Here is a 226,300-nt window from a genome sequence, read left to right on the forward strand (position 1 = left end):
TGGTGTTAATGAGCTACGGAGCTGACAAAACATTACAAAGACAGCTCAAAAAATGTCCATGTTTACCTTCATTCGTTTCAAATTCAATACAGAAATGGCAGAATTGTAAAAACCATTCAGAGCAAAAAGCTGTTTCACATAAAAGAGACATCTTGCTTTAAGAGAAAAAACAGAGGATGCTACTTTTAAAGCTTGTCTCCACTGACTAGCATAACAATCAAAAAATATAAAGAGGATGAAAGGCTCCTAACCCTCTTTTGTTCAGAGCAGTCAGACCATTAAGTTCAGTAAAATATTGATAACTTTGGTTAACGATGACAGTGAAAGATGTGAGCTTTGCCATGAAGGGACACAGTCTGTCACATCTGATGCCAGTGAGAGCAGTGATATGTGGCTTCAGCATCTGACCCTCTCTCCCTGGGGGCATTTTGCATAATTGCTTTCTGAAATGTAATCTACAGATTCCCCCACCAAAAGTAATATAGAGCAGCGAGTTTCCAAATTCTTGTTACCCAGAACTGATTTCAGAGGATGGGTTGCAGGCTAATGTAACAGGATTTTGCATGCATCCAAGTGCCCAAGCTTCAAACCACCATGGTGTCCTCCAAAGTGATTTTGTGGCCTATTCTTAATCTTGCTGAAATTCATCACTTTAGTAATCTTAAAAACTTTCAACAAACAGTAAAACCACTTTACCCAGGATCACCATGCCTAAGGACAGCTACACTGAAAAACTACACTGGGTCTCATGACCAAGTCTCATAATAAGTGGAAAGCTGTAGCAACTATAACAAAGTAATACAGTGACCATGCCCAAAAACTAAAGTGGATAAATTTAGATTTTGCAAGATCTGATAGTAAACAAATTTGACCTATGTAAAACAATAAAATTTAAGTCCAGGATGGTGCTTTAGCTAAGAATCTGTAGAGTGTGATTTACTTTATGTTGGGTAATTTGTGTTGCAAAAAGCTAGTCTGCCTGGCTCCAAGAAATCTTTCTCTACATCTCTTTTTCTCTGTCCCCGGGCTGTTCTTGAGTGTTCATCTATTCAGATTTTAATGCCTTCCTCATTGCTGTCATCCAGAAATCACCTGCTAGATCACAGGACAAATTAAACCACAGTCTGCTGTTTTGGAATGACAATAAGGCTGATTCAGTTGTGCGGCTGCTGTGCAGAGCTGGAGGTTGTGGTCATTGTTAAGTTGCTGCTAGGTAACTGACTTGATTTACTTTGCAGAGCATACGCTGCATAAACACGATCACCTAAGAACGACAATTTCTGTCTTACACAATCAGTGTGTTGTACTCTTAGATATGCATGGGGTGAAGTTACGTAGGAAACCTAATGAGCAGTTGTCTGAATGTCTCAACCCGCTGGGCAATTCTTTGATTGCACTTTGAATGTGCAACACGCTGAGAAAACTAAATTTGGTCATTCATTCACAAGTCATACCCATCAATCTTTAAAAAGATCCAGACTTTGTGGTCTGACAAGAAAAATAAAACAACACAGAAAGTCAATTAGGGTTGCAGAAATCCACTTTATGTAATCAATACTCATGTTGACATTTATTTTATTTATTTGTTGATTTGCAATAATTATTAATTTAATCAATGGAGTGAGTACAGGGAGATGCAAGGCAAACCATTTCATGTAAAGTGTACCTAGCTGAAGCTATTTTGTATCTCCCATCTCTGGTTAGGCTCTTATATATATATTCATGTTAACATATTGTCGATTATCCGTTATGCAGTAACAGATTTTTGATAAATATATTTATGGGAAAAAGACAGAAAATAATTGGGTACTCTCCATAATTCAATAGCTCGTAGATGTACCTTTAGTAGCCATAACTTTAAGAAATCATTTTCTGCATTTTTTTTTATCACTGTGGAAATTTATCCCACTCTTCTTTACAACATTGCTTTAGTTCATTGCGGTTTGTGCACAGCTCTCTTAAGGTCATGCCACAACAAGGCCTTGATAATTTTCTTTTTTAGTAATTCTGCTCTAAATTTGCTGCTGTGCTTGGGATCATTGTCTTGTTGCTTGTCCCAATTTCAGCCAAGCTGTAGCTGTCAAACAACATTTGACTCTAGAATACTTGGTCAACTGAATGATTACAAGGGCTGCAGTTTCTGTAGCTGTAAAAAACAACATCAACAAATCATCCCACCTCCACCACTGTGTTTGCCAGTTGGTATACTGTGTTTGTGCTGATATGCTCCATTTAATTTGTTAGATTTTCTTTGAATGTGGTGCCGATCATTATGGCTGAACATCTCCAATTTGGTCTTCCTTGTCCTTGTTCAAGATGTCTTTGTTCAGATACAGCTTTGCAAACCTGAGCTGTGCTGCCTGTAAGGAAGAGGACTCCCTTACTGCATTTATTTATATTGTATTGTCTGTATAGCACTTTAGAGCACACCTTTCACTTTATTAAAAGCACCTTATCAAGCACTTTATGTAGCATTGCACTTTAAGCATGGATTTGCACACAAGAAGTTTAAATATTTATTGACTATTTATTGGGAATTTTAAAATCAGTTGGTGGCCTTGTTTCAGATCCTGCACAGCTGCTCCTCATCAAGGAATGTGGTGGTTGTCTGTCAGGAGAGAAGAATGGTGATTGAGATTGTGATTAAGGTTTACCAATAAGGAAAACTAAGGCAAATGTGTGTGTGAAATCTAGGGATAAAAGTGGTGCAAATAAGTGTTTGTAAGTTAATGATTACTCACCTTTCTTGCCTGTGTCCTCTTCAAGGTGTTTGGGCAAATGTTTCCCCGGGGGTCCAGACACCATTTAAAGGTTCCGGGAGAGACCATGGGTAAAGAGTGTGGTGAATCTTTTTGTGCTTGGGTTTCTGGGTTTTTATAATATTGGGTTTGGTGTAACATTAAAGTGTGAAATATTTATTAATATGTAAATGTGAAGATGTATTTATGTATTTATTTATTCTTATTGATATATTGTATACTGTGGTGGAAGGTTGGGATTTAAGAATTTACCTGAGAGTGGAATAATGGTTAAGTCTGTGACAGCTGAACATATTTAAGGCTGCCAGTTGTCATTAGAGGATGGATTTTTTGTGCTGTGAAGAAGCTCGACAAGTTAATTGTTTTAAGGAGAGCCATATAGCAAATAAATACTTTGTTCCACTACACTTGCCTTGGTCTGTCTCACTGTGTTTCCAGCCGCTAAGGGCTGCCCTGTTACACTGCCAGATTCTTATATAGAGGGAAAAGGATTACTCCTGGCAACCCTTCTATACAAGCCTAACTTTACTCTTTAAAAGGATATTTTTAGTTTTTCATAGGACTCCATAGAGTCCTGTGAAAACTGTTTGTTATTAGTGACTGTGTATCTACATGGATTCTGTTTCACTTTTAAATGTGATGGCCTTTTAATAAATGTGGTAATCTTTTATAGCTTTGGCCTTATTTGGTTTGTTATTGGATGTTTAAATTTGTTTATTAAACAATATATATAAATAGAAATGTATATTCAATATATATATATATATATATATATATATATATATACTTATATATATACTTTCATTTAGTCATAGAGGACCCCCCAAAATATATATGACATAAGACAAATGTATATGACAACATATGCAGGGTATTTTTAGCAATATATTCATATCAGAATGCTTATTTTTTGTTGTTGTTGTTTTTGTTGTTTTTTTTGCTGAACTGAGAGCATAAGGACACAGATTAAGAGGCCTGTGAGCCAGAAACATTTGCCAAGGTTCAGTCATACTTTCTGTAGCTCACTTTAATTTTCTTTTATGTGGATCGTAGATCTTGGAATAAGGGAGCAGTAGTTCTTCTTTTCAATGGGTGAATTTCTTGCCTGTTTTCCCAGACCATATGTTACTAATGAGGCTTAAATGTGGCTTTGAGAATCACAGCTCCAGCTCATTATGCCAAATGTCTGAGGTGAAATAAAACATTTAATAATGAGATTACATATCCCCGTAACTGTCCTCATTGCCTTCAGTTTGATCAAAGCAGTTCGAAAATTTGATTAAATTATTAATGTTTTCAGGGTTTGTTGAACTGGAAAACTGAGTTCATGTGGTATTTCTGAAATATTTGTTTAAACAACGACATTCAACAAGCTGAACAATGGCTGAGTTATGAAAATGTCTCTGACATTAATATAATTGAAATTACTTCATGATAGGTTACCTCAATTCAGCTATGCAGAAATGGTAGCTTACACTAGATTGGACAGATAAAGTGCAGTAATTTGTATGTGTAGCTAACATTTAGGCATGGTTATTGTATTTGTGTAACTGTATATGACCTGTATGACAAATATTAAAACAAGTCTTTTCTATAATATGTCATGGCAGATAGGATCTGTACATATTACATTTCAATATTAATCCTATATTATTGATCAGTTGTCTATCATTTGGTTCACTAAAACTTTAAAACTATTATTCGTTAGATTTTGGCTGTCCATCAGGTTCACATCTGTTGTCTTTAGTGAAATAACTACTGGATACAGTGAACTTGATACATTAATGAAATTTTGTAGCTACATTCTAATGGTGTGCTCTAATTATTTCAATAACTTCACATGGCGCCTTGCTTCAGTAGAAACCTGCAACATTAGGGATATTCCCCACTAGTATCTTACCTTTGAATTTTGTGTCCAGCCATTTTACATGTGCTCTGTCAAGGTAAACAGTTTCTTGGTCACCTCCCTGACTAATGCCCTTCTATCCTAACAGCCCAGATTGGTTGGGTGGTCAGCTTTACAAAGAGTCCTGGTGGTTCCAAACTGCTTCCATTTACGAATGATGGAGGCTTCAGAGGTCGCAGATAATCCCTTTGATTTCATGGATTGGTTTGTGCTCTGATGTGCACTGTCAACAATGGGACCTTATATAGACAGGTGTGTTTTTCCAAATGATGTCCAATGAACTGTTGTAGAAACATCTAACAGATGGTTGGTGGAAATAGGATGTGCAAGAGATTTTAAGTGTCAAAGAAAATAAAAATAAAAGTGAATACTTTTTTTTTTTGGAATAAGATATATACATGACAAAATATGGAACAAGTGAAGACAGATGCATATCTTTCATGGGTAACTTGACCCACTATTTCTGAACATGTGAAAAACTAACCATTGTTTTGCTGTTACTGTGAAGTATTTGGGAAGAGCTGGGATTCATTTACCATTCTGATGCATTTACAGCTATCTTTGGGGTGACCAGCTATTTAAAACCTGTAAACAAGTATGAATGGATTTCAATTCTGTTTGGAATATCATAGCAAAAGATTTAATACTACAGTAGCGGAAAAAAGGACTGCATTTGAGTTTTGGAAGGGAGAAATATGTGTTACATCTGGAGAGGGTAAGACTTCTCAACAATAACAGACATAATAAATTTGAGAAATCCTGGAATCGTGTGTTAACATTTTTGAATGGGAAAAAAATAATATGCTCTGTGTGAGCGTGTGTTTCTGTGTTACGTATTTATATTGTGTCTATACAAGATGTTGTGGCTATTGTTGTCAGACGTGCTGTTTGTCTTCCATTCGAAATACAATAAAAATTCTCCTTTTATCCTGTTTTCACCTTGTCCTGTTTTTTCTCATTGTATTTCCTTGTTCTGTGCTATTGCTGATTTGTTAAAAAATAATAAAAGAAAAAAATGAATAGAAATATTGACAAAAAAAAAGTTCAATTTTGGCTTTAGATGCAGTCAACAAAATCTGCCACAGTGTAAAAACTGTCAATGAATATTCAAACTCAAAGTCAGCAAATTATTGACTAAGCTGTAACCATTGTGTGGGGTAGAATAAAGTCCACAGCTTATTACAAATAAATGCGAGTATTGCATAAATATTCAGCATGATGTAGGCTGAATTACACTGATTCATGTTGTTTAGAAAGTTAACAAAAATAAGTTTGAATGAGATTTAAAAGTTTGACTTGAAGCAAGCCTTACAAATATAAAATAAGCGATAATAAGATCTGCACTCAGCTCTGATGCCCTTCAGTAAAGCACCTGACCTTGAAGAAGCTTATCGGAGGTGATTCACCCTCCGTCTCCAGAGATAAGGGGGATGTGGAATATATAATAAGACACTCCTGCAGCAAAGTGAAATATCCACTGTGAAATATCTTTATTTATGCACTAATGAAAGATGGACTTAGTCCAGTAAACACAATAACATGTTCATCATCATCACAGGGGATATGTACAAAACAACAAACGTTGCAGCACTGAAACCAGGAGTTTTTCCCCCTCTTTGGTCAAGAGGGCAATGTAAAAAACTAAGACTTCAGAATAAACAAGAGCTATTTTCTTTAAAAGAAGCTGTAACACCAAGTTGAATAACTGACTATAGTCATACAGATTGTTAATAAATGGCAAATTAGGTCAGTACCCAAGACATAATTTGGAGAATACTAATTTGACAGCATTAATTAGCACTTAGTGAGAGGTTAGTAATACGATGCTCCCTCTTTTGTGTTTTTTCTCAAAAACATTTTTTTAATTAACTAAAAACTTTTTAACATTTTACTGGAAAAATGGAAAATAACTTCACTCTTTATTAACAATTCTCTGTCGATGAGAGTATGGACCATACAGGTAAGAGTATTTTCGCTCTTTAGATATTTATTATAAATTTACTGATTTGGATCTTGCTCACTGTGTAGTATCATTACAGCATGTCCACGAATCATCATTCCCCACCTTTTAACATTAAATACTTTGCTGTTACATGACATTGTCATGCTTGTGTTACCTCAAACGTGGCAACTGATAGTTATTGCTTACAGCATCCAATCAATCTCAGAACAGCCACCATCTAACCATTAGATTATTATTTGCCATTTACTAACACTGTTGTGGTGAAATTCCAACTAGATTTTCAGTATATCCTTCAGTATATTCTTTGTACATCAAAATAAAACGCATGTTTTGTACACTTTGATTCACTTTGATAACTGTGTGCACATTGACTGGAATGATTGGTATGCTTTAATATGAACTGTTTAAATACAAAACAAAACTGAGTAATTCAGCATTGAATCTGGGATAATATACAGTTACCAGCTAATGCTAATTGGTGCACTGTAATGACGGGGCTGAACTTCAGGGAATCATACATACTTATTAGTGATCACTTAATCAACTAATGGACCGTCAAAGGCAGAGGAGTCAAGAATAGATCCAACCTGGCTTTCGTGTTCCGCTCCATGCAGGTTTTAAGTTAAAACAAGACACCCAAAGAGCTCATATGTTTTTTTTACTTTCAAGGTAAGCATTTAAAACCTCAACCAAGTATCCCCCTGATGCCCTGCTTAATCTCAGCATTATAAAAAATACATGCTCCCTTCTGAAAAATCGGCAGTATTGAGCTGCAGTTGGATCGTGCAGATATATTAACACTGGTCTGATTTTTCTCTGCAGAGGCGTTTACTTATCGTAGCTGTCTTCATGTTCTCAGTAAGTACAACTATACAACAAATGCCACTAAACTCACACACTCATACACACATCCACACACACACACACACACACACACACACACACACACACACACACACACACACACACACACACACACATATACTGTATCTGATCAACTAGATAGAATGCACTTTGTCATGAAGTAACAATAAACTCAATACTTTGACAAAACAAATTATTTTGTATTCCTACACAACATCAAATACAGTTTAAGGCAAAAATCAACAATTCTACAAGTAAAACAACCCAAAATTCAAAAACATACATCGAAAATATTTCTATTTACAATATTTGCTCATAGAAAAATATGTTCAACTTGCACAGATTTTTAAACATGACCACAATAAGACTCAATTCAACCTCAAGTGCACAAGACGGCATCTGATTTTATCACAAATCTATTGGTTCCAGGGCAGCTGTAATAAATGGACACAAGGGCATCCTGGTAGAACCGACAGGGATTGTGTCTATTATACAATTCTGCGAGCTACACAGCTAACATTGTATTGAAATATTGGGATTAAATATTTCAGAGAGAACTTGGTTTAATTTTTACACTTTCAGATACAAGAATGAGACTCAGCACAGCACAATGTGTGCACTTATCAACTGAAGTGGCTGTGCCATGAGCATTTGTTGTGGTTGGCTGGAGCCACACATGTTGTCTCTAACTAACTCTAATCTGACATTGCCTAACAGCTGGGGGATGGCCAGCGGTTGTGGCCCATTTGTGTTCTGCAGTGACCTCTACTTGCAAAGCAGTTACAGACTTTATAAGTCAGTTAGTTAAACCAACGCACCATGTTTTTTGTTTGAATGTTTGAAAATAAGAGGACATATTTAAAGTTTTTTTTATTCAGATATAACAACTTCTATACATAATAATTTATATAATCTTGTCACTTTTAGCACTTATTACCATGATTACTAAGTCTGCATGTCTTGTATAGTTTGATGCTATCCAAAGTGAGAATGACACAGTGTAAATGATAAAACACGTTTGAGATAAAAGTTATTTTTCCATGTTCTTTGTCGTGTTACTTTTTAGTGACATGAAGAAGCAATGTTGAAATATTTAAGCAGCAAATATTTAACTAGTTAAAATTCTGAATTTGACTGCGAAGAGTGTGGAGGTATTTAAACCCTGAAAAAGTGCACTGCAACTATCAGTCAACTACCAATCAATACTTGCCATGCTAATTATGCTTTCACTGTAATGATTTAGGCAAACATGTTTTGATCACCTTTTCACGGCTGTGTCTATCAATCAGAAAACATTTTCGGTAAAATTAACACTTTTCTATGAACTATTTATTCAGTCGTTCAGTAGTTACAGTAACCAACAAGCAGTGACAAGAAGTACAAATACACCAAAATGCATCTCTTTGTTTCTGAAGCTCGAACTGCAGCTAAATCGAGAGCCACTGCTGTGTAGTGCAAATGCAACCTCGGGGGTCGAGCCGTGCACACCACAGTACTTCAGCGGCTGCGGACCAGGTCTGAGGCAGCTGTCAGGTGGCATGTTCTGCCTGACTGGTTGAAGGGGAGGGCGGTGGGGGATGGGGGTGGGGTTGAACTAGTACTAAGCCAACCACAACGTGAGGGGAAACATCCAACAGTGTGAATAAAATAGAGGCAGAGGCAGGAGTTCAGAGAGGTTGGGTGTTTGGCGCTCTGGATTGCAGAGATTGAACTGAAATGTCACAGTGATTCTGTGTCCAGAGGCCCACACTGGGATAATGTGTGTTGAGTATTTACATCAGTGGAGTCAGTGCAGAAGTCATTCAGCGTGACCACCTCTCAGCACAGCAGTCTGAATAGGACCGTGGTACGTGCAGCATCTGTTAATCAGCTGCTAAGGCTGGAAAAGGGTCATAATAGCTTCAAGGTAGCCACAATCATCGTTTTTCATCCTCTGGAGCATGTGTGTGTTCATAAATATGTGTGTACAGTAACACTTTTAATTACATTCTTAGGTTTGACAGTGAGACACAACTGAAGCTTGACACAAACGTTGACAAAAATTGCTGCCGTCCTCGGCAGCTGGTTCACATTTAAGAAGACCGAGTGACCTTTTCCACCGAGCAGGTCAGGAAAAGGACCGAACAGGTGGCGAAGTGTACAGGGCCAAGCAGGAGGTAAAGAACAGGAGGATCCAAAGTACACATAGAGTAGGCAGAGGTGACGCTGTTAAATGAGAGGAAGGAGAGTTAGAGTTTTACTGTAACGCAGTTCTAATTTCCCATTTGCACAACTCAAATTACACAGACAACATTTCTAAATCAATATATGAGTGGATTTCAAGCATTAACAGACATTGCAGTTGAGCTTGCATAATCATTATCATGGCCAGATCTCCATTCAGTTCTGCTAGGGAACTGCTGCTAATAATAGCACCCATTACTCTGGTTGCCACAGGAATATGTGGTATTGAGAAAAAGAGAACGATTATTCCCCCGTTGTTCATTTTTCCCTTATTTTGTGCTCTTAGACTTATTTATGCATTTAAATTCAAAATGGCTCTCTGACTAAAAACATGAAGACTGCAAGTCAGATCAGATACAGCACAGAACATCATTTAATCAAGGTGGACGCTTATTGACTTTGCTGGAGCTCAACAGAAGTGAACAAAATCAATCTGGGTTTGCGTCATGGCTTTGCAGAGCCTCGCGCTGTTAAGATTAACACACAATGCAGGGAAGTAAAAGGTGAAAACTTACATTATTCAATGAGGATTAATGTGACAGTAAATAAAACATTACTTCGCAGACGTAACATGAGGAGGCGTATTACAGCAGCCTGATCATAGGCTGTCTGAAAGAGCCTGCCTACAGTTAGAAAGTGTGTGAAAATGTTTGCTTTGCAGAACACACAACACTGATTTTCCATTTTGCACAAAATGACAGGGCCACAATTAACTCTCACAAAGTGATACAAAGAGACTGGCTTTAATCTACACTAAATAATAAAAATTGGGGGACCAATGCATGCCACTGTTGTGCTGCTGAACACTCGACTGATGTTCAGTTTTAGGTTGGACTAATGGTGCAAATATTGAACTCTTTCTGCTTTCAGATCTAACAATGTTTTTCTTAATGTTCTTCTCATGAACGTTTTAAAAAAACAACACTAATCTGCCAAGTACTCCTTTGTTGTGATTTGATAACACAGACAACTAAAATGCTGCATTTTGAAAAGCTTGGACACTGTGGAAAAACTCAAAATAAAAACAAAAATGCAATGATTTGTAAATGTCACAAACCGATACTGAATTTCACAAAATAAATGTTTAAACTGAAACAAATTACTATATAAGAAACATAGTGGCTTGTTTTGAATTTGATGGAGCAACATATTGCAAAAAACATTTGGGTCCAGGCCATATTTGTCACTGTATAGCATTCCCTCTTCTTTTAACAACAGCCTGGGAACTGAGGAGACTACCTGCTGGTCTTTTAAGAGAGGAGCACTCTCCCAGTCTTATCCAATGTTAGATTACAGCTGCTCAACAGTTCTGGGCTTTGTTTGTCATATTTTCCTTTACATGATGCTCCAAATGTTTTCATTTGGTGAAAGGGCTGCACGGTCTTGCTGAAATATGCAAGGCCTTCCCTTAAAAAAGACATAGTCTGAAAGTTCCTGTTATTAAAAATTCAAAATGAGCTTTTATTTTTCTTATTTTGGGCGACCGTGGCTCAGGGGGTTGGGAATCGCATCTGTAACCGGAAGGTCGCCGGTTCGATCCCAGGGCTCTCTGTCCTGGTCGTTGTGTCCCTGGGCAAGACACTTTACCCTACCGCCTACTGGTGTTGGCCAGAGGGGCCGATGGCGCAATATGGCAGCCTCGCTTCTGTCAGTCTGCCCCAGGGCAGCTGTGGCTACAACTGTAGCTTGCCTCCACCAGTGTATGAATGTGAGAGTGAATGAATAGTGGTATTGTAAAGCGCTTTGGGTCCCTTGAAAAGCGCTATATAAATCCAATCCATTATTATTATTTTGTCAAATATGTTTTCTATGTTCTATTTTGAGATTTCCAAATTATTGCGCTCTTTTATTTACATTTTACACAGCGTTGCAACTTTTTCAGAATTGGGTTTGTATATCTGAGACAACAGAGTCGACCAACCCAGAGGTGAAAGGTTTTCTCTATGTCACGTATTATTCCAAATGTTCCCTATTCAAGATGGATAGGCTAACAGTTTTCCTTCTGTTTTTTCCTTTTGTTTACGTTATAAGGTGTATGAGAGTCTCATATGGCTTTATGAGATTTGTAAATCATTCCATTCTGTTTTTCTAGCTCTGGACGGATCAGTCTAAGAGACCTGTGCCTCATTTGTCTGTGTTATTTCTCAGACACACTCTGCTGCACCTAACCACTGCACGTTAGCAAGATTATGCATAATAATCCCTCAATTTCCTAAGAAAACTGTGTTTCCATTTCAGCAAATATGCATGGAATACTGAACCAAGTCTATAAAGGAAAGTCTATAATCTGCAAAGGGCAGTAATATACTACACAATATGGGGCAATAATTTGTTTTGTTCAACCTGTAGCTTGTCCAGGATATAACTCCTTATAATAGGTCTCAGAATCGTATATACTGTCCTATACTAGCAAAATTGCAAAAAACTATAAGAAAAAAGCAAACAACAAATTGCAATGTTATAACCTGGAATATGGAATAAGATGTCACCTTGGCCCTGGACACTAAGACCCCTTTGTTCTCCTCTTCTGTCCTCCAGCAATCCTTTCATCTCTTGTCTCTTGTCAGGGAGTTGTATCTCCGCGATGCATGGAGGCTCGTCCCCAAGCACCTTGTCCTTGCCCTTGCCCTCCTCCTCCTCCGCCTCCCCCACCACCATGATCCTTATCCGATTCTGGTTGGCTCTGGGCTCGCTCAGGCTTAGGGTTGGGTGTGCACGGGGGGTCAGGTTGTTGGACTGACATGGTCCTGCGCAGGTGGGTTCGTTTACACAGAAAGTCAGGCTTCGCTGAGAGACCGAATGAACCTTTCCTTAAGACCATGCGAACTGAAGGAGATTTCTTAGGTCTGGCTCTGTGCCCAAACTGAAGAGTGGAGAGGTGCGCTGCATAACCTTCGCTCAGGAACTACACATACCACACAGGCAAAGAGTTAGAAAATCTGACAAGGAGAAGTGAGAAGATCAAAGTACATAAATGTAAATTGAACTACCTGGCACTGATTTTGGTACTTCTTCGAAGGTCTGCCAACAATATAAATTTGTGAGGGGCTGAGGCCTAGCATGTTGTAAACAGAAATGTCCTTCATGGAGCCATAGGCAGAGTTGATCTTAATGTGACACTGGTGAAAGAGAAAATAACCAGTCACACACGTGTGACATTTTGATTCAGCACATCCCAAAGCTACAAAATTGTGAGTGAGAGAGTGAGAAAGATCTCACTGTACGGCTTGGACCAAAAGGTCTTATTTGCTGTATATGTTAATGCCTATGTTAATGTCAGGATTTACCTCCTGGATGAGGTTCCTGAGGAAGATGGTCTTTTGTCGCAGTGGGTCATGAACTAAGCCCTCAGAAAAAAAGATCATCCCGTGGGGGAAATTGTGCTGCGAGAGCCAGGACACCACACGCTGTTTCTGCATATCAGGACGGCCTGTGATGTAGATGATCAAATATCCCAAGTCCTGCCAATGCCTGGATGTGAATGCATAAAATCAAGCACACATCAAAGTGAATAATTGTATTATCACAGAGAGGATGCGCATAAATCCTTAAAACACTGAGAGCTCCAACAAAGCACGCGTATTGACTACTGAATTTGTATTTTCCTGTGAACCCTTCCACCTTCTCAAGATTTACATGTAGACATACAACCACACGCATGTATAATCAAAAAGGGTAATCAGTTACCTGACCACATCGACAGCTCCAGGACGGACCTTGGGGTCGCTGCCCATGATTGACACACTGGCAGCAAAAGAGCCATCAATGCTGAACACAACACACTCCATGCCCCTTGGTAACACAGTCAGGTAGGCCTCTGCACTAGTCTGATCCCCCCTGTGGATTGAAAAAAGGAGAAACTACATATTAAAAAAAATGAGAACTTAGTTGTTACTCCCTTCAAGGCCACTATTTATGCAGCATTATCCAGCAAGGAGCTCATACTCCAACACAGAGCATAAATAAATGAAATCTTTCTCTTCTTTCTACATCTTATTTGATAATACAGCGTTTTGTAAAGGGAATGCCACATGGATGCTTACTTGACTACCATTTTAATGGGATATACTCCTAGGCCAAGCTTCTTGGTCTTAGGTATTGTGTATGTGACTCTGCCACTGCTGTTGGTCACCTCTGTGTCAAAGTGCACCCAGCGGCCCGACTGAGGCTGTGTCATGAGCAGGATATCCACCTGAGAGGGGCAGGGGTATAACACATGCGATTAATTGATTAATGCCAGCCTAACAAAGAAACGCACACACATCAACATAAATCATATCGCTGTTTTTCACCTTTTCTCCAGTCAGAGTGACCATATCCAAGGGGCCATACATGAAGCGACCAACCAGAGTCTGGGGTCCATCCTCGGTGGCAATGACATCATTCACCCTGTGGTTTGCTGTGACGTTCTGCAGTTAGTGACAAGAACTACCTCCATTATTCAGGACACAAATGTAACACGTAAGCCTTTACGGCAACAACAGTTTGTCTCTGGCGCGCTACCCTGGAGTAAATTTTATGACTCATGCTGAAATGTGATTAGAAGTAACAGAAAAAAGAATCAGTGTCAGAGTTCAAATTAAAAAATTTAAAGGATATTATTGCATAAAAAATATATCTAAACGGGGTGAGAGCTCATTCCACCAGGGGGATGGCAACCTCATGGGCTCTTTTTAAAGAGGTGCCTGTAGCTGATATTTGTGCGGCAGCTAGTTGGGCATCACCGCACACTTTTGTGCGGTTTTATCGGTTGGACGTTACAGCCCCTTCGGTGGCTCATGCTGTCCTTTCTGCTGGGTCTACCACTCACTAAGGATGTGGTGGTCTGATTCCGGTTCGGTGGCTGCTCTGTGGGGCGTGTATATATGTCCCATACTTATGTGTTGTACCGAGTGAATCGACTGAAAGGGAACGAATAGTTATGTCTATAACTTCTGTTCCCTGAAGGAGAGGAACGAGGTACAACACAAGGTGGCCCCACTGAGCAGTTTGGCTCGGTGAAGAGCGGCTATCGAACTGAGGGATGACTGTGATGACAGCGGCTACTTGTGCAGGCGGGGCCGTGCGCTTGTCATCACACGTCATCTGCCTTAAAGGCGTGATTAAAGGTTTCTTCAGCCAGGACACGCGAGGGCGTGATATCCCATATTTATGTGTTGTATCTCGTTCCTCTCCTTCAGGGAACAGAAGTTATAGACATAACTATTCGTTTTTCAAGGTTTGTGCTGTATCTAAGGGAACGTCTTCTGTGGATTTAAGATTTCTTGATTCTCTGTCATGTAATCTGAGATGACTCCACAAGAGTAAGTCTGCCTCATCATTTGTTGCAGGACACCTTGCTCCACCTGTAGCTGAGGATTTCTTTATGATTAAGGGTTTATTGTCCGGGGATATGATTAAGCTCTGCAAAGTGAATTTATGAACAGATGCCTTCCTGATGGTAATGTATAATGTATAAGAAACAGAACATCTAAAGCACCTGAACTATTGTGAACGTCCACCAAAATCAGTCGTCACTTTTGTCTGTACATGGCCTGTCTTTACAAGCCTTTGAGACAAACACAATCAGAGGGAATGAGATGAAAAATAGCCATAAATTTCCTGCTTTCATGCCCTGTTTTTCCAAATTTCCAAGTCCAGCCAAATACTGCTGAAGAGTGCACTGTGGGACCTTACAGAAAAGCATGCTAACTCCCTATTAAGCTTCCTTGTCATGTTCTATTCTCCATATTGCACTATTCAGTGAGTACCTCCAAGTGTGCCAGCAGTGGAACACTAATCCCTAAATCTCTTCTTGCTGAGATGGTTGCATTTTAATAGCATATTATGAGCGCGCTAATGTATAATTCACAGACTCTGTTGTGGGTCACCATGACAGAAACTGTAATTTTCCCTCCCTAACGTCTCTGTCATTTCTGCAACCTCAACGTTATACTGAAGAATTTTAACAGCATACAGTGCAAGTTTTATCAGCCTCACGAAGCTAGTATTTCAATTTTGGATTTATGTTTGTACACTGTAACAATAATTGATCAAAATAAATTATCAAAGGGGCCAACTTCTATAAATAAAATATCACAGGTGTACAGCCACACGCGCAAACAAAAGCAGCAGCAACGATAAATTTATTAACTCAATCGTTGTTTACTGGGGTTGTTTCATCAGGATTAAGAGGCTCAGATGACATTTCATTTACTTGAAAATGTTCTGTTGTTTATTGACAACACTCAGTGAAAGATAATGGAGCATCTGCACATGACAAATACAGCTAAATGCTAATGTGATCAACCATGTTGTTGTTGTGCTTTACCGTCTCACCACATCGGCTAATGATAATTGATTTAAAGGATGTGACATCTAACAACGAAGTTCAATGTTTCCAGCTGCTATCCCGCATTAGCTTTGTCAACAGTTAATTGTCTGCCAGCAAGAGGCGTCACTTACTCATCCTGTGATGGCAATGCAGAGAGAGAATATGTAAATATATATGTGCATACCTGTGCGTGTACATGCACCAGCATACAGTTTAACAAGATCCCAGCCTGCAACTATGTGACTTGAGTGCATCACATGGCTCAGCATAGATTTATTTTTTGTGTCATGAACTCTGTGTGGTATATGTATAAACAATACGAACAAGCAACTTGTGGCTAATGACACCATCAACTCACAGACAAAACTATGGAGGACACGAGTTAGTGAGTCAGACACCTGCCTGTTAAAGAGCAACACACGAGAAGCAACACACGAAACAACTGCCACAGTAGTGGTCCCTCTCCAGCTGTGACAAAGGCCTCTTACCACAGCAAGAAACCTTTGAAATAGTTGCCAAATCTCTCCGAATAGCATCGCCCTGCAACAGATCATCTGGCTGTGCCCGGACTGAATCGGCATGGGGCTGCTTTAAATCTACACGTACCGACTCGTATCCAGGACGGGGGCAACTGCTTTGAGCACTAACATAAGAATCACATCACTTAGCTGAGGTGAGGCATGAACAAGTCGACACCGAGAAAAAGAAAACCTTCAAACTCAAATATAGTTATGTTTCCATGGCTATTCGGTTCTATTTATAGCCACATGAAAAGCAAGCAGGCACTAATTTTGTGTTTTTAGAAAAGGGATAGCAATGTGACCTTGATTATTCTACTCGGCAGGGTTCAGGAACATCGAGCAATTGTATGCGTCTGCCTGCATCAGTGATTCAAGGTGAATGTGTGGGAGTATTTTAAGATTTTTCCAGCTTCAGATCATTCATGGAGGCCAAAGACTTAACTACTACAGCTTCAGCCGTCTGTAATACCCGTATTTTAACCCTGATTAAGTGCATGTTACAAATTAGGGAAAGATGACTGAAATCAGATTTTGTCTACTTAGAACTTTTACACCCTTTTTGTGTCACTTCATCTGCATCTTGCAATCAAACCCAGTTGTTGCAAACAAAGGCATTTAATTTTTCTTTTTTAATTTGGATCAACATGCCATCGTTGGTCCATGCCTTAAAGGCACAGCCAATCTCTTAACCACCAGATTTCTGGCTGGCAAACCTGAGGCTCATCACCTAATCAACACCCTGCAGTATATATACACTAGCTCGCAGATTGTTCGTTCAATTGTTGTGGTAGAGAGGAGCCTTTCTCGTTTCCCAAACTCTTGCTCTGATCGCTAGTTTGCTAACCTGCTATCTTTGCGCCCTAGGTTTCCTGAGTGAGCCAGCCAAACCTGTGTCAACTCTGTCTGCTGATTGATTCGAAAGCTTGCCAACCCTGCCTGCCACTCTACACGTCTACAGTCTTTGCCAGTGTCAGCCACAGCTGAAAAAGCCTTTTAACTAGACTCTAGGATCATCTTTTTAGTCAGCCAATTCTTGATTCCCAAAACACTGAACATCACGTTAATCTGGTATTAAGTTATATACATCCAAAAAAAGGGGAATTTTAATTTTTTACCCTTAGTTTGACATGTGTCCTCCTTCTAAGCCACTTCTCACGGGGACCAGAGGGTGAGAAAGGAGCCGAGTCCAAGTTGTCTGCTTCCTTTGCCTTTATGCAGTCACATCGCATGAGCTGTTAATGAATACAAAAATATTTAAAATAAGAACAGGCATTTCCATAAGATAACACAGGTTTGTTTAACAGTAATGCCACTACTGTGATGGTGGCATTACTGTTAGCTGATATACTGACGAACAGTGCATCTAAAGCCTTAAAAGAGGTTCATCGTGTTTCTAATTCACAGTTTTGTAGAGAATTACTGCATATTGCTTGACTGAGGCTCTGCTTATCATTTTTGACCAGGTGGCCTAAACATCAAGAGAGAGTTTCCATAAAGACAGCAACAGAAAGTCTGACAAATGACTTTTCACACAACTTTTACATTCTGTTACAAATCGTAAATATTCTGCAGCACAAATGATGCTGTACGCCAAGGTTTATTAATTTCCTAATGACTTCAATAGAGCTTTGTTTACTTTGTGCATCTCTAAATCGTCTCCACTGTCTCACAAAGGCAACACACAGCAGATCGAGCCAACACGAAAAGATTTCTTTTCCCTATGGAAGCTCTGCTTTCTAATCATCTGTTTTAAAAGAGTGCCAGTGTTTCTAGAAGTTTTTCATAAGAAATAATGTGATTAAAAAGATGTTTTTCAGATGTATTTACTGGCATAGTGTTCATTGGTGTCTGAGGAGTTACAGATTCTCCTTATCCTTGTTATCATAGGTTAAAGCTGAACTGCCCATAATATTTTTATGGGCAGTTCAGTGGGCAAAATGTGGCATAAACCTTGTCAAGGTTCATTGCTTAATTCCAGCTTTACTGCTAGAAATATATACTGCCAGCATGTTAAGACTCTCCTGACCAAATGATGGGTCCGTATGACTAATTAAAGTTGAGGATGGTAATATGGAAATGACTACAGCTGAGCCTAAGCTGAGAACATATTTGCAGACTTTTGAAATCCTAACCAAAGAGTTGGCAGCACACATACATTTTCAAACTTTTGTAGATTTCAGTCATACGCTTATTGAATTTATTTATAAAGCAGACTAAACCACAAAATCAGACATGTCCATATTTTTGTCATATCAAAGAGCAAGCTTGATAAAAGGGTTTCAGTTTGTCAGAGGCTCAGCTGTGATGGGTCAGATGAATCCTGAACAGCTTCACATAAGATCAAGCACGTCAAGTGTAACTTTGCCTTGTTTTGCACATCATGTGTGTGTGTGCATGTGTGTAAAAGAGTCCTTTAGAGAGTCCTATTTCATGATTTCATGCTGACAGCTGAAAAGTTAGGCAGCATCTACAACATATGCTGAACAGAGTTTCATGTCTGGACAAAAATGTGAAGTTTGACTGGTTGTGGTTGTTGTGGACTTTTGGAATCAGATCAAACTCAAATGGCTGAGTTCCTCACATGCCATCCATTCAATTACAGTGAAGCATGCTCCCATTTACAGTACAGCTGAACCTTTTTCTTCATCTCTGCTAGTCTGAGCGTGAACGATTCTCTGCGTTCTGAATTAGCCTTGTGATAGACAGGTGACCTCTCCAGGGTGCAGCCCTCCTCTTGGCCTGTTACAGCCGGGATAGTATTCAGGCGATCCACGTGACCCTGAATTGGATGAGTGGTTAAGAAAACGGATGGATGGACTATCTCCTAGTGTGACAAATAGGTCAAGTCATTGTATGCTCTTTGAATTACACATTGTATGAAATGTTTTACATTAATAAACTCTTTCTCTTTTGTCCTGTTATGTAGAGAACAGGACAGTTTATTGTTTTAAGCACACTGCATGAAATGCCAGTGCATGAGTCTAAAAACGCCACAGTTTATTCTTATAATGTTAAGATACACTGTTTCCAACTTGACACCTCTGCTCATTATCTCCATGTCCTACCTCCCACACCTTTATCGTTGTTTTTGTTGCTATATTGAACTGCTTTAGAGAGCTGAACTTGTTTTTGGTCTATCTCTCAGAAAGAGTCCAGTGGATGACGCTTTTAGATATTTAAATACAGTTAGGTAAAAAGAAAGTACAGCCTCTGTCATTTTACATATTATGATATAATACAACCACAATTCCAAAAAAGAGTCGCGAATAAAAACAGAATGCAATGATTTGAAAAGGAACTGGCAGCAATTTACCATCTAATTTCCTTTGGAAACAGTAAGTGTGTACATAGACAGAACGAGGATGGATAGGTGGATGTGTTTGTATTTTTAAAAAATGATGGTGGTTCTTTATTTATATAGGCAATAGGCAATTTATATTTCATCATTTGCAGGGAATGAGTGAAAATAAGATTGAAAATATCATCAGAAGTTCAAAGAATCCAACGAAAACAAAAAGCATACCTCATCTAGTGATCATGTCCAGATCAAAGCTGTGATTAAGGGTATAAGTGAGCTGCAGGATTTAGTTAGTCTTCAATTTGAGCTGCAAAAACAGCCATTTTCGAGAACACTAGTTTATTAAATATGCTGTGGAGAAAACAATACTGTTATTAGTAAGGCTCTCTCACCTGCCGAAGAACAAAAGCTGCCACGTCAGTGGACTCCCAGTAGGAGGCGTGAAAAAGGTGAGGCAGAGCCACTGTTGGAAACGCAGTCAGCACATCAGGGCAGTACAGAGCATAGTCCAGCCTCTTGGAGCCCCACCAACTACTGGAAACTGAAACATAAACACACATCCTCATACTTAGATGGGGGAACTGAGGTCACTTTAAAAGCTGTGAAAGCTCATCAACTTGAATTAATCTCCAGAAGACAAATGGAAGACGACGGCGTGGCCTTTCTGTCTCTTTGTTTTCCTCCCACTCACTGTTAGCGATGGTGTTTCCAAGTTGGCCCATGGAGCAAATTGACATTTCACTTTCCACACTGGTCACACTGGCTCTACGCCCCCCCTCTTCTCCTCCTCCTTCAGTGTCGGTCTCAGAGGACTGCTGCGAAGTCGGCCCTCCGTAAGTTTGCTCACCTTCCAAAAACACATTTGGATGACTTTGGATACTGTCTGCTATAGAGGGAGGGGGGAAAGGGGAAATACAAGAACAAATGGAGAGGGAAGAAGAAAGGAAATGCTTTGATTACAACAATTGACTGGTCTGAATCTTTAAATCAATGCTGCTATTTGCCTAATAAGCCAGGTTCTCGCTGTGTATTGACTTGCTTTGCATTTTATAAAGCAAAACCAAAGACAAGCACTATGTATAAGTGTGATAACAGACGAAAAGCTTGTTCCACACTTTGTGGGTTTGAATCAATTTATTAGACTGTATTTGGCATTAGCTTTGGGAGCCAGAAAGCATCTTGCTCTTGGTTCCTGCGGACAAGTAGAATAATTTATCAGGTTGAGTTCCTCGTTTCCCCCAGCAAGGCTCTACACTGCATTTTCCTATTTGTTCTGTCTTAATACTGAAGGTCCCAGAGACCTTGTTTCACTAGAATCCCAAACATAACAGTTTTCTCTCACAGACCCTAAAAGAAAAAGCATCATATGATTATTAATTCAGACAGCAGAGAGGCAAAGGCCTATCAGCTCTGTTCATTAGCACATTTATCTTAACAGCTATAAAAGATTCAGGACAAAAGGAGATTGACGCTGAATGTAACAGAGCTTCTACCTGAGAATATTCTCTGACAAGCTGAACAACAGCAGCAAAAGAAAAACAGCTAAAGGCTCATCTCTTTGTTTGAGAATGCTCCCTTGATGTTTTCTGCTTTGACCTATACTATAAAACTTTTTTATCTCTTGAGAGTAATGATTATCCTATTACCGAAGCCATTTTTTATGAAAGTAGAATGGCAACTACAAACCCACCATTACATCTCTATCTCTCTTTCTCTCCTGAGAGCAAATGCTAATCAGAACACATCGTGTCTGGGCTGGTCTTTGATCGGCGCTTCGGATACAGCATACCCTTCACAGTTTCTTCTATCAGTTTACTTCTACTTGTGCCAAACATAAACATTAACATTACAGATAAACATCTGTGGACATTGTGGATGCCTGCCTCTATTCAGTATCTTCAAATGGCCGTGATGTGTCAAAGTCATTATCCAGAATTTTCAGTTTGTTTCACAGCTTGTTATGCTCACGTTAGCCCTTTCTCTGCTGTTGGATGGCTATAAATATGCCAGCAGATGAAGTCCCATGTTGCCTGTTTGGTTTGAGAAGGATGAGCAACTGCAGCAGAATACAGATTAACTGCGGCTCTCAGAAACATGGGGGAGAATCAGCTGTGGTTAACGAATCCCCGCAGTCGAGGCAAAGAATAGTCCACATTCGGTCTGTTAGGAAGATGATGAAGAAATCTGACACATACTCTGTACTTATCAGTGCCGGGCATCTGATTGCCAAATTTTCTGTGTCACAGGTCTGTGTTATGTGAATATATGTGGGAAGAAAAGACATTTCTAGATGAGAAGGGAAAAATGTAACTGTTCAGTATTTTAGGGGTGTTTTAAATGAAGTCTACCAGTTTAAAATATAACTTCAATGTTGTGTTACATAAACACATTTGTGTGGTGATGAGCATGTGGGGTCCTGGATTTGTTTGAAAATGCAGTCTTTTAACAGATAACTACTCAAATCTTTGCAGTTCGCATTACTGGACATTGTTTTTACTTATGGCAATTTTTTTTTAAAGGATATGTACTGGGGATGACACAACGATTCAAAAACAGGATTGTTATCTAACACCCGATTCTATCTAGGACCACAACGAGTGGGATTTAATCTTTAGTTTGCTGTGGAGAGCAATCTTTCATTATCGGTCCCCAACTGAGTAAAAACTGCAAAACAAAAACGCCTAAATGTCACAGTCCTATGGTTCTGTTCTTTTGTTCTTTTTCTTGTGAACTCGTGTTTGAGTTTCATTGTTATTCCAGTTTTTGTATTTTGATTGCTGATTCGAGTTCTTTTTCAGTATCGCTCTTTGTTTTCGAGTCCCAGCTTTTGTTTATCATTTATACAGGGAGTGCAGAATTATTAGGCAAATGAGTATTTTGTCCACATCATCCTCTTCATGCATGTTGTCTTACTCCAAGCTGTATAGGGGCAGGGGCAGGGATAGCTCATTAGGTAGAGTGGTGGCCCCATGATCGGAAGGTCGGGGGTTCGACTCCACTGAACGGCTACCCTGAGGTACCCCTGAGCAAGGTACCGTCCCTACACACTGCTCCCCGGGCGCTGCATTGGTGGCTGCCCACTGCTTCACTGGGTGAATGGGTTAAATGCAGAGGAACTATTTCCCTATGGGGACTAACACACACACTTTATAGGCTCGAAAGCCTACTACCAATTAAGCATATTAGGTGATGTGCATCTCTGTAATGAGAAGGGGTGTGGTCTAATGACATCAACACCCTATATCAGGTGTGCATAATTATTAGGCAACGTCCTTTCCTTCGGCAAAATGGGTCAAAAGAAGGACTTGACAGGCTCAGAAAAGTCAAAAATAGTGAGATATCTTGCAGAGGGATGCAGCAGTCTCAAAATTGCAAAGCTTCTGAAGCATGAGCATCGAACAATCAAGCGTTTCATTCAAAATAGTCAACAGGGTCGCAAGAAGCGTGTGGAAAAACCAAGGTGCAAAATAACTGCCCATGAACTGAGAAAAGTCAAGCGTGCAGCTGCCAAGATGCCACTTGCCACCAGTTTGGCCATATTTCAGAGCTGCAACATCACTGGAGTGCCCAAAAGCACAAGGTGTGCAATACTCAGAGACATGGCCAAGGTAAGAAAGGCTGAAAGACGACCACCACTGAACAAGACACACAAGCTGAAACGTCAAGACTGGGCCAAGAAATATCTCAAGACTGGTTTTTCTAAGGTTTTTATGGACTGATGAAATGAGAGTGAGTCTTGATGGGCCAGATGGATGGGCCCGTGGCTGGATTGGTAAAGGGCAGAGAGCTCCAGTCCGACTCAGACGCCAGCAAGGTGGAGGTGGAGTACTGGTTTGGGCTGGTATCATCAAAGATGAGCTTGTGGGGCCTTTTCGGGTTGAGGATGGAGTCAAGCTCAACTCCCAGTCCTACTGCCAGTTTCTGGAAGACACCTTCTTCAAGCAGTGGTACAGGAAGAAGTCTGCATCCTTCAAGAAAAACATGATTTCCATGCAGGACAATGCTCCATCACACGCGTCCAAGTACTCCACAGCGTGGCTGGCAAGAAAGGGTATAAAAGAAGAAAAACTAATGACATGGCCTCCTTGTTCACCTGATCTGAACCCCATTGAGAACCTGTGGTCCATCATCAAATGTGAGATTTACAAGGAGGGAAAACAGTACACCTCTCTGAACAGTGTCTGGGAGGCTGTGGTTGCTGCTGCACGCAATGTTGATGGTGAACAGATCAAAACACTGACAGAATCCATGGATGGCAGGCTTTTGAGTGTCCTTGCAGAGAAAGGTGGCTATATTGGTCGCTGATTTGTTTTTGTTTTGTTTTTGAATGTCAGAAATGTATATTTGTGAATGTGGAGATGTTATATTGGTTTCACTGGTAAAAATAAGTAATTGAAATGGGTATATATTTGTTTTTTGTTAAGTTGCCTAATAATTATGCACAGTAATAGTCACCTGCACACACAGATATCCCCCTAAAATAGCTAAAACTAAAAACAAACTAAAACCTACTTCCAAAAACATTCAGCTTTGATATTAATGAGTTTTTTGGGTTCATTGAGAACATGGTTGTTGTTCAATAATAAAATTATTCCTCAAAAATACAACTTGCCTAATAATTCTGCACTCCCTATATAGGTTTTATTCCCGTCTTCAGTTCATCTTATTCCAACTAGAGTTTCATTTTTTATCGATTTTTGTTGTTATTTTATGGTAGAGCCTATGAAGTTAAATGAATGAATTTAACTTCATATGAATTGCAAAATGTGAGCGCTTGTAGAATAAATGTGAGAACCTGTAGGGAAAAAAAACACACATATTTACTAGGGGTGCAACGATACACAAAATTCACAGTTCGGTTCGGTTCGGTTCGATACTTTGGTGTCACGGTTCGATATTTTTTCGATACAAAAAAAATGTTCATGCCTTTTTAATTTGTTATTTATTAAAATTATAAATATATATTTTAACTCAAAAGTACAGTTTTTAAATGTAATGTTGCTGAAACAAAAGTAATTAAAAAATAAATATATCTCAGGGCTCGCAAAATGTCAAAATCCCCGGTAGCCCTTCGGGCAGGGACTCTTCAGTTTTTGGTAGCCCAAAATAAATTTAAGTAGCCCGAATAAAAAAGAGAGCAATTTTTTGATTGATGTTTTGTTTCCTTTACAATATTATACATTAAAGTAGAATATTGTAAAGGAAACAAAACATTAATCAAAAAATTGTTGAAAAACAAATTACAACATTGTATAAAAATTACAATCATCAACTCAAATACTTGGTTCTAATTGAACAGAAATTTCTATGAACTTGTAAGAACTGTGTAGGACATGAATCAGTCTGTGTCAGATCCTGAATTTGAAATTTCCACTGAAGTCACGGGTAAGAGGCAAGTGGAACCAAGATCTAGGCCATTTGTTTTTTGAAGTTTGCAAAGACTGCTAAATTTTGCCAGTGGTAGTTCACTCTTTGCAACATAGTACGCTGTTCTAAACCGATTTTTCAGGTTTATTTTTAGTATCCATCCATCCATCCATCCAATTGGTGTTTGTTCTGGGAAAGATATTGCAGACTGAGCAATAATGCATTTCTTGCATTTCTCATGGGTTCTAATGGGGGCCTTTCTTAAAATGACTGGTCCCAGTAACAAAGGCGCTTGTCGACTCAGAAATCGAGAGAAAACCAACAACACACCAAGCAGAACATTATGTTATTTACACGGGTGCACATAAGTGGTCCGCATGTGCGCATTCGCTGTCAAAATAAAAGACGTGCACCAGATCAGAAGTTGCAACGCGCGTTTGTGTCCATATAAAAAGCACTGTTTTTGTCCGCTAGAGTGGGATTTTCACGGCACATTCCGCACCATATCTCTGTGCGTTCATCATTTGTTTGAAGCCAGCTCACCTCCTGCAACCACTTTTCCTTGCTTCTTTTGTGGTTCGGACTCCTTCTGACATTTTTTTGGAGGTGGAGGAACATCAAAGTAACTGCTTAAAGGAGCTTCTTCGACATCTTTAAGAGTTCTAAACAACTTTCTGTCCTCCTCCAGAAAATGTTATGTATGCAAACACGCGTTGCAACTTCATATCTTGTGCGCGTTTTTTGGGGGGGGGGGGTTTGACAGCGAATGCGCACCTGCGGACCACTTATGTGCAGCCCTGGTTATATAGCTCGTCATATTGCAGCCGCAGAAATTCTTTTGTCCATGAAACCATAACGCTGCACTTTCTTTTTGCCTTATAGTCTGATTTGTCATAACTTTTCCGTTTTGTGGTAAGCTTTTCTTTGGCTGTCACTTCTTCACCCTGACCTGTCTTATTTGGCTCAGCAGAACTAAAGTATATATCCTGCTGCTTTTACACACACACACATAACGGTCAGGGATTCTCTGCGCGATCAACCTCTCATATGTTTAAGCTTGCTGCGGGAGATTTCACTTGTCATGTTTGCATAGTAAGCTAACGATTGATAAGACGATGTCAGAGGAATTGGTGCGCAAATTATCATCACTCACCAATCAGTGCTGTCGCTCTCTATACACAGTTCCCGTGATTGCAAAGTGAAAGCAAAAAACAAGCGCAAATTCAAACGCGATTTCAATATGTCACATATTGACAGTGGCTCACCGATGCCAATGACATAATTACCCAGCTACATTTCCGAAAGAATGCAAAAGCATTGACATATATTTTTCCTTCCTACAATAGTCCGATGGGCAGGGCAGAGATAGATTTTGGTAGCCCAACTGGAAAAATCGCTAGCCCCGGGACATCAGGCTAGCGATTTTGCAAGCCCTGTATCTGATTGAGGAATCAGTCATCTTTGGAAAAGAGAGTTTATTACAGAGAAATGGCTCTTTCCAAAATAAAAGCTATATTATACGCTTCTTCTGGGCTATATTCTCAGCAGCATATTAAACATATCAGGTCCCCATAAGGAGAATCATGTGCTAACGGCTGTCTAAATGACTCGGGTAAAGTTTGTAGCATGCATGCTTGTTGTTTTTGTCTGCTTCCACTTGTCTTTGCACTAGGATGATGTCGGCGTAAATGTGCAGTCATATTTGTTGTATTCCCACTAGTGCTGTCAGCGTCTCGCTTTCCAAAATAAAAGCTATACTATACGCTTCTTCTGGGCTATATTCTCAGCAGCATATTGTAGCGGGTCAGGGCTGTTCGGGGTTCGGTTTGTACAGTTATGTTTTGTTTATGTTGCCATAGTGACGGGTGACGCCCTCTCACTGCGACGGTGTGTCCTTCCGGGGTCAGAGGTTGCCGCGCTGAGCAGTTAGCTTGCGGCAGTGTTCTTCTGCAGATGTCAATAAACGGCTGTGCTCCCTGGCTTGCTCACGGGAAGCAAGACCAAACGATACCTCCGTCTCCTCCTTGTCTGAGCTTGCCACATTGGTGTCAGAAGTGGGATGATGGTGGCACCCCATGTTCTGACCCGAGTGACTTTTCCCCCACCGGTCGTGCCCGGCCGGTGCGCCAAAAGAAGGCACCTTCACATTTGCAGGACTTTGTGTGGGGTACTGGGGTCGTAGGGGACGACTGACCCCTTAGGTGGGGGCTATGTAGCGGGTCAGGGCTGTTCGGGGTTCGGTTTGTACAGTTATGTTTTGTTTATGTTGCCATAGTGACGGGTGACGCCCTCTCGCTGCGACGGTGTGTCCTTCCGGGGTCAGAGGGCGCCCTGTGTGTTGTTGTTGTTGCTGCTGTGCTGTTGCCGCGCTGAGCAGTTAGCTAGCGGCAGTGTTCTTCTGCAAATGTCAATAAACGGCTGTGCTCCCTGGCAAGCTCACGGGAAGCAAGACCAAACGATACCTCCATCTCCTCCTTGTCTGAGCTCGCCACATTGGTGTCAGAAGTGGGATGATGGTGGCACCCCATGTGCTGACCCGAGTGACTTTTCCCCCGCCGGTCGTGACCGGCCGGTGCGCCAAAAGAAGGCACCTGGACATTTGCAGGACTTTGTGTGGGGTACTGGGGTCGTAGGGGACGACTGACCCCTTAGGTGGGGGCTATGTAGCGGGTCAGGGCTGTTCGGGGTTCTGTTTGTACAGTTATGTTTTGTTTATGTTGCCATAGTGACGGGTGACGCCCTCTCGCTGCCACGGTGTGTCCTTCCGGGGTCAGAGGGCGCCCTGTGTGTTGTTGTTGTTGCTGTGCGGTTGCCGCGCTGAGCAGTTAGCTAGCGGCAGTGTTCTTCTGCAGATGTCAATAAACGGCTGTGCTCCCTGGCTAGCTCACGGGAAGCAAGACCAAACGACACCTCCGTCTCCTCCTTGTCTGAGCTCGCCACATTGGTGTCAGAAGTGGGATGATGGTGGCACCCCATGTTCTGACCCGAGTGACTTTTCCCCCGCCGGTCGTGACCGGCCGGTGCGCCAAAAGAAGGCACCTGGACATTTGCAGGACTTTGTGTGGGGTACTGGGGTCGTAGGGGACGACTGACCCCTTAGGTGGGGGCTATGTAGCGGGTCAGGGCTGTTCGGGGTTCTGTTTGTACAGTTATGTTTTGTTTATGTTGCCATAGTGACGGGTGACGCCCTCTCGCTGCGACGGTGTGTCCTTCCGGGGTCAGAGGGCGCCCTGTGTGTTGTTGTTGCTGTGCGGTTGCCGCGCTGAGCAGTTAGCTAGCGGCAGCGTTCTTCTGCAGATGTCAATAAATGGCTGTGCTCCCTGGCTACCTCACAGGAAGCAAGACCAAACGACACCTCCGTCTCCTCCTTGCCTGAGCTCGCCACAATATTAAACATATCAGGTCCCCATAAGGAGAATCATGTGCTAACGGCTGTCTAAATGACTCGGGTAAAGTTTGTAGCATGCATGCTTGTTGTTTTTGTCTGCTTCCACTTGTCTTTGCACTAGGATGATGTCGGCGTAAATGTGCAGTCATATTTGTTGTGTTCCCACTAGTGCTGTCAGCGTTAATCTCATTGAAATGACGTTAACGCCACAACACGGCAAATCTCCGTTAACGAGCTACCCCTGATCGCCCTGTGCGTGGGGCTAGACGGCCAACACGTTAACGAGCTAACTGCGCTAACACACTAGTTCCCACCCATGTAATTGAGCATTGCGTGGCACATCCAACATTGGCTGTATCCCAATTCAGGGTCTGCAGCCTTAAAGTACGCAGCCTCAACGATCCTCAAGGGCCGCGTACTCAAAGACCGCTAAGGCTGGAAGTGCGAGGCTTGTGTAATGGGACGGTCTAGCCTCCGTTGCGGTGATACTGTTGTTTGTCAATAAAGTTTTTTTTTAAAAGCCTCCATTGCGCTGCCCAGGTTGCCTAGCAACCATGATACTAACCACTGGAAACGTGTCATAGCTTTGTTTGACAGAAATGAAGGAAAAAATCTTTTGTTCATTTGTTTGTTTGTTTCTACATGAGCTTTGATCATTCTCTGTAAGATTAAGCTCAGCTATTGAATGGAGTATATTTTAAAGTAAAGGCTTTAAAACCAAGTTAGTACAAACGTCACTAATGTCACATAACTTTGCCGACATGTGGCCAACAGTAATGTTTAATGAAAATTTCCAAAGCTGTACATCAATATCACACAAAAATCCATACACCTTGTGTTTTATAGTGGTAGTGCTCTATTTTCACTTTAATAATTTGGAAGAAAAAAAATCCTTCCTGTACTTCCTGTCACTACTTTATAACTCATACAGACACAGTTGTATTTAAACTGAGGACATCACATTGATTCAAGTTTCACTGCAGTACGCCTGTTGTAAACCCAATCAAACCTAATCATTTTCTAAGCTTAAACATCACTGTAAAATGTTATGGGGGGGATCTTGTGAAGCTTTACCCCCACTGTCCCCATAACAAAAGTGTTCAAAGTAAGCACACACAAATGCAGACACACTCAACATCCTGCTTTCATTAATGAGACCTGCCCTAAGCCTCTCAGAGGAACCTTCCTCTCTTTCAGTCTATCGAACAATTGCACAGCCCTATCTTTCTTTCACAGCACAATGAGCAAAGAGAGGCAGAAAAGGAGGGGGCGGCACTGACTCTGGCGTCATTTTCTGAAACATGCGCATTCACCAAACCACCAAAGATGCGTGCTGAGGAAGAAGAGGGTCATAAAAGTCTGCTAGAGTTGCCAGGAAAAATGGAGATGGAAGGGGACATACATTTTCCAGCTTTTCTTCCCCCCTGCTTATATGCATGTCTTTGTGTGCCTAAGTTAAAGCAATAAGAGCAAACAGAGGTTTGATTAAATTACCAGTATTTACATAGAAGGAATTTTAAATAAGTGTGAAGAATGAGTGGTAAAAGAAAGGATGAACAGAGGACTTTGCAAGTGAGGGAGGATGATCCTTAGAAAGTCGTTGTCACAAAAAGACATGAAAAGAGACTTTCAACCCACTCAGCCATTGCAGCGCTCTCAGCCTCCATACTGAACATCTGATTAACAAATACATTTATGGTGAGCTAAATTATACTGCCGTCAACCTTTTACATTAAAACGCCATTAGCTGTGCCATTAATACTGATAAGGATTATTATAATTCCTTTTGCATTTGCTGTTTGGATGATCATATTTCCCATTGGGCTGTTGCTGGAAATCAATAACAAGAGGGCCCATTCTCTGTATATTAGCAGCATTCATCATAATAAAAGCTCTACTGTTGGCGGATGTAGATGTCAAAGTCATACCCACAGGAGCCTGATTTGATTGGCTCTCCATGCCTTCATAACAACTAATTACCATATTACAGAGCAGGAAATGGGTAATGTGAGCGCCCCTGTAACTTCTGTGCGCCTGCACCTGTCTATGGTTTTTGATTTAACACACATCGCAATTTGAGAGCTTCCAAGTCTGATCAACAGAACAAGGATGCAGACCTATAATTAAAACCCAATGTAGCTGCAAGCCAGTGCTGTCTGTGTGCTTTTTACACTTCATCACCTTTATCAGCACTTCTGGCTCTAAGAGGTGTCAAGCATCTCCATTTGTGACCAGCTGGATGCAATTACATTTTTTTTAAATAAAAGGAAAAAAAGACCTCAGGGGTTCAAGCATGTGTCAGATATTTCCTTTACATAGGTCTCATTGAAGAATCAGCCATGAGTCCATGTTTAAACAACAAATGATTCAAGGATCTAATGACTGCTTCAATGACTGCTCCAGGATTAGATACAGTAGTTTAGCTAATTAGATTCATTTCAAACAAAGAATAACCCTACATGGTTCTGTGTTAAGCATTCCCCATTGACACTCGGAGGTTTCTGTTACATAACTGAACCCTCCTTACAGGAAATGAAAAAAATAACCAAATTTCTCACTAATTACTTGGATAGCAATAAGTGCTCAGAGAAATCTGCTCACTATTCAAAAAATGCTTCAGCATGCAGTAGAGTGATATGGGAAACATTATTCTTATATGTAACATATAGTAACTAAAGTGCTAAAAATGTGCTTATTTGTGGTGTTTCTGTCATGGTCCTGAAAAGCCTTCAGCTAATCCAAAATGCTGCAGCAAGAATCCTGACAGGGACTAGAAAGAGAGAGCATATTTCTCCTGTTTTGGCTTCCCTTCATTGGCTTCCTGTTAAGTCCAGAATTGAATTCAAAATCCTGCTCCTCACATACAAGGTCTTAAATAATCAGGCCCCATCTTATCTTAATGACCTTGTAGTACCATATCACCCTATTAGAGCACTTCGCTCTCGCTCTGCAGGCCTACTTGTTGTTCCTAGAGTATTTAAAAGTAGAATGGGAGGGAGATCCTTCAGTTTTCAGGCCCCTCTTCTGTGGAACCAGCTTCCAGTTTGGATTCAGGAGACAGACACTATCTCTACTTTTAAGATTAGGCTTAAAACTTTCCTTTTTGCTAAAGCATATAGTTAGGGCTGGATCAGGTGACCCTGAATCCTCCCTTAGTTATGCTGCAATAGATGTAGGCTGCCGGGGGATTCCCATGATGCATTGAGTTTTTCCTTTCCAGTCACCTTTCTCACTCACTATGTATTAACAGACCTCTCTGCATTGAATCATATCTGTTATTAACCTCTGTCTCTCTTCCACAGCATGTCTTTTATCCTGTCTTCCTTCTCTCACCCCAACCGGTCGCAGCAGATGGTTCTGCCGGAGGTTTCTTCCTGTTAAAAGGGAGTTTTTCCTTCCCACTGTTGCCAAAGTGCTTGCTCATAGGGGGTCATATGATTGTTGGGTTTTTCTCTGTATCTATGAAGCGCCTTGAGGCGACTTATGTTGTGATTTGGCGCTATATAAATAAAATTGAATTGAATTGAATTGAATTGAATTGAGTCAGTGACCCAGTGTTTTGGATTTTGCATTGTTCGTTTTTATTCTTAGTCTTTGTTTTCATCTTGCTTCATGTATATTAGGATTTGGTTTCTGTTTGGTATTTCTATCTCTTAGGTTTTGGTCCCTGTGCTCCTCATGTCTCTGGTCCCTGTACTCAGTGGTCCCTCTGTTTAGTGTCTGGTCGGTGTCTCTGTACCTGCCCCGGTCCCGCCTTTCCTGTCTAGTTGTCCCTCTCCTTATGTTCCTGATGTATCAGTATCGTGAGTCTGTGTCTGTAAGTTCTGTCTGTGTGTTTCCTGTTTTACTTTAAAGGTCCGTGTCTCAGGTTAGTGTATTCTGTCTTGCTTCCCTTGTCTCGTCTTGGCCAATTAGATTCAGGTGTGTCTCCCTCCTGTGCGCCACTTCCTTGTTACTGAGTGTGTGTATTTAGTGTCCGTGTCTGCTCCTACTTGTCGTCACGTCGTACCCTCACCAAGCGGTGTGTCCTGTCTCCCTTGCCGGTTTAGCTTATGTTTGTGTCTCTCAGTTTAGTTCAGTTTGTGTCCAGCAATAAAGCTGTTAAAGCTCACATCTGCCCTTTTGGAGTCTGCATTTGGGTCCTCCATCCCTGCCTGCGTGCATACAGCCATGACAGTTTCTAATAGCTTATTCCTGTTTTTAATGAAATACAACAATGCTGAAGTCTTTGTTTATTTATTTTTTGTTGCCTGACATGCAGCTTCTCACAGGAAAGGACCCACAGAGAGGACAACTGCATTGAAGTTCCAGCCTTCAATCAACAGGCTGTAGCCAAAAGAAGCAAAGGTAATTGGAGAGTATGTATGCTGGGTGAGTAATGAGCTAACTGTACAGCGGTGCAGCAGAACAATCTTCAAAAACATAAAGCAATTTTTTAAAAAGGAATCTCAAAATTAAAACAGGAAATAACAGAAACAGAAACCCAAAACTATGACAGGCAGGGCAGCCAATTTTTGACTGCCATCTCATATGTGCAGATTTCATGAAATTAGAAATGAGAAAATAGATTAAGCAATGAAATATTCAGGAGCAGCAGTCCTCCCATATCAGCAAATTGATTTCCAGGCTTAAATCACTCGGCCTACCTATGAGCACCGAACGTCCATCTCCAAGAGGGTAGCGTTGGTAGCGTGGCACAGCAAATGGTGGCAACTTGTGGAAGAGAGGCTGCAGTAGCGGCTCCAGTCTAGAAGCTGAAGGATCCGAGGGGTAAAACAGGTTGAAAATCTGAGAGCAGGCTGGACGAAGCTGGCTCACTGAGGGTCAGAAAACACAAATGACAAGCATGACCATAAGAAAGGATTTCAACCTGAGTCAAGCGAGCCCTTTGGATAAGTGAAGTGATAAAAGCAAAGTGAAAATCAGTTCACCCTAACCCAGTGTAAACTGTTACAACGTTTTCATAGAAAAACAACATATTGATTGTATTAAATTTAAAACTACAGTACTTAAATACATGTTTTGCATCATTTCTCCTTCTTACCCTGAACAGCGGGCAGCACAGTGCGTCTCATGGCCAACACTAGGCCCAGCGGGCAGCCCAGCAGGAAGCAGTCCGATACCTCAAAGTCAAATCTGCCTGGGTTCAACACCAGACTAGTACTACTGCCGCCACGCACCTCCGTTCCCTCCTTCATCAAACTGGAAGTTTAAAAAACACAGACATAATATACATCATTCATACAGGCAACTCACATTTAACATAATTCAGTACAAGACAAAAATATAATTAGAGTTCTGACATCTAGGATCTGAATACGCAGAAACTGGGGAGCGATGAGTAAACATCCCCCCGGCGCTTAATGCTAAATGCTCGGTTGGTGGAAGGGGTTGAAACAGCAAACAGTGATGGAGCAGCACCGACATCTCAGAGGGGGAGTTGGGAAATTTATAGCTTGAATGGGTCGCCAAATTGGGAGCGAGCGTTTGTTATACCACTCGAAAACAGAAAGACATGTTACATGTGAATGATGTAGTGCGGCCCAATTTGTCTGCCTGATTTAGCTCCATCAACACCACCAAGCTTTTTTCCCCTACTAACTGGTTCCATGGTCTAAGAGTCCAAAGGTGTACAGTGTATGCCCTTCTCTCACCTGTAGTTTTTCCATTTCCCTCTCTTTCCTCTGTCTTTCTGCACATACCTCCATTTATAGGTGTTTGTTTCTGATCTCTGGCTACTTGCCTGAATAATCAAACATGCTCAGTGCTTATTCTCATACAGAGAATAAATAAGAAAAATGTCATTCAAAGTTTCCCTTTAAAGTACACACTTGTATTTTATATAGAGGACTTATAAGACTCATGTATTTTATATTTCTATGCTTTTTTCTCATAAAACATATTGTTCACTGTATCCACACATATCCAGGACACTTTTACGAGTGCTTACAAGCCTTTAATCCCTTTAAAAATTGCAAAAAAAACCCCTATATTTACTATGACATGTTTCCATTTCTTTTGGGTTTGTGTGTAGGGGGGTTTCTTGCCCTTCCTCAGATGCAGGGCAGATGGTCCCCCTTTCCAAAGCCTGAGGCTCCTTCCTATTAAAAGAGAGTTTACTGCCTACTGTCAGCAAATGTCCCGCTCAAAGGGAATTGTCGTATCTAAATTAATATAAGGTCTCCGCCTCAATATGTAAAGTGCCCTGAGATGACTTTTCCTGTTATTTGGTTCCAAAATAAATTGAGCTAAATTGAATCACCATGCTATCTTCACGCTCACATGCACTAATTCACAAGCTCTTCTTTGGCAAAAAATGTTACTGAATTAAGATAGTGCTCATGATTCACAGTAGCTAAATGGAAAATGTTATTAAATGGACAAAAATACACAGTCCATCACTGGTGTGTACATAACATTCAAACAAACGCTTCACCCTCTTAACATAGATTAAGGTACATTCATCACTTTTAACATCTCTGCTTTCCATGAAAAATATGAGCAAGTAGGAAATTAATACAAAAAGATCATTTTAATACAGATTTCTGGCGTGTGTGTGCAGGATTCAGCTAACATGATAACAAAAGCTGGCAGTGTAGCAGGGTTATATGTGCAATAAGACAACTTAAATGAAAGTAGAGGTAATCCAAAATCTCTTATGGTGAACAGTTGAATGTTGGAGCAGTTGACTTGTGATCCTTTTTCTTTGTCCACATTCAAATGTAGGCTTGCATGTTTTAACATTCTGGGGTTGTTGCAAGCCCTGGGCCTAAATGACTCAGCCAGAGCAGCTTTTCACCCGGTCTTCACAGTCTGCATCACACTGACAGTTGTTTGAACAGCCGAGTTGGTCTCAGACAGAACCCACTGCTGCTGAATGACGAGATCCATTTGCTTACCAGCAAGCCAACATTTCCCATCAAGTCCTACACAAAGAGGACGGATTAGCCAACAGTCTCCAGCCATCCTTAAAAGCCAACTCAATAGTGCTTTGATTGCTTTCTGATTCTATTTTTAGCTTTTGTCTTCACACACACGTGCGCGCACGCACACACACACACACTTGACTTCATTCACAAACAATACACACAAATCTGTATTTACCTGAATTTGCTAATATAAATTCAAACTGCCTTGCAAACATCTGGACACAAAGCATGCCCGTCTTAAATGTAAATGCATCACTCAGCTAAATGAACTCTATATTACTGCATATCCTAAAAATCTGTAAAATAATTAATGGTACTGAAAAACTAATTAATAGCCATACTTGCTGGATATCATGACTTCCATTCAAATTGTTTGCCATGTGCAGTGAGTTTATTGCTTTTATTCTTCCTCCCCTCACCAGCAACCAGTCGCGTCAGATGGCCGTCCCTCCCTGAGCCTGGTTCTGCTGGAGGTTTCTTCCCGTTAAAAGGGAATTTTTCCTTCCCACTGTTGCCAAAGTGCTTGTTGATAAGGGGTCATATGAATGTTGGGTTTTTGTCTGTATGTATTATCGTAAGGTCGGCCTTACAATATAAAGCGCCTTGAGGCGATTGTTGTTGTGATGTGGTGCTGTATAAATAAAACTGAATTGAATTGAATCCATGTTACAACTCTAGGCAAACGTAAGAGATGGAGTGTGGCAGTTTGCAAAGAGATTTCAATGATCAGTGGGCCTAAAGATGAAACGTGCAAATTCATTGAAACGTTTTGTGCGAATTTCTAAGATTTCTGCACACACATTAGTGAACTACACCACATCCACATCTTCACTTTGTCTTTGTTTGCAAGAAAATTCATTGCTACAGAAAATAATTCCTGAAAATTAAAAGAAAGCACTCTTGTTTGTGTGTGATTCATTGAGAATTGTTTACACAGTAGAGGTACCCTTGGGATTTGGATGACTAAAACACTGAATATATATTGTTTAAATACATTTTCATGTTAAATTTATTTCTGCTGTCCATAAGATGCTGGAGTGTGCTATAGCTCAATGAGTGTTATTTGGCCCTGTTTTTATAGGAAGTGAAACATTGTTTTTGTTGTTTAGTGGCTGTCCCATTATTTTTTTTAAGATAAATCTGACACACATCACATTTGTGGTGGTGTTTTTGTGTGAATGGTTGACATTTTATGAGACCTAATGAGTAATGAACGCATGCTGTGTCATTACTGTACTAAACAGATCTGACACTGATGCCTCCACATCAAGCTAAAGCACCTCTGATTCTGTGATGGGCTAGCCAGCCATTCTCCAAGCAATCTTCACATAATCTCATCTTTTTCTGAGTAGTTTGAATAAATAAGATTTACATATGTTAACAATGTGTTTTGGTGCTTTTTTGTTGGAAATTGTGTCTGTCTACATATCATTGAAACTGATCCAAACAAACAGAGACATCTATGGTAAAATGAATGGTAAGCATAGCACACCCTCCTGGATTTCCACGTGAGAAATGTCGTGATCATTTGTGCATTATCTCAAGGGCAATTTTTAGTCTGGAATATTGCAAACTACAGGGTGAGAGCCATCAAAAGGGCAATTCTCAATTGAGGAATAATGTCCATGCAAGAGGAGATTTAATAAGCCCTCATGGTGACTGTAGGGGAAAAAAAGGCAGACCCAGGCGAGGAGCTTAATCAGGAGTGTAGAAGCAAAAAGTGAGAAGGGGCATTGATGTGAACTATGTGGCATAACTGTGAATTGATGAGATCCTATTTTCTTTTTTTTTTCTTTTTTTTTCTTTTTTTTTGCCTGTCCCATTTGGTTCTTTAGCCATCAGAATTGTTGATCCTATTTTCAGTGTGTCTGCTTAATGGTGTAAGCCTAGTAGAGCATGTGATATGCAATGGGAACACTGGTTGCTTGAACTAAGTCAACATGGCAGTCGTTCCCCCTTCAGGCCCCAGTCATATTCACCCGCAGTTCTCAGTCTCCATCACAAACTGGCTGGCAGAGGTACAAACAGGCTATTTATAGTCCAGCAGACTATAGACAGGTAGAGAGGATGTGCAGTCAAGCTGTAAATATTGATACAGAACAGGGGTGACACAGGGCAAAGTATTCCAGACAAACCTGGAAGAGGGCCAGCACACAACATCTGGTTAATCATATAAAGCTGTAACATTGCTGATCAACAATGGCTGCCCAGCAGATACAGATGTTGAACAATGAATAAAATCATCTTTTATGGTGTATTATTTTTAATATCACAATATTGATGAATGTTATGAAAACAAATAAAGAAAACTAGGGATTAAATGGCTAATGGATAGAAAAAATGATGCAAAAGAAAACAGCAAGTCAAAAAGGGCCTGTCCATTTTCAACATTACCCACAATCTAATACTAATAGATACTATCTTAAAAAAACACTTGGTTTCACTTTATTAAAGACACTTAATTTCTTTAGTTGTGGGTTAAGTTCTTTTATCCTGTTTCACCTGGAGAAAAAGCTGTGCTGGCCAGTGGACGAGGTGTCTCCATCATAAGAGTCGCTCTGTTTACGGCTGAGTGGTGGGCCGCCCTGGCCTTCGTTGGGAGCGGAGATGTCAATGTTGCTTTTGCTCAGCCTCTTGCTAGAGCTCAAACCCGAGCTGGACTCCCCCAGCAGGCCTGAGTTATCCTGAGAAAAACACGCAACCTACTATAAGACCTCAAGTCACGACAGTGGTTACACCCCAGAAATTACACATAACATGATGGGACTTGATCTGTTTTCCCAGGTGAACAGTTAAATGGAGGAGGAGAAAACTGTCTGCAAGAGTGAGTCTATTAGATGTGAGGGGATCTTAATGGAAAAATAGGGCTGAGAGGAGGGAGGGAGTACAAGGCTGGGATCATGCAAGGCGTAGAACAGGGAAATAACAAGCTGCTTCAGGATGGCAGTTCGGCACAAATGTCATGATGAATATGTTACATGTACACTGCAGGAACTCTAGTCCTCAGCAATATTCAGATCTCCTTGAAATCCAGCATGGAGTACAAATTGTGACCCAAATGTATGACGAAGGCCCAGGAAAACACAGGTATGTAATTTTGATGTTTATTATCATACATGTCCAGAAAGTGTTTTGTTTCATTAGACGGTAATAGTCTTCCCTCTGCATCATCAGTGTCTGTGTCCCTACCTTCAGGCTCTCAGTGCTATTGTTCCTGCTGCTGTTGTTGGGGCTGCCAGGCCTCTGGTGGTTGCTGAAGCACAAGGCGTCAAAGCACAGAACACCACCCACACAGTCGCCCATCAGGCAAACCTGCACAGAAAATATATGATATAGAGACCCACTACATGAGATTCACTCAGTGATAGTAGAACTGGAGCAATGAATTTAGAAAACAACATATGTTACTGGAACTAGAGGGCATGACGCTGACTTTGTCTTAGTTTCTTATTGTATGCAAACAGAATATTGTAGGTACCACAAAATAACTGCCACAGTATGCCATTAGTAAAAGTTAGTATGCAAGGAATTTTAGTGTTTTGTAATTATGTAGTACATTTATCAGTGGACAGCAATAATAAATGTTGTTATGATAAAAAATAGCAGGTAAAAGCTAATAAAATAAAAATTTAAAAAAGTTGCTGTACAGCATTATTCTGCAGCTGTTTCACTTCTGTGAGCAACTCCTCAATTTCCCTTGGGTATTGCATTGCCCAAATATTTTTTATGGAGAAAACATTTCCAAGAAAAGCATTCTCAAAGATACAGTTTATGCAATAATTAGAGGCCCCTCCAAGTTATAATTCTCACTCAGGTATATTGGGAATTTGGACAACTAGAATGTCTCCAGTTACATTAGTTTGTTTCAGTTCTGCTAGTCTTTCATTTCCTGCTTTACTTTCTTGCATAGTTGTCTCTGGTTAGTTGTGTCTTGTTTTGAGTTCACAACCTCACTTGCTTCACTGTCTAGATTAAGCTTGCCTGACTCTCATCGCCCTCCTGTTTCCTGTTCTCTGATTACCTCATATGTACATGTAGGCTTATCCTCCTCCATTATTATCTTAGGGTTTGTTTGCATCTCTCTGTATTATTTTTTGAATTCAGTTTCTGTTAGTCTGCCTTTGGTCTTGTATTTTAGGATCTGTCTGCCAATAAATAGGTTTTTGCTAATCGGGCTGCCATGAAGTCCTTTTGTCAGCAAATTGGTTAGTTTATGTACTCCCAGTCAAAAATCTGGACACACTTTGAATTTGTTTTTCTTTTTGTTTTGTTTTTTGTGTGAGTTTAGGTAATACGTCTTTTTTTTCTTGTCAATTAACCAGTATTTAGGCAATTCTGTGACTACAAAAGTAGCATCTGGCTCAGCAGCAAGCAGTAATACTTGTCACACAAATATCCTTGCACTTTCCTTCTGTATCACTGAATACATCAGTTTTACCAATGCTTGTTTTCAGTGTCTTTTGGAGTTGAAGACATTGCAATTAGTCTGCAGAATTAAACTGAACACATCAATTTATATTATTTTATTTTCGCATCAGTCTAATGATGTTAAAAATATGCAGTGTTGGAACTTGGTAATTACAACAATAATAATTACTAGGAGAGAAAATGCTGAGAAAGGATGCCGGGCAGTTTTAGACATAAAGCAGGAGTAGAATAAATTATGAGCTTAAACACAACATCAACAAGCATACAGCATACAGTATTGACACACACACACAAATCAAAGATTAACAGGCACTGACATCACTATCTTTATCATAATGGTCCTTGCACTGTTTTGAGGATACTGACTGTTAATGTAGATGGCATTGCCCATTAGCTACATGTATTTACTATTTGTCATGCACCATAAAGTCCTGAGCATTTTCAATTTTTTACCATATAGTGCTTGAAGAACCGAATTGTAACTACATTTAAAATAGTTCACATATTTGGCATTTAAGGGCTCAAATCCAGTGTGTGAATTCAGGTCCACTGTGAACAGCATTCTCACAGATTATTTCCCCATTATGAGATACAGCCCATGACTAAGAGCCTTGTAAGTTGTTATGTAGAACTAAAAGAGGAAATGTGGTCCAATAAACATTCAAGATCTGGTGCTCTCTGAGGGTCTGAGCACCCACAGTTTCCACACATTAGAAAGCCCACTCAAAAGCAATCTTTGCTCCATTGACTTCCATTAAATGGCCTAAAGCCCATTACTAAATGATGAGAGACAAGAGAGTAGCAGTTCCCCTCGCCTCTCAACGCTTTTCTAAATAGAAGAAGGCACTACAGACCTGACCGCTGAACCCTTGACCGTCTTCTGACTGCAGGAAACTGCGATAGACTTGGTTGGCCCGGTCAATGATGGTCGCCACAGCATCCTGGTAGCGTGGAGAGACAATGGCGAGGAGGGGAAGGGCAGCAAGAGGCAGGTGGTCTACGCTGCTGGACACACAGCTCTCATCATAGCTGTACGGGTTGAGACTGGAGGGGGTGATGGTAGGAGGACAGGAGGGAAGAGTTTAAAGAGGAATAGATGGATGAAGAGCAAGAAGGAAGATTTCATAATTATTTCATACCTTAAAAGGTTTTTTTTACCACTTCGTAAAACACCGGCACAATGGATTTTTTAATGTAGAGAACCACTTTTTTTTCTGAGGTTTTGATGTTTGGGGGAGGCCTGAAAAAAAATCAAGACTGATGAAGTCTTTTGGAGCTCAGTGACCTGTCTTCTATTTGTCACTGTTTGTTTCTACTTCATGACGGGCCTCAAGGACAGCCTAGCTGATTTTTGATAGCTTGAACACAACTTAGTTTTGTCTTATCTGGACTATAGATATAGGAGAGGGTATACAAATAATTTATATACACTGTAGGGATTGGATGAAGATGCTTCTTATAACAGCTGTGCTTATCTCCTTGTCATGTAAGAATAAATGAACAAAAAAGATTAAAAAACAAAGAAGTTAACGATGTCTAAAATCAAAGCATCATCAAGAAAAGTTCCTCCAGTGTTATGTGATTATTCCACATCCATTCATGGCACACGATATCTGAATTTAGCCCAGGTTTTTCCACAAAGCTTGTGTAGGCATAAATGCATTTGTGTGTGGTTATGTGTTTGTGTAGGCAGGCAAGGTGAGAGGTAGAAGAATCTCTAGAAATAAAAATTATGTAAACAAGCAGCTACAGCAATGAGAGCAGAGTGTGCATTTTTACTGAGCGTGCATGCGTGCACACAGATCAGACGGAACACTTTTTGTGACAGCGTGGGGAAACAGTAAAAGATGGCATTGCCCTGCACTGTCTCCTTGAGCTGCACTTCTGCCACCATCCATCAGCTGCTCTGATTACAGAAAGAACCACCAATGCCACACCAAGGCTGAAATTCCATCAGCAACCACTGATAATTCACAGAAGTTTAAGTTGTGTTTTTTTTTTCTTTTTAAGTTTTCATTACATTTTTGACAACAGTTTTTGGGTACATGCAATTGCTCTACTGAGATACGGGTATCAATTATAATGTTATCACTGTTTAATCCAGCCACTACAGATTTTCGGTCCTGTAAATCGGTAAACAGTTTTTTACAAGCTTTGACACACATCTGTGATATATTTAGCTTTACGCTCCCATGATGTCTGCATATTTTATTTGGCAGACTTTTACACCAGATGTCCTTCTACAACCATGCCCAGTTTCAAACCAGGGATCTTTCACGTGTTAACAGTTACACTAGCTTACTTAACTATTTTATTTAAGATTTATATAGAGAAATTTAGCTCTTTGTAACTCAGCTTGAAAGCAGGCTTGAAACTCATATACTGAATTTATAAGATAAATGCTTAATTTAACATTGGTTTACGTTATTGTGCAGTTTTTGGACAATTAATCAAAAATGAACACACATAGTAGGCTGGATTTGTGTATGGTATTATGGACTGAATGGGTGAATTCTGATATGCAGTTCAAACTGTACATCAGGATGTTGAAATATTATTTAAGTGACGTTAAACATGGCATGGTTTCTGGTGCCAGACAGGCTCAACAGAGTATTTCAGAAACTGATGATGGACTGGGATTTTCTTGCACAACCATCTCCAGGGTTTAAAGAGATCCAAAAAAGAGAAAATACTCAGTAATTGGCAGGAAAAAATACCTTTTTGATGACAGAGGTCAGAGGAGAATGGCCACACTGGTTTGAGCTAATGGGACAGAAACAGTAACTCACATAACCACTACAACAAAGGTATGTCCATGTTCTGGTGGCTTCTTCCAGCAGGATAATGCACCATGATAAAAAAAAAAAAAACCCTCTAATAATATCAAACTGCTTCCTTGAATATGATATATATATCATATGAATATGATATGTATATAGTAAACCGATCTCAATCCACCTATCTACCTGTGGGATGTGCAGCTGACAAATCTGCAGCATCATGTCAATATGGACCAAAATCCCTGAGGACTGTTTCCAGTACCTCATTGAATCTGTCACAAAGACTTACAGCAGATCTGAAGACAAAAGGAAGTATAATCCAGTACTAGGAAGCTGTTCCTAATAAAGTGTTGGGTGCGTGTATCTGCAGCAAGAGCAATCCATGTAAGTCCTGGGCTTCCAGCAACACAGCATTCAGCTGTCAGCCAGTCACATATACAGTGGATAAAGCCACCTCCACAATTCTCATTGTCACATCAAGCACACTTATTCAGCTTGATTTTAAAAGAGAAACTTTGTCGGTAAATTGGTTTGCTTGTTGCAAAAATCCCTTCATTCTTTGCTCATAAAGCCGCATAGAAAATGCACACAACACAAGAGTTTCACAAGAAAAACCACAGATGTGCCCCTGATTGGTGTTGAAATGCCCCCTGTTGAGCCCTTTCTCCTTATTTGGCAAGTCAAGTTCACATTAAGTCATTTTAAGTTCACATTAAATATCGAGTAGGCACAGCTGAGAAAAAAAGAGGAATATGAGAGGAACAACAATGACTTCAGAATCACCTCTGTGATGGATCGGGGGAATTATGTGTTGCAAACTAAGAATATTTAAATAAAATAAAACCAGTATATTTGTATATGTAGTAAACCAGATTTGTTTCTTAGCTTAACTCCTACTCCTCCTAGCTACATGACAAAATATGCATACAGCTTTTATTGTTATTGAGAACTCTGGCGTGCTCTTATTTAGATGCACAAGGTAAACAAATTAAAAAATTCAATGCATTTCGATAAAAATGGAAGTTCTTGTTTTTCATGAAAAGTTGAAAACATCTAATCGGTGAGTAGAAGATGAAACCAGAAAAGAAGTGTATCTTCCTGCCTGATATTCAGCAACTGACCAGAGTTGCCACACACATTGAAATGTCTGCAAACTATGACTGCTAACAGTTCACACAATATAATTGCCATGTTTGAACTTATATATATTATAACTCAAAGAAGAGTAGTTTGTCAGATTTTAAAGAGTTCCACAAAACACTACACATCTTCCAAATTCATGCCCAACAACAATATTGCTGAGTAGATGTACAGAAAAATGTGACAGTGCTGTGTGAAGGAAAGTGACTGGAGTTGTCAGGGGTTTTCTTTCTTACAATTCTAAGTTATAGAACTAAATCAGTGCTTGTGTGTTTCACCTGTTATGTTTCCAGAAGTTTTGCTAATAGCACTTTTCCACTCTGATGTGTAACTGACAGCAGATCTTCTAAGACTATTCACCCTGCAGTGTATGAACTCTGCTCTTAGGGCAGCTTTCTGAGAGTGTTTCAACACCTCAAGCTGCTTTCATGCAGATTGTAAAAAAAAGAGAGAGAGAGAGAAAAGAGAGAGAATGACAGAGGGGGAAAAAAGAAAGAAATCCTTTGTAATGTATTCGCTGTTGCTGGAACGGTGCAGCTATCCGCATAACAACAGTGTCACTCCCTCTACAGAGGCCGCTGTGAAATATTCAGTTCAGGCAACTGCAGCACAGAAATGTCAGGATATTACTCAGGAGCAAGGCTTGTTGTGCAAAAACAGAAGAAGTAGAAGAAGAGCTAAAAAAAAAAAACATTAGTTCACCTCATAAATTGAATCAAATGGTATTTGTATAGCGCTTTTCTAGTCCCTAAGGACCCCAAAGCGCTTTACACAACCTGTCATCCACCCATTCACACACACATTCACACACTGGTGATGGCAAGCTACAATGTAGCCACAGCCACCCTGGGGCGCACTGACAGAGGCGAGGCTGCCGGACACTGGCGCCACCGGGCCCTCTGACCACCACCAGTAGGCAACGGGTGAAGTGTCTTGCCCAAGGACACAACGACCGAGACTGTCCAAGCCGGGGCTCGAACCGGCAACCTTCCGATTACAAGGCAAACTCCCAACTCTTGAGCCACGATCGCCCCATAAATTGTTTATCCACTGCTTGTTTATTGAGCTTTGGAGGTGAGAGAAAAGAATTCCCAACATCCCAGCTAAGTACCACTGTGGGTTTGGTCGAAGCCTTGTAGGGCCCTGATCTTATTAAAGTCGTGTTAACAGATGTTCCTCTCATACACTCACAAAACACACTTGCTTTTGGAGAAATGCAAAAAAAACCTGTGATTAATATTCCAAACACAACTCTACCTCTGAAGAGGTTTCACAAGTCACACGACAGGAACAGAGGTTTTACACCTGCTGCACTGCTCCACAAATGTCAGGTGAGACACTCATTATTTGTGTTGTATAATTACTTGATTATGCAAGCGCTTGTTAGTATTAATACCATGGAACAGCCACTGTTTTACATTAGAAAGAGTGCACAAATAGGATTTGTTTGTATGTGCATGAACCAGACTCTTCTCTATTTTATAAAAACATCCTTGAAGGCTGCAGGTTATTCTCTGCACAACATCCATTCTTCTAATTAATGTCAAGCAATTACTACAATCTTTTTTAAGACAAACATGTGCTTTGAAACAGGGTTTTGCTATCAGACCATCCAAATCCGATCTGTATTTATTGGCTCTAATTAATCATAAAAATGATTTGATTTCCTTTCCGATGTTGGTGATCAATAAAAACAGAGCTGTGATATTAGGCGAATAATTTTGAGAGCAAAACTGACACTTCTGGTTCTTTGGTTCTGGATTTTACAGCTCAGTATAGTGGTGGATGTAGACTCCTAATTAAGAGCCTAATGTAATATAGCAGACCACAGGAATGATGAACTTGGCATCAATCAAACAGCAATGAGATGGCTGATAATTCAAATGTACCACTTGGGAGGCTTTTTGCTCCTCAAAAGAGACGCACCAGCATCTCCCTGACTGACAGACGAGCGTGCCTCATGTCGCTGTGACGTTTCTTCCATCATTATTTAAATTCATGAGTCATGCACTCACGAGCAGTGGCATTTACCTCGTTCAAATCTCCGAGCTCACGTTCAAAAAATGTCAGCTAAGAATATACGAATATATACGTAATATCTGCATGTAATGAAAGCGCATGACTCTGAAGACTCCCATAACAGGAAGCATTTTTTTAAATGGGTAACATCATATCATATCAGCTGTAAGGTTATCCTTTACATTCGAAGTGAGAGAGGGTTTTTCATTTGCCTGTAATTGCCATGTTAAGTTACTTAGTGCCACTTACAATACCCTGCTATACGTACTGAAGTCTTCCTCGACAGTTCATAGTAATGTGATGATGCGATGATGAAGAGCTCCACGAACAAAGCGCAGAGACGATAAAGCCAAGTAAGCCAATTAAATCTCGACCCAGCCTCATCGCACACAGCATAACCTTGAGACAGACTTTGTTATGCTGCCCTTCAAACCTGTCGCTTCTCGCCACATAACGGCAAACTGAAAAACTCTGAAGTCACTCAGATTTCCTGCCTAATTGCTCTCCCAATTTCTTAATGCCTGGCTTAGCACTGCATAGCATTTACGCCATTAACATGAACAGCAGCAGCACTCTGCTGAGCCTTATTAATTAAAGAGAGGGGGCATGGAAAGAGTATTGGCATGTCCTCAGTCACCAATGGCCAGAATAATGAGCTTCTACCCACCAAACAGAGGTCATTCTCCCTGGAGACGGACAAGTCAAAATCCTTGCAGCTGCCCTCGTTTGGCCTGAACACTGATGGGTGTACAGTGGCACTGAATACATTATATTTTACTCTCCTGCTGCTCAGATTTTAAAATCTGAGATGCTTCTATTTAAATTGAGGCTGCAGAGGAAATCAATTTGGGAGCATTTGTGTTGCTGCTGTTAATTGGATGTGCCATGGTGCTGTAATATACGTTCAGAGAGCTTTCCCAACTCGTTCCGTGTGGGATGTTTTTTTTCCAACTGTGTTTATGGATTACGCATGTGTTTCTGTGACGCTCTGCTCCTCGTCAGCACTCCAAGGTATGTTCATTAGTACAGTGGAGCTAATAATAACTGCTCTGAGCCTTGTGGGACACAGTAGCTCTTGTACACACAGCAACAAGAAAACTGAAAAACATGTTTATTCTCTATGGGAACCTTATATGGTACACAAGGAACTACCAAACGGAGTCCAAGGTTTGTTTGTTTATGTGAAAGTTTCTCTTTGAGGCGCTAAGAGGTTTTGCCACCTCCACTCCGTGGTGTGATTTTCAGCCAAGCTGTTACCCAGAATGAGAACAAATTACCCACACTGCAGTAATTCCTTTCTGTGTGGCTTATTCCTAAGATGTTTATATTGGCATCCAAATAAATGAGACTCCAAACACCCACAAGTTCAGCACTATCATTAGAGAAAACACTGTTAAATGACAAAAGTGCAGTTGACTGAGTGATGTGCCTTCATGTTTGTAGGCATCCATTAATCCCTACTGACCACACATATTGTGAGAGTATATTAAAGACCTAGAGCCATCTGCCCAAAATAAAGTTTTATATATTTTCACTGCAGATCAGAAATACATATCAACTTCAAACTGCTATCAGGCAATTGTAAAAAAGATTCAGATAAACCACTGCAGATGTATGTTTCAGTATCTGGTTTGCCTACATTAAAGGACTGACAAGTTGTTTTTTGTCAGCTACAATATGTATTTAGCATTTAGTGTGTATTAGTCATACTGACATGTGTTATGGTAAAAACAGGTTAACCTATAAAACAGTTTAACAGTGAATGAATGAATAAATTGAAATGTACATAAAAGTAGGGAATTACTATTATTATTTATATCAATAGCAATATATTTGTCCAATCTAATCCTGTAAGGTACTACAGGTACTGACGAATAAAGAAGAAAAGCTAATCTTTTCTCACTATACAAATACATGAACTTTGACGCAAAAAGTGTAGTTTCTCAGTGTCTTCTCTCCCCATGACAGCGAGAGCAGCAGGGTGTACTACAAAGCAAGATCACTGGCTTAGTGAGCCATGTAGACCTTAAAAGCCAGAGTTTCACCTGGCTGGATCACCATGGTAACTCAATACATAACCTAGTCCAAAACAGGTGATGTTCAGAGTTTCTGTTTGAAATGGGCTGGAACCTTTTTTTTAGTTTATTAACAGTAGGATTCGCAATAAATAAAGTGTGACATAGATTCCCTGCTTCGGTTTCAGCAGCACATACTGTGTGTTTTACATTGTCTCTGGAATTTCCATGTATTCAGCTGGTGACCCAGTAAGTGGATACATTTTTATGTTTGTCTTTTTAAATCTGCTGCTGAGCCTTCTTTTTTCATACTGCTGGAAAAGCAGCTAGAGCACAAATTAGAAACTACAAAAACATTTGCTGCGACGGAATATTAGGGGCACATTAGGGGAAAAGAATATTGTTGATCATTTTGAGAATAAATTTGAAGTTTCAAAGTCGAAAATGTATTTTGAGATGTGAAGATTGCCGTTACTGTTTCACAACAAACTGCCATGGCTGCTCTACCCTTTACAAAACCGTGTTTAAATGAGTTGGTGAAACAAACTGATCAGCCACCTTGTGATAAGACATACATATCTGTATTGCACCAGGATATCACCATTGATAACCTTTCATCTGTCCATTTCAAGCCATTCCCTTTTGTGATAATCCACTCGCCTGCATTTGTGTTTTTCTGCCTGACCACAAGCATCTTTTCAAAACCGATTCTGAAGTACGATTTCACTAACTCAGAGGGTCCAGCAACCGTGGCAGTTTGTCCTGAAACAACAACTGTAATCTCCATATTTTGACTTTTTTCTCAAAACTGAATTACGATTTTAATCTTGAAACTTCAAATTTATTCTCAAAACATTTATTTTTCTTAATGTGGCACTAATACTCCTTCCTAATTTGCAAGCTGTTGGATCAACAGGATAAATTTTACTTTGATCTGACAGCAAACTAAAGATTTTCACACGTGAGACAAAGTTGGAAATGAACACACTGAGTAACCTTTAATGTTTGTGTGTCTGCAGTCTTAATCTCTCATGTTAGAAACAAACAGCAGCACACCGAGCAGAAAATAAGTATAATAACTATTTATTTCACCTGCACTTGTAATGATCTAATCAAAAGGTTAAAGATTTTTTTTAGGAGTGTAATATTGTAATGTAATATATCTATATCACTAAAGCACTTCTGGATGGATGCAAACTGCATTTCGTTGCCCTGTACCTGTGCATGTGCAATGACAATAAAGTTGAATTCTATTCTATTCTATTCTATCTTGTATTATTTTGCAGCAGCAGCATCGGATTTTAATGTTATTTTTCTAGATCTTTAGAGAGCTCTATCACCGGTTCTTCAGATGATGCATCTGAATGGAGCAAGCCCTTAATTCTTAAGTTTTATGCAGAAAAGTCGAACGATGTGTCTCACGCTCACAATTACGTGAGTGAGCACAGTCTCTGAATCAAAAAAGCCTGAGTTAACAAAGAATGATGATAGTCACAAACGTGGTACTCATCGTCAATTAAACTTTGATCATAACAGAGACAATAACAATAATAAACAATAAAATAACAGAGAATAAATGTATGACACATGAATAATCCTAAATGTATTGGTATGTGTGCGTAAATTGTTTCTTTAGTTATACATTTCTCCATCTCTTAATTTTATTTAATCATTTATTTATCTCCCAGCAAAACAGCTTTGGTTGACACACTGTTGCACTAAGAATTGTTTTTTAAGCAAAATTTCATGCGTGCCTGTGTGTCCACACGCTTTCAATTACAGACAATTGAGACACGCAGCCATATAACTCAGTTCCGCTCTACTGCAATGGGAAACTGTTGTCATGAATATTTTATCTCTGGATGTGGTGAAAGCAAAGCAGACGTCAAGCTGCTGAGCAGCTACACAACTCAAATCTCTTTACACTTGTCTTGCTTCCAAGTCTGTACCTCTCTCCAGCTAGCATCAATCACAACGCCAAACAGAAGCCTCGACTTGACTGCTAAACACATTCTTTCAGCCACGGTGATTAGTGACAAGTCAAACAAAAAATATCCTCGGCATATAATTGGGGAGCCGTGAAAACAAAGTGACGCTGTCAGAGGCAAAACTGTTGACCACTGGGACATGTGACATTAAATGTAAAATGAAATTATTAGTTACGCTTAAGCAGCCGTCTGAAAAGTCAGCAGTTCAGACTAAGGAAGGAGAAAGTCATGCTTTTGCCGCCTATATCTCCTAAACACCATCCAGCAGCTTTCCATCAATTTCAATTGCAAGGAATAAGAGCTGTGAGTGTTTATGGAGATGTTTAATATATCATAAAGAAAGAGTCATCTGCTAACGTCTGTTCATTACCATGTTAATATAACAATGTCTACAATTAACCCCGCCCCCTTGAAACTGAAACCTGAATGCAAAGTAACAGTAGCTAATTAACCAAACAGATCATTGCTTGGAGAGGCCTTAGAGGAAACTGTATGAAGTCATTTAAGCATTAATTTTATCCACTAAGAAGACACCTCTACTATTAAAGGGGAGCTTTAACAATTAGAAGCAACATTTAAAAAGTTTAGGGGTTATATTTTCCACATGATCACATGCTTATGGGGCCTGAGAAATGCCCTGAGCATGCTAATTAAGACAGAAGTGTGGCTGACCTTCACCACCTGAGCAGCACTGGGCATTAATTCCTGCAGACATGCACATTCTTCAAGCATCTTCTTCAAAAATACAGAATTAATTGCTCCTTCATTGTAATTAAAGCTTTCAATCAAAATAGGAAGAAATTAAGATAAAAAGCTACAGAAACAGGACAATTACCTTATGGAGCACTTGGCTTTTTCCCTTTGTTTTCCTTGTCTAAAGAACCGAGCTGGAATGCAGCTTACTACGGGCAACAAATTACAATGTGACAGCATGAAACTGCTCAGCGTCATGCCTCATAATCATTGACTTATTCATCAGCTGACAAGTGAAATCACAGACTCCTAACTCTCTCCAACACACTTAACTTTTGTTGTGAGAGTAAGCCATGTTAGCTGTCATTCATTTTTTAAATATGGAAAGTGGACCATGAGTGTTCATGTCTCACTCATAGTCCATCCAAATGTTTACGCATGTGAAAGAAAGAAAGTTAATGCAATAGCATTAGCATTAACTTTTCTTCAAGTTACATATCATTGATATGAGGAACTTTGGTTTATTAGTGTGTCAGTGACATCTTTCATTCATTCACTAGAGTATGGGTGTGTAGTGATATTAAACATGTGACCCAATATCAGCTGTTCAGGAAACTTGTGGGTGAAGCAAGAAGACAAAACTAAATAAACTGACTATCTGCTAATATTTATACTAATTTTACTTTTGAAATGTAAATTTTAAAGGTGTTCCAACTCATTCTAATGCCTAATGCACTGACAAGCACAGGACCTTTTACAGTTTTGTCATTGATTTACAGTCTGCAGCGACAGAATCAACAAAATAGCTGATTATAAAATCTGGTGTCACTTTTCCCACAGTGTTCATCCATTCTACTTAACTTCATATCATTTTAGATACTTCATATCACACTAAGGTGTTTATCAGAGCTGCCTGAGGCCACTAGTTCATGTTGTCCTCCCATCCAAGCAGCAGAAGGCACATTATTCTATTTAAAGTGTGAAAGGCTGTGTTTCCACATAATTAATTTCCGACAAGAAATTGTACTGGCAACTGAAAAATTCTGGTTCACTGAAAGGGATAACCCTAGGAGTTCTTAAAAGTGCCTTAGCAAGGTCTGGGTCACACGGAGCGTGAAATACAGCTTTTATTCTCATTCAGTTGTGAAATTCGCTGCACGGGCGAACATCACTCTTTCCAAAAATATCTCCTCATTTGATACTTGACTTCAGCTAATATTTTGGCATATTTCTTTTCCTCGGTCTTTAATTTTCGGTAGATCTGGAAGCGGTGAAGGCCACAGCACATGATTCACACCATTTTCACATTTATCAAACTATTCACCATGCCTCTGTGCCCTTCTCCAGTTATGTTTTGCCATTGATCTGTCACCTGTGTGGCTAAATATGAATGAAAGAGAATTAAATCATCTGGATTTTATCCAGGTATGCAACACTTTAAAATGTCAAGAGTACATGAGGGCGTGTGGTTTAGCATCAGCACTTACTTGGACACCAGAGAGAAGGCTTCAGCACATACAGCTGGACATGGCACCAGCTTGATCATCACGTGTTCGGCAGCAGCTTGGAAATGCGCCCGCGTAACCTTGTCGAGCACCGAGGCCAACGTGGCCACATCGCCAGCTTTTGTGCTGGGATCTCCGCCCGCTGTGTCCAAGATGTTTCCCCCATGCACCACAAGTATTAGCACATGGGTCTTACATTTTCTCTGCAAGGGTGTTGAAAAGGGACACGTTAAACAAGGGAGTGAAAGGGAGAGAAAAAATAAGGGCAACATTTTGTGAAAGGGATGAGTACTCCTCCATGTTATTGGCTACTAGTGAACAGAGGCTGTTTTGTAATGGTCCTACCTCTGTATCGTCCACGCCTTCAATGCTGCTCTGAGGGGCACAACGTGGGCCTCCCAGCTGGTACAGACCCTCTGTATTGCATGAGTAAAGTATAGGGGCAGGAAGTAGCAGCAAGGGAGAACGAAGGAAGGAAGAGAGACAGAGAAAAGGAAAGAATGGGTCACGGCAGGAGATACTTCAGCCAGACACACTAATAACAAAAGCATAAATGGATATTGATTAGTGAATATGGTCAACATTACGAAAGCCTCTTCATCTCTCTCTATTTCGACTTCAAACTGTGCAGTGGTTCAATATGCCCTGAGGCTCAAATAAAACAAGCATGAGATTCAGAGATCAGTACCAAACAGCAAACAGTAGTTTTTTCTGTGGCAGCATCTACAGCAAAGCATCACGTGAGACGCAGAAAGAAAGATGAGGGCACAGTTTGTGTTTTGTTTTTTTAATATCCACCAGTATCTCTCCCTCCCTTTTGAAGGTGCAGCATTTCTTTGGAACCTGGCCAAACTCATTACCCTCTCCGGAAGCCTCTGCATGCTGTGTCATCCTATTCCTGAGCTCTCTCCTGTCTCTCTATTTTCTCTCTCCCGGCTTAAGGCCCAGCTCTGTGCTCTGCTCGCTCACTCGCTCGTTGTTTATTTGGCCCCCTCGTCTGGGACTGACTGTCATGGGAGGCTCACAGACTCATGCACCGTCGGCTTCCTTCTACCCAGTTCCCAGCCCACAGCTTGCCTCCAACTGCCTGCTTGTCTAGAACAGATCAGCACACACAGGGGACTTAGCATACTGCACTATTTTAGTCACAAAGTAACAGGAAATCAATGGAGTAAGTTTTTTGGTTTTTTTTACTGAAATAGGAAAGTAGGGTAGAAAAGTTCTTCCAAAAACCTTGAAGTATTTTAGCGTGCAAACACTGCCGAAGAGCAAAATGTTGTGGAAATTGACAGCAAATACAAAACCTCAGCTGCTTGACAAGATGATGGCTGTATCTACTTTTTGATTATTCATTAATGTGTCAAACATGAGGCCACTGATATAACAACAGGTGAAGAGTGAAGAACAGTCTGGATTCAAACCGAGAACTTTCTTGCTTTATTGTCTGCACAAAATAATTAAAATAAGAATTAACTGTTGACTTTTCAGTTTCCCCAACCATTAGCACCATTAGCATGTCAAACAAGCACATAAAGCTACCGACACAATTCTCAACAGCTTTTGTCTTTATTTAAATCCATCATTTTAAGCTTTGAAAAACTGTTTTGTTTTCAAGACATGCATGTGTCTTAATAAAATTATGAACACCATTTAATTAATGGAACTATTTAACATATTACTGTGAAAGCTGGTTGAAGTCCGGACGGAGACACAAATTGAGGCTGTGTCAAGAAGGGGATCCAGAATGAAACTCTGCCAGGTCAAACCAAATCTTCTGGTTTAAACCTGTTTTGGTTCGCTTGAGAGAAATGATGGAAAAACTTTAAGAGTAATGACTCACAAAAAGCTCTACACTCACTTTCAGCAAATAAAACCTGAAGACATCTTAAGGTGAAACCACTCGAAAAATCTGACCATAGACACACTAACAGAATCACTTGGAACAGTGTGCGAGAAATGAAAATCTTGAGTGAAACCTGGAGAAATTGGAGCAGTACCAAAAAGCGGAAAGCTGAAATAGGTTTCATTATATGTTCGCAGAATAATATCACTGTGGCTGAATGAGTGACATAAGATTAATTTGGCTTGGGGAAAAGGAAATGTTGCAGTGACATCCAAAGCAGTTTAGATTTTTGATGTCCTAAAGAGAATAAAGCCAGTGGATCCTGATTCTCTCATATCATTTACTGATTAAACTAGATAGGACAATGACATTGCATCCAAAAAATGCCAGTATAAATAAAACCTACATCTGAAACATGAAAAATGACCTGGCTGCCAATGGGCAGCAAACAGCTGCATTCAGCAGGTTGTAAAGAGAAAGACGAAGGAAAGATCAGAGCTTCACTCCTCACCTCGTCATTTGTGAAAACAGCACACATGCTGCGCTCCTCCTGGCTTCAACATTAAGTGAGGCATTTGTCTGATATGGGTGCAAACTGGCAAAATCATGTTTCTGTTGGCGCAGCTCAGTGGTATAAACTTGCCTTCCTGTGGCTAAAGCTAAACCATTTTCTTCCATCTACAGCAGACTTTTTTGCTGCGGGGGTGGGGGGATTCTTACCATCTGCGTTTCTTTTTCATTTTCTTGTGTTTCTTCTCTCAGACGTCTGAGTCCCCCCGGTCAATATGGGCTTTATGAAGCACATATTGATCTAACCTAGAAAGCACCCAGTGGGAAGTTGACAGTGCCCTAGTTCAGTGGCATCGTGGCCATTTCCAGTGGCTCTAGGCCCAGGCAGGCACACACTAACAGCAGGCGAACAGAGTGCGTCAATGCATCTGTTGTCATACTGAGATATTTCATAAGTTATCTATGAGAGACGGAAAGGAAAATTGAGGGTTGCGAAGATGAGAACAGGTCTACAGAAAAAATCTCCAAGAGCTGAAAGTGAAAGGTTGAAAATACTGACATATTGATCTCTGTCAGGATGCCCCTTGTGTGTCATTCTGTCAGTGTAACTATGATTTAAAATGTCATTGTCTATAAAATGGTGGCTTCTTTTTGTCTCATTTATCACCTTGGATTTAGCAGATGGAAGGAAAACAAAAGCAGCAGGATGAGACTAACTTCCAGACAACAGAGTTATAGCTTCCCCAGGGTCTATGAAAATGGCAAAACGCACTCAAAGTTTCCTGTCTGCTGGAGTGTGATTCAATTCATTAGAGTTCCAGTATCATGGTGAATTATCTGTGTTCCTGCAAAGACGCGAACAGAAAACAGCAGCATTTTTCCTTCCCATCTTTGATTGAACAAGATACACTATAGACTCAAGAAGCAAGACAAAATGTGTGATACAGAGCAAAGCTGCATGATGTACTAAACAGGTGTGGGAGAATAATCCACAAAGAGTGTATTAAAAAACAAACATTTAACTTAAACTTGCAAGTGCATTTTCAACATAAAACCTACACTGACGTATTATGACTGCATAGAATCTTTAGGGTGAATGTTGCAGGCGGTATAACGTTCGGCACAGCATCGCTAGACTCTTTCACGTCTCTGTCACATATTCTCACTGTGAACCTGCCCTCACCTGTGAAGAGAATGGGTTCCATGTTGCACACCTGCCAGGTCTGGTGTTCTCTAGCGAATGCCAATCGAGCTGGATGATACATGGCTGTGTGAGCAGTCCGACTAAACTGATTCTAGCCGTTTAGTCAGAAAGATGGACATGAATAGCTGAGTGGAGGTCATGTTGGGGTGGCTGTAGCGTAGAGCAGGTCACCTACTAACTGGAAGGTTGGTGGTTTAATCCCTGTCTGCTCCAGTCTGCATGCCAAATATCATTGGGTGACCCCATGTGATGCATCCATTGTAGTATGAATGTGTGTGAATGTTAAATGGGTGAATGAGGCAGTTGTCTAAAGCGCTTTGAGTACTCAGAGTAGAAAAGCAGTATATGAGAACTAGTCCTTTAACCATTTATCATGTTGTAGGCCTCCGTCAGTGCTCCTCCTGTTTCCCCTCACATAAAGGAGCTGATTGCTGGTGCCCTTCTACGGCCTTGTCCAGCTCATCTCATGTAATATTTCTTCGAAACTCTTGAAACTGTGCTGGGAGACACAGCTGAACCTCTTGCAACGTCACGTATGAATGTGCCATCCTGGAAAAGCTAGAGTACCTGTGCGACCTGAATGAACTGCATGTACCATCTCATACTACCAGTAGCTACAAGAACACTAGCAGAAAAAACACCTGTAGCCCAAAACCTATAAAATCCTGCCCTTCATGGGCGCCTATCTTGTTGCTTCTCCCTGTTATCACTTTCATTTGCACCAGAGCAGCAGAAACCGATTCGTCCTTCGGTGATCTGGGTCAGTCTTCCTAAGTTTAAATGACTTTGTGTTCTACTGCGATGGTCGAACGTTCCCTGGACTTTTGAGGAGTGTGATTATTTGAAAATGAATAAAAATGATACATAAAAATGTCAGATGTCAAATATGAAAATGTAAATTGAAAAGCTTGATGGAAGGGTATTTTTTCTGAAAAAAAATGCTCTTAAATAAAGAATACCATCCAGAGAAGCTGTGCTGCTGGTTGGTGGCATTTATTTGTTATCACTGGAGTTGGTTGTGTGCCTCACAAGATACAGATTTCAACTTATTCAGGATGCAGCTGCTCAAATTCTACCCAAGATTTGAAGAAAAAAAGGATCATGTCACTCCAGTTACTCCATAACCTCTGCTGGCTATGAACTGCTTTCAGAAAACATTTTAGGATTTTCCTCCTGGTAGATAAAGCTTTTAATATCTTTCTTTCTCTCAGTCTACATTGTTAATAGACCCCTCAGGTCACAAGATGTTTCTCTCCTTCACAGATCCAAATCATTTCAACATTTTTTTGTGGCAAAATTTAAGCTGCTGAGAGAGACATTTATATACATGAGGCAAATAAATCATGCGTAATTTTGTAAGTCCTCACTATGTGTTTATTTGGATGAATGCTGTCTCGTAACTGGATAAACAAGCCCCTCTGACCTCTGGCACAGTATAGGCATGCTAACAAACTCAGCCATCTGTTCAGCGCCGCTGGCATCAGGGTCTGCTTTGTTGCCCTACTGAGAAAATACTCGAGGGGACCCCACCAGTCCTGCTGCATGACAAACCTGCTGACCGCACACATCAGCATACACACGCACACATCCCATACGACTGTGCAGTTTATATACACTGACTGCAACCATCAAATGCACTCACAATCTGTGCCTAACAATCCCAGCTGCTCCCAATCTACATGACATGGCTGCTGTACAGCAACACACGCTAAGGCAGAAATCTACAGCACACAGAAGTGAGGACGGAGAGGCAACTTAGTACTCACAACAAAACCCAAGCGTAGGAGACTTTGAATTCTTTGAATATAATCTACTTATTATTCTGCTTAGAATTTGCATTTGTATTATTCTGCCAAATCCAAAGGAAAAAAAGTTTACAAATATACCCAGAAATATATCGAAATATGCTGATAATGAGCAGCATTGAAGACCAGTAAACAAGTCCACGACTAGTGGGACAAATTTAAGTACTATGTGTACTTTAGGCATGTGCATATACACTGGATCCATAAGTATTTGATCAATGACACTTTCTGCCTCTGTACGTTACCACAGTGGACTTTCTAGTACAGGGTTGGACTCCCTTTACATTCAGAACTGCCTTAATTTTTCATGGTATGGATTCAATAAAGTGCTGGAAACATTCCTCAGAGATTTTAGTTCATACTGACATGACAGCACCATACAGTTACTGCAGATTTGTCAGCTGCATATCCCAAAAGTTCCCCATTGGATTCTGATCTGGTGACTGTGGAGACCATTTTAGTACAGTGGACTCACCATCATGTGAATTGGTGCACTATCCTGCTTGAAGCAGCCATCAAAATATGGCACGGTGGTCATAAAGAGATGAATGTGGTCAGCAACAATACTCAGGTAGGCTGTGCTGTTTAAACAATGCTTAGTTAGTACTAAAGGGCCCAAAGTGTGCCAAGAAAATATCCCCACACTATTACACCATCAGCAGCCTGAGCCATTAATACAAAGCAGAAAGGATACATGCTTTCATGTTATTTATGCCAAATTCTGACCCTGAGAGCTGTGCAGATTTGGAGCTGACAGCAGCCATGTGACGCTATCCAGACGAATATTTCCATTTCCTTGTTAACTGTTAAAACATGCATACAGTCTTACAATGATGCTCAGGGTAACAGCAACAAAAAATAACTTTATTGTTCACAAAACTCAATATACTGTATGCTGTACTCTATTTTTTTCATACACTGTTAAGCTCTTATTTTCTTGGAATGTTAAGTGGCAGAAACGAATGCAGCTACATGCCACATAAACATTTATGGCAACACCCAATTAACATTTCTAAGCAGTAGAAATCTATGTGGAGCTGAGTGACAGATGTGGTGTACTGCTTGGGTTTCTTCCTCCTTCCTATTTCATATCTTCGTTCTCGCTCCTGCTCGCTCTTCCTTTTACCCCCCTCTCCTTCCCCCCTCGTGGGGCTCCAGGCTGCGACAGTGTTGTCTGCGTGTGATTATCTGTTCCCCATGTGCGATCGCACAGCCTTTCTTGCTTCATATCCTGTCAGACAAGCATGCTCATATGCACACATCTGCACACATACAGATAAACAATTTTCACAGGCGTGAAAGTACAAATAGACACAGAAATGGAGACACAAAGGTGCCTTTGTTAACAAAAGCATTATAACAACTGAATGCCTTTAGAAAGATAGATAGATAGATAGATAGATAGATAGATAGATAGATAGATAGATAGATAGATAGATAGATAGATAGATAGATAGATAGATAGATAGATAGATAGATAGATAGATAGATAGATAGATAGATAGATAGATAGATAGATAGATAGAACTTTATTAATCCCTCGGGTGGGTTCCTCTGGGAAATTCGATTTCCAAAAAGCACAGCACCGACAGAAGTTTCAGAGTTACAGAATATTATATATATATATATATATATAAACACACACACACACACACACACACACACACACACACACACATATATATATAAATACAGAGACAATATAAATAAAATATACGAAGGGGATAAATAGAATAAATAGGAATAAAAAATAAAAATACAAGTGAATTGCACATTTCGAGTATTGAGGTCTATTGCACTGTTGACTATTTACAAAAGTATTGCACAAAAAGGTATTGCACAGTGAGGTGAAGAGGCACTACAGCTTAGTTGTTCCCCCCTCCTTTGTCCTCCTGTTTCCCCTCCCTCTCCCCTCCAGAGAGGAGTTAAACAGTTTGATGGCGTGTGGGACAAAGGAGTTTTTAAGTCTGTTAGTTCTTGTCTTGGGGAGAAGCAACCTGTCACTGAACAGACTCTTCTGGTTGTTAATGGCCGTGTGCAGAGGATGCCTGGCATTGTCCATAATGTCCATCAGTTTCTTTAGTGTCCTTTTCTCTGCCACTGTCACCAGAGTGTCCAGCTTCATGCCGACCACAGAGCTAGCCCTCCTGATCAGTTTTTCCAGCCTGGATGAGTCCTTCTTTGCTGTGCTGCTCCCCCAGCACACCACAGCATAGAAAAGTACTCCAGCAACCACCGACTGGTAAAACATCCTCAGGAGCTTCCTGCAGATGTTAAAAGACCTCAGCCTCCTGAGGAAGTACAGTCGGCTTTGGGCTTTTTTATACAGGTGCTCTGTGTTGCATGACCAGTCCAGTTTATTGTCCACCCACAGCCCGAGGTACTTGTACTTGTTGACCACCTCCACCTCCTCCCCCTCTATCTGAACCAGCAGTGGACCTGCTCTAGACCTCCCGAAGTCCACAACCAGTTCCTTAGTCTTTGAGGTGTTGAGTTGCAGGTGGTTTGTGTGACTCCATGCGACAAAGTTCCTCACCAGACTTCTGTACTCCTCTTCCTGATCATCCCAGATACACCCCATGATGGCTGTGTTGTCTGCAAACTTCTGAATGTGGCATAATTCAGAGTTGTAGCAGAAGTCAGAGGTGTACAGGGTGAAGAGAAGAGGGGACAGCACAGTTCCCTGTGGTGCTCCTGTGCTGCTGACCACTGTGTCAGACGTGATGTCCTTCAGCCTGACGTACTGTGGTCTGTCGGTGAGGTAGTCGGAGATCCAAGCGACCAGGCAGGGGTCCACCTCCATCCTGTTCAGTTTTTCCTGAAGCATACAGGGCCGGATGGTATTAAAGGCACTGGAAAAGTCAAGAAACAGGATCCTGACCGTGCCTTTTCCCCCATCCAGGTGTGAGTGGGCTCTGTGTAGGAGGTACAGGATGGCATCCTCCACTCCGACACCCGCCTTGTATGCAAACTGTAGTGGGTCCTGGGCATGTTGTACCTGTGGTCGGAGGAGGTTGAGGAAGAGCCGCTCTAGAGTCTTCATAAGATGTGACGTCAGTGCCACCGGTCGGAAGTCATTCAGCTCATTGGGCCGGTTCTTTTTGGGGACCGGGACGATGCAGGATGTCTTCCATAGGGCGGGCACTCTCCCCAGTCGCAGACTGAGGTTGAAGACTCGTTGTAGCGGCTCCCCAAGTTCAGCAGCACACGCCTTTAGCATCCTAGGACACACCTTGTCTGGGCCTGCTGCCTTTCTGGGGCGAAGCTTCCTCAGTTGTCTCCTGACCTGATCCACTGTGACACTGGGAGATGTTTGGGAGGAGGGGAGGGGGGGAGATGTCTTGCTGCTGAGAGAGAGATTGGAGGAGGGGGGTGTCATGGTGTCAGGAAGGGGGGGAAGCGAGGGAGGTAGGAGAGTGGGGAGAGGACTCTGTAGTAAAGGTGAGGGTGAGGGTGGGGGGGTTGTGGGCTGGTCAAACCTGTTGAAGAAGTTGTTGAGTTCGTTTGCCTTCTCCACAGTCCCCCCCACTGTGCCTTTCTTTAAACATTGTAGAGATGAGGCTCTGGCTCATTAGCCACCTAGATCACCTCCTGTTTGTCTACAAAGCCCTCTCCATGGTCCGGCTCCATCTTACATGCCCAACATCTTATACTCTACTTCCAGGTCCCTCCGGTCAGCTGATTGGACCACAGTCAGAAGCATCCAATCTAGATTTAAACTCAGAGGAGACTGTGGGTTCTCAGCATTCCCCTCACATTCAAACCTACCCATTTTCCACCGAGTCTTTAAAACTAAACTTAAAATGTATTTTTATTCATTGGCATTTGAGTCTTTCTGAATTTGCTCATGTACATTTATTTGCCACAACTGTATATGTTTAGCACCTACTGGCACTTTTATTATTTTTACTTAATTCTCATCTGTTCTCTTGTTTTTATCCATTCTGCCTGGTGAACAGCACTTTGATCAACGTGTGTTGTTTTTAAATGTGCTTTATAAATAATTTCGAGGTTGAGAATATTAAATTGCTAAAACCTTCAACTGCTAAAGAGCCACAATTTTATCCTGCAGCACAACTGTCTCCATTAAACTAAAAGACTATTTTTTTCTGACATGAATAGACGTAAACCCAGCTTTGTAACTAACAAATACGCAGCTTTGAGATTTGGTTTTTTTTCCCCAAGCTAGAGGAAATAGCAAGGACAGACAAGACCGAGCACTCAGCCATTCGCCTGATAAATAAAACGGCGTTTCTTGTCATCTCATTCCTGACATGCGTAAACTAGTGGACCATATTCGTCCAGGACGACCACACAGACTGTTCACATATGTAAAGAAACCAACATGTGTCTATTATAAGGTCAGCCAGGAGATCTGTGTCAGGTGGCTAATTTGTGCAATTTCTGAGCTGGTCAGTAGCAAACAAACCATTTTTACTTTGACATGGGTAACTACTTTGTGGGATAAGTTCATTATTTTTGTCCAATTAATTATGTTGGTCCAATGACTGATAATACCAAAGTTTTTTTTTCTTTAAGATCAGAGATTGTATTATAAATATCTCACTCCTGCATCTTTTTTTTTATTTGTTTCATTATTCTACAGTAATTGCTTTTGTCTTCCCAGTGTCTATGCTTCTGTTTGCAATTTTGTTTTCAGAGAAAGACAAAAACATTAATTTAATGGGAATTAAAGCAAGAGTGACATTGTGCCTATCCAAGCATCGTGTGTTAAAAATGACTGCGGGGATGCATGGGTAGAATACAGATGAGCCTCAGACCTTAAATTTATGTTTTCTGTCTCACTCTGTGTGTTTTCTGAATAGAGCTCCGGGGTGCATTCACAAAAGAGAGCCGTGGTGCTCCACAGAAAACGGAAAATCATTCTCCCATTCAATATATTTCTCTCCAGGTCACTTGGTGTGGAATTATATTTCCACCATATATTATGTAGCCAGAGGAACATCATCTGTGGTTGGTTATTTGGTAGGGCTTATCACTTAGTCATCTCTACCAAAGTGTTTAATGTTGCAATTTCAGATAATGTTATCCCAGCTTGGCACCGCACGCCAAGAAAGCAGCCAAGTCGGAGTCAGTCACTTTTGTTTATCAAGCAGCCCATATTTTTCAAAAAAAGATCACTTATGTAATGTGGCTATTTCAGGTCTGACTGTATTATATCGTATTAGTCAGTCAAAGAAGTGGAAAAACACAGGAATGAAAGGAGCACAGCATAAATATACAGATAATAATCTTTGCATAGTAAACAGATGGGAAGTATGAAAGATGCTGGAGCGGTGGCTGATGTGAGATCGCAGCATCTTACCGAGCAGAGATAAAGAAAGAGTGCAGAGGAGAATAAGGGGCAGTTGTGCTCCAGGCATTCCTCTCTGTCGCTGAGGTTTTCATCACTGTAAGTCACCTCTACTGCAAGAGAAAGTGTTTATAGGAGCCAGTGGCTTGTGGAGTAATGAAAGTAGAAAGAAAAGAGAGGGAATAAAAGAACATGATGAGGCTTATGGAATGAATGGGCATAGAAACTGTGGAGAAATATAAGACGGAAAGAGCCAGCTATGTTTCTGAGAAAACAGAAACCGATGGAGATTAAAGGGCAGTGGATGTCAGCTCAACTGCTAAAAAGACTGACTGACAATAGTCCAGCTGCAGAACTTTATGTTTTCCTGATTATCACAGATTTTAATTGATAATAAAAATCCCACAGGAAACAAACCACAACACAGCAATGTGATTCAGCCTTCTTCTTAGTTTTTATTAAAAACCACTGACAGTAAATCACCAGCAATGAGGTGATTAAACAAATGGGCAGCTGTAGCAGCTGCGGTTCTTAGTGACTCATTTACCTGGTATGAGTGTTGATAATTACAGCACAGTAAATCTTCCACAGAAGACAATTTGGACATGTTTACATGTTTTTGAAGGATTGATTTGGATGTGCTGATGCCCAAATGCATCAGATTTTTAAACACTTAATCCACAAAAACACTTGTAATGTAGCTGGCACCCAACACTTTTCCCCCAATACCTTGGATTTTTATACTCTCCTCACTAATTGCTTTGGTTCATCCAACTGTGCTTCACAACTTTGTTTTGGTTCACTCTCTCTGCTCTCCTCGGCATCATTTATGGCAATTCAATTCAATTAAAATCTCAGTGAACAAGTTGCACAGAAAACAAACACAGAAACTATGACCACTTAAAAATCAAAGAATATTATTTAGGAGAGGATGCAAAAACAAAACCCTTTAAAACTGCATTCTTTTCCCAAGTAGTCATACAAGTTATGTGGCCTAGTCATGTTGATTTCAATGACTTGCATGTTTCATTTTCCTGCCCTTGTGAAGTGCGTTGTAATAAAGATACTGATAAAGGCTTTGTCTTATAGAGATATTACTCCAAATGTCACCTACTGATTCTTAACAAGTTAAATTAAAAACATTTTTCAGGCCTCTTCTGTGAATAAACTGTTTTGTAGACACCACTTACAAATTGCTTTCCTGCAAAAATGATTCAAATATCAACATTATCTCCTGAGTCAAAACTGACGTTGTGCATCATGATGGCAAAAATGATGGTTTTACATAAAAGTAGAAATTTCAGCCCTCTATTACAAAACAACAAACTCAAACGCTGTTTGGATTATTGCAATTTATTTGATGAAGACACTGTCAAGAAAAGACTTCCACACAGTGCACACAGGCTACACAGACTAGCATTACTAGTTGCCTGCCATCCCTTTATCCATCCCTCCATCGCTCCCTTATTCAGGGTTGCTGGGACACCACTCTATGCAGAGAATCCCAGACCTCCCCTTATATCCACTTCCTCCAGCTTATCCGTGGGGACACCAAGGCATTCCTAAGCCAGCTGAAAGATATAATCTCTCCAGCATGTCCTGGGTCTCCCCCGGGGCCTCCTCATGGTATGACATCTTGCCCACCTCAAATGACTCTTTGCAGTGTGGAGGAGTAGCACCTCTACTCCTGAGTGCCTCCTGAATGACTGAGCTCTTGACCTTATCTCTAAGAGAGAACCCAGCCACTCATTTATGATGCCTGTATCCACAACCTCATTCTTTCAGTCCCCAAACAGAGTTTGTGACCACAGGTGAGGGTAGAAACTTAGATTGACAACATTTATCCCAGTTATTACCTGGGTTCAAGCATTTTGAGATGACAGTCCTGTGTAATATCAGCCAACCATTTGCACATATCTACCAGCCTCTACAGCTCAATCACCATGTTGATCAGTTACTTCAGTAGGATAAGAAATGGTCTCTAGAGTCACAGGTCTTCCTCTTTCAATTTGTTCTTCTTTATAAAAGGATAATACAAATACAAATTTCCCTTGCTAAAAAAGCAAAGGACATCCAGGGGACACTGAGGTAGTGAGTCAAGCTCAAGGAACTACTTATCAAGTCATTTCTGCTGTTTTATTAGTTTTTTTCTTTCTTTTTTTTACCTGCTGGCAATCATAATTCATTTTCCAGACATATTTGTATCTAACCTTGTTGTGTCGATAGTTTTTTTCTGCTTCGATCAGTTTTGCAAAAATTAAATTGACATCTTTAATGCTTCTGTGCCCCCCACAAGCAGATTGCAAACTATTAAAGCATGCAGAATCTTACCAGGCATGTACACACTTTTATGCAGCACGAGTAATGGAGAGTGTTTTTGTGTTGAGTATGTTTGACGTAAAGACTGAGTGGAAGAGAGAGAGAGAGAGAATGTAATTACAAATGTAATAACATTCTCAACAGCAACGAAAAAATGTTCTCTATTTACTTCCCCTCTTATAGGCTCTGTGGAACAAGTATAGTTCCACAGTTAGAAAATATGTTTCATGGAAGGCATATGTGTGCAATATTATTATTGCTTACACACATGTGACGAAGCTTCTGATTTCATTAAAGCAGGGTCATGTAAATTGTGCCACTTTTCTATTTGGCAGGGACACTTGCAGTGTTTCAGACATGACTCTGTGTTTTCTCAGTTCAGCCTCTCAAAGAATGCAAAGACTGCAGCTTAAGACCTTCACGGATTTAATGTACCGTACTTCTAATAATGCACTGAAGGCAACATATCCCTCGTCGCCTACAGTATAGCTGGGCTATTTTCTTTAACGGACACTAAGTATACTTACATTTTTATAAATCACAGATGTGCCTACCAGCATTAGACACCCTGACATTACTGAAGTAATGGTGCATAAAGAAAGTGCTTTTCTTATCTGACTTCTATGAGCTAAGATCTGAAAGACTTACATCAGCTGACAGCAATGACAGCTGGAAGCGATCACTACATAATCCTCCTGTCATGCCCTATCAACAACTCTCTCTAGTCTCCTTCCAGTTCTACAGCTAGATAACCAGATACGTTCCTGTGGGGTTTGTAAATATGCAATTTTAGCTGTTCACAAACAGTCATACAAACTTCATCACATGTCAGTGTCAAGCTGTTCAAATCCGATAAAAGGGTTAAAATCAAGATTCTTAAGCTCTGAACATCATTAATCAACCCAGGATTAAACTTTGTTATAACTAATGCCATGGCTAACAGCAATATTGGAAAACACAAAGTTATACTTCTATTTGATGTTTTATGTCATCCCCTTTCCCTTTACTCCAAGTCCCTCTTTTAACTCTGAGATCTTTTATCCGATTACTCGTAAAGTAATCTGTGTCATTGATCATTCAACTCACTTCGATTCAAAAAAACTTTATTGATCCCGAAGGTTGGCCCGAAAGGAAATTGGGTAGATCATGTGCAGATGTTTGAGATTCTAGACTTCTCTACAAATGCAAATAAATTCACTCAGATATAATCACACTTGTGATGTTGTGACATAAGTACCAGAAAGTAAACTTTTAATTATTTTCAAAATAATGCTTGTTTTTTAAAGTCATTAGATGTATGCTGTATAATCATTCTACAATTGAAACAGAACAGTTAAAATAATCCTTGAAAGTCCAAAATTACCATCACATTCATGCTTACAATTAGTGTAAGTAATATTCTGACCACAACTGTATCTCCAGGCTTGCCTTCTTTCAACAATGCAATATTGTCACAGTTAAGAAAATCCTTACAGCATGTTCTGATAGGTCCCTGAAAAGCTTTCAGCTTGTGCAAAATGCCACAGAGGTCATAGTTCTCTCATATTCATGTCTCTTCATTGGATCTCTGTTATATGCAGAATTTAATCTAAAATCCCTCCTCTAACATAAAGTTCTAAATGACCAGTCCCATCATATCTTAAAGACCTCATAGTACCATATTATCACAATACAGCACTTTGTTCTCAGAGTTTGGCTGACTTGTGAGTTTTTGAAAGTAAAATGGGAGGCAGAGCCTTCAGCGATCAGGATGTGCTCCTCGTGAGTTTGGGCTCAGGAAACCTCTCTCCTTTTATTATTGGGCTCTAAACTTTCCTTTTTGCTTTTAACTTTAGCTCATGTGACCCTGAACAATCCTTTAATTAGGCTCAGGCTGTTGGTGAATTGCCCAGGATGCACTGAGCTCCTCTCTTCTAATTTCCTCTTTCACTCCCCATGCATTTATAAGCCACAACTGCATCTCATTTCCATATTTTATACTTCCTCCTCTTTGTCCGTGCTCTCTTTGGATCTTTCTGCAGGTATCTCTGGCTCAAGTGTTGTCTCCCCTTTCTTTCTGTCCTTACTTTGTTGTCACCAGAACCATGGTGGCCGCACTCCAAAGACTGCTCTTCCTGTTAAAAGGGAGTTTTGACGTTTGACTTCCAACTATACCTGTAATGCCTAAAAAAGGAAACTGACTTTCTCTTTTATTATATTTTAAGATATTTGCCTCTATTCACTGGCCACCTTATTAGAATCACAAGTTCAGCTGCTCATTGAATCAAATATCTAATCAGCAAAATCACACAGCAGAAACTCAACGCATTTAGGAACGTAGACTCGGAATAGATGACATTCATGTGACTTGAATGTGACATGGCTGCTGGTGCCAGACCTGCTGATCTGAGTATCTGAGTATCTGATCTGCTGATACTGGGATTTTCATGCACAGCCATCTCTAGGGTTTAGGAAGAATGGTCCAAAAAAAGAAAAAAAAAACATCCAGTGAGCAGCAATTTTCTGAGTGAAAATGATTTGATGATGCATTAGATCAGAGCAGAATCAGAATCTTATCAGACTGTTTTCAGCTGATAAGAAGGCAATGTGATTTACATGTATGCAGATGAGCATCTCTGAAAGCACAACATTCAAACTGTGAAGAAGGTGGTCCAGAGCAACAGAAGACCACTCCAGGTACCTGGGATGATGAACCTTGACGAACACAACTTGGATCCATGTGGATCCATCCGGCGTTGTATCAGTGGTTTAGGCTGCTCGTGGTGGTGGTGTAATGGAGTGAGGGACATTTCCTTCCCATAATTTTGGCTCCTTAATACAAATTCAGCGTTGTTTAAATGCAACAGCCTACCTGAGTGGTGGTTTTGACATGTCCATCTTCTGATGGCTGCTTCCAGCAGGATAAGACATGTCACAAAGCTCAAATCACCTCAAACTGGTTTCTTGAACATGACAATGAGTTTATTGTACTCAAACAGCTTCCACAGTCAACAGATCTCGACCCAATAGGTAAACGGTTATCAAACAAGCTACTGAAAGGGTGTGTGGAAATTTAATTAAAGCACACTAAAGTTCCCATCTTCATAGTAATACAGGAATCTCTCACAAAGAACAAGAGCTCGGTTCAGTGATCCGTATTTAGCCAGGAGTCAAAGAGAATGATGGATGGCAGTGGCACAGGAAAATAAATGATATGAACCTTTAACAAATAAGACAGATCTTAAATCATTTACTTTAACGAAAACAGACTGCTACCGTGACACTCCAAATAGTACTTCTACAATGAGCTCATCACGTGTCATGACTAGCTTACTAAGAGGTCTGTTGATCTGTGAGTGGCTGTAAAGAAGACATCATTTTATAAATAATTCTCCAGTTAGCACCACATGACTTAGGTACAGCTTTCCTGCAGGAGCAGCTTCTTTCTTGATTTTATATACTGTTTTATATACTGTTGTTTGTTTGTTTGTTTGTTTGTTAACTAGTTAGTTAGTTTATTTGCTTGTTTTATTCAATTTTAAATCATGCTTTTTATTTGTTCTTGTTTCTAATGTCTCTGTAGAGCACTTTGAATCACCTTGTTGTTGAATTGTGCTATACAAATAAACTTGCCTTGCCTTGCCTTGCCTTTCATCTCTGCAGGACCAGGCTGCACCCCCACTGAACTGCACTGATTAAAGGCATCCACTCCAGTTTGTCAAACCTCAGAAATGACCTTTGCAAAGAGGGCCAGTCCATTTCTCAGTAAACAAGACAAAGAAAAAAAAGTGCCATGCTATAAGCGTGTGCATTCGGCATAGGAAATTTTATTAATGTCTACACTGTGTTTTGCCCACAGCTAACCCGATGAACATTTTCTATGGATCTTAAATTATTTTTATTACATGTTAATAAGTAAATTCCCGCACTTAACCTTCAAATATATAACTATATTATAGTATTTTTTTTAAAAAGGTTAGAAAACATTTACATCAATTTACACCTGAAGGCCTCTGAATGTCATCTCAAGTCATTCCCTTCTGTTCTATTAAAAGCCACTGATGTGGATAAATCCCTGAACTGATTTATGATCTTTGAAGGCACACACTGAACTTGTCTTTTTGTCTGAGAAATACTGTAGCGTTAAATCTCTAGGCAATATGTAATTCATTACAGTGGTTAGATAACCATGCAGGAGAGTTTCACAAAAGAACGTAATCAAATAAATTTCTCACAGGGAGAATTTGTTAGACGAACCACTCGATCTGAAGTCTGTACTGAGGTCTGAATATGAAAACTGTTGAAAAATTATGTTCCTCCTGTCAGTACTCTTTGTTTCATAAATATTTATACTGCTCCGTACTGGGAGAGCATCTTCTTATTTTCTCAAAACACAAAGAATGTAGATGTAGACGTTCATTGATTTTGTCGATTGTGATTAAAAAAAGCTCATTCACTAAGAAAAATTCAAGAAAAAGTCTTTTAATCCGAAAATAAAGTGCAGCAGTTCCGGTGTTAATCCTGAGGACCTTGAAGTGAAAGCACAAGGGAAGGGTAGACGTAAAACTAAGCAGAAAAGAAAGAAAATGCTAAATCTTTAAAATCAAAGGAAGTTCTGCTCATTGAAATGTAATAAAAATGTTCCTGTATGTACTTTTTTCTGCCTCATTAACTCTTATTTCCTGTGAGGATGCGCCTGATAAGAAGAAAGTACAAAGTAGGGCTGCTCAATTAATCGAATTTTAATCACGATTACGATCAACAATCATTAAAAATAACTGAGCCGATTATTAGCCCCTCCCTCATGCTTTACTCTCGCGCCGCTCCGTGTGGCAAATCGAGCGCAAATCGAGCGCACCTCTCTGCATTTCGAACACGTGTCACAACAATTAAGAACAGCGGTCCCCAACCTTTTTTGCGCCACGGACCTGTTTATGCCCGACAATATTTTCATGGACCGGCCTTTAAGGTGTCGCGGATGAATACAACAAAATAAAACTAGTTCCGGTACCGAAAAAAAGAACATTTATTCATAACACAGGTGAAAAAACCAAGGAAAAACCGAGTAAACGATAAACACGATAAAAACCCTGAAAACTATACATTTCACACCTGAGCCTCAACTCTCGCGGCCCGGTACCAAATGACTCACGGACCGGTACCGGTCCGAGGCCCGGGGGTTGGGGACCGCTGATTAAGAGGACCCGAGGGAAGCTCGGAAAGCTAAGCAGAAGTTATTTGGAGAGGAGAGTGACTGCTGTTGGTTGAAAAGAGAGGTAAAAAAAAAAAACTTCAGTGGTGTGGAAACATTATGGGTTCGCGGAGTCAGACGTGGATCAAGTAGACATAGTGTGTAAACTTTGCCACAGTGTCGTAGCTGCACCACAGAGCAACACTGCAAAGTTCACTAAACATAGATGTTTACATTTTTCATTTATTTTTTATATTGCAAACATTTGCACTGTTATCAGTATTTGCACACTATTTTATATTGTAATGACCTGGCTGGGGTTGTTAGCCAGGTGCATTCTGGGTATTGCGTTGTCTCTGTGTTTTCTATCGTTCCGCTAGTTCATATGTGTTTGATTTGCATGTTGTGTTAGTGTTATGTTAATGTAAGCCACAGTGACGTTGATGTGTGTTCTGTGGAGGGGGGTGAATTGGCATGGTTGGCTGACACCGCGACTCTATGTGGTGGGAGCGTGATAGGGGTTCGGTGTCAGCAGTGTTACGTTGTGTAAAATAAGACGGCAAATAAATGACTGGTGTGAACCACTACTGCCTCCTGCTGGATCATTTGGGGATTATCAGTCTGCTGCTGAGACGCTCGGGGTCGTGCGGTGTATGAGGCACGGGCGCTCTCCATTCGCTGTGAAGTTTAGCGATAGCTGCTAGCGCCCCGCTAGCCGTTTTAGCTAGTTAGCAGTTTAGCCAGTTTAGCTCCACTAACCCACGGTCGTTACAATATTATTTTTTGACAATCTTTAAAGTCATTATTCAATACATTGTTGTTGTTAAATAAATATCGTCAAATAATCGAGATCTCAATTTCAGTGAAAATAATCGTGATTATCATTTTTGCCATAATCGAGCAGCCCTAGTACAAAGCATCCGACATATATGAGATCAAGCCATCCATGGTCTTGTTTAAAATTTAGCGACAGTCTTGAATAGATTGAAAAAAATATTAGAACATTGCTGCTTGTAAAGAATTGTGTTTTATCAGATGCTTTGCATGCACACAAACAAACTGAGGAGCACAAAGAATGAACGCAGATATGCATGTTTCATGCTCAGTGATTTTTTTTCCACAGGCATCCAAGTACATATCTCTGCCAGCCTTGTGTTTATTAGCTGCTTTCAAAATATTCTTGTTATCTAACTGATCAATTACAAAATATTCACCACATGCAAGGTAGCCTGACCGGTCTCTTCCACTTTAAATTATGCCTTGGACTGTGTAGGAGGTTGTTTTCTCAAGTGGTTTTGATGCAGAAGCTTTAACCTAAGTTAATCACCCTTTCCGATATTAGGCTGGCATCAAAGAACTCAGTGTAATGTGAAGCGGTCACTGGTAATAACATAATCTCTGTAAACATATTCCTGCATAAAATCATGTAGACTGTCTAGGCAATGGACAACACATACTACATTTGCTCCCACAGCTCTCTGGTTTCTGTTTGTAGACATTTTGTAGGTACAGTACTGAACAATTCTGTCTGTGCATCCTAATGCAGTCCATGTAGAGAGCAGAAGAAGAGCGCACTGGTCAAAATACAATCTCTACTATTGTCTTGTCAGCCATTGTATGACAAGAGTTGCTTTTTATTAGCTGTTTTAATTATAAGCACATGTATACAAAGACTAGAAACACTGACTGGCATGTGGAACACAAGTGTTGACCTGGACATCGACATTATCCATTGTCTAAACATCCGCTGGCTTCATCAAAGCCCTCTAAACATTGTTTGCTTTTCTCAGCGGCTTAAGATACCAGACAATAGCTGGTGTTTTCCCAGATTGATTGAATAATACAGTGATGCGAACTCTGGAGGTCTGTCCAGCTTTAAACCTGCATTTCTTTATTGTTGTTATAAATTAGATTTACAGTGGAGGACAAACAAAGCTTAAGCTATTTTCACACATTCTCTGCATCCCTGAACTTCTCTATGACTTACCTGACAGATGTGCCCAGATCGGACATTAGCCAATGTTTAACCTGCCAGCTCCCTATTTACAAAGTCCATGTGATGTCAGATTAACCTGATATATTCACTGCTGGTGAGTAAGTCTTATGTTTGCTGCCTGGTGCACATTCAGGTCTCTCTCTCACCTCCTTTCTCAGAGAGCAAATGCATCTGAAATAGAGATGGACCGATCCGATATTACGTATCGGTATCGGTCCGATACTGACCTAAATTACTGGATCGGATATCGGAGAAAAATAAAAAAGGTAATCCGATCCATTAAATATCACGAAAGCACCTCACAAAACTTGCAACACACCGTAACTCACCTCAGAACGTTAGCACGTCGGAGCAGTATGCATCACGTGATAGAGCAGCTGTGGCATGCGGACCTGTGGTGGTCTGGATAGCATTTGGAGCTTCGCTAGCAACCCGGCATTTCATCTCCGACAAAGTTATCCCCGAGAGAAGTAAAGCAAGTGTGTAAGTCCATCGCTGAATGTTTGTAAAGCATTCCCACGTTAAGCTTAACGAGCGACTGCCTCTCGCTCTCCGGCTGCTACTTCAATCATGAAACTGCTAATGATCAGCTGATCGGCTTTTCTGTCACGAGTCTCTCTTGTTTGTTTTTGGTCCACTTTGCGCCAGAAAGAGCAAACCAGCGGCTGAACAACAGCAGCACGTTTAAGCTTGATAAGCTGTTGTTACAATTTATTTAATATTACTTTCTACACCAGGATCTTTTTCTATGTAGCTGACGGCTGGTAACTGTGCAGGGGCGGATCTAGCAAAGTTTAGCCAGGGGGGCCGATAGGGCATTAACTGGGAAAAGGGGGCACAAAGACATACTTTTCTTTCTTATTCTCATTTAAAATGTCTAGCTTTTAATAAATAATTATTTGACACCCAAAGTTTTAATTTGATGTAAAATGAATAGAAGTCAATTACTGTATATAGTAACTATTAAGTCTAATATATATACCCTAGTAAGCTATAGTACTTTTTCCTTTGGGAAGGTACCATCTGTGCAGTCTGCAATTTTGTTGAAGAAAGATGTTGAATCTATTTAATATTTCTTGAAAAATAATTGATTTCTGTGCATTTTTTTTCACACTGCATCAAATTAAGGTTGAGACGCTCGGGGTCGTGCGGTGTATGAGGCACGGGCGCTCTCCATTCGCTGTGAAGTTTAGCGATAGCTGCTAGCGCCCCGCTAGCCGTTTTAGCTAGTTAGCAGTTTAGCCAGTTTAGCTCCACTAACCCACGGTCGTTACAATTGGTGTCAGAAGTGGGATTCATGAGTGTCTAGCAGACACTATGGAGCCGACCATAGGCGAATTAGAGCGTGTAATCCGAGACAACAGCTCGCTTCTGGAAAGCATGGCTGCCGAGACCCAGCGGAGAAGACCCGAGCTGGGGCGGCCAGAGGGCCACAGCGCGCCCCGGAACAGCCACCCCCTGCTCTCCCTGCGACGGGAGGGGATTCCTGGGGCCGCACCACAGCTTCCTGGCAGGACGGCTGCTAAGCTACAGCACTACACTGGGGCGACGCAGCTGGAGCCGTACCTGGCCCAAGTCACGCTGGCTGCCACTCACAACGGGTGGGGTCAAGAAGAGACTGCCACCCACCTGGCGCTTGCACTGGAGGGCCCAGCGCTCCAGGTTCTGCTGGACCTGCCCCCAGAGGAGCAGCGCGACCTCCGGGCCCTGACCACGGCGCTCGGCAGACGGTTTGGACAGAGACCACCAGCCGAACAGAGCAGGGAGGAGCTGGCTTGCCGACGCCGACGCGAGGGAGAGAGCCTGGGGTCCTTTGCTGCGGACGTCCGCCTCTATGCCCGACGGGGCTACCCGACATTCCCAGGAGCGGCACGAGAGGAGCTGGGTCTCCACGCCTTCCTGAGGGGCCTCACACCGGAGAGGCTGCGACAGCATGTCCGGCTGTCATCCCCCCGAGACCTGGAGGAGGCACTGAGGGAGGCTGAGCGGGCTGAGGAGGTGCTGCGGGGCGAGCCAGGGACCCGACGATCGGCCAGGATGGTCGAGCGAGAGATGAACGCGTCCCAGTCGGATGAGGAGGAGGAGGCCAGACGAGCCCAATCAGAGGCAGTTCCACGTCGGAGGCGCCGGACGGACTGCTGTTATCGGTGCGGGGAACCTGGTCACCTCGCCCGGAACTGTCCCGCACCTAGTCCTCGGAGCCGAGTGACATCACCGACGGGAAACGGCCACGGGGTGGGACAGTGAGGGAACCCCCACCCCAATCGTTAAACCCTCTCCATGACACTCATCCCGTGGTGGGCCGCTGTGGGTCCACCCGTGGACTGTACCTGGACTGTATAGTTGATGGACGGTCTTGCCGGGCCCTGGTAGACACGGGGTCCACCATCTGCTTGCTGCGAAGGGGGGTGCTCCCAGAGACGGGTGGCTCATTGCCAAAAGACTGGACCCCTACTCACACAGCGTTGTACACTGTCACAGGAGAAAAGACTGTGATGCCGGGGAAAAAGACTCTGCAGGTGGTGGTGGGAACGAACAGTGTGAACCATGAGTTCTGGCTTGCCGACATAACAGACGAGTGCATTGTTGGACTGGACTTGCTGGCCCACTGGGGGGCACGGGTCGATGTACCGGGAGTTGCCATCCACCTTGGTGCTGAGACCGTGCAGCTTCAAGTGGGCCGCGGTAGCCAGGGACAGACCCCCACCCCACCAGCACCCCCAAAGCCCTTACGCCCCGCAGCTCCATGCCACAGCCAGGGGCCGAGGGCGGCAGGGGTGCGGAAGAGGACCCAGGGGGTGGACGTAAGCAGGGCCAACATCCCGCAGCCAGAGTCGCCGCCTAGCTCGGCAGTCTCCCCGTCACCTGAGACTGTCGCGGCAGTAGAGGAGCTTGGGCGGCGAAGTGGGGTGCACCTCAGTGCGACACAGCAGCAGCAGTTGCAGAGCCTCTTGGCAGAGTTTATGGACACTTTTGCCGCCAGGGAAGAGGACTGCACAAGGACGGGCCTGGTGCAACACACTATAGACACTGGAGCAGCTGCTCCAATCCGGCTGCGGCCCCACCGCCTGCCCCTCGCCAAACGCCAAGCTGCCGAGGGACTGATAAAAGAGATGGCAGCTAATGGCGTCATTGAACCCTCGGATAGTCCATGGGCCGCACCTATGGTTATGGTGCGGAAGAAAACAGGGGGGTGGCGCCCTTGTGTGGACTACAGGCGTCTGAACGCGGTCACCCGCAAGGACTCTTACCCGTTACCTCGCATCGATGACGCACTGGATTACATTGCTGGGTCCAGTTGGTTCAGCTCGCTAGACCTCCGCAGTGGGTACTGGCAGGTGGAGCTCGCTGCCGAGGCACGGCCCAAGACTGCATTCACCATAGGGCAAGGACTGTGGCAGTTTAAGGTGATGCCTTTTGGACTATGCAATGCACCAGCCACGTTCGAAAGGTTAATGGAAAGGGTCCTCAAAGACATTCCCCGTGCCCGCTGCGTGGTCTATTTGGATGACTTGCTGACTCATGCTAAGGACTTTGAACAGGCCGTGGCCAACCTACGAGAGGTTCTGACTGCCATCCGCGGGGCCGGACTAAAGCTGAACCCGGCCAAGTGCAACCTTCTTGCTCGCCAGGTGAAGTTCCTGGGACATGTGGTGAGCGAACAGGGGGTGGCTACTGACCCCGAGAAGGTGGTTGCTGTGGGGGACTGGCCTACCCCATCGAACGTCGCCGAGCTACGAAGCTTCCTGGGGCTGGCCTCCTATTACAGGAGATTTGTAAAAGACTTTGCCACCGTCGCTAGCCCCTTGCATCAGTTGACAAACAAGGGTCAGCGGTTTGGTTGGACGGAGGGCTGTGCAACGGCTTTCGAGCAGCTGAAAACTGCCCTTGTGAGTGCCCTGGTCTTGGCGTATCCTGACCCCAGCCAGCCTTTCCTTTTGGACACCGACGCCAGCAACGTGGGGGTCGGAGCGGTGCTCTCCCAGAGGGGAGAGGCTGAGGAGCGAGTGGTGGCATACTACAGCTGCAGCCTCAGCCGGGCCGAGAGGAATTACTGTGTTACCCGGCGTGAGCTGTTGGCTGTGGTCCTGGCGGTTCGTCACTTCCGACCTTACCTCCTGGGCACTAAGTTCCTGCTCAGGACAGACCACGCCAGCCTAACCTGGATGCTGAACTTTCGCCAGCCAGAGGGTCAGGTGGCCCGGTGGCTGGAAATACTACAAGAGTACGACTTTGAGGCCCAGCACCGACCAGGGCGGCAACACGCCAACGCTGACGCCCTGTCCAGGCGCCCCTGTTCTGCGGATGAGTGCCGGTACTGCAGGCGCATGGAGGAGCTGGACCGGGGTCCGACATCGGCAGCAGCAGAACCTGAGGGTGTGGATGAAGGGCAGGAACCTTTCACCGCGGCGGAGCTACAGCAGCACCAGGTGAGCGATCCAGCGCTGGAGATGGTGAGGGACTGGATGGAGGCAGGGACACGGCCAGACTGGTCCGCCGTGTCTTCCCAAGGGCCCGAGACAAAGTCGCTGTACTCCCAGTGGAACAGCCTGGAGCTCCATGGCGGTGTAATCTACCGGCGGTGGCGAGCGCCAGACGGGGGAGGCGACATACTCCAGCTCCTGGTTCCCCGGGCCTTGCGGCCTGAGGTCCTCCGCTGGGTCCATGGGGCTGCAGGTACTGGCCATTTTGGGAATGGCAAGACGTTGCGACGGCTGAGACGGCGGTTCTACTGGCCGGGGTGTCGTCAGGACGTGGAGATCCACGTCCACTGCTGTGACGACTGCACGGCGCAGAAAGGTCCCAGCCAGCGCTCCCATGCCCCATTGCAGCAATACCTAGTTGGGGCGCCAATGGAGCGGATCGGAGTGGATATCCTGGGTCCATTCCCTGTGACTGATGCCGGCAACCGGTATGTCCTGGTCGCGATGGATTATTTCTCAAAGTGGCCAGAGGCGTACGCGGTGCCGGACCAGAGTGCGGTGACGACGGCGCGGACTCTGGTGGATGAGATGTTCACGCGGTTTGGTGTACCGGAGGAGCTCCATAGCGACCAAGGGAGGAACTTTGAGAGCCAGGTGCTGGGAGAAGTGTGTCGGAGGCTGGGGGTGAGAAAAACGAGGACCACCCCCCTCCATCCTCAGAGCGATGGTCTGGTTGAGCGGTTCAACCGCACGCTGGCCACCCAGCTGGCCATCCTGACCAGCCAACATCAGAGGGACTGGGACCAACACCTGCCCCTTGTTTTGTGGGCATATCGAACAGCAGTGCAGGAGTCAAGTCAGTGTACTCCTGCGGCGTTGATGTTCGGAAGGGAGCTCCGGACCCCGGTGGACTTGGTGTTCGGAGCGCCCCCTGAGCCGGAGATTGCTGGTGGACCAGAGATGGACTACTTCCGGCGGCTCAGGGAGCGGTTGCACACGGTGCATCAACTGGCAAGACGGACATTGGAGGGAGCCGGGGCCCGCCAGAAACGGGCGTATGATACCCGTGCGCACGGTCCTATGCTGGGGGCCGGAGATCGGGTCTGGGTGTTCTGCCCCCAGAGGAAGCGGGGGCTGACCCCCAAGCTCATGAGCCACTGGCAAGGCCCGGGCGAAATCCTGGAACAGCTGTCGGAGGTGGTCTTCAGAGTCCGGATGCCGGGGCGGGGAAGGCGGGTGGTGCTACACAAGGACCGGCTGGCGCCATACCATCCGCTTGCCCCCAACCCGCAGGCTGGTGTGCAGCCTGGGGACTCCTCGCCCCCTACGCCCGGCCCGGAGGGGGGCGCCATGGATTCCCAGTCGAGGCCGAAGCGTACTCGACGCCGGCCCGGACATTTGCTGGACTACATTGTGGACAGTTAAGGTTGTGGGGACACTAAACCTTTTTGGGAGGGGGCTGTGTAATGACCTGGCTGGGGTTGTTAGCCAGGTGCATTCTGGGTATTGCGTTGTCTCTGTGTTTTCTATCGTTCCGCTAGTTCATATGTGTTTGATTTGCATGTTGTGTTAGTGTTATGTTAATGTAAGCCACAGTGACGTTGATGTGTGTTCTGTGGAGGGGGGTGAATTGGCATGGTTGGCTGACACCGCGACTCTATGTGGTGGGAGCGTGATAGGGGTTCGGTGTCAGCAGTGTTACGTTGTGTAAAATAAGACGGCAAATAAATGACTGGTGTGAACCACTACTGCCTCCTGCTGGATCATTTGGGGATTATCAGTCTGCTGCTGAGACGCTCGGGGTCGTGCGGTGTATGAGGCACGGGCGCTCTCCATTCGCTGTGAAGTTTAGCGATAGCTGCTAGCGCCCCGCTAGCCGTTTTAGCTAGTTAGCAGTTTAGCCAGTTTAGCTCCACTAACCCACGGTCGTTACAATATTATTTTTTGACAATCTTTAAAGTCATTATTCAATACATTGTTGTTGTTAAATAAATATCGTCAAATAATCGAGATCTCAATTTCAGTGAAAATAATCGTGATTATCATTTTTGCCATAATCGAGCAGCCCTAGTACAAAGCATCCGACATATATGAGATCAAGCCATCCATGGTCTTGTTTAAAATTTAGCGACAGTCTTGAATAGATTGAAAAAAATATTAGAACATTGCTGCTTGTAAAGAATTGTGTTTTATCAGATGCTTTGCATGCACACAAACAAACTGAGGAGCACAAAGAATGAACGCAGATATGCATGTTTCATGCTCAGTGATTTTTTTTCCACAGGCATCCAAGTACATATCTCTGCCAGCCTTGTGTTTATTAGCTGCTTTCAAAATATTCTTGTTATCTAACTGATCAATTACAAAATATTCACCACATGCAAGGTAGCCTGACCGGTCTCTTCCACTTTAAATTATGCCTTGGACTGTGTAGGAGGTTGTTTTCTCAAGTGGTTTTGATGCAGAAGCTTTAACCTAAGTTAATCACCCTTTCCGATATTAGGCTGGCATCAAAGAACTCAGTGTAATGTGAAGCGGTCACTGGTAATAACATAATCTCTGTAAACATATTCCTGCATAAAATCATGTAGACTGTCTAGGCAATGGACAACACATACTACATTTGCTCCCACAGCTCTCTGGTTTCTGTTTGTAGACATTTTGTAGGTACAGTACTGAACAATTCTGTCTGTGCATCCTAATGCAGTCCATGTAGAGAGCAGAAGAAGAGCGCACTGGTCAAAATACAATCTCTACTATTGTCTTGTCAGCCATTGTATGACAAGAGTTGCTTTTTATTAGCTGTTTTAATTATAAGCACATGTATACAAAGACTAGAAACACTGACTGGCATGTGGAACACAAGTGTTGACCTGGACATCGACATTATCCATTGTCTAAACATCCGCTGGCTTCATCAAAGCCCTCTAAACATTGTTTGCTTTTCTCAGCGGCTTAAGATACCAGACAATAGCTGGTGTTTTCCCAGATTGATTGAATAATACAGTGATGCGAACTCTGGAGGTCTGTCCAGCTTTAAACCTGCATTTCTTTATTGTTGTTATAAATTAGATTTACAGTGGAGGACAAACAAAGCTTAAGCTATTTTCACACATTCTCTGCATCCCTGAACTTCTCTATGACTTACCTGACAGATGTGCCCAGATCGGACATTAGCCAATGTTTAACCTGCCAGCTCCCTATTTACAAAGTCCATGTGATGTCAGATTAACCTGATATATTCACTGCTGGTGAGTAAGTCTTATGTTTGCTGCCTGGTGCACATTCAGGTCTCTCTCTCACCTCCTTTCTCAGAGAGCAAATGCATCTGAAATAGAGATGGACCGATCCGATATTACGTATCGGTATCGGTCCGATACTGACCTAAATTACTGGATCGGATATCGGAGAAAAATAAAAAAGGTAATCCGATCCATTAAATATCACGAAAGCACCTCACAAAACTTGCAACACACCGTAACTCACCTCAGAACGTTAGCACGTCGGAGCAGTATGCATCACGTGATAGAGCAGCTGTGGCATGCGGACCTGTGGTGGTCTGGATAGCATTTGGAGCTTCGCTAGCAACCCGGCATTTCATCTCCGACAAAGTTATCCCCGAGAGAAGTAAAGCAAGTGTGTAAGTCCATCGCTGAATGTTTGTAAAGCATTCCCACGTTAAGCTTAACGAGCGACTGCCTCTCGCTCTCCGGCTGCTACTTCAATCATGAAACTGCTAATGATCAGCTGATCGGCTTTTCTGTCACGAGTCTCTCTTGTTTGTTTTTGGTCCACTTTGCGCCAGAAAGAGCAAACCAGCGGCTGAACAACAGCAGCACGTTTAAGCTTGATAAGCTGTTGTTACAATTTATTTAATATTACTTTCTACACCAGGATCTTTTTCTATGTAGCTGACGGCTGGTAACTGTGCAGGGGCGGATCTAGCAAAGTTTAGCCAGGGGGGCCGATAGGGCATTAACTGGGAAAAGGGGGCACAAAGACATACTTTTCTTTCTTATTCTCATTTAAAATGTCTAGCTTTTAATAAATAATTATTTGACACCCAAAGTTTTAATTTGATGTAAAATGAATAGAAGTCAATTACTGTATATAGTAACTATTAAGTCTAATATATATACCCTAGTAAGCTATAGTACTTTTTCCTTTGGGAAGGTACCATCTGTGCAGTCTGCAATTTTGTTGAAGAAAGATGTTGAATCTATTTAATATTTCTTGAAAAATAATTGATTTCTGTGCATTTTTTTTCACACTGCATCAAATTAAGGTTGATTACGTCGATTAAGCATCATGAGGTGGCGCGTGAGGGGTGGTTCCCTATTTTTTATTTATTTATTTTTGTTGTTGCTGGGAGTTGGAACCCTATTAGTTAGGTTGCTTAATATTTACGCTAAGTACTCTTTAAAATACCAGAATAGGGAGGATGGTGTAGGTCTAAGTTTATTAGATTGATCAGTATTGCTGAACTATGAAATATTTTTTTTGTATACAGGTATAACAGAATAGCTTTAGTGTAGTTGTTGTTTTAAACTTGAGTATGAACTTGCAGACTTGCAAAATGCAGCAAGATATTTTAAAAAACAGTTTTGTTGATTAAAAAAACACTATATCGGATTCATATCGGTATCGGCAGATATCCAAATTTATGATATCGGTATCGGTATCGGACATAAAAAAGTGGTATCGTGCCATCTCTAATCTGAAATGGTCAATTTTCTGTTGTGGAAACTCCAGAAAACATCCCAGCCTGATTCTCCTGAAATTGTCCAAAGTTCATGTGTAAAATTGCCTTTTGTCACCAGATCTTTGATGTGAACTGGCTGTATTGAATCCGAATAGCCATTGTCCAAAACACCAGCAGCTCTTGTTTGTTACTAGCAACTGTGAGTACCACCTCCACTGTTTTCAACTGATCTGTAATTCATAATATTCTACTTTCTCGTTAAAACCACATTAAGAAATCATGATAACTACAAAAACAATCATCATCGTGAAACTCTGTCAATATAATGGTGTCAATGCATTTATATGCAAGTTTTTAGTGGACCAAATAAGAGATTTTGCCCTGAACACAAGACACTAATGAACTGAATAAATCTGATTCAGTGATTTAACTGATTTGATACTTGGTTATGTGACTGTATACAGTGCCTGCCAGCCTTTGAGCTTTGACTAAAGTGACTAGAATCAGCACAGGGAAATTTGATTTCTACGTCTCTAAAATTATACTTATGATGTTTCCTGGAAAAGAGCCTGGTTAAACAAAGTTTGCACGTCCCGGTGACGAAGGTCAAGCTGCTTAAAATATGGATATTTTCCTAAGGATTTATTGTTGGGAACAAAACCTTCAAAAGCCAATACATGTTAACCATTTATTCTATCATAGTATCTATTAGTGTCAAGTGGACACTAATGCTGGCCAATCAAATACATGGAAGGGTCGACACCTGGCATCATTATAATTATTTACCATTTTATTCTGCAAAAAACTATAAATTGCAAGAAATCTGATGACCTGTAAGAGTTATAAAACTGCCTCAAAGAAGATATCTTACTGTGCAAAAGGCCTCCGTGCCCCCTGGTAGCAAACACACACTGAGGGCTATTTTGGGTCTGCAGTTCAAAATTAGAAAATATTACCCTGTACTCATTATGACTTAATAAGATGAAATCAGGGCAGTTCTTTCACTTCTTTTGGCCCTTAGTGGTCAAAAATGACTTAATGTAGCTTTAAATACAAGCTACAGTCCATTTACGATCTGGCCGCAATTATCATCATTCAGTGGGAAATTTTCACTATCATTCCAGGCAATTTGGACCTTCACTATGGATGTGTGAGCAGTGTAAAAACATCACTGCGCAGATGTCTGTGTGTGTGTGTGTGTGTGTGTGTGCGTGCAGAAAATACCGTGCGACTGGTCCTCCATGTGTCCCAGCGTTTCGATCTGCTCCACCAGGTCATTTGAGTTCCACTGACTCATCCCCAGCAGAATGGCGCTCTTCCCCTCCATAACATCTGCTGGGACACGCACACACAAAATGAAGTAAGGACAGTGCAGCAAAAACAAAGGCCTGTTCTTCTTTCTGCATATCAATAATATGCCAAGTTATTGAAGCTTAAACTGATCAAAGTGAAACAACATTAAAGGCTCAACTCATTTTGCCAGAGTAGACTTCTTCTCTGTTGCTTCCTGGCATCTCACATGTTCTCATGTAAAACTTTTAGCACTTCTTCTACCACCTTACACCTGTAGCAAATGGTCGACACTCTTACATTTTTATTTTGGTTTGCCAAACAGTGTAAGTTTATGCCAAATGCAAACACATCTTAGTGTGTGGCAGCCAACAACTTGGCAAATAACCAAAAGAAAAGCATAAATAGCTATTTATGCCTTTCATCGCCACATAAGTGAATCACAGACATTGTTTATTAATGTCTAAAACATTTGGCACTGCACACATGTCTGATAAGCACATACCTTTCACATTGACTTGCTATTGTGTTGTCTTAAATTGGGCAAATTGATCTTTCACGTAGCTGTTAGATGATCTGAACACCTGGAAAAGTCAGTTAATAAATTGTAGAGCAGCTGAAAGTGTGAATATTTTTAAACCTAAATTTAGAATCTAACTCTTGACTTAGGGACATAACAGTTTCTATGGCAGGGATACTGCATTTGATAAATAATAAATACACCACTGGACCAAACCCAAGACAATATTCTGTGGTGTTAAGCTTTAAAAAGGTTATCTTATTATTGAGAACTTGGCAATTACATGCTTAAAAATAAGATATTGTTTATTGAATGGAGGACCAAGCACAAAAATGTTACTGGGATGTGTACTATCAACACAATAACTGGAAAATAAGCATCTGTAAAATGCAAAATATTTTTCAAATGCTGTTTTTCATGCAAAATAAATGTGATCCACGAGATCCAATAACATTTGTTAAGTCAAAATGAGTCACGAGATTGTTTTATTTTTGGTGTCAACTTGCCTGCTGTGGACCTGGCTTGCATATGCTTCCAGCACACTGTGGAGTCATTTGTAACCTTAAACCTGCCAGTTGAAAGTAAATCTCAATTTTTTGCCATTAAGACCCGATTCTTGCGTTGGGCTCTTGGGCCCACTAACCTGAGCTCAAACATTTATTTAAAAAGAAATTGCATGTGATGGTAAAACAGTTCTACCAGATCCAGCTTCCTGTTTCACCAACGATGCTTGTAGCCTGCGTAACAGCTTATTAATGGCATTCTAGGAGAAACAGGCATTCTATCATGCTTCTTGCCTAGTTAGCAATGTATAGGGTATATTATATCAGTTTTATATTAGGTATGCTTTCTTTAAAACATAACTCACCACACTGTCATAGTAAATGACAGGCTCTACTCATCACAGATTGTCATCCAGGACTGTTTGAGATGGGCCCTGTCATGCATGAAGAAACACCTCTACCTGACAGACTTTTCTCCCTAACATCTTGGCTGGCAGCCCTGAGAGACTCTGACGTAGAGCTACAAGCTCCGTCTATCTGGATCACACAGCAGCCAGAGTGCTGGTCACAGTTTGTCTTTTGCTATCTGCTCTGATTCTTTCACCCTCTTTCACCCTCTTTCCACTTCAATTACACAGTACTGGGATGAATATAATGATGCAGAAACACACACAGACACACACAAACACACTCGCAGTTTCAGACACACAGACAAGCACTAAGAAAAGGGAAAGCACTAAGGAGGAGACGCATATTTGATCCAAGCAAAGCGTTTCAGGATGTAAGAGGCCAGGTTTTTGGACAGGGGGAGAATGTAAAGTGGGTTTTACACAAAACCATGAAAACACAGGTTACTGAATATCTGTGGAAGGGAGAGCAGAGCAACAATACTCATCCAAGAGGCTCCTCTGAGAAGCAAAATGTATTCACAATGAACAAAAAAACCTCCACTTAAGCTAAAATCAGCATGGCACAGAAATAAGCTGCACACAATTTCATCTGCAAATGAGTAAAATAGTAACACCAGCTCAGGAAATCAGGTGGCGCACAATGAAATGTGCTGATAAGCAAGAGGGTAGTAAAGCCATTTATGTCCACCACATCTCTGGCTTCTGGAGTATACGAAGGAACAGCTAAATCGGATTTGAAGAACAGGTATAAAGAGGAATGGAAGTGTGAGATTTGACTGCAGCTGACAGCCCTGAGGGAGGGAAAAAAGAGATTTAAAAACATCTCTCAACCTGTCAGCTCGCAGTCAGTTGTTGTCAGAGTGGAAGCTGCCTCGATTGACCCTGACCACGCCGGTGTTTTAACAATTCTCAATTTCTTCGTCTCATCAGAATGAGTTGGTTGCAGGAAAGGAATACCAAAATACTACTTCGGGCTTTATTTTAGGTCCATTCAACTTCCGATGACTTGCTACGAAAATGAGATTGCTTTGGGGATTATCCAACAAAATGGTATAAAAAGGATGAGTCGGGTAAGTAGGCTGCTGAAGATGGATGGCACTGAAGTATCACGCGCAGGTCACATCCAGACAATAAATATGTGATCAATTATACAAAAGCCAAAAAGTGTATAAAGGATGTGTAGACACAAGTTTATGCCTGAAGAGGAAGGTTTTAGTTTTTCATCGTGTACTTCAAAGTTATATCAGCCATCTGACTTTTTGTTGTTGAAGGCATATTAGAAATATTTAAATCAAGTCTTTTAATGTGTGAATTATCTGCTCTGTCAGTGTGACCTCCTCTTTACACATGATTTTCTTGAATTCAAACAGTTTGACAAAAGTATTGCGTGATTTGAACAACTGATTTTATCAAAAGTCCCTAAGTATCGATTCCAAATATTAAACTTGATTCTTTTCTCTGGAACTCTCAGTATGAGGTCCAACGAGTGGCTGATGAGAGTGAAGATGATTAGAGAGTTGAGAGAGACAGCAAATCCACAGAGGACAAATAAAGTGGCTGATAACCATTTCTGTGATTAAGAAAAAAAAAAACAACATCTAACCAAGTCAAGATCAATCTCGTAGAGGTATCATTACCGGTACTAAGGTCTACAATCAAGAGACACCTGCATGAATACAGACGGTTTATGACAAGCTGCAAACCCCTGGTTAGATTAATGAACAGGAAGAACGGATTTGAATTTGCCAGAGAACACCTAAAAGAGCCTGCACGACGCTGGAGAAATTCCTCACGCAAATGAAACCAAGATTAACTTTTTAACTTGTATCAGAAAGACAAGAAGAATAAAGTATAGAGAAAGAGAGAAGCATGCTGCATTATCTGATAACATGGGGCCAGCAGGGTGCCAGTTTAGCTCGATGGGATAAGCAGGTAATCATATCTTGCATAGCTGAGAGCAGCTGGCCTGGGTTCGAATCTGACCCACGACCTTTTACCACATATCTTCCCCTCTTTCTCTCCCTCTGCTTTCCTGTCACTGTACCTTTTTAAATAAAGCTGAAAAAAAGAATGGTGGCATAGCTATGGCATGTACAGCTGCCAGTGGAACTGGGTCATTAATGTTTATTGATGATCGGTCTCCTGATAGAAGTAGCAGAATGAATTGTGACATGTACAGATTCTCTGCTCAGATTCAGCTAAATGCTGGAAAACCGATTGGACAGCGTTTCAAAGTACAAATGCATAACGACCCAAGCATGCGGCAAAAGCAACTCCAGAGTTTCTGAAAGCAAAGAAGCCGGATGTTCTTGAATTGTTCGTCAAGCCCCTCTGAACATGTGGAGCTATTCTACAAAAATAGCTGTAATTCCTGCAATAATTTTGTTAAAACCATTGAATTACAGCTGAAAGTCTGCACTTCAATCACATCTTGATTGCTGGGTTTAAAATCCCTTGTGGTGATGTACAGAAGCAAAATTACAAAAGAAAATGTCCAAATTTCAATGGACCTGACTGCAATTGTACAATCAGCTACACTAGCTGAGCTACTCAGCTTGTTCACAACTAGCGAAGTGTAGAGCTTGGCAATACATGAAAACATCTCTCCCATGCAGCCATATCACCATTCAGCCCTTCACCATAGCAACAGGGGTCGCCAGCGGTGGACATTTAATCTGACTTTAGAAATCAATTTTGATTAATTATGTGATATAACCTTTTCAGAATTTAGCAGCCTTGTCACTGCTGCCCCAAACTGCTGACTGCAGTGACCCTGAAGCTGCATGATCAATATAAGCACTCACCATTACTTTGATGATGAATCTGTTCTTCTTCTTCACATCACAAACTGGGGGTTGGGGGAGGGGGGGGGGGGCAGTATAAGAGGAGGAAGTAGGTGTAGCTCCTGCAGGGGCCCTGTAATTTTTAGTGACTGACATTCTATGTTGGTTGCTGCATATAAGCAAATGTCCAAAACTTACAGTTTTTTAATATTACTTTGTCTTTTTCTTTGGACAAGTAATCATCACATAAGCCCTGGAGGGCCCTAAACCAAACTAAAGATAACTACTCGATTACTACACTGTTTATTATCTCTATTAATAGAGGATGTGTCACGATCCTGGGATGTTTGACCCAGCGCTTTGAGTTTTAATATATTCTCATGTTTATGGTTTATTTTTTAAATTCATTTAGTCATCTTAATCTCCTCGGTCGCTCAGTTATAGTTCTTTGTTTATTAGACTCCCTCTGTGTCGTCACCCCCTATGTTTAAGTCTCCTTTGTCGGTTCATCATGTTGAGTCTGCTTGTCTTAACCTGTCATGTTTCTTGTCTTCGTGTCCTATGTTGTCAAGCTCGTGCCATGTCTGCCTTCTATTATGTTTTCTGTTTTATTTTGAAAAGGTCTGGTGTCCCATGTGTGTAGTTTCACTTCCCCTGTGGCGGCATTATGTTTATTCTAATCACCTGTTTCCCCATGTGTTTCCACTTCCCCTGATCACCTCCTGTGTGCATTTAGTCTGTGTGTTTTCATTCATTCCTCATCCAATCGTTTGCTATCCTGCCATGTCATGCCATGTTTCCAGGTCTTCATGTATTCAAGCCAAGTAGTCACGCTTAAGGTTTTTCATGTTTATTTTCTCCTCACCATGTTTTTCCATGGTTAAGATGTTTTATGTTTTCTTTCTAGTTTTCCCCAGTTTAGGTTATTGTTTTTGCTCAAAATTATTTCCACCCTTTTATTTTTGTACTGCTCAATCAGCCATAATAAACTACGCGTTTTCTGTTAGAATCAAGTTTTGTTTTTGCGTGTCTGCATTCGGGTCCTCCGCACTCCAAACAGTCTGCTTGAGCCAGACTTTGACCAGATGTTATTAAATGCCACTACAAATGTACAAAGACTGTGCAAAAGAGCCCTGGTTTGAAGCATATCCACTCACAATCAAATTAGATTCTAACCAAATATAGTTCAGGGAGTACACAACAACATAATAATGCAAGTCTGACTTGCATTAAAACCCAATTTACAACCAAAACAGTCATATGTTTTAATATCCTGTCAGGCTCAGTCCTCTCGCTATTTAAATTAATGTCGCAAATAACAAATCAGGATTAACACACAGCAAATTTGTTAACAGCTCACATCAATAAACAATCGAGTTGGCATTCGCCTAAGCAGCCAGACAGCAAAAATAGTCCTGATGTAAAAAAGGAAAACTAAATAAACTAAAAAATAACTGACTTCTCCTCATTGTGTATGCAACTCAATTGCTTTTGAATGCAAGATCCTTAAACAAAAGTCGAGATGTATTTATATGCCAAGGTCTGTATTATGCATTCTAACAAGAAAATATAAATGTGATCAAATGTAAATGTGGTAATTGTGATATCATCTAAATCAAAATAGCCCGGCATGTCTCACAGCGAGGAGGACAAGGAGGAGGAAATCAAACTGTTTTGACCTAAAGAACTGTTATAGCTCATCAGGAATTTAACGGTACCACAGCTGACACTTCCGGTCATTAACCGCAATAGAAATTTTTCTTTTACTTATAAATTGTTTTCATTTTTTTTGTCTGCTTGCATTCATTTTTAAAATACTAATGATGTGGTGCTGAAGGGGTGAGAGGCTGAAGTGGAGGTGTAGGATTGAGAGAGACAAAATTTTTCAATTTTATTACTACAGATGGTGTAAAAAGAGGAAATGAAAGCAATTCTCACACATTTACACACACTGCTGTTGTTGGTAATACAAAAACAACACTTCACGTTGCAGAGAAACAGACTGCATTTCTACATTTACGTCTACAGCATGACACAGCACAAACCACTCTGTGATGTAGGAAATCTTAATCATGTTTCATTCCATTTAACACCCCAAATGTATTTTATTGTTGGGGATTGGTGATGAGAAATGCCATTAACTGCAGCTTTTCTGCACTGCATTTTCATTTGGAAACAAAAGAGCCAAGAAGAATCGCAGCATTGTCTCTTAAACTGTTACCCTCAACCCAAAACAGACCAGTTATCGAATAAAACTGGACTAGGTTTAGTCTTACTAAGCAATTTTAATTAGAATTGCAATGTTTAGGTTTGCACAACTTATTCAGCAACGCAATCTTTTTCTAAGAGTAATAACTCAAAGAAAAAGCCTTTATTCTATTGGCTTGCTCAAACTGATGATGTCCCATCATGTTTCTGCATGTGGTTTCTTCACTGCAGGCAGAGCTTCAAATAATTTAACAATTTGAAAGTATCCTCTTGAAATGAATCGGTAAAACTCCTCCTAAGCAGAGTGGTTTGGATTTTCCTTGTCTTCTCTGAGGATAAGCTTCGAATGTCTTGTAATCTCCTTTCACTGGAGAGCTTTCTGGATTTGAATTGGAGGTAAACTTGAGGTTTACCTGCCTCTGGTGGAAAATTTATATTTTATGCTCATCAATGAAGCAGACTCCAGAGCATGAGGTGGACGTTCATGAATCCGCTCAGCATCTTCACCGGATCTTTGTGGGTGTCTGCACGTCAGCCTGGGAAACTCTGTGACCCCCAGTGTGTGCTTCACTTCTGTTTTTGTCATCACTGTAGGCCAGCTCCAGAAGCTTCTGACGATGTGACAAACTGATTTTGTGTTTGCGTGCTGGGGTGCGTGGGGGCTTTGCTAAGGGGCAGCTGTGCACAAAGGAGTCAGGGGAGTTAATCAACAGAGATGACAGCATCAAACATCCAGCAAACAGCTGTGTTGCCTCTACACCATGTCATACAAACACTGGCTGACACGCAACAACATCAGTAACAAAAAAATAAAGCTCACAGCCTCGGTTCTCATCACAGACGTTGATGAATTTCATGTCTGCTTCCCTGTTTAACAATATGATTTACACTGTCATTTGTTACGTCTTATTCAAGTTTTTTTTCTTGCAAAAAACTATCAAGAAAAATAATCTGGAGTCTAGTGCTTGCTCAGATTTGTACTCTAATGCTGCAGTTAAAGTAATTTTCATCACACTAAACAATGAATCACAAATATGCCTTAGGTTTTATTTGAATTTTTTTGCAAATATTAAATTTTGATGGATTTTTAGGGAAGAATCGGTTTCTGAAAAAATGAAAAATCTGTGAAAGAGCAGCAATGAAAATCAGAGAAATGACAAAGAAGAGGATTGTGTGAAAAGAGGCACATCAGCAGGATGAGATTTGAGGCAAAGAATGTGAGGCGCTGTGGCTAAAAACATGTCTTTTTTGCTGTACAAAGCACATATGTGATTAGCAGTAACAGATGAGACCCAGCTTCAGTAATATGTATGAAATGCTCTGTTAATTAGAAATTATATGCTAATTAGAAATTGTATGATAATTATATGGTAATTATTTGGCTGGTATTTATTATTGGTTAATATCTGGTTAGAGAATTCTAGTCTAGTGAAAGCTGTAATATTTAAAGATCTTTTAGAATGAATTTGAACATCAGAATAATATAGCTTTATTTATTTGCTTTGTTCTGATAACTAACTATAAAACACTCATACTTGAGATGAAACATGGAAGTTGTCAATTTGTTCAAATAAGCTACTGTTTGTACTACTGATAGAATACCGTCCTGTTTTCATTCATCAGGCAGAACAGAAAATACAAGCACATTATTTAATAGGAATGCTGCAACCGGCCTCTCAAGTCTCATTTAAAGGGGCACTACAGGAATCTTAACCTGCTACATTATGCTAGAAATGAGGGGCCAATACATAAAGTCATATTTCCTATACAGTATACTGTCACCATATTATTGTGAACCCCCAAAAGGACAAAAGTGATGCCCTAAACTAATGCTGCAAAACCAATCTCCTGGATGACAGATGAAAAACCTCACAAATGTCAAACCCTTGTTTCCTCCGCTTATGTATGCATTTTCATCTTTTCTTTTTCGCAAACTCTTTACAAGCAGTCTTTGATCAACTTGTAATAGATGCATGCTGTGACCAACCAATTATATTGATGGGTCTCAAAAGCTTAGATGAAGTGAAAGCTCTGGAATACAGTGTAGCCACTTCTGAATACTCAGCTTAAAATGCCATGTGCAGTGTGGGCAAGAGCCCTAGAGATGCATCATTTCCTTTCCAGGAAGATCCAGAGAATGTATTGTATATACACAACCATCTGTATAGATACAGCTCATAATCAAGGAAATGGTTTAAACTACTGTTTAAAACAATACCACCCCCCCCCCACACACACACACACACACACACAAAAACCCAAAGTGATAATAGAGGCAGCCTGGGCTCATCTTTTTAGCAGACATCTGGGGAAATGCTCTGACAGTCTTCATACATTTTCATGTTTTTTTTCCTCTGTCCACTGGGTAACGCAGTGCAGATGAAGGCATTCATCATAACAGCCTAAATAAAACTCCCCCAAGCTTATTGTGATGGTTTGAGTGGTGGGCCTATAATATGACAAACTAACCACTCAATCATGCTTTCATTCGGAATCCAATTCTTTCAGTTTCTCTCTCAACTTTTCTAACTTTTAAATTACTTTTCATGAGAAAACCATATATCCCCTCTGCCTGCAGGAAAAGAAGAGACGAGTTATACACAACCAACACTCAGAGGCCTGCAGTTAGCAAGCAGCTGTAGTGGGTCATAACTTCAACAACCTTTTATGACCTTGGTCTGGTTTCCCTTTTAAGGAAGGCATCTTTCATTCTAAGCACATGTTTATGTTTAGAATAACTTGCTCTGTTGTCTTTGCTGCAGGACACAGCTCCACTTCTCCCCCGAGCTCAGGCTATAAAGTCACAGACAGACCACAAGGAAAAAATAAATTCAGTTAGAATATGCTCCCCTCTCTGTGCTACGCTGTATATCCTCTTTCACTTGTGCTCATTCTTAAGAGCCTTCTTTGCAGAATGAAACAGTCTTGCTTTCATCCAACTTGAAAGGATAATCCAGGGTTTTCACAACCTAATACTTCAAAAACACTGGCCTGCCCCAAGTCCTTCCGATAGTGTGCTCGGTGAGAGATGACAAAATGAGATGTGATATGTTTGCTCTCCACAGACCAAACAAACAAGCAATAATCCAACTAGAGATGGACGAAATGGCCTGAAATAAAAGACAGGACCAAAACCGAATGGTGCTTGGTGAAAAGCGTCTTGAATACAAATTCAGGCCACTCTACAAAGAAGCAACAGGGTTTTCACCTCACAACAGATGGATATGGAAACTTTGATGTTACAGATTCTCTATAAAATGCAAAATTCATGACTGGAAAACAATAGCATCCTCCTTGATCAGTGTTTCAGCTATCTTGACTGCTTTGAGGAGACAGATGTTCCACAGCAGTTTATATCTGAAGCTACAGATTATAGCCAGTTAGCTTTGGTGGGTATACAGGCAGGAAATTAGGAAAAAGGTTAATTAACAACCTAAATAATCTTGACATGGGATTATTACAAGGGGGGACATCGTGTCATTTAGAAATTACCCTCTAACTGTGAAACATGTCAGTTATTACCAAACAATGTAATAACTGACATCTCTGGTTGCTATTTGCATAACCATCAATAGGCTGCACACAATGACTGCTGAGCCTGTTGAAACGCATGCTACCATGCACTGAGCTCTCTCTGTAAATTGGTCTCTAGGTTATGTAGCAATATATATCCTCTTGAAACTGCACTGTATAACTTTTAATTTTTAATAGACAGCATACAACTTATTCATCGTGCAGCAAAGAGGCAGAAAAAAGTGTGCTTTAAAAAAAAGCTGAAATCACAGGGGACTAACGGTAACACAGGGAGTCTTCTTTTTCAGCTGCTCCCTTCAGGCGTTTCTCAGCAGTCTCTCTTTGCATCTCCCAACAACATAGGACTTCTCTGGTTGGAAACCTATAGTAGAATTTTTACTTTACAAATTAGAGGCATGGCAGGTTCTCACAGAATTAGGATGATAGATGACCTCTGCAATCATACTAGAGGTCCGCCAATCCTATTTAAGGTGTAAAGACTGATTCTGTCATGATTCGGCTGTGTGCAGGCTGGATGAGGACCCAATCGCAAACTCACAGAGGCAGGAATGAACTCAAAATTCACAGCTTTATTGCTGGAGAGCAGAACCATACAAATTAAACCGGGAAACTATAACGTAACACACAGAGAAACGCACGGCCATGGATGAAGGGAGAACGCGACACCGAACTGAGGGAGACGCAGACATAAATACACAGAGGGTTAACGAGGGAAGTGGGAACACACGGGGAACACAGGTGACACTGATAATCATAACAAGACACGGCAGGAGTAAACGCAACACTGACGGGAGACTGTCAAAGTAAAACAGGAAGTACACAGAGGTTCAGACAGGAGGAGAGAGAGCACGGGGAGAACACAGACATAACGGGCTGGGGAAAACATGGAATAAAACACAAGGAGAGACGAGGGCTCACAGATACACAGAGGGGCACACAAGGGGTAAGAGTCACAAGGGGAAAACACATAAGGAACAACGTAACAGAGCAACCCAGGAAGCATGGCCTAAATAAGGAACAAAATACAAAAATACATGAAAACTAAGAATACTGGGCCAACATGGCCCAGGACCATGACAGATTCCAATATCATACTCTAACTATGAAGCTTCACAGCTAGTAGGCAAATAAGCACATTTTCCAACAGTGCCAAAATGTTCATTTGAACTAATTAACAAGAAATACATAAACACAAAGAAAATATCGTCAAGATAATTGCAGCTTCTTTCCCCATTAACCACCAATATTTAATCAAAGGACATAAGGGACATCTCCGTTTCTCTCTGCTTCACAGCCACGTGGGATATTTCTTGGCTGAGAGTGGAATTCCATGCTGCAGATAGTGTGAGGGTGATGAGGTACATCGGCTCACATATAAGGCATGTGTGCTATCTTTTCCCCCAGTGATTCCTCGCCACTGATAGGCGCCTCGATGCCGGCCTCATAAAATGCAGTGCAATGCACAGCTCTGCTCTGCAACAGCTGTGATAAGGATAAATATTTAATGTTTTCTAAGACTATGAGTTGTAAACGTGCCTTTTTTTGGCAAAGAGACTACGCGGGAGAGGGGAGGCAAGGAAAATCAAACAAAACTGAATGAAAATGGTAGGGAAAATGGCATCGATAAAAGCAAAAGTTAAGGACAAGACTGTTATATAAAGTTCCTCCACACCGAACATGTGACTTACATTTTCCCTTAAATGCAAAAATAGAAATGAGTGCAGCACTTTTTATCTGATACCCCAGAGGCACATTTTTATCATGTTTTCATCTCATACAAAAGAACACTAAACACCCGAAACTCTAAACACACTGCTGGATATTCACCGACCTAATGTAAAATAAGAACATGTTACACTACTAAAACCATAATTCAGAAGTATCTCTACCATCAGACTCTTTGGGGATAAGCACTTGGAGTGGATAATTGGAGCGATAAGTGTTGTACTTATTCGCTGATTAACTCCCACTGGGACCGTGAAAAGGCTAGCAGTCCGGCATGTTCTCAAGTGTGTCTATTTATGGTCAAGCTGACATCTAAATGAATTTAAAAGGATCTTCAGCAGGAAAGTGGACAACAATTAAGAGTGACAGACTTCATTTGTCATCTATATCAAGTCCGGTCACTACAGCAATCATAAATACACAATACGGACCTTCTGCTTTGAAATACAAGGAGCTAATTAACCTTTGTCACAACCTGTTACATTTGTCTAGTTTTATTATTTGATTTATTATTCTGTAGTTGGAATTCAATCTTGTATGATATCCCAGATTCTTAATTGTTGAGATTAGCGATTATTGGCTCTTTTAAGCAAGTTTTCATCATTGAGAGAAGACACTGAAAAATACCTGCACCACCAATCGAAGCTGTCTGTGTAGTGTTTGTTTGATGAAACAGAAACAGACAACTCTGCAATCATTTGAAATTTGTTATTCATTGTTATTCGTGGTTCTTTGTATAATTCCGTATGTTTTTCAGATTTGTTCCTTACTTTGTTTGTCTGCCTTGCACCCACATTATGCTGACAAATCATCTTGTATTCGTTGCTAGCAGCTGCACCCAGCTCCTTTTGGCCTCTTTTCCCTAAATACTAAACAAGGATGTGTCATTTTGTCCAGCAAGAGTTGCGGTTTTTTGTTACTTGTCCTTGCCAGCACAGATGCCTTTTTAAAATAGTGTTACTGCTATTTTTAATGCTTCCTTGAAGCCTAAACACACCTGGAACCTTTCAGTAATGAATAATTTATCTATCATAATGCCTACAGGATACATTTTCTTCAGCTCCTTCAGTGAAAAGGGCAGCAAGGAAAACAAGTATAGAGGTTTTTTGAAATGCTGATAATAAGTTTGGGTTATTTCGTTCACTAATAATGTTGGAAAGTCCAAAAACTACAAGATGAAGGCACGAGGAGATGAGGACATGCAATTTCTTACTAACCTCTGGCGTCAAAGAACTCCTCATCGGAGCTGTCGACTGATTCTTGTGCAATATTCTGCAGGCACCAATGAGTGGCGCTGTGTTTTCTTGACGAACCTGTGAATCCAAAAAAAAAAAAGGGTGAAAATTCTGCTTTTAGAGTCGGTCAACGTAATGCAGTAAATGAAGAAAGACAAGGACAGACAACTCAAACATATTTGTATTTTTTCCTTTTCTTTACGTTGGTTGACACCTCTAAAGATTTGGAGAGAAAAACAAGTGTGAAAGCCCCAGGTGGGAGTGCTTGGCCTTTCAAGTGTCACAGCAGGTGAAAAGACCCAATTGGACTTTCCTTTGAGCACTGTCGCAGCCCACAAGTGTCTCAGCAAGACAGCCAGGCAGTGTTTTTCATGACCTTCTGATACAAGAACAGGGACAACAACAAAAAAATTTAAGCCTTTTTCCATTTGTTCACAGTGTTTACTCTCAAGTATCCACACATAAAACCACGGCAAACAGCCAAGAACAGCAAAATGATTTCTTAAAATTCACTGAAGTAGCAGTAGTCTGAAACACAGTGGGTCAAAACTGAGAAAACACAATGTCAACTCCACTGAATGTGCTGGATCTCAAGTGAAGTTCAAAAGGCCTGTACCAAAGTTCAGATGATGTTTATTTACTGTTTTTCTCCTTGGGACAGCAATGTGATAAAGCTCAAAGAAAGATTCCTCTGACCTCTGCTGCATTGTGATGATGTACTGGTAATGAACCACATTTCCTTCTTGACTCCTCCTGGTTTAATCTTAAAGCAACATTTTCGCATCTCCTTCAATGTGCAAGAATTCACTGGGCAGTATAACTTTTAGAATAGAACAGAATAGAATAGAACTTTATTAATCCCTTGGGGAGGTCCCTTCAGGGAAATTATGAATTATTTAGGAATTATTGTGAATTATGTCCTTCATTGCAAACCTACACATGTAAGTTTACACTACAAATTTGTAATTGTTTAAAGCGATGTGTAAAAATACAGCTTATAAGGCAACAGGAAGAGTTTGCACAATATTAATTGAAAGTCAATATTCTGTATGACCACCTTTACTCTTCAACACACTCTGAACTCTCTCTAGCAAGCTTTCCTGTAATTTCTTTAAGTAGTCCTTAGGAGCAGTTCTCGAGGACATTCAACACTCTTCTTGCCTGCCTTTTGCTCCATTCTCTCTCAAGATAGTCTCACACTGCTTCAATAATATTGTGGTTAGTGCTCTAGGAGGGCCAGTCCATGACTGTCAGTGCTCCACTCTGTGTTTTTCCCCATAGAGGCTTTTACCTCATTAGCACTGCGTTTACCATCATTGACCCGTGGAAAAATAAAGCCATTGATAATCAAATGCTTTCCAAATGGTATTGCATCGTGGATCAAAATTTTACTTTATTTTCTGCGTTCATAATTTCATCAATCTTCGCATCATCCCCAACACCACTGTCAGAAATGCAGCACCAAACCATGACAGGGCCTCCACCGTGTTTTACAGGTGGCTGTGAACACTCACTGTTGTACCTCTCTCTTGATTTCCTTCATAAATATTGATGATTGTTTGAATCAGATATTCCAGAATTGGACTCATCACTATATTGCCATTGATTTTTGCTCCAGTTTTTGTGTAATTTGGCATACCTTAGCTTTTTCTCCCTGTTTCTCTTACTTAAGAACGGCTTCTTCACAGTGACTCTTTCACTGAGACCATTTCTATTGAGGCTTCAGTGAAGAGTCAACTACAGATTGAGATTGCAAGATTGCATGTCTCAGAGTGTGTGTCAGGTCGTTGCTGGATTTTCAGTTTTATCTTTCTTTTTTTTGCATGACTTTGTGCATGACTTTCAGATACTGTTACTCAACTGTTTTTTTAAAAGCCTACCACTTCTTCTATCCTCCACTTGTCCAAGTTCTTCAAATTCTTTAAGGACACACTGGCACAGCATGCTGAGATATGCCAGGTTTTCAGGTGTTAGCTAGTGCAAAAATACTATTTATGTCTGTTAAATGATGCTATCTTTGGCAGTTTTCATAGATTCAGCTAACAAAATCAGAACAAATTATATGTTTTAAGATGGGACCTAGTAACAGTGCTTAAAGGTAACTAAAACTGATTCTTTGTCAAGCTGTCTGTTATGTGTAGACAGAACATTTATGTTTGAATGATTCACAAATCAAGGTTAAGTGGCTTAACAAACAAAAAATATTTTATCTAAAAAAATGGTTAGGTATCTACACTTGACTGAAAACGAGTGAAAACAAATTAATTAATTAAAAAAAATAAAAAACAGCCAACCAGCCAGCCTTTAGCAAGCCTAGAGAGCTATTGCTTAAGAACACTTTAGGTCTTGCACCTTGAAAGCAAAAAGACTTGTTGCACAGCAGCATATGTGATGAAAATTGCTAAATTATACCACCAATCATAGAAATCATGCAAATCCTAAATATTTAGCAAAGACAGAAAGACTGAATCTGACTACATTTCCATACAACAAGTTCTGCCAATTCAATTGTGCACTGAGGATATTTAATGATATCGATCTACTGTAATGTATCAATCTACTTGCCTGGAACAGGCAAAGAGCAGAGGCATGCTGGCACAGGTGCATGTCTGTTCACACAATAGGTGACGAGAGAGTTTATTTACAATTTATAGCCGATACCAGGGAGGAAGAACCAAATAGTACGATAAAAATGATCTAATCTATTGTAATTCATAGATGTAATGACTAAACATAAGTTTACAGATACCTACTGAAAAGCTAAAATTGTATTAAGTTATAGCATTTGACTGTTCCGGCTCTTTCCATATGTGTAAATCTGCAGAATGCAATGCAATGCTAACACAGCATTAGCTAACTTAATAGTTAGCTAATGTATATATTAAAAACCTCAGAGGTGTATAATGGCTCAGTCACACTAGGGTAAAAAACAGGAAGGCATCATTTGCCCAATGATTGCATGGAAGTTTTTGGCATTCAGCAACCAATTTCAAGTAGTTGTGCAAGATTGCAAGGCAGCTGAACAGGCCCTCTGATGGAATCTGTCTCCAAAACATTGCAGTCTGTATCTGATTGACTGCAATCACTCTCAGAGCGATTGGTGAAGGTTTGCAAACAACCACCATCTATTATAAATGCAAACAAGCAACCAAGCTGGTTGCCAGCTGGTTGTAACCTAGTTATATTCCAGCAAACACCTATTTAGCCATTTAGCTTTTAAATTATCATCCTCCAGCTACTACATCACTGAGTAATTTCTGAATTTCTGTTTCAAATCTATGAGGTTCAGGTTCAACAAAAGATTTATAACAGACAGCAACAGAATTGCAATTTTCGCTAATTTATCACAGTTAATTGCTCCATTATCACAAATTTATTTACCAGCTTGACCCCAATTGCAAAGTAACAGCAGACTGATAGTAGACTGACTTCATCTTGATGCCATTTAATTGTTGTTTTGACGTAGCAAAAATGAAGACGGCTCCTGAATGTGAGCAGTCACAGGATCTTTCAAGCAATGATTTCAAAGGCAACAAGACTGCAATTTATTGCACCATTGCAATCGTTTTGATTATGCGTTGGTCTCAAACCACTGTTTTGCATAGTGTGACTATAGTATAAGCCTGGCTAGGAAGAACTTATTTTTTCTTGTTGTAATATGAAGCCACACAGGCTCGGATCGTATAGCTTCATATTACGTCACATCTAGGCTGGATCTTTACTCACACTGGACTGCTGTGAGGTAGCTCTATGATTATGGCATAAGGAATAACATGGATAGATGACTCAGTAACCTTGCTTTTCTCCCATAAAGGATGATGACATAAATAATCAACAGGCCTAATAAATAAGGATTAGGGTGAAGTTTGCTCTTCAACCTTTGACTTAGCAGCAACTTTCTCTATCAGCAAATTGTCCTCAAGGGACTATGGGATCCCTGAACCACAACGCAGCCTTTTCCCTTTTCTCTGCAATGGAGAATGATTGAGCAGGCTCAAGCGTGGATTAGTCCAGTCCTTGAGTGAGCATTTATTGTGCATCAACATTCAGACCAGCAGCAGCACCCCTAGCCAAAACTGCATTTTTCCAGCACATTACACAGGAATCCCTTAAATACCATCCCTGAGCACTAATTTGTGTCAACAACCGGTCAGGGAGCCCAACGTACACAGAGCAAGGCAATCTAGCCAAAATATAATTCTCTGCTCACAGACAAATAAGCAATTACTGCACCAAACACCAAGATGATTGCTATTTCCAGGAAAACACTTTGAAATTGGAAATATTCCTCCACCCACTTTAACAAAATGGAAACAGGAGCTATAAATACATTTAAAATTCTCAGCAAAGCCTTGACCAGAAGACAGGTAAGTACAGCAGACAAAGCGCACATTATTCTATTATTCTGTAAGTGAGTCAGCAGTACAATGCTATGAAACGACAGACAGCTGGCATGCCTGCTTGTGGTAGCCCACTTGCCTACCCTCTCATTTATATTTTATGTATTGTGTCAGACTGACTTCTGGCAGTGGCACAGACATCAAAACACAGCACGAAATACAAGATGAGATGGAGGACAATCTCTGGTGTATTCATCTTTGCCTGGTACAAGATTTGGAATGCATTTGGTTGTTCATTTGAGCTGCATTAGTTCTAACTATATCAACAGGGTCACACTTAATGGAAGAAATAATAATGAAAACATTATTTTTATTTGTGTGCAAAAAGGATGTATTAGAACGATTTTATCCACCTAATTTAGGTGTTTGGCTTACATCCTGGACAAGAGATTATAGATTTATGCCTAAATGATTATGAGAGCAGAACTACTAATGCTGGCATTCACATTGTAGCCCGTGGTTCTGATTCAAAAAGGGGAAATAATGCACAATCACACAAGCAGTACCTTTGAAAGGTGCTTTTTCTTTCAACAATCCCTGCAACCCCTGCATTCCCTGCCATCTGCAGTTATAAAAGATGATGGGGAAGATTGGTATATTTATCCTTTTCTGCAGTGTTTGATATTTGTCTGTGACGTTCATGTGGTGTCAGGGCAAGTATGGGATGGATGCTCTGGATTTATTTACTGTGTATTCTTATTGTACGTTACTGTATTGTTGATAGGGCTGTTCGATGACGATATATATCGGATGACGATATAAAAACGTCTATCGTTTCATTTTCATTTTCAAAATAAACTGTTGTGGTTAGCAACAACGACGGTAACACCATCGCCTCTCTCTCTCTCTCTCTCTCTTTCTCTCTCTCTCTCTCCCCTTTGTTGGCAATAACAGAGGTCAAACGTTTACTATAGGTCTTTACCAGGTTTGCACACACAGTAGCTGGTATTTTGGCCCATTCCTCCATGCAGATCTTGGGGCTGTCGCCGAGCAACACGAACTTTCAACTCCCGCCACAGATTTTCTATGGGGTTGAGGTCTGGAGACTGGCTAGGCCACTCCAGGACTTTCAAATGCTTCTTACGGAGCCACTCCTTTGTTGCCCGGGCGGTGTGTTTTGGATCATTGTCATGTTGGAAGACCCAGCCTCGTTTCATCTTCAAAGTTCTCACTGATGGAAGGAGGTTTTGGCTCAAAATCTCTCGATACATGGCCCCATTCATTCTGTCCTTAACACGGATCAGTCGTCCTGTCCCCTTGGCAGAAAAACAGCCCCATAGCATGATGTTTCCACCCCCATGCTTCACAGTAGGTATGGTGTTCTTGGGATGCAACTCAGTATTCTTCTTCCTCCAAACACGACGAGTTGAGTTTATACCAAAAAGTTCTACTTTGGTTTCATCTGACCACATGACATTCTCCCAATCCTCTGCTGTATCATCCATGTGCTCTCTGGCAAACTTCAGACGGGCCTGGACATGCACTGGCTTCAGCAGCGGAACACGTCTGGCACTGCGGGATTTGATTCCCTGCCGTTGTAGTGTGTTACTGATGGTGACCTTTGTTACTTTGGTCCCAGCTCTCTGCAGGTCATTCACCAGGTCCCCCCGTGTGGTTCTGGGATCTTTGCTCACCGTTCTCATGATCATTTTGACCCCACGGGATGAGATCTTGCGTGGAGCCCCAGATCGAGGGAGATTATCAGTGGTCTTGTATGTCTTCCATTTTCTGATGATTGCTCCCACAGTTGATTTTTTCACACCAAGCTGCTTGCCTATTGTAGATTCACTCTTCCCAGTCTGGTGCAGGTCTACAATACTTTTCCTGGTGTCCTTCGAAAGCTCTTTGGTCTTGGCCATGGTGGAGTTTGGAGTCTGACTGTTTGAGGCTGTGGACAGGTGTCTTTTATACAGATGATGAGTTCAAACAGGTGCCATTCATACAGGTAACGAGTGGGGGACAGAAAAGCTTCTTACAGAAGACGTTACAGGTCTGTGAGAGCCAGAGATTTTCCTTGTTTGAGGTGACCAAATACTTATTTTCCACCCTGATTTACGAATAAATTCTTTACAAATCCTACCATGTGGATTCATGGATTTTTTTTCACATTCTGTCTCTCACAGTTGAAGTGTACCTCTGGTGCAAATTACTGACCTCTGTCATCATTTTAAGTGGGGGAACTTGCACAATCGGTGGCTGACTAAATACTTTTTTGCCCCACTGTAGTATGTATGAATGGTGACATTCAACAATGGTAGAGTATAGCAGTTAATGTTGGGAATAAAGCTGTGATTCTACTGTACATAGTGAGCTTGGAAGACTTGGTCATGTTTGCATTCTACATGAAAGCAGGCAAACACTCTCAAAGGGCAAAACACAAACTTTCAGGCTTGTATGGTTACAAGTCTCTACCTGTATGTAATATCTGAGCCGTCACTCTCCACTGTGCTATCCATTTTACTGTCAGCTGTTTGAAAGAGCCGTGATGTGAAAGCGTACTGATGGGAGGAGGCGTTCCTGCATGCCACAGAGTTGAAAAGGATGGTGGGCAAGGAAAGCACATGCTGAGTGTGAAGAGAAGCCCATGGGGTTCACAGCATCCTAACTACTTTAAAAATAAAAACTCTTACCGGTACTTTCCACATATACCAAGTCAGCTGCTGCCTTAAAAAACAGCCAAGCAGGGCGCTCCATTGTGGGATTTGATTTGTCGAGTGCCCTGCATACACTGTCAGTCACCTTATGAGATCCTCCAAGTGTTTTTAAAGTGCTACTTTTTTATTCAGTGGACCTACAGCTGGCACCGATACCAATCTAATGAATATTCTGTGGATGCTACTACATTCAGTTTACTTTTGGAGCTGCGCATGCACTCTGAATGCATTATTAGGTTTAGGAAATCTAACCAATTGCTTGGGTGGCTGAAACCTCACACCAGAGTGCCTATATCACCACGCAGTGCCTTCCCCACTGGGTAATGGAAATGATTGCTGTAAGTCCCCACAGGGCATTCATCCTACACTATACCCCAACAGATACTGGTGACAGCTTGAAAGAACTACAGACTATGATCAAGCAAACTGCAAACAGTATAAATTTCAGCATCTTGCTGGTTTATGGAAACCAACAGGCTTTAGTAAGCCCTATTAGTAACTGAAAATTAATATTTTGAGTCAGACTGCTGAGACTAATAGTCCTCTTCTATCTACTTTCAATGCATATGTGAATTGCAGTTACCCCAGTATTCACTTAGCTCTAAAATAGAGTCAGTCCCATGTTAAAATGTCCAACAGCAACATGGTTGCAGCCAACCACAAAATACTGTTTAGGTTTCTATCGCTAATTTCCTCTTTTTATCCACACCTGTGTTTATTTATTTATTTAAAAACACACCCATTTGGATTAGGCATAAAGTCACAAAAACCTGTAGCCAGTAGATGTCTGGTAACCATCAACTCGAGTGACTGAACCTGACCTCTCAAACTTGTTATCTAAAAGTAGAACGGTTTGCTGCAGGGTAAGACTGTCCTAGAAGTTTGAGCTCCAGTTTTGAAAAGTGACATTATAATATTTCTATAGTCTCTTACTTAGCACTAATTAGTAGGTACCTATGTCTATGATTTGCACCCATACAGTTAACGAATACAATTTGGTTGCTTAAGCTCTAACTTCTCATTCAAATATGGCAACTCCAAATCCAAAACAAAACAAAATCAACACGGCAGCAGATAAAACCCTAACAGGCTTCACAACGTAGACTCCAGAAATTATTATACATACTCTATGGGGTGAGTAGGTACCTGTCCTACAGGTTTAATGGCCTGGGTTCATAATCTTCTTCGCCTTGTAAAACTGCCTTAGATTAACGGACACTTTTTAATCCATCCATTTAGTGCAGCTTGCTTCACAACAACATCTTGTCACCACTTAGCTCTACTAAGTATGCTGTGAAGAGTGTTGTTTTCTGTACCCTTGCCACTCCCAGTGCACACACATTTTTTGTGATGCATTTGCACAGGAACACGACTGTTGATGTAATCGGGTTGTAGTTCCAAGTCCCAGTTGTGTTTAATTATTAACACCACTTAACACTGAAAGCTCTAAAACACAAAAGTGCTGTGTTTTTAAAAACAAATTGGAGGAAAGAAGTATTGGAAGTCATGACAGCATACTGTGTCATTAACTACCCCTAGCCTCTTAATGTTCTTTCGACAGTGATGCTTTACAGGAGAAACGCTTTCGGGAAGATAAAGATTCAGAAAGTCAGCTTAGTGAGAGTGAACTGAACGAATCATAACAAATAAACAGGTCAGACACAGGACTGTCATCCTGGAGTTAAAGTTCATGTCCTATATGAAATCAGAAGTTCTTCTGGACTATTTTGAATATGGTTGACTTAATCACAGTTTATTTACATTTATTAATACATGCATATATACATTTAATACATTTGTACACACATATATATTTATGCACATTTTCTGTTATAGCAATATTTTTGCAGTAAGCCCTCAAGGCAAACTTCTCCCATTTGCCAGTGCTTTTAAATGAAGGCTACTCTCAGGGAACTCCTAACATGTTTGTGTTTATCAATATCTGATCTTGATCTTACAATATTCATTTGCAGTATGTATGTTGAAGCGCCTACAGTGCTTAGTTAAGATTAGAGAAAGACTGTGGTCTGGTTTTAAATTCAGCAGCGGCTGTGGATGCACGGTGCACATTTATTTTATTTTGCACTTTTATGGTGCAATAATAATAACAGCTTTAACAAACAAATGGGTTTGTTTTCTGAGGGATGACTCAGATATGCTAAAACTGTTCAAACAAAATTGATAATTCATCAGTTACTCTGATCATACTGCCTTTGTCTGCAAAAATCAAAGACAAAATCCAAACAGCTGCTCTTTGAAATTGAATGTGCAACTTATGGAAACTAACAAAGACCGAGGGAGAGAAGCTCAGCACTTCACTGGACAATGTTCAAAGAAAGCCCATGTCTAAATATCTAAAAAGCTTTCCTTCAGAGCAGCAACACAGCAACACGAGGCTGCTCGTGATTCATCCTTCTTTCATCTCTTTCTTTCCTTTATTTACTTGCAACAGCGTTTAAACAGAAGCCTGCCGCCAGCTGAAATGGTGAGCTGACAGTATCTGTTACCAAAGCACCTCCACTGCAATCACCCTCTATCTGCCACTTGCATACAGCAATGAATCAAGAGCTTTGCTGCACACATGTTGTGGCAGTGTTGCATGTGTGAACAATTTGCCGCAGGAATTTTTATGCATCAAATGTTTTGACTTTCAAAGTAAGCGGAGGATGATTAGCTCAAAATAACAGGTGAATTTCAAGCATTTTGACATACATCATACGCCTCTCACCCCTTTAAAACTGCTCCTACCCTATTTTTCAGCTACAGAAGCCAGCTATAAAAGAAAAAAAAAAAACTATCAAGGGCGATGTATGTAATTTTCTCACCACAAAATAGGTGAAAAATAGCACTGTATTCAGCAGTTCAGCAGCCACATATTTAGAAACCAACAATAAAGCAAAAAGAAGAATGAATGCTGGACATGCATCACGTGGGGGTAAATAAATACTGCTCCAGCAATTTCTGCTGAATGCTTAGTACAATCCTAGTTGTTCATGGTGAGCAAACACCTCCAAATTGTGTCACAATTTCAGCTTCAGCATGAATTCAAACCAGAATATATGAAATGTTGGTGTGGAGGGGTTTAAATTTTCACAGACACCTGAATGGGACAAAAGTGACACTAAGTAATATAACTAATAAATGCTCTATATATTAATGTTATGCTATTATTAACTGTCCAGTGTTCAATATGTTATTATTTCCATGTTTATAAATAAATAATTTATACAAATATGCAATTATACACTCACAAGCCACTTTATTAGGTATTAGGAGATTTTGGTCCATGTTGAGGTGACAGCATCACACAGTTGCTGCAGATTTGTCAGCTACACATATACAAATCTTCGGTCACCATACCCCAAAGGTACTCAAGTAAGCTGATTGGTAGTTGGGTAAAATGTGTTAGAGAAAATATCCCACACATATTACACCAACACCAGCCTGAACCCTTGGCACAACTGGCCAGATTCTGACCCCACTGTCCAAATGTCACAGCAGACATGAAGATCAGACCTAGCAGTGTTTTTCCCAATCTGCTATTGTATTGTGCTCTTCTGCCAACCTTGATTGTAACAAGTGGCTATTAGAGTTACTGCTGCCTTTCTATCAGCTCAAAGCAGCCTGTGACCTCTAGTATCAATAAGACATTTTAGATGGATAGATAATTCAGCATCTGGTAAGTTTAGTGTATAACATGGTTGTGTCATTGTTGTACAGTTATGATGGGCCAAAAACTCTGCTGCAGGTTTCCAAACACAGCAAAACGAGTGAAGACAAAGAGACTGTAACAAAAAAAAAAGCAAACTCCTTCATCTTCAGGCAGTATAAACACATTAAGTAGGATTTATCTACTTAAAGAAACTTCCCTGGATTAGGCACTGAGCAACTACTGGACTGCATCTTTCAAGCTCCAGCTGACTCTCCGCCAACAGAAGCTACTTGGTTTTCCTTTAAGGATGTTTATCTGTCAATGCAAATGGTGTTTAGCTGCTTTCAGTTAGTTGAGCCAAAGAAAAGCATATGCTGCATGGTTGCTTGAAAAATCTCTTAGAGGAATTTCTGCTTTACAGCAACCAAAAAATATTAAGAATTCAGATTTTTACAACATTACAGGCAAGAGTGAATATTTAAAAATCTGAAGTCAGAGTTCTAATAGAGTATTTTCATTTGTGAAGGTGTTAAAAGCAAATGGGCTTTAACTCTGTTACGAAAAAAGACACACAAAAATGTGTAAAGAGTTCAATCAATAAACAGGACTGGAATGGAAATTAAAAAATTAAATCAATATCCAGCTGTACTTAAGGTGATAAGTTGCTGTACTCTACTTGCCACTCCTCTAAGTCCTGATGTTTCTTAGAGAGGACAACAGTACCTTTAAAATTATGTCACATGTGTGGGGGTGTGGCCTTGCCAATTGTTTTTCCCACCTTTTCAAAATGGCTGGCGTGCCCACAAGCACATTTTATGGAAGAGAGAAAGGTAAGCTTGATATTTACATTTAAAATGTTTTGTTAAACTCAGATTCTTATTTTATTCAAAAAATAAACATCTAGTAAATAATTTCAGGGGTCTTTAAGAATTAGGCTCATTTACTTTCACAGGGAACATGACTAATTTATTAATGTGTGCTCTACACATTGGGACTTTATATTTATATTTATTTCACTTTTTCCTAATACCCAACTTTTGACAAAGGCGGAGAGAATTCTTAACAGAATTATTAAGGGAGATTCAAACATAGATTTTTCAAAATATGAGAGGGTCAGGACCCACTAAAAGCCACACAAAGATTATCGAGATGCAGTGGCAGATGTAATAGAGAAAGACACAGGGCCACCTGAAATCTGTCGTCCTATCTGGTGCAAAACCAACATGTAGTAGAATCTGGAATTTTGATTTTGAGTTAAAAATAAAATATGGGTAAAATGCAGAAATGTTTTCCAGTAAAGTAAAAAATAAGAGTCGCAATTATAGTTGAATCCATAACACCTAATTGTTTCTACAAGATCACGTCGTTGCTGAAAGTTATCAGTGATCTCAATGTGTGAAAGGAACTCACAGTATCTGGAGTTTAAGCTCCTCTTGGCTGAGAAACCTGGGACAAACATGTGAACAAGACCTGAATAATACCAGTAATGAAGACTTCTCTCCAAAGATCAATAAAAGGAAGCCCCAATCTGATGAGAGTCTAGCAAAATATGGTTCACTCCACTTGCCTGAAATGGTTAACAGTCCAAGGCATTTCAGTTGTAGAATGATTGGGTGCAACAATGAAACAGATGTGAGATGAGGGAAGTGCCAAATGTTCCTTTGTGTCTCCAAATAAAATCAGTACTTCCTCAGATATCCTAAATAAATTGACTTTTGTGAAATAGAAAGTTCAGTGCCATCACTTATTCCTAAACCAATAGTTTACAGCTAGTGAAGTGTCAGTGACTTCTGGGTTGGTCCCTGATCTTCATCTTATCCTGGACGAGCCCCCAAGCTGTTAAGGTTCAAAATATTGGGGATGGAGACAAGAGAAAAACCACAATAACAACACTGGTCCGGCCGGGTTGAGTCAAACGATGATTTTAATGAACACACGCGTGGGAGATGGACACTGATGCAGACAGCCTCAAAATCTCAAAATGGTGGAGCATTGCTCAAACTTTTATAGCCTCTGGTGCCTCCACCTTATCATACAAAGCCTAAACATTCACATGCTTTCTCTCACACAGCGCCTAAGCTACGACCTTGGCTCCCTGTTTATCTGCTCCTGTTGAAATGGGGCAGAAAACTCCAGCACACTCTGTTCTCTTCTACTCAGACAAATTAGATTTCTTATAACTCAGCAGTATAATGCATCATAAAACAATATCATTCATTCACAACAAGTCAGCAGTTTAATGTAATGCAAATCAGTTTAACTAATGCAATAGTTATCAGCTTCTTCTAATTCAGGAGAATAATGCAAACTAAAACTACATAATAATTCACAATCTTTAATTAGGGGTATAACATGGCATAAAATAATATTATAATCTAACACTAGTCTGTACTTATAAATCAAAAGCAACATCAACAGTATAATAAGTGAGCAAAGAACATCTCTCATCCTGCATGACTCATATGTTATAGGACATTCACAGTGGGAGAAAAACCTCTCTCTGACTCAGGCTATTCTATTTAAACAAACCCTACAATTTATTAATCTATATGCTATTTCCCATTGATTTTCAGCCTGTTTGCTATATTTAAGTAAAATTCAGTAGAAATACATTAATTTGAGGTGGGAATTACCAGGCTCGATTTCACAATGTGAAACATTCTTTTTAGTAGACTATTGTGACTGAGCCATTGCTTTGCTCTAAATTAGTAGGTAGCTTTGTCCAGCTAAGTGTGCCCAGTGTTGGATGGTTTTTCGGTTGAGTTGATTTAACTTAAGTTTGCTCAGCTAATATTACTTCAGGATGGTGGTGCATGAGATGAGCCCTCTTGTTCGTAGTATTCCCAGAGTATTATAATTTATTTAATAAACTATCTATACCTGGTGTTTCTTGTATCAACACAATATCACAATACAAATATCGCAATGCAATTTTTCCCCCCTAACCGTTATCTGTAGCACTGTAATAAGGGCAAGTCTTCACTACTCAGTAGCTGCAGCTGTTGAAGAGACTGTGAAACTAGAGATTCAGGGAGAGAAACGGGAAACAGTTCTGATGCACCTCCTGAAAGATTTATAATTGAACTCATTTATCTTTCTAGCTTCCCTAATACATAAAATACAAGTCTGCCAAAAACTCTACTAAGATAATATCTCACCTCAGGCTGACGCTTATATAACCTCAATAATTTTGTTAAACTATTTGTAAAAAAAAATCAAGTAATGAATACACATAATAAACACATAGTACATAAAAGCTTCAGCACATAATGAGGTTATAAACAGGACAACATTTGGTGGTATCAAGCCCACAAAGAGTACTAAATCTGTGGTTGTGGTAATTCATCTATATCATCTGCAAGTTGATCATGCACCTGGCTTTAATTGCAGTGAAATAGCCAAGCAGGTGGCTTTGCAGGAAGTCACCATTTCTCAAAATCACACAGCATCTATTCATGTGTGTTTTGTGTTTTTTGGAGGGTTTTGTTTTTTTTTACAAAGTGGAACAAAAGGAGTGCTAACAAAAGGAACAAAGTGAATTATAAATTCAGCAGAATGCAGACATTAAACCGCCTTAAAAACTTGCTGATACACAGTGGTGCAAAAAGGTTGCTAAGAGAGCATGCTGTGTTATTTTCAATGTAATGCAGTAACTACTGCAGAGAAAACACCTCTTTATAACGCACTGTTCTTCTCAGATAGTTATGCTCTACAGGTTTTCACATGTTTAACAAGAGTGTGTTCACACTTGCAAGTGTTGTTTAGGTTTTATGTATTATAGGATTCACACTTCTAACATGTAAAAGTTGTAAATACAATGAACAAAGAGGTTATATGAACTAACAAGTACCTCTTATTCTGCAATATCCTACATTGTCCCACATGCAAGATTCAAAGCACTGTTCTTATTCTGGTGACTGAGTAGGCACTTAGTCAAAGGAGCTTGCAAAGAAAAGCGTCTGGACTTCTTTAAGTTGCTTGAAGATGTTTCACCTCTCGTCCGAGAAGCTTCTTCAGTTCTAAGGTCAAATGGTGGAGAGTCCCAGATTTAAACCTAGTGGGAGTTTCCCCCCACAGAGGGACAAAAGGACCCCCTGATGATCCTCTAATCGCCTGAGCCAAGGTGTGAAAATGGGTGTGGGTCCCAATCAGCCAGGGTTTCGGGTGAGCTCATTGTGAAACCTGGCCCCACCTTATCATGCGAATTCCTGAGGTCAGATTGCCCAGGATGTGAGTGGGCGTTAAGGCGTCTGGGGAGGGAACTCAAAACTGGATTATAAATGGCAGAGAGTTGGTGTCGTAAACCACCGCCTCTGTTCAAAGATGGTCGCTCACAGTGGACATAGATGGCTTCTTTCACTCCTCTTTCAAACCATCTGTCCTCTCTGTCCAAAATGTGAACATTGGCATCCTCCATTGATGGGAGTCAAAGAGGAAGTACTGGTCCGTGTGTGTGGGCTTCCGGTAAACTTCGATGTTGAGGTTGCCATTCTCTTCAATGTGCACAGCGCAGTCCAGGGAAGGCAAACAGTTATCCTTTGTGTCTTCCCTGGTGAACTTGATGTTTTTATCCACAGCGACTTCACAAGCGCATGGCACAACATAGAAGAGCCACCTCCACAGGACAAGACTCAGAAGTTCATCTGCATCTTAAGGATAAAGGACACTCTTTCGAGGATGCCAATGTTCACATTTTGGACAGAGAGGATAGATGGTTTGAAAGAGGAGTGAAAGAAGCCCTCTATGTCCACTGTGAGCGACCATCTTTGAACAGAGGCGGGGGTTTACGACACCAACTCTCTGCCATCTATAATCCAGTTTTGAGTTCCCTCCCCAGACGCCTTAACGCCCACTCACATCCTGGGCAATCTGACCTCAGGAATTCGCATGATAAGGTGGGGCCAGGTTTCACAATGAGCTCACCCGAAACCCTGGCTGATTGGGACCCACACCCAGTTTCACACCTTGGCTCAGGCGATTAGAGGATCATCAGGGGGTCCTTTTGTCCCTCTGTGGGGGGAAACTCCCACTAGGTTTAAATCTGGGACTCCCCACCATTTGACCTTAGAACTGAAGAAGCTTCTCGGATGAGAGGTGAAACGTCTTCAAGCAACTTAAAGAAGTCCAGGTGCTTTTCTTTGCAAGCTCCTTTGACTACGATGACCTGGATGACTGAGAACCTTCACAGACGAGTAGGCACTTAATTACACTGAAAGCTTTATCCATCTTCTCTGGTAGTTATGAAGTGCTTACCCTCACAGAGAAGTTACATATGTGCATTAGTCAAGACTGCACCTGATCTCCTTCTTAATAGCAACAGCCAGCAAGAAATAAAAGAAGGAAAGTGTGTCTCGTGTAGTGGACAGGACCATCACATTGGTCATAAACTAAATTTGCCACAAAAAGTTGTTTACTTCCACTTGAGAGGGACTGCTTCAGGAATTAAGAGAATAAACCTTAAATTTTATGAGAATGAAGTTATTATTACCTTTTGTACACGTGCACAGATAGATGAGGCATCTATTTTAAGTACACTAATGGAAATTTGTAGATCAACATCATTCTTCCATTTTTTGTGTGCAAGAACACAAATAATATACACTCACCAGTGTTGTTCAGTATGAACAAAAGCACGGATCCATCGTGCCTCATATCAAAGTTCATGCTGTTTCTGGTGGTGTGATGATGTGGTACACTTTGCTTAGTATTGCAGTGTAACTAAAAAAGTGTACCTAATGAAGTGGTCAGTGAGTGACAGAAAGAATTAATTTATATTTTATTAACAGTTAACAATTTCAGGGTTTGTCATGACCAGAGATGGGCAGTAACGCGTTACTTGTAACGCGTTACTGTAATCTGATTACTTTTTTCAAGTAACGAGTAAAGTAAGGGATTACTATTGCAAAATCAGTAATTAGATTACCGTTACTTTCCCGTAGGAACGCTGCGTTACTGCGTTACTAAAACCGTGATTTTTTTTTGCGAGAATGTCTCATGACAGTGACGTAAGCAAGTGCGACGTTGGTGACAGCAGCTGTGTGCAGATCAACAATGGATAATATATCGAGTGCGGGAGAGAGTATGAGCGTGCAGCGTTTAAAGTGTGGAAGTACTGACCTTACTTTGAGTTTGATTCCATAAAAAGTGACAAAAACATTAGCGTCCATCGTGCGTGGGAAGAAAACTTCTTTTTACAGCGAAAACAACCCCTAAACTTCCGAGCAAGCACCGAGTAGCTACGACGTGATGGGAAACTCACAGAGACACTCGCGCGGATTCTTCAACTGACCGCAGCACACCTGCACCAGGGTAACCCTCCGCCTACCCTGCTCCTGCTTTACAGGTGAAAATAGAGCAAAAGGACCGCTGAGTCTTTGACTTTATTTATTTTCTGCTGTGTTTTACTTGCATCTGTTTGAAAGAGTGAGTGAAAACACAAAAAATATTTTATTTTATGTGCTGGAATGTGTAGAAAATAGGTTTAAATGTTAAACTAATTTATTCAAGTCAGAGAATGTTGCATATAATTAAATGTTTTGCTTGATGCATAAAGTTAAAAGATTAAAACTGATAAAACAAGTTAAAAAAAGAGACTTTTCCATTTGATTACATTTTGTATGATGGATTATGTAGAAAAAGTAGAATTGGGCTGAAAGATCTATCACTTTATCACCTCTTCAGGTTGTAAATCGTGTTTTTAAAAAGTAACTAAGTAACTAACTAAGTAATTAATTACTTTTGAAAATAAGTAATCAGTAAAGTAACGGGATTACTTTTTTGGGGGAGTAATCAGTAATTAGTTACTGATTACTTTTTTCAAGTAACTTGACCAACACTGGTCATGACACTGAGCTGTTATTTGTTTCTCGAGTTTGGTGGTATAAAGGTGTGCTATTGTCATTAAAAATGACAAAGTTACTTAGGATTATTATAGATGTGTAAATGTCACATTCTTCAGTTTATGTCACAATTATACATGTATTTGGCATAAAATGAGATACTATTGCATACATTATAATAACTTAAAAATATATGCAAATGGATCCTGTAAGATTTACAACCTGACTGCACAGCAATAACACTTGGCTGATATGCCTGGATTTATTGGCGTCACATTTCGGCTTTTTGGCCCACATGGCTCACAGGCTACATTAAGTGAAACTTAATAGACACACATTAATCTGCAGAGCATTAACACAGGACCAATCTTTTCTACTGGATAGCAGCAGCTTTTGAAGTTTTGAAATTAGAGATTCAGGATAGTAACTCCAGGAGAGAAATAAGAAATAGTTTTGGTGCAGCTCCTGAAAGATTTATAATTGAACTCATTTGTCTTCCTGACTTCCCTATTACATAACATGCCTCAACATCTCTGTCAAATACTTTACTAAGAAGATAACATCTCACCTCCGACTGCACAGCTGACTCCAGCTATGCAGAGAATGACTCTTGTGTAAACTCCTGCGTTAAATTTAACCATGAGCTAAATTGTTTGGCTTCCAATATTCACAAAAAGAAAAGCTTAACATAAAACATGACATTCTCATTTTGTCCTGCGTTATAAAATCCAGTGCACCACTTTCCTGTATCTCTAAAAACACCAAACTCATTTCCTGCCCGGCGAGTTCTCGTCCCGGAGAATCAAACACTGCTCTTCTGAAAGAAGAGCTGCTGACGTCTTCAAATTACGCACAAGGTGTCCTTCAGTTTCTGTGCCTTGACTGTCGTCCAAGACTTATTGGAAGCCTAGAGATAAGAGTTCATTTTTAAAGAGGAGGTTGTGCTGTGGAACTGGAGGAAGTCAGAAGTTTGCAAGCAAGGAGACCATAGTTTGTCCTGTTTGGGAGATGCTTTTTAGTTTTGCTTTTACTGGTTATGTTTAAGATAAGATTGTGGTTTCATAGCATTAAGCTTGGATACTGAAAAATTAAGCTTACCCAGTAACACATATAGACACTTTATCAGTGTCTATATACGCTGAGTTGAGTATGACAGACCTGCCTTACTGTCACCTAAAATGGCCTATATTTGTATAGCGTCTACACCTCAGACAAGAAAGGAAACTTTGTGTGTAATTTGGAGGGATATTGTGGCATCTCTACTAGTACTCTAGGTGAAATGACAAAAAGAAAGCCTTTGTTTTTCAATTGACTCATGTTTTAAGCTCGGGAAAACTAATCATGTTAAATAATTGTGATCTCAAAACTGACTAAAATTTTCATGGTTATATAGTTTTTGCCAGCTGGGATAGGCTGCAGCTCACCATGCAACCCTGACTTGGACAAGCAGAGGATGGATGGATGGATGGATGGATGGATGGATGGATGGATGGATGGATGGATGGATGGTTTTTTTATCTAACCACAACCTTTATATTCATCTTTCAACAGAACAAAAATCTGCCAGTAAAGCAGTCCACTGTTAAGAAATCATTCTTACTGCCACGTCTTATTGAACTAGACATGTAATAACGATCATTTGTGTAGGCAAGATAAAAGTATTGCAGTTTTGAATGTGAAAATTGCTTCAGTGTGAGCCTGCAGAAGGTTAAAAGTGCCGTGGGTTTTGAAAATAAGGAGCAAGCCCTCAGCATTGAAGATGGCCCCATACCGAGGATCACTCTCCATCAGAGACCTCATCTGCTTTTGATCAGCTGCTACCTAAAGAAATTTCTTCCAGTCAGAGCTTTATCTCTCACTGCCCTCTTAAGCCCAGTTGGCCTGTAAGCTACACTTGTGCCAATCTGCTCATTTTATAATTACCAGAATTTAATACTCAAGGAAGTCTAAACAACTAACAGCCCCTAAAAGAGCAATGGGCTGCAGTGGCAGGCAGGAAGAGCAGAAGAGCTCTCTGGTGGTGCAAAACCACTTCTGAGTGATTATTGGACAAGCCACAGCATCAGAGTGTGATATCTGCATTGTCAAAGGGAAAACCAATTTAGCTTTTCTTTTGTGAATGAACAAGAAGGAGGAAACTGCTGATATTACAACACGAAACATGTCCCAGTAAAGATGAAGCTGACTAGATGTAGCACTGAGCAGATTCTTTGTCGGCTCAGTCTTTTTATGTCGTGCCTCAGCAATCGTCTCATGGTAAACAATAAACAACAATATACCCAGCCCTGCAATGCAAATAACTATTAGTCGTAGTTTTTGTAATGGAATTAAGCCTGCATGCAAAGCTTAAATCAATCAGTACAGTCAACGAGAGACACAGATCACCTTCGTGTATGCCATTACCTAAACTTTAGCTGCACAGATCAGCACTTCCAATTGACTGTTAATGGACTGCTACACTACGATTAGATAATGATTATCATTGCTGACCGTGTTCTGCATCCCTGTCTGTCTGTGCAGTGATGGCCACATATTGCTGTACTGTTTGTCTTGCTTGAAGAAGACTTCTTGCTGGTTTACATTGTGAAGTCTACAGTTTATGGTAATATAATCTAATACTGGATTGGTTATAAATAGAGATGTGGCATAAATCAGAATTTTAGTACCTGACAGCAAAGCAGTCACTGCACTACCACTAAGCAATAATCAAATTCTACACAGAATTCAAAGAACACAAACCATTAAATGAAATGACCGAAAGATAAATTATGTTCTGTCTAGGTTGTGTTTAAAATATTTTATAATTTGGCTCACGTGCAGAAGCAGAAACAAGATGTAAAACCAAAAGTAATATAGTTTTTCAACCTTTTAAGTTGATGCGACAAACCTGTTAGCAAAGAAATGCCTGTTTATGGTTACATTATTTTTTATGTAAACCCATATTTACTGAGTTTTTGATCACCACCATCTCCTGAGACAATGATGGTAAGCACTTTTCTACTCTACCTGCTCACTCAGCATGTTTTAAACATTTCTCATTCACCCAAACACTTTTTTCTTCATCTAAGTGCTTTCTATCTACATTCTCGCACACGTGCAGACGCACTCCAATGAATGCACAAGGAGGGTCTTTTGGCATGTAGACTGGAGGGGATCGAACCACCAACCTTCCAATTAGTAAATACACTGTTCTACCTCCCACCGGATATTGTTTAGCTCATTAGCTGCTAAATTTTTTTAGCAGCTAAGGTTTTTATAAGCCAACATTTTTGGTATCGGATAGATGCTGTGCAGCAGCTTTATCAGTACGTTTATTTACTGAAGTAAACTAAAACTGTGTCACAATTGCGCCTTGAAATCACAAAAATATTCAGTTTGTGACAAAAAAAAACAAAACAAACAAAAAAAAATGGAGAAATCTTTTTGAGATGCAGGAACCAATGAATGTTTTGACTTTGCCAACTGACATTTAGAAAAGAAATCTGAAATCAGAATCAGTCAAGAAAACTGCAATTGCTGCATCTCTACTATCAAGTGCAGCTTTTAAAAGCTGCCAAACAATTCATCAACGTGAATGGCGATTTAACTCAGGCCCGTGTGTTTAAAGCCCTGAGCAATGGAAATTACCAGAAACCCAGAATGGTGTCATCTTCCTCGCAACATTTTGTTCCCTACTGGCAGGACACGGGATAGATGTTAAACTAAGTGCTTCTGCTAATAGCTCAGCATTATAATGCTGAGTAATTGTGCCTTTAAAAAAACCTTTTCTGGAGTCTGTGAATATGATTCAGCAAAGCGAAAAATAGAAAACACAGGTTGTGCCTTCCACACCACATCAAGACTTTTGGCTGTGACAGATGACAAGTGAACTATTGCCGTGCTCCAGTTGAGCTGGTCCCCTGCCACTGCCTCTTCTGTGACCTCAAACAGCAGCAGCAGCCTAGCTGCTCTGTGCGTTGTGAATCGCTGCTCCCGGACACAAGCCCACTGTGCCTCCCCATGACAAACAGCTATTAAATTCAAATTAGTATTTAGTATTTAGTATTTATTTATTTATTGTCATTGTCAAGAACAATGAAATTGCGTTTGGGGCTTCCATACAACCCAAAAAAAAGAAGAAAATAATAAATACCCCTTAAAACCCAAGTGTACATATTTAACCCAGTGTGACTCCAATGCAATAAGACAATCCTTAGCAATAATGTTCGTAGAAATTCAGACAAAGACCTGAGAAACATGACAAAATACAACAATGCAACCCATTCAATATTATTGTACTGTGAGATATGATATCAGATATGATAGTTATCTATTTAAGAAAGAGGGGGGGGGGGGCAGGAGGGGGAAGAGAATAAAGATATGATGCACCAATGCAGACCAGTTCATTGCTATTAAGAAGTTGGATATGGTTATTGTCCGTGAGAGGGGGGCAGAGAGTTCAGGAGCCTCACAGCCTGTGGATACAGGCTGTTGGCCAGTCTGGATGTTCTGGCCTGTATAGACCTGTACCTTCTCCCTGAGGGCAGCAGATGGAAAAGGTGGCGCGCAGGGTGATGTTGGTCCCGCAGGATACTGTGCACCCTCCTCAGACAGCGAGTGGGGAAGATATTACTGATCTCTGGCAGACTTGTTCCAATAATTCTGCCAGCTTCTTTCACCACCCGCTGGAGTGCTTGCTGATTAACACTGTTTTGTATGATCAAATAAAATAACAGAGGTCACAGGCTGAATGCATTAGCACACGCCTCTGTAGAATTCAGAGAACATTGTGTTGCTGTTTGATAAACAAGCTGTCTGGGGACCGTTTTACCAGTTTGACAACACTATACACAGCTGGTGCTGGCAGTATAATGCAGTATATAAAGTATTCATCGTGTCTTAAAGTGAGTGATAAGAATTGGGTTTGGGGAATCACTGACAGTGCAGAATCAATTTTTTTCAGAAAATGTGCCACCAGTCTATTCTCCGTGAAGAAACATCACAAAACAAATTATTTTAACATAAAAATACTGCCATCCCCCCTATTCCCTTTTGCAGAGAGTGAAAAGTAGGAGCAGAAAGAAAGAAAGAAAGAAAGAAAGGGGAGAGACTGTTCACCAGCATCATCCAGTTCTATTTTTAGCTTGACGGTAAATCTCAGCAAAACACCAGGTAGCCTACCCATTTATTTTATTTGGACAGCAACTGAAAGAAAAGGCTTTCTGGCTGATCTAGATTCATCAGCTCTGAGAAATACAAAAACTCAAAGGTGCAATCTTACACTGAGCTTTGGAATAGTGAGTGAAGTCAAACAGAGGACAAACAGTGGAATCTGTAAGCCTGTACTCTGTGGGGAGGGAGGAGGTGACGAAGATGACCGACGGTGATTCGAAAAAAATTCTTAATAGAGGTATGGCACCACAGTACCTGTCTGGCTCCAAGGTTCAGCTTATAGTGGAAGCAGAAACAGGGATGCACAATCAAGTGTAAAACTGAAGTGTGAATTCCCGTGGCAGCTGGTTGAATTACTGGTCTCATTAAAAGATAATAAACTATCAAATGTAATGTTGAGCTGCTTGCAGAAATAAACATTACACATTTGTATTTCAGGGTAGCACTATTATGATCATATAAAAACCACAAAGGGTTAGGGCTGCTCAATTAATCGAATTTTAATCTCGATTACGATCTGGGCTTTCAACGATCATTAAAAATGACTGAGCTGATTATTAGCACCTCCCTCGTGCTTTACTCTCGCGCTGCTCCGTGGGGCAAATCGAGCGCACCTCTCTGCATTTCGAACACGCGTCACAACAATTAAGAGGACCCGGGGGAAGCTCGGAAAGCTAAGCAGAAGTTATTTGGAGAGGAGAGTGACTGCCGTTGGTTGAAAAGAGAGGTAAAAAAAAAAAAACTTCAGTGGTGTGGAAACATTATGGGTTCGCGGAGTCAGACGTGGATCAAGTAGACACAGTTTGTACGTAGCTGCACCACAGAACAACACTGCAAAGTTCACTAAACATAGATGTTTACATTTTTCATTTATTTCTTATATTGCAAACATTTGCACTGTTATCAGTATTTGCACACTATTTTATATTATTTTTTAAAGTCATTGTTCAATACATTGTTATTGTTAAATAAATATCGTCAAATAATCGAGATCTCAATTTCAGTGAAAATAATCGTGATTATCATTTTTGCCATAATCGAGCAGCCCTACAAAGGGTCATACAAAACCTTGTGCTAAAATGATGACTTTGTTTTTTTTAACATTTAAATTGTCATTAAGTTACAAAGACATCAAAAGTTTATGATATTTCTTGTTTGTTTGTTTTGGGGTTTTTTGCCACAAGGTAGCAGTAATGCAACTACAAGCTACAAACAAGAAAAACATAAGAAGCATGTTAAGATGCTACCAGTAAAATTGGATTAGATACTCATTTGCAACAGTATTGATACTAACAGTGCAGTCTTTGCTTCCTCCAGTTGACACACAGCTTCACACCACCCCTGAATCTGAATCACAGGCAGGCATTGATTCAGCCCCTCCCCTCAGCTAGCAGCTGAACACATGAACCAGCTAGCAGCTAAACACATGCACACCATCAAGACAAATTTAGCAAAGCAATGTTAAAGACCATCACCCCAGTCTTTATGAATAATTTTGTTAGATCAGTAAAGCTCCTGTTTGAACAACATTTAAGTATTAAACAGTTCTACATGTTAACTTGCATGGCACACACTTTGTTAATGTTAACCAACAGTCGCACTAGCTATCCTTCTGCTAGCATGGCTACACAATGAAAAATCCATTAATATTTCTTACACTCTGAGTCACACCTGCTTTATTTTAAGGACCAAAGCTTTACTCCACACAGCTCTTATAATTCCTAAATCCTTATTACTCTGCTCTAATTATCTTTCAGTGTTTGGATGATTAAAACTGAGGCTCTCATCTGTTTTGCTAGACAGTCAGTGAATCTGGGCACGAGGCCATATTTCTGCAAAAGCCGAAAAGGGGAGTACAAACCGAAAGCTTAGATCACACACACTTGCTGTTACACTTTAATGATGGAATACAGAGCATATCCATATTATCTTTGCCTTACATTTCATAGACCCTACACTCGATTATAATGAAGATTTTTCTCCCAAGTGTGTCAAGAGATGATTTTAAATGAGAAGTTCATCCCCTGCAGGGCTCCTATAATTGAAAATGACAAAGTTAAGATCAGCATACATACGTGAAAGATATGAAATTAAAACATCTGCATTGTCCATGTTGCTGGGGCTTTGAAGAGTAATGTTTTGATAGGACCTGTTCTACTTCACAAGTTATACTGGGAACTGAGGTCAAGTGATATTTAATAAAAACAGATACACAGCATGCTTGATATATGGCTGTACTAACAATAACCCCACATAAACTGCGCATCGCCATTAATCTGCCACCAGCCTGCCAGAGCATCGCAGGGTTTGCATGATTTTATAAAGAAGGCTGAAGTAATATAACGCAGCACAGTGTAGTTTCCATTAGCTAGTGAGTTTTACAGCGAGACTCAAAGAAATATAATTAAGATTAACTGGAGAAGACATCCAGCTACAGCTGGTGAGAAAAAAAATGGCTTTCCGTGCATCCAGAGAAGCTAATTTGTCTTCTGAGACTGTTTACTAAAAATAAGACTACTCTCTTGCTTTCTGTGAAAAACAAACTCCTTCCCATAGAGGCTGCACCTCACTCTCAGGGGCAGGCTGTGCTGCAGCCTTGATGGTTTGATCCCCAGCCCTTCCGTGTGTTGAAGTATCCTTGGGCGAGATAGTGAACCCAAATTTGTTTCCAGTGGCAGGTGAACACCTTGCATGGCAGCTCTTCTGCCACTGGTGAGTGAATGAGAAACACACAAATTGTAATCCACGTACCTTTTGCCTGGGTTTCAGAATAAACTGGATTTTTATTTTGTTGGTTCAGTTTCAGATTTCTGTCAGGATATTACTGGCTCATGCTTCATGCTAAATATACTGTGCTGTCAGTCTTTGTTCAGATCATCATTACTCTCTAGGTTCAGGCTTTTCTGTAACATTGAACTCACATCAGAATTGTGTGGCTAAGGTTTTTAAGGGTCACAAATATAAAAGCTATATTTTTATTTCAAGTGACATCATTTAGGGCAGATTATCAGATTTTTAAAGGACCAATGACTCTTCAGTCACAAACATTTCTTTACCTATACGCAGAAGTTTGTGTCTTGTAAATCGTCATACAAGTTACAAGACTTCACTTCATACACACTTGCAGGCCACTTCATTTCGCGTGCCAGTTCACCAGCTTGTTAAGGCAAATATTCAATCTGCCAATCACACAGCCACAAGCCCCAACATTTAGGCATGTAGACTTGTCCAGGATGACTTGCTGAAGTTCAAAAACAAACATCAGAACAAGGAAGAAAGATGATTTAAATGACTTTGAACGTGGCATGGTTGTTATTCCCAAACAGACTGGTCTGAGTATTTTAGAAACTGATAATGTGCTGGGATTTTTTCACACTATCGTTGCTAGATTTTATAGAGTATATAGAGTGGGGTCTGAAATTATCCAGTGAAGCTGCAGTTCTCTGGGTTAAAATACCTCAATGATGGCAGAGGTCAGAGGACAAAGGCCAGTCTGCTTTCATCTGATAAAAAGGTAAGAGTAACTCAAACAGCCACTCGTTAGAACAAAGGTATGCAGAAGAGCATCTCTCTGAACCAGATGGGCAGCAGACACAGCAGCAGAATACCACACTATAGACAATAGAAGACTGGAAAAACTTTGCCTGGTTTAATATCTGCTGTGATATTCAGATTATAGGGTCAGAATTTGGCAAGCAATATGACAGTATGGATCCATCCTGCCTTGTATCAATAGTTCAGGATGGTGTTGATAGTGATGTAATGTGTGTGTGTTCATTAGTAATGAAGTGGCAGTTGATTGTTTGTGGAGCATTCTGGAAAAACCAAAATATTTCTACTGTTTTCTAATGGTAAACACATAAAAAGTGTCTTTGCACACTTCCTGAAAACAAGACAGAATAAGTTAAATAAAGTAAGGAAAGTACTGAAGTGGGAATTTTGTGCACAATTTTAAAATGGTTTGGTCATTTTTGTCTGAATCAGCTTGCTGACAATAGGGATCCGCTTTGTGTTATTTCAGAGATGTTCACCATTGGATGTCACTGCACCCTGTGACTTTTATGGTGTTTTACTTTGAATCAGAGGAATCGCTACTTTAAAGACCAAGCCACGCCAAATATTATCCCCTCTGTGTTGTGACACTTTCTGCCACCACCTGTAGTAATAATGATTTGATATTTCATTGATCCCTGCGGGGAAATTTTCCGTCCACTCTCAGTTGATGTAAAAGGTCAGAGCGCAGAGGCCACTGTGAGCCTGAAGCTGCCGGAGATTTGGTGACACGCTCACAGGCTTTTCAGCAGAGCAGATGCATGAAAGAAGAAAAGTATCACTACTCACAACATCACAACCCGGACTGATGGTATCATGCGTCCAGGTTGTGAACCCACTTATTAATGTTTGACACTATATCACTGGAGTCTGGCTTATTTGCACAGCAAAACCAAATAAATAAATAAATAAATCCTGGTCTTTCACTACAGCTATAAAACTGCAGCAGGTGCATAGAAAGAGAATAATAGCAGCTCCTTTTAAGCACTTCATTTCTAACAGATTAGCAGAAAGAGCGCAAACGCAAACAGGTGGCAAGTGTGAGCAGCAAACCCATCTTTCCAGTGAACAATAAACCTTTTATGCCACAGAAATGTCAGGACTTCAAAGGCTTTTGCTGATACTGTCCTGTCAACACTCTTTCACATTCCACATATCCAATTTAACAATCAAATGAGCTGCATGAGCTATTTTTAGCAATGCTGAACTCCTTTGCATTATTTCCTTTCTTTTGCATTTTGTCCTTGATGTTTATATTGTGATTTACGGTTTCTTTATAGACAGAGTAACGAATGCAAAATGTGATACATGTTGTGACCATTCACCTTTAGTAACACGGGTCTGTCTGTAGGTCACTCGCACCTCACCTGTCCAGATTTGACCCTGCAGCGGCGTCACAGAATCTGACGCAGACCTGCTGTGACACCTTTACGGACACACGGAGACAGGCAAGTCAGACAAAACCGTCTGACTGATATAAAGACGGACTTGGCTGGACAGTCCACCGGACCGCTTCTCACACAGAGGTCTGTATTGACCGTAGCGCATTCCTACGGATCGCCTTCATCCACGCAGCACACGGCTGTGCGCGCCAACATCCAGCAGCAGCACGAGACGCAGGTTTCAACCTGTTAGCACAGACCAGGCATGTAGTGTCTCCTTACCTTTTACTCTCGTCTCCTTTGACATAGTGTCCTCTCCCTTGTGTTTCTGTCAGTCTGCGGCCACTCAGCAATGCTGTCACGTTATTCTCCGTTTATACACCGTTTCGTCGGATAGTTAATTGAACATCGGCTCTTCCTCTGTCCCCTCTCTCCTGGCTGCTGCACCTTGACGCTTGCCAGGCTGAATCAGGGTGAAGTGGGGCACGGGGAGGTCTACAGCTGCCTCATCGGTCTCCTCTCAGCGATGAGATGAGAAAATTAAACAAAATAGCCAAAAACAGGAGAAATCTGCAGCTGTGTTCTCATTCACCTGAGTCAAGACCCTCGGAGCATCGACCCGCCCCTCCGCAGACATACTTTGGCTATGTGGTGTATCTGTGCAGACTTGGCTCACATGTCATGCCCACCCAGCTCCCGTTCCTTTCTCCTCTCCGCCGCTAACAGCAGCCAGAGTTGTGCCAAAGCTCCGGTCTGCAGCTTGACTGCCTCCAGCGGTGCGCGCACGTCCGCGGCTGCTGAAGGGCGTCCGTCTTCCTCTTCCTGTGTCCGTTTTCTGTCTGTGCAAAACACTCAAGGAGGACCCTAAATGGAGACCTATAAAGCAGCTGGTCCATTGCTTTTCTCATGCCTGGAGCCGTAATGAAAAAGCAGTTTACCAGCTATATTGTCACTGGGACGACACATTTAATTAGCCAAGGCAGTTTAAATCAGTTTTATTTAATCTATCATGCCAGAAGCCTTTGCAGAAATTACACATACTCTGTAAGAAAGGTTGCTGCATTTGTGTGCTGGGGTCCCAAAAGTCCGGTTTAAAAAAGAACAAGGCACAGCTTTAATGAAAGAGTAGAAAAAATACACAGAATATTAAATGTAAAGTAGATTAAAGTCTTTCTGCAGTGTCATACAATCTGGTTTTGCTGTATAGAGTTTGGCTGTAAGCAAAAATAAATAAATTAAAATAGAAATTTTGATATAGAAAACATGTGGCATAAAGAAGAAGAGCATGGGGGCGCAGTGAAACAGGATGGAGGGGAAGAGCGAGCACCCCTTTAAACCATCCATCACAAAGCAGCAGATGCCAGATTGGTCGGTCAGCTTGGGCAGTCACTCAGGCAGAGAAGCAAATCTTTTGGGCTTTGAGAAGTGCTTCAAAATACAACCAACCATCAAAACAAAGCACATGGGTGAAGCACATGAACCACGTTTCTCTCAGCAGCTTTAAATCCTTTAAATCCAGTTGTGAGATCTGGCTTAATCTCACAGATGCTTCACCTAATGGATTCCTCTAATTCATTTCTACGCTTATTTCAACCTCCAGTCCTGCGATACTTGACCCGAATAGCTGCAGAATAGCTTCCCTCACGTTTCTTTATGGTGCACATTAAGCAGCAGTGTGTCAAGTGGTCACAGTAACACCTGCTGTTTTCAACACTGGCATCCACATATGTGACCACACATGAGCTTACACAGTCCCTTAAGGATGGTCTGGTTGTGGCATTAATCGGCAGTCACGTCCACACAAATGAATATTGATGGGGGAAATGGTGATGGCCGAACCATCACCCTAGAATAAGACAGCCAGACATTCTACATTACCAGACTCTACTAGGAATACACACAGCCAATTTGTATTTATCATGGAAGCCAATACCAATACACTTCTGGTGTAGAACAGTGAGTTGCAATCCCTACTAAGGAAAACTAATAGGGAAAAGCCTTAAGGCCAGGAAGACAGGAAGACAGATAGCTCTGATTACACCAAATGGCAGCACTGCCTGAATCCAAGAGGAAAAGAAAGGCTAATTGAATTATGTGAATTTCTTTTGTAAGAAGACTTCTCTTCATGCCATTGGAGACACAACTCAAAGCAGCACTTTGCTTCTCAACAGTGGCTTTTGATGTTATTTGATGTCAGTATTCAGTAAGAAATATTTTACTGAACCATACAATTATATATATAAAAAAAAACAGATCTCTGTGGCAATTCAGAGCCAGTCTAGGCACTGAAAATTCATTGTAAACATGACTAAAGTCTTACAAAGTAAAGTCAGAAAGAAACTCAATAACACGAAATGTTTTTGTTGGTATAAACACTGCAGGGGTTTTGAAAAATGGATGAAAGAACTGTTTCAGCAGCATTAAGCTTTCTGGGAGCCATTAAAAGACTCACAAACTACAGTGCAGGCAGTCAGCAAACTGAATTTAGCACCCAAGGTGCAGATTTGTTGTTCTTTTCTGTCTTTAAAAAATAATCCAGCAACCTTATGGAAGGAAAGACACCGTGCTGTATGTCACAGCACTCTCACGCAAGGTGAAGTTGTCAGCTGGCTGTTTTTATCCTAATGTGCTGTTTGATGATGTGGCTTGCTGTTTCACACACATGCAGATATACTTACTATTCTACTGTTTAACCCTACAATTCACTGTTGCTGTGACCCTTTTGTCCTCTTTATCATATTAGCAGCTTTAGAGAAGTACTGTGATCCAATAGGAATGAATTGGAGGTTTAGAAGAGAACTGAACTGTTGTTTAACCAGCAAGTCTCTTGTCATTAAAATCTATATTTTAAAGGAGACATGGCCTACAGGGCACACCACTATAAAGTTATGAAAATAATAAATTAAGACATAATTAAAACATACAAAGAAAAAAAGAAAATGACTTAAAATAGGAAAGGAACAAAATACATTTCAAGCTTAGGAATAGTATTTTTACTCCTTGGTTGTTTTTTTGTTTTAAATAAGAGACTTATATTCTTCCATGCAATGTTGATGGACAGGTTGACTGATGAGGATGCAGGAGTGTCCATGGTTCACAGATGACAATGTGATCTGTAGGGAGTCAGTGAAAGAAATCCTGGAGAAGTGGAGGTATGCACTGGAGAAAAAAAAGGAATGGCAGTCAAAATAAGCAACATAACTGTAATGAGAGTAAAAAGCTATTAAATATAAATTCAACACTTTTAATCCGCTTCCGATATCATGTCTGCTTCATTTGCTGTGAAATCTCAAGGAAACAAGCTTTCCAATTAATCATCCAATTCATATTTTCTTCTTCTGGAGTTCAGGTATAACAGTAAAAACACTCCGCAGTTTCATTGTTCATTATTCATATAAAACACAACTATTATAGGTATTACGAATTGATTTTTAATGTAGTGAACATATTTATAATTGTAACCTGAGTAAATTACACTGGGGTGCAAACTGACTTACGTCTACTTCCTGTAAGTACATTTAAGGCTAGCTTATTATTTAACCTTTGCAAATGATATTAAATTCTTATCAAATGTAGTTGTTGCTATAGTATTATTACACTTTAACCACCTACAGCAACATGCTGCTAACATATTCATGCATCAACCATGAAAATTGAAAACACCAGTTTCTGTAAAATCATTATGCATTGAATGCTTTCACTTTTAATTTGTTCTACAGGCTACGCTTTGTTTATCCGTAGTTTCTCCTGAATATATTTTGCACATTTGAAAGAAGGACTTTTACTTAATAATGGAACATTTTTACGCTGTGGTATTGCGACTTCAAGTGGAGAGCATTACTACTTCTCCCACCCTTTGATCAACCACGGTATCAAATAAAGGTCATGCTGCTCCTCCTGCTGAAGTGAGCTATTCTGTATGTCGGCCTATACTCAACTGTATCTTACATTAATAAAAAATAAACGAAGAATATCTAGTTTTTCTAAATAACTCCAACGTGTTCACTCTGCCTTGTACGCACGTGTATTGAGCTTGACAGATAATCATTTCTATCTCATGATCCATCATTGTGAGTATAGTTGGCTATCTGCAAGGACTCGATTCATATAATAACTACATAACAAACAATTCAATCTGAGAGGTAAAGCCGTGACAGATGCTTCCCTTCAGTCATGTATTTAATGAGATCTCAGATGGCTAATTGCGTCTCAAAACTGTCTGAAAAAGAAGGGGAAAATATGAGAATGCAAACGATGGTGGTGTCTGCGCGACAGACTGCTCAGTGATGGCCAGCATCTCAGCAGAAATCATCCCTCAGATACTTCATCTTCGACAGAACATCCCCCGAGAGGAGCAAACATGACTAACAAGCAAGGATCCATCTGTTGTAAACACTGAGCAAAACAGACCCGACTGCCACAAAGCAACTTTAACGCACCTACATGCCAAAGTGCCCCTGCGAACGTGAATATATTGCAGTCAGTGTTCTGATAATGAGTCAGCGCTGACCGTTGGCAAGGTCGAATCTCTGTGATCATTTGAAATTATAATGATGAGCAAAACTGTTCTAATTCTGGTCTTTCCACAGTAATATGTTTGTGCATGGTGGTTACAGCATTAACGCTGAAAAATCAAGGACATCCAAGTCGACCACAGTAAAGCCTCAAAGATCAAAACAGTTTGGTCTTACTGTAAGATTTGCTAAGCTGCTCCCTGATGTTAAGTAGTGCTGACAAAGCAAATATACACTGATTTGTCTTTTAAACGTCTCCTGAACTATAAAAGCTAAAAATAATCATAAATCAACTCATTATTTTATGGTCTTTGATGTTTCCCAGTCGCATGTCAGAGCTACCTGCCTTCCTTATACCTATGTAAAGACAGCAACACCTCCCTCACATTGAACGTACCAGTTTGTATTTATCAGAGATCACAAAGGGGAAATGTGCACTGTGCATGAGACTGTTAAAGCTTGCATGCATTCTGACGCCCTCATACACACAAACACACACACACAAAAACACACAACACAGCCTGAGAGGAAATACGGGGCAGCTGATTCCGTGTGAGCTAATTCATTCAGTCACTGTATGTCCCCAATCAAAGGCTGGTCCCCACAGGCCAGTGCAGCATCTGCATGTGCCCCCATTGCTCTATCTGCCTGGCTTTCATGTTGCTCTCAAGGGACTCAGACATTTTCTCAGCCTGTCAAGTTTGTCCTGTTTAATTTGTGCTACACATTTTACCACAATTAAGAAAGAAAAGCACAGAAAAGAGAATTATTAAAATAGTTCTCAACCAAGTTCAAAAGCCTGAAAAAGGAAAAAAGAATCCCTAACCATACCCTTATCACTTTCCTTTCATGTGGTCCAACCCTCAGAGTGGACAGAGATTACAGGGATAACACATTAAATTTAGAGGGAAGTATTTTTTCTGTGCTGAGACGCTTTATTTGGACATTAAAATGAATGAGAAATCAATTTACAAGACCTTAAGCGCACCATGTCCTTGGCTTTCTACATCAGTTTGGTGGAAACCGTATGCAATTAATTTATTTCCATATGCCAATGTGAAAATAATAAGTGTGAGTAATCCTCAGGGAGATTTAGACCAAGTGCAAGGGGACGGCTGTAATCTTATAATCCTCTGTAATGTTCTAATGGTCTCTCTAAGCTTATCTACACTAAACTAACTTTCCCAGAGGTATGCAAACACAGATACAGATGGACCAAAAGAAGTAATGTGACTAATGCTCCCTGTGTAACTCAACAATCTCTTCTGCCGAGCTTTATAATAAAATCTGTGATCCCAGTAAAATAAAATCATATTGTGTCATTGCAGAAGTTACCTATGAACGTGTTTTTAGACCTTTGTCTAAGATCAAATAAATAAAAACTTTCAAAAATAAAATATCTGATTGTAAAACATACAATACTCTATATAAAAATAATAAATAATAGTACTCCAGGGTTTGACAAGGTAAAAATTTCCATCCACAGCAAACATAATATCAAAGGTTTTAAAGATAATGCTGCATCCATCATGCTGCAGCATCCTATTGTCCGGAAAACGCTGCAGCTGAAGCGGGTGGTGACCGGAGCGGCTGCAGGAACTCAGAGGTGAAGACGGCCTCAGCATACTCCTCCACGACATCCTGAAACTCTGCTGCCACGTCAGCCAGAGCCTCCGACAGCAACTCGTCAGCCAAGCTGTGAGAGGATAAGAGGTGCAGATGTTAGAAAACATGGTTATTTTCCTTAAATCATATATAACCTGTATAAAAAAAAAAAAAAAAGTCTTCTAAAATTTGAAAATGTATACGCTTCAATTTGGTAGAATTCATTTGTGGCATCAAAACAAATCACATATGACAATGGTATTTATGTTGCTGCTGCTCCTGCTATTTTCGGTCTTCTCACAAGATTTTAGGCTAGAAATTTTGAAAGACATGCAAAATAAAAAGGTCAGTGGGCCTGAAAACAATGGCAAATGCAAATCACTTGAAACATGTCCTTTGTGCGCAGTGGTTATAATTTCAAAGTAAATGTAAATCATCAGTCTTGCGTCATTATCTTCAAAAATGCAGAAGGTCAAATTAAAGCTGATTTCTCTGAACAAATGTGGTATCTGTTTTTTTAAGAGGTGCACATGCAAAACTTAGTTTAAAAACATAAAACAGAGCAAAATAACTCTGAAGCCTCGTGAACTGTGTGCAGCACCAAGCTAAATTTCAGTGTTTGATCATTATCTGGGTCAGCACACACACACACACACACACACACACGCACACACACAGGCAGAGACTGAGGCAGGGACATAGAGGATGAGGGAAAATGGGAAACACTTTCACATATCCACTGAAACGTCAGTGCAACAAAACTATCAGAGTAATTGTGCGTTTTTGAACTCCCTGTTCCTCTAAAGGGTCATGACAAGAACACTTTGCTCACAGCACCATATAGCGAGAGAAATCCAGAGAAGAATGTGCCGCATTATAAAATATCATTAACATCAATATACAAGGAACCGTGCTTGCCCTTCTGAATTACTCCAAGTTATCTTTATATTTAACACACCAGTGACTGCACAGTGTACCGTTTATGCTAATGTATGAAAATCAAAATAAAAAAGCAGATTTATACAAAGTGAACTAGGATCCTAGGACCCTACCACTAAGTTTTATTTACATGCATAAAGAAATTCAAATAGCTGTTTTGGCAGTGCTGACGTCTTTCTATCTTGCAATCAGTCTGTTAGCAGACAGAATGAATGAGATCCTCCAGGTGGTAAGGCTCCACAGCAGCACAGGGCTGCTCATTACCATCTCATCACACAGAAAGCTTTCTGCGCTGTGTCAGAGCAGCAGGGGTCATACTAGTCTATACGTATGCCTTCTCCGTCTCCAAAAACACTGAGATAATTGGATGGTTTCTCACGCAATATCTTGTTGTTGTTTTTTCTAAGTACAGATTCATGTCTTAAAAACTTTGGCTTTTTGATGTGAAACTGATAATGAGCCAGTGACACAGTCAGCCAGATGCCATGGGTGGGACTGGACAGTTTTTCAGATCTAAACTTAAGAAAGACAGTTTATCGAGCTGTTTGGTATCCCAAACAGCTTTCAGAAGTTTAGAACTCATATATTAAACGCATAAGTTCAATATGTTCACAATGATGGCACGAAGCCAGCGTTGCACCAGCAGCGGCCTGTCAAGTATCTAAGTTTGTGAGTGGGAGAGAAGACCGGCGGCGAACAACAGAGGCGCACTATGCAAACCATAAACTCTGCATGATCCTCTCTGAGTGAGCGCCTCCTGCTGTGCACAGTGTCCGTCAATCGCATCCAGGGACAAAATAAATAACAGAAAGGACAGATCTGCTTCAGCGTGGTTCTAGTTACAAACACTAAGCATGTCATATCATTAATGTGTAGGACAACTTAAAAAAACTCATATTTCACTCTGAAACTGCTGCAGCGTTGAAGAGACTCATTCATAGCAAATAGTTATATTAGGTGGAAAATGTCATTGTTTGAGGGCGTTCTAGATGAAACTGAACACTGAAAAAGGTCCTGCTGAGAGCTAATGCCCCTTAATAAAGATATACATGAACACTTAATGTGCATTTAGAAGGATAACTTATTCTGAGAGAGGAAGCTGTAACTTCACAACCAGTGTTTATGTCTGTCATCATCGGACACTGGTGCAGGACAGAAATCAACCAACATCCATAATGCAATCCTTGTTGTTGCCTGTGTGGTGGCCAAGGAAGGTAACTTCATAATTTGTGTCAAAGGAAGCAGAAACACAGTAAAGCACGCACAACAGGATCTCCTGCTCTCCATCAGTCTTATAGCAAATGAATCAGCCATCGCTGCGTTCACAATTTCAATTGACTGATTGTGTTGGAAATGACTGTAAAGAGGTCAGAATGTTAGGCCATGGCAAAGAAAAATCTAACTGGGCAGCACTGCTACTTTGTCTCTCATGTTGGACCGAGCACAGACTGACTTACTCTCACATCCTATGGTACAAAGTGACATAGCAGAAGGGCCAGCAATAGCAGATTAGCATGCTAACACAGAAGGAGATGAGTGCAACACAAGACATAATGTCCAGCTATCTATTTTCTTAACAGCATGTCCAATTCAGGGTCGCGGGAGGGCTGGAGGCTATCCCGGCTGTCACAGTACAAATGCTGGGGTACACCCTAGACAGTTTGCTAGTCTACTGCAGGGCTAACACAGAGAGAAACACAAACATAGCTGTAGATGTGAGCATGCAGTATTTTACAACCAATTAATCAATCACTAATTAACCTAACATGCATGTCTTTGGGCAGCAAACGGAGTATCTAGAAATAACCCAAGCAGGCACAGGGAATACCCACACAGAAAGGACCCAGATGGTCAGTGAATTTGAACTCTGGACTCTCTTGCTGTGAAAAAACAAGGCTAACCACTGCACTGTGCCATCCAATATACAAAGCAAAGGTAGCACTAGTGGAGATCTATGCACACATGTAATGTCACAGGTGTTAAATGTAAATGTTTCAAGCTGTTTTTCTCCTATACTGCCATGTTACATATTTACCTTTAAGCTTAAGCTAAACACAAAACAAGAAGGCTCGAGCGGTTGAGGGAGCTTATAAAAATCTTTATCTATAGCACTGTATTGAGATCCCTCCCCAGACCATACAAGCCCCACTCACACCTTGACCCATGTGACCATAATGACTCATGTGATGTTAGGATGGAGCAGCGAATTGACACCTTGGCTCACGTGACTCTAATCACTCACATAATGACAAGGTGGGTCAGTGACTCTCACCTTCAGTGGGACAACCCCACTAAGAGGTAAATTCCTGAGACTCCCTATCAGCTTTTATAACTGAAAAAGCCTCTTGGATGAAAGGTGAAACATCTTTAAAAATCTAAAAATACAACTGCAGTTGTCTTAAACTCAAGCACTTTAGACTATCACGATGACTGAGACCGATCATAACTGCAATGCATACTTCAAACACTGGTGGCAATCAGCCAGTGCAAACAAAATTCCCTGATCATGTTTATGCACATGTCTCATTAGCTTAAGTCATTATTAAAACAATCAGTTTTCTACCCGTCTGCAACGGCCCAGGGGTCGAAGCTGCCCACAGCCTCATGAGCCACAGCGCACAGGTAAGCCTCATAGTCTTCCCGGTACTGCCGAATGCCTCTCAGCATGCTGCCTGGCACTGAGATAACAGGCGCCTTGCTTCCCTCCAGAGGGCCAGGGAACATGGTGTTGTTTGCAGGATGCTGCTCATCTTGGGATGCCTCCTCTGTCAGGCTGTTCTCACACAGGAAGCTGCGAATGTGGAAAAACAAGACGATGCTCAGAAGGTGAGACCAAGAAACATATTTTTTCAATATCTCAAAATTGTATTTTCAGTTCAATTCAGTTTTATATCATTTTAAAGGCACTTTAGGGCAGGTAAAAAGCTCATAATATTATAGAAAGAGTGAGAATCCCATTGAGAAAGCAACACGATGAGAAGATGACCTCTAAGAGATGTTTATGTGGAGAAAAGGTAACTGCAGTAGAACACAAACTGAGGGTGTAGATGATGAATTTAGGAGAGGTGTCAGAGTGCAAGCAGCTCTCTTGCTTGCCCCTTGCTCAGAATGAGCAGGGGCTCAGCTGGGCATCGCCGTGGTCTGGCTTTATAATCCTCTCTGCTTTGACAAATCAGCCTGGCTCTTGCAATGGCGCTCACTGTGCTATATTTAGTGTTGCAGCAGCTCCAAAGCAAAGTGCCTCTCTATTGTGCTCCCTGGGCCTCAGCTAAACTTGTTTCAGTGTTGACTATTGGGGCTGCAACCCATGGGGTGGCCATAAATATCAAAGTGCCAGCACAGCGAACCATGCTTCCAGTCTGAAATGGGTCGATTTACTGTTTGACAGGAAAAACAACAATTCTGTACCCTGCAAACTCGCTTATTTTTAAAGTCGCAATGGCTCCCACGCTTCTGAAAAGAAAATAGACTAGCCTGTGTTTTCTGTGAATGAAAACCATTCAGATACTTTGGCACAAAAGACCATCTGCAAAGCAAGATTGGTCTTGCATAACAATCTGTGAAAAGGTGATATGAGTGCTGAGAAAAAGATTTGCAAATTAAATATCACGACAAATTCTTAGTAATAGTTTGTTACTCTATTGTGCCGTATGAAATTCACTCGAAACTGAATGAGACATCCATGATGAACCTTCATTTCATTAATCTGTGCTTTCACAACTCTGTGTACCTTTCTGTTTGGCTAGTGCATACAAGTACCAAAATGCTGAAACACTAACAAAACATCCTCTATCCATCACGTTGTAGCACCTGCAACTTGGCCTGCACACCGGATTTACACAAACCCAAACAAGCGCGATCACCTCAGGTTTGTCTTCTCATTTCTCAACAAAAGCTAAAGCCACGCAGAGCCTGGCAAAGATGGGACCTGGCACAGGACGGTGCCATATGTGATATATCAAAAGGGATGCAAGCTGGGCTGAAGCTGAGTCAGATAAAACCACAAGTGGCTGAGAGATAGTAAGGGGGTGATTCAAGCGAGGCTCAATGAAGCCTCAGTGACAGCGGGGAAGATCAGTGTGGAAAGAAACAGGTGGAGGATACTGGGGGGGAAAAAAAAAAAAAAACAACAGAAACCCTCAATATTCCAAAAAGAAAATCCTCTTTTATAATATTGCACTGGACTGATTTAAATGTGGGTGCAGAACTTAGAAGACATCACAACTAAAAATCCACCAGGTTACAAAGTGACGACATACAGGAGGGGACAACTGTAGCCACAGAGGAAAAAGGTGGGAGAGAGCAGTGTGAAATAAATAAATAAAATAAATGCACGGTTTTTAATTTTTCTGAGTGAGCTTCTTATCTTTTTATTGATTTGCTTGACTAGCTGATGGAGCTGTAGGGGGGATGGGGGAGACTGAGGTTTGGGCTCCTCACCATGGATACATAAATCTTATCTGCTGCTCTGCTGATGTGTTAAAAGATTGTCTCCGTGGTTGTTTGACAGCGCTCGCACAGGCACCTGAACAAAGACACCCAAGGTAAGAAGCGCGTGCTGTTTTGGAAAGAGTATTTAGCGTGACAAAGGCAGCGTTACGCCTGGTTAGAGTCAGTGGAAGTGTTAAAACCCTCTGGGCTCTCCTGTCATTACTAAGTAACCCCGACTATAGTCAGCATAGATTAAAAGAAAAGAACAGAGTAGCAGCACTCACTAAATATAAAACTATTTTATTCTTTCAGTTAGTATTCTTTTGAAAACTCCCGATCAATTCTCACCTTCCTTGGCTCAGTGCTTACAGAAAACCAGCTTACTTAATACAAAAATCAGGAAACCGATAACCGATACCATGTGACAATGTCCCTCTTAGCTATAAAACAGTAGCACCTAAGAAGCCTCCATTGATAGTCACACTGAGAAAATTATGCAGCTTTATTTCCGTGGCATGTTTTTTTCCCCCATGGTGTGTATAAATATGTGTGTGAGGCACAAAATGACGAGCATGTCGCCTGATGTGTCTCTCAGGACTGAAAAATGTGGGCTGTAAACAACAACTCAGGGCTGAGACAACACACATGATGAGCTCTTTGCTCATTTTCCCGTTCCCAAATTAAACCTCACCATTCTGCTACACTGAACACCAGGACAGTCAACACTGACAGAGGATTAACACAATCCCACATCAGCACGAAAAACAAACCACATTTTTAACCACAGGTTTCGATCCGAGGGCTGCGGAAGCAACAGGAAAGAGCTGCAGTTGTGAAAAGCTGCTTATCAAAATAACTTTCCTAAATGTCTGGAAAATGATGCTCCTTAGAGAGCAACCAGTGGGATGACCTGCTGCTCTCTGGCATCAGTTTTAGAATTACCATTATTTCTCAAGACCTGATCATTTTGGTGAGAGAGGTGAACTATTTGGCAGTTGTAGTTGTGATTATTATACAAAGGGCTGCTGCGCACACAATCTGACATAACCTAAAGTTATAAAGCAACAACAGTTAAATTTAGCGTATAGACTGCAACAACATAAGGCGAGGCTTTTTAACTTACAGAGCATCCTTGGTGGTTTGCTTCCGCATTAGCTTTTCATCCCTTCATCTGCGCTGGTATGTGTTGCACTATGTGACACCTGGGCCTCTTTATCCTTCAGCACAGGTAGCCAAAGCATCTCCCTTACAGCTCAGTTCATTTTACGAAGCAACTCTGTGTCCCCCAAAGACAGCTCTGTAAAACAATGTGCCTAATAAACACAATTTCTCTCCCCATCTCACTCCAAACGACTCCCTACTTCCAACTTTATTACTTCTAAGGGGGACAAAGCACTGTGAAAAAAGAGACGCTGTAGGTGGACAACAAGTTCCTTCTTGCACTTTAGAAAGAAACCAAACAAACAATCTGTCAGTGTCTTGCAGGGAGGTTTATTCTTTCGCAAGTTAGATAGTGCAGTAGTCATGGAGTAAGTGCTGAACAGGCTGGGTCATGCTTCATTTAGAGAATAGAGAATGGGGACAATATATAGAATCCTTTTTTCATATGCAAATGAGTACAATTACTACATTACAAGCAACCTCAGAGCCTAAAAATACTACGCATACAAGAGCTAATGGCACGACCACCATCAGTCTCGTCTTACTGCCTTTATTGGACTAGATAAGTTGACGAGCATCTTATGGTTAAAAAAAAAAAAAAAGAAAGAAAGAAAAAGGATTCTGTGATGGCATGTGTGACTCAGCAGACAGCGAAGCTACCCACCCTCTGTGCTGCTGAATTTCTCTGTCAACCTCACTGATTTCACTAAGAGACTAAATCGATCTGTGTACCAACAGAAACCAGCTGCATTTTTCTCTAAGCATGACCAAGAAATTTCAAATGCTTTCAAACAAAAAAAACAAGTAAATACAGATAAAACATGCCTTGCAAAAAGCTGAAATACTGAGCCGATTAATTATTCACTGATATCTATGTGAATTTAAATTTAATTCAATTATCACCAACTGTTTTGTTATGGTACAATCGTCCCTTTTTCTGAATACACAGCACAACCGAATTACTATTTATCTTGTGATAATAACTCAAGGGGCTCAATACACACAATCACCTTGTGTGCTCTTTTATTCATAAGCATTCTAGTCAACTTGTTTACTAAGATTAGTACTTGCTTTCAAATCAAAGTGTTTTTCTATTGATCCATGTCAAAAAAAAAATCAAAAACAAAAAAACAAACACCAATCACATCCACTGTGATTTAATGTGTCAACCAAAACAAAACACATAAAGGTCCAGTGGGCTGCCAGCACTTGTTAGAGGAGCTGTAATTCAGACTGAGGATGAAAGTGCTGCAGACGGGTCTGTTCTGAGCTACAGTGATTCAAGGTGTTTCAGAACAAATGAGCTAGCAGTTATCAAATGACTGTCCCCGTTAAGAAGCTGGAAGGCTTGATGCCTCTAAAATGAACAGCTAATTAAAAAAAAAAGACACCTCTTAAAAAAGCACCTGTGTTATGTTTGCCAGAGAACAGAGTTATTGCTTGATAGATGCATTAAGAACAGTTAAGCAAAGTGGCTCTTAAGGCAAAGTTTCCATCAAGTGAAGTGAACCCGAGGCAGATGAAGACTGACAGACTTTAATTTGCTAATGTTTGCAGCTTGAATTTGTTAAAAGTATCCTGCTGGCTTGTCTGTGTCAACAACTTCTAGTCCCTTCCAGTCTCTTTTCTCTTTCCTTCCAAGTTCCTCGTTAATTTAAGCAGTATAGCAGCTGCAGCTAAAGCCCTGGGCAGTGGAGGGTCTCCCTGTGGAGTCTGCTGCCAGAGTCAGGAATAGAGTCTGCCCTGGGTACAGTAGCCACCAAGTGAGTTTTGCAGGATGAGTAAGGACTCCCAGTGGAACAGTGATTACAGGGCACACACGTCATGTGGAAAAAGACTAAATGTGTATAGCTGGGAAAAAAAGAACATTAACCACTTCCTTGTCATTGAGTCTAGAGGTGCAATTAAACCAGCACTGAATTACTTCCTGTGGAAGATGCCGTTTGTTTCTCTTCATTACAGCATCAGCAACTAAAGCAAGTCATTAAAGGTAATTTGATATGTAATTTGTCTCATAAGATTTCATTAAAAGTCACCTGATACTTTCCAAGTAATTAAAATCCACCATTTACATATTTGCATTTGTTAAAAAAAGGGAGTATATCATAATTTTGTGCAATCAGGAGCATTGAGCTGAGCTATGATGACCAATAATTGAGGCTAAGACCTATAATTTCAGCTCAAATGATTGGAAAGGGAGTTAAATAGGTCAAACCTTAATACTGGGCTCCAGTTAATATTCTGAGAACACTCCAAAATTTCCCTGCTGACTTTTCAAGACGAATTAAACAGCAATGAATGGAAGCCATCAGCTAAAGATGAGACATAGAAATGACTTGTGCAGTAAAGGGGAAAAGACAGAGAAACCCACCCAGTCATGACAGGTTTCTCAAGGACAATATCCGCTGCAGAGGTCTGCTTCAGCACTGGATTTGTGAGCCTAATTGGCTGAGGAGAGGCTGGCCTGGAGCTGGGGGCATGGGACTGGGATCCTGAGAAGAAGAGAGAGAAAGCAAAAGAAGGGAGAAATGTTAAGAGGGATGGGTGGAGCAAGGAGCAGACAGATAGAAAGACAAAAGGACAACAGCATACATCTGGCCTTTTCAGTTGTAGCACTGTCTCCACCTACAGGAAAGGTCTGTGAAATAACTTTCTAGGTTTTGCACTTGCAGATAACATTTTTTGTTTAAGTGCAGAAATCGTCTGTTTTTGGCTTTTTTTTTTTTTTTTTTTTTACCTGCTGGTCCTGGTTGTTTCAAGTAAAGAGGGTCTGAATAGGTGATAGAAGCAAACCGTCTCCTCACTTCTTCCTGATCCCGCTGTCAGAGACACAGAGAACCAGATTCTATAAACACAGCATCCTACTGACAAAGAGCCTTGTCAAACAAATTGAACGGTGTAATCAAGTCTGGAAAATGCATCAGTATTCAGACGCAGACCACAGCTGTCATAACAGCTCATTATAAACACTAAACCAGTAACCAGTGACCTTTCAAATTCCATAGTGACCTTTCACTGGTGGGTCCCTCTCACCTGTATCTCCTCCATACGAAGCAGCATACTCTCCAGGGTTGGGGCCTGCAGCATGTCCTGGGCCATGCCCTGCAGCTGTCTGTCTGTCCTAACTGTCCACGCCACCCGGGCGGTGTCCTCTAACAAATCGTCCAGCAGCTCTTCACTCAGCTGCTCAGCACTTTCTTCTGCCTGTAAATGGCAATAATTACAAAAAAAAAATAAATACAAGTGTTGTGAGTTTAGCTGCACAGTTTTTAAATCATTGCCATGATAAACTTAAATGTCAAATCTCCTGTAGTGAAGCTCACCCTCTCTGCGGCCTGTTCAGGCACTCGACTCCTCAGTGGAGAGTTCATTCTGTTGTTCCTGGACTCACCAATTTGCTGAAGGCACAATAAAAATCTCAGTTTATTTTACGAGGCAAATCTGAAGCCAAACACACGCATACACACAAACTTAGATTTATTTAATCATTCACATGCAACAACTGTCACCCTTGTCTTTAGGAGGTTTATAAAAGGAAGAAATTCTGGCACTAGCTGGACAGCAGATAAGTCCTCCTACCTGGGCTTCATCCAGAAGGGGCTGAATTCTCTCTCTGGCCTTCTGCTCAGCTCTCTCAGCCCACTGAGTTGGCGAGACAACTTCAGACCTGTGAACCAAAACACACCCACACTGCAAGCTGTCACAGAAGTTCTGAAGCTGAGCTGCTTTAACTTAAAGACACAAAATTTAAAAAAAAAAAAAAAAGTATTTACATAAAGTATAGTTAAAAATATATTTGGAATTTTAGCCCACCTTGGGTTCAGAATTAATTAAAAGATTGAATTTCTCTGATTAAGAAACAAAAAACTTTCTGCCAAGCTTTTAAAATAACTATCCGTTTGAGTCGAATAAAACATTCTCATTACTGGAAATGCATGAGAGAATTAATTAATCATCACTATCAATCATTATCATTGACGGCTAAATGTATTCACACACAATAGAAATAGTCATCAGGCTCAGTGTTTTTTAAATTATTCACATTAATCTGTAATTATAATAGGCATATAAGGTCAAAACTGTCAAACTCTTTGCTGGCATTATATTGAATGGTTACGTTCACTGTTGAAACCAATTTTAAAAAAAGCCATAAAGGCTGACATGCCAGTTAAGAGTTTCTCCAGCTGAGAGCAGCTGGAAGCATAAAAGACTCACTAAGTCTGACATAAGCATTTTATTCAAAATGCAGCCTGTTGATTGTATTGATGTCTATTGTGTCCAACTTATCACCTGTAAACAAGTGAAGCAGTTTAGTGCTTTTACTTGTCACAGTGGCAGGAGGAAAAAAAAAAATCAGATATAGTGACTCGTTATACATCTAATTTAAACACTTTAACACTTTTCTGCAGCTTTCTTTAGCTTTAAAACAGAAACAAACAAACAAACAAACAAACAAAAAGAACCTGCCATGGGTATAACACACAGGCAAAACAGATCTGTAATAATGGTGAATTTTCATTCAATTTTCCATGTAACACACTATGTGCAAATTTGTTAATGTTACGTAACCCATAAAACTATAGAGGCTGCATGTGTTCTTAATTAACATTACATGTTTCCTGCAGTGGTATTCCCCTCTTGACAAGGTGAGTAAATAAAGAGCAGGCCTACACGTCTTTGTGACAGAGAACACAGTAGCGTTAACCCACACATTCACAGTAGTGTAATTAAGTGTTGACTTTGCTCTGTGCACATTGCGTTTTGTTGCCAGCCTTTTAAAGTTGGGCTCTCCAGTGACTAATTGACAAATACACAACGGTCTATAGGAACATATGCTCTCCTTGGTGCTGAATGGATGCGCTGCAATCACAGTCTGCATTATTTTCCACTCATTGTTTTGTTCTGTTGTCAGTAGATAATGTTGCCCATGTTGTAATTCCCAGAGTAAATGCTCCTTTGATTGTGAGCACAATGAACCGAGTGGGAAATGTTTTTCTTCTTAAACAGCATAAATGCCAAGTATTTACAAAGGTTAAAGGGCAAGTGCATATATCGCTATATATACACACACACTGTACTTACTTTTTTATGTCATTAATTAATCCCTTTTATTTCGGTCAGAGGGAGTTTGTTATTATCCCATAGTGTCTGCAGAGGTTGCAATTAGGGGGCACATGAAATAAAAAAGTTTTTTGGCTATATTAATATTCACCATGACTTTAAGCCTTCATTACCTTGGATCCAAATCTGCTAAAACAATAATTTTATTAGTACTGTACCTTAATCTCTGAATGCGTTCAGCCTCTTCTTTACTCAGCTGGTTCAGCTCTTGCAGTCTCTGCGCAGTCATCTTATCTAGCCAAGCTTTCCTGCATCACCCAGGCAATCATCAAATGAAGCAAAATGTAAGCTCAAAGAAGCTTTGCACATAAATAATTTATAATCCTCATCTTTAATCACGCTGATAGCCACTGATTAATAAGAAAGCACAACTGCAGTAATTAAGATTTGATTAAACGGAGACATATGTGGAACACTCAATCAATGAGGTGCTTATAAAACAGGCAAACTATTAATCACTCAAAAAGAGAAATGGCCTCAATCTAGCTGGCACCTAGATTAATTTATTGGAAAGAATTAACTTTGAATTAGAATCAGAGTATTGCCTCTGGCTCTCAGCAAGTGGGGTCTGACATAAAGGTTAGAAATGGCTCTCTGAATGTTCTCATTAATGTTCCTTTTTCCTAGATTCCACCCATGTGGCATTTTGCTATGACAGATAATCTAATGTGAGAAGCAGAAATGACACAGATTACAAGGTAATCTGAAAAAAGATATTTATAATAAGTAGAAGCGATAAAAGCTGGGACAGGCAGATTTTTCGCCATCAGGCAAAAATTCCTAACTAAACTTCTGCATATTAGTTGGGCTCCATTATCAGGTTTTAAGAAAACCTAGCCAATTATATTAGATTCTGGCCAATCAGAGGTCCTTTCAGAGAGTCAAAAAGTGCAGATGCACATGCAGATCACTAGTGCATTTGCATCCCTAGAGAGAAGAAAGCCTGAGCCAGTGTTGGAAAATATTGCAGGAAAAGTTGACGGTCCCTCACTAGCAACAGCTGCCTCTGGCCTGCAACGCACCACAGTAACAGGAAAACAGACTTATCAAAACACATTTATATCTAATATTATGGTCACAGGTCCTGCTCATACGGGAGCCAAGTTTTTGCCTTTTTTCCACTATCACTGTAAGAACAGCCATGAAGGATGTGTAATTTATGGTTCAAAGCTTTGATTTTATATGTAACATCTCAGACTGTTATCATGAAAGCAAGAGTAATTAGGCCTTTTTCTAAACTAAACCAACCAGCTTACACATAGCTTCTGCAATGGGCACAAGACTGTGATCATCTGCAGGGAGCGAGCTTAGGACAGAGGAGAGCTGATGGAAGAGAGATTAACTTTCACATTTTATTTCCCTATTGTTCCCAATTACTGCCAACCCGTGTATTTAAAATAAGGTTAAAAAAAAAAAAAAAAAAAACTTTGGGAGGTAAGGTTCACCTTAATGCTTCATTCTGAGCTTCTTTCTTCCTTTGTGAGCTTAGGCCTGGCTCAGTTGCCAAACTACCTCCAGGCCTCTGCTTTGGAGGGTCTGGTGAGGATTTCACTGGAGAAAAGAGACAACGAGGCTCTGGTCTTCCCCTTTGTGGGGATCTGCTGATAGCAGAGAATGATGAATGGGTTAAAAAATGTAAACAGAAAGATGCTATATTACACAACTCAATGGAAAGCGAAAGAGCAATTTTTATTTTGACACTTACATCTCTTATACTATATTTACCAAATTACTTTTTTTTTCTTCGGATTTTCCTTATAAGCAACTGTCATCAATGAAAAATGAAAAATTTGGTGCATATGGCATGTGCTGCACTTTACCAGTAACATTGAATACAATCTACAATCCTATAATGTATACAACCTCTTAGTCCATCAGATAATCTGATTATGCCTACTTGCATCCACAATTTGATTGAAATTCATAAAGAGATAATTGTGTAAAATGGTCTTTTTTTGGGGGGGGGGGGGGGTTGTCCACACATATTATTTCATACTAAATGTAAACTGTTACCTGGAGATCAGCGTTTCGGACATTAAAGCAGTACTTACATAATGACATTAATCATCGAGTGAGCCGAGGACTGCACAGAGAGATAACAGACTCACCGTTGTGGAGGAGGAGAGTGAGGAGATGTAGGTATCCAGGGCACAGAGTGCTCTTTTTGAGGGAGCTGGCTCACTCTGAGCCGAGAGGAGACTGTAGGCTGCTGGAAGCCTGTATCTTGCATCTGATTATGCTATAATAAAAATAGAAAATAAATATTTAATTATTAGTTTACATTAACCTCACATTGGTTACGTCTGATCATTGGTTTAAAAAAAAAAAAAAATATATATATATATATATATATATATATTTTTTTTTTTTTTTTTTTTTCACAGGGTATGATATCAAACAACAAATCATGTTGCTAATAACATGTTATTAAGCGTTCTCTGTGTCTTGTGAAATACTGAGTTCAGTACAAGCCCAGCACCTTTATTGTTTCAGCCGTTTTTCTCTGAGAGGGCAGCTCTTTTCTGCTGTTAGTATTGGTATGGGATCGTCTCTGCAGCTCCCTCTGCTGGACGAGGCTCTCCAGGCCAGACCGCAGCGCCTCTCTTCGATTGAGGGGCTGTTGAGTAGTTTTGGGTTTCTGGGAGGCCATTCTCTTATCTGCTGACAAAAATAAAAAGTTAAACAATTTATTTGTTTTGATCTTAAGTTCAAACTAAATAAAAGTCAAAACCAAACAAGATTCTTTATCCCTTTCAGTACAATTCAATTAAGTTGAACCCTGATGGGAGCAGACAACACCACCGATTACAGAATTTGCCTGCACTCTTGACAGCCAGGTGGATGTGTGGTTTAGGTTCAGGTTTCTAGGGAGATCTAGATTGCAGATGAGGCTCACTCTAGGTGTTTATATCATCACTGCCTCTCAGCCCAATAATACCCAGCAGGACTTAACTGCTCATATACTAAACAGCAGGGGACCAAATGCCAGAGTTCTGCACTTTAAATCTTGTTTTCCTATCACTTCCTGGCTCCCTGATCAATTTTAAGCCTGGGTACAGCAATTTACGCACAGTGGGAGGCCCCAAGAGAACCGCACAGAAGCCCTTGGAGGGCTTTTATATACATAGGAGAGCAAATGGTTTGTCCTTCGTCAGCAGGCCTCTATCAACAAGTAGGTCTTAAGTTGAAATGATAATCATTAAACAACACCCAGGAAGTCTGCATTAATAAATACACAAAGCTAGTAAACAGTGCTCACCATGGAGGCCTCTTCTGGGATTTTTTGCTTTGCAAGGACCTCGAGCAATTCCTTGCAGTTTGGGACGCCTGGGTGCAGTCGTAGGAGACTTGCTGCGATGAGGAGATTTCCTTTGCGGAAGGCATGCTTGAGCCTGCATCTTTATGAGCATCTCTTGTTTACTGAGAGCAGAATCCAAAGTCTATTAAAAATGAAGTGACAGCAAAGCCTGAGATTATTCACTCAATTCAAAAAATATATATTTTCCTAAAATAAGTTTTACTTTTAGACAAATTCCACTAAATATTGATTAATCCTGCAGCACAAGTCATCTATGTTTACAGTAATATCACAAATAAACAATGTAACAAAGAAAATAACATGTAATAAAAATATATGATGCATCTGGAAAAATCATATCATTTAGGCATATTAAAATCGTATTACTACTTCGATCTGTGACCTAGAAACAGTAGCAGATACAGAATCTGTTCTTGTAATGCTCTGCTAAACCTGCACTGCAGTTAGTTGGAATTCATGCATGAATATTTGCCTTTATTAAGTAAAATAAGAAAGTAGGTTTAAAGTCGGGACCAATACAATACTGCACTGGTTTGCCACATTGAGCTTCTTTCCGCTGATTGTTTTTGCATTGTCCAGGAGCCAAGTCTACACTAGGAAAACACACATCACTCTGTGAATACAGCGGTTACATCGTGATCCTTACCTCTAGTTTCTGCAGGATGTCAAGGGCAGTCTCAGGCACAGCTGAGCCCTGGTCCACTTCAACTTTAGCTGAGCACAAAGAGAGCTGGCGAATCAGCTGCCCCAGTTCTTTGGAATAAGGAGGCACTTTGCTGTGAGACAGATCAGAGAGTTGATGGATAAAAACCTGTAAAGCCCTCAGTGCCCCACGATGTGCAGCTGCAAGCCTGTTTATCGCCATGGACTGAAAGTAAAAGAGAATGCAAATAAATTAAGAACAGAAATGTCAACTTTTTTTTTAAACAAAACTCCTTCATAAAAAAAAAAAAAAAAAAAAAAAAAAAAAAAAAAAAAATCAGACACGACTGATTTTACTCATTTAATTCAATTTTATTTATATAGTGCCAAATTACAACAGTCGCCTCAGGGCCCTCATAATGTAAGGTAAAGACCCTACAATAACAAATAAATAAAACAAATTTTAAAAAATTATAAAGATAGAACAATCAGATGCCGCCCCCTCCCTCGAGTAAGCACTTGGTGACAGTGGGAAGGAAAAACTCCCTCTTAACAATAAGAAACCTTCGGCAGAACCGAGCTCAGGAGGGGTGGCCATCTGCCGTGAGTGGCTGAGGCAGAGGGGAGAGCCATGAAGTCCAAAATGTGACTTTCTTCTCACCTTTTTAGCATCCCACATTTTCTGGCTTCGTAGTTTTTCTATATCTTCTTGTATCTCTTTTACCTGTTAAATAATGTGAGAGAACATTGTCTAGAGGAGCAGAGCAAAAGGAAATCCAGTGACAAACATTTAATGGCATTCAATAGAAATTTAAGTACCTGTTGCTGCAGAACATAAATAATACGAGCTGAGCGAGCTGCCTGTTTCTGTCTGCGTATCTCCAACTTGTTTTCCTCTTCAGGTTCTAATGACTCCTGTATTTTCTCCCCTGTTGTTTAAAAAACATTGTGCATTATTTATCAGCATCATGCATTAGTAGTGAAATCATAGGAAAAGTGTGATCATTGCAATGGGTTCCAAAATTATGATTACACTCCATGCATTTCAAGTTATAGGTGTCTTGTGGGCTACCTCTGTTAGCCAGCTCTTCCACTTTCTGAATATACAGTTCCAGTTCATTTTGCAGCCTGTGGATCTCGTGGCTTAAAGGTGCCTCTTTGTCTCCTTCTACCTGCCTAAGGCCAGGGTCTCTGGTTGGGGGTGAGCGGCTCATTCGAGGCATGGATGAAATAGGATGTTTCTGGGATGTGTGTCGTTTGGCTCCAGCTACAGTCACCTTCTCTTTTGGACTGGATGCTTTTGACATCATCTTACTTGGACTTGCTGCAAACTCCTATAAAGAGAGGAAATAAACTTCATTTGCTAAACAGGCACAAACAATTAATTTCATATTATATAAACAAGAATGTTATTATAGACAAAAAGTAATTAAATTACCTGACGGAGTTCTACATCACTTGTTTCAAAGAGTGAGGCCTCCTGAGAAGGTTTGGCTGATAATTTTGTCAGCGATTCAAGGCGCCTTCGTCTTAGATCTCGCTTGGCCTGCTTAACAGCTGCCTGAAGCCTCTCCTCAGAGAGTGTGGTGAAGCTGAAAGAGCTTCTGGTGCTATCCACATTTTCCTTAACTTCTGATACAGGCAGCAGTCGCTCTATCACAATGGGGGCAGGCAGGCCGACATGTGTGGCACGGTTTCTAGTACTTGCAGGGACGGCGTCATTGAACAGCAGCTGTGGTGTGCAAGACAGAAGTCAGTTTTATCTGGTATAATCAGTCATTATGATTAGACACAATCAGATATATTTATCAATAACAGGTATTTAGGAAATGGTGTCATTGCATATAGTTGTGGTCAGAAGGATACATACAATCATTAGGGAACATGGAACCAGAATTACCAAGAGATTCATACGATAAAGTATACCATATCATATAAATGTCGTAGTAATTTGGGGCTTTTAATGATTTCTTTCAACAGATGAGCAGATGGAATAATAATAACATCCTCTTTGTGCGAAAGCTAGATTGTTGAAACTTGGATACAACTGGATGTTGAACAGGACCATGATCTCAAACACACATCAAACCTGATTTTACAAATGATAAAACAGGCTAACGTGAAGCTTTTCGAATGGTCTTCCCAAAGCAAACAAACAAAACAAACAAATAATGGAATGATATTTTGTAATGATTGTGAAGGCACATGTTTGAAATGTTTGAAATAAAAATGAACTGAACTGAACTGAAAGCTGTGACCTTAACCCTGATGAATATTTGCGGACTGTGTAGGCTCATGCCAGGAAACTAACCAATTTAAATTAACTCTACCAATTTTATCAAGAAGAGTGAACAATTATTTAGACAGAATAATGCCAGAGGCTTGGGGGTGTATGTATAGATTTGAGCCTATATGTATAATATGTGTATTAGATGGCATTCAAATATTCAGAAAATGCGCCTAATTCTAGTGCGACCATCTCATGTCATTATATTAATGCTGCTATCCTGTATATATTGTACATACTATTGTTTGAGTACTTACAATTGTTTTTTTGTACTTTTTATATTTTACATTTATATTTATTATTGAAACTTGCACCAAGGGAGTGGCACTCCAATTTCGTTGTACTCTGTACAATGACAATAAAGGCTATTCTATTCTATTCTAATTCTAGTGCGACCATCTCCAGGTCTCACTACCATCTTGTAAACCTTCCTGTAAATCCTAATGAATGAAGCCTTAGCTTGATGCTAAAATGAAATGAATGAATGAATTTTATAGTACCATATCACCCCATTAGAGCACTTCGCTCTCGCACTGCAGGCTTAGTTGTTTTTCCCAGAGTATTTAAAAGTATTTAAAAGAAAAATGGGAGGGAGCCTTCGGTTTTCAGGCCCCTCTTCTATGGAACCAGCTTACAGTTTGGATTCGGAAGACAAACACTATCTCTACTTTTAAGATTAGGCTTAAAACTTTCTTTTTTGCTAAAGCATATAGGTAGGGCTGGATAACGTGACCCTGAATCCTCCCTCTGCAATAGGTGCAGGCTGCTGGAGGATTCCCATGATGCATTAAGCATTTCCTTTCAGTCACCTTTCTCACTCACCATGTGTCAACAGACCTCCCTGCATTGAATCACACTTGTTTTTAAATTTCTGTCTCTCTTACAGAGCATGTCTTTTGTCCGGTCTTCCTTCTCTCACCCCAACCGGTTGCAGCAGATGGCCGCCCCTCCCTGAGCCTGGTTCTGCCTGAGGTTTCGTCCTGTTAAAATGGAATTTTTCCTTCCCACTTTCACCAAAGCACTTGCTTATAGGGGGTCATATGATGGTTGGGGTTTTTCTCTGTATGTATTATTGTAGGGTCTACAATATAAAGCGCCTTGAGGCGACTGTTGTTGTGATTTGGCGCCTATAAATAAAACTGAATTGAATTGAAATTGAATCCAACTAAAAACAGTACATGAATCTCTGGTAAACTTCACTGAGGCGCGTTACTTTGACACCAAGCTATTTACAAACATTGTGATATGAACATAGTGATATGCTTCAAACTGAAGTCTTACAAAAATCTTAAAAATGAAGAGAGAAAGGGTATTATCACAAACGCTTCACTCGCGTCTCCACCTCTTTTTCATTACTTTGAATGGTTGATCCCGGGTATTTAAATGTCTCTACCTTCACTGCCTCTACTCCTTGTAGCGATAAATATTATGACTTTCAGGACTGTAATATTCAAATTTATTGTTGACATTGTGCTGCACTCTAGGACCAGCTGATCTCAATCAACCAGCTCCAGGTCTGTGTATGTATCACTAGTATGTGGTCTTAGCTTTTCCATTTCAAATTGTATATATGCAAAGATGAACTGCATATAATAAAGATAGATGAATATTATCAGACTTTCAGTGCTGTTTACCTTGGTGTGGGAGATCCCAGCCGTTAAACCGCTGCGGCTGTGAACATTTCTGGTTGATCCTAAAGCAACCCAGTCTCTCTCTTCGCTCTGCTTTCCTGAGAAAATCCCGGGACCACTTTGCAGGGATTGTGCAGTCATTACAGCGAAAAACAGTTGTCACTGTAGTAAACAATACTAAATGTTATGCTAATGGGAGCTAATTTTGCTAACATAAAGTTAATCCAATCCAGAAACTAAATTCAGGCACTTCGCCGTCGTTAATAATCAGTTCTTCCACTTTCTGTATATGAATTATAAGTCAGCTATACGCACCGAGTGGCTAATTGAAGCATAATTAAAATACAGGACCTCGTTAATCTCTTAAATTTTAAATTTAGCTTCTCAACAGTTTGAAACGGCGCCATGACAACAACACAACCCTAAAGACGGAAGTAGTTTTTTTTTAACTACGGCTTGTCAAATAAGCCAAAAATCAACGCAAACGCTTTATAATGACGTGTGATAGAATAGGCATTCTCACTAAATATATCACATATGATATATCATATTTAAATACTGGAGAATAATTAAGTGTATAAATAAGAAAGAATATATTACAATGCGATTTCTTTTAGCGGTTACTTTAAGAACTTTTTCCACAGACCGGAAGTAGGCGTCGACTTAAGAGTATTGCTACCAGGACCAAAGTTCAGAGAAGCTGCATTGATTATTACACTTGCAGCACGGGTTAAATTTAGCAGTTTAAATTTGTGCTTTGTCACATTAGCTTTGGTTAAAATAATGGCCCATTACGAAGAAGTAAATGTACACGGGTATGATGAATTCTGTCGGGCTGTGTCTGAGAGAAAAGGGAAGGATATTTTTGCTTACTTTTCAGGGGATAAAGACAAGCAAGGAAAGAGCTGGTGTCCAGATTGTGTCAAAGGTAACCTCAGAAATCTTATACTTGGATATATTACGCAACTTACAGCCACAGCTGCTATTCTCACTGTTTTGTCGTGACTTTTTTGGTCTTAAAGACTTTGATATTTAAATGCTGCTTGACTTAGCTTTGGCTACAGTGTTAGTGATAGTGCACTCTTTTAATGGCATATTATATAGTAAAAGCATAGACATTAATCTGTCGTTATGTATTTAACGCAGTTTAGGTTTACATATAAGAAATTAGGTTTACTTAAGGATTTTACACTCACCTGCCTCTGTTTTGTACACAAGGTGATTTAAATACTGAAATACTGCACGGTTTTTGCTGTTGCCTGACGTGCTGGTCTGAGTGTTTCAGAAACTGCTGAACTTTGGGGATTTTGCTGCACAGCCAACTTTAAGGTTTACAGAGGATTAGGGCTGATTTCTGGGTGAAAATGATTTAGAATGGCCAAACTGCTTCGAGCTGATAGGAAGACAGCAGTAACTCAATGAACCACTTGCTACAGTTATAGAATGGAGAAGAGTATTTCTAAATTCACAACACATCAAAGCTGGAAGGGGATGGGCTACAGCAGCAGATGACCAGACTATGAACAGGAAAGGGAGTCTATAATTCACGCAGGCTCACCAAAATCAGGCAACAGAAGATTGAAAAATGTGTCCTGGTCAGAGTCTCAATTTCCTCTGTGGCATTCAGATCTTAGGGTCAGAATTTGACATAAAAAATGAAAGCAAGGATCCATCCTGTCGTGTATCAAAGGTTCGGGCAGATGGTGGTGTAATGCTGTGGAGGATATTTTCTTGGTACACTTTGGGTCCCGTAGTACCAGCTGAGTATCATTTAATCAGTAAGCACATCCATCCCTTTATGACCACAGTGTACCCACCTTCTGGTTGCTGCCTCCTGCAGGACAATACACCATGTTACAAAGTTTAAATCATCTCGAACTGGTTTCTTGCATTTGACGCTGAGTTCACTGTACTCAAATCACCTTCCCCAATCGCCAGATGTTCAACAGAGCACCATAAAATGTGATTAAATGAGAAATTTGCATCATGGATGTGCAACCTGCAAGTCTGGAGCAACTTTGTTATGCAGTCAATATGGACCAAAATCTCAGAGGGATGTTTTCAGCACCTTGTTGAATCTATGCCACAAAAATAGTGAAGCTCTGTAGGCAAAAAGAGGGTCCAGCCCTGTGCTAGCAAGATCTACCTAATAAAGTGACCAGTGTATGTGCATTGAAATTACAGAATGTATGTATGTATGTGGTTTAGTAAATCATTTCTACACAAAAGTTTTAATTAACCAGGTGAAATGAAGAGTTTGGATATATTCTGTCTTTTTTGAATGTGACAGTGTTATTTAAATGTTATATAACAATTAAATTTTTTCACAAATGTGATTGTTATGGATGGAAAATTTGTCTAAAATGAAAAGGAAAGTAACGACATTGCTTATTGCTGTTGAGATTAGAACTATTGAAAAATAACAAGTCGAGTTCTTTCTTAGCATTTCTTTATCAAAATTGCATAAAGAGCATTTTGTGCTTCATCCTGTGACTTCTACCTTTCCAGCCGAGCCAGTTGTAAGAGGACAGCTGAGTCACCTTCCGGAGGGCTCTGTTTTCATCTACTGCCAAGTTGGAGAAAGAGCCTAGTCAGTATTTTATGCTTCCTTTTTCCAGCATGTTGTGAGAAGCTGTTATTATTTCTAACTCTTTAGTCACACAAATGTCACGCGCTGTCACCACTATAGCACATCATGGTGCAGTTAACAGACTAAGCTTTATTTCATGTTTACTTGTTGAGAATCGCAGGTAGCCTGTCAATAAAAGGATTTTACTGTGGCAAAAAAGCTTGATAGTAACTGACTGAATCTCCGTTGTAAAGTTATATAGAATTAAAAGATACATGAAACATGATGTAATTTAATTGAAATTGAAACCGATCATTGTTCTGATCAGAATTTATATTTTCATTTTCTTCAGCTGACCACAGAGCCAGTTAAACATTTCTTCTTTGGTATAAAGTGCTGTGATATTTAACATCTTCCGATGAGCTCTCATTATCACGAGCCCAGTTTACAGGAGAGACTGGCTTTTAAAGTTCCCCACCCAATTTCTAAACTAGAGAAGACTGGTTTCTAGTACTGTGTACCTTCAGAGTGGGCTGAGGCACATTCTGAACCTTTACATGTGTTTTATACTAGGAGACTTTAACTCTTTGCTACTTTTGCTATTTTCTTTGTTTGTTTGCTTTAACTAACCATACTACTTCTGCTTATGTTTTATTCCCTAATGTGAATGGAGTGTTATCATTGTGTATTGCATACATAAATCACTTTTGTAGTCTTATTGACCGCTCTAACCAACTCAAACCACTTTTATAAACACTAATGCACATTAATGATATACTGAGTGCTGTTTTGGGGGTTTATTATCTTGCTCAAAGACACTTTCACATGCGGTCTGGAAGAACCAGGAATGGAAACACTTCAGTAGTTAATTAAGTTTAACTTAACCTTTTAATTTTTCTGGAAGCAGTAAGGAAGCACAAAGTTTATCTGCAGTGTGAGAAAGACAGAGTTGTTATTGATAACTGTTTACTGTTTCTGTTTAAACAGTATGCTGTGCAAATATGCAATATCCGTTTTTGCTGTGATAATTTTTTTTTTGCCTCCCAAGAGCCATTTGTTCACATGAATGTAAAAATGTGTTTCAATGCATAGTCCAAAGTCTTGTTATGTTATTAAATGTTGTACTGTTAACTTTTAAAAGCTTCCTAATAATGTCTTTCTCACTCCAGTTGGAAGGATCCAAAGAACGATTTCAAGGAGACACTGAAGTTGACTGGAGTTCCCACACTGCTGCGATATGGCACAGTAAGAATGCATTTACCTTTATTTGTTTATGTATTTATTTAGTTAGTTATTTGTTTAATAAGGCAGCTAATATTGGATATTTCTGTAATGTTAAGCGTCGTTTCTGTGTAATCTTTGTTTCAGCCTCAGAAGTTGGTGGAGGAGGAATGTTTCAAAGCAGACCTGGTGAAGATGATGTTCACCGAGGACTGAGGAATACTGCGCTGCTTTCATCACTCAACAAAAGTTCAACATTTCAGCACTCCCCCCCCCACTTTTAATATAATTTAAAAGTGAAATATCTCCCACTTTGATTCTGATAGAAACCAGAATTTGTTTAAGTTTGCCCCTAAAACAATACTGACTTGTTTAGGTAATGCCTATGAGATGCACGCTTTACTTGCTACCATCTTAGTACTCGGATTCTGTGATGAACTGGTGGACACTAGTTTGTGGTGAATCTGTCTTAATATTTTTATTTTATTATTATTGTGACTATTGATTTCTTTAACTTTGTTGTTGCTGTGGCTTTAAATGGAGTGACACTTATTCTTTGGGTTCCTCTTTTGATCTGTCACATATGTCTGACCATGTTTTTGTTGTGCTGTTGTGGGTGATGGATATACATGGTAAAGTTCACATACACGATGTGTTTCAGTTGTTTTTCATCTTCTATGCAACTTCGAAATAGCTGAAGCTGTGCCAGAACTTTTCATGAGTCATTCTATGGAAAATTAGTGAGTGTCACACCCTCAGAATCAGTCAATTTTTGTCATACAATAACTTTTGCAAGATAATGAATGTTCATATGTCATACTCCAAAAAACAGTCTGAGATAGAGCTCGTCAAAGTGCAAGGGTGATTTAAAATTTGGATCTTTTTAGTTTTCCTTTATTTATTTTATTTTATTTTTTGTCACTCTGGAACACCCATAACATAATAGTTACATTAGCTACCAACATCAGATCTTTCCAGGCTGAAAAGCATGTTTAATCTATTAAGAAACTGGAACCAAATTCAATTTAAACCCACTCCATTTGTCACGATCTAAAGCCAAAAGCTCTTTTTTGTTTCAGAATGATCAGTTAGTAGTTATTCGTTTAAATATTTCAACACAAACTTGATGTCAGCAACAGAAGAAAACATTGCTACTTTTTTTTTGTTTTCCGTGTTTTCTGATCACTCGCTGTAGCAAACGTAAATGGTAAAATTTGGAATTACTTATTTTAAAGCTGTTGTAATTACGAATCAGCTGACTGCGAGGGGATCAGATAGGAACTTTTCTGTGTGATGTGACTGACCCTTGTTTTCTTTTGTGAGGACTAGGTGGCAGCACATCCACAGGAGTTGAGTTTAGTCTCACTCCCAGTCTAAATAGAAATGAGTAGAATTTTATTTACAGTTGTCTAAAGAAAATTAATCGACTCAAATTTAATGATGTTTGCAAACACAAGACTAATGCGATTCTGGAGGTCAAGCCCGGAAAACCGCTGTTATTATTCTGAAAATTTAACAAAATTAAAAAAGAAACCCATAAACTCGGAAATTAAAACAATTCAGCTGCAAGTGCAGCTTTTATTGCATTTGAAATCCATAAATTGATTAAAGTGGATTCCTTACAAACAGAATGATAAATATTGTGACAAAATCGTGTGCTTTTCTCTTAAAAGAGCGCAACCGCTGTTGCAGTCAGGGCGATTTAAGCGGAGCGCATTCCTGCACAGCGCTCGCACCGGAGGACGAGCAGCGGTGAACACAGAGACCGCAACGCCTCGCCGGGGCTGGGAGCTCACCTAAAACCTCAAATTGGAGGTGGAGGAAGTGCTGGGTGTCGCTTGAACATAGCGGTTACATGTACAGCGGTTTCGGCTGAGGGTAACGTTGTGTGTTCGAGGACTGTACGCTGCGATGTCGGAGTTTCTGGTGAGTCTACTCGGGGAGCGGCTCGTCAACAGCGAGAAAGCCGAGGTGGACGTGCAGTCTCTGGGCGCGAAGCTGTCCCTGGTCGGGCTCTTCTTCGGATGCAGCCTGAACGCCCCGTGCAAGCAGTTCAACGGCAGCCTGTGCGAGTTTTACAGCAGGTTCAAAAAGACGTCTGAACATAAGGACAAATTGGAAATCGTCTTCATCTCGTCTGATCCGGATCAGAAACACTGGCAAGACTTTTTGCAGGAGATGCCATGGCCTGCGTTACCTTTCAAAGACAGACACAAAAAGGTAAGATGGGCAGCGGTGATGAAGAGCAGCAGCCGAAGCAGGGCTTAGTGTCTGAAGGGGGGTTTCTGTGTTGTACATGGGTTGAAAGACCCTGGAAAAATAATTTTTAAAAAAACCCTACACATTTAGGCTATGTCTGCTTCCTCTGTCGGAGCACAGGTGTAGTTTTTAATTTGGGTCATGAATTGGGTTTGTCCTACATCGACTTATTTTAATCAGATTCATTCAAGTGGGACAAATGGGATCATCTTCAGATTCTCTGTAGAAATCTTGTAACTGGGATTCGTTATTGATAACACACAGCTATCACACACTAACGTATGCGTACGTGTGTGTGTTTAAACTATAAAATCAGCTGTTTATTTTAACTGACATACATTATTGAATTGTCAGTTTTTCCACAAAAATATGTCAGAAATGTTAACTGAAATGTGACTTTTAAAAACCACATTTCAACCATTTTAATTTAAAAAAAGCAAACAAACAAAAATAAACACTTAGAGTAAAAGGATGGACTCTTGCCCTTTGACTTGATTTTTATCAATATATCTTAAAAGTGCCAGTCTAGACATTTTTGAGTTATGAACAGGAAAGATAACAGGCTTCTCTTCTTTTTGGTTCTTCACTTTGCACTGGCTCATATTTTGACCAGAGAGTCATTGCAGAAGCATAGTTCCACTGAGCATCACAGCAGTGTTGTTATTTTATATTCTATCATATTATCCAGGTGTGGCCTGTACACAGAGAAGGCCTGTTTTTTCATTTTACTATCATTTCATCTTTAGTTTTCCTTAATTTCCTAAGAATGTCAGCAAAGCAGTGCTTTGAAGATTTCTGACTACTTTGATTTCCCTGACTTAGTAATTACTTTTATATTTTTAATGTTTGTGTACATTGAGAGGCTTAGGTGTGTATTTTGTGATGGATGTGTGGATTAAATTGCTTAATTTCTCTCTGTGTAAATGACTTTAAGCCAAAAAAAAAATTAATTAGTTTTTTTTGTTTGTTTTTTTCAAGGAGTTTTATTATTTGGGATAGATATCCTTTTTTTTTTTTGTTAATTGCAAAAACTGACAGGAAAAATGATTTATTCAAATATATTCTTCCTTTCCAAAAATAAAAGTCTTATGGATTATATATCATGGTAGAGGTTTGCTATCTACAGCTCCAGAAAAATAAATCCAAGTCTTAGAAAAATGGAATTGAGGACAATGTTGCATATGTCGTGTGTGCACTGCAGAATGCCAGAGGGCCATGCCAGTGTCCAGTTCGCAGCACAGGTCTCATCCTTGCTGAATCTAAATGTAATTGCAGATGAGGCATAAACAAAGACACCATGCTCAGCTGCATTTGCATGGCATCAGTCAGGCGTGTCAGTGAATTCTGATGATGCTCACAAAGAAAGATGCTAGACTAGATAACAGATTGTCCAAATAAAGAGGTCTGTGACCATTTCTCTTTTTGTTGTTTTTAAAAAATATATATTATTATTTTAAAGGTGAGGCCTGATGCCTATAAGAGGAAATATTTTTAGGAAAATCATACAGCAAAAACGATGTAATCTAGTTTAGCATCAGTCACGTCAGGCGGTGTGTACGTAAAACCACGGTGGTCTAAAATGTTTAAAATCTGCTTCTTGTCCTAACAGTGCGTATTGGTTTTAGAAAAGACGTGCCTTGCTTAGCCATGTATAACCCTAACCGTTCTTTGTGACCACGAGGCATGACTTGGATTGAATCATTGTCTCGTAAATTCTTTCAAATTGCCAATGATGATTTCCGTTACACTTCATAATGAAGTCCAGACGTGAATAAGGTGCAGTGATGACAGGGGGGTGGGGGTTGTCTTGTTGTCTGGGGCGGAGCACGTCCACAGTGCAGTGTTATTGTGTTGTAACTCCAAGCAGAAAATATGTGTGGCATCAACATAAGCATTGTTCGTGCTCTAATTGGTGGTCTGTTTGCTGCCCAGACCTTGTGAGAATATTGCAATACAGCTGTCTATCTCATTTTTGCAGAGGCCTGCAGTCTTCGTTCGGTTTGGGTTTCATCTCCACACATTCGTCATAATTCACTGTACTAACAGAGTCTTATAAATATGACTTTAGAAATGCGCAGAGCATTGTTATCTGTTATCAGGCACTAGTTAATTTGTGATTCGTGCATGCTGGCATCCAAGTTATATTATAGCATTACAGGGTGGTTTTCCTGCCTTCACTTACACAGCAGTCTCTTTTCCATTTAATCAGATGTTTATCTTCAGAGGATCTGGCAGCATGTTTTTGTTCAGAAATGGCTCATTTCCCTTTCTCTTCTGGGTTTTCTTGGTGTAATCAGTTGAGCTCTGATAGATGGTTAATTAATCTGCAGCTCTATTGATTATAGACTGAATGTCTCCCCCCCCCCAAAAAAAAATAATAAAATAAAATAAAAAATAAAGATTCCAGCACAAGGATTTCATGGTGTTCTTTGTCATGCACGGAGGCACACCGAATATATTTGGTTGAATAAAATAAGCCTCAACTTGTTCCGAGGGAATTTTAAATGGATTTCATTCACTCTTTTTCTTACTTTTCTTTTCTTTGTTTGCCAAAAAGTGTTTTTTGGACTAATTGAAAAGTAAACAGCAAATAATGAGGAGATTAAATGATAATGAACATAATTGCAGCCATAATTAGCAGCCTATTGTGTGGGGATTTATGTGCTTTGATTAAACAGAAGGTGGTCAGCTGAGGACCCAAATGCAACAATTTTTCTTTGTTTTAGTTATTATTAGTTGTGTCTGATTCAAGTGCGAGAATCACATTTTGCAGGTGTGAAGTTAGCTGGCGGTGAAACGGAGGCAATTTTAAAAACCTCTCATTTGGCTCTGAGTAACACAGGAAGATCGCCTGCTCGTGATGTGCCAGAACATCTGAACGAGAACATCACAGTACTATTTGTACCATAGACAGGCACAGGCAGACCTAATGGGTGAGTGATGTTGACTCAGTGGTGGGTTTTGTTGATGTTGTGGGTCTGTGGAGACTAAGTGGCCCTCTCAGCCCTCCATTCCGGTTTGTTTTTGACGTGATGCAGGCGGAACTCATCTCCTGGCGAAGGATGCAATTTTTCTTCAGCCCTGTCTTTCAGAGCCGTCTAACCCACCTCAGAATCTCCAATTGTACTTTTCCTCCTCCTCCTCCTCCTCTCTCTGCTTCCACTCCTCTGCCTTGTACTGACTTGGCTCCTTCCCTGTCTCTGGAGGCTGTCCCCTTTTCTTTTACTTAGGACTTATCCAGGCCTTCCCGTTGCAGGAAATGTTTGTTATTTAATCAAGAAAGGATAATATTCCTGATTAAATGCAGAAAGTAAAGAAAGTCTTCTGCCAGTCTTTATTTAATCTGTCCTTGGAGAGAAAAAGGTGAAACTGTCATGTTGTTCTGGTGGTTTCGTAATATGAATGTACTGAGAAGTGTAATTAGCCATTATATCTTGGTACCAAATGAATGAATTTAATTTTGCTCTCCCCTCATGTGCGTGTCTGCTTTTTATAAAGGTTACGCTCGGGTCAGTTATACACTGCATAATTGTGTATGCTTTGTTTGATAAGCTTTGTTTGAGCTGGTGGTCAGGCTACGGGTTCACAACACAGTTTCTAAACAGCACAGAGGACTCTCCACTTGTGCTCGTTTTGAGAGACCCTCGAGTAGCGAGTTCTTAGTGAATGGATGTCTGCTGTTGTTCAGAGATGGCCAGCTGTCTGACTTGCTGGCACTGCCTTACATGGACTTGTGCACCAGCAGCAGCAGAGAGACAGAGTTGCATGTAAATGAATTGAAGCCATGGCCAAAGTGATCTGAGAATCCAACTTTACTAAAGGGGGAGAACAAGCTGAGATGCTGCCAGAGTCGTTCCTGCAGGAGTGAGAGGGGGGAGGATCACATCGCAGGGAGAGAAAGGCCTCTTGTTCGACTCCTCCTGGTCGGCGGTTCTGCTGTGTGGCTGGCCCCCTGAGGCAGGACGCCCGCTCGCTCGGCTCGCAGCCAGGGGCGAAGGGTGCAAGGAGCCTCAGAGTGGGGCTAAGGACACCTTTCATCAGTATGTCAGTGGTCTGCTGAAAACTGAATTGCACCCTGCCCATCATGCATCCTTCACTGTAACCAAAGAAGTGGCTTGAAAGAGTGGTTTGAACTGTTTTATCTGCAGGTGGTAATCCTCTGTTCTTGATCAGCTTTGCCTTTGGTTTCTGTGGCTTTGTGTTGTAGAGGTCTTCTGTTTTGGTCTGGGTTAATACTAGGGCTGAACGATTATGGAAAATAATCTAATTGCGATTTTTTTGCCCCAATATTGCGATTGCGATGCGATATGCGATTATTTTTTTAAGGTATTTGTCTTCTGTATTATTAAACAAAGACAAGCAATACATCATATAGTATGGCCAATACTATATTACATTAATTTTAAACTGTTCTTTCCTGGAAGACAGACCTCTGTTATGATGACATGAGGTGATGCATGAATTGATGACTGACATTTTTATTTAACTTCTTCAATCACAACAGTATATTTGAACATACACAATAGTTTATTTTTAGCTTACAAACATCTGAGCATAAAGTGCTGACAAGGAACCCTGGTGTAAACATTAAAATGAAAGTCAGTACAATGTGCAGATTGCAGAAATATACATAAAAAAAAATCAGTGGCTTTACCACACTCAGTTTTTCGACATCTGTGAACTACTAGACAGTCATTCAATTAAAAAATAATATTAAATAAATAAAACTAATAAATAAAAAATACACACATCTTACTGATCTCTGCAGTCAGTAACATTACACATAAAGTGCAAACATAATAGCAATTGTATAAACACACACACAAACACGCCTTTAAAGTTTAAAGGCGTGAAATTGGACGGTCTAGCCTTCTGATTAGCTAATCAGAAGGCTAGTTCTGATTAGCGTCACCGCTGTCTCGGTGGAGTTTAATAAACTCGGCCGTCTGCTTCTTGCTATCTAAAATATAACCAGACACTGGTGTAAATTCTCGACTGTCTCATACTTCTGTTTAATACCGGTAAGTTTTCTGTTTGACGTTTAGTCAGCTGTGTGAAAACCAAGGAGGAACCCACCCGGGGGATTAATAAAGTTTTATTTTATCTAATCTAATAACTTTAATCTCAGCCAAACCGATTTACTCACGAACAAACAAAACACTGAAAAAAGCCCAACAATAACATTTTTAGGTTGTCTAAGTGACTTATATATTACATTTAACCCGAGCAGCGAAACTCCGCGGTGATCTGAAAATGATGTGCCGGGAGTTGTGCCGTTCTCGGCCGCATCAGTAACCCTCGAGCTCCCGGCTAGCTGTCGAGCTGGTGGGTAGCAGACGCCTCTGAAAACGTCGAAGCACTTTTGCAAATATGGGATATCTTGATAAACCGAGCAGATATTTGATGTTTACACAACTACTTTCTCGCCTGAAAATATGTTAAAAGTTTATTTTGTGACCCAGAAAGATTAGTATGAGTAATTTTAAAACTTAGTAGCGGCCGCCATTGCTGGAAACTGGAGTTTGGCTGGGCCGCGCTATGAATTCTGGGATATGGTAGTAATTTGGACAGCCTTCGGCGCGTCGCTGTGACGTAATCGGTCTACAAATGCGGCCTCAGGAGGATGCAGCCCATGAATTGTATAATATAATCGCAGCCTTTGCGGTTAGAAAATTGCACTTGATCATGTCGCGATATTATCGCAAATGCGATATATCGTTCAGCCCTAGTTAATACTGGGACTGAGGCTTCTGTGATGTGGAAAATTCGCAGCGGAGAGACCGTGAGAGTTAAATGTCAGATTTAGAGATGTGTTCATCACAAATTTTGGCCCAGTCTTCCTGAACAGCTTGGCATACGATACATGAAACAGCTTATAAACTGACCTAAACTTGTACTATAAGTGAAAGCAAAAGGCCATCACTAAATGTGTCAAGATGTGTCAAACTCAAAGATGACTTGCACAAAAACTAAAAAACAACACAGATGGAGCAAATGTGAGAAGGTTGACAAAAGTGTCTGCACATTGCCTTGCCTAATCCGTACGTCTTAGATTTCTTCATTAGAGGTTTTAGTACGTGGTAGGGCTGGGCTATATCATACCGTTCACGGTAATACCGGTGTAATTTTGGGCAACGATAGGAAAATGAAATATCGCGATAGAATATGGGTAAAACGCGCATGCGCAGTGCCTATGTTTACATACGCACATGGCGGCAACGCAGAATGAGAAGAGCGAAAGTGGATCGTTAAATGAAACGGATGAACCAGAATTGGTTTGTAAAAATGCTGCAACTTCAGTGGTGTGGAACTGGTTTAGCTTTCATGCGTCAGATACACAACCAAGCACTATTTTTGGTAGCGCATGCTAGCGGTCCGTCGTTATTACCGCGTTGTTTGGAAAATACGGGACACTTAAAATCAATCCTTTGATTTATCTGAAAATCAACAGTGCCCCTCATAATCCCGTGTGCCTTATGAATTCTGGTTGTGTTTACTGACCTCGAAACAATTTTATGTCGTACATGGGGCTCGAAAATCTGTCAAATGTTTTAGTACGACTTTGCTAAGCTACGAAGCCGCACCGCTTGATGGATTGTCGGAGCATTACGGCTGTCTTAGGCAGGCACCTCGCGGAGTGATACGTACTGTGCTTCAACATAATATTACTGTATTGTGTGTTTATAACCTCTTTTTAAGTTTTGTGGATAGTATACATGGTTATGCTGAGGATGTGTCGGCCAGTTTCCACTGGAAATGCCTTTTGGTTAAACTGTCAGCAAGGAATTTGCACTGTTACATTTTTATATAACTTTAATGCACATAAAAAAACAGCTGCTTGTTTAAGTGAAAATACATTGATGGGGTTTTTTGCACTAATAAAGTTGTGGAGTTGTAAAGCATTTTGTCTAGTGTCAGTTATATCGTCAGTTATCATTATCGCAAATTATCAAATGTATATCGTGATAAATATTTTTTGGTCATATCGCCCTGTACATGGTATGAAGTTGGCTATGCAATTAAAGTGAATGAGCTGATTCTTACTTTAAAACATTTCACCTGTGTAGGTTGCACGACCAAATCTTAAAATCAGTTAAACTGAAGTTTTGTTACACTCCCCGAGAGAGTTTAATTGATACTTTTTGTGGAATATAAAGCCAGAGAGAGTTTTTAAGAGCAGAAACCTCTAATCTTCACACTGGTTCTTGGCATTTTTTTTTTTCTTATACATTCAGATTTCTGACGTCTAAAAATATAGTACTACCTAGCTTCATGCACAGTGTTTACTTCTCCAGCATGGTTCATGGCTCAGGGGTCTGACACTGACATTATGCTGGAAGATAACGGTAATTTTATCTAAATTGCATGAAAGAGCACAATTACCTCATTCATCAGGCATTAATTTAATCACAATGTGCAGTTTGAACTTCAGCTGTACTTGCTTTCAGTCTTTTTATTTCTGTTTCTGTCAGCACAACAGCTTTAAGCTTTTTATTTTATTGATTTATTTATTTTACATTTTAGTAAATAACTTATGGCATGTTTCTGTAATATAATTCACATGCAGTTCTCACCATTTGGTTTGGCCCCGTTTCTGACCACAAACTGACCTTGGAGAAACTGTTACCTTGACTCCGGCTGTAAGGGTGCATGTCTGGCTGCAGAGCTGTACTTTAATGAGACTCCATTGTCCTGCAGCTGTGAGGCCTTGCTCCTGTGCGCCATGTTTGACAAAAGCTTATGTAAAGAATGTGCGCAGACACCTGCTCCACTGAAGCCGTTCAGGGCCACGGGGCATGGAAATTGTGTGTTTGGACCCGAGATACTCAGCAGTGCCAACTGTTACTTCTCACAGCACCGAGCTTGTATTACTGTCTCCTTTCACTGCCCATTGTGGCCTCTTTACTTGGAGAGCTGTAATATTATGAGAGACGACAATGGAGATTTCATCAGAGGTGAAGTTGAGTGGCTTAAGTTACCCAAGTGAGAGTTTGGCGAAAAGTCGCATTATGTGTCTCGTAAAACTCTTTCCCCCTTGCAACTCTATCTGTTTTTACTTCCGTTATCTACCCGTTCAGTGACAACACACAATGGCTGTAAGGCTGCGACCTCTGACTGTGGTCCATGAACCACTGAAACGATACTCTGAGACTGACTTTTCCTCTTTGTCCCGCGTTCTCCGGCTGGATCGCTAGTGGACGGTGTGTGGTTTTCAGCCAGGACTTTCCAAAGTGGAGTGACGTTAAAGATAATAGACGTGGCTAATGTGTTCACCACAGTGTCTGCTGTAGCTCTCTATGAGAACAACAGATGATTCATTTAGCCCTGTACGTTATCCCAAAACCACCCTATTTGTGACATATACTAGTAAAATAATCCAAACCAATGCAGCAGAAAGTTCAGCATGCATCGCTCAAAATTAATTTTGGGTTCCACTGATGACAGCAAAGCGGCTTAGACCGAACTCTTTTCCATGGGAATAAGCAGATGGTTGTTACTTCAACGGGTGAAGCCACCATCATCTGTTATGGTTTATTGCTGCTGTATCAGAGTTTGTTCTCCTTTTCTCTGAGCTGAGAGCGCTTCATGGATGGGTTGGCTTGCCCGGACCCTCCCCCCAGTCAATCCTCCGGTCTGTAATTGCCCCGCACCGCAGCTCAGCAGCCCTTTCCAACATAATAACAGCATAGCCGCCCCAGGGGCATCCTGCCATCCAGAGCTGTCCTTTGTCTTGCTGTTATCTCTCCTAGATTGAATGTTGGCTCTTTGTGATTTCTCAGTTTTCCCCTCTACATTTCCAGTGATCATATTTCCTGAGCTAAATGAAAAAGATGCATTTATGGATACGAAATTTGGGCTGTGTAGGATTGCTACAAATTTTCATCGTCACCGCTAACAAACCATAAAATCTATCTCATGTAGGATATCTGTTGCATCGGTCAGACGGGATGCTGATTTGATGTAAATTTATTCATAGTTTTAAGATTTCTGGCATGACAAGTTTCCCTCTGGACGATAGCCTTTTCACTTCCATGTGACCGCCACCCTGCTTCCCCGGTTGTGTGCACTGTTGTGTGTACACGCAAGCTGTAAACCCCCTGCTGTCTGTGGTATTTTCATTCAAGTGTAAGTGTTCCTGCAGCTCCTGCTGCTGTCTGTAAAGAAGCTCGTCGTACAAAGAGACCCAGTGTCTCAGCATGTAGCATGGCACGGTGGCATCAGCTCTGCTTTCTCGCCCGGTTTAGCTGTTGCATGCGGCAAGTACTTTTTTTTTTTTTTTAAATCTCACATACGAAGCATTCCCTCTGACAAAGTTAAGAAAGGGTATGTTGAATTCTGACAGCGGCAGGCTGTTGCTTAACTAGAAATTTTAATCAATTCCATTTATGTACTTGCAATTACAGCTGGTCTATGAAATAGTTGTAGAAAAGCTCAAACAGTAGAAACAACATCCAAGAGCAGCAAGCATCAGTTAGGATTGCAATTTGATGTCTAACCAGCTGAAATAAGTTATTGATTCAAATTGTTAAAATGATTACCTAAAAGTTCAGAAAAACAGTTGCTGAATAAAATATTGTAAAGTGAGGACAGGACCAGAAATGATGACCAGAAATGATGACCACTTCTTCCTCTGTATTCTTATGGACTTTGTGGGATTCCTAATGCTGCATGACAGAAGACAGAGTAGCATCCAGCTCTTTGAGAAGTTTGAAAGATGAATTTCCTGTAAGACAAGGCCAATGCAGTGCATCTCATTTTATTGCCTGTCATTGCAGTAACAGAGTAGAATTGTAATATTGTGGATTGATTTGTGAGGCAGACCCTTTTAAAGTTAAAGCTCTTTTGGCTTTTGAATTATTCTTTTAACTTAAGACTGCATTCTCTTCATTTTAGATTTTCTTTTTTCATATAAGAACATTTAAACATTTTGGAGATCTGTTCATTTGCTTTCTGACTCAAGTATAGATGAGAAGATCAATACTGCTCTAATATTTGCATGGCCAACATGGAGCTGTTATTATACTGGAGCACAAAGATTAGAAAACGAGTGGGAAAAATCTGACTATGGTGGATCTCAGAGTCTTCTCATCTTATTCTCATTAAAAAGGCAAATACACCGGTCACCCACACCATTAAAATCACTCAAATAGACTGCTGGGTTCAAGTTGATCTGGATTTTGACAAGAGCCATCCACTCCTCGCCTGTACCTGTACATTGTTGCAAACCAAGCGTACCCCCTTTGGCAGTGGTCCTCAACAACAGTGGCCTCCCCAGAATTCAAGGAATGGCATGAGCAGGACAACAGAGACCGAAGCATTGACTTGATATCCAAAGTCCCCGGATCCCACTTTGATAAAGTGTGGAACAATTCTTGAACATGCAGCTTAGGAGGACTTGGGAGCCTGTGGTGTCAGGCACCAAAGTCCACACCTAACACATCCTTTTTTTAACTTTAACTAGCAAAACAAGGGCGACCTGCACACGATTATATAAATGATTAAACCGTTGTGGCTGTATTTCCCAAAATGCAGAGCTGTTCCTTTTAGGGAAACTTTGACAGGCAATAACTTGACAGTATATTCAATGTGCCACATCTCATCAGTTATCAGTGGTATCCTTTCAGCATGGGCACTTTCCAACTCTCAGTTACTCAGCAACAAGATGTTCTCTGAGCACCAGGGGAAACTGAACAATATTAAAATCCAGAAATAGCTTTGTCACAGTCTTTTTGACAGTTTGCAGAAACTTCCATTACCTAACCCTTTGCCCAGGCCCAGAAACCCCGTCTTCTTTTTCTGCTTCTTCAATTTAAACGTCTCGTTTGCACGACTCTTTTAACCCCCTGCTGTCTTAAGGGTTTTATCCGCATGTAATGTTTTGACCTTGCTGATCTCGCATAATTCAGATTAGCTGGTTCTAACTGATGGCTGATCCTTACTTTTCTCCTACACAGATGCCACATTTACAGTGAGTTGTTAATCTCCTGTAGGATAATGAGGCAGCTGAGGATGTATCATATGTCTAATAAGATCCGATGCCAATGCAGACATGCTTCCCAAGAGTCTTTTCCATAATATTGAATCAGCTTTTTCAGTCTTTGCGGTTTAGCTCAGAAGCAAGTTGAGTTTTATAAATTGCAGAAAGGATGAAGAAATATAGGTGAGCATCTTCAAATGTACTTTTTGTCAGACCTCAGCATCCCAATGAGACTCAGTAGTTGTGTGTGACTAATTTAAATGCCATTCTTGCTAAGTTGGCATGTTGTTTTTTTTTTAGAAAAAGTGAATAAAATTGAGGAGAGTCTAGCTGAAGCAGATCTCCATGGCCTGTAGTTAGCTCATTATTTTGGTAATAACCAGAGTCACTTGGAATCATTTGCAGATGCACCCACCAGCTCCGGCAGGAGATTGCACACAAATAAGCATACTTGTACTTGGAACATTTAATGTGTTTCTGTTTCAATTATCACGCTAAATATCCAAAATCATCTGCAGCCAGGTTCACTGAGTTTACCTCGCCTGTGTTATTTGACACCATTGCAACAACACGCTCCCCACATAATTGCACATTATATCTTCTTTGGACAAATGGATATGTTGATATTCCCACTTGGTGTGTGTTTGTGTGTGTGTTTCTGTGCACATGTCACATGATTCTGTAGAATACATTTGTGAGCTATTACTCAAGGTCACCAGTGGGCAAGCTAATCTGGAGAGCAAATAATGGTGCTGCAGTGCTCCCCATAAATTGATTCATGCTGTTGCATTATCAGTTGCATTACACTAACAATAAGAAACTGTTTATTTTGGAGCTGGTTTATTCCTACTGAAAGTCCGTCACTAAGGTAACAGTATGGCACAGATTGTCTTGCCTGCTTTTTGTCAGTTAGTGGTTTTGTTTTTTTTTTGGGGGGGGGTTGTTTTTTTGGGGGGGGGTTTGTACTTGATTACATGATTATCCATCCATCCATTCTCTTCCACTTATTCTCATCAGGGTCGCAGGAGGGTAGAGCTTATCCCAGCTACCATAGGGTGAGAGGCACAGTACACCCTAGACAGGTCACCAGTCTATCACAGAGAAAAAGACAACTATTCACACGGACATTCACACCTATGGGCAATTTAGATTCACCACTTAAACTAACCCCACTAATTCCATGTCTTTGGACTGTGGGAGGAAGGCTGAGTACCCGGAGATAACCCACGCAAACATAGGGAGAACATGCAAACTCCACACAGAAAGGACCCGGGCAGATGGTGAAGGACTCGGGACCTTCCTGCTGTGAGGCAACAGTACTAACCACCACGCCAAATTATTTCTACTGAAATTTTTTTGGGGCATTATACAGTAAATGCATGTTGTCTGTAAAGTTGCTGTGATCAGTACTTTTATATGTAATAAAAGCAGCAACCACAAGCACTAAAAAATAGGCTGTTTGAAATTTCAAAAAATGTTGGTACAAAAGCTAGGCAGTCTAATTAATGCCCATGCTTTTTGACAACTGGAGGGTAGGTGAATTTTTATACAGCCTTAATACAATTGTATTGCATTTAATACAAAGGCTCATATATTTGCAAGTTATAATTAAAGGTGTGCTTACTTTGTGTGCCAGGTGCGTGCCCTTTTAACTTTCAGCTTTGAGCATTTGTTATACAAAGGTCAGGTCAAGATACCAGGAATTTAGCATTTAGCAGAATTTAACAACACCGAAAGAATTACACGAGGCTTGATACACAGTTTAATACCAAGGTAAAAAGTGTCATCAACTGTTTTAAAGCTCTGACTTTGTTGTAGCAGGCCATTGACATGAAATGTTAACATTATATTTTGTTGTTGTTTACAGGACACAGTCTGAAATGTTATGACAGTTGCTAAGAAACTTACTAATATTAGATACTACACTACATTATTACTATACAGCATTGCCGAAATTTTAGTTTGTTGCTTTACAGAGTTAATCCCCATTAACCTTCATGTTTAGGTGCATGGTGTTCTGTAACCGCAAAGCCTTCTAAATTGTATGCTGTAACCTGAGCAGCCTCATTTCACTTACAGAAGATTTACACCGACAATACCTATAGTACTTAAATAAAAATCTTTTTTTTCCTCCAAATTTTGAAACGGGTATCATCCCTAACAAACATAGTGTAAATTGGTGTTTTAGTTTTTCTATTAAGTATGTTTAATGTAAAATAAGTACCCATCTGTTTTACATAATGCCAAGTGACGAAGGAAGCTTGCTAACCAGGCTAGCTAGCGCAGACAGCGCTGATAATGCCCCTGCTCTGCATGGTTATCTCTGGCTTCAAAAAGCAGCAGCGATAGCAGGTAAAATATCACTGTTTTGACTCGCTCTCATCTTTCTCTTTAGAGACGTTTCTGTCTTTTAACAGGAAGTTTGCGTGTATGCGGAAACCTTTCTGTATGGAGCTAGCAGGGGGATGGCTGGGGAAAATATTGATTCATTTAGGAGGTGCAGACTTACATAGTTCCCTCACAGTTGGTAGAGAGCAAAGAATTAACTTAACCCTTTTCCTTTTGGAGCATTTGTCAGGTGGACACAATCTTGGAGAACTTGTGTTTTCAGACTGCAAAGATTATTTTTTTTCCTTTTTAATTCAAAGCTTGCTTTCTATGTTTTAGTGTCAGCCCGCGTTTTTATTGTAATGCTGTAGACCTGTATTGAATTGTATGGTGCTGTTTTGTTTGTTCACATCAGCTGCAAATAAAGCAAACACGCAGAGAACTCGACCTTGCTGCTGACAAACACACGATTTCTGTATAATGCACAACAGCAACAGGCCAGAAGAAACACTGATGGCAGCCCATATGGAGGTGTTGGCTGTAACTGGGGAGAAAATGAGAAGAAGGATTCATGAAGGGAGAGCAACGCTGTCAGGTAGTAAATGTCACGAGAGGTGCTTACTATCCAAGAACGAGGGTTTCTCATTTAGTAGTCTAGGATGCATGCTAGAAGTAGGCTTGTAGAGACCAAGAGAGGCTCGCTTGTGTATTTCTTCACTCATCACATCCTATTTTGGAATCCGTTACATCTTTGTTCTGTAAAAACAAAAACACCACATGCATTCCTGCTCATGTAGTTGCTCTGAGGAATGTGTTCCTCAGAAAAGGCTCTCACAAATCATCAGACACTTTTAGTGGTTGAAAGTAGACCCCCTGCTGAGGCTGTGCTGTGGCTTAGCTCTGTTTCTGTGTTGGAGGCTAATCGCTGTTTTTATTAGTCTTTTTTTTTACCCAATCTGTTCGCATGAAGCCTCAATCCCACGGCCACGTTGAATGAAAGGGTTTATCAGCTTAAGCCTGTTGTAAGGAGCACGAGAGGTCTCATCTTTTCACTGAGGAACGAGAGCAACCCTCGGACACAAGTGTCCGGGCAATTAAGAGACGCGGGGGCCTCAAAGAGAGATTACTGGCACACAGAGTTGTGGCCGGCTTCTTTCTTGTCCTGTGCATTGTTCGCTCAGTGCTGAGACATGTTATGATTGGTGCTATGTTCTCAAAGGGCCTTGGAGGGAGGGAGATGACTGAATGCAGTCATGGGGCTCTTATCTGGGGAAGATTCAATGGATGCAGCATCAAATTATGGCTTTTTAAATAGTCACTGGCTAAACTGTTTCCCTAATGTGACGTGATGGCTGCAAATTCAGAGGCGGTGAGGGGTTTGGGGTTTTTGTTTTTTTTTTGTTTTTTCATGGTCTGGACGTTGAGCTGTGAACATGTTCAAACGTCCATTGTGGCCTGTTTTGACTTTGTTTATCATGTAAACACAATACTTTGCTTTGTGAAGAAGCTTGCTCGCTATCTAATCGCCCTTTATGGTGTTATGGGTGGATGCTTGGCCTGGTCTTGGCACATCAAGGTTTTGATTATGAGCTAGTACAGATGTTGTTCCAACATTAGCTGTTAAGTGCTATTCAGCACTAAAGTATCTATGTGAGAGGGACCATGAGAGGCAGGTGAAAGCTCTGGGGAGGGGGGGAGTAGAAGGTCAAAGGACAGTGGGGCTTCTTTTTGTTGTTGTTGTTGTTGTTGTTGTTGTTAAGCTCTTACAACAGAAATCCCCATCCTAATATAGCCCATCATAGTGTTTGTGGCAGGGGTATTGGACCTTCACAATAGGGCTGCACGATTTTGCATAAAATGAGAATCACGATTTTTTTTGGCTTAGAATTGAGATCACGATTCTCTTTTCCAGTATAAATATTTATTGCACTTATTAACTGCACATCAACTTTGTAACAGTTGAGACTGAACATAAAAACAATAAATAAACATAAAAACAACAAATGTCTCACGTTTTGTTGTTGCCGCAAAATGTTGTACTGCTTGAAATTCCGTCTCCACCGTTGCTCGACGCTGCGTGTATAGAGCAGGTAGTGCAACAATAGAAAAATAGTTGCAGGACGGCACTGTGTAGCGTTTGTCTAGGGTGTTGATCATTTTCCTAAATCCCTTGTTTTGCACAGTGTTGATGGGAGCCATATCTTTGGTCAGGTGATACGTGATAGTCGTAATTTCTTTGTGCCTGCGGGAGTTCGACGGTTATGGGAGGCGCTGTATAAGGTTCCCGTTATTGATGTTTGGGTGGTTGACCTTCTTCTGTCACTTTCTCGTCATCCCTGACGTGCTCTCCGTTGTTTTTTTCCCTGCTAATTTTAGCAGCCAGCTTCTGTATCACGCGGTATAAGGCTCCGCCCTTGTCATTTGTTGAGCAGGAAGAGTGAGCGCTTGTTTTCATGCAGATTACGTCCCGGATCAAAATGCGGTACAATTGTCGTCTTTTTTTTTTCTTTTCTTTTTTTTTTTTTAAATCGTTGTCATTTGGAAATGAGATCGCACATACGTATGAATCAAGATCGCGATTTTCTAACGATTAATCGTGCAGCCCTACTTCACAATGTCACTGATTTATCATCCAAACCTTGGCGTCGGCTGAAAATCTCCTGGTTGACTGCCATTGGTTTATTGCCAATCCAACTCCTTTCACTGATAGGAGTGTTAATGGGTGGCTTCTTATCAGCTGTGTGGTCCTTTGTATCTAGATCAACTTCTATAAATTTGTTTGACTGAGTTAATGCTCCTATGAAAAATTATTTTTCTTTCTCTTGAACATAAGGGGGGATATACATCATAGAGAGAAGGGGAAAAAGCTGAGACTTTGGCTACGTTCACACTGCAGGTCTTAATGCTCAATTCCGATTTTTTTTTGATCAAATACGATTTTTTTTTTTTGTCTGCTCGTTCACACTACAAATAAAATGCGACAGCAAACGTCCTCCAGTGTGAACGCTCAAAGCGGCCCGCACGCGCAAAAGAAGATGTAACACTGTCTAAACTGGTCTCTGTTTAGACCCAGAGCAAACAGTATTGTTTGACTGATGCCCCCTAATATAAAGACTTCGGATTTTATGTTTCCCAGTTTTTGCTTTAAGTTATTTTGTTATTTACATAATAATGTAACTAACCTAACAATTATCCTTATTGCTGTTTTAGAGAGGAGCGGTGCTTCAAAGGATAGTTGCAGATTTCTGTCAGAATCTGCAGATTATACAGTACAAATAAAATATTCACGTTGTCTTCCCAACAGTTTCACTAACATCTACACTGGATGGCCAGGAAGCGTTCACGATGTCTTCGCGGGCGCTTCTCCGGCGCTGATAATTAGCGTCTGTCTTGTGTCAGTGACGTAAAAGACGGATTTAATGCGACATGACCGTTCAAACAGCAGTCGCTTTCTAAAACAATGGATATGTATCGGATTCAGTACCACATACGAAAGTGACCCAGATCGGATTTGAAAATATCGGATTTGTGCCGTTCACACTGTCATACCATGATCAGATATGGGTCGCATAGGGTAAAAAAAAAAAAAAAAATCGGATTTGATGCGCTTTCGCCTGCAGTGTGAACGCAGCCTTTTCCTACTGATGTGTCCCTATAGACTATGTCAGAACTCATCTCTACAAGGTGAAAGCTTTAGTAAAAGTAAGCTGTAAAAATCACCACTTTTTGTATTCAAAGTGTTGCTGTAACATTGCTGTGAAGAACTGTGTATTGCTGAGGTGCACTGATCAGCATGTGTTATCATTTAGGGCTTAGTCACACAAACCAGTTAGCAACCATCTGACAACTGCTGGACTCGAGGGAAAAATCTGTATCCCCCAACCTGTTGGCGACTGGTTCCTGGCTGTCGTCAGTGAAATCAGTCACACAGAGGGTGCTGAACCTCTTTGGTTTGCTTTAGTTGCAAGCAGATTAAGGGAATACACACTTTCCCTAGTAACTGGAGGCTACCAGAGGGTCACAGGCTATTCTCAAGAGTAGCATGAATGGGGCTTTGGCAGTTGATTTCACAGCCTGTTTGCTCTCATTCTGTACCTGTTAAAATTTTAATGTAGTATGGTACTTCAAATGGGGTTAAAAGTTATAGTAGTAGTTACAAAAAGGATGTACAGTATTGAACTTTTATAGATTAGCAGCAAAAATCTAACCTGTTTCATATAGCTCCTGTGTTATAGTCAGGGATTTGATATTATATAGACCTGTTTAGCTTATTTCTATTTCTGGCTTTAACACAAATCATCGCAAAACTGTTGTAAATCTTGTTGAAGGTTCTTGATTTCACTCTTCACAGTTTGGCTCAAATTCAGCATTTCATGTCTGAATTTCTTCCAACAATCTGATGTGAAATGAAAAATACTGTCGTGATTTTATTTTTTCAAACTTCACTTTAATTTACACCCACACACATCCCTCCACGTGATTTTAAACAGTAAAGGCTTGAAATCGAATTCCAGTGCTCTTACTTTGGTGTGGCATCAGGAGTGACAGTGCCTCTGTAATTTCATTACTTCACATCTTTGGGTGTTAGTTGAAATGGCCAATAGTCAAGATGTAAAGCAAATACTGGCACACAAGACCAACATTGTTGTTAAAATTGGGAACTATTCCCCTGAAGACATTAAAAAGTAATGCGCTGTAATCTCCCTCAAGCAGCTACACTGAGTGCAAACAAAATAGTAGTTCATGTTTTGACATGTATGTATTTTTTGGGGGCATTTATCCTTGACATTAAAAGGACTGGAGGCCTCCATTTTTATTTATTTTCTTACATAGTTACTTGTTTAAAGGACATGAACTCTGAGAAAGAAGACAAACTTAAAGCGTGCACCTTTCTGCTTGTGCGACTTGTAGCCTGTGAGGTGTTAAATCGAGTCAGGAGACCATGCGAGTGCAGGGAGTGGGTAAACACAGACGAAATACTTAACCCTCCCTGCGCTCCTCTGCTCACCACTATGTCACTCGCCACCTGCTCATTTGACAGCACTGCTGCTTTCTTTCTTTCTTTCTTTCTTTCTTTCTTTCTTTCTTTCTTTCTTTCTTTCTTTCTTTCTTTCTTTCTTTCTTTCTTTCTTTCTTTCTTTCTTTCTTTCTTTCTTTCTTTCTTTCTTTCTTTCTTTCTTTCTTTCTTTCTTTCTTTCTTTCTTTCTTTCTTTCTTTCTTTCTTTCTTTCTTTCTTTCTTTCTTTCTTTCTGAGGGTGAAAAGGCACAGTTCTGTTCTGGGATTCTTTTTTAGAGTGCAAAGAGTAGCTCTTTGTAGCTGAAACCCCCACATGTGGAATCATTTCTCTCGTGTCCACAGACTTCGCTGTGTGGCCGAACCCCCTGAGAAACAAAGGCTTCTTCATCACTTCATCACTTTTCCTCGACACTCTGTTGCTCCAGGTGTTCACCCTCTAAGCTGTTGAGATGAACTGTAGATAGGAGGCTTGTCCAAAAATACATTTTTTTTTTTAAAACTGGAGGGAGGAGAAATGCTGGCCAAAGCGTGCTGCAAGCCTGTCAAAATTCTCACAGGTACTTAATAAAGCTCTGCTTTTCCTCATCTGGACTTCTTTAAGCTTGAGAGGCTGACTGAGTGCGAGGAATCCACTCTGCTTTGTTGTGGTGAGGGGAAAAGAAATCTGGGCAGGGTCCTGCCAGTTGGGTGGAGATGGGTTCATAATGTATGCTGTAATTGCCCTGCATAATTATTGGCATCAGGGGATAATCACACAGGGCAACACAGGCAGCGTTATCTACATCAATTGTGCTTGGTATGGTGACATTAGGGGTTTTTTTTTTTTTTGGTTTTTTTTTCTGTTGTCTTCTTTTTTCCTGCAAAGCGGAGTCTCTCTTGTAAAACAGTTTGTGGTCTCAGTAGGACTTCCTGGTAAAATAAAGGTAATAAATAAAATCAGAGCTGAAGCTTTAGACAGTTTGCTGTCCAGAAGAAGGTATGATGTTTCAGGAATGACGGTGGTTCTGTTTTTTCAAGAAGGGAGGTGTATATTTTCATGATTTCTAGACCTCCTCTCACATGTTCTCCCTTTGTCCATTCTCAGAAACTGAAAGCACAGCCAAGTTAAATATCTGGCGTGGACTCAAAGCTCTGAATATTTCCGCACAAAGCCAAACGATTTATAGAAGTTCATGGATGGAGATAACAGATCGCATGTTGTATATGTGGCTATTTAGTTGCCAGTGTTAATGGGTGGGTGTACCAAGCGCTGCCGTGGAATATAAGGTAATAATACACTGGGGTTTCTCAAGTTTGACCATTGTTGAACGGAATCGTCTGGCTTTTATATTATGAATCTGAGGTTGTGTGTTCTAATGAAAACTCGTTGAAAGAAAGGAGTTGTAATACAGAAGGACTGCGCTAAATATTAAGAATTTTTTTTTTTTTTTAAATTGGAAAAACACAAGTATCTCTTTAAAAGAAAAAAACCCACCAGTTCTTGCAGGTGTCGTACTGTCTGGTCTGATTTTCATCCTGGCTCAGCTGAGTAGCTTTCAGATCTTTCCTTCTCATGTCCTCCTGTGCAGGACAGCCGTCTCCTGTAGTTGCACTTCTTTCTCCTCTTGTTTTATGCCTTCTGTTTTCTTTTGAGTTATTTTGGCCTTAAAAGCAAAACCTTCTGTCCTAGACTCATCATTTAATCATACCCACTTCTCTTTCTGGATGATTTGAGCTCGGCTGCTTGGACTCAAAATATTTCCGTAAAATTCAAAGACAACCCTGCAACTTTACTGCCGTGCTGAGAGTGGGCGCTGAAAAGAAGGCAGGAAATGATTCTTTTGCAATGGCTCGCACCATCTTTTATTATTATGAAACATAATGGCTGCAATTTGTGGGGGAAAAAACAACAACAAGCCCTTAGATGACCACACTTCTGATGTTTATTTTGAGATCACCCTGCTGATTACAATTGCGACTTCTCATTTCTTTTATGCCATACAGCAACACACTGCTAACACGACTGCTGCTCATTATGCAAACACCCAGATAGCACGTCTTTATCTGAATGGTGGGAATCTGTTCCAGTCACAGTCTGTTTATATAAACGCCAGAAGGAAATATGCTGGTGGTTTTGGGGTTTAGCGGTGCAGTCGACGGTTAGCACAGTTTGTGTATTTGGCACCAAGTTAACACATCGAAAGAAAAGAAACTAGAGCGAAGCTTCAACCACGATCCGAGGCCTGCTTTTGTGTTTGCCAGTGGTGAAGTGTGAGCAGCTGTAGGAGGATGCCAACATGAGGACTGAAATAATTACTGCAGTATGCTAGCGCAGTCAACGCTATACAACTGCAGCTGTTTCCTTTTGCTGTTGAAAGAATTTGAAAGGATCTAATGCAGCTCCAAGGTTTCTTTTTTTTGGGGGGGGGGGGTTAGTCAGTGAGTGGAGTCATGACTACCTAGCAGGGATCTGCTGGACTGTGGTGCCATTTTGAAAAGTAAATGCATTTAAAGTTTAACGGCCAGAGACTTAAATGTGGAAAGGACCACTCTGGCGATTTATTACCAAGTTGAAGGGCTTGGACATAAACTTGTGGCCTCACACTAGGTTGCTATGTGTTTTTTACAGACTCCACCCCCACAGCAGGGTCTTCTTCCCACTAACACAAAAGAGACCAGGACGTTTCTTTTCATTTATGTCTAAAAGGCATTCGCCTCCTTCTGATTTTACTGTTTGTTTTTACACATTTTGACGTTTCAAGTTGGGGGTGAAAGACTCCCTGGTGTCTCTGTTCTCATGAGCAACACACAAAAGAAGCAGTGAGAGCTGAATGTGCTCTTTAAAGCAGTTCTGGCTGTGCTACACAGGCTGTGATGCGGTGGGTGGATGGTGCCACATTAACCAAAGGCACTGATATGCACAGTCTGAAAAGACTCTAGAAAGCATGTGGCTGTGTTTAACCCTGTGAGGTCTAAGACATGATGACTCTAACCATCTAACCAAAAATAATCCTATACAAAGGTGTGACAGGACCAAAATAGGGCTGGGCTATATCATACCGTTCACGGTAATACCGGTGTAATTTTGGGCAACGATAGGAAAATGAAATATCGCGATAGAATATGGGTAAAACGCGCATGCGCAGTGCCTATGTTTACATACGCACATGGCGGCGACGCAGAATGAAGAGAGCGAAAGTGGATCGTTAAATGAAACGGATGAACCAGAATTGGTTTGTAAAAAAGCTGCAACTTCAGTGGTGTGGAACTGGTTTAGCTTTCGTCCGTCAGATACACAACAAAGCACTATTTTTGGTAGCGCATGCTAGCGGGCCGTCGTTATTACCGTGTTTTTTAGAAAATACGGCACACTTAAAATCAATCCATTGATTTTTCTGAAAATCGACAGTGCCCCTCATAATCCCGTGTGCCTTATGAATTCTGGTTGTGTTTACTGACCTCGAAACGATTTTATGTCGTACATGGCGCTCGAAAATCTGTCAAATGTTTTAGTACGACTTTGCTAAGCTACGAAGCCGCACCGCTTGATGGATTGTTGGAGCATTACGGCTGTCGTAGGCAGGAGCCTCGCGGAGTGATACGTACTGTGCTTCAACATAATATTACCGTATTGTGTGTGTATAACCTCTTATTATGCATAGCTATGCTGAGGATATGTCGGCCAGTTTCCACTGGAAATGCCTTTTGGTTAAACTGTCAGCAAGGAATTTGCACTGTCACATGCTTATATAACTTTAATGCACATAAAAAAACAGCTGCTTGTTTAAGTGAAAATACATTGATGGGTTTTTTTGGACTAATAAAGTTGTGGAGTTGTAAAGCATTTTGTCTAGTGTCAATTATATCGTCAGTTATATCATTATCGCAAATTTTCAAATGTATATCGTGATAAATATTTTTGGTCATATCGCCCTGCTCTAGGCCAAAATACATAACGATATGTAAGACAATGCAGTCTGTAAATGTAATTGTTGAAGGCAATGAAGACTTAAAAACACTTTAAATGTGGTTATTTTGACCCTTTTTATTTAGATCTTCTGGGCAAATGTTAAATGTGAAAATGTGAAATGTCTAAAATATAAAATGCATGATGGCTACTGTAGTAGCTATTCTAAAATTTTACAGTGGAGTAAATTTGTACTGTTCTTTTGTGCTTCCCATTCATAAATTCTCTCCAGAGTCTTTCACGTGGTTCTTGTGTAGGTGGCAGAAGAGGTCTGTGGTGTGCGAGTCTGTCATGGGAACTGGTGTGCAGCATAATTTGCAGAGTATGTGGTTTTTTGTTTTTGTGTTTTTTTTGGGTTCGTGTCACACTTTTGTAATCAAATCACACCCACGCTACAGAGGTCATCCCTACCCTTTGTTTCCGCTTGACCAGAGCTGCTTAGTTCTGCCTCACCTTATCTCGCCATGCTGGGATTCACCTTTCTGTCTGCGTCCAAGTGGTGCCATGTAAGAAAACCTCATCCACATGATGAAAACAATATTGCTGTGAACAATTGTGCAACGTTTTTGGGGAAAAAAAAGATTAAAAAAAAAAAAGATGGTAGAACATAATATTTTTATTTCACCATCAAATACATGTTAATATATTGTATAAAGTTATGTAACCCAAGGTGAGGGTTTGGAGTTGAGGGTTGGCTGGCACATGTTTTTAACTCTTCATAATTGCTTGCTTGAGGAGCTGATGATCCTTGTTGTTACTATAGTGGCTATAATGTAGCTAATAAACCATTTTTTGTTGTTTGAAGAGCTCACCTGGACATGACGTTTTAGATGGGAAAGCTAAACCCAAAATATTCCCGAGCAGGGGCTTCCATGTGAAGCTCTGAGCTTGTCCTCACCTAAATTTCCTTTTTCAGTAAAAGAGATGTCCTTCATGCTGTGCGGCGCACCATAATATCTAACTTCAATACAGGAGCTGCTTATGAAGTTCAACAGAACACAAGCATCTGTATTTTTGACATTCCTACAGACAAATCCCCTGTTTTACCGTAAATGCGTGATGCCACCCAAGCCTAAAAACAACCCCACATCTGTCCTCACATGTTTCCAGCTGAGCTCCAGCCTTGTCAAACCAGTGAATAGAGCTGAGGGAAAAAAAGAGTAAAGACCGCAACCTTTCATGAAAAATAACTACCATGTTTTGCGCGTTCATGTGGGATCCATTTGCTTTGAAATATGTTTTTTAGTGCTTTTAAGGGTTTACCAACAGCAGAAATGGATTCTCTGTTGTTGCGAATTTCTAGTGCTTTAATAGCGGCATATGCTCATCCCGACTCAAGGTCTTTTTGATAATTGCATTTGCAGACATGCTGGGTTGTGCCTCTCAGCAGCAGCAGCATCCTGCCCCAGCTATTTCCCAGATGAGCAGCACTCTGTCATCTCAGACAGCCAAATGCAGCCACTGGATAATGGAAATGCTCCAGCAGGCAATCACTTTGGTCACAATTATGCTAACCATGCACTTTATACTCAAATACTGCATTTTCTTTTTTCATTTTTTTTCTTTCATCCAAATCATAATTTATGGATTGCCCACCTTCATAAAATTTTCTGAGCGCACACTGGGCAACTAAGCAACTAAAGTGCATACGAGTATGGAGTCTGCATTACTGTGCAGAACTAAACTTCAGTTTCCTGTCATTCATCATGCGCACCAGAATTTAGTTTTTCCAGAGTGCGTGCCACTCTTCCTGCACACTTTCTCAGGCTTTAACAATAGCCCCCTCATTCCCGGCCCCTCGTAATCCTCTTTGCACCCCGAAAATGCCCCAACTTCTCTACAGAAAGCTCCCCCCCCAGACCAGAAACCTTACCCTGGTGTCAACATCAGTCAGTCTAAAGCAGGCCTCAGAAATGTACCAGTGTTTTTGGTTTATGCTTGTTTGGGTTTTTTTTAATTATTATTTATAATGTTTAATTTATTTGAAAATATTTAACCACAACTATGAAATTTTCAGATATCTGCTTGACTTATCAGCCGCACACCCTAGAAATATTTTTGTTCATATTATATTGTGAGCAGCTTGTTGGGAGCTATAGCTCTGTCCAGTCCTTTCTGGTGTTTTTTTTTTTTTTTTTTTTTTTTTTTTTTTTTTTTTTTGTTACTGAGTGAAGGCCAGCACGATACTGCAGGCTCCACTACAGGATGCATTGTGCTCATTATGTATTGTTTCTGATGTGCTTTGATGCTGCTCTCTGTTCAACATGGAATCTTGGAGACCGCAGAGAGAGAGAAAAGAAGGAAAAACAATGAGTTGGGATACTTTGTAGTTTCTCTCTTTGAGTAGTATTTTTGTCATGTTCCTCCTCCTCTTTGTTGTTGTTCTGTACGGTCTATTGTTGTTATAAAAATCTGTGCAAGTTTCCATTTACTCCATTAGCAGGACTGAGAAACTCTCGAGTGGATTTTTGTTGGCAGCGTGTAAGGTTAAACATCTCAATATAGCTGAAGCTTCTTATCTCAGAGGGAGGTCTGTGGATCTTTTCTTTTCCTTCCAAATAGGAAGATCCCTCCTCCAGTTGTATTGGTTTATTGTTGAAGAGATTCTTTCAGCTTGATTAAAAATTTAATTATTCACTCATTTATCCCTTTATGCATTAAACAGCCTTTTTTCTTCAATGGAATGGCAAGTGACGGGTGGTAATTGTAGATCAAGGCAAGGCGCTGGGGAGCCCGCCGAATGGGGGTTGGAGCTCTGTTTCAGGCTTTAGCGGCTGACTGGCCATATACCGCTGATGTGCTGCTCATGGTGTGAACTTAAAATGCTGCTGCTCAAGAAGTCAGCCCCTGCTCTCTGTGGCTCTGGCGTTGTGCCCTGCGTTTGCCATCCGTACAACGACGCCTAGTCTCTTTCATTTCAGCCCTCGCTGAGTGATTCCTGCCCTCTGCCCCACAGCCTTAACAAGCGATGCTGTCACTCAAGTTGAGAGAGGGCTAGGACTAGAGGAGGCCGTGACAAGGCACTGACACTCTAGAAATCCACTTCAAACAAACAATTAGAGCATGCTGCGACATAAAGCTAATTGGTTTGTATAAGTATACTTAAATGCATCCTTGCTGCTGAGCTGGAATACATTATTAGCTCAGTTTGGGGCGCTGCAAGACAAAACTATTAAGCTTTTCATGTGATGCAAAGAGGAGTGGAATATAGTAGCGGAATGAGAACGTGATTGCTACACCAGTGCCTCATCGGCTCCCACAACTGCTAAATGTATGCAAAGCCATCTCCTGACAGGGTTTGTTAAGCATCAATACTACACAGCTGCTCTAGAGATTTATTTCACTATGGATCATTACCATTGATAAAGTCCCCATTCAGCTGACTGCTCACTCCCTTTGTGACTTCAGGTTGCTTAAAGGAGGCTTATTAACCAGCTGCGTGGAGGGTGGGTAACTTTCCCAACGCTTTTTTTTTTTTTTTCTTTTTCTTTTTCTTGTGATATGACAACTAAACAAAGGTGATCAGTTGCCAAGCTGATATGAAATGGTGGAAATAAGTTGTAATGACGTCATTGTTTTTTGGTTGTTTTTTTTTTTTTTTTATATTTTAGACATAAAATATCTGACTGCATATGCACACAAGTTGGCTAGCAACTGGTGATTGCCAGTGTATTTGCAGAAGTTTGTCTGCAACCTGCTATCACCTTATTCAGGACTATGTGAGCAGCACAGTAGTGTATTGGTTGCTACTGTCTCCTGACGCCAAGAAGGTTCCTAGTCCTTTCTGGAGTGTGGAGTTTGTATGTTCTGCCTGTGTCTGCATTGAATTATTTTTATTTTTCCCTTTTAGTCCAAAGGAATACTTGTTAGGTTAATTGGGTATTCTAAATCAAGGGTAGGCAGTTAATTTTCCCAAGGGGCCGCAGTAGAAACTGGGACTGTTGTGGAAGGCCGCACCAATAAGCTAAGCTTACGTATGATCAGTGTTCAATTATCTCTTGATAAAGAGTAGATGTTACAGTTGGGTCCTAATTGTGGCCCCTTGAGAAAATGAATAGTTTACCCCTGTTCTAAATTAGCTCCGGGTCTCAGTGTTAGACTATTTGCTCAGAGTCTGTTGGAATAAACTGAATTGGATGGATAGTTTTACACTGGACAAAACTTTAATTAGATGAAAGACGCAAGGTTGCACAGCTTTTAAGCACGCAACAACGAATAGCACATGGTGAACGTATTAAAAACTAGCACTCCTGTTTTGCTTGTAGAACACAGGCTCTGGGATAGCTGGTTTACTTAGAAATTAGATGGGGAATGGATGGCATTTGGTTTCCACCCCCAGGAAAACAACTGTCAATAAACACAGCCTGTTGGATATGGCTGATAAATTCAACCCCTAAAGTTCCCAAACAGCTTTTATGTGCTTGAATGGATGTTTTGTGTGACTGCCACTTTCAGAGGGGGGTGATCTGAAACATGATCAGTAGTTAATTATGGATTATTTATGTACATATTTGATGGAGTAGAGTCTCCAGCAGACATTTGAAATTAGCGTTGATGGAACTAAACACTAAACCTACTGTGATGAATTATGTTTATTGACATTTACATTGATTTATTAGCTTAATAGATTTTGTCTGAGGTGACAGTCAAATTAGATCAACTACAAGCTATGGCAAGAGGAGCTCATTAGTGTTGCAGTATTCATCTCCTAATCAAAATATTAAGGACAGGTGTGTGGATTTATTTTTGTATCTATCTTCTGACTTTCTTCAGTTCAAAGTATATTTAGACTTTAGAGTGATATATCATTAGTACAATGAAAGGGATCTTTGACCTTGTATGTTCACTCCTCTAAGACGCAGCTCTGTGCTGCTCATCATGGCCTAATGGAACACAACACTGCAGCAATTAAGCAGATGTTTTCATTTAATCAGATAAACCTCCCAGTACTTTTCTACATGTCTGAAAGGAGGCACTTCGCTGTACACAGTCCTTTTCAGGTTCCTCCAATGAGGAAAATATGCCTTGGTTTTAAACCAATTTGTATTGCAACATCTTCTTTTCTGTTGTCCAGCGGCTGTGCTAAAACAATTATATTGGAGCCGAAAATGAAAACGAGGACAGGCTTTTTAGGTTGGAAAAGGAGTGTGCAGTGGGTGGGATAAGTGCTTAAGCTCTAGAGAATAGATGCTCTCATAGCTGATAAATCTGTGTTACTGCGATTTAGGCTGGTGCAGGAAATCATCTTTAGGCTGCAGATCTCTGTTGCTAAGGGACCAGACTGGTGGGCTTGTAATGACTGTGTGGACCCTGAGCAATCTTGGGCAATTACTTCACTTATCATCAAGATCTGACAAAGGGAGGAACCCTGCGCTGTGAATTCATTACAGGGTTGAAACACGAGATAAGCCGTAGTTACAGAGACGTGCGCAAAGAAATTGACAAGAGTGTGAAAGACGTGGAGTCATTATGAATCAAATGTTCGTGTTTGGAGGAGCAATTAGCAGTTATTGAATTTCTGTGGACTGTTAGGGAATGCACCGAGGAAGCAAATCAATTATAAAAGCAGCACTGCGTCATGTCCCTTTTGTTTGGCCTACATGAACTTATTGTAGAGGTGTGTGTGTTTGTTGTATAATGTATGAAAATTGCTGACTGGATCTCTTTATTGGAACAGTGAGGCGGCTTTGTGAGCTCATTAAAAATTGGGAGGAATTGTCATGTCTGTCATTTCACTGAGAAGAAATGAGTTGGAGGGGGAAAATAAAGTGTCCTGTACAAAAGTCCACTTGTAGCTGAACCAGTCCAAGCTGGTCCATTTGCTGCCCACTTTGCTGGACCACCCAGATTGATCTGGTGGGCTTCACAAGTGTACATTGTATTCCTCTGGGAAACAGGACATGTAGGGGAGCTGATTTCTTCCCAGAAACAAAAGGACTAATTAACAAAATGCCGAATGCACTGATTAAAATATCAAACAGCTCCTCCTGACAAAATGCATGAATGGTAATTATAAAGTAGAATTGATGTTAAAAGCTATAAATTTCTTGGTCCCAAAGGTCTTGAGCCTCTGCTCGTTTCTTTTTTTCATTTTTATTTTACTTAGGAGCTGAACATTCTTGTAATTTCTAAAAGAGGTCTTGAGCAATAATCTCCAGGCTTTCTGAAGGTCTTTCAAAGTTGTTCTCTGGACATTGGCTGCTTATTCACTCATTTTCAGTCCAGCGCTTGGACTTGAATGTTCTATAGGTCAACGTTTAAAAAAGTGGCTTTAAAAAATAATACTTTAGAAAATGATCCAAGTATAAGAAAGGCTCATTAAGGTGAGGTTTGAACCTTGCAAATTATCCCCTTTAGGCACTTTACTAGCAGCCTGATGGTATTTGACAGGCATGAAACTGTATTTTTGTTAAGCAAAATACTTTGAATATCTCAGCTTGTTATACAACTTGTCCTTAAAAAAATCAGAGGGAACTGGACAATGAAAGAAAAAATAAGTTTTGTTAAGGCTGCTACTATCTACAGCAGATGAACAAAATGTGAAGGTAGTTTCCTTAAGAAATGAACTGAAGATGAAAAGAACTGGACTGAAAATCAGTGGCAACAGGTCTTATGGAGTGATGAATCGGTCAGGAGAGAGGTACAAAGATGTGTACGGCCATCTGTAAAACACGGTGGAGGCTTTGTCATGGTTTGGAGCAGCATTTCAGTCAGTGGTGTTGGAGAGTTATCAAAATATGAAGACAGAGAAGTACCATCACATTTTGACCCACCATGTATCTGACTGGCAACGACTTCATTTTTCAGTGTGACAGTGTTCCCACACACTCTGTGTAGCAGATGCATAACTAGAGAGAAATGATCATGGATAGGCCTCCCCAGAGCCCGAACATCAACATTATTGAAGCATCATTGAGGCAAAAGGCAGCCAGGATTCAAATAAAAGCTTTGAATGTCCTTCAAAAAGGCTGAAGAACTATTCCTGAAGACTATTTAAAGAAATTACAAGAAAGAGTTCAGGCTGTGTTAAGGAATGAAGCCACTCATACCAAATACCAACTTTCAAGTTTGTAAGAATGACTGTATTTCTATGTTTGCTCAAACATGCAATTATTTGTTGAAACATATGTACCCATTGCCAATTTTCCTAACAACATATAAAGAAATCAGCCGTGCCTTCAGACTTTTGCACAGTACTGTATCAGAGAGTGAATTTTTTTGCCAGGAAATTTCACTTTCTTGGCTTTTATTTTGAGTGCATTAACCCTTGACTTCAAGAGTAACACACATCTTTCTGTAAAGACTTGCTTAAAACAGCACACGTTCTGTCTTGCTTGTTTTCTCGTAATAAACCAGCTAATACGGGCCTGTCGATCACCCCCTCTGTCCTGTCTTAAAAAAAACAACCTATAGATTGTTACTGTAGTCTTTGCATCACTGTTTCATGTGTCATGACTTCCAAGAAATTGGATTCTATTAAATGTGCTGCTTGGCACTAAATCATTATTTACACAGTATCTGCAAGCAAGATACTACAAGCAAGACCTCATGATTGACCACTTTTTTTTTTTTTCCTGCCTCACAAGTGCATTCATAAGGGGTATACACTTCTCATGCTCTACGGCTTGTATTCACTAAACGCAGTTAATCTCTGCCATTTCTATTGTGCCACCCGGCAGACATTATGTTATGATGTACAAATTGGAGCCTCTGGGCCTTTTTAGTTTTTAACAAGTTCTCTGGCTGAGGTAAAAGCAGACAGACATTTGTCATGCTCAATAAATTTTCACATTTAGGTTGCATGTTACAGTCGTTCCCATGCTGTCAAATTAAAGCGAAGATTATTAGCGTCAGCACCTTGGATCCATTTCCTTTTATAAACTTGTTTTTTTTCTAGCCCCTACAGGAGAGGTGGCTTGCATTCGTGCTGTTTTAAAGTGAGCAGTAATGGTATGGGAGTGCATGAAATGGCAGGAAATGTTTCAGGTCCATAAAGTTTAGGGTGAAAAAGAATAACAGGCAGCCGCAAAAGAGCAGGCTGTGTGGCCTGTTTGTGGTGGGTTATCTGTCAGAAATTATAAATATTATGTGAGCATACCCGTTTCTAGCACGAGCATTGCAGTCAGCCCTGTGAAGCGCTGAGCGCCAAGATCTTGACCAGTTGTTCTGTTGGCTTAACAAATGTGAGTGAGCACATAAACAGAGCGCAAAGAGAGCCTGTCGAGTAGCAGACTCCCATATGGACTCCCCATTTGTAAGAGCACTGGCTTGCTGTTTATAACTGCCGACCTAAATAATGTTGTACTTCTTGTTTTGTCCATTTAGACTGTTTATGAAGTTGTAGCCATAACCAAGTGTCATATGCATGGTGCCTGATAATTAGCAGGTAGCTCATTGTGTGCTCTCATCAAGACAAACCCACATTCAGTACTCCGCTGGTAGTTTATGTTGGGAGAAACCAGCCACTTACACACTGTGTGCTCTGTAGGCCGTGTAGACATATACTGTGTCTTTTAGAAACCACAGTTTCCTGGTTGGTATTTGGCAGCACATGGAGTAAAACATTAGCTACACTGGTTTTGATCCAAAACCCTAAAGCCCAGTGACAACAAAACGTCTGCAGGCAATGATGGAGTATTTTTTTTTTTTTAAATTTAATTCAGTTGATTGAAGTAGAGCTACACCTGTAATTAGGCTGAGATTGAGAGTGGCATTGCAGGCTGCACCTCCAAATCACGCCTGGGGCCACATTAAGCCCATAAGCCTTGAAAAGCAGCTTCGCTGTGGCAATCTATTGTACGACTGTAACATTGCCGCCATGTTCCACCACCCCAAGGCACAATGCGTGCTGGTCATCTGAGTGTACGGATGTCAGTTTTGCTTGTGTCTGGCAGGATGTGTGTATACTCCAGGAAGCTCTTCATCCGGTTTCTGCTCGTATGCATTACAACGAGTGCCACTCACAGGCCAGAGGGAGCAGGCAGGAATCTGTAGGTTCACTCAATCCTGTTAATGTGGAACAGCATTTAATTAGATTCGCTCTACATCGGGCAGCTGCATCCGTGTCTGCAAAGCAACAACAGTCTGCATGACACTAAACGCTGATGTTAAGTGAGGATTGCTTTGAAAGGAGCTGTCGTAGCTAAATCTGCGTTATAGCTACCACACAATTGCTGTGAGCGGGACAACTTTGTTTGGAATGTAGTTATGTGGGGATTATTGAGAATTATTAACAACTGAGAGAAACGATGTCAATCTGTGCTCAGATGTATGAATGCGTAGAATCAAATCTATAGCATCCACTCAGCATTTGGCTTTAACAGCTGGAAAACCACACAGTTCTTCTTTCCACCTCAGGTATTCATGTATGTGATTTTCTTTCTTTTTTTTCCCCCTCAGCCAAGATTCACAGGCTAGTAATAATAGTAAAAAACTATTTTCACGTAAGGTGAGTGCCCCCCGGTGAATGACCTGATGTCATCTCTGTATTTCTTAATAAATGATAATCCGATGACCTTCGCGATTACTGTCTGTTCTTTTCTTAACTGGTATTTTTACGTCTTTGTCATGAAAATTTGTCACATAGGCTAGAAACTGGACGGTGATCAGTTGGCAGCTACAGGTTTCTAGGAAAAAACATGCTAGCAGCAAATGGCTGCTAGCAGGTTGATACGTTGGCATCTTTCTGGCAACTGTATCTGCAAACACTCACTCACACTGCTACTCCTCTCCAACCGGTTGTTAGCGAGTGTTTCCAGTCAAGGCGTCTTTCATGCAAACTATGGGCAACCATAGTAATGGGGGTTGGTTTTGTTTTTTGTTAAATAGTTTAATCTATCAAAAATGGTCCATCCACATTTTGCCATATTAACTATTTTTCTCACATTAGACACAGAGAGATCAAATTTCAGCTTCTCACATGTGGAAAAACTGGAATGAACATTTGCTTGTTAAACTATTTTGATTAACACAACGGTTTTATATGAACACGGTCATCTTAGATCAGGGGTGGGCAACTCCAGGCCTCGAGGGCCGGTGTCCCTGCAGGTTTTAGATGTGTCCTTGAACCAACACAGCTGATTTAAATGGCTAAATTAGCTCCTGCAGTTCTCCAGAGGCCTGGTAACGAACTAATCATGTGATTCAGGTGTGTTGACCCACGGTGAGATCTAAAACCTGCAGGACACCGGCCCTCGGGGCCTGGAATTGCCCACCCCTGTCTTAGATCGAGGTATGAAGCCATACTTTGTTGCCTTCAGAGAAACCTTTTGCTTTGAGAAGAATAAAGATGAGAACAATAACTGCAAGAGAGAGACTTTGCATTGCTTCAAATATCTATCACAGTATAGATGTTTGCAAAGATGTCTGATTGCGGAAGTCAGTAGGTTGCTCCTTACTGTGGAAAAATTTCTGCCTTTGATTTAAGAAGGGGCAACGTCAGACCGAGGTGCTAAACGAAATGATAAATGTGACACAGATGCTTCCAGTTTCCAGTCTCTGCTGTTTTCTCTCCATGTCGCCATTGTCGACTGTCTGTGTTAGTGGCCTAAAAGAAGAGGGACTGACGGCGTCCTGGCCAGAGAAAAAGGTTCAAATGACGTATTTAATTTGTGGAATTTTTGAGAGAAAACTGCTCTCCAGCGTGGCAAAATCATGCTGGAGAGCAGAATCGGCATCGCAATCCGATTTTCCACAGTGTGAAAAACAGGACAGACATAAGTACATATTGTTCAGCCCTCCTCACTTTCCGTTTTTTCTGTGTGTCGGAGAAAAGCATCTAAAATGTGGTGTGACTGGCTATTGTGCAGCACGCCACCTTTTTACCCTCTCTCCCTCATTCTCTGCCTCTCAGTGTATACTATTATAGTCCTTCATTTAGAGGAGAGAAGGCATGAATGGAGTACTGGAAAGGTGACGAGAGGACTGAGAGATAGAAATCAGGCTGGTTTTTATCTTCGTCGAGTTCCAGGCGCAGACTGCAGCAGGCTCCTGCTCCCCAGCAACCAGGAGAAAAAGGATGAAGGCTGTAATGTGGCAGCAGAGATTGATTCTCATCATAATCTGTTTCTCTATCAGCTCAGGCACACTGCATAGCTTTGCACAGAAGTGCTTTTCAAATAGACTTCCTTCCTCTTTTCATGCCATTGTGCTATGCAACCTCATCCTTCCAACCACATTGTCTCATTATTTCCAAATCTACCTTATTCCTATTTGAGCTGATCTGTTGTCTTGACGATTTTATCTCTGTTTGCAGTCACCATTGAATGTGTGAGAAGACTGTGGACTGGCTTATCACATTTGACAAAATATCGACTAAAAAAACCCCAAATAACACACACATTGAGTCATCTGTAAACACCACATGTTGGGACTGAGAGTATGTGGAAAAAGTAACTTTTACCAGGCAGTGCAGTTGGAAATTGGATCATAGCAGAATCTGGTAAAATATATTTTTTCTCTTGAAATGAAACAGATGTATTTTTATACACTGCCTCTGACAGTCCAACTAAACTAAACATCTCAGTTTGCAGATGGTCGATGTGCCAGAAATGATGGATAAACAGTTTGAGTAGTTAAGAGGAAGCAATGGTTGAATATGAGGTGTGATTGAAAAGTTCAGAGACTGCACCTACTAAAGCAAAAAAGTGGATCAGCCATCCCCTTGGTTCCCAGATCTCTTGTCACGCTTGAAAAACATCAGTTGAATTCTGCATCGCCATCTGTGATACATGCTGGATCCTCTGCGCTGTGCAGCGGCCCTTTCACTTATTTTGGAGAAGATCAGCATTTGTAGGGAGCCAAATTCTGTGAGCAGGGTTGGTGGGGAGTGATGATTTTGTTGGTGCAAACCAAAAATGTGTGGTTTTTAATGGTGATCATGATGGGACACCCAGTTGACACTGCACAGATCAGGTCATGTGCATCAAATATTGCTATCGTTATACTCATTACATAATATATTACAGCTCAACTCTGGAGAACGAATTCACAGTACAAAAGCATATAAATGTCAGATAAAAATGATGAGACATCTCCTAACCTCCTAAGTTTTGGAGGCTTCAGGCTCCTACCCTCGTAGTTGTAATAAATGCTGTTAAATTTGAGCTATAATGATAAACCACTTAACTATAAAGAACTGAATTATTGTGTCTTAAATGATGATAATAAGCAAGAGTTGCAGCCCTGATTTGATGCCCTACACTCCCCTCCTTTACCCCACTTAACCCACACACACACACACACACACACACACACACACACACACACACACACACACACACACACACACACACACAACCACCTTGTATGTTCTTAAAGGTTGCTTTGAGTATTCTTGTCTGCTTATGCTGGATCTGCAGGGATACACAGATGCAGACGAGCTGGGCGGGTCGGGCACCGGTGCTAACTGCTCCAGTGAGACACTAGTAGTAACAAGGAGGGCGGAGTGGGCGCTCTGCAAAAGTGGACCGGCTTAGAACAGCAGCGCCTTTTGTGTCTGCCTGTTTCTGACGGTTATTTATAAATCCAGTAAACCCACTGCACATTCCAGGCTGCCACAGGCACAAGGAGAGCTGCACCTCACCCATGTATGTCCTCTTTGTCTCTGCAGGCAGCTTGATCGTAGCTGTCAAGACCATGGGCGACGTTGCTTATTGCCCTGACGTCTGGTCTAACGAAGGTTACTGTGACAAAAAGGCTGTTGATTGATTTATCTCCCGCCTTTTTTTTTTTCTTCTTTTTTTTTTTTTTGTCCTGTAGAAATAAGATTCATTGCTGCCTTGTTTTTCTTTTTTTTTTTCTTGGCTGTTGCATTTTTATGGCCACTGCTTGTGGTCTTCCATGACTCATATTAATGGGAGGTGCCTCCTTCCTTGGCAAAGGATTGCTCACTTTAATGTTAGCCCATTACTGAAGTAGACTACTTTGAAAAGTGCAACTATTTCTTTCAGTCCAGATCTCTCGGGACTTCTTTTTCTGCATTTGTGGAAAACATTAATCACATTTCCCTGGACAGCTTTTCAAAACCAGAATGGGACAATAACGCTTTCAGGCTTTCAGGGATTTTAGACTTTTAGACTGTGGATAACTCTCAGTAAATTAGAAACATTTTGTGTCTAATTTCTAGGTCATCTAGAATTTGCTAGTTCCTGATGAAGACATAACGCTACATTTGTTTTTTTTTTCTTTTTCTTTTTTTGCACAGCAACATCTCAGGAGACTCATTTAGTCAGAAGAAGTTTATCCTGTCCTTCCTCTTTTTCTTTCTTTCTTTTTTTTTTTTTTGTTGGGCTGCAGTAGTGTGCAGGTTTCCTGTAGCCAAGACCGGAGAACTGCTGGAGGAAATCCAAGTGCTAAAGGATACCCCGTCCCAACCCTCTGAACCTTTGAACCAGACGCCATTTTTCATCGATAGCAGAGGTCCTAGAGCTTACAAGCCCAAATGTACAGCATGGTAACAGAAATGCTGTCATTAATTTCAGTTTTGGAATTGAGTGCATCACAAAGTGTTCTCCAAAAGATGCAGTTGATGTTGACTACAAGCAAGCACATAAAAGATTTGTTGCACCACTAGTCATGTTGGCCATCTCTCCTTTTTTTTCTGTAAAAGAAACTAACAGATATTTGAAATACAAAGCTGTACTTTGTTTTGGTTTTTTTTTTTTCTCTCTATGTTCCTGATTATTGGCAGGCTTTAAAACAGTTTTCTGTTCCTATAAATGTTAATCCTGAGTGCAAATCATGCTGAAGCACTCTGAGACCGACGTCTGCTTTGCTCTGCTGTGCAGCCTAAAAACACTGCAAATTAACCGTAGTCAAAAAAAGGAGAGACTTCCTTTTCAGTAAAGGACATTATGTCTCAGAAGGTCTCCAGCCATTGAAATAATTTAAAATCTTCAGCTACATATTTTTGAGTCGAAAACGTGCAGCAGCCTGGGGCATTGGCTGAGAGGATTGATCAAAAGTTTGTAGATAACACCAGTGCAGACTGATGTTACCAGTTTCTTTCACATGAACCCATCACCTTGTTTAGTTGGACTGTCCCAACTTACAGGATGTTGCAACTTGAAGTGGTAATAGACAACTTCTCTGACACCCCTCTTTCCCACGCTGCAGCCAGAAACCAGGTTGCTTTCTGTTTTAAAACACCCACTCTGGGACCCAATCGTCTACTGTGACGTGGGATCTAAGAGGTGAGAAGCCAATTTTCTTTCTGGTGTAACCAGAATATCAAGTAGTTTGTTTGTCCAGCAGTCAAATGCTAGTAAGCAAAAACCACTGTCCCACCATGGAACTAGGTTTGAGATTACATTTCAGTCGTAACAATGGCTGTTTTGCACTTGACGCAGACCTGCATGCACTTTTGCTCAAATATAATTGGTCAATAAAACTCTATGGGCTCAAATTCTGGTCATAAATATTTCGTACTTGTAAATCAGACTGACCTAAGTTTGTAACCTTGTAAAGCAAAGTATCTGAAAATTTTATGTTTGTACATCCATAGATAAAAATTTGTGTGTGCGTATTGCTGTGTTTTTTTTGTTTTTTTAAGATTTGTTAAATTTGGTCAATGCCATGTCAATCACAATCAGCTGAAAGGAAGAAAAATCTGGTCAAACTTTGTACTTGCAAGTTGAAACTCCCACGGAAACTTTTACATGTAGTGTTTCGCTTTGTATTCGTAAACAGTCTTTAACAAAAAAGATAATTACTAAAAAAAAAAAATTTATAAAAAAGAGATGCAATTATTTTTTAGAAATATCTTTTTTACACAAACACAGATTCTTAGCTAGGGATGTATAAACATAAAAATTTCAGATATTTGGTTCACAAGGTTACAGAACTCAGTTCACAACCGTGCAGTCTGATTTACAAGTGCAAAATATTTATGACCAGAATGTGAGCCCATAGAGCTCAACTACAAGGGGACTACAAACATCCCAGCTACTTCTGCTTGTCCTGCCTATTTTAGATATTCATAAACAGGTCGTATAGAAACTATTATTGCGCTTTTAAAATAGGCAGGTTTTGTTTCCTGCTAATCTAGTACAAGGAATGTCAAAGTACTTTTTAACCCACATGTCTCACAGCTTTCTCAGTCGAGTGAATATCTGTCTGAGGTGACAGAAACGGATCACTTGCCCTCTTTGTCTCCTCTGACAAAAGAACTTTCTGTTGCCGAGTAGAGTTTCTGCAGTTACTTCAGTTGTTCTACCATCAATTATTCCAGCTACTTGGGTAAAGTTACCAAAAACGAATGGAAAAAACAAAAGTTATGCCTTCTTGCTCTTCCATAATTGAGCTTGGAAAAGAAAATGCCTGGACCTTTTTAAGTTTCGTGAAGACGTTTCACCTCTCGTCCAAGAGACTTTTTCAGGTCTTGTGAGCTAAGCTGGTCTAATTAGAACTGCATATAATGACCTCAAAGTTAATGTCGCAAGGAAAACCTGTACAACAGATTGCCATTAATGTAAAGTACTCCTATCATTGGTTAATGTCATTGATGTAGCTACTTGTGTTGCTGTCACTGCAAATGTTGTGCATCTTTTCACATTCATGAATGGTCATTAATGCTTCATTCGCGACACAGTTCTGGGATTAAGTCTGCTGGCTGGCTGGAGCGTTTCTGTTTGGAGTTTTTATGTTCTTCTTGTGAAGGATTAGCAACATGTATGGGGTTTACGCCCTCATCTCGCTTCCTTTTACTATCTAAGATTGGTATGATGGGTGTTAACTGGACAACTGGCAGCTGCTCAGGAAAGGTAGAAGTTTGACCTTTTTTCTTTGTGACTTTGCTTGTCTGCAGTTTCAATGTTACTCCCACATCGTGCTCAAACTGAGTTAACACATAAACAGTGCTACGTGTTGCAGAACTGTCACATCGCAATGCAACTTTCTTTTTGATAAGCTCTGATTTGCTGTAGTGGCTCATTAGGCTGACATTGTCCTTTATTCCCGCCTCTGCTGCAAGGACGATTCTTTTAACCAAACATTGCACAATGGCACAGTATATGATTGCCAGAGGCTTAAACTCTTCCAAGCTTTAAAGAGTGAAAATGTAAATGAATAATGGGGATGTGTCGGACTGAGTGTAGGATTTGTGCCTGAGGATTACATCATCTTGTCCAAAAAGCTCTTGAACTGCAGAAATAAGATATCAGAGGAGTCTGTTGGAAGCTGAGGCTTAGTGAGGGCTGGTGACCTCTGCCTGCATCTGTGGGAGGCCTCAGATCTGTGCTATCAGCTCTACAAGCTATCGGGCTTGTGGGGCTGAATTACAAACACACCGTCGAGCTCACTCTTTAGACTGATCCTGCTGCACGTTATTTTTTGATGGTGTGAAAGCGCTAAGCTCACAAGCCCGGACAGTTTGCTTTACGTCTGTGGAAATTGCTGACAAAAACAAATTTGTGGTGGTGTTTTCTTCTCAGTCTTTACAGGTGCGTACAAGACAAATCCCACTAAAGAGGCCTGTTAGCCTAAAAGATGGGAAGATGAAGAGTGGCGAGGTTGTGGAATATTTATCTTAGAAGTTCTTTCCTTGTTGAAGTTTAAAGGCTTAGAGGTGTCAGGGTGCATCAGGGCTTGGATGGCTGCCATTAAGGTCACCCTGTTCCAGGCGGCCTATTAAAAGGCTTGAACTTTGAACCTGTGCTATTCCCCGTCAGTCAGCCCTCCACCGCAGTGACATGACCCTGAAAATTGACACTAATGTCCCTTCTGTGTCAGTCTGTCTTTCTGTTCTTTCGCTCTTTCATCATCTCAGCTGTTTTCTGTTTGTTTAAAAACCCTCATGTTACCTTTTTGTGGTGCCCTTCATTATCTCAGCAGCTGTAACAGCAGTCGACTTAAAAGTGCTTGCATGAGGGTTTAAACTGATTTTGAGTTGAAATTGGCACAATGCGTACCTCTTACATATAACAGCCAACTTTTTCTCCTTTTTAGATGTCTTTCCTTTTCATTATGTGAGCCTTTTCAGCTGCGTTTTTGTGAATGGGATCAATTCGTTAAAGGAAGGACGCACAATAATGTCATATAGTCACTGTACAGTCAGTCAGACCTGTTTATTGGTTTTTTATGGAAGGATTATCACTCAACACTTGGGTTGAAAGGAATATAGAACTACTTCCACACAATAGCTACTTGAGAGTGATCAGATGATTTACTCTAAAGCCTTTTGATTCTGCAACTAAACATTTTGTTTTCCTGCTTATTTTATCCCTTTATTTACAAGTGCATTTCTTATGTGATTATTTTCTCCTTTTTTTTAATCTGTAAGTAAAGCATTCGCTGATCTGCAGATACGCGAAACATGTTTTGAGATGCACAATCCGTCGCTGTTAACATTTCATCACCTTCGTTGTCTCACATTACGTATGTTGATGGTAATTTAGTTGTGGGTGGGGATTCTTTTGAAATGTCGCTGTTGGTGTGTTCAGAGATGCGTCTGAGAATTTGTGGTCGTTGTGCAGGACTTTGTTATGTAAGAAACCTCTACACACATATTATCCCTTTCAAGACATCTGCCTTTGATTTTCAAGTATCGTAACTTGTAGAGGTTCAAAGTTCATTGCTAGACATGAAAGGCAGCAGCTGTGGAGCTTTTGATCATATCCCGTTTCCAGGAGATGGATGGCTGGCTACTAAATCGAACTTGACATAAGTTTTTTTTTTTTGTTTTTTTTTTTGTATTTTATTTCATTTTATTTTGGGTAACTGCCTTTTTCCAAATGCGAGATGATGTTTTGAAACTCAGCCGAGAAGCCAATATGGACAAATCTGTATAAAAAAACAAAACAAAACAAAAGCAAAGCAACCAAAAAATTAAAGAAGTCCAGACGCTTTTCTTTGCAAGCTCCTTTGACTACGATGACCTGGATGACTGAGAACCTTCACAGACAACCAGAAAATCATTTAATCATTTATCATTTAAAAACTGAGAAAACTCCATCTGTTGATGATCATGTGATGAGAGTAGTATAGCAGGAAACAAGTTCAATAAACTTTAAAATGAGCTCTGAGTTGATTAACTCTGAGATGAGAACAGCTGATCAGATTAAGTTAGATCTACTCTAAGTATGTTCACCTTGAGCTAGATATGCATGGACAGGAAACCATGAGTCACCATGGCAACGGGTAAATGAAGAGTAGAGCCTTCATTCAAATCTGGTAGATTTCCATTAGATTGAGGAATATGAACACGTCATGTCAGAAGAGCCATTTTAATTAGCTACATTCTGGTCATGATTCAGTTAAAGTTTCAAAGTGCCGACAGCATTTAATAACTGAATTTGAGTCTATAAATGCATTTCAGCGTCAAATGTTCAGAACTCCTGTCTGTAGCTGCTTTGACAGCAACTTTGTGAATGAGGAAATGAAGGAAGGAGAGGAGTTGGATGGAGAGTTTGCTGAAGAAAACCTGCCAGCAAGCAGGTTAAGTTTGGTCTGTTACCACGGTTACTGACTTGGTTGAAAGTACCTGGAAGAGAAAAGTCTGCGTTTCCCTCATCACAGGGTTAACAAACTCTGAGGTTTTCTCTTTAGCTGAACCTGGTTCCTGGAATAGAGCTTGTGTTTAAACATCACCAAACCATCTACAGACTTTGAGGCTTCAGGCCTTTGAAAGAAAACCCTGACTATTCTATTGTTTTGTTGTTGTTTTTTTCTTTACTTCTCATTATGATATTAGAGCCCAGTTATGCTCCCCTGAAGGGGACAGAAATGTGTCTTTATGTTATAGACTATGAAAACCATGTGCAGTGTGTAGTTTGCAGAGTGCAGAAAACTGGCTCTGCTTTTCTGACCTGACAGTTCCTGTGTGACAGTTCCTGTGGTTACATTAGGATCCTGTGAAGACCAGGCAACACATTCCTCCTCCTGACTGAACACCGAGTGAGTTCAGGACATATTAACACCTGATAGAAATCCACCTGCCCCTTCAGCACTTAGCTGTTCCATCAAATTCCTACAGGTGAAACTAGAGGGCTTGTGGGGATAGGTTAATTGAATAATCCAAATTGCCCATAGGTGTGAATGCAGGAGTGAATGTGAGCGCGAATGGTTGTCTGTCTCTGTGTGTTGGCCCTGCGACAGACTGGCGACCTGTCCAGGGTGTACCCCACCTCTCGCCCCATGACAGCTGGGATAGGCTCTAGTGCCCCCCGCGACCCTGAAAAGGATAAGCGGAAGCGAATGGATGGATGGGAAACTAGAGGAAGCCTTAAGTGGGGGGGGGGGGACACTTTGCTTGCTATGTTGTCACCACAATTCTGACCTCAAGGAACTTGATGGATGTTTATTTTTAAGCTCAGTGGGGGGGGTTGGCTCTGAGCTGCACATCAAACCTTTTTATAACTACTTATAAAGGGAGACATAGCCTCGGGTCTTCTGGCAGATCACCACAGGTTGTTCCGAGGACTCTGCTTCTAAGACGAAGGTGACCTGGTCTATCCGTGAGAGCTCCTAAGGTCTGTAAAGGTCTGCCAGCACTGAGGCTAGCCAGATCAGTAGCATCCTTCAAAGCAAACCTCAAACCAGACTTATACAGGAAAGCATTTTTTACAAGCTGCGTTAAAGTTATTCTCTTTATTGCTGTTCTTACCTTGACTGTCTCCTTGCTGTTGAATTTTTATTTCCATTGTCTTTGTTTTTTTTGATCTACTCCTTTTATTTCTTCTTCTTTTTTTTAAATCCTATTTTGCGAGGAACTCTGCAATTGATGTAAATGCAGTGAAAAGGTATCCCCAATGTCCCAATTAAATTCAATGTCTTTTAAACTCTTGTCTTGAATCATGCAAACTTTCAGCAATGTTTCTATTTTTAATGCCCACATGCTTTAATTAGGAATCATAAGAATAAGGATAATCGAGGGGGTTATTCATTTATAACATGACATCATTTAAAAAAAAAAATCTAGTTACTGGAAATGTGCGCAGGGTTTTTCCTGCTGCATTCCAAGTGTTACCGCCCTGATGGTTATTTGATTTGTATGACGCTTTGTGCAATACTTAATCTGGATGAAATGAAATCTGTACCCATGAGACTCCTCCACTGGCCAATGTGGGCTGATACTGATTGAGAGGGAGCTTATGGAAGTCTGAATCTCTTGCCGCTGCTGTGAAACGTGTTGTGGGGGGTGGAATAAGCCGAGAATAAAGCCTGCATGAACTAGGGGAGGGGGAGCGCTGGGAGATATGCAAGAGGGGCCCAGATGTACAGCTCGACTATAAACTGCACAGGGCCGGTGAGCAGCAACAGCCAAACAGATGTGACTTTTATCTGAGCGTATGACTGGAGGAGGAAACGGGTTAATGGATAGATATAAAGTGTCACCATGTAACCAAATACTGTAGAGCTAAATGTAGCTCAGGTAACGAGCAGAAAGTGGAAGAACATCCTTTCCCTCAGGAAACTGGAACCAGTGCTGTTGTGGCAGGTCATTGTTTGCGTCAGAGCCCACAGCGGTACTATACTGGAGTTGTCAGATAAGAAAACATGGTGGTTGTCAGGCTTACATGGTTATATGTGTGCTCACATTAACAGTTTGCATCTGTGTTCACAGGCCTTGTTGTTGCCAGTCAGATGTATGTTTTACAAGGCACACCAGACTCAGGGTATCAATGTGATTTATGAGTCTCCTTGCCGGCTGTGTGCAGTACAATGGACCAAAAATAGCTTTAAAAAACCCTGACAAGTGCAGATTGTCTCAACTTTGGGGCACTTATTGTGTACAGCGGCATTTTTAGATGTGTTCAGAGAGGAATTTGAGATTTAAGTGAACTCTCAATCCCTGAGTGGTATAGAGGTCCCTGACTCTGAGCATAAAGTCTGAAATTCAGGAGAAAAATTCCAGGATGTGACAGCCCCGGCCCAGGCAATCAATTTATGGGTTTCCCTTATGTGACCATTAATAGCATATTTACCTCAAACTCAGCTTGTGAAATTGCACTCCATGTTGACCTCCTTTCGTGCCAACGACTGTCTTCACATCTCCTCCACTCACTTAAAGCCAAAACGTGTTTGTTGAGCTGCAAATATGCAAGTAGAAATCACAGAGAGTGGCATGTAAATTATGAGATTATGATACTTCAAGTGCACCTTTATGTTTACATGTAATTTGGAGTTTCCTGTGTGATCAAACATGCCTTTATAATAGCATGCATTTAGTTTATCCTCTCCGTAAATTTGGCCAAATATGCAAGCACCAGGGGGAATAAATGCACTGCTTGGGCCAACTACCCACCTGAATGTGTTATTAGCTGGACTGTAGTCTAAGGTGTTTGGAACCCTTATTCTTCACAAAACGCTGATAATGTGTCTGAAATGCTCCCTTTAAATTTCCATAAATATTAATGTGTTGTGTTGTGATTGGATCGCGGATTGAGCTTCGGCTCCGGAAGCCTTCCCAGAGCTTGAGGAGGAGTGGTGGTGGTGGGAGTTAAACGTGAGGTCAAACAGAGGTCACAACAGGGAAGCTGTCTAAGCCCAACACCCCCACACCCCACCCCACCCCAACTCCACCAGCACTCCAGGAAACTGGGGTGCCAGATAGGCAGTAATGTGGAGCCTTATGGGAAGAATTAATGCATGGCTGCTCTGGGTCTATTTGCCGAGTGCAGCTAATTGAGCAGTAAGCGTTAAGAGCACATGCGTTGGCACATGCTGTTTGTGCTGAAAATCTTCTTCTTGTGTGTGTTTTGTCTGGTTATTAATATGGAATGGCTGATTTAATGAGCCCATACAACGTTGCTTCTCCTGTGTTTTCATGACTTTATTTGAATCATTCCATATTGTATTGGATTAGTTCTGAGAGCGTACATGCTGAATTACCTTTTTTACACTGAAACGAACTCAAATCCCAAAATGCACCAAGCTTTCCAAGTCATGAGGTGGCCAATCGCTGCGAGAGCATAATGCCCCTGTTTTTTTTTGAGAGGGTCACACTAAGGTAACCGATCCAGCTGGTCCAGAGCCAGACCAGCTTTAAATCATCTCTGTGTGTCTGAGACCCTGCAGGCTGAGGGCAGTTAACTGTAAGCTAAAACTACCTGAGAAATCATGTCATGGTGTTCATACAATGAGTTTCTGTCGTCCTGTTTGGGGGCAAATCATTACGGCGCACTTGAGCTGCCCTTTCAGCTGAATTTAATGATTAACCTGCAAGGAATAGTCGCTACCATTTCAGCAACTTGCATAGAGTAGAAAGGTGGTGCAGAAATATGGGAATTTGGTCTGCTTAGACTATCTTGTTGTAAATCTTTCCCCTTAATTGGAAGCTGTATTAAGTGCTATGCAAGAAAAATCTTTACTATATAAAACAGTCACTTTAACATAAGTGTGTGTGTGTGTGTGTGTGTGTGTGTGTGTGTGTGTGTGTGTGTGTGCGTGCTATCCCTTCTTTGTAAAGCTGTCATTTCTGTCTTTTATAACAAAGCAGGAGCGTGAAAGAGTGTGATACCTAATCAGCAGTCTTCAAAAATGGATTCGTTAAATCATGTGATGATCTCACAGCAGCGCCTAGGTGACTGTTTTTAATTTGATTCTCTTTGGATGACGTCTTTTAAACAAATGTGCCTTTTTGCGTGTGGTTAGTTTAGCAACGATTGGTGACTAAAGCAGAGTCAAGGATGCAATTTACATTTTTTCCACATTAGTGCGAACACGGAAGGCGCGTGTGCCTGTGTATGTGTGTTTGTTAGGCTTGTATTTTGTCGTAATGAGGAAGGGATGCAGAGCAGTAAAAAAAAAAAACGGAACTGCTATAGAAGGCAGGGGAGACAGGCGGGTCGGTTTAAAAACACGAGTGGGAGGGAAGAATGCAGCCCTGACCTTTGACCTTTGCAGAATGTAGGCCTCAGGGGCAATCCCACTCCTGGGGAGAGACAATGCTGCAGATACCTATTGAGCCTGGCTTTTTACTCCTTTACAATGCCCCCCACCCCTTGCTCCCCCCCCCCCCCCCCCCCCCCCCCCTTCCTATTGTGTTCTTTACTACATAAAAACTTCTCACCACACAAGGTCCACGTTTGGATTTGGAGCCTGTATTCAGGGCTTTTGTGCCTCCACATAAGGCTTGAAGCAGGGGGAAAAGAAAAAACGCCTCCCTCTCTCTCTCACTTACTCATGTCTTTTTTTTTTGTTTTTTTTTCTTTTGTTTTTCACTTCCTTTTTTTTTTTGCTGGTTTATTTTCCCCAAAAGCAGTCTGACATTCTGGCACCTGTTTTCCTCACAAAACCGCTTATTTATCCCTGAATTATTAACCAAGAGCCCACAAAGTGTCTGCCACTTGGTGACATGCCCTGACTTCATGGTGGGGAAGGGAGGGCTGGTTGCTGTAGCAACAAGGAGGGCCTTTATCAAGAAAGTGGGGGGGGGGGGCGCAATTTAGCCAGTGTCTCCCATCTGCGTTGTGGAGGATCCACGAATGAAATGGTTGGGCCGGAAAATGTTACAGGATTAGTGAAATGGACGAGAGCAGGAACACTTTTGCATTGAAGAGACATGATGTGATGCTTTCAGCGCTGCAATTTTTGGGAGAAGTGCATTTGCTCATCACAATGGCTGTGTATTATGGAGTATGATGAGCTCTGTAATGAGCACAGTGGAGCAGCCTGGAGAGAGTGACCTGTACTTTTTGTATTTCAGAAATATAGATGACACCCAAGGGAGGGGAGGGGGGTGTAATATGGTAGAAAATGGAAAAGCTGGTTAATAACTTTTTCAAATTTGTGCAAGAATGAGTTGCAGTAATCCCATAAAAATGAAATCGCAGTTCTTTTAGGATGTTTTATGTTGAACAGAACGATACACACATGCGAAACAACATGAAGCTGAGGAGTATTAAGAGATCCGTCATCACACAGAGAAAGGGCAGCAGCTGTCACAGGGTTTTAAATGTGCATCTCCCCATCAGGGGAGCCGCAGCACTGAAGAGTCTCGACTGGGTAAAGCGATAGTCAGGTCAGAGGCACACAGATGGAAGCTCTGAGTAACACATGTTAGCGGGTGTAGTGAGGGGCTGAAGTATGGCTGAGAAGTGGGAGAGGAGGGCTTTCTTTGTAGCCCTAAAGAGCAGCAACAGCGTTTTGAAGTGGATACAGGCAGTTGCTGAGAGCCTCAGGAGCAGATTGAGCAAAGGCGGGGTGCAGCATGGAGGAATGTAAGCCAGAGCCGGCTGCAGGGGCCCCAGCCAAAAGGGAATCGCGGTGTTGTAGGAGCTGAGGGAGCAAGCAGGAGAAGCTTGTTTCTCATCTGTCTTCAACCTGAGGACTGAGAAGGGGAGAAAAAAACGCTGTGTTTTAGATTCTAACCTGCAAGCTGCCTTCAAAACTGACACATGACGAATGACCTGTTGATGCTGTGGTGCACAAACATGTTAGTTTGAGTCCTTTTAGCAATGACGTTATACATGTTGCACGGGTCATGGCTTGATTTCTTAAAAATAATAAAAGGGCACATAGAGAGTTCAGTCCAGTCCAGCCTGATTTCTCCTGTGGGCCTTAACAGTAAATCTTTATGGTTGGAGATCACACCTCCCGCATGCACTTCCAATAAAACGGTCCCAGTTAAAGACAAATGGGTTTTGTGGAACATGCCTTAAGGGCCGCGATCTGTCCATCAGATAACCTCCTGAACAAATGGCTTTACGCACTTAACGATAACGATTAGTGGAAGGCCATCGATCACTTGATTCTTATCTGTTCATTGAACAAATGTATTTATTTTTATTTTGAAAAGGCCGCGATTGTAAAACAGTATACAGAGGAAATTATACAGTTTCATTTTACTGTTAATTGTGTGGAAAGGATTGTTTTTCACTTTTTCCCAGCAATAAATCATGCCACTAAATTCCCTGTGAGATGAGTCAAGCGCCTATAAGGGGTTTTTAGCCTGACAATGAACACCACTGAGAATTCCTAAGTAGGTTCAATTAAATTCGCTAAATCTACATTTTAGCTTCGGCCTTTTTTTTTTTTTTTTCTTCCGTTTTCACACGTTATCAATTTGATTATCCCCATTTGTCCCTCATAATACTCAAAGATGAAGAACTGAGCTGCTATCAACATCACAGCATGATATCTCTTATGTCTTCTGTTGTAAAGGGCTGGCTTTCCTTTGTAGTGGCACAGATGTAATAAAGCAGCAATGGGAGCGTCTGGCAGACGCCTCAGGCCAAACCGGTCCAGTGAAAGCAGATCTGTGAGGAGATGGAGCTCAGATAATCAGAGATGAATTGGGAATGTTGACCAGAGAAATTTCTTCCACTCTAGTTCTCTCAACAGAGTGACACTCTCCCCTCCATAGCCACTGTTTAGAGGCCCACCAGTTACTGACTGAGGCCAGATTTCAGGACAGGACAGGGGTTTTAAAGGGGGACTAAGTCAAAACTAAAGCAGATGTGTGTGGATTTTAGAAGCCAGAGCATTGAGGGTCTTTAAGTGCAGAAAGTTGCCATAAAGTGCAACAGTGCAAAGCAGCATGAAAGCGATCGCCACGCATGACATTTAACACGGAAATGTGGATCTCATGGGATTGGGTTTGTTTCACGGCTTCCTTTTTTTTCCCTTTGATTCTTTTTCACTCAGTCTAGGATGGATACAGGAAGATAAATTAATGCAGTCAATGATCCCATCAAATAACATCTAAAAAGGATCAGGATTTTCTTTGATCAGGAAGATTTCCGACCCTGGAATATTCATGCACACATGCCCCCCACCCCCACCTCAGTGGGCTGATTCGCTCTTTCTCTGGATGTGAATCCGCAGCCATGCGTGATCCAATTAGTATGATGAGCACAGGGTGTAGAGCGAGGCTAATGTTTGCATGTCCAGGAGAGTAAATGGATTCTTAGAATGGATTTCCAGCTCCCTTGAGTCTTAGCGGTTTGTGGCCTCTCTGCAGGAACTATTGGCATAGTTAAACCACTGTGTAACTCTATGGCCAATCCTCCTGCTTGGCTCTATCGTTATCCAGTCTGTTGATAAGGATAATGAATAGTGGCCCCCTTAGACAAAACTAGAAATGGTGGCATGCAATTTTGATGCCATTCAGGCTACACACATTTTACCTTATAATTGGCCACTGCTATACTGTTTGTTTTAGATTATGTATGTCTGCAGCAGGAGTCTGTTTAAAATCATACAGCTAAGTATGCGAAGTAGTAATGTGTATTTTAATGATTTGTTACCCTGCTGGATATTTCTTAAATCATTATGAGTCAGATTGGAATGAGTAGTAGCTTACAATCAAACACAGACACACAGGAAGTGGCCACAGGTTTATTCCCTTCCATTCACCATACTGTAAAAACGCTAGTCGCACTCTTGATATAATTTGGAAACCGTCTGGAGGAAAAAAGACACACGATGAAGAGTGACAACAATATATTGGAAATGAAGATCAACACAGCCTCTGTAACCCCCCCATTATTATTTTTTTAAGATCCATTTTTAAGCACATTTTAAGGCACTGTGCTTGAACGACAGGGTTAAATGCTAACCTTAGCACGACTGCAAGCTGCATCCATAAAAAGTATTATGTAGTATTTCAGCATAGTCTAGAATGGGGACAGCAAAATGAATGTAGGTAGAAAACTCGGGAAGCAGATGGCTAAGCAACATAAAAATAAAATGCCTGATTTTATTAATCAAAACTGGAGCACAGACTTCTTGGATGGTGTGCTAATAAAATTAACTACATAGCAAGCCATGTCTGTGTCATAGATGTATTAAAATTAATCTTAAAAAGGGGGGAGGCAACAACACCACAAACCCAGTTCAGGTGCAGTTCAGTCAACAGAGTTGGTAGACTGCTCGTATTTGGCCACTTGTGTCTGTCAGATTTAACTGTTAATTTATTTGTTACAGTGTTAAATTGGTCTGTTATCCTACTTTTTCCCATCATTGTTACACGAGTCTGTGGGGATTCACTCAAGCCAGCCTCAGGTGACTGGATGAGGACCTGCAATTTTTGGGTTCTAATAGGCAGCTGACTGACAAAATAATTTGTCATCTTAATCTTGCCAAGACAATAAACAAGTGTTCGTCTCTCTTTTCTTCAAAGTGAAACATAAGGACGCTTTTTGTTGAACATCAGACTAAATAATACCGGACAAGATTTGGGGGGGGGGGGGTTTCACAACCTGTCATGTCAGCTTGTGCATTTACTGTCTGAGCTATAATGGATAGCTTGTACCTCTGCACAATGAAACTGTGTTTTTTGGGAGGGGGTGAAAATAGATCACTGAGGCATATGATCCTCATGTTTTCTATTCATGAGGATAAAAGAGGCTAGAGCGGTTGCTACAAAAGCCAACATCTTGTAGAAAGATTAAAGTGGATGACAAGAAAAGCTCAACACACGGCTGTGATATACATGATTCCCACTTTTCTGTCAAGGTGCTAAAATTGGGCTGAGTTCTGCTTGTTTGTTTGACTCGGGTGTGCGCATCCTTTGTCGTTACAAGGTTATTCTTCCATCCTAACAGCCTGTTCATGTTGAGGACAGATCTAATCTCTTGAAAGATTTAACATCCTGGGCTACTCTGATCTGCGGCCAAATCATCAGAAGGATTCAAGGATGCTGTGGATTGGTGGGAATACAAAAAGGAGGGTTTGGTTTTGTGTCGGAGGCTGCTGGACAAATTTCAGAGCCTTACCAGTCAGTCCACAGCCTTCTTTCTTTACTCCTGCAAGAAGCATCCCTGCACTTCAGGAATCTTAACACGATCTCAGAGGATGCACATGAATCTGTCATGTGTTGGTCTGTATGATCATCTAGATGATGGATTGGAGAGACACACAAGACCAATATTTACTGCTGAACTCTTAAAGTTGTGAAGCATTCAGAGTAAGGTGGCCTTATCGCCAAAGCCAGTGAGATTCTGTTGTCCAACAGCAGTTTATTTCAGTACTGAAAAGACTGTTTCCAAGTGGATGTTCAGATCTTTCTTTGTACTCTGCTGCTGCTGCCCACCTCAGTGCAGCACCACTCTAAATCTTCTTCTCTCATCTCTCTGTTCTTTGGCTAAATCTGGCTCTCAAATTGACATTATCAGTCTGAATGACAGCAGCAGAGCGAAATGGCTGTGCAGAGGCAGCAGTGTGCTGCTAGCTTTCGGAGACAGTCACACTTAATGCCTCTAACCCCATCAATTTGTGAGCAGAGATTGAGTTTCCAGAAGAGCATGAAGTGTGTGGTAAAGCTGTTGACTGTGGCAGACACTGAAGTTTGCTTTTGAGGGAATTCCAGACCGACATAGTTGAGAGGCTCCGGGTCGTCTTGTCCAGCGAACAAACCGTCTGACCTCTGTCGCAGGAAGGTCGTGCGGTTGACCTATGCTGTTAACAAGGGGGCATGAAAAAACAATCGCACGTATGATCAGTCTCTCAACCAAACTATCATAATAAATCAGCGCTGCAAAGAGCATACTGACCTGCTAGAGAAACCTACTCGGCGGTAGCTGCTGATTGAAGTAACAGGCACAAGACTTCTTGGCTTGGAGTGTATTAACACCAACAGCAGCTAAAACAAAACTCTTCAACAACATAAAGAATAGAAATATAGTGTTGGATCTCCTCAGCAGGTCCATTTGTGACTCTATGGTCAGACCCTGCAATCTGATGACCCCAATAATCCGATGAACTCCTATAAGCAAGCCCTTGGTCACAGTGGGAAGGAAAAAAAATCCATTTTAACAGGAAGAAACCTCTCATCTGCCACGACTGGTTGGTGATGTGAGAAGGGAGACAGAACAGGCTGTGGAGGAGAGCCAGAGATTAATAATAACCAATGATTAAATGCACAGAGAGGGGTGAGTGAAGAAGAAATACTGCATCGTGGGAAGTCCCCGGCAGTCTAGGCCTATTACAGCGTACATAAAGGAGAATTCAGGGTAATCTGATCCAGTTTTATCAAAAAGGAAAGTTTTAAACCTAGTCTTAAAAGTAGGATCGGGGCTTGACTATTCAAGACCTTGTATGTGAGGGGGAAAAATATCAATATCCTTGCGATTCCATTGCATGTTTACGTCTACACCTAGCAAGCATTGTCTGTGTGTCTTTTGCACTTTGCAGTCGAGTAAAAACAATGTGCAGTGCCTCTCAGTGAGGTGTCACTGCTGTACGAACAGTGATGATAAAACCAAAGGGCAGTGAAGTCACTGTTTTCACAAAGAGTGCAACAAAAGGTTTTCATCAGCCTGGAGCTCAACAGTAAGCAAACTCCAGGCTTACCGCACTGAGCGGTGCTCATTTCATTTGACTGTTTAGAAGTGTTTAGCTTTGTGCAGCAGGAAATAATTTATGACAGCAAGCAAAGTATGTGTTTATATCTCAAAGATGAACTCAATGCTCTAGTTTGACTATATTTCAGTAGATACACGATTTCCAGCAAAGGTGTTTTGTTATATTTTGACCTTGAAGACGCAGTGTGTGTTTATTAAAAATGTTTTATAATATGTATTTTCTTTTTCCGTTCTGTATTTAAATTTTTCAAGCTGGTTTCAGGTTTTCAAGCAAAGAGAACCTTTTCCTCTTCTGTAGATGCTGAAGCAGCAGCGCTGCACAGGGATGATTGCTGCTCTTTACAAGACAGGGCTATTTTCCATTCACAGCGTAGGACTCTTCCTCTGATATGGAAAGTGAGCCTCAGAAAATGCTTGATCTGCTCTTTGATGTTAAGGACTATGCTGATCTCTGAACTCGATGAATAGCGTCAGTTCACACACAGATCTGTCTGTAAAGGGTCTTATCTGGCTTTATGAGATGGTTAATATCATCTTGGCATATAGGAAAGTATTATGGTTAAATTTAAGGCCAATGAACGTTCATGAAAGCCTACAAAAGTATGAGTCGCTTATGTTGCGCACTTCCTTTTACTGTTATTCATGATGCCGCAGGGACAGCACATCTGTGCTAGTTCACCTCAGGGCTGCCTGCACTCTCCTACTATTTTCATTCTGCTTTTGTAGTCCATAGGGTTTATTTTAAATGACAGAGGAGGTATTTATGCTAAAATAAATAAAATACATCAACATTTGTTTTCACTGTAGTACTCCAGGTGCACACATTGCATCATTAAACACATAGTTTTAGACCGTTTTGTGCTGCTTTTCCAGCTTGGAAATGGAATTAGATACAAATCTGTTCCCTGAAGTATTTTCCAACCACTCCTTATCTTTTTTTCTGCTTTCAGATGAAGCTGTGGAACAAGTATAAGGTAACCAGTATCCCATCTTTGGTGTTTGTGGACGCCTCCACGGGGAAGATCGTGTGTCGAAACGGTCTGCTGGTGGTCAGAGATGACCCCAAAGGTGAGCTCAAGCATCTAGAGCTACAAACACACACACAGGCCACAATATTAGTAAAACCATGTGGCTGATTTATTTTTATTTCCTAACCTCAAGCTCTGACTCTAATCCTCTTTACTGAATGGTTAACCCTAACCCCAGTTCAACCCTAGAAATATGACTGTTTAATGAGGTAATGGGAAGACGTTTTGAGGGTCAAAAGGACAAACATCATAGATCAGTTTCTCGCACAGTTTGTCTGTCATAGCTTATAGCGCTGAATTCTTGGTGGGTAGCAATCATCAGTCACTCTTGGCTGAGAGTAATAAGCAAGCAGCATAACTCATTGAGAATTGCATACTGACTTCACACCAGTCTATCTTCTCTACTGTAACACTTGTCACTTCCAAATGTATCTCATGAAATGGCAGCAGCTGGGCTGTAAAATTCCCCCTGTGGCAAAAGGGTATGAATGAGCAACTTGAATAGCAAACTTCAAGATAAGAAGATGTTAAGTTTCTATCTGCATGTGAAGAAAAACATGCTGCATGCATGAGCAAAATATCTTCACGGTGAAGATAAACAGTCGCCCGTGTAAATTCTTTAGTCAGGTGGAAAAACAAACCCTCATGGGGAAGAGAGAAAATATGTAAATGTATTTATGGTGTTATTAGAAATGTTGGATGCTAGACTTAAAGATGGCAACCCTTTTAGTCTTGTTAAAACTGCCCAGCTGGCATCTTCCTGTTTCTTTCCCACACAGTTTAAATCAAATATAGTAACCAAACACCTTCTTGGGCCTTACAAAAGGTTACTGTATCAAATTCTAAAAATGATTTCACCTGAGGTTTTATGAAGGGGGTGAAAAGGCTTTTTTTTTTTTTTTTTTTTTTGTAATGATTGTTTTGTGTTCAGTGTGCACAAGCTGAACATGGAGCTCCTAACAACCTGGTTTAGCCCCTACATCAGAATAGTTTCACAGGCCAGTGCTGTTCAAGCTTGGATTTGTTCCAGTGCTGCACACTGCACGTGGGCACTGTTCATACCCTCCTACTGAGCTCATGAGATTTAACCCAAGAATGACAAAAAAACACTCTCCTTGCCTGTTAGTGCATCTTTTCCAGTGTTAAAAACCATAGGTATAAAAGTCATAAGATTAATAATTTCTCTTTATTTGTTGCATATTGGACAGTTTATCTTTTTTTAATGGTAACAGTAGGATGATTTCATGCTGAAACACCTTTTTTAATAAAAATATGATTCTTCTTCTACTTCTACTTCTACTACTACTACTACTACTAACATAAACACCTCAATAATGATTTCCCATCACACCAGGAACTACTTTAGAACCACCAAGAAACTGGCAAGCACGTCTTTGGACAGGTTCAAACTTTCTTGGTGTGAGGTGATCGATGCACCATCGTGCTGTTATACTGGCTAACTCATCAAATCACACCTTCAGGTTGGTTAGCTAATGTCCTACCCTCTTCTAGTTTAGTCCGTGGTAAATGGACTATAATTTATATAGCGTCTTCTTTTTTTTTTCTTTTTTTTTTTCCCCCTTTAAACTCATCTAGCAAGCAAAGAACTTTTTACACTCCAAGCTACATCCACAGAACTACTATTCAAGACCCTCTCTAAATCCTGAGCCCGGGTAAACAACAAGACTTCAACCACAGGTGAGAATTGGGTAACCAGTGAGGAGTACACGGGGTCCGTCCAAGAGATTGGACTGAAATAAATACTACACAATTAGTATGACTTCTGAACTTGACTTGCTGTATCCTCTGGCAAGGTGAGATGTGTAAGATCACACCGTCCTTGAGATCAGTCAGTGTCTCTAGGCCCTCGGAAACTACCGGTAACAAGTGAGGAAAAAAACAAAGCGCATTCTCCAGGTGGTTGCCGAGGTGTTGTTGCCAGCTGCTAAGTGAAATTGGTCGCAATTAAGGTGCTATACCAAAAATACATATTTCCCACCTGCTTTTTTTTATTTGTCATTTTGCTTGGTAGACGGTGACTCATCTGCAAACTACTAATCCTCACACAATTTTTCCGTTGCACTTTTTTTACAATTTTGCTATCACTCACCATTAAAAACTAAAGGTGACCAAAGCAATCACAATGATTTTCTTTTTCCTCTCTAGTGACCTCACTGTGTCATGGTTCACACCAATCATGTTGTTTTGTTTTGATTTCTCTTCTGCAGTGTCATCTTTTTAATTCAAATTTATGTCACATGCTTCCTGTAAATACTTATTTATTATCTATACGTAAACCACAGCCAAGCGTAACAATTTGAGATATTTATTTATTTAACTTCTGTTTTCACTCAGTTTTCTATCTGCTAATTGAAAATGTGCATTTAAATTCTTCATGTAAATTCTTAGTTTTATAAGCAATAAGAATATCCAGCCTACCACATTGGGTTCACACCATAAATAAGTCGTTTAAGTTAACCAAAATGTAATGAGTGCAGTAACTAAGGTCAGACCCACATTAACTCGCACACAACACACACCTCAAATTCCTGGTGAGGATTTACTGAGGATATTTTGCCCAGTCCCATCATTCAGCGTTTGTCTGAAGCATTTTGCAATAACTTCCCCCCCCCCCCCCCCCCCCCCTCGTGTTTGAGTTAATGCCGCTATAATTATGGTGCCGTGTGAATATTATAGCGTCTCCATGTCTCACACTCTCGTCTTTGAAACCTATAATTTCTGCACTTTGAAGTGGAGATGGAGAATTAACAAGAGTGATCTTGCATTCCTTTCCTGTATTGAGGGCGTCCATCTGTGGCTGAGACGATCTCAATATTTTAAAACGCTGCCTCTTCAAAGCCTGTTAGGTCAGCTTTAAAAAAAAAAAAATGGTGTCGTGTCATGTGAGAGGGAAGAATAGCAGCCATGTGAGGACTGTGACAGATTTCACTGTCTGTCTAATGAAAGCTGGTCCAGGCCTGCAGTGATATTTCCACAGTTCATTAACTAGATGTGAGCTGAGAAGATATTAAATTGGTGGCTTTAGTAGCAAAGAGAGCCACCAGCACTTCAGGAAGTTTTGCATCTCTTTGAAATAGAAGGCTGTGCTTTTTTTTTTGCTTTTTTTTTTCCTTTCTTTCTTTTTTTTAAACATCAGATTTTTAAATTTGATGTATTAAGCTGTGGACTGTTCCTAATGTGACAAATCAATTCAGGTGCAACAGCCACGGCTGGGAGAGGTAAAGGGCAGCAAAAAGTTCGCGTATGCTGACAGTCGGAGGGGCGGGTGAACAATTTGGGACCCCACTGCCTTTCACTGTCGATGAAAGGCCTGACTTGAGTGGTGGCAGACTAGCCCTGCAGCGTAAAGATGGAGTGCACTTTTACAATCAGGACAACAATGAAAGGCCGCGCCAGCGCAGTGCAGACGTGTCGTTCCTGCCTAATGAAGCCCCGGACAACAGCGCTCACATAAAGAGTCCATTATGAACCAGCCATACAAGCTTTTATTTATGATTACACCCCCCCTTTAATTCAGCTGTACCAAATGCATCTCCAGAGCTCTCCGGGAACAATGAAAACACCTTGAAAAGGAAATGAAAAGTGTGAAAGAGAGCAGGAGGGAAGTATTTCTGACAGCCTTCATTTGCTTAAGAGGTTCGACATTTCTTTTTCTTTAAGTGTGTGTGTGTGTGTGTGTGTGTGTGTTCACATGCGTGCATATTTTCAAAGCAGAAAACACAAAACAGCCCTTTAAAAACATATTTCAATGACAACTGTGTGTGGTGGTTTGACATGTGACACCCTTAACGGACACAGAAAAGCTGTCTGTGGGTCTTCTGCTGAGCTGAAGTGTGACTCTTGAGTCCACATTTCAGTATCTAAGCAGCTGTTAGATGGATTACCGTGATGTTTTGTAAATATTCATGATTCCCAGACATGAAATCCTAACAGTGTCACTGTGAGTTATAGTAGTTTTAAGTGTGAGTTAAAGCTTTGTGCAACAGTGGACAATTTGTCATGTTATTAATAATGAATGCAGCCAAATACCTATGAAAACACAGCGTCATCATCTTCTGTTGCACTTGCTCCACTGGTATGGAACAAAATACTGGCATTTAGCTCAAATCAGTGCCACGCAGCAACTCTTAGAGCCGCTAGCATGGCAATAATCTCTCGTTTTCCTTCCCATGTTTCCCCTTTCTTTGCCCCCTCTGCTTTCCTACCCTCTCTCAGGCCTGGAGTTCCCCTGGGGCCCGAAGCCATTTGCGGAGGTGGTGGCAGGACCTCTGCTCAGGAACAACAGACAGACAACAGACAGCAGCTCTCTGGAGGGACACTATGTGGGAGTGTATTTCTCAGCACACTGGGTGAGTGGAGAGAAGACAAAGAGGACCCCATCTTTTTTTCTTTTCTTTTTTTTTCCTATTCAGGGCTCCTGACTCTGTGAAAACATTGAGACATCAGAGAAAAAAGAGCGGCGGCAGCACAGCAGAGCAGGAAGAGGCAGGAACAGATAAGAGAGAGGAGCGAGACTCCATTGTGTTTGACTGTTTACATTACAGCAGTTGACGATCTCCATCAGTCCTTTCACCACCAACTGTGGATCAGTCACCACACCCCAAAGACGTCACGCCGTTGTTTCTTTTCTTTGCTGCCGCTGCCGATAGCCAGCGAAGGTCATGACTCACGATGCATGGAAGGCGTTAAATCATCGCTGTGCTGTTCCTGATGAGATGCAGCGCGAGCTGCCGAGGCCAGTCGGCGCAGCAGCTGCCAGAGCCGTAGCCTCAGATACCGGCTGCTCAGAATGGTGACGCCTGAATGCTGGCGCAAACCCCAAAGCCATATAAAACTGAAAGGACAAGTCACAAAAAGCAATTACAGGAGTTTATTTGCGGTGTTTTACACCAGGGTCCCCAGGTTACTCGTGTAAATCTATCTGCTACTAAAGCAGTCTCACAAAAACGAAATGCCAGCACTTTGCCTTGGCATCCTGATAGTATATTTTCTTTACTTTATTTCCCTCCTTCCTGTCAGAGGGACCTAAATGCCCCATGGCAGAGACACATGCAGCGTGACCTTCTCTTGTAGTGGGAGAAAACTTTAGTGTTATCACGATAGTACTAAAACAAGCTTGTGTAATGAGCGATGAACACACTTATACAGTGTTTATATCTGTAAGGTATAAGGGAAGATCGCACTTACTACACAAGATACTTTGTGCTTTTGTCCCAACGTCCCTTTGTGTTGATATGATGAAGTGCCACTGTAGGAAGCTTTAAGCTTCTCTACTTAGTAAACAGGAAGATGAGATGAGCCTTAGACATATGATATGTAATTAAGTCTAGCAAAAATACCTCAACATATTTACAGGGAAGGAAACTGAAGCAGCTATGGCATTAATCCATATTTACAGGGAATGTGCTTACTGTGTGTATGTTAAAGATTTAGTCACTGTGACACAAGCAATAAATCTGGCATTTTTGAGAAATTATTTTGGGGCATTTTGCCATTATTAGACAGGACAGTGGAGAAAGCAGGAGAGTGGTGCAGACACAGAGCAAAGGCTCCAGGCTAGAGTCGAAGTTGGGCCAGTGCATTCAGCCTTTTTGTGGAAAATGGTCGCCTTTGTCCGTTTTGATACAAGAGCATCACACAGTTGCTGCAGATTTGTTGCCTGGACAGCCATGATAGTACTGCACATAACTGCATTAAGATTTGTTGACTGTGGAGGCTTTTAGAGTACTGTACAGTGAGCTTATTTTCATGTTCAAGAAACAAGTTTGAGATGTTAGAGACTAATGTTGAGACATTAGTCTCCAGCCATTGTAAAATGGGTATACTGTGATCATAAAGGGATGATTATGGTCAGCAATAATACTCAGGTAGGCTGTGGATGTTAAATGATGCGTAGTGTGGCAAGAAAATATCCCCACACCATGACACCACCAGCAGCCTGAATCATTGATGCAAGGCAGGATGGATCCATGCTTTCCTGATTTGTTTTGTTTTTAATGCCAAATTCTGACCATAACATCTGAATATTGCAGCAGAATTGGAAACTCGTCAGACCAGACAACATTTTTTCCGATATTCTGCTGTCTAATTTTGTTCAGCCAGCTTCAAAGTTTTTATGTGTTGTGCTTTCAGAGATGTTCTTCTGCATACCGTTTTTAGAACCAGCGGTTATTTGAGTGTACTGTTGCCTTCCTATCAGTTGAAAGCAATCTGGCTATTCTCCTCTGACCTTTGACATCAACAAGGCGTTTGTGGGAAAGTCCCAGCAGATCAGCAGTTTCTAAAATATTCAGGCCAGCCTATCTGGCACTGACAACCGTGCCATATTCAAAGTCACCTCTCTTCCTCATTCTGATGCTCAGCTTGAATTTCAAGAGGTTGTCTTAAGCATGTTTACATTCCTAAATGCACAAAGCTGCTGCCATGTGATTGTATGATTTGATATTTGTGTTACTGAGAAGTTGAACAGGTGTACTTGGTGATGAGTGTATATGTATGTGTATTTTGGTACTTTCTGTCCTTGTGCTTCTTAGCTGAAGCAGTCTGCATTCATTAATTGAATTACTTATCGTTCATCGGCTAATCAATGTTTAAATAAGTACAGTTTGAGAGAAGAGAAGAAAATCTATTGTCCCTGAAATCATTTTAACCTCAGTTTCACTCCATGCAAACATGTGGCATGCATTTTGTAACTGTTCAAGCTGATTTAAATATTACGTTTCTATTTTATTATGTATTCACAGCAGAGAAAACAAAGAAAATACAGATATGAAGCAAACAGAGCATGGGAAAGAGGCTGGAAGTTGAGACTAGTCTGTTTTGCTTCTCACTGTCATGGTGCTCTGATGTCATCGTAATGCCAGCCATACCACCGCTCCCCCTTGCCTGGATAGCGTTGGTGCTCTAAACACATAGTAGAGCAAATACTTTCTTAAGCTCGAGTATTCCTCGGGATTAACGTTTTAAACAGCCTGGATACAAAACAAGACAGAATTACTAGTTTGTGGAAAGGTGTTTGGCGGCAGAGAGGAAAATAGTTTTGGGGAAAAACCCTGGGAAATGAGCACCTTATCACTTGTGACTGTGTATATTAGATGTTCACTCGTTCGCTCTCTCTCAGTGCCCACCGTGCCGCAGTTTGACTCGTGTGTTGGTGGAATCGTATCGGACCGTCAAAGAGTCGGGCCAGAAGTTTGAGATAGTGTTCGTCAGCGCCGACAGGTGAGCGACACTGCACCTGCCTTTTGCCTGTTAAGAACCCAACTGGGTCCCTGCTTACTTGTTGTTATTAAAACCAAGAAATCAGCATCTGTTGTCTTCCTGTTCGGTTCTCCCCTCCACCCCGCTCAGGTCAGAGGAGTCCTTTAAGCAGTACTTCAGCGAGATGCCATGGTTGGCAGTGCCTTATTCAGATGAGGCTCGGCGATCGCGGCTCAACAGACTATACGGAATACAAGGTATTTCACCAGCTCCATCACCGTTATCGCTGAATAGGCATGTTTTTCCTGGCCTGTTATGCTATTTATCCATTGTTTTGTTGAGAGTTGCAGCCAACCGCATCACTGCACAAAAGGCAGAAAAGCATCCATCATCTCCCTGTGATAAGAGGCTGATGCTAGTGATAGTGTTGGTTAGTTACGCTGTTGTTTTTATTGGCAGATGTAAACAGCAGGAAGACAATAGTTCTTCCTTATTAATTTATTCAGTTTTGGCACTTTGAGCGCTACAAGTCAAGATCCTTTTAGTTACATCACATTCAAGAGAAGGCCAATTTCTTCAAAATCTAATAAATAACAGTACAGATCAGGAAAAAATATGTATATGTGATTGAGTACAGTGTGCCTTTTAAGATAAGAGCAGAAAGGGGATATATCTATTTTTTTTTTCTCTCTGCCAAACTTGGTTATGTTACATACTGAAACACTGGCACGAAGGCTTGACAGCTCTTTGTGTTGGGCGGGCAAAACGGCAACACAGATCGCCCTGCAGCCTGGGGAATGTGGGCTGGTTATCCAGTTTACCGTCTCAGTGCGGAAGTGCCGTGCCTTCCTCCCGAGTGTGTTAGTGGATGACTCTGGATGAAGTTAGCGAAAACTGGCCGTCAGCCTGTCCTGCAAAGAATTTGAGGAATGTGTACTGGACGAGTTAACACTGCCCCCCCCCCCCCCCCCCCCCCCCCCCACACACACACACACACACTCACTCACTCACTCACTCACTCACTCACTCATTCAAACCCCTGCAGTCTCTGATTTCCCCCACCTCAGTTAACTTCAGTCCACATGTGCAGACAGGAATTTACTGATTGCTGCTTGCTTGCCTGATTTGTGTCTGTTTCTGATAAAGGATTGTATTCACGGTGCAGGTGGCTTGTAAAAGCACTGTCAGAGGGGTAACGGACAGAGCTAGAGGGAGGTGAGAATCCCCAAAAAGAGGTTTAAAAAAAAATCTCACTGTGAAAGGGAAAAGAGTGCGTCATGATGCGATAATTAAAGGAAACGACCCATAGCACCTCCCAGGCTTTTGCCCATTTCCTCCCCTCCTATGTTTCTCTTCCTTTCATCATCATCATCTTTCTCCATTCCAGGTATTCCCACATTGATTCTGTTGGACACGGAGGGTCACATGATCACGCGACAGGGCCGGGTGGAGGTGTTGAACGACCCAGAGTGCCGGCTCTTTCCCTGGCACCCTCGGCCCGTGCTCGAGCTCAGCGAGTCAAACGCCGTGCAGCTCCACGAAGGGCCCTGCCTCGTCCTGTTTGTGGGTGAGAGGCTGAGGCTTTATAATTTGGCGAAGTTCCACATGGGGCTCTGTCTGAATGAAGTGGCATTTATTTAGAGCATATTGAATGTCAGACACTGCGGAAAATTCTTCCAATGGCGAAAGGTCCCAGAGGGAAATGCTGTGGGAAATGCTTCATGTAGTATTTACTGTTTCCATCTATTTATATGCTAATACGGGAATGCTAATGCAAAAAAGAAAAGAATTTTTCCAGTGAATGGCACTGAATGATTTAGACATTAAGGTGTAGAGAGGAAACAGACATGGAAAAGAATTTGAGAGTGCAAAGTGATGACCCTCAAAATATGAGACCACCCTGGTGTCTCCTGAGGCCAAACCAAATCGCACAACAAGACTGAGGACCATCTGTACATGTAGTTTCTTTCATCTCTGCACTCATCTGTCCTCCAGTTGCCTATCCTTGCAGCCACTACTTTCACTCATCTGTTCGTCTTTTCCTCTCCCATGTGGCTTCTTCATGCTTTTAACAGAGCTCTGTTTCTCTTTCCTGGTTAATGCAGACGCTGAGGAGGAAGGTGAATTGGAGCCAGCCAAGGAGCTGATTCAACCAATAGCGGAAAAGCTCATGGCCAAGTACAAAGCGAAGGAGGAGGAGACGCCGCTGCTGTTCTTTGTGGCTGGAGAGGTGAGATAAGCCGACAGAGTGAAATACCATTTCACACAAAACTGGCATAAGCTGGGGTTTGTTTGTTTTTTTTGGGGGGGGAGGTTTGAACATCCTGCTCTACCTGAGCTGTGCTTCGGGATGATTTAGTCTTTGAATGTACAGCTCAGGCGATCCTGTGTTTTTGGTTTCTTTTTGTTTTGGTTTGGGGGTTTTGAGGCAGATACAGACATGATAGTGAAAATGCCAGTGCAATAACACAGCGACATGCATAAACAAACATTTCCAAACATTTCTGATTTGTTTTTAAGGAGGTGGAGACACGTTAGACAAAAACAGACTCTCGGCAAATAACAGTATTCTATCCAGAGGAGGATTTCACCTATTTTTGTCACGTTGTCTTTGACCACATCCAGCAGTTACTTTCTCACTTTGGCCCTTCTGCAGTTTCTACCCACTACTGTGGGGAAACATCTGGCTCTGCTGCTGCTGCTCGGTGTTCACTACCTGCTTGCTAACTGCGTGTGACTGCTGTGAGTTACTAAAGAGTCAGTTTTCTGGAAAAACGCTGCCTGCTGCCACTAAGAGTTACCCTGCGTGAGTGGCGAGAGTGAACAGAACAGTTCAGGGTCAGAAGACCAAACAATGACTGAAACAACAGTAAAATGACTCATAAAAGGATAAATGTAGAGTTAAAGAGATACTTTGGAAACACAAAGTTGCATATTGACAATGTCAATATATGTTTATATTCAACAATTAATTTTAGCTGCTTTGGATTTGAGTATTTAAGGGGATGTATTAGTTTCAAGTAATGAAGTCAGCTTATTTACAAGTAATCCCCATGAGCCAAAAGCTCAGGCTTCAGGGTGCTCTGTAATCTCTGATGCTGCTTTCCATTTGAAGTGGGAACTGAGAAGTCCAGAGTTACCAGTTGGAATTTTCCACTCTAGCACCCCCTTCAGTCAAACTTTCCACTCAGAAAGTCAGGGCAGCCACACCAACCTTGACTTTGCAATTAAAAAAAAATTAAACTTTAGAACATGTGCATATGTGCAGTAGATGATATTTCCACAACTTCAGTGGCTACTAAAGCATTTGAGGCCCTGTTCTTGAATGTGCAAGAGAGGCATTCAGTCCCATCCATGACCTACAATTCAACTGTGCGCCTCTATCATGATGGGTAGACGCAGAGCGTGGCAGCGCTCTCCCTCACAATACTGACAAATCATCCTTTCTATCTGCGCAGTATCTCCTCCCACATCTTCCCCGTGTGGGATGAGCCGTGGAGTTTTCATAATACTTGTTATCTTGTGTTGTTCTGCCTTGACCTCTCCAGAACTGGTGCAGCAGCAGACATAATTACCGGATTAGATACCTCTCCCCCACACTCTGTCCTCCAGCCAGCCTTCCTCCCAGTTCAATCTGGGGGTGACGGCACTGGTTTCTGGTGTGTCACTTGCCCAAAAGCAGGCTCTGGTTTCAGCTGCATGTCTCGCACATGTGCTAAATGGCAGCTCAACTCTGTCTGCTTTGGAATATCAGTGGCACATGTACGCAGACCTAGAAAAGCTTAAGTTTTAAGGAAAGCACGAGTTGGACTGATAGCGTTTCGTGTTAAATGTGTCAGGTCAAAGAAATGTTGGCACAAACACAAAGAAACGCTGTTGCACTGGAGCTTGCGGTTATTCAGGAGCAACACATGCTAAGCCGTATACTTTTACATCCATGTAGTGCAGGTCTAATTTCCTGGCTGTAGCTCAGCCGGCTATGAAATCACCAGGTTTCCCCCTCCAGACTGGGTTGCGTCAGATATCGCTTCCCATGTCAGGCATTCTGTGAAGCTTCCATGCTCTGGGCTCCTTCAGCTAAGCTTGTGCCCTGGTAGGCACACACTTCTCTGCCAGACCAGCTGCTGGGTTTTCTGTGTCCATGAGACAGCAGTATGTTGGCAGCCCCTCAGGGGGGAGGCCAGTCTGAGCTGAATGATACAGGATCTTCTTACCCAACTGTAAAAAAACATACGCCACAGGGTAGTACAGTATACTGATTTATAATCGCAGAATGAAAGATCTTTTGTTCTTTAACTTCTGCTGTGTTCTGGCTCTTGCATGCAAAATGAACTTGAGCGGTATTATCCAGTCACATAAGAATTTAATAGACTTTTGTGGCAGCCAGAAGTGACTGTGATTCTGCTCTTCAAAGCTTTGTTTTTGCCTGCTTGATTTGTGTGTGTGCGCGTGTCCCTAAACAGGATGATTGCTTTGACTTTGAGATTATAGTGGGTTTCATAACCACTCTGGTACTGCATTTATTCAAATCATAGCACACTGACAGTTTCTTTCGCATTCATTATGTTTTAATGTAAAATGTGAATGCTTCACATATGCACATTTTGATCATGTTAGTGGAAAGACAAGGTCATACTGTGGTCCAACATGTTTATACAGATCAATAGTATAACAGTGGTGGTCCCTCGAGGTTAATGCCTCGGTTTTTGCCTTAATAAAATCTTAAAGAGATTACTTGTGTTTTTAAAAAAATGACCTGCACAGTGGGTTCATTTCTGGGGTCAGCCTCAAGTGGCCATCCAAGGCACTCTACTGTTATATGGCCTTAGCTAGTAACAAATGTATATGGGGTTTTGTTTGTTATTGCTTTTTCTGTTTCTGCGGTGAGGTGTCAAGCAAAAGCAACAAGTGGGGATATAATAACCTAACCGGCCAGTCAGAAGGGTTATGCTTAATTATCTTACCAGCTAGTGACCCAAGCAGGTCTCATTCAGCGATGTAGACAAGGGCTCTGGGTTGTGAGAAAGTCTGTGCTGTAGTAGAGATGTCCAAAGCTCGATCTTATGCCTCCATGTTTCTAAATGGATGACCGGTAACTTTACATGTGACCATGTGTGTAAGCATGTAAGCATTCACAGGAACAGTATTTTATCTATGTGGGCATTGCAGAAAATGACCTCATGCAAATATTGACAAAGCACACAGCTAAACATCAAAAAGGAAGATAAAGGCCTGTGATATTTAGCGATTGTGTGTTTATCTAGCTTGTTAGCTGCTAACTAGGGGTGCAACAATACTCATATCGATATTGAACCGTTCGATACAGTGCTTTCGGTTCGGTACACATATGTATTGAACAACACAAAATTTTTAATTTATTTTATCAACTTTTCTTCTGACGATGCTGTCTGTGTTGAGAGCTCAGTGTATCTGCGTTCGACTACTCCGCCTAGGCTGCACTGTCAAGCGCAGATCCACTGAGCGCAGCGCAAGCTAGCAAGACAGAAGCTAAGCTCCTTACAACATGGCAATTTGAACCTCCCCCACCTTCATTCAGATCTGGCCTTTGGAACTATTTTGGTTTTCATGTGACGTATGACCCTGAAGGTAAGCGCGTCATGGACAAAAGTAAAACAGTATGTCGATGTGCCATGCAATGCTCAATTACATTGGTGGGAAGTAGTGCGTTAGCGCAGTTAGCTCATTAACGTGTTGACTCCGTCCAGCCCCACGCATGGGGCGATCCTGGTAACTCGTTAACAGAGATTTGCGGCATTATGGCGTTAATGTCATTTTAACGAGATTAACGCTGACAGCACTAGTGGGAACACAACGAATATGACTGCACATTTACCCGACATCATCGTAGTGCAAAGACAAGTGGAAGCAGACAAAAACAACAAGCACACATGCTACAAACTTTACCAGAGTCATTTAGACAGCCGTTAGCACATGATTCTCCTTATGGGGACCTGATATGTTTAATATGCTGCTGAGAATATAGCCCAGAAGAAGCGTATAGTATAGCTTTTATTTTGGAAAGAGCCATTTCTCTGTAATAAACTCTCTTTTCCAAAGATGAGTGATTCCTCAATCAGATAGATGTATTTTTTTATTATTTTGTTGTTTCAGCAACATTACATTTAAAAACTGTACTTTTGAGTTAAAATATATATTTATAATTTTAATAAATGACAAATTAAAAAGGCATGAACATTTTTTTTTGTATCGAAAAAATATCAAACCGTGACCCCAAAGTATCAAACTGAACTGTGAATTTTGTGTATTGTTGCACCCCTACTGCTAACAGGCTACGTCCACACTAATGCATTTTTGTTTGAAAACTAATCGTTTTCTCTCAGTTTTGGCCTCCCGTCCACAGCGAAAACGGAGACTAAAAACTAACTAAAACATGACGTATGTTAATCATATGATGCAGTCATGTGACCAATTAAACCAAGATAGCGGAGGGCATTATACAGCAGTTGTTTTGTTTGCTCTCAATTTTAACAGCCCTATTAAAGATTAATATCAGTCAGTACATGCTCCAGATAGCTTTTCTTCAAATTCTTTAACTAGCACTCGCTTTTGCAATTTTGTACTTTTGTGTTACTGGCAGCAACAACTCCAACTCATTGTTAGTCCATTTAAAAAAAACTCGGTGCTTTTACTCAACATTTTGTCGCGATGTTTCAAAGATCAAGAAAGTAAATAAACGACAGACAGAAATGAGGCAGGTCCAAGCTTCTTGTTTTTCACGCATGCGCAGTACTGGGACGTAAGTGTTTTCAGACGTTTCTATGTGGACGAATCTACTTGGGCTAATGGAACACAATTATTGCATTGACTGAGAGTTTAAGTTATAACTTTTTTTCCCATCTCATAGTACTGTGTATAAGTCTTGAGACACCCCTCATTTCTTTACATTTTGCAGGGAAAATGGGAAATGGGCGAATCAATATACTGGAATTTTGAAATTTTTTGCACATTTCTATAACTGTAACTGTGTAGAAAAATTAATCTGTTGGATTTTTTTATTTATTTATCTGTGCACCACGTAAAAATGTTTTAAATTTCAGCAGTATAAGGTAGATATATCTATGACAATGACGACTTTTTCTCAGGACATCAAAGGTGACCTGTGAGATGGACACAACCCCAGCTCAGGAGCGAGTGGCTGGGTTCATCATTATCAGCTGAATCCTTATCAGATGGTCGATGTCTGTCTGTGAAATGCCACAATGTATCAGTAATCAGAACAAGCCTGGCACGGCCCAGCAGGTCCCACACGGTAAACACAAGCTGAGCCTTATCACAGCTGTGAGTTTGGGTTACAGCAGAGGCCCTTTGTCTTTTTCTTTTTTCTTTCTTTTGTTCTCGGCTGAGCTGCAGAGGGCCCCTCTGAAATGACTGCACCTCGTGAGAAGCGTGTTTGCGTGGGTTCTCTCCGGGTACTCCGGCTTCCTCCCACCGTCCAAAGACATGCAACTTGTGGGGATAGGTTAATTGGATAATCCTAATTGCCACTAGGTGTGAATGTGAGTGCGAATGGTTGTGTGTCCCTATGTGTTAGCCCTGCGACAGACTGGCGACCTGTCCAGGGTGTACCCTGCCTCTCGCCCTATGACAGCTGGGATAGGCTCCAGCGCCCCCCGCGACCCTGAAAAGGATAAGCGGAAGCGAATGGATGGATGGATGGATATATGCACGGAGGTGAAGACTGTTGCAGAGATTACATCTTCTCATATCAAAAATGCTGAAAAGGTCACACTGATGGATTTTGGAGTTTCTCTCGTTGTGGTTTCTTTACAGATGATCTCTAATCTACGCTTCGTATGGCTGCAAGTGAGCCTGCAAGCAAGAGCTTTTATTTGTAGTCGGGGAATTAAGCAGTATTTCTCTCGTAACAACATTGTCCTTAGTGACAGCTTACATCTGTGAGCATTAAGTAGTCGATGTACGGTGATTTGCAGCATAATAAAATGGTCTATTCAGAGGAAGTTAGCTGCCTATAACAAAACACCACACTTCAATTCATCTGTTCCATCTGTTAGCAGTTTTGCAAAGTAGAGGTCACAGACTTCATCTTGGCATACTTATCCTTTTTAGGTAGCGGTGCAGCTATTTAATGAAAAGTCTAAGGGCTCATTGTGGGGTTTGATCCATTTAACAAGAGTAGCTGCGGATCCTCTGATAACAAAGAAGAGACAACAAATTGAACTTCGAGGAGTATCACATGAAGCAGGAAATCATTCCAAAGTTGCGATATCGTTGACTTTGTTCCACTTAACTCACTCTGTCACATAAATCAGTAACTAACAGCATCAGAGGCCTATATTTAAAGTCCAGCTCTTTGTTGCAGTGCCACCCTCTGGCCTTTCCTTGTATGTTCTGCATTTGAAACTAAATCTTTGCCATATGGAAGTGATCTTTAATCTTTGAGGCTCTCCCTCCAAGCCAGCAAGCTAAGCTCAGGAGAAGCTGGGCCATCGTGTCATGAGGATGAGGAAAATGTTGCAAATGATATTAGTTTAATAGCTGTAAGCATTTAAGAGAACTATGTGACCTCGCTAAACCCAACACATGAAATTCATTCGCCGAGAATAATGGATCTCTGTCCAGGCAGGAATGCCGGTTGCCGAAGCGCTCGTGGCTGGAACTTTAAGCTGAATTACGAAACTGTGATTTCATGTTCAGCCTCAATAATTGATGGCCCTCTCAAGCTTGTTTGAAAGTTGCTGCTTCCTTCCCCCCGTAGTGATTCATATCTATAATCTCTGGGTACAGAGGTTGTAATCCTGACTTGTTAAGGGGTGAAAGGTGATATCAAGCCTCAGGCTAAAAAAATGGTGAAGCTGTTTTAAAATAACTGGAAAGAACTCAAACTGGAATCCCCACTATACACCCAGCAGCAATGTATTTTTAACACACCCTCTCTCAAATCTGCACTGCTCCATCTCCCGCTAACATCTGCGATGGGAGTCAAATCTGATGTGGGTGAGCTTTTGATAAAGGAAGGATGCTTCTGGACACCCACCGGGGTCCTTCACGTCTTTCTATGCAGCAGGATGTGTGACTAAGGAGCGGCTCTGTGGTCTCCCTGGGCAGGCCGCCTGCAGGAAGATGGCAGAGAAGAGTTTCTCATATTCTCTTTCAAGAAGTGTGCATTAATAAATGGTGCCAAGCAGTTCTGGATTTTATAGCGTGGCATAGTTCAAGTGCAGGGCGCTGTCCTCGTTTTCTGAAGTGTGAACTGCTGTGGAGTACGGAAATGTCTAGAGTGTCTCCTCCAGGTTTTTGGTTGTACTTCAAATGCCATGTCAGCAAATGTGGCCAGTATAAAAGCTCCCTCTTATCTCCCAACAAGAATCCCCATGCCATGTACAGAACTGCATCACTTGCAATCCTGTTGATCTTTGTGGGGCATTTTCAGGCATTTTAGGTGACATTTCTACACCAGAGGTTTAGCTGTTTGTTTATGCTGCAGCAGAGTTGGGATTCACAGTCTTCTTTCACTTGCAGCCCCTTTTAAATAAAACTGTGAGCCTGTTTACACTTTTTAAATGCATCTTTTGAGCGCTGCGCACAGTGTCATCAGCAAGCACTCGATTTGTTTAGCTCGAACTAGCAATGAAAACAAAATGTTTGAAGTACTAATATACATGTACCGGTAGTTCTAACTGCTGACAGTTCTTGAGAGAACTTCTGGACTGATTACTCATGTTGAGCCAATCATATGTAAGATTTGCCCACTCACCAAAATTATGCTAAAACTTCCAGGCTGAACCTTACACTTGGTGGTGTAGCATTAATCCAGATTACTTGTCTTTTTGAAATGCATTGGCCTCGATAGAGGATATTTTCTTCTAGTTTTTTTTTTTTATATATATAATTTAGAGACTGAAGTTGTCACATTGTGCAATAAATTAAATGAGGTGTAAAACTGAAGTCATGCAAAAGAAAAAATGTTGAATTCACTACACAGAATGTTCAGAACTCGCAGCAACCCAAAACTACAGGGAACAAAGACTTTATATATTTGTATATTTTTATTTTCCTCTCCATCATGATGGAATTTCTTGTGGTATCCCAACCTGTAATGTCAGGATGCTATACGTGACAAGACTTGAAACTTGAAACATGTGGTGAAAGGATGGAGAAGGCAAAGATTTTGCTGTTAAACTTTTTTTTTTTTTTTTTTTACAATTTTAATCACAGGCTTGTTTTAGTCAAAGCAATGACAGATTTGTGTCATTTTGGCCCACCAGAGGCCCTGATTGTAGCTTAACCATTCCCGCATGTGAGGAATGTACTGCTCTATCACACAAAATCACACTAAGCGCTGTACTTCCTTCTCTTTCCCTGCAGGATGACATGAGCGACTCTCTGCGAGACTACACCAACCTCCCCGAAGCGGCACCTCTGCTCACGATCCTGGACATGTCGGCCCGTGCTAAGTACGTTCGCGATGTGGAGGAGATCACGCCGGCCGTGGTGGAGCAGTTTGTCGGCGACTTCCTGGCCGAAAAGCTCAAACCGGAGCCCATCTAAAGAGACTGTCCACGTATAAACTGGACCTATTACATGGGACTCACGCCATCATCCATCCCTGACCTATTGCTACACCCCACAGTTTCCAGGCTCCCACTCTCTCTCCCAGCTACAATCCTGACTGTTAGAGAGATGTCTCACTTTTTACTGGCATTTTAGCATTTTTATTTTAGATGTGTTCCTCTTTCATGGAGTCCCCTCTTTCTCCTGTGGTGCCTTGCATTGACTATAGTCCATACAGTAATATATATGGAGATTCTGTTGTCTTCTTTTTTTTTTTGCCTCAGAATTTTTTTTATTTTATTCTCTCATGGTGGCATTTCTAGAGAAAACGGAGAATTACCCAGTGGACCTACTTATACAGCCAATCTTTTGCTTTCTGTTTTGTCTGCAAGATTTGTTACTTTTGTTTTCTGAATGAAGTTAAGAAAGAATAAATAAAATAATCTTTTTTTCTTCACAGTTGTATTTCACCTGTAGTGCAGATGTGCTAAACTTGAGTTGGATGTAGCTGTACGCCTTCTTGGCCCTATTTAAATAAATAAATATCCCACAGTTTGACAGGTGCACATACAGTAAAGAGCATGTTCTACTTGCTTGTGACAGACCAGTGACTGATGTTTTAACCCCCCTGTCTTCTTGTGTCATGACATGAGTGAAAGTCATCTCTAGTCAGTTCTCATCTCAAAGTCATTATGAGGACTTTCTGTGAAGGTCCCCCTAATGGAAAAAGTCCAGTTTTTTGTTTTTTTTTCTAGAGGCACAAAAATGGCTTTTTTTTTTTCTTTCTTTTTTTTTGAAAAGTTGAATGTATAAATCCCTTTTATATCCTGCTACCTTAGTCATAGCTTCTCACACCAATTAAACATTCACTGGCAAGCACAAGAGTTTTGTTCCTGCTAAGTTTTATCAATAAAGTTAGCTCTTGAATATGGAAAAGACACACAGTGCAGTGACGCTCCAGTTCCTTTCTCAGAAGTTTAAACTGTGTGGGCTCAAATGACAAACTCAATGTTGCATTTATTATGGGAGAGTCTGTACCTCGACTCTGCTGATGCACTAAAA

General features: G+C 40.9%; 4 protein-coding genes across 6 annotated transcripts; 2 read left to right on the plus strand and 2 right to left on the minus strand.

Moving 5' to 3' along the window:
* Window positions 1–12,278: 12,278 nt before the first annotated feature.
* pitpnm3 (PITPNM family member 3) lies at window positions 12,279–123,730 on the minus strand. Of its 3 annotated transcripts, none has more exons than XM_085370709.1 (19): window positions 123,507–123,730; window positions 95,577–95,672; window positions 82,611–82,721; window positions 52,445–52,515; window positions 52,082–52,302; window positions 40,814–41,003; window positions 38,721–38,843; window positions 38,034–38,215; window positions 33,647–33,804; window positions 33,249–33,419; window positions 20,539–20,733; window positions 20,240–20,388; window positions 17,665–17,781; window positions 14,008–14,124; window positions 13,759–13,907; window positions 13,403–13,552; window positions 13,003–13,186; window positions 12,706–12,834; window positions 12,279–12,620 (listed from the first exon to the last, which is right to left on the minus strand). In XM_085370709.1, the coding sequence occupies exons 1-19, from the start codon at window positions 123,529–123,531 to the stop codon at window positions 12,279–12,281; spliced, it is 2,880 nt and encodes a 959-aa protein (XP_085226835.1). In that variant the 5' UTR covers window positions 123,532–123,730. The 3 variants fall into 3 exon arrangements, with proteins under 3 accessions (XP_085226835.1, XP_085226837.1, XP_085226836.1); XM_085370711.1 differs by lacking the exon at window positions 123,507–123,730 and adding an exon at window positions 96,982–97,004 and having other exon boundaries at window positions 82,611–82,718; window positions 95,577–95,674; XM_085370710.1 differs by lacking the exon at window positions 123,507–123,730 and adding an exon at window positions 96,982–97,004 and having other exon boundaries at window positions 95,577–95,674.
* A 5,466-nt stretch (window positions 123,731–129,196) lies between these two features.
* Window positions 129,197–149,128, minus strand: kiaa0753 (KIAA0753 ortholog). Its single transcript, XM_085370942.1, has 18 exons — window positions 148,878–149,128; window positions 146,395–146,688; window positions 146,029–146,290; window positions 145,776–145,885; window positions 145,618–145,680; window positions 144,961–145,182; window positions 144,255–144,435; window positions 143,475–143,656; window positions 143,104–143,234; window positions 142,441–142,593; window positions 141,154–141,243; window positions 139,454–139,541; window positions 139,198–139,272; window positions 138,908–139,078; window positions 138,612–138,693; window positions 138,246–138,366; window positions 132,846–133,073; window positions 129,197–129,434 (listed from the first exon to the last, which is right to left on the minus strand). The coding sequence occupies exons 1-18, from the start codon at window positions 149,013–149,015 to the stop codon at window positions 129,281–129,283; spliced, it is 2,745 nt and encodes a 914-aa protein (XP_085227068.1). The 5' UTR covers window positions 149,016–149,128; the 3' UTR covers window positions 129,197–129,280.
* Window positions 149,129–149,564: 436 nt separating this feature from the next.
* Window positions 149,565–153,310, plus strand: txndc17 (thioredoxin domain containing 17). The gene is made up of 4 exons (XM_085370667.1): window positions 149,565–149,802; window positions 151,383–151,464; window positions 152,613–152,688; window positions 152,812–153,310. The coding sequence occupies exons 1-4, from the start codon at window positions 149,658–149,660 to the stop codon at window positions 152,878–152,880; spliced, it is 372 nt and encodes a 123-aa protein (XP_085226793.1). The 5' UTR covers window positions 149,565–149,657; the 3' UTR covers window positions 152,881–153,310.
* Window positions 153,311–154,408: 1,098 nt separating this feature from the next.
* nxn (nucleoredoxin) lies at window positions 154,409–225,487 on the plus strand. Its single transcript, XM_085370567.1, has 8 exons — window positions 154,409–154,884; window positions 207,386–207,503; window positions 211,700–211,833; window positions 214,605–214,705; window positions 214,835–214,941; window positions 216,072–216,251; window positions 216,790–216,914; window positions 225,053–225,487. Exons 1-8 carry the CDS (start codon window positions 154,576–154,578, stop codon window positions 225,233–225,235), a joined length of 1,257 nt encoding a protein of 418 aa, XP_085226693.1. The 5' UTR covers window positions 154,409–154,575; the 3' UTR covers window positions 225,236–225,487.
* The last annotated feature ends 813 nt before the right edge of the window (window positions 225,488–226,300 follow it).

This window comes from Diplotaxodon limnothrissa, linkage group LG14 (genome assembly GCF_057381915.1).
Source record: "Diplotaxodon limnothrissa isolate DT_005_m linkage group LG14, D_limnothrissa_male_GT1.1, whole genome shotgun sequence".
NCBI classification, from domain to species: Eukaryota; Metazoa; Chordata; class Actinopteri; order Cichliformes; family Cichlidae; genus Diplotaxodon; species Diplotaxodon limnothrissa.

Excerpts from the sequence above, each read along its gene's own strand:
- pitpnm3 (XM_085370709.1), bottom strand. The coding sequence starts at position 123,531 with ATGTCAAAGGAGACGAGAGTAAAAG. Across the intron at positions 52,303-52,444 it reads AAGGCGTGGACGATACAGAG|AGAAAATGTAAGACCCATGT; the intron begins GTAGGACCATTA and ends ACACCCTTGCAG. Across the intron at positions 13,187-13,402 it reads GGAGCTGTCGATGTGGTCAG|GCATTGGCAGGACTTGGGAT; the intron begins GTAACTGATTAC and ends ATTCACATCCAG.
- kiaa0753 (XM_085370942.1), bottom strand. The coding sequence starts at position 149,015 with ATGACTGCACAATCCCTGCAAAGTGGTCCCGGGATTTTCTCAGGAAAG. Across the intron at positions 145,183-145,617 it reads AAATGTGGGATGCTAAAAAG|TCCATGGCGATAAACAGGCT; the intron begins GTGAGAAGAAAG and ends TTTTACTTTCAG. Across the intron at positions 129,435-132,845 it reads CCCTGGGCCGTTGCAGACGG|CTTGGCTGACGAGTTGCTGT; the intron begins GTAGAAAACTGA and ends ATCCTCTCACAG.
- txndc17 (XM_085370667.1), top strand. The coding sequence starts at position 149,658 with ATGGCCCATTACGAAGAAGTAAATGTACACGGGTATGATGAATTCTGT. Across the intron at positions 149,803-151,382 it reads GTGTCCAGATTGTGTCAAAG|CCGAGCCAGTTGTAAGAGGA; the intron begins GTAACCTCAGAA and ends CTACCTTTCCAG. Across the intron at positions 152,689-152,811 it reads CACTGCTGCGATATGGCACA|CCTCAGAAGTTGGTGGAGGA; the intron begins GTAAGAATGCAT and ends TCTTTGTTTCAG.
- nxn (XM_085370567.1), top strand. The coding sequence starts at position 154,576 with ATGTCGGAGTTTCTGGTGAGTCTACTCGGGGAGCGGCTCGTCAACAGC. Across the intron at positions 207,504-211,699 it reads GGTCAGAGATGACCCCAAAG|GCCTGGAGTTCCCCTGGGGC; the intron begins GTGAGCTCAAGC and ends ACCCTCTCTCAG. Across the intron at positions 216,252-216,789 it reads CTGCCTCGTCCTGTTTGTGG|ACGCTGAGGAGGAAGGTGAA; the intron begins GTGAGAGGCTGA and ends TGGTTAATGCAG.